The sequence below is a fragment of the Pleurodeles waltl genome, chromosome 9 (assembly GCF_031143425.1).
Source record: "Pleurodeles waltl isolate 20211129_DDA chromosome 9, aPleWal1.hap1.20221129, whole genome shotgun sequence".
In the NCBI taxonomy this organism is placed as follows: domain Eukaryota; kingdom Metazoa; phylum Chordata; class Amphibia; order Caudata; family Salamandridae; genus Pleurodeles; species Pleurodeles waltl.
Window position 1 is genome coordinate 57,935,818 of NC_090448.1, and position 243,793 is coordinate 58,179,610.

The 243,793-nt window shown below is 45.0% G+C and overlaps 1 protein-coding gene across 1 annotated transcript; it reads left to right on the forward strand.

The window, feature by feature from the left end:
- The first annotated feature begins 11,203 nt into the window (after window positions 1-11,203).
- On the forward strand, window positions 11,204-223,610 carry CHST13 (carbohydrate sulfotransferase 13). Its single transcript, XM_069206273.1, has 3 exons — window positions 11,204-11,462; window positions 139,006-139,088; window positions 217,596-223,610. The coding sequence occupies exons 1-3, from the start codon at window positions 11,351-11,353 to the stop codon at window positions 218,439-218,441; spliced, it is 1,041 nt and encodes a 346-aa protein (XP_069062374.1). The 5' UTR covers window positions 11,204-11,350; the 3' UTR covers window positions 218,442-223,610.
- The last annotated feature ends 20,183 nt before the right edge of the window (window positions 223,611-243,793 follow it).

Genomic DNA, 243,793 nt, shown 5'->3' on the forward strand with positions numbered 1-243,793 from the left:
TATGTCTGTACGAATACTTTACACATAGCCTCTGAGATAAGTCAGACAGCCCATGCCAATCTACCAAGGGATTGAGCAGGGGTTATCTGACTCCCTTACCCTGACTAATGTGAGGGTCCCTATTGGTCGGGGTGCAAACCACTGCCAACTAGAGACCGCATTTCTAACATCTTTTTACCTCCGTTCCCTCTACCCCATCTTTATCACTACCTTACCACCATCTTGCTACCTCTTTATCTGTCTCGCTTGTTCCCCATTATTACCTCTCTGTCTCTCTATCTCACTCATCTCTCACTCGGCACTCCCTACTATTTGAACTCCTCACCCATGCTCACAAAGCACTGCATAACACCGGACCAGAATATCTCAACAGACGACTCTCCTTCTACACCCCGACCCTGCATCTCCGCTCCGCCGACCTCACCCTCGCAACCGCTCCACGCGTCCGCAGAACTACAACCGGCAGTAGATCATTCTTGCACCTCGCCGCCAAAACGTGGAACACTCTTCCCACCCACCTGCACCAGACCAAAGACCTCCCTACCTTCAGGAAACTTCTCAAGACCTGGCTCTTCGGGCAGTAGCAGCACCTCCCTCCCTCCCCAGCGCCTTGAGACCCTTACAGGAGAGTAGTGCGCTTTACAAATCCCTGATAGATTGATTGAACTCACTCTTTCTATATTACCTCTCTGCCTCGTCTTATGCAGCTCTCTATCTCTCTTTACATCTCCCCTGCCTCTACTTCTCTCCAACTCATGCTCATTCTTTCTCTCTATCAACTCTGCCTTTCTTTCTCTAAATCAGTGCCTCTCCAATTCTCTTTCTCTACCTTCCACCTTCTCTTTCTACCACTTTATATCTTTCTGTCAGGACCTTTGCCTTTCTTTCTTTAGATCATCCCTCTCCCACCCTCGCCTACTTCTGTACCTCCCTTTTCCTTCTTCATCACTTCTCTAGCTAAACTTTTATCTTTACCCCTCTGTCATTCTTTTTTTCTCACACTCCTAGAGTTTCTCTTACTCAGTTTAGTTGGATGTTACTATCTAGCCATTAAAGCGAACACATGGAAAGGGGAGAGAGAGCTCAAAGCAGGGAATAAGATTTAAGGAAAATTACCAGATTTCACAGAGGAATGGTGATTTGGACTGGAATGGGGCTCGGAGAGAACACCATTGGCTGGGCTAATTCACACGCTTCTTACATCACTTTTTCATTTCCACTTGTGTAGGGAGTTTTTGAGAAAATCCAGCAATGAAGGCTACATTTCTAGTGCTAGGTGCAGATGTACTGTTTTTCATATTATGCACTAGTCTAGTGAATGATCACCAAATAATCCTTACCTATCTTTTGCACAATTGAAAAAACAAGCAGTTACTCACTTAATTCACTGTAAAATATGTTTGATGCAAAAAACAGAAAAAAATCTGTTTCCAAGTGCCCAAAAATAGTGTTCTCAATGCTTGCGCCTGCTGTCTTTTGATCGGCTTTGGCTGGTGGACAATGGCAACTTCAGCTTTTTTACCCACCCATGTCAGAGCCTTTAACATACAATACAATATTGCTTGGCATCACAAGAGTTTGAATTCACTGAAAGTGGCTAATAAATTCAAAGTAGATCCCCACAGAACCCCCCTCCCCGAAATATATGTTGTTGGAGGCCCCAAAAATCCTTCAAAAGTCAGTGGTCCTTCTGTTCTTTAGTGGATAATGTGTGAGGGTTTAGCTCTATAGGGCAGACTGTCAGCTGTGCTGCCTGTCTATAGGTTTAGTGGTTTAGGTACCGCTCTGAGCCACTGTTTGGGTCTCTCTGTTCCACTGCAAGGTTAATTTAGATACTTCTGCCTACACCTCCTGTTCCTGTCCCCTTGTCTCACCACTCTCCTCCGTGATCTAGAGTTTGTTAACTTTCCCCATACCTGGGTACACCACATACTCTCTGTATCAAGAATGCCTCTGCTCTCACGTGAAGATTGTTCTCATTCTCCCTATTTAAGACACTTGGGGGCTCATTTACAAGAAAGTGGCATATCAGCTCTGATGTGACACTTTTCTTGTGTTGCCCTGCGCCCCCTAACAATGCCATGGGAGAGCTGTATTTACAAGACAGTGCAAAAGTGTCCACAACAACATCAGAAATTCTGACACTGTTGAAGCGCGAACCCTTAACATTGCTGGAATAGCATCAAAATGTTGACGCAAGTTCAGCAATGCTAAGGGGGCCCATAGAAAACAGCACAGCCTCACTTTTAACCCCTGGCCTGAGCAGGCGGTAAAACAATGACGCTATGCTGGCACAGCATGGCGCAGTGAAATCTTAAGGATTTCACTGTGCCATTTCTGCTGGGCTTTTAACGCGAGAACGCCTACCTTGCATACAATATACTTAGCGCCGGTATAATGTGGTGCAAGGCTTTAAAAATTGATGAAATGGTGACATTGTGCCAATTTGTAACTATGGCGTAGGGTCGGGGACTGTTTTGCGCCACCTTAGCATAAAAAAAATGATGCTGAGTCGACGCAAGGGGCTTGTAAATGAGCCCCTTGGTCCACTTTATTGTAGACCACACCAAAATGTTACTCTACGCCATTCATCGCATGCCTTTGGTCCTTTGCCAACTGCTTTAGGGGGTGACAGGGCACTGGTTAAGTCACGACACCCATTTCGGCATGAATTCTATCATGACAAAGGTCTTATCGAAAGCGGTATCACTTTCCTCGGCTAGCATGCACCAGTCCACATTCTTGGCCCATTCCAATACTATAGATAACTCAACACTCTCCCATAATCAAACCACATTCTCTTGGCCACAATAAGGGCAGGGTTACAGAACAGGAGGGTAAATTGTGGTGCTGTCTGATTTCCACAAATCCTCTGACACCTCACGCTTGGCCAAATCCTAGTCTGGGCCAATGACATTATTTAACATTTGCTTTACCCCTGACCAGAAACTTTGCAACTTCAGGCATTCACACACTGCATGTAGACACCCTCGTAGACATTTGTCTGTTTCAGTTTGATCCAACTTAAACAGCCCTGTGCAGGTGCAATTGGCCTGATGTAATATTTTGAGCTGAAATAGGAGAAAACCTGATCTCACTGCCTCCTCTCTCGGGTATTCATAGCCCCCCACCCCCGTCTGAGTCCCCGAAGAGTCACAAGTCCTGCTTCCGTTTGGATTTTAGTCTATCTAGGGACGGCAGACAGTTGGCAATCTGGGTTCTAGGTATTTGCAATATCCTGTGTTGCTGGAGAGGAGGCTGCAAGCACTCGATACTCCAGTGGTGACTCATCTGGAATGGCCTGCAGTAGGGGCTTGTATTTGGATAATGCATGCTGGACCTGTTGGCCCATGTACTGTTGAGAGTCAGCAAGTTCCCCAAGCATCGCTGACCTTGTAAATATTCAGAAGGTCCCATCTGTGGAAACCCTCGAGGCATCTCAGAGTCCCAAAGTGGTGTCTTTTGAGTAAGTTTGTCTCCCCATCTCATCACCTGATTGACCCTCCTCCAAAACCAATGATCGTCATGGGCAGGGTATGGGCGACTAACACACGCCCCGGCTGTGCAACTCTCATCTGTGGCCACATGCGAACATTGACCTTCTGTCTGCCACAGGGATGGCTGTGTCTGCCCCGCAAACTCCAATTCGTTCACCACCAATACATATCTTGCCCAATAGTACAATTTCAAGTCTGGCAAGGTTATCCCCCATAGTAGGGACCCCTCTTGAGGGCAGACAATGCAGTCCTTGATGGCCAAGCATCCCATAGTAACAGTCTTATTACTCAGTTGACTGACTGAAAAAAGTTGTCTGGAACTACATATGATGTGTTCTACAACTTGTGTAAAAACTTGGGCAATATAATCATTTTGTATAGCAGGGCCCTACCCATCATAAGAATCTTGCTACTCTGTTGTTGTTGGTGTTGTTTTATGGCCTTTTCCACTCCTTTGACCTCCAACTTTTGGTCCAGCACTTTCCAATACTCCAATGTCAGCCTGGGGTTGGGGATATCACCTACAGACTCCTGAATGTCCACCCCTTAATTCCCCTCCTGGGTTGGTACAGTTGCTCAGATGTGTTGCAAAGGCCTGTGTGATATCGCACGCCAACTCCTTCAAGTCCCAGTAGAGTTTCAAACCCATCTATGTCCTCCCTCTGTGTGTGTCAGCCAGACCAATGGCCTCCTGGCTTTATTCCCTAGCTGTACAGCTTTTGTTATTGAGCCCAGTGAAGCTTATTGGGTTTAGCATCAAGTGTCTGTCAAGTTCTCTAGTTATCAAAATCTGATGAGCCAGATGTGCATCACGATTGTCTTCGTACTTCCCCTCCTACTAGACCTCCCTAGCAGTCTCTATTCTTTCCCTGCATTTTCTCACTATTCTACAAATTAAGTGGTCTGTTTACAAAATAGTCACGCAGCAGCAACAAATGCTACGCTACGTGAGAAGTAGAGAGCAGGAGAGCACCATATCTACAGACACAGGGTACTCTCCTCCTCTCGCCCTAGCACTGGCACACTATCAGACAGCCGTTCGCCGTGCACACACCGTTTCACCATAGTGCAAGGGTCTCTGCATGAGTCTAGCATAGGTTCCCCTTCCAGTACAAAATATTATGATTAGACTAACTTTAAAATGTTTCACACTTTGTATGCGTTCTGTATATTGCAGCACACGTCCAAAGTCATACTAGAAAGCAGAAATAAAAACATTTCTCTTCGATACAGCCCATTTGAAATTAGCGTTATTTTTATAAGCAAAACGTTGTCTAAGTTTTTTTAGTAGATAGGGTTTTGCATCAAAAACCATGGGTGGTTGCATGTGAATGCCCATGCACCAGACCTGGTGCGGCCCCTTGCTGCTAAGTACTGCAAAACATCTCTAGGTGCTGCTTTGTGTTACTTTCAAGTGAATTTCCATCGCAAAACAAGTTTTGTGCTGGAAAGTAAATTGGGAAAAAAAAGATTTTGAGTTGTGTTATTTTTTACACAAACACAGTGCAAAAAATCTTAGTATAATCGTCTCGGTAGGACGCATTTACACGTTTCCCAGATAGCTACAGCCAATGATAGTGACCCTACATTTTCTGTCAGATATGTCTTTTTTCACCCCTGACAGTCAGAGCTTAGTGCCCCAGTCCCAGATGTCCCAGGGATTCAAACTCCAGCCTCCTCTCTGCAACGTAGTCTCAGTGCCCAGGCGCGTACGCAGGGGGAGTGATCAGAGATTCCACTTAATAGAAAATGTGTATTGAAGCATCTCTCCCCTTCTGTGATAGGAACCAGGAAATAAGTCTTGCCATTGCCCACAAATTCTTGAACACAAAGGAATACTGTTTAGCGTTGGGGCATTCATCCCTCCAGATATCCCTTAATCTCAAGACTGTGACAAAATCCCTCAATCAATCAACCATAACAACCATTTGATATATTGTAATCAATGTCACTGTATTTCTGTTCAATGTATCAAAAGAATGCCAATGTTTTCAATATTTCTGTAACAAGATGTTTGCATCCCGATAATTTATTGTCGATATTCTGTCCTAGATCCATGATGGTTGTGCACTGGCTGGCTAGTTTTTCCTCCTGTGTCTAGTGGAAGGGGCCCATCCCCTCTGAGCTGTGTCCATGATACCCCACTCCCAAACTGTGCATGCGCTCTCCCAACACCACAGGCCTACCTTGTTTAAGTGAGTTTCTCTATTGCACCAGGGTCACCGCTGCAGGAGCAAGGTACTGCCCCTGCAGTGAGGTCTGATAGGGGGACATTGCTCTTAGGTTCTCCCCGGTTTTCATCAATTTTACTGGTTGGAGTTGCTCTCAAAAACACCATTTCACATATATTTCCTGGAAATTCCCAATGTTCCTTCCTCACTGCTCCTTAAAAGGCACCATTACTCAATATTAATGCTGCAAGTAAATGCTGAAAAAGCATGTTGCATTCTTTAAAATCTCGCCATTTTGTTCTGTTTTTAGAGGAATTGTGAGGGGGAATTGCAACCCTTTTGTGCATCCACACTGGTTGGGGTCTTACTTTTTGGCTTAAGAGCTCTTGGCATGGGTGTTATTTAAGGGCTCTGGGAACCATACTTATTCTATGTAACTCCAACTCCTTGTAAATCCTATAACCCTCAGGAGCAGAGAGGGGACTGGGATCAACCCTTTCCAGGTCATTTAGTGAGTGCTTTGACTTCCACTGCCCTGGCATTTTATTGAATTGGTTTCCGTCCTTCATGGGCATTTTGAGGTGAGCAACAGGCTTTTTTCTTACAGTAAAAAGGGGGGAAATTTTAGGAAAAATTGAAACACCAAGATGCAGGCCTCTTACGTTTCCCAGGTCTGTGCTAGAGTAGCTCATCCAGGCCAGGTTTTTACTTGCACTCCAGGACTATTTGTCACCCTTATACCATAACAGGCTCCACCAGACAGCAAATCGCAGAATGCAAAGAAACACCTAGACTGAGTGAGTTACCCATGAATAGAACTAGGAAATGTAAGCATGTGTGGTCTGGTTGTAAACCCTGTACAACACCTCTGCTAGACATGCCCAAATATATAGAAAACCACACAAATAGAAAGAAAACGAACAGTGACATTGTCTGCTTTCATTAGGATTTTTATTATATCTCTTTATCACACTTGCCAAGTTTTGAGAACTCGTTATAGGTGTGCTTGTAGGGACCGTAAGATTTATTTTTAATTTGTTGTGTATAAAATATGAGGAAACGAGCTTTCAATTAATTTAGGCTAACTTTATTCTGTCATCCATTAGCTGTGGTGCCGCAGTCTAACCCCGGACTCTATCCGCTGTTTATTCTGTGTCATAAGAACGACTTGTATACTTTCACGGACTAATAAATGATTTTCCTTGGCTACCTGAGCAAAGTGCAGCTTCTCAAGGACAAGGCAACTGTCCCAGGCAGAATAACATACTAAGGCATATATATTTTTGAGCCCCTAGTGCCACCGGAGCATGACTTTACGTGACGCTATGCCCTGCACTGTATTTACAAGGTGGCGTTAAGCCACTTTTTGTGGCTTAACGCCACCATGTAAATACAGCCCCTTCACATGTAGCACTTTGCATGGGAGGGGTGTGCAATGGGTGTTGCTGTGGGTGTGCCATAGCAACACCCGTTGTATTTTGACACTGTCCCAGAGTTACGAGTTTTCGTAAACCTAAGGCAGCGCCAAAATCTAACGCCAACCCAAGGGTGGAGTTAAGGTGGCACAACGAGGAGGAATACTTTTGCATTCTGCAGCACGCATACAAATAGCAAAATGCCAGAAACTATTGTTTATGTGCAGGAATGAGTCTCTTTTTGCACATAAACAATCATTCAAAAAGACAGTTTGGCACTTCTGTGTGTGCTGCATCCTGCAGCACACAGAGAAATGCCAAATCGCAATTAGTGATTGTTTATGTGCAGGAAGGGACACCTTCCCACACATAAACAATCAAACCCCTCACGCAGACATCTCTGCACGATGGTGCAAGGATGCCTTCATTGGTGCTAGGCAGCTTATTTTAGTGCCAGTGCAGGCGGAAATGCAGGTGTGTGCCGTATTCTAATAAATACGGTGCATCCCTGCATTTCTAAAGTGACACGCCGCTACCAATTTTGGCACAGCACTGTGATGCGCCATTTTCTGTTAAATACAGACATACAGTAAGTAACATTTCATGTTCTGAGAGCAGATGCTGGAAACAGTAGAACTCCATGTCTTATAACAGTGAGAAAATCCTGAAATGTGTTCCTTTACCAGCTGGTACTCTTGCTTAACTCCTATTGGTTGTGAGAGTGTTGAACGTACTAATATGTTAAATGTATGAAACGTTTGTCTAAAGTCCTATGAAAGAGTGAGATGTCCAAATGCAGAAAGCACACATTTCCCCTTTCTTAGAAGTTGAATGTGTGCTGGATTTCTATCAGAACTTTACTGTTTCCCTCTTTGTATTCGTTATGATGGGCAGGCTTACAGCACTAATTGATTTATGACTAACCTTATGCATTTCTGTAAATGATATTCCTTGAGTAAAACCCTTTAACTTTAGTTCTTGGCTGTCGTCCTTAAATCCGAAAAGCTTTTCTTCTAATACTAAATGTGTAAGATGTAATTTACAAGAGAAACAGATCGAGTGGGGAACACCAAAGTCCAAAAGGGACTACACCACTCCCGGTCCAAGTCATTGGTGCGCAGAAGTGGGTAAATGAGATATAGGTTTGCGCTCTGACAGGACTGTGGCGCAAATTTAACAGAGCAGCCAACTAGCTCTACTGCATCTTGAAAAGGCCCCTTCGCCAGTCCTGGGTTTTAGGCAACTGCACTCTGTATCCATTCGAGGGTTAAAACAGGGCTGGGTGCTGGTCCCACTTCTATTCAACCTATACACGGCTGACCTGGGCCCGGCTTTATCTGGTGCAAACTTAGCCATCCCAAGGATTGGAGGCAAGAAAATTCACCTCATGCAATACTCAGACGACCTCGTCCTTGTAGACCACATGAAAGTCGGCCTCCAAAAGGTCCTCAAACCTCTAAATATATATAATTCAAAGAACGGTCTTACAGTTAATGCAAGCAAAACAAAAATAGTGATTTTCAGACGCTATCCGAAAAACAAGCATTTTCAATTCAACGGGTCTCGCATTTGTTCGAGTTAGAGCTATTAGCGTTGTAAAGCAAAAACAAAAAGCAGCGCGATCGCGCTATGTAAAATGCAGCGCGATCGTGCTGCGTGGAAAATAAACAGATAAAGTAGTCCGGACTCCAGGCTGAAAACATCGAGCCTCGTATGTTTTTGGTACTTTACCGGTGCTGTGTAGGCGGGCTAAACACCGGAAAAGGTATGACATATGAATGCCTTTCACAAATGAAAGCAAGCGGATTTTAAAAGGCAAGCCCACGAACCAATGTAAGTGGCTGACGTGGCATGGGCGTGGTTTCAAGCCCAAAGAGAGATTACAGAATGGACGGAGCACTTTGTGCTCGCCCATAAAAAGGGCTAAGAGATGGGAGCATGGCTGAGCAAAATAGAAAGGCAGATATCACACTTGCAAAAGTTGAAGACCAAAGGGAGGATTGTTATATATGCTCTTTGAAAACTAAACACCCTCCACAGTCCAACGACCACGGCTATAGGGGGGGAGTTTTGGGCAAAGCTGCCTCCCTCTGTCAACTACACTCAGCAAGCGTTCCCCAGCAATCTTGAAAAGCTCCAATGCATGGGTTACAAAAAACTGTTCCATCTACCCTCCTACGCAAGGAACACACTGACTAGGCCTGGATTTGGCCTTGTCAATCAAAAACTTGAAATCATGGCCGCTTTGGCAAAACATCAGTGGCAGGCTACAGCCGCACCAGGCAACACCATGAAAGCAGTCATAACAACAGACTTCACAAAAGATAGTAACCCCTGGTCCATAAATCTCACAGATGCCAGGGAAAGTCTACAACTTGCTGAGGAGAGCTGGGATAAAACACCATTAATTACACAGCCATTAAATCAGCAATAAATAGCTATCATACCTCTGCTCAGGGCCTTAAGTGATTCCCTAACAACCTCTCAAATGAACCAGACAGGCAACCATCTTCTTCATCAGGCCGTGGGAAAAAGCTCTCTACATCAAATAACATGGGCAAGACTGGTGCCACTCCAAATTAGAGAACTGACCCCAGCCTGGAAAACAACTGAAAACATCACACGGTGCAGACTGTGCGAATACAGAGGTGAATCATTGGCTCGCATATTACTTTGTTGCCCGGTTCTTCATCACGTCCGGCGCACCTTACAGAGGCCAATATTCTCACACCTGGGCACTCAGTCAGCCAAAGAGCCTTCACACCTTATACACCCTGGAAAGTGAGGTGGATCTGGCCAAGTTTGAAAAACTTATGCGACAGACTCACACACTGCTAAAGGACACGTTGCCGGAAGAAATAGATCAACTACCGGCCACTGCCCAGACCCTTAATAAGGAGCAGCCGATCACCCAACAAACCTAGTCTTAACCCATAACACCGGTTACTCCAGAACTAACTGAAGTTAGCGGCTAACTTGAATCCGGAATTAATAATAAAAAAATAATGTTTTTATATGTCGGCACGAATTAATTGATTTTAACAATCCCTGTGCACCTTACCCCATAATACCGGATCCTCCGGTCCCCATTAGCTGGGGGTACAAATTGAACTCATTTGCGAACTTGCAACTGGAAACTATGCTCTGAACCATGTCTTTCTTGAATGGAAAAATGTACTGCCCCCTATTTCATATCATGTATTAAATTATTGTAATGTCTGTTGGCACTTTAGGACGTTTTATACCGACCTGCACAAATTTGTAATGATTTTAAGTAATCATACAAGAAATTATTCATTCATTCATTCATTCATTCACTCTGTATGCTGTGATTTGTTTGCCCACGCTTTTAATCGCATTAGAGAAACTACAAGCCCCAGAATCCCCCGGTCTGGCGACTAAAATGCAGGACCATCTAAAGGTAACCCACGTGGCATGAAACCATTTCCGACTATGCTGGTTCCCCAATGTCCGCTAGGCGTGCAGCACTGGAGGAGCACCAATTCTAATTACAGGAATGTCGAAAAAAATCGACATTTTTAAATAGATATAAAAGTAGCATCTACAATTTGATTGGCGTTTGTTGATCACATTTGGTAGAAAGTGGGCTAATTTTATGCGCCCGACGAGGAGCATTGCCGTCGGTGTTACTGCAGCAGAAACGAGGTTTACATTTTGAGAACTGTCATCCTTTGTTACTAGAAGAAGAGGCAGATCTCCAAAGTAGGGAGAGTTTTTAAGTATGTTATTTCCTCTCTTGATTTTTGCATTTCTTCCTTTGTCCGTCCTGTCCTTGTGAGTCGTATTTGCAGTTGAACAATGTCCAGTTCCCCCAGAGCTGGCCAGAGTCCAGCAGCTGGCAGGACTCAGCAGCACAAAGGGCAGGAGCTGCCTCTAGCAGCTGGGTCACCCCACATCCACGCGAGGGGTGCTTGAATGAGCTCCGCCCCATTCTTTCCCGGAGCACTGCGAGGACCAGACCCAGCCATGCCCTTTCCCCTCTCGGAGCCTGCGGTGCCTCTATGACGGAGGTCGGACGCCCATTATGTTGGTATCTTCCAACACGCCCCCTCCCGCCGACGGGCAGACTTGGTACAGCCCTTTGTGGGCTGCTGTTACCCGGGAGCTCGCGCTCAGTGCAGCTTCAGCTCGTGCAGCCGCTGCTGCTGGAAGTTACCAAGGAGCAGAGAGGGGAGCCCAGCCTGGCAGGGACCCAGGGGGGATGCGCACCCTCTGCCTGCCCGCCGCCGGGACCCGGGCTCCCTAGATGGGCACGATCCGCAAGGAGAGGATGAGGAGGAGCAAGGTGATGGTGCTGGCCACATGCATCGGCTCCTTCATCCTGGTGATCTTCTACTTCCAGAGCCATCTCAACCCAGGTGAGTTGCTGCCACGCATCTGTTCGCCCCGGGGCATCCCGGGCAAAGGTACCGCAGGGCACTGGCTCCTGGCATGGGGCAAGGGAGAGCCGTGCCTCCGGTATCTCTCCACACCTTGGTACGTACTCTGCCACCTCTACTTGGCATGAGTAAAGGGCACCGGCACTGTGTGCACGTAGGCACTGGCGAGGAACAGCCGAACCTATCTCCATGCCTGGCACGTGCCAGGGGCAGCAGCAGTGGTGGGCACCCCTGCCACACGCAAAGGAGCGCAGCAATTCTGAGCCTGTCTTGCATGTGTAAGAGACAGCACAGACACGGGGGTTCCCAGCTGGCACGAGTAAGGGCGGTGCTTTAAATGGGCAGGTACGTTCCGGTACTAAGTACCTGCACTTCTTTAATTTGAAAGGTAGAGTACCTGCACTTCTCGGCACTGCTGAAATACATTTATACATTTAATGGGGGAGTGATGGCACTTCTCATGGACAAATAGGTTCCCTGGATAGTGAGTACAAGCACTTCTACATTTCCAGTCAAATAACTTAGCAAGGGTCACCGACATCTATGGACATCCCTAGAACAGGCGTAAGGCAGCGGTTTTCTAGGTACTCCTTGTATGTCTAAGTATTTGTGGCATAACGAACTGGCAGGAGCACGTGGGTAGGCAATGCATGGCACTCGTATGTACAGCAGCACCCCTGGCATTGGCGACGAGAGGCAGCACCTCTGGGTACCCTGGCAGGGGTTAAGGTGTGTCTAAGCAGCAACTCTGTGGACACCCCCGGGCACGGACAAGGAGAGCAGCACATTGTGGTGTATTGTAGCTTTTGTATAGCGCCTATTACCCCTATGCTGGGTGCTCTAGCACTTACCCACACGGATAGCAAGTTCCATCGTGTACGGTGTGTGGGTGCTGTGGTGGTGTTTTTGTTTTAAGCCTATGTGGGAAGTGTTTTCATGTCGCGCACCCGGACGACCGTGGCATTGGTACACTGTCGCACTTCTTGGCACATGACTGGCATTAGGAGGGACAGCATCACCTCTGTGTGCACCCCTGGGATGAGCAAGGGCAGAGCACATCTGAACTGCCCTGGCATCGGTATGGTGGTGCTTCTTTGAACATGACTGGTAAGGTGAGGGGCATTTCTATGGGCACCCCTGGGTGGGTAATGACTATAGCGCCTCTGCATCCCTGGTACTGTTGAGAGGCACAGACATCTCTGAACATCTTTGGCATGAGTAAGGGGCAGTAACTCCTGAATGGGCAAAGGGCATCGGGCTTTCTGCCCCTACCCCCCTGAGTGTGTAAGGCGCAGCTGCACCCCTGGCACCGGAGGGGTGTGTAAGCAGGGAATGCAACCCTGACACGATTAAGGGGCGCCCTGCTGGGCACTGCTAGTAATTGCGCCTTTTTTCGGGCTCCATTGACAAGCCACCTACGCCGCTCGATTCTGACAATGTAAATATTGAGATGCACTGAAAATAATGAGTTCCCTGCATAGAAAATGTGTGCAACATTGAGTTAAAGAAATATTATGATTAATGCCTTACTGCGAGTGGCAAGTACCACACACACACACACACACGCCCCCCCGCCCCAACTCCACTGGTCTTTCCTGCCGCCCCCCTTTTCAAGTGTACTGTAACCAAAGAAGTACTGGACACTTTTCTTTGGTTGTAACAATTAGATGATTTCCTGCAGTGAAACATTAAGGAATTTGGAACGGTAGAGACATTGTAACTGTGGTTCACCGCAGATCCAAACTGCTCTGAAGGGGTATGAATTCAAGGGTTGCTTTCACCCCCCTTCTGGTGGGGAGGGGAGGGTGCTAAACTGTCCGTAAAAATATCTCCATTGGCCCACCCCCAGGAGATTCCAGCACAGGGACAAGTGATAAATGCCTTCACATTTCTGCCTTGTGTAGCAGTATAATCACACATGCTTTGCCTTTTTGTTTCTGTGTTTCTAAGTCCAGAGGTCAATGTCTTGGAGTCAGCCCAGTTTTTGATCACTAAACTGTACCCTCCTGAGCAGTCTCTCTCTTTACTTCTGTGTGAATTAGTTTAAAAAGTTAAGTTATGAAAAAAATGCGTTTTAGGTGCTTTGGTGCAGATGTCCTGAGCCTTGAAAGTCAACCGATGTGCCCTTGTAAAGGAGGCACAAAGCCGTAAAAGCGTTTAGCGCAGAACCAACGTTTTAATCTTCATTTTTCCTCTGCCTCACACGGTGTGATCTTGGGCAGATCGCTTCACGTCACTCTTTCTTTACTTTTCTAATTCTGAATTGACAACGCAGCTGTCACCTAGACACAGTGTTACAAATTCTTGTAGGTCATGCCATTTGCTGTTCATTTCTTTCCGCATCCTATGGATTGCGTGCATCGCAGTGCACGAAAGATGACAAACTATTTTATATCTCAAAATTACACTGAAGCATGGTACATAAACATCTTAATTTCATCCAGAATTAAGATGCATCCAGAAATCAATTGTCTTTTATTTTGTATTTTCGATGCAGCAGGACTGAAAATGCAAGCTAGTCCTTGCATTTTCCAATGCTTGTTAGTTTTTGTTGTGCATGAAGGAGCCAGTTTAGGTCATAATACTCTGCAAGATCTTGTAAGAGCTATTCACTGTGGTGATCTAGTGGAAAGAAAAACAGTTCCCATTACCCAGTCCTACATCACCAACAAGAATCCCAGAAGGTTCCCTTGTTTGACTTGTGGGCGTGGACTTACGCCTATGGTGCCATCATTTTCTAGACGAGTCCTTTAAGATTTACCTGTTAAAATATCAATCTGACCTTTCGTGTTTCCATGTGGAAATATTTCCTTAGACTTGCATCTCCAAGTGGGTTTCAAACTCTACACTTCAGTGGGGTCTGTTCGTAAAGGCTGTTTGCAGTATATACAGTAGTACTCCTGCAGCACTTTTTAAAATGTATTCTTACATGTCTGTGAATTGCCCCCCAAAAATCTTAAATTGGAGAATTCACGTAATGCTGATATGCATGAACTACAAACAATAAGCAATGGAAAAGCCAATAGGTATTGCCTTTGCTATGTGCTTTGTTAATGCTTTTAGCTTTGTTGCAAAGTAGCACGGCTGTTGTGCAACATGGATGAAAATTTGAAAAAAATAGCTATGAAGTGGCCAGCACTGGCCATGTCATAGTGCTTATGGGATGGAGGGCAGGAAACATGCCAGAGGGAAGTAAAAGCTGCAACAAGCAGCTTGTTGATGCATTTCGCCAGTAATAAAAAGAAAAGTGCTGAGACACAGGCAGCACTGGCTGCGTCATTGGGCTTTAAAAAAAAAAAAAAACTTTCAGCCATACTGTACAGCAGCTGCACTGAGACCTATTGGCTTTGCCAATGTTTTTTTTTTTTCTGCCAGGATGGGTGGCTGTGAGGGGCAAGCAACAACACAGGAGGGAATGGGATGGGGCAAGCAAGAATGCAAATTGGGTAAGAGGGGTAAAGCAACAGCAAGATGGGGCAGTAGGGTGTCAGGCGGAAAGCAACAACATGGGATGGGCTGGGAGTGTGGGGGGGCAAGGAGTGCCACAGAATGGGGAGTGATGGCACAAACAACAATGCAGGATGAGATGGCTGTTTTAGGGTGCTGGGGACAATGCTGGACTGAGCGAGAGGGGGCAAGCAACAATGTGGGACGGGGTGGGGGGGTGCAAGAAACAGGACGAAGTGGATGGGAGGTGACAAGCAACAACAATGGGAGGGGTAGAAGAATGGGGGGACAAACAACAACACAGAGAGGGATAGGAGGGGACAAGAAACAACACAGAACTGGACAGGAGTTTGGGAAGGGGGCAAGGAATAACAGAAAGCAGGATAGGAGGGGCAAGCAACAACAGCGAGCTAGACAGGAGGGCACAAGAAAGAACACAGAGATGGACAAAAACATGGTAGCAGGTGAGCAACAGCACAGAGAAGAGTCGGAGGGGTAAAGCAACACAGAGAGGGTAAGCAACAAAATAGACACGGACGGGGGGGATGTAGGGGCAAGAAACAACACACAGAGAGAAGGGGGTAGAGGCACTTGAGGGAGACAACCTAAATACATGCAGCCCTGATTAAGTCTTTCACCTAAAAGTAAAAAGTATCTCCGAAAGCTCAAGCAGTGGAAGAAGACAAGTACTTGAGCCATGCTCCAGGGGAGGGACTAACACACAAACAGGAAGTGAGGTGAGCATGGTCTGACTAAAGAGCAGCAAGATATTGAGAGTGACAGTAAAGCCAACCATTGGTATGCAATGGAGGACTTAGCCCGCTATAAGCTAACAAAATTTCTCGCAAGCGACAGTGCATACACTGTCTCAGGCTAGATTTCAAAAGGACAGTGTGGTTTTACAAACAAGGAACTGGACATTTCGGGCCAATTCACTAAGGAATGTAGGCGCATAGAAACCATTCCTCCTGTAGCATACCTTCCATACTCATAAGTGCTTTGTGAAGAGCACCAATGTCTGGACCATCTGCAGGTATCTAAGGCATGTACAATGTTCTTAACCATATATCTATTACGCTCTCCTCTGCAGTGCTTTGAGGCTGCGAAATATGGCATTAAGGGCTACACACAAAATACTAAGTAAATAATGTACAGTTGCCAAGGAATGGGCCATTCCGTTGACTGGAGTTTGACACTGGAGTCACTGATAATAATCCCATGTCTTTATTCTGCTGCTTCATACCACATATTTGTATTTTCTGGAAGCTTCTATTCTACCGCCTTAGTCTGGAAGGTAGGCGGACCCTGAGGTGGTAAGAGAGAGCCTTCACCCACTGAGCCATCTTACCACGGAGAAACCTGATCACCCCAGTATAACATTCCGGATTTACAAAGAAAATGTACTGACTCCGGACTAACTTACTTCCAGGAGTAAGGTATGTTTGCCTCAGTAAGAGCGTGTCTGGAGACGCTCACGCAAGTGTGGTGCACCTCCACCCGGGAGTAAGATACAGCTTGAAGGTCCAGGTGCGGAAATTGTGGGTAGGGGTACTCATCACCCCAGTTCTCACAGGGGGGAGGAGGAAGACGCGCACGCTAGAGAAAATATATATATATATATATTTATTAATCTCAGAAAGCATTTTTACAGTTTATTTAAAAATCTAGGCATCTCTTAAACGTAAAAGGGCTTTATTTTACACGCTCCCGCAAAATATGCAAACGCAGTGCCATGAAAACAGCCATAGGCGTCTTTTGCTAGTAAATTCCTTACATGTAGCACTGTCCCCAAAAGCAGTCGTATGTTGCACGTGTATGGAAAGGAAACGTTAACGATTACTCCCAACTTTAGAAGAGACGCGGTGCACCTTAAGAGGGTTATAAGTCATGCGTGTTTTCATCAGTCAGCCTTAAGTGTTCCACGATAATGCCCGCTGCAGGGTGCGCTGGCCTCCGTTGGACGGACACTTACGGTGTCCTTGTTATGCACAGTCCAGAATGGGTCCGAGTTAGGCGTGTGTTGTACAAACACAAACCCACGTGAGCTGTACATTAACGTTCACTGTCACTCTGGATGGGCCAGGGAAGTTCTCCTCTAACATTATCACTCCTGATACGTCCGCTTGGCGAGGGACCCCGCAGACCCCCTTCTGGGGTCAGGCAGACCACGTGGCCTTTACAGTGACAAGAAATGTACGAGCTTCGGCGGCTCAATACACAACCCACCCCCCCCCCCCCCCCCCCCCCCCCTCCCCGCGTCGGCTCCCTGCTCGGACTTGTAGCAGCGCTCGAGCGGAATACCTCGCATTCCTGCTGGCACTCGCCTGGGACCTTCAGCAGTTTAATTTCCTCTCAGCAGCAGCTCACTGGCACTAGACGTGTCTTCCTTTGTGGGTTTAGGATTTATAACTGCTTGTCAATACGCTTGTTGTGAACATGCCCCAAGCCTAGCGTCTCACCAGCAGCATGAGTGTGGACAATAGCAGCGTCCGTAGCAGACACTAGAACCAGGGGGCAGAGTCCCATCTAATGGGGTAGCCTTAATACTGGTTCCCACAGGACGCAACTAGTCGGACTTTGGAACCAGGCGCGAGCAAAATAGCAAAAAAAAAAGTTGCAAAAATGAAAAATGTATGGTAAATTTGGGAAACAGTTGGTGGTCTCTCTCGTGGAACATGGACGTGAGGTATGAGGGCTCACCGTCAACCTCCCACCCTGCACTGACATCACATCACCCCAAACTTCCAAGCGATCCACTGACTCCCAATCCGCTGATGATCACTCTCCAAACACCTCACTCACACATACAAATCCTTACACAACATTGGACCGCAAACCTCAAATACCACACAAACTTTCCCTAACACACCAGACACCTCTACTCAACCAGACTTCTATCCTTGGTGACCCCTTGCATACAGAGAACCAGATCCGGAAGTCTCCCCTTCTCCTGCACCCCCCCTAAAGTCTGGAATGACCTGCCCGGCACATGAGAACTGCCCCCTCAGTTCTTGAATTCCACCAGAAGCTGAAGACCTGGACCTTCACCCTGGCTCGGCTCTGGCTGGGCTCTTACAGCTCTTGTTTCAACGCCAGGACACCCTCCCGGGTGAATTGTGCGCTGTACACATACACATAACATAACAGGGCATACCTCACTGTAGGAAGTTGGCTCTGTATGTGCTATTTCAAAGTAAGGAATAGCATGCACAGAGTCCAAGGGTTCCCCTTAGAGGTAAAATAGTGGTAAAAATAGATAATACTAATGCTCTATTTTGTGGTAGTGTGGTCGAGCAGTAGGCTTATCCAAGGAGTAGTGTTAAGCATTTGTTGTACATACACATAGACAATAAATGAGGTACACACACTCAGAGACAAATCCAGCCAATAGGTTTTTATATAGAAAAATATCTTTTCTTAGTTTATTTTTAAGAACCACAGGTTCAAATTCTACATGTAATATCTCATTCGAAAGGTATTGCAGGTAAGTACTTTAGGAACTTCAAATCATCAAAATTGCATGTATACTTTTCAAGTTATTCACAAATAGCTGTTTTAAAAGTGGACACAGTGCAATTTTCACAGTTCCTAGGGGAGGTAAGTATTTGTTAGGTTAACCAGGTAAGTAAGACACTTACAGGGCTTAGTTCTTGGTCCAAGGTAGCCCACCGTTGGGGGTTCAGAGCAACCCCAAAGTCACCACACCAGCAGCTCAGGGCTGGTCAGGTGCAGAGTCCAAAGTGGTGCCCAAAACGCATAGGCTAGAATGGAGAGAAGGGGGTGCCCCGGTTCCGGTCTGCTTGCAGGTAAGTACCCGCGTCTTCGGAGGGCAGACCAGGGGGGTTTTGTAGGGCACCGGGGGGGGACACAAGCCCACACAGAAATTTCACCCTCAGCAGCGCGGGGGCGGCCGGGTGCAGTGTAGAAACAAGCGTCGGGTTTGTAATGGAAGTCAATGGGAGATCTCGGGATCTCTTCAGCGCTGCAGGCAGGCAAGGGGGGGGTTCCTCGGGGAAACCTCCACTTGGTCAAGGGAGAGGGACTCCTGGGGGTCACTCCTCCAGTGAAAGTCCGGTCCTTCAGGTCCTGGGGGCTGCGGGTGCAGGGTCTCTCCCAGGTGTCGGGACTTGGGACTCAAAGAGTCGCGGTCAGGGGAAGCCTCGGGATTCCCTCTGCAGGCGGCGCTGTGGGGGCTCAGGGGGGACAGGTTTTTGTACTCACAGTCTTAGAGTAGTCCTGGGGTCCCTCCTGAGGTGTTGGATCGCCACCAGCCGAGTCGGGGTCGCCGGGTGCAGTGTTGCAAGTCTCACGCCTTTTGCGGGGAGCTTGCAGGGTTCTTTAAAGCTGCTGGAAACAAAGTTGCAGCTTTTCTTGGAGCAGGTCCGCTGTCCTCGGGAGTTTCTTGTCTTTTCGAAGCAGGGGCAGTCCTCAGAGGATGTCGAGGTCGCTGGTCCCTTTGGAAGGCGTCGCTGGAGCAGGATCTTTGGAAGGCAGGAGACAGGCCGGTGAGTTTCTGGAGCCAAGGCAGTTGTCGTCTTCTGGTCTTCCTCTGCAGGGGTTTTCAGCTAGGCAGTCCTTCTTCTTGTAGTTGCAGGAATCTAATTTTCTAGGGTTCAGGGTAGCCCTTAAATACTAAATTTAAGGGCGTGTTTAGGTCGGGGGGGATAGTAGCCAATGGCTACTAGCCCTGAGGGTGGGTACACCCTCTTTGTGCCTCCTCCCAAGGGGAGGGGGTCACAATCCTAACCCTATTGGGGGAATCCTCCATCTGCAAGATGGAGGATTTCTAAAAGTTAGAGTCACTTCAGCTCAGGACACCTTAGGGGCTGTCCTGACTGGCCAGTGACTCCTCCTTGTTGCTTTCTTTGTTCCCTCCAGCCTTGCCGCCAAAAGTGGGGGCCGTGGCCGGAGGGGGCGGGCAACTCCACTAAGCTGGAGTGCCCTGCTGGGCTGTGACAAAGGGGTGAGCCTTTGAGGCTCACCGCCAGGTGTTACAGCTCCTGCCTGGGGGAGGTGTTAGCATCTCCACCCAGTGCAGGCTTTGTTACTGGCCTCAGAGTGACAAAGGCACTCTCCCCATGGGGCCAGCAACATGTCTCTAGTGTGGCAGGCTGCTGGAACTAGTCAGCCTACACAGATAGTCGGTTAAGTTTCAGGGGGCACCTCTAAGGTGCCCTCTGTGGTTTATTTTACAATAAAATGTACACTGGCATCAGTGTGCATTTATTGTGCTGAGAAGTTTGATACCAAACTTCCCAGTTTTCAGTGTAGCCATTATGGTGCTGTGGAGTTCGTGTTTGACAGACTCCCAGACCATATACTCTTATGGCTACCCTGCACTTACAATGTCTAAGGTTTTGTTTAGACACTGTAGGGGTACCATGCTCATGCACTGGTACCCTCACCTATGGTATAGTGCACCCTGCCTTAGGGCTGTAAGGCCTGCTAGAGGGGTGTCTTACCTATACTGCATAGGCAGTGAGAGGCTGGCATGGCACCCTGAGGGGAGTGCCATGTCGACTTACTCGTTTTGTCCTCACTAGCACACACAAGCTAGCAAGCAGTGTGTCTGTGCTGAGTGAGAGGTCTCCAGGGTGGCATAAGACATGCTGCAGCCCTTAGAGACCTTCCTTGGCATCAGGGCCCTTGGTACTAGAAGTACCAGTTACAAGGGACTTATCTGGATGCCAGGGTCTGCCAATTGTGGATACAAAAGTACAGGTTAGGGAAAGAACACTGGTGCTGGGGCCTGGTTAGCAGGCCTCAGCACACTTTCAATTGTAAACATAGCATCAGCAAAGGCAAAAAGTCAGGGGGCAACCATGCCAAGGAGGCATTTCCTTACACTCACCATCAATACTGACAAGGGAACTGGTTCAAGGAAAAAATATCTCATACAAGACACTTTCTGCTCCTATCAGATGTGTTCTGCAGAAATCAGTCTCCAGTTGGAAAAAATGTGAACAATTGTGCACCTTTGAATGGTCAAAAATTGTGCAAATCGCAAAAGTCCCAAATTTAGGGAATTTATGTATCGTATTAAAACGTTTTGTACAGGCCTACACGGAGACACATAAAACACATAGGAAAAAGGGAAGCCCAGACACTAGTTTTGATGCACATAACATACTCAAGACCAAATAGAAGATAAATTATAGTCAAGAGCAAGTCCCATATTCCAATTGGTTGGTTTTCTTAACAATTCAGGTCACATGACATGTACAGCAATTGACGGACAGCAAACAAAATTGTCCCTACACACTTCTTGCCTGCTGTAAACGCTACGCCTTCAATATATAATTTATCAGGGCACCGTAAATACAAAATGCTATAATATGTAAAGTGCTCTTACGTCAAGAATGACAGTCTGCGTTATACAAAACCGCAGGTAAATAAATCCAACTATCTCTAATAACACATATGGACCCTTGTTACAGGTGGTTGTTTCCTGGATGCAGTGTATGTGTGCTGTACAGCACAGGTGGTTGTTTCCTGGATCCAATGTATGTGTGCTGTATTTGTACAGCACATGCTGTTGTTTCTTGCATGCAATGTATGTGTGCTGTATTTGTATAGCACAGGTTGTTGTTTCCTGGATGCAATGTGTGTGGCTGTATTTGTACAGCACAGGTGATTGTTTCCTGGATCCAATGTATGTGTGCTGTATTTGTACAGCACATGCTGTTGTTTCTTGCATGCAATATATGTGTGCTGTATTTGTATAGCACAGGTGGTTGTTTCCTGGATGCAATGTATGTGTGCTGTATTTGTACAGCACAGGTGATTGTTTCCTGGATGCAATGTAAGTGTGCTGTATTTGTACAGCACACGTGGTTGTTTCCTCGATGCAGTGTATGTGTGCTGTATTTGTACAGCACAGGTGGTTGTTTCCTGGATGCAGTGTTTGTGTGCTGTATTTGCATAGCACATGAGGTTGTTTCTTGTACGCAATGTATGTGTGCTGTATTTGTACAGCACGGGTGGTTGTTTCCTGGATGCAATGTATGTGTGCTGTATTTGCATAGCACATGTGGTTGTTTCTTGTACGCAATGTATGTGTGCTGTATTTGTACAGCACGGGTGGTTGTTTCCTGGATGCAATGTATGTGTGCTGTATTTGTATAACACAAGTGGTCATTTCTTGCACGCAATGTATGTGTGCTGTATTTGTATAGCAGAAGTGGTTGTTTCCTGGATGTAGTGTATGTGTGCTGTATTTGTACAGCACTGCTGGTTGTTTCCTGGATACAATGTGTGTGTGCTGTATTTGTACAGCACAGGTGGTTGTTTCCCTGATGCAGTGTATGTGTGCTGTATTTGTACAGCACAAGTGGTTGTTTCCTGGATGCAGTGTATGTGTGCTGTATTTGTACAGCACTGGTGGTTGTTTCCTGGATGCAATGTGTGTGTGCTGTATTTGTACAGCACAGGTGGTTGTTTCCCTGATGCAGTGTATGTGTAAGGGTCCAGCAGGCTCTGTGATGTAACCCGAGTAGATAAGAGAGCGTTCTCCCTTCCTCGCGTACAAGGCAAAGGTCAAATGATTCACATTAAATGCACTAATTGTTCACCACAGGGCTACTTCTAGGCGCTGGTTCTTGCGTTCACCACTAAAAAAAGTTACCGTGCTCCGAAAGTCCTCACAACTTTGTGCTGACAAATTAAACCATTGAAATGAATGAAAAGCGGTGAAAAACATATATAACTCCTTTTCGAATGGCTTTGGCTCTGAGTGCGGTGTGTTATGTAATGAGGACATGAGACTTTTTTTTTAATATAATAACCTGTTTACTTTTCATTTGACTCACACTAAGGATGTGGTTTAGCAGACTTGTGTGTGGAGGGAGTTGGCGCGTTAGAAAGGCTGCGCTTGCACAACGAAAAGGTAAACAATATTTTTTTTAAAGTGACTTAGCACCCTCAAAATCCGTTACTGTCACCCCCAAATGTACAGGTGCCACCCATTGAGAGCAGTCACTTGCAGGACCCTAAGTTCGCTCCTGGTTTACAGACCCTGCCTTGGCAGAGAAAGCCCACGATTCACAACACTGATCACCATGGCCAGGATCAGCCCCTCTTGACGCCTTTGCTCACTAATACTGACGTTTTCTGTAGCACATCCTACAAAGTAACTTTAATGCTCTGCGTTTTATTTGGATCACAAAAACGAAAAGCTGGGTCACCCTCACTAGGGCTCAAACCCCTGGCCTACCGGATGTAGCCCAATCTCTGAAGTAGGCTCTCTGCCCAAAGAGTTATCTTTCACACCGTGGGCCTGATCCACAAAGGAAATCTTAGACCTGAACTTAGATTTCAAGTCTAAAGTTAGACTTAAGGTCTAAACTTCGACTACGTTTACCTTTGTGAATCAGGCCTTGTGTTTCTTCCATGGCCCCTCTCCTATAGCTAGCTTCATATGTAGGTTTTTATTTCTCTCTTCATTCTGACGTAGTTCGGCCTGCGTTATAATAGGTTTTTGTGCACTTATGCCCTGACTACCTAGTTTTGAGCCCGTCTTTTCTTCCAGCCCATCTTTTTCCCCCCATTGCTTCTAAACTGCTGAAGAGACTTCTCTTCCCTTGAACAGAAATGACCCCAACCAGAGATCTCAGTTTTTCCCAAATCATGTGTGGAGCTGTTACTCATTGCCGCCTTCTTAGATGATGGCAAATGGCTTTCTGGATCACCAGTTGTCACTGGTATTAATGGTTCTTGCCAACAAGCCCCTCTCATCTGGAAACTGTGACACTTTCTCTAGGTGCCTTCCTCCTCGCCAGGCTCGCCCCATAAAGACAAATGACCGGATAGCATAAGAGAGTCAAGAGTAACCCTCTAGAGCTCTGGCTTGGCTGCTTGGAGCGTTGGCTTGTGGAGAGGATGGCATAGAGACTGCTGCTTGAGTTGTAGTTCAGATATTGAGTTTTAGGACATTTTTCTAAGGCCTATCACTTTTTAACAGATGACCAGTATTCCTGGGCATGTTATTGCTCATGTTTTTTGTTGATGTGTAGGATAAAGCATCTCCTTGGTGGGCTAGTGCTTAGAGGTGAATGTTGCTGAAGATAGAGGAATGCCTTAGCTGACCTCGTCGGTGGCCTAGAGTGGTTTCAGACACGAAGGCTAGCGGTCACAGTTCTTATGAACAGAAAGATCCAACTCTGAACAAAGGTTTCCACTAAGGAGTGATCATAATGTGATTCACCCAGAATTGAATTAATTGAGTTGTTCCCATTGGGTTTAACTGTGCTTTTTGGATGTGGGAAATGAAAAATGTTAGGATTCTTGTAAGTTCAATATTGTACAATGCTTCCATTGCTTTAATTATACACTGTTGGCTTTTCCTGCCTTGTAGGTGGACCAAACCTCTGACTCAGCCCTTCTTTTGAATTTTGTTTTTCCCACTATCTCTAAAGGCAGACTGGTTCCTCCTCTATCACATTTTTCTTGCACTGATACCTCGCACAGAAATTCCTACCTGGAATACGATGACTACAGTAAGCTCGGCATTGTGCTTTTCAAAGTTTATCTCTTTCCTGGCTCCCAAAAGAGAGCTGTGGTGGAGTCCAAAGAAGCAGATGGCTCCAGCTCAAAAACAACATTTGATAAGAGTCCATCCTTATTTACTAACATGAACCCAGAAGGAAACGGGGGCTAAAGAAAGACAATTGGTTGGGATCTGCCGTCTCACTTGTACATGTCCTACAATTTACTAGGAGATAATGACCTTTCCAATCATCTCCATTTCAGGAGAGTTGGAAAAATATGCACAGTGAGTGGCAAGAGACATGTTTCATAGAGGTCCATGTCAATAGCCATGTTATGTCAAATTCACGGTAGTGGCCATTAACTGCTTGCTCAACAGGTTTGGCTGGACTGGGAACTGGGACATGGAAACATGAGGTATATTTTCAAGAGTTCATCTATTTTAGGGGTACTTGCAAACATTTTCCCAGGGGCCAAAAAGTTTGGTCTGTGACTTGCCTGGGGGCCGCATTGATGCCAGGGAGGTGGCGGTGGGGTGACTAGGGGGATTGGTGGCAAGGTAGGTGTAGGGGAAGCAAAGGATATACATCTAGTGGCTGAAATAAACAATGGGAAACCAGAAAACCTGTGAATGAATCCCGGCTTACCCACTTTTCCAAATTGTGTGATCCTAGGCAATTGTTTAGTGTCACTTTCCCTCCTTTTTCTGCATTATCACATTTAAGATGACCTCGAAATACATGATTCATGGTGTGCGCTGCAAAAAACCTGCTTCTATGTTTGATTTAAATAACTATAATATTTATGGGTGGCCTGGGTTCCTATCAAGTGACTTGCCTCTTTAATTTACTATTGGTGTTCTCAGGGTAAGGGAAATAATTAATGTTTCCATATTTATGTTTGAAAACTATCACTTTAAAAGGAATACATCTCAATGCACTGATAAAATAAATTGTACTAAGGCGAAAACGTTCTGCATGTTAACTAAATACACTTAATTAATATTGAAGAGACTGTCTTAGTTTTACACTTATGCTGCAAGATGTCTTTAAACATGAAGGCGTTTCTAAAGTCAAGTGTAGGAGTCCCTAGTAACTTCCTTTAACACCAATTAAGTTTGAAATAAATGATTGTGTGTGTATTTAATATTTGTTAGTGTGGAGTGAGCAAACAGCTGCCCAGTGCTCCTGTTGCCACAGGGGCCGCATGTAAAGGTCAGAGGGGCCGTACTTTGAGTATCCTTGATATATTTGGACACATTTGGAAGCAAGGATTCGAACTTATGTCTCTTGGTTCCACATTTGTTGATTTAGCAACTGTCATTGTGTGACTCTATTTTCTGGTGAGTTGAAATTGTTGTGGATAGTGTTATATTCTAGTAGGAATCATGTTGCATTTGTGCTTTAACAGTCAACCATGCCTAGCACAGTGTGACTGCTGACCCTTAAAACCAGCATTGCCTAGCTGAAAAAATTGTTCAAATACCTTGAATTGTAGTCCGCGTTATTTAAGAAATTCTATCTGAAGGGGCGGTAGACAGAGATAATTATTGACAGGAAACCGGGCCAATGGGTGGTGAGCTTAGTGGGGTGCTCTCTCTGCTTTGGACAACACCTACCTGACTGCACTGCCCTTCTTTTTCACATTTTCTCATATTTCCTCAATTTTCCTCCCAACTCAGTTGCAAGATATTGCTCTTGCAAATTTGTTTGTTTTCCAACTTCTTCCTCCATCAGTTTCCTGACCCCATCTACCAGCCCCGTCTTCATTTGCACTTTACGCATTGAATAGGAACAGGAACAGTACCTCATTGTGAATTTCACAACATTATATGGAGTTTATGAAAGGGACTTCTGGAATTTAAAGTTAAATTAAAATCAGGATGATTTTTTTCCAGATGAAGTATGCACAATGTTTCTTTACTTAAGTATTATAAAAATTATTTAACGATGACTGAGAATGCTTTGTCGTTTTCCCAAAGTATTAAAACTGTATGCCTGATACATAGGTATAAATGTCGGTAAAACTAAATGAAATTGTTATCTACAGCAAGGTACAATGGACCGCAGGGACAGCAATGCCATTCAAAGATGGCCACCCTATTGTGACATTTGAAGTCCAGTGTTCACACGTTTCTTTCTACTCTCAATTTGGCACACCGTTGAAGATGTTCTTCTAAAGTTTGATGTTGGCATTTTTGAGACCTCACAACAACCCCACTTCACTTGTCAGAGCAGAAATACAGCATTAAATCAGTAAGGAATATCTCCCAGGCATGAGCAAATGGTTCATCTTCTGGCATACTGGACCTCAGTTAGTGCACCTGGCACAAGGGAAATGTCTCTAACGATGTGGCAAAGATTAGTCAGAGATTTCATATAGCAAACTTTCAAAATTATTATGCTTAATTGTATTCATTATGGTAAAGATTTGGCAATGTGGCCCCAGATTGCCCATTTGAATTATTTAATGAATATTAATAAAAAGCAGTACTTTTGATTGTAATGGATGTAAAAGTTGTGCTTCCAGTGTGTCATGTATACTGGTGTCCCTTGTGGGGAATGGGAAAGAGGGCCTTTTCCAGGTTGTCAGTCTTCCATGGATCACATCACATCGTTCAGAGTCTGGTTCTTCAATGCCAAGATTGAAATTATTGACATAGATACATTTGTCACATGACAGTTTATTTCTGACCACCAACCAAGAGTTCACCTACGCTTAGACACAGGGACAGGGCAGGAGTGAGGAGAGTGTTTTGTCTGGGCCTAAACTCTCCGATAGGCTACTTACCAGTCATCAACCAATCCGCATTAGGCATTCTGGTATTGCACTGTGAGCTGGTTTACGATTGGTGGCAAGCCTTACACTGTAGCCCAGGGTTATGCAAAGTCGGTCCTGGAGAGCCGGGTCCATGCCAGGTTTTTAGCATATCCACATTTAGAAAAAAGATGTTTCAGAAATCTACATTTTTCTAAATGGGGATATGTTAAAAATCTGGCATGGACCCTGCTCTCCAGGACCAACTTTGCAGAACCCTGCTGTAGCCAGTGAGAATATTGCATTGTGCAATTAAATCATAATACGTCATGACTGCTCAAGGCACGTGCTGCTGTATCGCAAGGCCGCCTTATTAATCAGAGATTACCCTCGGGTTCCTGTAAAGCCAAAGACTTGAGCAGTCTTTCTCTTTTGCTGCTTTGTTTTTTTTGTTGTTTCTCTTTTTGTATTTTTAAATGAGGTGCAAAGTGGCGACGAAGCGGATCTGACACTTCAGTAACTTTGTTTTGTGTCTGCTTCGTCCGGTTGGCGCTGCCAAGCTTTTGCCCGGAATGACGTTTGGGATTAGTTGGTGCGTGGCTGCCAAGCACAGCCAGGAGTGGCAACAACTGAAAGTTATCCACTGTTCCTCTCAGGCCTAAACTGTTAATATTTGTGTTGAGCTTTGCAAACAAATATCCGTTTTTTGTCAGCAAAAGAATTTGCTATGTCTATTACTGGAGAAATTGTTGTAGGCTTTGCAGCCTTAGTTTTACAAAACCTGTCGTTTTCCTTTCTGATGTCATCTCTGTACAGACAGTTCACACCTAGAGAGTACATCTGTGAAATTACTCCCACAACGTTATAAAGTGTATACTTTCTGTGGGATATCAAAAGTCCCAAAGAAACTTGTGAATGTATGAATTTATGGACCACAGTTTATCCTAATTCTAGTGCTGTCGCTTAACTGCTGAGGTAGGGGAATGTGGTTTGCACATTTTTCATACTGAGTTTTTTCCATTTGACCGATACCGCCAGATTATTTGGGAGTGATTGACAGACGCTCACACAGAGTGCAAGAAACACCAGAGGTGCATCTCAGTTACATCTGTGCCACACTTTCTCCTAGCCACGGATGGCAATGTGTCACTCTGTATTGGGTGCACTGCACAACACTGACATATCAACCAATGGGCAACAATATCTGCTGTACTCTGAAACCAATGACACGTGCCACACGCCAACACGTGAATGAGTTTTCATAGTATTGTAACACGATTCCCTGGGGAAAGGCACCAGTCAACCAGCTCATGGTGCTTCAAGGCCACAGCAAAGTCAAATCGGCGCTCTCGTAAACCAGTTGGCATAATGCACATAGTGTAGAATTGCTGAGAATAGGCTGGCCAGTTTGTATTGAAATTAACGTAAGGAGGTGGGTGTGTCCTCTGTCTGACAGCGCACAGCACAATGTGTCTAGTGCAGGCCATACCTATTTAATTTAAGTCCTAACTTAAGTCTTGGTAACACCACTCAAACTGGCAGTGGCTGAGTGGCATGGTGTCCACAGGTGGAAAGGCTGCACTGATGGTGGATATGTTCCTTGGCAATAGTGTATCAATCTTGTTTCCATCATGCAGGGACCCTGGGACCTACAGAGATGGAGATCCAGGTGCCAAGGTTTTCTTCTCGTCATCATTGTTGATGCAACACATTATTAATCTAAGTTTCAGTCTTAAATTGTAGACCAAAGTGCTCGATGATCTCAGCCAGTGGGGGCAGCATTGGCTTTGAACTGTAAGGAGCCCTATGGTACTCACAGGCCAAGCTGTACTTGGTAACGTGGAAGGTGCTGGTGGGATCGCCCAGGATTAAATGGTTGCATTCAGTCTAGGCGGAGCCAGGTTCCACCCTTGACCTGGGAGCAGCATCCGGGAAACCTGTAGTGATTATGTGGTTTGGTGGTAATAAAAGGCTTTTGGATGAATAAAGCAGACACATCATACACAGGTAAGCCACCCTCCTCCACCCCACCCAACAAACAGAATCAAGACCCATTTTGACTTGCCCGGACCAGTTTGCACTGTTTTCAATGGCTCAAGTTTCCTTTATGAAGTGTGCACGGTTGTTACATTGCATCTGAAGAAATGTGAATGTCTTGAGAATGCCTTTCAGACTTGTTGGCGAACAGGACCTTTTAAAGCGGTTTTTAGTCTACTACACATATGTTTTGACAGAAAACAATATTTTTCCTCTCTTATTAAGGACAGGTCTCGTCTTAAGCATAGGGCTCGGTCCGCTACATAAGAAATCTACTCAGTCAGTACATATTTAGAAATCTCTGCACATCTGCCCCGCACATGGACTTTCTAGCCCAATCATGTTCTTTTTGCAGACATCAGAAAAGTGTACCAGTCTGTCCGTCTAAACGTGACTCGCACGGTGCCCTATTTCAGTAGTCTTGTGTCTGTGGGTTTGTTAAAGACCTATGTCCATATCATTCCAGAAACCTTTCTTAAACATTATTACAGCGTTGCATCCCCTTAGGGGGTAAAGGAGATGTACGGGTGCCTCCAACATCCTGCTCCTCTTAGGAGACGGCCTCTGAGTGGACGCCACACCTCTGTGGGGCGGAGCCTTGGCGACTCGCAAGACGACTCTTCTACGCACCAGTCCCTAAAGTACCGTTAGCCTTCTATGATGGAGAACCCAGTTACCCACTAGCGAGTCTAGACTTTTGGATTGCATCGCGTGGCAGTGCACTCCATGATGGAACTAACTTTTTTGTCCCCTCTGAGTTACTGTACAGAGCTATTACTAGTTCAGTCTACCCTTTCTTTTCAAAGTACAGTAATAAAGTGTTTGTGTTTATGGGGTCTACATGTCTGCTCCATTTACAGGTGACACCCCATTTCCACCCGCCTGCCCCACAGAGGTCCTGATCGTGGGCGAGGAGCCCTCGCTTCACACACCCGATACCATGATAGGGAACCCACTGCCTTGGAAGTACTGGGGGCCAGCTCTGTCCCTTCCCACTACCCGAGTCACAGGGCTGCTCACTCCAGAGAGGAGAGGGGTTGGCACACCCTGTCACTTGTCTTTTTTCCAAAAAAACTGCCAAGAACAGAAAAGTAGGAATTTGGGAGGGAGTGGAGGGGGGGACATCAGTCTGTGGGGTAATGTGCTGAAGGTGGGTTAGCAGTGGGACATCTGTGAATGATTATTCAGTGATTAAGAGTTTGCTGAAGAATTTTATAGCTAGATAGTGGAGGGTGTGAGATGGATAGAAAACACTATTGAGTAGTTAGTAGGTAATTTTTTCAATGTTCAGTTAATAAAGACCATAACAAGACATTATTAAAAGGAGGCTAGCATAATACAACACCATTGAGTTATACACTTAAAGAGAAAGACATGTGAGAAGAAGGCCCTGCAGAGAATGCATTACAAACTAAGAGGCCTGGGTGGTACTTTAGATTGAAATTAATCAGTCAAGAAAAGAAAAGTGGAAGAATGTGTTCTTAGCACAGACCGTTTGGGTCCATTTAGCAGCTGGTTGTAGGTAAGGACCACCAGGCCCATTTAGTCTTCACACTTCCCTCCGGCTCTTTCATCATAAACCCTACAATTACAACCTTCAGCCCTTTTTTTACTTACTGTAGATCTGCTCTCTTGTGTCTGTAACAGGGTCTGTCCCCACCACCTTCACTGGGGAGCAGTGGTTCCCACCCTTTTAACTTCTGTGGACCCCCACTATATTAATACTGGAACCCGAGTACCCCCAATGAATCATGATGCGAATGCGGGGACCCCCAACAAAGTCATTACTCAAAGCCGGAGACCTAATCTGTTAAAATTATTAATTTTTCTAAGCAGTCGCGGACCCCACTGAGGAGGCTTCACGGACCCCCAGGGGTCCCTGGATCACAGGTTCAGAGCCACTGTTGTAGAGGATTGTTAATTGTTCATCAACATTCGTCAGTCCATACCATACAGAGGGCATTTCTTTTACTGAATAAGTGGTCACATGCCATTGCAGTGTTTTGACATACGTTCATACGGGGGGAAACACACCTTGCAAACTCCCTGCGAAGGGCAGGGGGACCCTGCACCCCTCTATAGAACTCCAAAGCCCTCCACTCCTGTTTACTCTGTGGTGACTACTTGCTACTGTCACCTTTTAAAGTATACCTCTCTGCCCACATGTGTTCTCCTATATCCTTTTAGTATCAAACCCCAGGGAATCTACTGCTGATGATGATGGAGGTGGGGTAACAAGGCTGGTTGCACATATGCTATGAGAGATTTGCATTGATTTATGTAGTGAACGGCCCCGAGATGCAGAAACCTTGGTTGTTTGTCATTCAGGAGTGTGGATGAAACTGAAACCCAGTGCTGTGAGCTCTGCTGTAGGATTGTAAAGATGTTTGTGGCACGAGGGAACTGCTTACTTTTTTGGTGTTGCCTGTTAGGTAGTACATGCAATGTCTTTTGTGAATATATTGTGGGCTTAAAAAGAACATTCAGGGGCTTGAAACCCACCCATTGCTTACCATTGGTTGGCTTACCCAGCACTCTCATTTGCCTGCTTCTTATTCATGCCTCAGCGTGTCAATATTGTGTTTGTCCCACATGTGGAGCATTGCCTCTTTAGGTCACTTTTGATTTGATGGCTTCTTTGCTTCCACTGCTTGGTTTTCAAGCACTACTTTTTTCTTTTCGGTAAAGCACTCCAGTTGAGTGCATGTGTTTTCCAGCTGTCTCCATCTTGTACACCTTGCATTCCATGTTGCTCTCTGTTGTCCATGTGCTTCCCCTGCACCCTCTTTCTTGCGCTCACACTTGTGTACTTCCCCCCCTTGCTCTTTCACCCTTGTGCTTCTCTCCCACCTGCTCAACGATGCAATTTTCCCTGTTGCTTCTCCTCTCCACTTCTGCTGTCTGTGTTGCTTCCCACACCAGTGTCCGCCTCTCTCACCCTTGTTTTCTCCTCCCACCTGGTAATCCCCCATTAGCTAGTCGCCCACGTGCTTCTCCCCACCCACTCCACGTTTCTCTCCCCATTGCCATGATTACCGTGTTGCTTCCCTACCCCCAAATTTTTTTTTTTAATGTTGTTGTTGTTTTTTTTCAGTTACCAGTACAACTTGGATCGGTAATTAAATAGAAAAAAAACACCTGTATCATTTTGTAGGCACGTACTTACAAAATGACAAGGGCAGTCCTATCAGAGGCTTTTTTTATGCTTTAGCCATGATGCACAGCATCTCCGGCGCTGCCGAGCATCACTAAAAACCAATGACAAAGACAATAGTTCCCAAAGTCAAGACCTGTTGGCTCAGCCAACGCTTGTCGTAAAGTGCGCTACTTCTGTGAAGGCCGGATTCTCACTCATTTTTAAGCCCTTGAACAGATCCTCTCCTGTTATCACGTTGACATCAGGCAGGTAAGACTTCTTTCCTGCCTGTCCACAGGACCCAGTTCTATTTGTGGTTTAGTGCTCAAAGGCTGATTAAAGAGAATTCCCCCTTTCATGCTGCATACCCATCACTAGCCGGCTACGAAGGCGCATGCGAAAGGAGGACTGCAATATACGAGAAAGCATCAAGTTACTGAAACATGTCCACATCCAATCGGTTTCATCTTTGGGATCTATTGGCTTTGCCAACGACTTTTGGTGGTGTTGCACAGTTTCGGGGCGCTGTTCGGCATAGTTGAATTTTTTTTTTTTTTTTTAAAGCACTATGGCAGTTGCGTCATTCCATTGATGAGCATGTGTGTCAGAAAGCATGCACACAAGAGTATATGAGGGAGATGTCTGGAAAACACATACACTCTCATGGAGGCACACAGAGAAACCGCCAGCTTTGGTGTCCTATAATACAGAAAGATAGGTTTATAATAGTGGTGAATGAAAAATAGAGTATCCCAGGGGGCAGTACCGGTTGACTTCTAAGTCAACTCTCGACCAGACTGTATCATCAAATATGAGCTTAGCGCAGTAATTCTTCAGTACACTGGACAATTGGAAGAGGATATGCACTTCCCAATAAGCAAAGCTCTTGTTACAAAGAAATCAAAATGGCGCAGTTTCTTGCCAGTTACTTGCAAGAACTCAGGCTTCTGCACATGAGCGTGTTTTGCATCAAACTGACATGTCCCTTTCTTGAAATCCATTACAACTTCTACAAAAAGAGAAGCTTTGGAGAGAGTCCTCTCCCACGTAACACCAACGAGACAAAGACTGCCTCTGCTTCATAATTCAAACATCTAAAGTATCTGGATATTGCTCAGTTTTTAGGTCGAACACGCAAGTGCTCTGACGTGTTGTAAACTCATTCGTGGGCTAGCCTTTCAAAAATCCTTTGTGATCATTGGTAAATGCTTTACATTTGTCCCTCCGTGGGACAGTTTTGTTACCGACTTGGCCATTGACCCTCTTACATGGATAATTGCACATTTGCCTATACGTTTAACTGCGGGCGAACTTCTTTTTCCTTTTGTGTTTCTCCTTTGCACTCACACTCATGGCGGTCGTGGCTCTTTGAACTGGCTTGCTTATGTCAACTGTTTTACTTTTCACTCTCAATTTATGTGGAAAGAAAAGTCCAGTTAGGAATTTACAACGCTATTAGCTCTAACTCAAGCAAACGCGAGACCCATTGCTTTGAAAATGCTTGTTTAAGAGGGTCTTTTCCCACGTAACATGAAAACCTCAATGTCCTCCAAAGCCCCAAAATATTAGGTCCCATTATGTTGACGGTTGCGTGAATGTCGTTGTTGAAAGCTTGAGCTCTAGTAATGGGTACTTGGGAGCTGGAAACGCAGGGAAATATTTATTCCACTGCCTATCTTTTTTATAGTGAGGGGTAAACACGTTTATGTTAATCTATAATTGTAATACATCCTAGAAAAGAACCATGCAGTGCAATAAGTCATCCTGAATAGGATGACAATTTACCATGAGTGTAATTTCTTAAAGAATTGACTTAGGATATGTATTACCTAAAATCATCCATTACATGAAAATGACCAAGCTATGGTCATAGAGAGGGGGCTTTTTTTATAAACTTTCAATATAGTTTAACTAGTCATGAAATGTCATTAAAAAAAACAAAAAGTATTGGAAGTTGTGAGGTGAGCTATCTTATAAATGTCAAACATCCAATTATCATTCTCACCATCCATGTATGACCTGCTAACCAGGAGATCTCCGCATTCCCCTGTGGTGACTTACCTGCTTACAGGCTTGGCAGTAATTCAACTACCAACAACGCCTTCTAATTCCGGAAAGCTGCTTGGCCAGGTGTCACAGAGTGTTCGAAACACTGTGGGTTTGGCACAAACCCAGGGGTGAGGTCTGAGCATTTCTAGCAGTGCCATTCAGATGTAGAACCCTAAGGGGATACGGAGGAGAGCCATTCATGGTGGCACGTTAAACCCCATTTGCTGGTGGGTGACAAGCGTCAAATCTAAGGTTGCGTATTCCGAGCTCAGGTGCGGCCCAAACATTCATTCAACAAAAGAGCACATTCAAAAGAATGTTATCCTTTTGAAATCAAGAAAGATGCTCTCATCCAACCTAAAAGCAGTGCTCTAGAAGTGACGGGTCACTGTCCACTTCCAGTAATTGTGTCTCATGGGCCCTCACCTCCTTACGACTGATGCTGCGCCTTCAGACCCTCACCGGTGAGTAGTGCACTTTACAAATTCCTGATTGATTGATTGATGCTGCCAGATTACCAACACTGTGCCACATGTTGTCATTTCCATCAAACGTAGAGCAATCGTCTACCTTAGCTGTATGAGATGTCGTAAAGGAGGGAAAAACCCAGTGGCGAGAATGGTGCATTGGGAATGGTAGGCTGCCCAGTTAGATTGAGGGTGACACACGAGCAACTTGAAGATAGTCTCTGTGTAGCAATTATGATGACAATTTACAATAAATAAATGTGAACCCCTTCGCTGTGAGCTTGCGCACTCCAATAGAACAGGTTGGCATCATGTAAGCATACAGCATAGTGAATAAAACACTCCTTTAAGTCTTGAAGGGGCTGATTGGCTCTTGCCTGAGACACTGCATGCGCTGACGCTTGCCAGATGTTTTGTTTATATACAGCAGGCTTGGAGCCCCCACAATGAATACCATTCATGGGCTAAGTTCATTGTCAGTCTTACTTGCTTGCTCCTGTTTGGTCAGCGCATGCTGACTTCAGTTTGGCTTCACTTTCATTTTGTCTGTTTCTCTCGACCCTGGGAGCATGGACCAAGTACAGCTTTCTGTTTTTCACAGTGTCTCCTTTTTCAGGTTCCACTTTCTGTCTCGGCTTATTTTTTTCTTCTTCTTCTTGCAGCATTTGGTAAGTGTGTATGTGTTTCTAAGTTGTCTTACTCGTGGTTTGCTCTGCGGTGTTCTTTCACTGCACATTTTTGGATTCATGTTTTTTTACATTTTACGTTTCATCTTCACCCCTTATACTCTTTGGCGCAGCATAACAACATCAGCAGACCACAGGTTGTTAGTGTCGCTTTTAACAATGATTTCAATATACTGTAATGGCTTTGCACTGTCTCTAATAAATAATCACTCATTAATTTGTAAAAAGAGATTTTTAGGTGTATACTTCAGGGTGTCTAGGACATCTTGGGTATTATTAAAATGTTTTATGCAAAAAACTGGGTGTGTTTTAAATTAGTTTATGATTGCTTGATTTTGGGTTGAATAGAACATTCTAAAGTGAATATAACTTCAAATTTGTAAAGCTCTCTTCTGCTTGTTTGGCCTCTCCGGTAGCTTAATGTGTACATTGCAATAAAAATTAGCATACCATTCCATACCATAAAATGACAGGCCATACTATACACTGAGAGGCCATAGCATACTGTATTATACAATGACAGGCTGTACTATACTATACTATACCATACCATACTATGCAACATGACAGGCCCTGCCATATCATATCATGCCATACAATGACAGGCAGTGTCATGCCATACCAATAAAATGGCAGGACATACCATACTATAACATTCAATGACAGGCCATACAATGACAGGCCATACCATACTATAACATTCAAGGACAGGCCATAACATATCATGCCGTACCATAAAATACCATACTATGGTATACGTCTGGCCATGTCATACCATACCGTAGCATACCATACCATACAACAGGCAATACCATACAAAATGATACATTTTCTGGACATACCATACTATAACATTCAATGACCGGCCATAACATAGCATGCCGTACCATAAAATACCATACTATAGTATACGTCTGGCCATGTCATACCATACTGTAGCATACCATACGACCGGCCATACCATACTATACATTTTCAGGACATACCATACTATCCCATACCCTAAAATGACAGGCCATACCATACAATTACACGTCGTACCATACCATACCAACATTATCATACAATAATTATATGTTATATACAACTTACAATTATGTACAATACATTCTATATAATATATTATAATTTTTTTTTTACAAAGTTGCCTAACGTGGCTAAAAAAAAAACCTTGACATAGTCAATAGCTCCCAAGCGAGACTAATTGGCATTCCTAATTCTTCTTTTTTTCATTTTACATGATTGGGTTTCTGCCTCTGGACGGAATGCAGCATATCTGCCTTTTTTCAGCTTCTGATAGTTAAGGGCACGTGATCCACTCATGGAATGGTGTGTCCCATGGTTTATTTGTGTGTTTCACCAATTTTCACCAGGGAGACGGCTGATTGTCTGTGTTGCAGGTCAGTTCACCGGGCCCTTGTACGTGAGGCAAACTATATCTCACACTATACAGTGGACTGAAAGAAACTCCAACCAGAAATAGTTATGTGTGTGGCAAATCCAAGGAGAAAAAAACACTGGCAAAGCCATTAGGCCATGGGTACTCACAAACTTTTTCTCGGGGGCCAAAATTGCAGTATGGTTTGCGGCCGAGGGCCGCACTGAAGTGACAGCGGGGGGCGGGGCTTAGAGGGGGCGGGGCTTAGAGGGGGAACAACCACCCCACCCCCTTTTTCAAAACAATGCCACTACCCCAGTAACACACACAGCGCGCACACATACAGCGCCATCTGCTCTCACCCCTACCCCAGTAACACACACACACAGCGCACACACACAGCGCCATCTGCTCTCACCCCACCCCAGTAACACACACAGCGCGCACACACACAGCGCCATCTGCTCTCACGCCTACCCCAGTAACACACACAGCGCCATCTGCACACAGCGCCATCTGCTCTCACCCCTACCCCAGTAACACACACACACAGCGCACACACACAGCGCCATCTGCTCTCACGCCTACCCCAGTAACACACACACACAGCGCACACACACAGCGCCATCTGCTCTCACCCCTACCCCAGTAACACACACAGCGCGCACACACACAGCGCCATCTGCTCTCACCCCTACCCCAGTAACACACACAGCGCGCACACACACAGCGCCATCTGCTCTCACCCCACCCCAGTAACACACACAGCGCGCACACACACAGCGCCATCTGCTCTCACCCCACCCCAGTAAAACACACACACAGCGCACACACACAGCGCAATCTGCTCACACGCCTACCCCAGTAACACACACTACATTAAAAACAAATAAATAAATAACCAAAGAGCCTTACCTGACTCAAAGCACTGTAAAGATGCCACAAATCTGGAACAGCAGGCAGGCAGGCGGGCAGCAGACGTGGAGCCGGTGACAGCAGGCAGACGACCAAAGCCCCGTAAAAGTTAGCTGCAAGCGCTGACTTTTATGGGGCTTTGGCTTCCACAGATCGTCAGGGCAACGCAATAAACAATGGCCGCCGTATGTAAACATAGAGGAGGGCCGCGGGAGCATGCTCCCGCGGCCCTCCTCTATGTTTACATACGGCGGCCATTGTTTATTGCGTTTGGTGTGCGTCTCGCGGTCGCGGGCCGCCAAGTTAGGTCCGTGGGGCCGCTGGCGGCCCGCGGGCCGTACTTTGAGTACCGGTGCATTAGGCCTTGCCTATATGAAATCTATTGGCTTTGTCATTTTTGTTTTATGTTTAGCCAATTTGTACAGCAGGGTAGCTGCTGTGCAGAATGGCTGAAAGTAAAAAAAGCAAAAACAAAAAACAAAAAAACACTATGTTGTGGCCATTACTGACGGTGTCTTAGATTTATTTTTTAACTTTTAGCTATTGCTATACAACTTGGCTAAAACAAAATTGAAAAACTCAATAGATCTTGCATATTTGAGACCTATTGGCTTTGCCGGTACTTGTTTCTCACTGTGTCCAAGCAATATAAAGACAAAGGAATAAAAACAATTAATAACTAAAAACAACTAGACCAGGTAACCTTAGTTCTTTTAAAGTGAGGACCTCAAGTTCCACCATTTCATTGCCCTCAAAGGCGATAGAAAATTCACATAATACAAAGTCTGCCCGCTTAATTTCTTTAAGTAATTCACAACTGCTGCAAAGCTGAAGAGTTGGCAGCATTTGTAAGTACGGATTTGCTGACAAAATAGAATGGAAGTTAAAACAGTAGTTCAAAATTACTAATGCTGTCTTAGATGGCGTCACAAACAAGGGAGCATGTTTTATCAGTCCCTGGGGAATAGCGTTACTGCTATCCCTTTCACAGTGATACAAATGGACTCTGAGTTGTGGGGGGGGACAGCAGATACAAGATGAAACAAAAATATAACCTTGTCTTTAGTTATATATCAAAGTATCTAGATATTCTATGAAAGTACTTAAAAAACAAGTCACTGGCATATACTGATATGAAACAAACATGGATTGAACATGAGCAGTCACCCTCTACCTTGAAGAAGAAGATTGTGTGGATGGCAGTGCCAATTTCCAGAAACCCAGGTCTACAGTGGCGGAGTCCTTTCAATGCAATTGGTAGTCCGTACACAGCCCTTTCAATTGACTTCCAGCCAGCAATGTATGCACAGAGCAGCCCTGCTGACCTCCAAAAACATTTTTTTCTTAGTAAAGACATGTGGGGTTGATAAAACATAGATGCTCAAGCATTCTTCTAATCAAGGACAATTGGGCAATGTGAGGTGGAGGGGGAGTATGCAACAACGCAGAAGGAGGGAGAGGACAAGCAGCAATGGAACAAAAAAATAAAATAAAGAAAAGGATGAATTTAACCTGGTTTAAGGTAATCCGGCACTAATGCACACCAATGCCCTCATCCCAATTTTGTGCTATAGAAAAAAAACGCTGAATGAACGGGAGGGGGGAGACAGATGTAGCAGGAGCGGGATGGGAGGACATGTGCTGCAAACATATGCACTCTTATGGAATGCTTGTACAAAATAAAAAGTAACCCCTCAATGAAAGTGCCCGTAAGGGGAAGGACACGCACTAGGAACAGAAGCAGTACTTGGGCCATGCTTCATGGGAGAGACAAACGCACAAGGAGGAAGTGAAGCTGGCACACGCTGACCAAAAGAAAAGCAAATTAATGTGAGTGATGATGAAACCAACTATTGGTAAGCAATGGACTGGCTCTTACCCCTCTGAAGTCTAACAAATTGTCTCTGAGTCGCATGCAGTGTCTCAGGCAGGACCTAAAGAAAAAAATACATCATAAGGCAAACGATGATAAATGCAAAAGATGAGCACAAAATGGAAACGGTGCACCAATACAGCAGTGGAAGAACATATAAGAAAAGCCAACAATCTAGAGGACCCCAACCAAGACATTATACTACCACACTTTCGTTATTGATGTATTTTACATGCAATCCAAATTATGTCACTTGTAGTTATCCTAGCCATCCCTGTCTGCTCTGTGTTTGGTTTGTTTTGTCTTGATAGTTCCTGTCCTAGGAAACGATCAGACATTTGTTTTCAAATCCACACCTGGCAATCCTGACAGTGGTGTGAACAAGCTGAGTTATCAATGTCAGATACTGGTGATCCTCCAAAGGTTGTTTGCAGTGCGTTCCCCCTTATGCATTCAAAGGACCCTAAGGTCGAAGCTGCCTCCCAGCTAAATGTGCCCATACAACCAAGTACTTCATGTCATACAGAAGTTGACCCTCTGAGGCCTTTCTAGGGTCATCTGGAATGGCTTGGAGGCCACTAGGGAAAACGAATCACCCTCATGGCCCTAGCCCAATGAGATTATCTGGACACAATTTATTTGTTTGGAATTTACCCTTGGTGCCGGTGGAAAGTTAGCACTACATAAAACAGTAGACCAAACAGTATTTACTGATTAATTAAACAATCCTTAATCTAGTTTTGACAAAGTCTACATCTGCAGGGGTGTGGGATTCATATAGCCTGATGCTCAGGACATATTGTTCAAGGTCAAGGACAACAAGTTTCCATATTTATTTTGTCCATGGAACCAATGGGCCCAAACCCCTGCAGCACAAACCCTTTTGCTGCCAGTTTAAAGGGAAGGGAACTGTCTGTAGTTGAGGTAATATTAATGTCCATGTGTTAATGCTGTTTGAACTTTTATTTATGAGTCATTAACAATATGAGACTATGTATAATGCTCACAGAATGCTCTCTGATTAGATGCAAATGTTTGCAGAAGCTTGTAATCAAGATTGATGATTATTTGCTTTCGAAATAAAATGTTCCGAAAAAAAATGCAACTGGAAAAGTTTAAAAAAGGTACTGCGAAGTTTGAGGTACCAATTTTTTTGAAGCATCATTTAAGTAAAACATGTTGATGCATGCTAGTATTTCCAAAAAATATTCATAATGAAAACCAGTGTAACTACTTTCAACAAGATTATGGGAAACATGAAAATAAACAATCATTGGCAATGCCAGCCAATCCAACATTAGTGTTCAGTCTTATGGTTTTGCCAATGTGTGTCTTGTTTTCACATGGCTTTTGTAAAAATGTTGTTGTGGGAGCTGCTAGGCAGTAATACACATGCACACTGGGCTCTGTCCAACTCAGCAATGTGTTGCTGGGTTGGAGAGACCAGGCAGAGGCTCCCACTCTGCCTCGGGGCACCAAGTCAGGACACTCCATCCAATCATAGCGCTGCGTTCATGCTGCCAGCAACATAAAACAAGCGTTAGGATTAGCCGCAGGGCAGGTTGGAAGCCTGTGCCTGCAGTGAGGATAGCGGAGCAGCGCGGATAGGAAGGTATGTTTTTTTGGGGGGGTGAAAGAGTGGAATATTATCATATTATCTATCACTCACAGTAAAGCCAGACGATAGATGAATAGAGAGAGAAATAGGATTTTAATAAAAACAAAAGGTCTTGGTCAATGCGAGACTTAATAACGGGCCTAATTCTTAAACTCACAAAAGTGCACACATGGTATGCCTTTGCATTAGTGCCGAACAGTGGCCTTTGCCTGCAATGAGGATAGCGGCGTGGAAGGTAAGGTTTTTATTTTTAATTATTTTTTTTATTTTTATTATTATTATTATTTTTATATTTTTTGTCATTTTCTCCCGCCACACACCATGCCACTCTGCCCCTGAACTCCCCCCCCCACCCAAAAAGCCGCGACTGGTGCAGAATTATAGGTTTCATGAATTCACAAGAATATGCAGCAGAATATCGGGAAATCGCACTCTTCGAAAATATTTGTGAACTGTATTTTAGAATGAACAAATGTGCATGTGTAGATTTGCTCATGCAAGAATCTATTGATCCTTTACAAGTTCATTCTCCCTCCAACCACTTTTTTTTCCCAGCCCTGGAAGAACTTCTACGTCTACACTTATCAGGAGTAAGGGCCAGATATAGCAAAAATCTGGATTGCGACTTGCAAATTGCGAGTCAGACCGACTCGCAATTTGCGAGTCGCAATCCAGAATGTAGGATGGTGTCCCTGACACCACCTGCGACTCGCAAGGGGGTCGCGAAGGCCCACCTCATTAATATTCATGAGGTGGGTCACAATTTGCGACCCCCTTGCGAGTGGCGGCACTCACAGGGATGGTGGCCTGCTGGAGACAGCAGACCACCATGTCTGTGACTGCTTTTAAATCAAGCAGTTTTGAAAACGAGATGCATTACAAAACTAAAAAATGAAACGTTTCCGTTTCATTTTTTCAGAGCAGGCATGGACCACTGCCTGCTCTGAAAAAATGTTTTTCATGCCATTCACAAAGGGGAAGAGGTCCCCTGGGGACCCCTTCCCTTTTGGGTGGTAACTGCGATTGCTTTGCGACTGCGTTTGCGGTCACAAAACAATACAGCATCGCGCTGCGACTCGCAATTAGGAAGGGGAACACCCCTTCCTAATTGCGACTCACAGTCCCGTTCTGCGAGTCGGTAACCAGGTTACCAACTCGCAAAACGGGGATGGGGCATCGCGATGTGCTTTTTGCATGTCACAAACAGCGTAATTCGCTGTTTGCAACGTGCAAAAAGGTTTGTACATCTGGCCCTAAATTCCTACCCTCTCTCAATATGGGAAACGATTAGAGAAAAGCTGGTGAAAATCCTTAAAACATGCAAGTTAGTAAGTTTGCACAGACTCGAAGGTATTCTAACCCTGGTACTATAGCATATTGCTTCCTCCAGTCCCAATATATAGATCTGAGGAAAGGTGCCAAATAAGGAAACTGCTAGTATCACCCCTTACTATAGTATAAGCCCTGGCATAATCAGAGGCTATTATCAGAGGTCTTATATAGTGAGACTGCTGCCATAATTTGTCACCACACTACATGGCACCAAAGGGACAAGTAGAATTATTTTTACAGGACAAGTAGATTTATGAAGCAACCTGTCCCATGGACAAGTAGATATTTTATTAAATTCCACACCCCTGCATCTGATAACATGAAGTTGAACGATAACATGTTTTCTATGAACCTACATCTTGTCAGTGGTCGAACTGGAGTAAAACAAAAAAGTTGATGAGTAATGTATTGTTCCAAATTAAACTTAAGATGAAATCAAAAGATTTGAAAACCAATAGCTTGTTTCCTTAGTTTGTCAAAGTTTGATCACACATTGTCAAGCTACAGGACTTATTGACCTTGGAATCATGACAAACCGAGTGTGCATACAAGGAGCGTCTCGTGCCGTCTTGTCAGTGCTGAAAGAAAAGAATCTTTCGAGAAAAGATTTTGCAAGTCTGGTCATGTTTAAGAGAAGAGGCCAAACTGCTCGCTCTAACATCTGAATTGGATAAACTAATGTCTGGGAAAATAGGAATTGTTACATTTGCAATAAATTAAGGAGTCTTTGATGTGTATCTTAGATGCATTAGTGAAGAACAGAAAGGGTCGCGCTGCCAATAAAATGGATCCTTTCACATTGTGAGATTTGCAGAGGAAATTCCGGGGTGAAATGGTGAAGGGGTGAAAAGGCGAGGGCCTCCTTTTACGACTTTGCAGCCACTTAAAGTTTTGAATTTCTTTTTACCATGAACACTCTACTAACCAGAGACCAGTGTCACGGCTCGTCTGCCATTGGCCCATTTCGTGGCCTGAATGCAGTACTGTCCTGTGTATAACAGCAAGCATTTTCGACACAATTAAAACAGAGCATTGGGACCAAGGATTACGTTACCTAACCACGGGACGTCTGTGATATGTTGTTCCTTCGTTTGAGCGCATAATTGCATAAGACCTTCCGGGGAATTGCTGAGGAAACGATTTAACTACAGCTGATATATATTAAAATAGGATTACATTGAATGACAAGTCCAGTAATCAAAGTATAAGCCGATCCCACCATTGTAAAATGGCGCCTTAAAGTGCCATGTTATGGCTCGTGTCTAGTTTAAGAGGATCTAAGTTCTTGATGGGCTGAACGCATGTCAGACAACGTGATGGACAGCTTCTCAAGTGAGAGATGGCTGAAGGGCGCCCTGCAGGTATGTACGATGTAGCATGGCATCAGCGTTGGTGTTAGGAAAGTCCTCCTGTTCGGATTTGTGAGGCTAACCTGAAAGCTGATGATTGCATTGGTCATTTCCACTGTGCTCCCTGGTAAACGGAACCTTCTCATTGGACGCTGAATCGCAAACATAGATGCTTAGAATCTGGCAATGCGTATTGGCCACCACACACTACCATACCCATTTATGTTCACAAATCCACTTACAGGAGCATTATTTACAAATGTATACGAATTTTATATTAAACAAACACGAATTGAAACTCATAAATCCATTTGTTAACCTGCTACAAAACACCCTGACAGTGTAATATATGGTTTGAGTAAATCAGCTGTTAAAGGTGAGCAGTCAGCATTGCAAGGTGCGGACGCTATGGAAAACTGGTGAAAAATGGTTCCACAGTCCATTCTCTGGATATAAAAGTTTTTTTCCTCCTGTCAGGTGCAGGAGTAATCCCTCGCTATCCAGATTTGGTGGTGGTGTGGGCTAGATGTTTCGCCATACTTAGCTGTTCTCCCTACTTTGCTGCAGTTATTTACCCAGCGGGTTAAGGAGACCATTCTTGCCTCTGTTTGAAAGCCCATTACCAGATCAAGCGTGGTCTTTCACTCGGTTAACTACTCCAGACATGGAGGCAGAGCGGACGTCTTAAACTGAGCATCTGGTCCACACCTTTTATCATAGAGGTTGCTCCAAATCTTGGCAGATACTCCACCAGAGGCATTCCCACCACCTGAAGAACTCCAAATCGAGAGGTGTGAACAAGCAAGCCAACATTTTTGGTAGATTCTTTATTATCGCTCTGATTTCACTCCGCTTCTGAGTCCGTTTGCTGACTCTTCTGGCCTTTTTAGTTGTTTTTGATTCAATCTTGACTCCTTCCTCTGGTACTTGATAACGTCTGAAAGCTGTTTTGTTTAAGCACCTCCAGGTCTCCTTTTGCTGCTTCGAAGGGCCTTTCTTTCTCTTTTTTTGTTGATACTGCCTGTTTTGGGTCACTTCCTATGACTGACTCGCGCTGCCTTGCAACAGTTCATTTGCCTTGTTCATTCTTTTTCTTGGAACACTTTTACTGGCTTTTTTGTCCAGTTTTATTAGCTCAATTTCTAAAGGTCCTTAGTGGTTAGTTCTTGGATCAATGCCACTCATCTCTTCCGTCTGGTTTCCAAGGTCGTGGTCTGTCTTTTTCGTGCTATTGTCTTTGGTCACTGCCCTCGTCTTGTTCATGCTATTGTCTTGGGTCACTTCCTCCATCTTGTTTGTGCTATTGTCTTTGGTCACTCCCCACGTCTTGGTCGTGCTATTGTCTTTGGTCACTTCCTCTGTCTTGTTCGTGCTGTTTTGGGCCTTGTCGCTGCTGCTTTGTTAGATCATTTTCTACATCGTTTTCATGACTGTCTGACAGTTGCAGATTTCTTTGGTCGCCTCTTCTTTCGTGCTCGTTATCTCATATGTCTCCTCCTCTGTCTTGTTTGTTCTGCTATGCTAAATCTCGTCTTCTCAATGTTGCATTACAAAGTCACCTTTTCTGACAAGTTCACACCATTGTGGTTGGGAAGGACGCTTACTTTCTGGTGCATGTTGCTTTATTAGGTCACTTGTTCTTATAAATTTGTTCGGTCACCTACTCTGAGATGTTTATGCTACTTTACTAGGTCTTCAATCAGGTCTTGGGCATGCTGGTCTTGGGCTATTTCTAGTGGCAGCATCAGGGCATTTCTCCCTTTGAATCATGGACCTTCTCCATGATGGAGAGGACTTGGTGATTGATGCTGAAGCTAAAAGCAAGTTATCAGCATTTGTGTTACACTTTACTTCCCACCCAAGGTGCTCACACTGTGTCACTAATTAATAGTTTGTGTATTCTAATTTACACAGTAATTGTTTGGCACAGATAAATTCAGGGGGCACCATACCTTGATAGGAAATAAGCCCCTCTTTACCTTCCGCTGGCTCTGATCATTTCCACTTATATGTTCCTACTGCTTTGTTTGTTCACTTTCTCTTTCCATTGATCTTCGAACTTTACTCTTGTTCAATATACTGTGTTGTCACTTCCCCTGTCTTGCTCACGGTGTTCTTTTATGCCTCATTTTCTGTCTTGGTCATGCTGCTTTGTTAACGACCTTTGGCTTCTATGTGTTGCCTCATTAGGTCACATGCCATGCCTTGTTCACACATATGTTAGATCAGTTTTTTGCCTTTCTTTCTTTACACTGCTTTTGGGGCGTTTTATGTGTCTTGTTCAATTCCCTTTTCTGGTTTGATTTGTCTGTTCTCCCACTTTTATTACTGCATTTTTGTTGTACCTGGTATTCTAAATAGTCATTTATACAGTGCCTACATAATTTGTTTACTACCTCACAGCACTGAATGGATCATCTTTCCCTATTCAATCAATCATCCATATTTATATATCACGCTAATCACCCACAGGGTAAAGAGGCGCTGGGGTCAGACTGCTCGGGTCTCAGCCAAAGATCCAGGGCTTGAGTCCCTTTCTAAATTCTTGAAGTGATGGGGATGTCCTCAGGTTGATGGGGAGGATGTTCCAGGATTTCACAGCCAGGTCGTAGAAGGAACGTCCACCACTGTTTCTGTGGCGAATGTGGGGGGTGGGCGAGGGAGAGAAAGTCAGACTGGAGGTGTCTGGAGGGTTGGTGGAAGTTCAGGTGGTGGTTGAGGTATGCTGGTCCTTGGTTGTGCAGGGCTTTGTGGGCATGCATCAGTATCTTGAATTGGCATCTCTTGTGTATGGGGAGCCAGTGGAGATCCTCAGGTGGGGGAGGAGGGTTATGTGGGTCTGGCTGGGAAGGTCAAAGATAAGTCTGGCTGCTGAGTTCTGGATGGTCTGAAGTTTTTTCAGGAGGTGCGATCAGATTCCGGCATAGAGGGTGTTGCCATAGCCCATTAAATATCTGTATCTCTTATTTCTTAGTTATTTCTACTTATTTGTGGGGGGTTTCCACCTCAATTCCTTCTGAATTGCTGGATGTCTAACACTTTATTTCCTGAGTGTTAGGTTGCTTCAACCCACCCTCTTTTTCTGCTCATTGGTTTGGAGTTCTCTGTCCCATTTGTTTCTTGTTTGATTGTAAAGATTCCCTCTCATTTTGCTTTCTTTTTTTAAAGTATATATTTGGAAACTATATAGAAAGAATTCTAAAAATATATATTTTTTGTCCCAGTCTTTTAAAATTCGGTGCAGGGAAAAGTGCCAGAGAGGCCTCTTTGTGTATCATAAAAAGTGATAAGAATGGGTGTTACTGGGGTGAGCTTCAGCCTCTGTTTTTGCAAGCACATGTTTTTCTGCTTTAAAGAACTGGCTGACATGCAGTGTACATATTTTCCAAATTGTAAGATGGTATGGGCTGCCTAGTCGAAAGCCATATGCCCCGTTATTTGACTAAAACACTGCACCAGAATGATATCCTTTCAGAACTGGTCCTCCATTTTTAGGCCTGCCACTAGCCAAGATCTTTAGATTTTTTCAAAAAATATATGTATCTAAAGACCTTACCTATACGATTGTTTAACCAGACTTCTTCAGGCTATTGGTGTGTTGTCATTCACATTTTTCTTCGCCCCACTACACCATTCAGAAGGGGGCGGCACTGGGTCAGCCTAAGTCAGCCATTGGCTGACCTGGCTCTGACTGACAACGTACTGCCCATTCACTCGAAGAACATCCACATGCAAAGGAGTTCCCTTGTGTGTCAGGGACTAACATGTCACTGAGTGCATTTTACTTCGGGCTGGAACTCTGCAGAATGAGACTTTCTAAAATTAACTAATTATGTGGAATATTATTGTGCTAAATTGTTTAAACTGCACACAGTTAATGTTTTTAAGTCTGGCGTTAGCCAAGCCCTTTCAATTTTATAATTATAATATACTGACATATATAGGTTTTCATGCAGTCCTCTTCCCTCATTGGTCATTTATCTTTTTAGGGTTGTGTGCGCAAATGCTCTAGCCTGCTGTAATATCTCTGTGGGCTTTTGACCACGCCCACTGCATGCTCATCAGTTTTGTTGGTTCATGAGCTTGCCTTTTAAAATCACTTGATTTTATTTGTGAAAGGCATGCATATGTCATGCCTTTTCCAGTGTTTAGCCCTCCTCGAAAACACTGGCCAACTACTGAAAACAAATGAGGCTACATGTTTTCAGCATGGTTTTTGGACCACTTTTTATTTTCTATGCAGCGCAATCTAGCTGCTCACTTGCTGATACGTTTGACTGCGAGCGAACTTCTGTTACATTTTGTGTGCTCCCTCACACTTGTGGTATGGCGCTTTAAATCGGGTTGCTTATGTAAAACTGTATTACTTTTCATTTTCGTTTTATGTGGCAATAAAAGTCTGTTTAGGACTTTACAACGCTAATAGCTCTAAGTCGAGCAAATGTGAGACTCATTGCATTGCAAATGCTTGTTTTTTTACCCACTACAGCATGGCACAGTGGACAGGTTACTTCAGCCATTAGCTAACTTCATTGTGAATGATGGCATTCTGACCTTTAGCAATGAGCTCATCCACAAACAAGGTAGTTTCCTTGAGTGCCAGGAAACACTAGGGCAATGTATGTATTTTTTAGATTAAATAATATTTTTGCTTTTAGGCAATTCATGTTTTATTTATATTCATGAGAGTCCAATAGCTCCCCAAACAACAAAGTGTTACCAAAAACATGATGAAACAAGAAGTAGTGGTAAAGCAGAAAGACGGGCAGCCAACACCAGACCTTTTGGCTTTGGCAGTACTTGTTTAGGAGGCACTTGTAATTTGTGAACTCTGCCCAGTTTAACGCTTGATCGGGATACTTGTGGCCACCTCGTCTTTAAATCTGGTGCATCCTGATGAAGTGAGCGGTCCCTCTGCTCACCAGAATGCTTTTATCTAGCCCTAAGTGAAAAAACTCCTCAAAGATGGTCCCCTGTTCCCCATCATGCAGAAAAAGTGAAAGTCGGCATGACCCCCTTCCTCATGTATCTAAGCTTAAAATAAAAAAAACATCAACCATCATACAGGCCAGAGCGAGAGCTCACGACTGCGAAAGGAAGGCCCGGACTCGCCAGAGGGCACAGTGGGCTCTGATTCAGGGCCTCAGCCTTTCAGTGGCCCCCTTGTAGCTAGTGACCTTGAATAATTGTTAAACAGATTGTTTCCGATACTGTTTTTCTTTAATTTAATGTTAATGTGGGTGATGTGTGAGTCTATTTATTACACACATTTTTCAGCGAAATGTTGTGTTTGTTTCATGCAACCGCCATAAAAAAATATTTTAGATCAAAACAGGACTTCACATATGAGAAATGGGATGCAGCTCACAGAGGTTGTTTGCAATAATGAATATTACAGGTAAGTAGCCACGTCATTCCACGTAATTGCCCAATTTTAAAAGTGCCCCTCTGCAGATTTCCAGCACGAAGTACTTTCTGAGGTACAAAGCACTGTAGGGGCGCTGCCCATCGAGGTATGCGACTGCAGGAAGCAATCAGTCTGGCGAACCGTGTAAGGCCTGCCTCGAGCTTTCATTTTTCACCTGAGAGCTGTACTTTGTTGCTTCCGCACGTGAGCTGCGCAATCAGTGTCCTCTGATAAGATGTTTCTCCGGCATGTGCTGTGTAAACTCCTCCAGGCGCGCGCGAGGCTCCGCGAGGCACCGCCGACCGACTGCCTTCCCTGACCACATCTGCTGGGCCACCTCTGACCCTGGCAGACTGCCCCCCCCCCCCCCCCCACACACACACACACACACACACAAGACTTCTGAAATCTGAGGGGGCTGCACTTCTCGCAGTGAGATTTATTCCCTAGCGTTCAAAGAGACGGAACTAACGGGGGTTATGGCTTTAAGCAGCCACCCAGAATGGGGGCGGCCCTTTTCCCTGAAGCTTTATAAAAGAAACATTACCCACTCAAATTTAGGCACCACGCGATTCCTTCCCCGTACCCCACCTTTTCAGGGGATTTCACCCAGAAACAAGATACAATGTTGCTTCACTTGCTCGAATGTAGCTGTTCGAATTGTTTATGTTCTTAAAGAGCTATAAAACAGTGTTTTCTCGTCATTAATTGTTTTAAAGCACGCATATACGGCCAGCGTTTTTAGTTTTTTTAAGTTGTGAATTTTGAGTTTCTCGCCCTCCGCTGCACCTCAAAGCAGCACATGCTCTGTAGACAAAGTTACAGCTTTCTCAAAAGTCGTCCAGCAGCGTTTCCTAGTCTAACTTTTCCAAAATATTCCAGGATAGCAGTTAAACATTCCACAAATATTGTAAATGCGCCTGGAAAGTTGTAATGTAGCATCCCAGCGCCATCCTGGCAGCTGCTGACCTGAAGGTGCCGCTGATGGCCAAAAAATCTAGAAATATTGTCAATGTTGAATAGAATTATCATCCTTAAGATTCTTTACAAAAAAGATTCATCTGGTCTTAAAAGCAAAACGCCGAACAGGTACTTGGAATTCCAGGACAGAATGCAAAGCTGAACAAGCACAGACTGCACCAAAACAGTCTAAGAACTTCGGCGGAAGAGCCAATCAGATGCCAGAACGAAGGACCAATCGGTAGCTGAAGGAAAGGCGGCAACAATTGAAATGTATTTGCTTACAAAATGGAGCCTGAGGTTTTGTGACATAATTAATCCCTCTCTGCGGGTTACTAAAATACAATAGCTGTATATCCCACCTGGGATCCCGCAAGCTTTCTTGGGGGTGGTAGGACCCAGACGCGGCTCATCCACTATGGCAGAGGAGCATCACCTCCCTCCCCCCGCCCCAGCAGCTGCAAAACGTTTACAGTAAAACAATAATAAACTGTGTTTATTATTGTCTTATTGTAAAAGGGGCGGGGCAGCCGGCTATGATGAGCATCGGGGGGGACTGCATAGCACTCCCCTCAGTGCCCACGTATGATTGGCCAGCCATCTTGGGCCAGCCAAACCCACATGCACACTCTGCTCTCTACAACCCGGCACTGTGTTGCCGGCTTGGAGGCAGCCAGCAGAGACGCCCACCCTGCCTCAGAGCACCCTGACTTGGCGCTCCAGACAATCCGAACGCTGCTTCCAGCAGCATGACAGCAGCGTTGGGACTGGCTGCAGGGTAGGCTGGGAGCTTGTGCCTGCTGCTGCAGTGGAGGCGTGGCGCGGTGGTGGTGATGGCGGGGAATCAGGTAAGTGTTTTTTTTTTTTTTTTTTTTTTTTTTTTTTTATATAAATCATTTTTCTCCCCCACCACCACGCGCGGCACCACCCTTTCATCACACCGTGAGCTGCTCCTGGTAGGACCCTGGAGAACACTTGTTGGGTGGTGTTACATCAAACAACTATGTGAGGGGGAGACTGCGGTCTCCCAGTAGTGATAATCGTTTAGTGAGATGGTCCTCCATGTTTCGAGATTGTTACTGGGACATTAGAGCGATGAAGTGCCTTTGGCAAATACTTCCACCAGGAACAGACTAATGCCAGCTTTTCAGGACACCAAATGCTAATACTTGACTGATAACATATAATTAGGTACAATATATGAACATGTTATGTGGAACTCTTGATAATGTAGCATTTATCCAGCCCTTTTGGTCCCAGGGTGAGCACTCCTGCTGTTGCGGGACGAGGAATTTGCATTGTCATTCCTCAAGAGGACCTAACGTACATAACCATGTATGGAATATATCCTGAGTGCCATCGTTCTTTGTTACATGTCCTTCTTCGCACTTCTGAGCGAATATGGTGATACTGCACAGTAACGCAGCGCATCATTGGCTCATCAACTGTGTAATCGCTACACAAAGCACTTGCTTTGGGTTAGTAAAGAAGCATTTGCAACTTTTTTTAAAATTATTATTTCAGTACTGTGGGTGTACATTCCAGTGGAGTTCTCTATAAATTAAAGGTGTACTGACCATCATTTTGTAAACTTTTTCCTTTGGGCGGCAGAACCCGTGCCACATGATGGGCATCTGACTTACACAGCATCACCCTGATTATCAAAGCCTTGGCTCTTAGCATAGTTTTAAAAGCAAGAGGCAGCACTACAGTTGCAAAGAGTTTTTACAAGGTGACCTTGTAGTCGTAAGTTAGTTTTCTCCCATGTGTAGTATTCCACTGGAGTAAATCCCACGAAAGGGTCTGGAGTGGGTGTTTCACGGCATGTAATATGTAAATCCACCAATAGTGATGGACATCTGGTGGGATAAAATGGTGTTCTAAAAATCAATTGTAAGTCTCGTTACAAAAAAGTCTGTTTTGGGCAAAAATGTAAAGAATTTGTTTCTCAAAAATAGCCACGAAAAATCAGCTTTTTCGATAATAACGGGATTGAGCGTGCCCCCTTTAGAAATTTGTTTTAATAGATAACACTTTCTGTGCAGGAGCACCACCTTCCTTTGTCTACAGAACTTCCTGCCCTCCCCAGGCACAGGGGAGATGTTTCAAAGGACAGGGCAGGCGAAATGTCCAGTTGTAACTGGTGCAGTGGTTTTGTTCCTGGTATCCCTGGCCTCCTCTGTTTCCTGGACGTTCTGCACTCTTCATTCAAAGGAGAGAAAGACCAGAGCAGTAAGAAGGCGTGACATGTGCCTCTATCCTGTTGGGTCATCAAAGAAGTGAATAGTGAGCCACAGAACAGTTTCTAATCCCAAGATGCAAAACAAAGCAGGAGAAAACTATCTCTGTCACACAGAGAAGACTTTCAGTGACACAAGGAGCAAAGTCTTCTCTTCTGAATTTGGGTCCTCTATAGCCAAGGAACCAATTTTAAATGGTGAACCATTGGTGATGACTTGTAGATGACCAGAGCCAAAATTCCCAGACTTTCGCCCTCTCATATGATCTAGTAGTAGTGTGGCCCAGTTCCTGCTTTATGGAAGTGCTTTCAGGTAAAAGATATCCTGTGACAGCTTTCCCATCAGAAAGCCAAATGGCTGATGTCTCCTTTCCTAGTGTGGGGATCTACACATTTCTAAACCCCTCCCTCGGCTGCTCAGCTTAGAGGGCAGGTTCACCTCCAGGTACCCACCTGCTCCAGCATTCACGTGCCCTTTTGCTCCCAAACCCTGGTCCTGGCCTTGCAACTCAAAAGAGAATGTGCTGTGAGAGCTTTTCAGAAGTTGATGTGATCCGGAAGATCTGGGGAGAACTGGAAGAACTGAGGCTCCATTCCACTCCCTTTCTGGGACTTTGTCTGGGCACCAACAGGCTGTCCCACCCCACATGTGGAAATGTGTTGTGAATTACAGAAGACCAGCTAGGCATGTGGACCTCCTATTGTTCAGTATTACAACTGAGGCTTAGTAGGCAAGCACCTTTAATATTTCAAAAACAGTTTATGCACTGTACATACTATAAACATTGCTAGTCTAATGGGCTATTCTTATATGATTACACATACCCTGCAAATGTAACATGAAGAGGACTTTCCTTTCAAATGTTACTGAGTAATGATTTTAATCCTGGATATATTGGAAACATATTCTGAAGCATGCTGCCACAAATATGCACTTTTCAAAGCATGTTACATTCTGAGTGCCATTGGAAAAAGATGCTACTGTGCTTCAGTGCCTCATTCTTGCACTTTGTACATATGTGCAAGCCCCTTCCCCACACATATATATTTTTAAAGTATCCATTTTAAATAGAGCTTCCCTTTTTTTGAAGGCTGGTCTGCCTGCCTCAGGTGCTGCACAGGTGGAAAACACCGGATGTCCAGAGCTAAAATGAGGAACACAGTAAAGAGATAGACTTCCTCACAAATAGTAGAGTTAGTGTGTTTTTTATTTAAAATTAAAACTTCTGTGTTTTGAGGTGTGCAAGTCTCACACTGTGATATTTGTCTACCATAATCCATGTTGCCTTATCGTCTGCTCCTTCTAAGGGCGCACCAGGGCTTTGGGCCCTACAATCAGCCCAGCTAGGGAGAGGGTGTGGTCTCTTACTTTAGATGAGCATGCAGACTTCAAAACAGAAAAAGAATCAGCTTATCACGTTTATTCAATTACAGTGCATCTAGTGAATTTATTTTGCTTTTGCTCATTGTCTTATTTGACAAGAGATTTAAAATGTGATAGTGTCTCAGTATTGCATCCCCCTATGTACTCTTAGCCCTCCTATTGAGGCTTCTTAACCTTTTATATTTAGGCTACTCCTATATTTTAATTTTAGGATGAACTTATTTCTTGAAATCTGTAAGTATAGGTGGGGGTTAAAATTGTTTAAAGGCTATTTCTTTTGTTTGCATTTGTTCATGTTAAGACATACCTTTCACAAGGTTAAAAGACCTTCTGAACGATTTCTTGTGCTCCAAGGGATGTCGACATGTTTCGGCACATACCTTGAGCTTTTCATACACTCCCCGACAAGCAGTTTTAGAATTACTTTATCCACACCGTTCGTCTGTTGTCAAATTCACTTTGCATGACCTGATTTGAGACAACATAATCGGAACAGTGACTCACTTAAGTTTAAGTAAATTGACCTTTTCATTTCAACACCCCGGTTGCATTTTGAAGAGACATAGGGTGAAGGCATCCAGGGTTTTCGATTGAATCCAGTCAGAAAATAATTGCAGTTAAAATTCACAGTTTGAACAGTTCTATGACATCTGAGACAAGCAACTAAAGTTGTCATTTGACCATTCTAAATCCACCGGTTTGAGAAACTGCCAGTATCTGAAAACAGAAGCAGGGGTTTATTGTTTTTTTTTTCCCATTGAAATTATGTGTAATTGCCGTGGCCCGGTCAGTTTTTAGTGCCAAAGGGTTCTTCAGGGAGCCCTTATTTTCACAACAACACTCTAATCTGCATCTCTGGTCTTAAACCTCCAGGAGAGCAACAAAGCAGCATTGTACGAAATTTCATTGATCCCATGAACTACAAGTTAGACTCCCCGAGGCTCCTGTGCAAAGTTTACAACCAAATGGACAGATTTATGAGAAGCCTGTTTTTTTACCCAATGTCCTGATGGGGAACGACTGTTTTCTGATTCATAAAAGGGCCCCGCGGAACTGATTCCACATTTTTGCATTTCTCCATAAGCTACTGTTTTCCACCAGCCACCAATACAGAGGATTGGAATTAACCCCTGTTATACAAGTGAGAAGTGCAAATGATGATGATGGGGCCAGAGGGCTTTGTATATGTTTGTAAACAATGAAATGCAAAATTTTGCAAATTTTATCGGATTGTTTAAAGTTTTTAACTTTACGCAAAATTATTTTGCATCCTTTTTTAGGTCGAGTGCGCAAGCGATCTGGCCTGTTGTAATCTATATGTGGGCTACTAACGACGCCCACCGCACACCCATCACTATCACTCATTAATGGGCTTGCCTTTCAAAAATCCTTTATCGTTGATAAATGCTTTACGTTTGTCCCTCCTTGGGCAGTTTTGTTACCGCCTGGCCGATGGACCCTGTTACATTGATAATTGCACGTTTGTCGATACGTTTGACTGTGAGTGAACTTCTTTTTCCATTTGTGTCTCTTCTTCGGGCTCAGCTCACGGTGGCCATGGCACTTTGAATCGGCTCGCTTATGTCAACTGTTTTGCTTTTCATTTTCAATTTACGTGGCAAGAAAAGTCCAGTTAGTAATTTACAACCCTAAACGCGAGTCCCATTGCATTGAAAATGCTTGTTTTTTCACAATATGTTATTAAAGGTTGTGTGCAAGCTGTTGAATTATTAATGGACATGAGCTTCTTCGATATTGCTTGTGCTATTGGGAGGTTTATGATTACAGTAAAAATATTTGTATATGTGTATAGGATAATACTTTTTATGAAATTTGTATTTACGAAACCTAATCTTAGTGTTGTGTCTTATCCTAATTTATATATGTTTTGTTTTACATGTACTTTATAATTGGTTTGATGGACATAATGTCTAAATTAACATTTCTTTGACTGACTGACTGACGGAGGCATTCCATGGTTTTTAAAAAAGCAAGCCACTGACTCCCTTTACATGTGCTAAAAATATAATAGTATTATAATGGAGCACATAACTTTGGGGGTCCATGGGGAAAAAAATCTTGTGGTTTATATAACACACATCCCAAAATGAATAGTCTCTTTATTCCTAAACAATGGTACTTAAATTGATGAAACTGCTTTTAACAACCTCAGAAGAATGCAAGACCATTTGGGTCTTGCCAGGATTTTAAGGTGAGATGTCCTTGGGCAGTTGTTTTACCAATTTAACTATCTTATCAACATTACAAGTATTTAACAGTGCTGAATATCTTGGTTACCTTTCGATTTAGCATGAGAACTAGGAAGGGAAATATCAACTTCACATTCTCAGGTAATTGGCTGTCTTGTTTGTTGAGCTGGGGGTGGATGAGTTTGGCATTTAAGAGTCAATGCAGGAAGGCTTTGTTAATTTCTTAGCTTTGGTAAATCTAGGAAGGCATGCCCTTTGTTTGGCAGGTGGAGATTATATGTGTGGTGTGTCTTAAGGCAGGAGCTTTTGGATCTGATGGTAACTGACTGTTGTATCTCAGTCTTGTAATTTGAGTATTAGTAGTACAGGCCTCTGTTTTCTGCTAGTGTGTGACATGTTGTGGTGTGCAGTGATTGTGGACGAGGATAGGAAAATGATCAAATGTGTTCTACATTTGGGTTGCAATCCATTTATGCCTTTCAGTACAACTTACAACATTCTGCAATATAATTTAAATAAAAATCACCCTGTAAAATTCTCTCTTATGCAACAGTTCATTCCTGACCATTCCACCGTAACCCCTCATACTTATATCAAAATCATGTTAGTCATAACTGAAAGGATAGCGTTTAGTTATCCCGTTTAAAAGTGATTAGCTGTTCCTCCTCAATTGCAGTCTAGTCTGTCTGTATTGTAAATTATACACAGTTTAATACTTTCAAAAAAGCGTTAATGCACTGTTGGACCCCGTGTGCAACTTTATAGGCTGGGTCACAAACGCACTTGAAAGCTTCATTACAAGCGCATATGTTAAACTCTTCACAGGGGTGCTCAGCCACCTTACCCTCAATGCATGTAGCACTTCCCAAATGTATTAGAGTCTAAGGACCTGATTTAGAGTTGGTGGATGGGCAACTCCATCACAGAGGTGACGGATGTCCTGCTCGCCTTACAGAAGTGCGTGATATCCTATGACATTTGTAGTAAAGTGGACAATCCTGTCCTCCTTACAGAAGTACGTAATATCCTATGACACTTGTAATAAAGTGGACAAATGCATTATATACTATGTCACTTGTAATAAGTCCGATAAATACATTATATTCTATGACAGTTGCGATGCGGCGGACAGGATATCTGTCACATTTGTAACCCATCTGCCAAACTCTAAACCAGGACCTGATTGTCAAAGTTGCACCAACAGTGTGCACACACACACACGTGCGCGCACACACACCCACACACACTCTCTCTCTCTCGCACACACACACACACACATATATATATATATATATATATATATATATATATATATATATATATATATATATATATGTATCACCCCCCCCTCAGTGGAAATCTCATAAAACTTACATTTTAGCCAGCTAGTTAGTATGTCCAGTTGGTGTGCCCATACTGCCAGTAAAGAGGTGGGCACAAAAGACTGAGCACTGAAGTTAACAGAGCACTGTCCTTGTTTTGAGGTTGGTCCAACTTTCACATTTGCCAGGGCACGCGTGTCTTCTTCAAACCTTGCCTAAGTTATTTTATTTCCATAATAAAGCACAAAGGACACAATTCGAGTTTACTCGGTTCCTCTCCAATGACAGAGCATAATGATCTAGGTAACTCTATAGGACCGTGTTTTCCACTCTGCAGACCTCTCAGAATCCTTCCAGATAAGCTATGGAAGGAATAGTCCTTGTATGAGTGTGGTGGCTGGCAACCTTATGGTATATCTGGGTTGTATGAAATGTGTACAAGGCGGGCGATTTGTCCAGTGTAATCTGTTGGTGGTTTGTGTGTTTATTGCCACCTGAGCCAAAGCAATTGCTGTTTGCTGGAAATTGATTTGGTTCATTCCCATGTGCTTACAGTCATCTACATAGCTAAAATCTAATCAGAAGTCCAAAGAGTGGGGTGTGTCTGTGTACTAAAATACCACAATTATAATAGTCCAGTAATTTAGATGGTGATGCAACCTTTTAAAGGGGGGATATTGCCACCAAAAATATGTGTATGCCAAGTGAGTGGAATAACAACTGTCAAACTTTTTAAACTTGGAGACCTGGGCAAAATGGATGCAACTTTCTAAAGACCCTTTATCCGTCGTCCCAGAAAACTCGTGTAACTGGATAGTTACTGGTTGTGTAGGTTATGTAGGATGGAGTGCGCCACCACTCACTCACTCCCAATCACCATGTGTGCTTGTTCCACACACAGCCTCTGATTAAACAAACACCACAGATTGTATTTTGGAAGCAGCACACTGTTCCGGTCTCACCGCGGCTCACTTTGAAGATCTGCTGGGCACAGACTGGGGCAGTGCACCCTACTACAATCAATGCACTGCCCCTAGCGCATCAGCACACATGCGCCTGGCCGGCGGGCATCGCATTAGTGAATGGTGAAGCAGCGGTTTGAAGCAGTTGCTCCATCTTTCACAGTGCAGGAGGCATCCAGTCTGCACTTTTAAGGGGCCCATAGAGCCTCCTGCAGGCCGGTGCAGTAAGTGACCCGGGCAGTGGGTGTGGGGGTATTAAAGGGGCCCTCCTTTAAGCCCTCTAGAGCGCTATCGGGGGTTTGTGGGGCGAACTGACTGTACACACTTCTTTATGGTGGTACTCAGTGCTACTCTACACAGTCTCTTTGTTTCTTCACCCACTTCCATAAAAGGACACGGGCATGGAATCAAAGTATCTCCCTCCGTGTCATAGTGCCAAGCCCATTTGCAAATGAAGGAATGCCCTCTTAAGGTATCGCCAACTCTATATGTGCACTGGCACAATCTGTATTCTAGAAAATGCCACACCAGGGGTTGCGGGCCCTTCTGTAACGCTAAAGTGCCTTGAGGTTGCAGAAGGAGGCCGCACACACCTGATGTACCAAGGGGCACTTCAAGTAATGTGGCTGTAGGAGCGCAGGAGGTTTATAGAAAGACTCTTCCGTGGAAAACAGCAGACACCATTAGTGACCTCCTGCTTTGTTGACCTAGCTCACCATTGCCCGCAGGGAAAAAAAAACAAGCAGAGCATTGTGACGTCAGAGAAGTTCTAAACAAACAGATCATTGTGATGGCAGATGGAGATCAGTCTGTCATATTGGTCTCATTTTGATGTCACACGGGTACGGATATCCTTTTTGATGAGTCGGGAAATAATCTGCAGTCACGCCTACTTAAGCAAGCAAAAACGTGTGTGTGTGACATACAGATAGATAACTCCCACAATGCTGCCTTGACAATAAAGTTAATTAACTTTTAAAGTATAACCATGGCAGGAGTTCTGAGCTGTGATGGAGGCGTGCATGAGATGTAGTTAGATGCTTTCTAGGAAGCATCAGGCATCAGCAATTTTGAGAAAGGAGGTGTTAGATATCACAAAATCCGATTACGCTTTAATTCTCTTGGCTGGAATTTGCCTGCGTTGAATCAGGCCATAATGTAATACCGAGGAAGGCTATTTAAAAGTTTGACCCTGTTCTGGAGACAGCCTACCTCAGTAGAACGCTGAAGCAAGACTTGCAAATGACTTCCATATGTGTCTTGGAGACTGAGCTTTTATGTGAAATGGCTCAGAGGCCCCCTGGGCCCTGCATAGTTTCCATACACTGGATTTTTCTTTCTTTTTTACAAACACAAGGGGTCTGTGTGCACAATTGTTTACACAGTGTGGGAGAATGATATCACCTATTCAGAAATTAACCATTTTTGTGTCTGCTGTAAGTTGTGAAAGCAAGCACGGAAGCCGTATGGTTTGGATGCGAGGAAGGGGGTGTCCACCCATCCCAGAATGTGGAAATTCCCTTTTCTCATGTGCATCCTTTTTAAGTTTTGTAGACTTATGGAACATTTGAGTGGACAACTATGCTCCGTATTGACCACTTGACATATAAGTGTCTAAGGGGAGAGTCCATAAGTAGATTAAAGGGCAATAACAAATTAAGCAATACTGGTAGTTATGGACCACAAGAATAGCATTTCTATTGGATTAGAGGATTCACACCATTTCATTAGAGGTGGTAATAGGTATTAGGTGAACTATAGATTTTATGCACCCATAGAGGCTTTAATAAAATCTAGTGCCTTGGTGGGAGGGAGCTAAAGTGTGCAGACCTGATTTTAGCCACATGGTTTGACGACTAGTGGCTTCTGAAATTTGTAGAGGGTCAAAATGTATTTGAGTATGTAATGTTCTGTTATGTTTGTGTAGTTGTACAACGCACTACTGATGACAAGGATTTCCTGGTACTGAGCAGGTGTGTGTTTCTAGCCCTGCCTATGGTAGATTGGTGAATTGAAAAGCTAGCGTCTTCAGGCTCTTGCGGGATTCAAGAAAAGAGGAGGTTCTGATGTGGAGTGGGAGGCTCTTCCACGCTTTCGGAATGAAATAAGAGAACACTCATCCCCCTGATCTAGTTCTGTGTAGGCATGAGATGTGAGGGAGTAGGAGTCCTGCGGAGGTGTCGGGGTGATTGGTGGAAGGAGATGTGAATTTTAAAGTAGGTGGGGCCTGTGTTGTGTAGTGCCTTGAATGTGTGTGTTAGGAGTTTGAATTGAGATCCCGGCGCCGTTGTAGTTTGAGTATGGAGAGCCAGTGCAGTTCCCTGAGTTGTGGTGTTATGTGCGTTCTGTGTGGGAGGTTGAGGATGATTCTGGTTTCCTATTTCTGGATGGTTTGTTGTCTTCTATTGAGTTGCTTGGTGATTCTGGCATGGAGGGTGTTCCCATAGTCCAACTTGCTGGTGAGTAGCGGTTTTTCTAGTGTTGCTTAGGAACCATTTGAAGATGCTCCTCAGCATTTTGAGGGTGTGGAAGAAGGATGCAGTATCAGCCTTGGTTTGTGCGGTCATGTCCAGTTTGCTCACAATGACTATTCCAAGTTTCCTGGTGTGGGTTCTAGTTGTGGGTCTGAGTTCAACTGTACATTAGTTGGAGTCCCAGGGTGAGGTATTCTTGCCAAAGACCACTGCGTCTGTCTTGTCCGTGTTGAGCTTGAGGCAGTTGGCTGTCACCTAGATAGAAACTTTGGTCACACAGGAGGTGAACTTGTTTCTTGTGTTGGCTATCTTGTCCGAGAGGAAGGATACGAGTTGTGTGTTGCCGGTGAAGGAGAGGCTATTGATGTGTGCATGGATGATGTTAACCAGAGAACTAATGTATGCGTTGAAGAGAGTGGGGCTCCACAATGAACCTTGAGCCACTCCACAGAGGAGTTTGCAGGCTTCTGAGGCTTAATGTGCCAGGCTGAAAGCTTGTGTTCTATCCATAATCCATCGAACATCTAGCAGCTCCTTGGGTGCCAATAATGTGCAGGCCCCTGATGAGGATGGGGTGTGGAACCCTGTCAAACACTGCAGAGAGACCAGAAGAATGAGGGCTGCTGTGCCTCCTCTGTCAAGGATCGTGCGGATATCATCTGTGGCAGCAATGAGTGCTAGTTCTGTCTGTGGTTGGGCCTGCATGGTGTCAAGGAGCTGGTTGTTGCTGAGGTGGTCAATGAGGCCTCAGTTGATTATTTCTATAAGATATTTGCTGGGAATGGTAGAAGGGAGATGGGTCTATAGTTAGAAAGCATGGCTGGGTCAGCCTTTGCTTTTTTTTACCAGGGGCATGACTATGGCATGTTTGCTGGTGTCCAGATATGTGGTCGAGTCAATGGAGGTGTTGTGGATGGAGGAGTCCTGAAGGTGTGGTGGAGGCAAGGGTCAGATGGAGCTTCTGAGTGGATGGTCTTCGGGGTAGCAGAGATTTTGACAGTGGTGACGGCAGGAAACAAGGCGAGGGTTCATTCATCAGCCATGATCGGAAGTTACATTATGATGGCGACAGGGTCCAGTTGAGTGTTGAAGTTGCTATGTATGAATTGTTTTCGCAGAAAAAAAAAACAATAAAAAATTTGAAAAAAAAGTTGAGTAATCAGTTCTAGCAAGTGGGTTTTTTCTTATTCTCATTTAACCTAAAGCTCAGTAAAAAAATAATTTAACTCTCGATTTTCTTTGGCTCCTGACTCTGCATCTCTGCTTCACATCAGCCTGTGGTTGGTCCACTGGGCATTAGACTTGCATCATTATCTATCCTAAAGATATTGCTCGTATTGTGAGATATTCTCTCAGGTGCATACTTTGGCCACTGATTTAAAGGGATGCCTGCATACCACTGTCTATACCCTAACACCCTCAACTTATTTCCACAGGCATGGGCAGCAAATTTAAGTTGAAGGTTTGGAGTTCACTATTTGCTGGCATCAACTTCCATATCCACTACCTTGCATTCTAGGCCTCATCCACTAATTCGCTTGGCAGATTCTGTACTCTGGGGCCTGCAGTTCTCTTCCTATTTCCACTTCACCAAAATCCATTCTTTAGTTTTTCCAGAATATGGTGCTGAGCCATATTCCTGCCGAAGGGCAATTTTAAGACGTACGCAAAGTAGGCAACTGCCCAGGGACCTCACCTTCCAAGAGACCCCAATGGGAGAGCGACTGAGACAGTCACAAGTCCAGCCACAATAGATGTGCATTAAACAGGTTCTCGTGTATTGTGAACGCGGGGCATGCTCACCTTCCAGAGCCTTAGCGTGCCTGCCCATCCTCGAACCTTGTACCCTCAGGGAGAGTTGGTGATAACTGATTGCAAACAAATCTTTCCGTCTGATGGCTCTCTGAGGGAAGACAACTAAACAATCGTGATACAATTCATCAGTTTTTGCTCTACAAGTTCTTGGGTTTAAATGAAAAAAGTTGTTCTGAACATGGGGGCAATAACGTCTGTGCTGGACAGGACCCCATAGAAATCCTTAAGAATGCACTGTCCTGAGCCCCTAGTGGTACAGCTGTGCAATGGCAGGCTGTGGGTGCCAGTAAGGCAGGGTCGAGGCCCAGTGGTGAGACACAAGGTAGAATCCAGTGGCCTGCCTGGCCAGAGGTGTGTTCATGCGGGAACAGTGGTGGCTGCCACTGAATGAGGGTGGCAGGGGGAGGAGTGGAGGGCGGAATTAAAAAACAAAAAAAGAAACAATCTCTACCTGCTCGGTCGTCTCCTCCATCCTTGTCTTGAACAGCCTCATCCTCTTCCGGGAAGCACAAAGGCTCCCACACTCCCCTCAGCTAATCACTTCCCTGCTGTCACCAGCATGACAGCAGCGTTGTGATTGGTGTGAGCGGCCTGGTTCGGCGCTCACACAGGGAGTGGGACCCTGTGCACTTTCTCCTCCCGGCTGTGCAATATAGGCCGGATGTAGAAACAACACGGCCGGCCAAACAGACATGCACTTATGGGGCCCATACCACTCCTCCTCCTCTACCCAGCTCTAACCTGGCTACAGATAAAAATAAAATGATAATAACATTCGGTTATTATCATTTTATTTTTCCTTCTCCTTAAAGCAGTGGGGTGACGCTCCTCTGCCTTAGCGGAGGATCCGCCACTGTGCAGGAATTCACAAGATTTTCCTTTAGATTCGCATCTGGAAAACAGTGCTGTTTGCTGGGGATATTTGCATTTAAATAAATATGCATTTTGCTCGAAGTTGGAGTGTTCAGTTTTAGCTGTGCCCTCTTTCCTGCCATGGGGACCTGAAAAACTTTCTTGGATGAAAGGTCTCTAAGAAGCTGCAGACAGAGCACAGCAGGGCATTTGGAAGCTTTCCAAGTCAGGTCCATGGTAGGCTGGTGTACCAGGGTCTTAACTTAAGGGGGTGCTCTGCAGTTTGTCAAGGCAGAGTGCGGTCTGGCAGCAGGGAGAGCTGGCAAGCTGGCAACACAGGGATCAGTCACAAAGGAATGCATGGTCAGAAACGTTGGCAAGATATGCCATTTCCATACTTAGTAAGAAAAGCGAGCATGGACTGGGTGTTCTCCTATTTTAAACTTAAAGCTTTGAGACATTTAAAACTCTGCTTACTCGATGAAAAACCCACCTTCAGCGTAATCTCTATTCTAACAAGCATTTGGAATCCAATGGGTCTTGCGTTTGCTCGAGTTAGAGCTATTAACGTTGTAAATTCCTAACTGGACTTTTCTTGCCACATAAATTGAAAATGAAAAGTAAAACAGTTGACATAAGCAAGCCAATTCAAAGCTCCACGGTCACCAGGAGCGTGAGCATGAAGGAGAGACACAAAAGGAAAAAAGTTTGCTCGCAGTCAAACGTATCCGCAAACGTGCAATTATCCGAGTAACAGGACCGATATCCAAGGCGGTAACCAAACCACCTCAAGGAGGGACAAACATAAAGCATTTATCAATGATGATAAAGGATTTTTGAAAGGCAAGCACAGGAACGAGTTATAGTGATGTGCGCGGTTGGCATGGTTAAAAGCCCACAGATAGATTACAACAGGCCAGAGCACTTGCGTGCTCGTCTTAAACAGGAGGGAGCCCTCACTCAGATATTTCCCCTGGGACTATTTTTGTGTGACTTACATTCTTGTGTCACTTTCATTATATAGCCACGATGCAAAGTTCGGTGTTTGTTAGTAAACATAACACCACTTTCTTCAATGGGCACCGATAGTTTGTTCTATCAATGAACTGACTTGGTTGTATGTGACAGTTCACTTAATTTTCTGGCTATGAAGCATTGATTCATTGACGGTTTACATTATTTTGTTCGTTCTAGTTCATATGATACCATTACAACAGGATTAACCTGATTTGTTGAGTCACTCAATGCATAGTGAAAACAATCCTTTTTCAGTATTCACTTTCGCTTGTAACGGTTAAATTGGGACATTCGACACATGTTTCGCTCAGGGCTGTCAGCATCACAATAGCTTTTACAAGGCTTTGATCACATGCATTTTCATGCACAGATAAAATGCCCTAATGCTCAGTATCAGAGCGTTGCTTGTCTTTATCCCTCTCGGCCGCTCATTCACATTGAAAATAGCTTGTGTCTAATGTCCCGTTGTGTATTTGTACGTGGTCAGGTACATTCCAGGCAGGCTGTAAGACACTGATCATGCAGGCTCTCATTCTGAAGTTCTTGCAGGGGCTGGAAGACAAGCATCTCATCAAGGAACCGACCTGGCATATTGGTAAAACGCAGATTTTGCTATCGGGCACGATCAACGTAGCAATGTGTCAGGGTGGCAAGACAGTATCCTGGCAAAGCTGGACTATGGCAGCCAGGGTTGTAGAATCATAACAGACTGGAGGGACAAGGGCCTGGTGCATGTATTAGTCCGGTTCCCAGCGGACTAGTAGCGAAGGTGCAAGGTAAGATGGAGGATAACAGCCTGAAGCATTCTTGAATTCAAGGATATGGCTAAGATGATGAGCAATCCTGAGTACTACAGATGAGGATGGAGTTATGATGTTAGGAGTCGGAAGCAAGTAGTAATGAACAGGGCTGCAGGGAAGCTCTGCACAGAGGGAGATTGCTAGGCTGCAGGCTCTCCAACTTGTGGGTCAGCAGTATGTTGAAGTTACTTCTGCTCGTTGATATCTGGGCTTAGGCATAGGCCAGTGCTTAATTTGTGTTTGTTGTTTCCGGTGCTTAATACCGGCACTTATTTCTGAGGGCCGGTGCTTAGTTTTCTGTCATAAGCATTTACTGCGAGCAGAAGACACATAAATGGGAAAGACGGAGAAAAAGAAAAACGAAAAAGCGTCAGAAAGGGGAAAAGCAGGAAGCTGCAAGAGTGAGCTGAAGGGGCAGGGAGTGGCTGTAAACGGACTAATGAGGCCCGAGATGACTTTCGGATTACGCTTCTTCAGTGTTATGGGCTTACACTTTTAATTGCAGCAGCCGAGTGTTTAAGGGGAGAGCTTTGAGCACCGGCACGTTTTTATTTACAAATTAAGCACTGGGCATGGGTAATTCACTATATTGGTCCTGCAAGGCCTTTTGAGTTACTCTGGTGCTGCTCCTCAAGTGTCCCCATCACCACAAATCCACTTGACAATCAAGACAGGAGCATAAGCAATGGATGGACATGGAGCGAGAACTGGCTCTTTAGCCTGCCTGGTCCTCACCACTTCTTCCCTCACCCATGGGTGCTGTAGAGGATGATGACGTCACACTGCAGCCTGTTTTTGGACAGTCAGTTTTGGAGACTCCTACATAGAGTAAAATGTGGTGAACTGCACCATGAGTGATATTTACTCTTGAGTGGCCATTAGCTGAACCTCCATCCATTGTGGCATTGAATTATTATGAACTGGGCATCGCAGGTGGTGCACAGGATCTGGTTGATGGGTTTGCCTCCTACCTGATCGGTGAAGTGGCGCTCACTCCACTAAACCCCTGGATGCACATCTGGCTCTTCCCTCATTGTTCTCAGCCAGGTGGCAGCTGCAGCCTGTGAAGCATCTGCCAAGAGCAGGTTTGTATTGTTTCCTGCAGTGAAAAGAATCCCTCCAGCCTTTAGTGCTCAGACTATGAAATCCATACGTGCTTTTTGGATGGTGAGGATGTGGGGGGCGTATTTTTCCATCACCCCCATGCCACGTTGGACTTACTTAAGATCTGGCAGGAGGTACAAAAGATGCTTTTCATCTCACGATATGCCATCAAATCTTGCAGCCACGTAGGCAATGCTAGGCAGGGAATGGGCTCTCTTCTCTTAATCCTTCTCATATAGACTGGCAGGGACTGAGGTTCATCCTGGAGGATCTCATTCTACAGTGTGTAATACTGTGCGTAGCACACCTATGGTACGTGTAAGTGCAGGAAGCGTTTTCGATTCACAGAGTCCTTGAACGTTTAGCACACTTTCATATGCCATCTTCTGTAAATTGGGAACTGGATTGTGAGTTTGTGGCTCTGAAGCTGTGTGACCACTGGCCATGTTTTCCTTTGCCTTGTTGTGTCTGCCTTCCTTTACTTTCCTGTCTAGCTCACTCCCACTTGGCTCTTTGGATACCAGTTCTGAAATAAACTTGGTGTTCCTAAGGTAACTCCTGCACTGCTTAGCAGAAACACACAAAATGTGTATATGTAGTGTACTTACACACCAGCCTTCTTCATCCATTATAGCATACACCGTGGGGCAATGAGTCATCCCACTTCAGCCATTGGCTCACCTCACTGTGAGTGACAGGCTCTGCTTTTTTAGAAGGAGCACCTAAACACACAAAAGTAGTTATTGTCTGAGCCAGAGACTACTAAGGCGACAGCTGGTGGCTCAGTGGACTAATGCATCCGTTACAGAAATCTGTGTTTGACTTAAAAGCTGCAAGTTCAAATCCTAGCAGGTCCACTCAGCCTTCCATCCTTGCTACTGAGTTGGTTAACAACAAACACCTTTTATTCAGCTCCATGATGCCCTCACGGGTAAACATGCACTTTAAGAATACATGAGGTACATGTTTCTGGGGTCAAAAATTATTTTTGCTTCACCATTTTTTTTATATTGGTAAAAACCTGGCTGCTCACCCAGCAATAAACTTTTGCAAATACCTTGATGAAACGAAATAAGCATTGAAAAACGCAAAAGGTGGCAGCCCAAACTAGACCTATTGGTTTTGTCAATGCTTGTTTCTTGTATGATAGGTCTGTTGAGGTAGTCCGTTGAAATGCAGAATGCACCTGCCTATGGCAGCGTAAACTCACTTAGTTATGGTAGGGAAGGCAAACACGGCTGTGAGAGGCTCGTGAAGAAAGTGGCCTAGTTGTGGTGCTTTTCATACTGGGGAAATGTGGCTGCTGCCTGGCAAACATGGAAAGAGGTATAAGCAGCCCAGCTATGAAACACAGGACAGTCATTCATGTATTGCCCTAACAAATGAAAACCCTGTGTTTTGCTTTACCTCTGCAATGAAGCGATTCAAAAGCAGGAGGGCACTGCAAAAATGGAAATGGGGTAGTAGTTCGTCAGCTATCAGTGAAATCAGGGGCGGCTCCTCCGCTAAGGCAGAGGAGTGTGACCCCAGTGGATTGTGGGGAAAGGAAAAAAAATTATAATAATGCGATGTTATCATTTTATTTTTCCTGGAATTAAGGGGCGGGGCTGGACCGGCGGGAGGGCGCCAGAGGAGGGCTTTTGCAGCACAAAGTGCGCATGTCTGTTTGGACCAGCCAAACAAACGTGCACTTTGCATGTATTGCACAGCCGAGTGGAGAACATGTCCAGGCTCCCACTCCCAGTCTGAACGGCAAAGCAGGCCACTCAGACCAATCGCGACGCTGCTGTCCTGCTGGTGACAGCTGTGTCGTGATTGGCTGGGAGCCTGTGTGCAGCCAGGAAGAGGGCGAGGACGGAGGGGAGACGAACGTGTCTTCCCCAAAGCTAAACTTTTTAAAAATATTTTTTTTTTTTCCGCCCCGTTCCATCCCGCCCCGCCACCCCGTTGAGTGGCAGCTGCCACTGAGTGAAATGCTATTTTGATGTTGAACTATGAATGAAAAGTCATAAAGCAAAACATCATACTTGCCAATAATCCGATGCAGCCGGAAGGCTACTGATTTCTGAAGTAAAAATTGGCTTTATTTTGGCCTTCTCCTGCCTGAAATTGCCTCTGCTTGAATAGAAGTCAACGGGGGAAAATACATCCTCCTCGATATTTTTTTTAATCTCCTACTTTCCTCTTCTAAAATGTTGACGTGTATGCACACATATGCTCGCCATTTTAAAACTTTGGAGTATCGTACCATATTTCCATATTGCTAAAAAAAATAAAGTATTTCAAAGTGCATAGCTTTTCCATAAAACCAGAATAGGTGGGAGCATATGATCAATGCATAAAGAAAATATGTTACTTCTTTGTGCACAACACAGGACAAGAATCACAACCTAATACAGTATGGTTGCGGCATGCAGCCCCTAATGAAATCAGTGATAAATGTTTGGTTGATATAAGGTCATTATGTGTCATTTGTTCAGATAAACCACTTTGTACACTTTGAGATACTTCAATGGAGTTATGTGCAGACATGTATTTATTTTTTAGCAGCACAGGGCCACACTTAGGGCCTGACTTAGATGTCAGCAGAGTGGAATACTCCATCACAAACGTGATGGCTATCCCATCACAAACGTGATGGCTATCCCGTCCGCCATATTACGATCCCATTATAACCTATGGGGATCGTAATGCAGCAGAAGGGATATCGGGCACATTTGGGACAGAGTATCCCCTCAGCCAACCTCTAAATCAGGCCGTACGTTTGATACGAAAGGGCTAACTGTGTTGAAACGAAAACAGCTTGCTGTATTTATTGGAAACAAATCCATGCATTTTTAGATCTTCCCCTAATAAGACAGAGCAAGGAGTTTGGTTCCGAAAGAACTATTGTTAGCTGACAGTCGGCTTAGAGCCCGCCCATTGCTTGCCATTGGTTGGCTGAATCATCACTTTCATTGCCTTGCTTTTCATTCATTGTCTTTTGTGGGCTTGCCTTCCTCTTCTGTATTTGTCCCTCCCCTGGGGCATAAACTCTTTACTTGTGTCCTTCCACTTCTTATTTTCAGGAACTATATTTTTCTTTTTGGTTAAGCAGTCCATGAGAGTGCATGTGGTTTTCCAGCTGTGTCTCTTCTCTTCTTCCTACCCCTCCGTCATCACCCTGTTTTGCTCTCTCTCGTCCGTGTGCTTTTCCCCCGCCTCTCTCATGTTGCATTCGCTGGCATGTGATTCTCACCTGACCGCTCTCTCGCTCGTGTGCCTCTCCCTTTGGTGCTGTTTTTCCCCTCACTTGAACAATCCCCATCCCTATCCCCTCACACCCTCCTGCTCCCTGTTGCCTCCCCTACTACACTTAGCTCCCCGTCACAGCCCCACCCACAATATTTTTTTTTTTTGTGGAAGACCAGGCATCCAATTGCTGCTCACCTGTCTTCCTTACTAGCGCTTTGAGGCTGCTTCTTTTTCTTTTCTTTTTTTTCTTTAATTATGGATCCATCTCAGATTGGTAAATAAAAATAAAGGGGCATGCATCATTCTGTAGGGGCGAAAGCTTAAGAGAGCAGGCCCTCTCCTATAAAATGATGCAGCCGAGCCATCATGTCTTTTGTCTGCTACTTTCAAGTACAGGCACTCCTCACTAATGTTGGTACTAAAAGGTCCTTGTACTTTGTTGGGTAAAATTTTCTTGGTACATTTTAGTTAAGAAAATAATTTATCCTTTTTGATATAGAAAGGCTTCTATACATTTTTGTACAGGAAGGCCTCGCTACCTTTTTGGTAATGCAGGTCTTGCTATATTATTTTTTTTTGACTAACAAACTTTTTTTCATACTTTGTTTGACAAGTGTGATGGTAAGTCTCTGATGGTTTATCGCCTCCTTATGAACAACACAGAAGAGGGAATGATTGGGCCTGTGTGGAATCTTCCAGTGCAGTGGTTCTTAACCTGTGGTCTGTGAAGCCCTGGAGGTCCTCGACTCCTATGTGTGCGGTCAACAGATCAGTGAACAATATATAAATCGAAAAGCAAAATTGTAAAATTTTTCAATGCTTTGTAAATATGAATGCATTTGAAATTGGAAACTAAGAGGTACATTGGTATTATTTTCTTGATTTGTTGGAGCGGTCTAAGTACAACAAGCCAAATCTAGTAGGGACAATTGGTGACCTCAATTGAAGCGCCGATATGCACCTATGAAAAGAGAATATGTATTCGAGCAAAAAAAAACAAAGCTGTTAGGTAAAGTTTAGTATATGAGTTCAGCTTAAGGAAATAAAAGTAGCTTTTAAAAAGCTTCAAACTTCCCATTCAAATTTAAAGTTTTGCTTTTTTATGAACTAAATAAAACCTTACACAATTTGTTTACTGGTTTGATGTATACTAGATCCTGTCTTTTCGTGGCTTAAGTCGTTGAAATTATTTATGCTGCTACTTCTATGTTCCAATAGTCATGGGGCGGGAGGAGTCTATGGTCAGAAGTCAAAAGGTTACGAACTGCGGTTCCAGTGCCCTCATCCTCGGCTTTCCGCCTTTGTTTACCTGGTTGTGGGCGGAGTTCACGTCCCTGTCTCCTGGAGGAAGTGATGAATCGGTCGGTATCCACGGGCCTTCCCATGGCTCTCATCCTCGCCTTTCCCGTCTCTGTTTACCTGGTTGTGGGAGGAGCTTATGCCTCTCTCTTCAGGAGCGAATGATGGATGAATCGGTTTGCAGGACTATTCCCTGGCTTCACATCCGATGTTTACCTCATAGCGGGAATTAATTCATTGGATGCGAACAGGCAGCGCTTGCCAAACCCCCTCACCCCTCTCTCCCCCACTTCAGCTCAGCTCAGCGTTAGCTGCTCTCTTTGAATGATAAAGGCTCATTATCTCAGAGGTGCAGTCTGGAAGGTTCGGGTGAGCCAGGAGCCCCCCCTGTTTCTTATGCGGTCGGGTCGGTTACATATTAGACCCAGATGTGCAGCTGCCTGGCATCTGCTTTAAAGTCCCTCCGTCGTATGTGGACTCGCTGCCAAGACGCGGACAGCAGGTCTCTCCTGCTGAACTGACCAATCATCTCATTATAGATTTTAGTGCACCTACCACTCAGTGGCGTACCGAAACTGGATGGGGCCCCCCCTGCACAGAACATGGACCCTCCCTCAACCCGCACAGAACAAGGATCCCCCCCCCCCCAATCCCCTGCACAGAACATGGAGGTGGGCCACTCTTCGGACTCACTCAGCCAGGTGCTGTGCTGCGGGGGGCCCTGGATATTTGGGCTCCCCCTGGACCGCAGGGGCTGCGGGGGCCTTTGTTACGCCACTGCTACCTCTGTTGGTTGCTGTGTAGGGCTTGTGCGAAAGATGATCCGAACGCCTGCACCTTCCTAAGAAGTGAGCTCCTGCTAAAGAGGCCCTTTGCCTGTCTGTGTTATTCCCAGTGGTGCTGGAACAATTTTCAGAGTGTGGGTGAAACCGTCAATGTTAAGTCATTGGAGTGAAAGGGATTGTAAAAAATGCAAGTGTCATACAAACAAGTGTAGCAGATGTACTCAGCAGGAGAGTGGTAAGGGTGTTTTATGCAGCCGGTGGTGCATTTTGGGGTTTACTAGAGCAAATATCTAACTAAAGCATGGTCTGGTAGTGCAATGCGATTTACAGACAACACACTTTCCATTTAAGTGGGGAAGTGTGGCACAATGGTTAGAGCGGCAGACCCTGATGCAGAGATCTGGCCCAGGACCAGGGTTCAATACTGCCTGGGCAGGTCCTGGGCTCAATTCCCTGGAACCAGATAATTCTCGCCTCGGTGCCTAATCTAATGAATGGGTCCCACTCTGTAACTCTGGGCAATGGCTTGCTTAATCTCCACAACGGACCCAACAGCGCGTGGATGCCTTGCTTCACTCTGGGGGTGCCCAGGAATGGGCACCACACAGGGAAAAGCCAGGAGGGGCTCCATAGCGGTATGTGTACAGCGCCTTGAGAGCCTAACAGGTGAGTAGTGCACTATACAAGTGCAAAGTTAACAGGTTTAAATGGCCACTAAATTTGCACAGATATAGTTTTACTGATAAAACAGCACAGTGCACAAATGATACAGGTGGAAATTGAGTTTCAGCGAATATTTATCATTTGAGCATCAGCAAGTAGATTTGTTTTCATCCTACTAAAGTCTTTGTTTCCATCACACTTCAGAATTAAAGTGTTTCTTTTGTGTTGTCCTAACTGCAGATATATTCTGAAATATTTGTACAGTTAATTCACTGGAATTTCAATTTTGTTATGTGTTAGAAAAGAAATGACTCCCTACAATCATTCCTTTCTCACTTCCCATTCCCCAGCAAGATAGTTACATTGTTCACTATACAAAATCCTGTCTCTTTGCAATCAGAGAAAGTAAACGCCAGTCTCTGTGTTAAAAGAACAAGCAGCAATTTGTCAGAAAGCATAGCCTGACATTTCACCTCTGTCTTTGAAGCACCCAAATGTGACAAGATAATGTTCATTCACCTTCTGGACTCCAGCATGGTTATTTTGGGGGTGCAACCCTACATCTATGGTTATTTCTTTGTGTTTTTTAATATTTATAAGAGCATTTTTTTTACTGAATATTTTTTCTTTATCATTGTATTATTCACCTAAAAAATAATTAGGGTTGCATTAATTGATTATATGAGTGGTTGTGTTTGTTTTATTCACAGTATGTGGGAACATAATTTTGCTATTATAATAAACACATACATTTGGCAAGTTAATGCAAATGAGTACACTTTTAAGCCGTTGATGCCGTACCATAGCAACATATAACCTTTTTTTCTCCGGAAAACAATTATTTTACCCTTTCTAAAGTCTTGTCTTATATGAAACACAAATGGTCATAAAATATCCAAGAGCAACAATTCCAAAAAATAATAAATAATCTGAATATAATTATAATCAAGTTAAAACATGATGGTACCTTTATATAGGTACACAGGATTCTGCCACTTTGTAGAGGAACACCTGGTAAGGATAACAATGGACCACAAAGTATTGCAGAATTCTGCATTATTTTAGATTGGATCCTTTGTAGGTGAAAGGGAAGACGAGAGAAAGTTGACCATAACGGAAAAATGAAAGGTGCTGGTATGGGACATGATAATAGGGGATTAAATGTGGAGAGGAAGAGAGGAACAAAGGTGCAAAGTTAAGTAAACAAACAAAAAAAATCACAAATTTAAAATATTGGATGATGGGGGGGGTTGCAAATGATAGTATGATTTGCAAGTTCGGACAGCACATTCAGTTACTTTCTTAAGGTTAGCCATGATCTGCATCTGTTTTGTAGTGTTAATGAATTTGTAGAGTGTACATTTGTAGAGTGTACTATCACACAAGGGGCCTCTCAGCACTTGAAAATGGACAATTATACATTGGAAGAGTCTGACATCCACTTAGATCAAGATCTGTCATCTTCCCCCAATGGTGCAGAGCAGGTGTCATAGAAAAGAAGGTCACCTGGGCTCAGAAACCAGAAGCAAGACTTTTTATAACATTATAAGAGTGAGGACCATTTGTACACACATTTGCGACCAATTTAGAAACCCTCAGTATCATGTGTGTCATGCCTAAGCAAGTAGCTATTATGGCTCTTGGTGGCCGGCACCACACCTAAACCAAAAAAGGTGGTAAATAATCTGGGCTTCTTAATTGATGACTCTCTTTCTTTGCAAGAACAATTAGCCAGGGTGTGCAGGATCCGTGTTGGTCTCTTACGCACCCTCCAGAAACGATTTGGTTGGATCTCAGTGACATGGAGAAGACACATTGTTGAAGCCTTGATTAGGAGTAGTTTGGACTGTGGGATTACGTTGTGTGAGGGCATGGCAGACTACTTGTCCAAGCGGCTCCAGATTATTCAGAATGCAGCGGCAAGACTGATCTGCAACAAGGACCTCAACCTGGGCTTGTCTCAATTATCTTCACTGGCTCCCGGTTCGAAAAAGAGCAATTTTTATGCCACGGCACAGACCACTTTATGATAACGGCCCAGTGACTCTACAGACTATATGGATTTTCATCAGCCTGTACGGAACCTTCTATCAGCCAACAAGACTTTAATATCTTGTAGAACAATGGTTCCCAACCTTTTGATTTCTGGGGACCCCCATTTTAACATTAATGGAACTCAGGGACCCCCGGTGAATTATCATTAGAATCCGGGGACCCCCGCCTGAGTCATTACTGGAAGCTGGGGACCTAATTTGTCAATATTTGTTAATATTTTTTAATTTTCTAAGCTCTCGCGGACCCCCTGAGAAGGCTTCGCGGACCCCCAGGGGGGGTCCCGGACCACAGGAAGGGAACCACTGTTGTAGAAGAATCAAGGAATCCAGAATGGGTGGCCACACCTTTAATTTTTGGGTAGCAACACACTGGAATAATCTTCCCCAGAACTTCTGTGCAGTGCCCGATTTATTAGCATTTTGGAAAAAGTTGAAGACCTGGCTGTATCCACTTTAGGGCCTTGACTGGAACTAGCAAGATAAGGTCTAGAGCTGGGATATCCCTTTGGGGGTGAGGGTGTACTCTATAAATATTCAAAATAATAATGATAATAATTTCTAATTGTAGGGAGGGGCCATGACTCCCAAGAGACAAACCCTCAAGTGTGCCACGACATTCTTCCCCCTCCCTCAACCATGGTAATAAATCGCAAAGTTACTGAGCCCTAACTAGAGAACAAACTCCTAACCCAAGCAGTGACATAAAGTCACAATATCTCAGCTTTTGAGTGTAGTCTCAGGTATTTTCTGTAAAGTGAGCTAAAATGTAATCTGTAAACAAATAAGCATATTTTTCTCAGGTCATTTACTCTGCACTGTGGCACTAAATGTGTAAAGTGTGAATGTGTGTTAATTAGTACCTTGTTTACATACATTTATTTTCATATTCATGTATGTATTAATTTATAGTTTTCTTTATTCTTCTGGTCCCTGTGCAGGGAAACCAATGCAGGTCTGTTAGTGCCTCTTAAACAGCACCATATGCTCAGGCCTCGTTGTTTCACTGTTTGTCGTGCAGCCTGTGGGCGGAGGCGTCCTTATGTTGGCCTCCGGCCACAAATTGGGGCGAGCCATGTGGCATTGGCCTGCCTACATTCTAGATTAATGTACATTTTCTGAGCCTAATGGTCTGATTACTTTAACTCTCCCTTTACATGTTTCAATGCAATGTATAATTTGTTTTTGATGTGGCCATGGGGTATGTTCAGTAGAACATGTACTTTACTCCAGGGGTCTTTTTCCGTACCGTGGCGCTTTCTTGGAAAACACAGCCTTGCGTAACCACCACTGAAACAGGCCTCCTTCGTCTCCCCACCAGCTGCGCCCTTCTCGTTTGTCTGGAAAAGGACCAATGCCACGAAAAGGCACCACTGGGCAACCATCCATGGCACTGAGTTACCTACAGGTATTTTGGCTCCTTGAGAAGAAGAGGGATGAATTCCCTATTCTGACACCAGAGTTATGGATGATGTCCCCAGCAGGGGGTATCATAGGGCGATGCCAAGAAATAGAAGATCCAGGGAGCAGCTAATCAAGGGGCTCTAGATTGCACGTGGAAGCGTTTGCCCCTTTGCTGGGAGAATGGGTGGGAAAATGTCACTTGCAGTTAGTACTGGTACAAGATTTGTTTAACTCCAGGCAAAGGCGGAGGATGTAGAACTGTGTTCCTTCATCCCACCCTTGAGCAGTTTCCTTCCATGCTCTATGGCGGTGATTGGTCTTGACTGGTGCACGTGGATAACATGAGATTTGCCCATGGGCTACTTCAAGGTGACACGAATTTTCTGCTGCAGAGCACGTAGGCTCTTCTGTGCTGAGACGCATCCTAATGTCAAAATTAAGTGTTTGGCACCATTATTATTAATTTCTTTGCCTGAGACTGCCCACCAGCACCCTCCAATACAATGTATCCCAGTAGATGGGTAGACAAGCGTTGTATACCAGTTTGGTGCAATATGGCATTACAAAATATTTCAGGGGTACTTTGGTTACCATCCTGGTAGTGAGCAGAAGCAGATATATGGGGCCAATCCACAAAGGCATTTAGGAGCACACAACGTGCTACTATAGATGTACTACTACACAAACTCATAAGTGGCTCTGTGACTTGGCCAATGCTTTTTGAGCTAACCCTAAAGTAATGTGTCGGTTCTGGAGGCTTCCTTTTTAATGATCACTCTTTTGGCTCAGAAGTAAACCATTTTTCAAGCTCTTCTATAGTACAAAGTATGGGGCGAATTCATAAAGGCAGTGATGAATGAATGAATGAAGCTGTACTACACAGGGGCAGCTCGTTCGCAATGGCGCAGGAGCGCCGCCCCCTGGCTAAGCCAGGAGATGAAAGCTAAAACGATATTGAATTTATCTTTCATCTGCTAGCTCAGCCAGCAGGATGTTCAGGAGGGGGCGGGGCTGGGCTGTGGGAGGTGGGAGGGAGGAGGATGGGAGAGTGCACTAAGTGCGCATGTGTGTGTATGGCCGGCCGTTTCAGGCTGGCCAAACACACATGCACACTTAGGTTTCTCCAACACGGCTGTATACACAGCGAGGCTGGAGCAACAGCACAGATCCAGGCTTGTGTCTGAGCGGCACTCCGAGCCGCTCAGACCAATCCTGACGCTGCTTACATGCTATGCTTAGCATGTAAGCAGCACCAGGATTGCTGGGGAGCCTGTACTGTGTCCCAGCAAATTCTGGGACACCACAAGAAGATCAGAGGAGCAACGCAGCAGGAGGCAGCAGCAGAAGCGACAGGAAAAAGATACAGGTTTTTTTTTAATTATATCTTTTTTTTTTATTTACCCCCCACACCTTGCCCCCCTGGCGTCCCTCCCCCTCCCTCTCCCCTTAAGATTTGCGGCGGCCGCTGCTGGTGCTACAGGAGTGCCTCACTTACTCCTACAGGCCTTCGTCTCCCTCTGGTGCCAGAACTGTGCTATAGTCCACCGCAGCAGGCTCAGGGTTCATAACCAGATGTTTAAGGCGATGCAAAAAGTGATCATGAGAGCTCCACTCTGGTCCTTTTCCTCGAGAAAGGCAGACACAACAGTAGCCTTAAAAGTCCCAAGTCTGGAAATTACTAGGAGGGGAAGGGTCCGGGAAACTGCTTTCCCTTCCCAGCACATTTTTACACATGTGGTGAGCAGTCTTAACAGAATTGGCACATTACTTCATGTCTCTGCCATGTTTGATTCCCCAGAACACATGAACGATTCCTCAGTGGGTTCCAAAAGAGTTGAATGGCTTGGGACGGGGCCTGTGCTGTGCAGCACATGAGGCCAATGTTTATTTTATAGACCTCGGGTGCCTGATGCTTTGCTGAGTAGTTAAGGGCCCTGGGCTGTAAATTAATATACGAGTTAAGGCCGTGTTTCTTAGAAGGGTTTTCCTTTGGATGATGTCATTATAGGTCTCAGAACACATGCCTGCATCATCACACAAAGGAACATTCTGGAACGTCTATTGATGGGGATTGTCAGAGGTAGTTCATGACTGGGTAAAGAGATTTTATGTCTAGACAGGAGGCTAGTATTATGCATAACCTTTTATTTACCACTTCTGAGCAGCCTCCTTGTCTTTAATAAAATCATGATTCTCCATACCAGTGGTTCCCAACCTTTTGACTTCTGTAGACCCCCACTTTATCATTATTGGAACCCTGGGGCCCCTCTGAATAATTATTGGACTCTTGGGACCCCCCCACCATTACTGGAAGCCGGGGACCTGGGACTAAACATTGTCAATTAAAACGCAAAACAATACCCAAAATACAGAAACAAGCATTCCATCAAACACATACACAAATGATAACACCTTTCATTTAATTTGCAAACAGATAAAATACAGTTTTTTAAAAATGTAGTAGGAAGGTTGGAGCTTTTTTAAATTCCATTGAAAACACATATCGTCCATACTATGTTCTGTTTGATGCACCCTCCCTGCTCCCACAAATCAATCTCAGCATACTAATTTAATTTTTAGCCTTCAGATTCCTTGACATTTACAGTATGTTTTCACATCTTCAATTGTACATTTTGCCACTATATTTATATACACTTTATTAATCTGTTAATATTAGTTAATTTTTTAAGCAGTCATGGACCCCCTTGAGTGGCTTCAAGGACCCCCAGGGGTCCCCATACCACAGGTTGGGAACCACTGCTCTATACGGTTAATCTCTGAGAATCGACATTCGTTCTTCAGACTGGAAAGCCCCAACAGCCTGTGCCTGAAGAAGGCGCCTCTGGTCCCGAGGAAGGTCATACCACTTTATGCCTTTACGGTTTTACATAGGATGGATATTAAAACATTAAAATGCATTATCAGCTGCTTTAAACATAAGTGGCTATTGACAAGAGCAATAGGAAAGGCACAATACATCCAAAATGATAACAAAAGGTGGAGTTATAAGCTTCCAAGATGTAAGATCCAAATAAAATTTGATGACAGCAAAAGGTCTGGGTCAAGAGTGGAAAAATAACAATCAAGGCAACACATAAGGTCAGTGCATGTACAACCGAGACAGATGTTACATTACTCATTAATTATAGAGTGCCACATTAAATGTATTGCGTGCTGTCACCTGATCAGGGCATTCTGGCACCAAGAGGGAAACGAACCCTGGAGATGCTTAGGCTTATAGAGAAGATGTGAAGCTGTGAGGTTGTAATGCCTTGTGGGAAGCACAGATATGTGCTTCATGTTACCTGCACTAGCCGCTAAAAATGGAAAAGGAGCGACCACTAGAGCGGATGTGGTGGACTTTAGGGATTGGGAGATGTCGTTGAGAAGCAGATCTAAGTAGGCGGGAATTGATATTACTGAAGAAATCAACATTGAAGAAAATGAAGATGATGGAAACCTCAGTGAACCAAGCAGAGAACTTTGAACTGAATTCTGCTGAGAACTGGAAGACGTGGAAAGAGACATAGGAATAAGAGGCGAGAGCAACAGGTAGGCTGAGAGATGACTCGAACTGTTGCTCTTTGAACCCTTGACAAGCTTGAAATTAAAGAAGTACCAAGGCCCAAGTAGAGGGAATTGAAGTAATCAAACCTGGACCAAATAGCCTGCTCCAGGTCTGCTAAGCTGATAAAAGAAGGGATCACTTGTGTTTTTTAATAGCAGACGTGTGCGCAAAACAGGATGGGAAGACATTGCCAATCTCAGAAGGTGAAGATACTGCATGATCAAAATGGAAACCTAGCTTTTTCATTGAGGGGAAAGAAGTGGGAGCAGGAGGCAATCGAGGAGGGCACAGGTCGAGGGACTAGATTGTGAGACATTGCCAATGGCAAGAATCTCCATTTTGTCGTCATATACCAAAGCATCGAAGCAACATAGCCACAGACCTGGCAAAGGATAGAAGAGATCCCAAGGATGGGTTTTGACCAGTATCTAATAAGAGACAGAGTTTTCAGCTCTCTGCAAAAGGCCTGGAAAGGGGATAGTGATGGGAGCTCAGGAGGTAGGTTGTTCGAAGGTGGTTAATATAGGCAAAGTCCTGTCGCCAAACGATATGTGTCGAGAAACATACACCAGGTGTGAGCAATGTAGAGGTTCGTGCAATCTTATGTAGCTGGGGATGTACTTGGCCTCTGGCACTAATACATCCTGGTGATTTCTGCTCCAGGGTATTTCTGTCCCAAACCTTATTGGTGCAGGTGGGCGGCTTGCGGAGTAATTGTTATCCTCACTGAGGGGTTCCACACGCGATGGTTGGTCTTGCAACTTTTCAACCTAACTCATGTGAATGGCTGATTTTAGTGGGTGGTCTCTGTGTGACGTTTCACAGTGGGGGTGCTGCTGCTGGCGGGGTGGCACGGGGCGCTCCGCCATAACTGAGGAGCAGCCACCAATGTTCCTTTCTTGATGGAGCTTCCAGTTCCTTCTAATCTTCTAGCCACAGGGCTTCCTGCCCCCCCGCACCCCTACGACATGTCTTTAAACAAAGAGTATAGATGCTCTGGGTTAACGCAGGTGGTGCTTCGAGGTTTGTTGGAAGGGTTGCGACTGATCTGGGAGTGCCAGATTGTATTTGAAGGGTCTGATTCCTGCAACCCCTGCAATCCATCGAACGCAGGTTTGCTCCCACCCTTCAGCGCCCCCCATTCAGTCGAAAGCCTATGGATATTAGGGAAATGTAGGTATTTTGGGGCCCTTCTGCAGGGAGATCCTATCATTATGCGAGATGCCACTGCCTCCCTTGGTGAATAGAACTCATAAATGCAAATATTGACCCACAATGTGGATTGTCCACATTTGCAACTTTAATATAGGGTTAAGTTTGTGGGTGTTTCTACGTTTGTTCACCTGTAATAGTTAGTACACGTTTGCGAACTCGTAGGCTCTTTGGTATTCAGCAACAAATTTCAGGTAGCTTCATAGAAAAGCAAAAAATCTGCTCCTTTCAAGGGCAGAAGTCAGTTTCCAGTGTAACATGAAAAGGGAACACCTATACTTTTATTGGGCTGCAGGGGGGAATTATTTTCTATTGGGAGAGATAATATGGTTAAAAAAGTTTAATGTGCATAGGCAAAACTGCTGACTTTTTTTTTTCAAAATCTCAAAGCTGTCTTCAGAAGCGGTAATGCGTCGGGGATTGGGTGTGGGCCAAACCAAGCGATGTCGGCCGAAGGTGGTGATGCTTTCAGGTGCTCTGCAAAATAATTTTGGACTGAAGACAACATCAGTCTAATGATCTGTGTTATACCCTATGTAATCACCTATCTGTATAAATCTCTCTCTCTTCTTTTAACCAGTTCACCATTGAATGCGAGTGTTCACGCATTCCTGCAGACTGCTCTACTGCAGTGGTTCCCAACCTGTGGTCCGGGGACCCCTGGGGGGTCCGCAAAGCCTCCTCAGGGGGTCCGCAATTGCTTAGAAAATGAAATAATATTAACATATTAGGTCCCCAACTTTCAGTAATGACTCAGTTGGGGGGGTCCCCAGATTCCCATAATGGTTCAGCGGGGGTGTCCGGGCTCCAGTTATAATAAAGTGGGGGTCCACAGAAGCCAAAAGGTTGGGAACCACTGCTCTACTGTACCTAGGGGCTGGGTCATAAAATGTAAAACCATATACATTAATGCACATTGAAGAATAACTTCGGGCCTTGGTACTGCATCCCTTAGAGAAGACGAGGCTGAAAGGAAGCAGCTGGTGGGCACCTGGGGGTATATTGTGCCACCCACTGCTGGTGCCTTACGCGGACAACACTAATGTGTGAGCCCCATGTTCAGATGCACACCACAGAATGATGGAGCCATCCTGCAGAATGTGATGTGGGCCACACACGATCTCCCAGATATTCATTGGCCTTAAACAGTGTGGGGGTCTCTACGCCGCAGGCCCCGCAGGGGTCTGCGTTATGCCCCTACCTCTGAACCACCACCACCACCACCCCACTTCCTTCTCACAAAGGTTTCCCCGACGCCCGTGGGATTGGTATAAAGTATTTGTTCATTAGTGGAACTGCTGTTTGCCTTGAGTGGACTCCAGCTTCAGAAACACAGCTTCTTGGCGCTGTTAAATGTCAAGCGCACGTTGGACAATGCAGGGCGCTTAGCTGCACAGTTAGGTTTGTTTGTGCCTGGCATCAGCCGTCTTTCAGCCCCGTTGTCGTCCTGCCCTACGTGGCATGTACCCGTTCCCACTCTGCTTGTGAATTGTTCCTCTGTTCGTCACTTCTGTGCCCGATCAGGACGCTGGGGCGGGTGCCCACCTGGTTACGTGGCAACATTTTAAAACCACCCAAGTAGAACACATTTAAATCAGGCGACGGAATCGTTTGACCCTGGCTTTGGATCGGAAAGTGACACTTTAATGGGAGCCCGATTAAAAAAAGTTTAAAAAGCTCAACCTCTTTTGGCAAAGAAATAACGAATCTCCAGTGAATCCTTCCAAAGAGCGGGTACTGTCTGGTACTGGGCTGGTACTGAGTACCTAGACTTTTTTTTTTAAGTTTGAAAGGGAGGGTACCTGCACTTCTCAGCAGTCTGCAATGCATGTAACGGGAGGGTGTCTGCATTTCTTAGCAGTCTGCAATTCATTTATTGGGAGGGCACCTGCACTTCTCAGCAGCCTGCAATTCATTTAATGGGAGGGTACCTGCACTTCTTAGCGTTCTGCAATTCATGTAATGGGAGGGTATCTGCACTCCTCAGCAGCCTGCAATTCATTTAATGGGAGGGTACCTGCACTTCTTAGCGTTCTGCAATTCATGTAATGGGAGGGTATCTGCACTCCTCAGCAGCCTGCAATTCATGTAATGGGAGGGTATCTGCACTCCTCAGCAGTCTGCAATTCATTTAATGGGAGGTTACCTGCACTTCTTAGCAGTCTGCAATTCATTTATGGGAGGGTACCTGCACTTCTCAGCAGCCTGTAATTCGTGTTATGGGAGGGTATCTGCACTTCTCAGCTGCCTGCAGTTCATTTAATTGGAGAGTACCCTCACTTCTCAGGAGCAAACAGGTATTCTATATAGTGAGTACCCGCACTTCTATATTTCTATTTAAATACACCATTTACCAGTTTTTGGTCAGCAGGGTGGTGAGCGACACAGCCAACTCAGTCACATTTATCAGCTCCCCTCCCCACACACACACACACACACTTCTTTCATCCTACTTAAAGCACTGGATGTTGCAGCCTGCACTGTACTATGTATATCTGTGAGTTACTGGGGATGAGAATTCTTCCATAAAATTCAATTAATTAATCATTTTCGCTCTTGTAGCGGCTCTTAGTCCTTTTTTACGCTGGAAAAGTTAAACTACAAGCCCCAGAAAGCAAGATCTTGTTGGCGAAAAAAAACAAGAGTTTGCTGAAGACGTCCCACGTCACTTGAAGCCACTTGAAAGCCACAGCCGCGACCACATGGCATCACATCCATGTGGGTTAGATGCACACTCATTCAGGCAGCCTGTAAATCTCCCAAAATGTCACATTTTTTGCAAAATATTTTGCGTCACTTTTTGTTCTGATTATCATACTTATTGTCGCTAGCAAAGACACCTCTCCCCTTCTTGTTACCAGAATCGCAAGGAGCAACATCTGAGAAAGAAGTCGGTGGGAACTGATGTGCAGCGCTTGTGTTCGCCCACCACGCCTGCTGGCTCCTCTTCTGCAGTCTGTTGAAACTGTGTTCCCTTCAGTGCTTAATTTGTAAATAAAAACGTGCCGGTGCCCAAAGCCCTCCTCTTAAACATGTGGCTGCTGCATTTAACTGTGGGAACACGGAGGCAGCGTAATCCTGAAGCCATCTCGGGTCTCTTCAATCCATATAAAGCCACTCCCTGCCCCTTCAGCTCACTCTAGCAGTTTTCTACTTTCTCCCTTTGTGACGCTTTTTCGTTTTTTCCTTTCCTCCGTCTTTTCCATACGTGTCTTTTGCTCACAGATAATGCTTAAGGCAGAAAAATAAGTGCCAGCCCTCAAAAATAAGTGCCGGTGCTCAGCACCGAAACAACAAGCACAAATTAAGCACTGGTTCTCTTTATTGATATAAAGGCCAAGCCATGCTGCTCTGGCACCCGGTCTCCCTGGTTGTGGCCAAGTTTGAGATGGCTCCTTCGAGGATCCGTAGCTGCATAGCTGGGACTTTAGAGCTGCTGTTCCTCCCTTCCTTCTCTCTTACAAAGCTACATAACCAGGGCTGGAGAGCTTCTCTGAACTGGAACAAACTTACAGCCCTCCACCGAATCAGGGAGACTCCACATTTTAACTCCCACACCACCACACATCTCACCAAGTTTGAAAGAAAAGAACCCACACTAAGGGTAGCAAGAGATGCTTCCACAAAATCCTGCAACCAGTACCTCTTGGAAAGCTATGGAAGGGCTCCTGTCTTGCCAGGTTCCCTCCATTTCTTAAGCTGGCATGAGTGAAAGAGGCATGTGAAGATAGCTGTGGAGCAAGGGGAGCCTGTAACTGGCTGAACCTGGCATGAGAGGTCCGAGTAGAGCCTGGTCCTCAAACTCAACGGGCTGAATTACACAAAGTTCCCTGGTGGGGGCAACAAGACTGTTTGCCTGCTTTCTGTGCCCCGGGCACTTTGGTGTTACAGAGGGGCGGCTGACGCTTGCACAGTCCTTTGTGTAATACATATTGTGCCTGTTCATATGTAACACTGGTGTGATTCTAAGAGATGTCCCGGTATTTGTTGGGGGGACAATGGCCCCATGCAGACGAGGAAATACGTTTCCTCTGCATCCGTGCCATATTACAGACACCTGCACAGAGGCAAAAAAGCTGCCTGGAGGCCACAGGTGGGGTATTTTGTAATTGGCTCAATGCCATGGTTTGTTCTGTGGTGCACCTACAACACAACGCACCTGGTGCAGATGTGGTCAGTGCATGCTATTACAGAAACTGAGCTGCAGCCCTGAGCAGTGGTGAACTCATGCCTGCCCTAGGGCATTGCATTGAAGCTTTAAAAAAATACCTGACTTCCTGTTTTATCTTTATGTACAGAACTGGGCCTGGGCAGAGTTGAGCTACGCGGAGCTCTGGGAAGTGCTCAAAAACCTCCGCCATGCTATGTGGAGTTCTGCAAGCGGCAGAGTGCGTTAGGTTGCGCTGTTCGCGCTGATTTTTAGCACCAGATGTTTGTCCCATGCTGAAAAATCTGCGGGAACGGCTCCCTGCGCAAGAGGGCACTGCTTCTTTGCTGCCGCTCAAGTTGGTTTCCTACTTGAGCAGCAGCTACCTCAGTGCGAAGAGAATGTTTCTCAGTGCGAGCAGTGTGCAACCGATCGCATTGAGAAATCTGACCTGGATGTGGTCTTGAGTAAGATTTTCCTTGCTTGCGCTCGCCAACTCACCGTTGACGAGCGCAAGTGAGGAAAAAACTCTGGTCCACTATGCTGAGTTTTTCAGAACTCCGAGCTCTAATCGGAGCGCAGAGTGGGAAAAACTCTGCAAACTCTGCGAGCGGAGTTCACCGCCCACCCCTATACAGAACCACAAGTAAGAGTTCAAAGGGCTACGGTAGCAGTGGTTTGATTGTTACATAAGGCCAAGCAGGAGGTCACAGGTTAAAGGAATAAAGACAGAAACAGACAAAACACTCTCATAATTTTTAAGGGACACTCATTGTGCTTTAAATGTACTTGGTTGAAGCTGAGTAGTACACATTCCTGAGAATCCAGAATGCAACAGCACTGGGGTAGTTCTGTTTTAACCACATTTCGAGAAGAGCCAAGGTCAGGTTAAATAAGAGAAACATTGTACCAAGTGTTTGAGCGACCATCGGTCCATGAGCAGCTGACCATACCTTTATCAGACAAGACTGCGGTAACCTAGTCTCAAGGTCACTCAGCAAGCGCTGCAAGTTAACCATTAAACAAGGAAGAGAGTCGAACGAGTAAACTGTTCACTGCTGAACTCTATGTGCACTCTGCTGGTCAGTTCGGAAATCTATGTGCTCTCTGAAGGTGACTGCTGAAATCTATGTGCACTCTGCTGGTCGGTGCTGAAATCTATGTGCTCCCTGAAGGTGACTGCTGAAATCTATGTGCACTCTGCTGGTCGGTGCTGAAATCTATGTGCACTCTGCTGGTCGGTGCTGAAATCTATGTGCACTCTGCTGGTCACTGCTGAAATCTATGTGCACTCTGCTGGTCGGTGCTGAAATCTATGTGCACTCTGCTGGTCACTGCTGAAATCTATGTGCACTCTGCTGGTCAGGGCCTGGTCAGTGCTGAAATCTATGTGCACTCAGCTTCTCAGTGCTGAAATCTATGTGTACTCTGCTGCTCAGTGCTGAAATCTAATCTGATGACTGCGGAAATCTATGTTCACTCTGCAGGTGACTGCTGAAATCTATGTGCATTCTGCTGGTCGGTGCTGAAATCTATGTGCTGTCTGAAGGTGACTGCTGAAATCTATGTGCATCTGCTGGTCGGTGCTGAAATCTATGTGCACTCTGCTGGTCGGTGCTGTAATCTATGTGCACTCTGCTGGTCACTGCTGAAATCTATGTGCACTCTGCTGGTCGGTGCTAAAATCTACGTGCACTCTGCAGGTGACTGCTGAAATCTATGTGCACTCTTCTCCTCACTGCTGAAATCCATGTGCACTCTGCAGGTGACTGCTGAAATCTATGTGCACTCTGTTGGTCGGTGCTGAAATCTATGTGCACTCTGCTAGTCACTGCTGAAACCTATGTGCACTCTGCTGGTCGGTGCTAAAATCTACGTGCACTCTGCAGGTGACTGCTGAAATCTATGTGCACTCTTCTCCTCACTGCTGAAATCCATGTGCACTCTGCTGGTCGGTACTGAAATCTTTGTGCACTCTGCTGGTCAATGCTGAAATATATACACACTCTCCTGGTCACTGCTGAAATATATACACACTCTCCTGGTCACTGCTGAAATCTATGTGCACTCTACAGGTGACTACTGAAATCTATGTGCACTCTTCCGAAATCTATGTGCACTCTGCTGGTCGGTGCTGAAATCTGTGTGCACTCTGCTGGTCGGTGCTGACATCTATGTGCACTCTGCTGGTCATTGTTGACATCTATGAGCACTCTGCTTGTGACTGCTGAAATCTAAGCGCACTCTGTTGGTCGGTGCTTAAATCTATTCGCACTCTGCTGGTCACTTCTGAAATCTTTGTGCACTCTGTTGGTCGGTACTGAAATCTATGCGCACTCTGCTGGTCAGTGCTGAAATCTATGTGCACTCTGTTGGTCGGTGATGAAATCTATGCGCACTCTGCTGGTCACTGCTGAAATCTATGCGCACTCTGTTGTGTTGGCCGGTGCTGAAATCTATGCGCACTCTGCTGGTCAGTGCTGAAATCTATGCGCACTCTGTTGGTCGGTGCTGAAATCTATGCGCACTCTGCTGGTCAGTGCTGAAATCTATGCGCACTCTGTTGGCCAGTGGTGGCGGTGGGAGTGCTGTAAGGGCTTCCTCATGCTTTCATTCTGTCAAGTTGCTAAATGAAGTACAGCACAGCTGTCAAAATGACACTGACTTTCTTTAAAATTCAGCTTCACTGGTGCCACTGTGAAGATTTTAAATTGTCCATTTCAATTTTATTATTTATTTATAAATAAAGCAAAGCATGTAGTATGCTCAAGTCACGACCTCATAACATCTTTATTAATGCCTCGTCTGGACAAACCCTGTGGTGACCATTGGCAAGCAAAGGAGGTACAACATATTATTCTGCTATAGAAAAATGACCTTTACAAAAACGGTTGTTTTGTAATGCCTCTAGTGTAATATAGCTAACAGCTGAAGCGATTTTTGTTTTAATTTCCTAGATAGCTGCCTAAAAGTTGACATTACACCGTTGCCGTCTTACTCAGTTGTGGTGCTGTGCTCAGTGCTAAATTTGTAAATAAAAACTTCCTGGTGCCCAAAGCCCTCCTCTTAAACACGCGGCTGCTGCAATTAAATGTGGGAACACCGAATACTGAGGCGGCGTAATCCTGAAGCCACCTCGGGCCTCTTCAATCCATTTAAAGCCACTCCCTGCCACTTCAGCTCACTCTTGCAGCTTTCTGATTTCTCCCTTCGTGACGCTTTTTCATTTTTCCCCTTCTTCCGTCTTTCCCATATGTGTCTTTTTCTTGCATCAAATGCTTGAGACAGAAGAATAAGCCCCGGCCCTCAAAAATAAGTGCTGGTGTTCAGCACCGGAAACAACAAGCACAAATTAAGCACTGGCTGTGTATCTCGTAGGGCTTGAGCACCTTTTGGCGACTGAACCATGAAATTAATCTGAAAATCAACCACGACAATAACGTATTTTGCTACCGGGCGTTGTGCTGAGCAGTCCATGCAGCACGTGCTGTGACGTGCTAGAAGGTCACGTGCTTGAATCCCACGTACGGTAATCGGAAACACGTCACACAGCTGTGAGCGTCATAGCCAGCGGCAGGCGGGAAAACGACCACAGAGAACGTTCTGTGCAGTTGTGAAACTGTGTGAAGGAAATTAAGTAAGGAGTTTTGCAATCTCTGACCCCAATGCCGCATTTCTTTCATAAAATGAAGTTTTATAATTGCTCCGCCGTATTCTGACGGATACCGTGAATAACAAATCCTTTGCTGAGAAGAGACTTGCAAGATATATTGCAGACTGATCATAAAAGAGGTATCCACCATTGATTTTATGAACAACAACCAGTAGGGAACCTTCCACCAGCACAGCGTGGAGTACCCAATGTGCTATGGAGTACTCACCACAGCATATGTGTGCCCTGGCGTAGCCACTGCAGCATCCTTGTGCTATCACCACAGCATCTGTGTGCCGAAGAGTAGCCACCACAGCATCTGATATGTGCTGTGGAGTAGCCACCACAGTATCTGTGTGCTGTTGAGTACACAGCATTAGTGTGCCATGGAGTACTCACCACAGCACTTGTGTCCTGTGGAGTACCCACTGCAGCATCTGTGTGCCATCACCACAGCATCTGTGTGCCGTAGAGTACCCCTGCAGCACCTGTGTGCTATGAATTAACCACCGCTACATCTGTGTGCTGTGGAGTAGCCACCGCAGCATCTGTGTGCCAAGGAGTAGCCGCCACAACATGTGTGCGCCGTGGAGTAGCCACTGCATCTGTGTGCAGTGGAGTAGTTACCACAGCATCTGTGTACCATAGGAGTAGCCACCACAGCATCTGTATTTCATGGAGTACCCACTGCAGCATCTGTGTGCCATCACCACAGCATCTGTGTGCCGTAGAGTACCACTGCAGCATCTGTGTGCTATGAATTAACCACTGCTACATCTGTGTGCTGTGGAGTAGCCACCACAGCATCTGTGTGCAGTGGAGTAGCCATTGCAGCATCTGTGTGCCGAGGAGTAGCCACTGCTGTGCCATGAATTAACCACTGCTACATCTGTGTGCTGTGGAATACTAACCACAGCATCTGTGTGCTGTGGAGTAGCCACCGCAGCATCTGTGTGCTGTGGAGTAGCCACCGCAGCATCTGTGTGCTGTGGAGTAGCCACCGCAGCATCTGTGTGCTGTGGAGTAGCCACCGCAGCATCTGTGTGCTGTGGAGTAGCCACTGCAGCATCTGTGTGCCGAGGAGTAGCCACCGCAGCATCTGTGTGCCGAGGAGTAGCCACCGCAGCATCTGTGTGCCTAGGAGTAGTTACTACAGCATCTGTGTGCGTAGAGTAGCCACAGCAGCATCTGTGTGCCATGAAGTAACCACTGCCATGCCTGTGTGCCGTGGAGTACTCACCACAACACCTGTGTGCCATGGAGTAGCCACCACAGCACCTGTGTGCCAAGGAGTAGCCGCCGCAACATGTGTGCACCGTGGAGTAGCCACTGCATCTGTGTACCATGGAGTAGCTACCACAGCATCTGTATTTCGTGGAGTAGCCACCGCAGCATCTGTGTACTGTGGAGTGGCCACTGCAGCATCTGTGTACCGTAGAGCAGTTACCGCAGCATCTGTGTGCCATGAAGTAACCACCGCTGTGTCTGTGTTCAGTGAGTACTCACCGCAGCATCTGTGTGCCATGAAGTAACCACTGCTGTGTCTGTGTTCAGTGAGTACTCACCGCAACATCTGTGTGCCATGGAGTTGTCAATGCAGCACCTTTGTGCTGAGGAGTAACCGCCGTAACATCTGCATGCCATGGAATAGCCACTGCAGCATCTGTGTGCTGTGCAGTAGTCATTGCAGCATCTGTGTACTGTGGAGTAGCCCCCGCAGTATCTGTGTGCCTTGGAGTAGCCGCCGCACTATCTTTGTGCTATGGAGTGGCCACCGCAGCATCTGTGTGATGTGAAGTAGCCACCACAGCATCTGTGTGCTGTGGAGTAGCCACTGCAGCATCTGTGTGCTGTGGAGTAGCCACTGCAGCATCTGTGTGCCGAGGAGTAGCCACCGCAGCATCTGTGTGCCGAGGAGTAGCCACCGCAGCATCTGTGTGCCTAGGAGTAGTTACTACAGCATCTGTGTGCGTAGAGTAGCCACAGCAGCATCTGTGTGCCATGAAGTAACCACTGCCATGCCTGTGTGCCGTGGAGTACTCACCACAACACCTGTGTGCCATGGAGTAGCCACCACAGCACCTGTGTGCCAAGGAGTAGCCGCCGCAACATGTGTGCACCGTGGAGTAGCCACTGCATCTGTGTACCATGGAGTAGCTACCACAGCATCTGTATTTCGTGGAGTAGCCACCGCAGCATCTGTGTACTGTGGAGTGGCCACTGCAGCATCTGTGTACCGTAGAGCAGTTACCGCAGCATCTGTGTGCCATGAAGTAACCACCGCTGTGTCTGTGTTCAGTGAGTACTCACCGCAGCATCTGTGTGCCATGAAGTAACCACTGCTGTGTCTGTGTTCAGTGAGTACTCACCGCAACATCTGTGTGCCATGGAGTTGTCAATGCAGCACCTTTGTGCTGAGGAGTAACCGCCGTAACATCTGCATGCCATGGAATAGCCACTGCAGCATCTGTGTGCTGTGCAGTAGTCATTGCAGCATCTGTGTACTGTGGAGTAGCCCCCGCAGTATCTGTGTGCCTTGGAGTAGCCGCCGCACTATCTTTGTGCTATGGAGTGGCCACCGCAGCATCTGTGTGATGTGAAGTAGCCACCACAGCATCTGTGTGCCATTGAAGAATGGATTCTATGGACACAAATTATATCTAAACAATTCCTCTTGGTGCATTTTTAAGTGAGACATGGAGTAGTTACTACAGCATCTGTGTGCCGTGGACTAGTCAATGTAGCATCTGTGTGCTGTAGAGTACCACCCGCAGCCTCTGTGTGCCGTGGAGTAGCCCCCACAGCCTCTGTGTGCCGTGGAGTAGCCCCCGCAGCATCTGTGTGCCGTGGAGTAGCCCCCGCAGCATCTGTGTGCCGTCATTACAGCATCTGTGTGCCGTGGAGTAGCCCCCGCAGCATCTGTGTGCCGTCACTACAGCATCTGTGTGCCGTGGAGTAGCCCCCGCAGCATCTGTGTGCTGTCACCACAGCTTGTGTGCCATTGAGTATCCCCGCAGCATCTGTGTGCCGTCAGCCCCCGCAGCATCTGTGTGTTTTCACCACAGCTTGTGTGCCATTGAGTATCCCTGCAGCATCTGTATGCCGTCACTACAGCATCTGTGTGCTGTGGAGTAGCCCTTTCAGCATCTGTGTGCTGTCACCACAACATCTGTGTGCCGTGACGTAGTCACCACAGCATCTGTGTGCCATGCAGTAGTCACCACAGTATCTGCATGGCGTGGAATAACCATCGCAGCATCTGTGTGCCGTGAAGTAGTCTCCCCAGCTTCTGAGTGCCATGCAATAGTCACTACAGTATCTGTGTGGCATGGAGTATCCACGCAGCATCTGTGTGTACTTCCAGAGATCGTACACTGTTCATCTCAAACTGACAACCTCACTGACAATGCTGAGATAATGCACAGCACAACATGAAAGCCATCGAATAAATGAATGAATATCTTGAAATTGAGAGGACAATCTTTTCTTGTCGGACAAATTAATACTCAGAGAGCTGTTATTGTATTCATAATACAACATGTATTCACATTTACTTCCAAAACAACAAGCAATGTTTGTCTACAATTAAATATTTTCAAGGAGGATAATAAAACCCTTGTGCACTCCCTCTCCCTCCCAAAGGCTCAAGAGATTGGCCAATCGAGGCAAACCACAGGCATATTTTAATTCTTGCTCTGAGGGAGCTGTTTCCTCCAGTGACCTCTCTTTTGATGGTTTGTTTCTCGCTTTTGATCACAGTAAGTCCCGTTCATGCAGGTGGGGACAGTGTCTCTTCTCCAGTGACATTATTGGGTGGGCATGCGAGATCGTGCGAGGGAGAACAAGCTCCTGGCTATCCTTCAGCTCTTGAAGAAAATAGTTACTGTCCTGAACCCAAAACAATAAAAAAAAAACATAAATAAAGTAAGTGGGAGGCAGCACAGAAAGGTTTTGTTTTTTAGATATGATATCCCCTTGAAAGAATTGACCAAAGGTGCTGGAGTTGGGTGCCACGGGGCTCAATTAAATGCTTTTCTGAACTTTACTCCATGAAGTGCAACATCTTTAATCCAATCAGCCATGGTATAGAACCAACATGTTAAGTTTTAACAATTGGCGTACAAAAAATACTTTGGCCGGAACATCACTGAACATAATATTCTGAAAGTACGTATAGAATTAGGATACTGAAGACCACATATGTGTACCTTTTTATATATAAGTATATCGTCAAGCGAGATGGATGTGGAATGAAAAATAGTAAATATGTACTTTGCATATAGAGATGGAATGGGTAAAAGTGTTTTGGGACACCCCCCTTTTCTCGGCCTCCACGTGATGAATCACCCAGAAACTTTCCAGACAGCAGCTGAACTAACCTGTGAACTAGTTTTGAAAAGTTTGTGAGTATTTGTCTAAGGGTGCCAAAGTTATTAGCAAAACAAAAACTCTTCATCTATGCCAAACGTTGGTCCCAACTATAACTACCAGTAGAATATATATAATTTTACAGCCTTAGCTCAGCTTTCTCCAGCTCAAAATGTTTGTTGTAAGGCAGAGATTTTTATTCAATTGTTTCTCTGGAATGCTACATTTGATACATTTTGGTTTTTTTCATGCCTAACTACAGGATTTTGCTTCTGCCCTCCTCTTCAAGTCCCTACTGGCACATTCTGAGAAGGGATCATCACCCTAAGCCCACTTTATTCTTACTAATTGTGAACGATGTCTTGTGCTTAGTCATGCCCTCATTAGGCTCCTGAGACAAACAACCAGATGTTGACCTATGTACTACTCGAATACATATTAGCCCGAGATACCATAGCATTTCCAGATAGGATTACGTCTGAGCCTAGTACGAACTGCTTTTATGCAAACTCAGACAGCATACTGACTTCAAAGCAGAATGATGGGTTACAGGCGTGACTGATTTGTTTGATCAAATGACTGTCACCCATTGTGTGCAAATGATACTAAAACGAGGCTTCATGAATGGCAGTAGATGCACAGTTTGCTTAGACAGTAGGAGACATTTTATTACATTAAAAGCGGTCATCTTATGAAATTTGACATTGAAGCACTCAAAACAGGCTTTTATCGTTTGTCACTGGTGCAAGGTCTGTCCAACCTCAAAAGATATTTGTTAATACAAGAGTAATGTCCAATTTCTTCTGTCCTGATAAAGGCTGAAACAGAAGTCGGTTCAGCCGAAACACTGCATCAACAATAATATTTCAAGATTATCAGAGCACAAATTAAAAACCATTTGAGTTGAATTTTTCGAAGGCTACCGATAAGGTCGCAGACCTTGCAAAGAAATAAACCCAGCAGAATATTATCATTCACTCTGTGTAATTATACGTTGGAGAGTTGGAAAAAAAAGAATTATGTGATTTACGGCATTTCTAGATTAATAAAAGTGTGGGTGCGTGTGTGTATCTATATATATGTGTGTGTGTGTATGTGTGTATATATATATATATATATATATATAAAGCCACTTAAAAAAAAGGTTACAGGGACGTTATAGTTAGGCTCACATTTTAAATGTACCAAACCATAAAAACTTAGCAGTTATAATTAGAGTTATTTCAAGTAACTATAACACGTGCCCTAAGGTGACTATAACTTGCGCCCCTGCAATGCACAGTTTTCTCATCAATAATTTTACTGCAAATATTCCAATAATTTCAATGATGTTATCAAAGATGTCATGACGTGTTACAACATGTGGGGTAATTAGCAGTGCATGGCGAGGGTGTGAGTTATAGTTACCTTAGGGCACGAGTCTGCACCCCCCTTTGTATTGTATGGATTGCCCTGAGAAGGTGGCATACCCTGGGGTGGGGGTACACACAGCCTCCCCAGATATATAATGCTTCATTGGCCTAGGGAGGTGGTGATCCCTTGGTGCAAGGGCCTTGTGCGGTCCCCCCTGCATGCACTTTGAGTATTTGCCCTGGGGAGGTGGCGGTCCCCGGGGAACGGTTAGGTGGTGCGCACGGTCCCTGCATATTTATATCACAGAACCTCACTTGTTTTTTTTTTTATTTTTTTTATCATGGTGAAATTTACAAATATTCAGGAATTTTGCCGGAATTTTTGTTTTAAATGCTTTTTGCCCCTGGGAGGTGGGGGGTCCCTGAGGGACCCGATTGACCAAGACTAGAGGGGTAGGATAACGGTACCCTGCTCCCTTTTTTTTTTTTTTTTTTTTTTTTTTTTTAAAAGGCTTGGCTCAAGCCGAGTCTCAAAATGGCTGCTAACACGTCCTAGTTGAAGTGTTGCCAGCCAATCAGATCTCTGCACAAAATCAGGAGGATTTGCAAACCCCTCGCGCCTCTGGATATACAAATGCGGTATTTTTTTAATATTTAAAAAACTACTGAACGGATTTACACCAAACAACAAAAAGGCTTCTTTTTGGGCCAAAAGTCACCTTTCAGCCAAATTTGGTGTAATTGCATCCAGTGGTTCGAGCTGTAGTCATGTAAAAAACCTTATGGTAATTAAAAGTGGAAACACCCTCTTTTTGACTGCCCTTTTTTCCAAGCCCCCAGTTGCCGGATCATCCCGAAAATTTCCATGCATAATAAGACCCAGAGTGACACTTCATAAAGATTCGTTAAATGGTGCCAAAGATATAGGCAAGTCAAAAAACACTTTTTCTATGGAAACTAGGATATATATATATATTTCCACAAAATCTTCAAAGGAAACACACACAGTGGCCTTGATCACCTGCTAAAGGCCTCTGTGTGGCCAATGTGCGTCCTCGTTTTTGCTACTAAAGAAGGTTGCAATTAATGACCCTGTGTGAGCCTTTCCTTTGAAGATTTTGTGGAATTGGATGTTACCCGGGCGGCTCACTCCGGTGTCCTGAATACTATTCCATCCACAGCACAGGCTTCCTGTTCGGAGCATTGTGTAGCATGGAGATATATATATTGCCAGTAGGTAGTTATAGTAAGGACCTAGTTTCCATAGAAAGAGGTTTTTTTTTTTGCCTGATGAATCTTCACGAAATTTTCCAAACTTGTACTTCAGTTGGTTCAGCTGTTGTCTTGAAAGTTTCAGGGTGATCTGTCAAGCGGGGTCCGAGAAAAAGGGGGGGTCCCAAAACATATTTTCCCTATGCATTTTCACATAGGGATTTTGAACATGACTACAGCCTGAACCGCTGGAAGGAATCAAACCAAATTAGGCAGAAAGCTAGCTCTTGATCCGGACAGCACAAGTTTTGTGATTTGGTATAAATCCATTCAGTCGTTTTCTACTTATTAAATGAAAACCAAATTTGTACTCAATGGATCTGCACAATTACACAGGATTAAATCCCATGCAAGGAGTGGGTTGACAGTATTACAATGCATGGTTTGCCTTGTAAGTTTGTGAACACCCAAAAATTCATCTGTTTCTGAGCATTCATCTCCTCACTGACCTTTTCCACCCTGGAAATGGTGGGAGATTTACACTAGTTGAGTTTGGGAATAAATTCCTTTCAGTGTTTAAATTGACTCTATTGAAAGGTATTACCACCTGGAGAGTTTGGATTGCAAAAAGCTCTGAGACAGGCTTGAAGAAAATGCATGCCTCGACTTTGACACTAATACAGGCTTAGGAGGTGACTGCGATGCCATGAGCTAAGTCCAGAGGGGGAGATGTTCATGAATAACATTAGAAAATCACCCTTTTAAGGTCGAACCCCCAACAGACAGAAGTTGTCTGGTTGCAAAGACATATTGGGGGCATTCTGAAAGCTTCCCTAGGAAAGCATTCCAGCTATTGCTTGCCATTGGCTTTGCGTTTTGTAACTCACTATTGCTTGTTTTTTATTTGCTGCCTTTATTTATTTTAGGCTGTCCAGCATGTCTTTGTCCTTCCTGTGGAACATAGCCTGTTTACCACCTCTCTGACTGGCTCCTTGTATTTTTCCACAAGGGCTCACTTTCTGGGAACTTTGAGGCAGTCCATGAGAGTTCATGTCTTTTAAGTTGTCTCCCTCATATGCTGGTTCACAGCAGCAAACATGCTGCATTTCTTTGAACATGTTTCCTGCCTTCATTTTTTCTGCTTGTCTGATTCTACTTATTTCAGTCACTGATACCATAGGCAGTGGAAGTAGGGGAGTGGGGTTCTGAAGCAAAATACCATGCTGGAGTTCAGAAGTAAATGAGCAATAAACACGCCTTTAAATTGTGTTTTTATCTTGTCACATTTGCTGCCAATTCATAAACAAAGGTCAGTGTTAGGCTCTGTCTTCCCAGGGAGCTTTCTGTTTTTTTTTTCTTTCTCTTACTGCAAAGTGAAAGGATTTATGTGACAATCTTGCTGGCATGGAGGCTGAAAGGAAAGGCTTTTTTTGTAGCACACATGAAATTTAAATGGCAGTAAATGAACTGTACACATTTCAGAATTTTCACAATCAGGAAAGCACAAATGAATCACTTTTGTTGTACTTTTGAAGTGTGGTGGAAACCGTTACTTTAATATGATAAAAACATATCAGTGCGATTTACACACATGAACTTTTGTGTGCTGTATGGTTTTATCAGTAAACTTGTATGTCTGTGTAAATGTAGGGGTAATTTCAAATGAAAATTGTGTTGTCTGTAATAGCAGTGCACTATCACATCATGCATACTCCACTCAACACCACACCACTCTATGTCAGTCACTCTAAGTCACTCCATTTTGCAACACTCTACTTCACTGTATGCCACTCTGCGCCCCACCACTCTACTGCACTCTACTACACTCGGTCACACCATTATATGTCAGTTCACTTTAAGCCACTCTACTTCACTCTACACCACTCCACTCCATGACACTTTACTCCACTCTACACCACTCCATGGCATTCTACTCCAATCCACTCTGTCCCACTCCATCCTACTCCACAACACTATACTCCATGCCACTCTGCCACTCCACTGTACACCACTCCATTTTATGGCCTCCACTCTCACACGCCACTCTACTCCACTACACTGTACACCACTCTATGCCACTCCCCTCTACGACACTCCTCCAGTCTACACCACTCTACATCCCGCTGTGCCACTGTGTGCCCCTCCACTCTGACACTCCACACCATGCCACTGAATGGCATTCTACCCCACATTACTCCACTCTACAACACTCCACTCTAGTATCTGCCTCCCCACTCTGACACTTTATTCCTATCTACGCCACTCCACTTTATAACACTCTACTCCATTCCTCTCTATACCACTCTATGCTACTACACTCTGCACCATTCCACTCAACTCTGCTACTTCACTCTACAGCACTCTATGCCACTCGACTGTGTCACTCCATTCTACGACACTGTACTCCACTCAGCACCACTCCACTCTGCGCCATTCTATGCCATTCAACACTACTCCAGTCTTTGGCACCCCGCTCTGCACTACTCCAGTGTGCGACACTTTGACACTCCACAACATTCCACTCTAGGCTTCTCTACTTTACGTCACTCCACTCATCACCACTCCACTCTACTGCCTCCTACTCAACTCTATGCTACTCCACTCTAGGCCATTCTATGCAACTCCCCTCCAAACCACTCCACTGTACCACACTACTCTACTGCACTCTTCGCTACTTTACGGTACACCACACCAATCCACTCTCTGACACTCTACTTCATTCTATGCACTCCGCTCTACAGCATTTTGTGCTGCTTTAGTTCACTCTACACCACCCCACTCTACACATTTTAACTCTACTACACTACACTCTGACACCACTCCGTAGTGCTCTACTCCACTCTAAGCTACTCTACTACTTTACTCCATTGTACACTACTCCACTCTACCCCACTCCACGACACTCCACTCTAAGCCACTCCACGTCACTTTACTCCACTCAACAATATTCCTCTCCAGTCTACGCTACTGTACTCCACAACACTCCACTCCACTGCACGACACTGCATGCAAGTCTTCTATACCCCACTAACGTTTAGTCATGCTGGTGTACAACAGGGCTAAAATAGAGGTAAAATGCATTCATCAAGAAGAAGCTATCATATTTGTATTATTACTGAAGTTGCAAAAGTGAAGCTGTAGACCTGTAGGGCTTGTGTGGTTGAAGCGTGGGCAGCTTTGATTTATGGTCACGTTCTTTAAGACGTGTTTGCACACATCCTACCCTTGTGCATGTGCATTTTATTGTTTCCCTCATGGATCGCAGCAGTCTTGTGGCTATTTTTCTGTTTTTTTTCTCCAGATTATTGTATCTGAACAGGGGTTGTGGGCATGATTCAGCTGTTGTCGGTGGCGTTTTGTGACAGAAAGAATGAGGTCACAAGACTGTGAGGTAAAGACTGCCCATCTGGACAGGAGTGTTGTCTCCAGACTGGCCTCCAAGGCCTTCAGGCAGAGTGTGGAGATGCTGCATTGCTGGGTCCTTGACACTACTGCCACCAGCCCTGGGGGGTGGAGGGGCTCGAAATATGTCTGCTAGGAAATTAATAACCTGATGTTAGCTGAAGCAGATATTATGTGCCAGATTTACTAAGAAGTCACACAACACAGCAACTAAAGTTGCTGAAGTGCATTGTATTAAATGGAGAGGGCAGGACAGCACCATATCTACTAAGATGTGACTCTGTTCCCTATCCATAAGCGGGTTCTTTTTGGTAGCCATGCCCCAACGTAGACACCCTTGTGCAAGGATATCTAAGTTCTCTAAAGCATAAGTTTTTTTGCTGGAAAGGGTCCCTTCCAATAAAAAAAAAACTGTGCTTAAAGCGTTTCCTACTTTGTATTTGTGCTGCACAATGCAGCACACATTCAATGTTTGAAAATGAGGAGAAATTAACACATTTATCCTCATTTTATCTGCCTCCAGGAGGTGTAGGATTTTAGAACAAATCCCCATCTATGATTTTTTGTAGATTTGCATCAAAACCCCTGGGTGGTTGCATGTGAATTTCCATTCACCACCAATCGAACGCTCCTTTGAAGCAAAGTAACATAAGGCGGCGCATTGCGCAACTTTGTTTCATTTTAGGCTACTACCACACACAACTCCAGATTTGCATGGATAGTAAATTCCACCATAACACTTTCCATCTGGATTGTGTTACACAAACCTGATGCAAAACGTCACCAGATATGGATCTTTTGTGTTCTTCTTCTCCTTGGGTTGTCACAGTACTTCACTTTAAACAAGCGAGTTAAGGAATGAGAAAACCTAAAACATCAAGTGTGGGGCCTCTTCTTGGGGCTTCCTGCAGTAGCTACCTCAATGTTTCCAGTCCTGATTGTTTACTACCAAACATTGTTTTAGGTGTGTTAGTTGAATTAGTTCAATGGAAGTTAGCCAAGACTACAACAAGCAGAATCATTGATTGTGCCACGAGAGTCAAGGACTGGCAACAGTGTCTACGATGACATGGAGTGAGGAGGTCAACCTAGCGGTTAGTAGGGCCGTGTACCTGGTGGGTACTGCTGTTTCTTCACTTCTGTACCAGGGCCACCAATACTAATGCAATTGAACCCCAACAGGATAGCCAAGTTTCTTCTGTGATTCCCACTTGGTAGCAAGGGTGAGCAGTCAAAGCCTCCTTTAGGATGTGGTAGGGGTTAGAATCTCAGAAACAATAGAACACAGCAATTATCAATCGCCACATCAATGTCCAGGGAGTCGTATGACATTCAGTAAACATAGGTCTTTTAAGTATTAGAAAGTTAAAAGAAATCTTGAAACGCTTGCATAAGTATAACCATATTTACATAGTGCTATGTCTTTAGGTGCTTTTATCTATGTCCTATTAGAGGGCTGCTTACTTGTTGTCTCATACAAACTTCAGGATTCATAAATACTTACCATATTGTTTCCATTTCTCAGCAATGTTCTATTCAGTAGCTTAGTCAAGTCCCATTGGACAAGTGAACCGACACTGTCCACCATTTATCCATATTGGTTGCTGCACAATCTCTAAAGCAGTAGATTGAAGTGATTGGTGTTGCATCAATTCTACCAGCCCTCTAGGGACATCAGAAAAACATATAACTGACAGAATATCAATCCAAGTGGCCCAAAATCTGATGAACTCCTGCTCCATCCACTGTGCCATTCTCACATGACATAGGTCTGGTCTGATTCGGCCTGTGCCCCGCTGGATTTCAGGAATGAACTGCTTGATTTGTGACTGACTGTTCCCCCAAATCTGACATCTTTCCTGGCAGCTGATTATTCCCCTGGGCTTGCACGTTGCAATTACCTATCTCACTACCCTGGTAGAGACCAAGACTCACACTAGGGTGAAAGAAAGGAAATTTGGGGTTCTCTCAGCCTGGGAAGATAGAAAATGAGAAAGGTTCTGCGCCTGATTGTCTTTAATGCTGGGAAAGTAATAAACTAGACAAGTTTAGAACAGCCTCAGCCCCTTAGATGGGATTCCTAGAGTTCCCATGAGAGTCTCAAAATCAGAATGGGCTTGCTTTTGGACAACAACCTCTCACATTGATTGAATGTGTCCCCACTATCCACATCCTACATATAGGGATTGGCAGCCACTCTTCCCATTCACCCATCCTAGGACCTTAGCAGCCAAAGAATCACCACCTGGTGAGGGAGGGCCAATCCCTCCTTTGGCCATTCTGCATGCTCCTTTTGTGTTGCTAAAGTTGCCCTAAGTGGGAAGGGCATGCCCAGACGTGGTTCCCTTGCTCACTGTGCCACTGGATTCAAGCTAGCCTGGCTGATGAGGGGTGATACCCTGGAACCGGTCCCAGGATGCTTTTTTCCGGTCCGGGGAGGACCTGGCTTAGCAGTTCGGGCTGGACTGTTCCCATGAGGAACAGGGTCAAGACTGATTTGCATATGGCTGGGTCCAACCTGGGGTGGCATGGTGAGCAAAAGAACAATGGATTAAACCCAGATCTGTGACTGGGGGTGAGTGTTTGCATTGTTCAGCACTCCGTCCATCTTCCTTTTGTGATGCGTTCTGCATGCTATCACAGGTCAGGTCACAGATGTCCTGACATTCTTACATCTTCCTGGACAAATAGTCTTCTTGGACATTCAGCAGCCAATGGAGACCCCCTGGGCTTTAGAGGTACACACTGTTAGACAATGTTTTTACACCTTTGACTCCTGGTGGGTGTGTGGTGGGGATAAGTTCCTGACTATTAGACACCACAACACTACCAGCACAAAGCCAAAAATGAATAAATTAATTTACTCATTACAGCCATTAGAGGACAAGACTTCACATAGTATGCACCATGCTCTCATGGAGCACATCCTAAATGGTTCTAAGCACAGTGAGTGAGGGGATAGTGGCTGCCTGTTCATACATGGAGCAGGAATTCCATGTTTAATAGACCCAAATCCCTCTCTCTGGTCACCAAGGCTAGACATCAGAGGACCATAAGGAGCCCTGGCAAAATATTCAAACCAGCCCTCGCTAAAATGTTCAAATCAGCTCCTGTTTTCCTCCTGTCACTTTCCTGTCTTTTACTGTCCAATCACGGTCTCCGACTGCCCCTCTTTGCCTCTGTCTGTTTTGCCTGCAGTGTCGGCTGCCATAAACAACAGGAAGCTGGAGACAGACGCAGCGGTCATTGACATTCAAGCACCAGGCCCCAATGGTTCCAGCTCTGGCCTGCCACACCCCCAGAAGTGACCAATAGAATAAATGGCAAACCAGCTCTGCCTGTCACCTGACATTATGGGGGCTGTTATTAACCTTTCCGTGGTCCCGGTTCAGGGAATCAAGACAGGCTGTATGCTGGCGCAGCCCAAGAGCTCAAGAGAAAGTCAATTGGGTGGCAACATTCTGGAGCATGGGTTTTCTGCTTTTAATTAAAGGGCAGCTCCACCCTCACACCAGCCACAGAAAGGGGAAGAAATACTTCAGCCATCATCCTTCAAGTATGTCACCCTGCAATTACTTTGGAGATTAAAAGGTTTATATAAAAACATCTGTAAATCTGTTTTCCCCTAAAACTATGCTTTTTAAACGGCATAGTCAATCACATACTCACCCTGGTATTGCCACACTCACTGGGGCAGGTGTCCCTTAAAATGGAAAAGACCAAACCAGGGGTTGTGTGCAAATTACAATAGGTAGACCCCAGCCATGCCCCACACTCTTAAGATGGCTAAGCTCTCACATTGCTACTCAGTTTGTGTTCCATATCTTGAGTGTGTTATACAAACCTTTATCAACGTTTAGGAAAAGAAATGCCTTTTCAGGTCGAGCCTAGGCAGCACGCATGCACTGTCTCTTATCATGCTGTCTATTCTGTGGGCCACACCCATCACTTTCATTCGTTCCTTGGCCTGTCTTTCAAAAGTCCTTTGGTGCGTTAGTAAATGCTTTATCTTTGTACCGCTGCTTTGTTATCGCCCTGGATTCTGACCCTGTTATATGGATTGTTGCATGATCGGCCATATACCTTAGTGTCCGTGCACTACTTTTTTCTTTTGCCTTTCTGTTTCACGCTCATGGCATGTTGTTTCTTCCTCTGGCATCTCGCTGTTTCTTTGCGTCTCTCCTCCCAACAAAGGCTGCAGGGTGCATGGGGACTCTTTTTTAAATTTATTTATATAGCATAAACTCGACCGGAAGTTTGGAGCACTTACATGAGCACTGGTTAAATTTGCAGCCCCATTCCTAAACTCTTCCCAAGTTTAGCAGAAAAATATACAAACTGGCATCTTTTAAATAGAAAAAAACACAAGAGAAACCCTTAATGCAGTTCTACACACCCAGCGGGAGAGCTGATACTACAATATTCATTGCACGTGAGAAACGTGTCCCATAATGCTTTGCGGGGCATTAATTTTACAACACAGTTTTACCCATAACTCAGCCTTTGGTGGTCCTAGGATAGTGATACCACAAACAAAATGTTCAGCATGATATGCTCTGTCTGTCCAGACCAGTTTCTGTGTCCCCACACTAGGCTGGGGTGGACCCCAGAATCATAACCTCTCTCACCATTCAATGTATATTTAAGCTCTCTCAAGGCTCTTGCCTTACAGCTGGGAGTAGTTTGTGTTCTAAGCATCTTGTTTGTAATAATATTGAAGCAGGACTGGTAGGCCTGAAAATGTGTAATATTTTATGCCCTCTAGGGGCTGAATATATGGTTAAACTGCAATGCTCTCTCCTCTCCCCTTTCATGTGGTTATCCCCTTTAGGGGCTGACTATATGGTTACATCACCATGTTTCGTCCAAATGCTAGTTTTATTGTGGTGCTCTCTAGGGGAGTTTCTGACCATTAAAGTCTAATGCTAAGTGTATAAATGAATGCACAAACACAGTTTATTTCAGGAAAAGGTTTTATGTGCTGCATGGATAAATACTTATAAGGTCCCAAAGGTGAGACCTATTGGTTATGTCAATGTTTGTTAAAAGGTGCTGCTTACATTAAAGCAAATATCTGGGAAAACCAATATTAGAACGCATTGTTTCAAGTTTAACAATTTAATTATTAATTTTGAACATTTTGTAAAAGCTCGAATCAAGCCCCGAAGGGCCTAGAGGTTCTTCATAGTTTATGGACAAAACAGATAGAAGAAAAATGAAAGCCAGCACAAAATGTAGATGTGTAGACATTTTTCCACATACTTTCATATCCGAAATTAAAGAGATTTGGAAAATAAATGCAAAAAAAAATGTAGCAACCTAAGCAAACATGTTTTTGCAATAATGAATGGCCATAAACTTATTTCAACCATAATCTCTTTCAGGACTCACTCTGAAGTCTGTTTTTCAAACCTCTTTTTTCCACCTATGCAAATCTTTATGGCGATGACTCCCACACAGCATTCTCGAGTTAGGCATAACCTGTAGTTTAGCACTCTACAGCCAAAAGAAAATGATAGAAATACATCTTTTTATAAGCATTTATTTTTAAATGGTCGTGTTTGAATGATTTTGCCAAGTTCAGTATTCTATCCCAGACATTGTAATTTTCTGCTTTGATCAGAATATTTAAAGTGAAGAATGGGGCAACCTAAATGTAGGTCTGTCGTGTGGTTGTAGCCGACAGCAGTCTGCCGCTGGGCGGGACATGGCATACCTTAATTGTAGCACTGCTTTTAGCTTTCAAAGCACTCCCAAGATCCATTTAGAGAAAATGAGGCTATTTAGCCCAACCACCAATTTTCTGGTTAAATCCAAATGGCTGCCACTGCTCTCTCAATGCTGGAAATGAAAATGGATCATTGCACTGTTCAGTCAAAGATCTACTGACAACATCTTCCAGAGTGGCCCTGGAGGACTGGTTTGTTCACTCGCTGTACCTGCACCCCAGTATAATACTGGAAAAAAGGAGTTAATTTTCAGGATCACATTGTTATGGCCGTGTAGTGAGTTACTGCCCCTGGGGATAAAATATTGCCTTAGACGACTGAAAAAAAAAGGACCTTGGGCACAGAAGTGACAAATCATACCACATATCATTTGATCACCGCGCCCTGGCCTGCGGGGCATGTGTGGTGTTGTGCCTGCCAATGGAAGCAGGGTGTAGTAAATTTATTAATGCGGATCATGGTTCTCCAGCTTGTAATGGGAGATCCTACTTCCAGTATATGAATCTTAACACTCCCCGAACCACCGATTCCCAGCAGTGAGGAAGAAGTGATGTTCCAGTGGAGACATCTTTTGGAGCAACTGATTGGCAACATTTCTCCCCATCATTCTTTTTACTCGATGCTAGAGAGCGAGGAGTGATCAGAGTAGGCATCTATGGGACTGCCAGCTGCTGCCTTCTCCTGACTGCCTCCCCTGCATGTGGTGCTGGGAGCCAGAGGGTTTCTGTAGGTCCAGCACACCCTGTTATTAGGTCCATTAGCCCTCCCAGTGGCTGCAGATCATCTGCCTCATGAAGAATCTGCCCACCCAGTTGGTGCTGAATGTGTGGACGCGAGGTTTCAGTAGGATGTGCTTGGGTCTGGGTCACTCTCAGTGCTTAATTTGTGCTTGTTGTTTCCGGTGCCGAGCACCGGCACTTATTTTTGAGGGCTGGCGCTTAATTTTTTGCCTCAAGCATTTATTGTGAGCCAAAAACACATATGGGAAAGACGGAGGAAGAAAAAAATGAAAAAGCGTCACAAAGGGAGAAAGGAGAAAGCAGAAAGCGTGAACTGAAGGGGCAGGGAGTGGCTGTAAATGGATTGAAGAGGCCCTAGATGGCTTCAGGATTACGCTGCATCAGTATTCCATCCTCTCACATTTAATTGCAGCAGCTGCGTCTTTATGAGGAGGGCTTTGGGCACCAGCACGTTTTTGTTAACAAATTAATCACTGGTCACTCTATGCTCGAGTGATGCTTTCAAACCTCATACTGGTGCTCACTTACTTTCCCAGGCCTCCTCTTCTTAGGCTTAGTCCGTCCTACTACCTGCTTGATTAAGAATCTATCTACCAGCTGTTTGAGTAACAGTCTGTCTGCCAGCTGGTTGAGTACGAGTGAGGATCTCTGGTTGCTAACCCTCTAGGACTTGAGATCTGACTCCACATATCACCCCATCGTAGGCCGTATTGCACAGAGGCGACATTTTACTGATCCTTTCCCTCAAAGACCGCATTTGTACAGTCACCTCTTACCCTGGTGCATCGATACTGCTGTTCCAAGCACAATGCTGTCTATAATGCATGCTAATCTGCTCCATTAATGCCTCTACCCTTGCATTGCTGCCACTACTTCTTGCTTTCTGGTGCACTGCAGCAGATACTGTGTTTCAATATTGACTTATGAAAGATACTCTTTCAGACAATGCCATTCTGTGACGTCAGAGAGCTCACCACGTGCTGCTGTTTGGCTGAATAAATGCTGATATCCTTAGGCTCTTATGTAACTTTACCAGGTAACTCTGCAGTGCTCGCCCTTGTGTTTCACATTTTGGTATAGCTACTGGAAATTCTCAGTTGTATTGTATTGTAATTGTAATTATTATGCACTGGCGAGGCAGTGAAGCGCTTTACGGCAGGTAGCACGCTACCCCGGAACCCAAAGTTAGTTAATCAGTAATTGTTGTCTTTCTGAACTATCATCTTCTTATGGTGGTAACATCTGTTCACTTTGGAATACAGCTGTGTAAAAAGAGACACATTAGAGTGCAATCCACCCGATAAAGCACATTTTATCACATGTAATGATTCTGGGTGCAACACATATGAGGGAAGGTGGCGTAGGTATTGCTGAGGGTATGAAATTTGAACTGTGACAATGAGGAACATGACAACAATGGTATGTTTGGCAAAAATGATGCAATTTCCTTTGAAGAAGTTTAATGTGAACAAAGACTAATGACAAAAACTGGGTACTCGCATGACACATGAATTTTCAAAAAGAAGTCTAACATGGGTTCCCAACCTTGGGTCTTTCTGCAAGGGTCCAATTTATGAAGAGCATATTCCTCGGCATAGTTCTTGTCAACTGAAAACAATTTTTCACACACTTATCCTCCATTCTTGCAAAAGTAATTGCTGGCCCTGTTCTATCTACTGTTCTTAAGCTACAGCTCTGCTACCAAGATTTGTGAATAAAATATTCTAAGTCACATTTTCTCTAAACACCTCTATAAATTGTTGAGTGTCTCTTGATACTTGGATTTCCAACTCTCTTTTGCCTCAATTTCTAATGAACATACCATGCATTCCAATAGATCAATTCCCTGCAGAAACATGGATCAGTTCTCTGCAGTACAATAGAGCAGTTCCCTTCAGTGCAAACCTCAATCCCTGCAGTCCTACAAGCTAATTCCCCGTAATCAAGTACCCACCCCTCAGCTCTGTAGTTCTTTGTGAAACAGCTTTCACTGCAGAATCAACACACCAGCACAAGCACCCCTTTTCAGTTTCAAAGACTTTAGGAGAATCCTTAAAATCTTGTCCGTATGTAGATGTAGGGTGCCTTCCGACATGACGGTCTTAAACATCTTTGAGAAATCCACATTTGTCCAAGAACCAGGGGCCAGATTTATTAATAATAATCATGCAGCACAGTGCAGCAAGACAACTTGCCGCATGACTTGGAGAGAGCAGGGATGCGCAATATCTACTAAGATAAGACGCATTCCTGCTCTCTTCCTCTGCTGGCGCACTGACTGCTGCTTAGCACCAACGCAGGCACCCTTACACTGTTGTGCAAGGGTGCCTGCATCACAGGCAGGATTGTTTTTATTCCAGAAGAAACACCTTCCTGCACGAAAACAATCCTCAGAGACATTTTGCTCTTACACGTAGGAAATAACAAAGACAAATAAAGATATCTCTCCTCGTTACACCTCCCTTGGGAAGGCGTAGCATTTTGACGCATTCCCAGGTTTACGAGCTCATGTGGCGCAAGGGCAACACACTCCTTTCGTAAATCTGGCACCAGGGCATTATGCCTTATTTGGGCATGGCCCATGTGACATAGTTTACCTACTTTGAAAGTGTGAAGTCCCATGAAGTGGCAAAAGATGCTATTATTGTGACAATGTTAAACAGCGTGACAACCATCTAGTGCCTTGCCCAGCAGATAGCGTACTGTACAAACAGTAGTGGTCCAGTAGCAGACCAATTTATCGAGTACTTTTGACACCTTAACAGTGACAGCTGCCGCTAAGATATCAAATGTATTTCAGAAATTGACCTTTCAGGCCACTGTTGCTTGAAAGGTATGATGCACCCATGTTCTGAGAAATACAGGGTAACCCGTAATAATTTATAGTACAAAGCATATTCCCAATTTCTTTTTTTCTTTTTTTTTTTTATGTTTTGGCATGTACTGGCGCATCACTGGGACTAGGGTCAATATGTGTCACTGGTGTTTCAAGAAGCGAGTGGGTGTAGATATGGAGTTCCAAATCATTCTCATGTGCTTTCCCCATCACTTCCTACCGTTCTGAAAAAGTATTGTCCTCTGCATTTCCCTATGTGCAGCTTAGTTCATTTTCATGTAAGCATGGTGTAGTGATTTCTCATTGCAACCCAAGCTCCCCTTCATGGAATGGGAGCTTCCACTGTATGACCAGTGGCAAGTCCAAACAACCATTGGCACAGCCAAGAGGTCTTACCTTGAGGCTCTATTAGCTTTGCGAGGGTTTTTAGCAATGCTGTCCTGCATTCCCGATGCTATGCAGCATAGTTAACGTAGCATTTGCAATACAAACGGTCTCCCATTTGTGAAAGTTAGTGCTCTTGAAGTTGAAAATGGCATTTATTTTTACTTTTGTTTTCTTGTTTGCAGTGGAGTGATGATATTTGCATAGCGCTATTGCCATTTGTATGACCTTGTGGCGCTGGAGAACCGGAAAATGGGAAGTAGGTTATTAGGGAGGGGAGACAAGAGTGATCTGCTGGCTGAGAAAAAAAATAAGTAACAACATCCTGGAAAAAGCGAACACTCATAGAGAATACAAGATTAAGTAAAGCATGTGAAATGTAAGCAGAAACAACATGGTTATGTTAATGCTTTTACACTTAGAATATACTGGCTGAAAAAAACGTTCAACATTTACTGTTCTAATGTGCACGATGCAGGGAAACAGCACAGTACCATGGGCTGTCATTAGGTGTCCCTAGGGACTTCTTTTGTACACATAACGTACTGTACCCTGCAATCATGAATTCAACACATCCCGATGACTTTTGGATGCTGTGCTGAAAAATGAAGGACACTGCCTGTTTTGAGAAAAGTTTATGCTGTGTATTCAAGGCGCAGACTTATTCATGACTAGCAGTGCTTCGAAGTGCCAAAATGTAAAGAACTAACAAAAAATGCCTGTAAAAACAAGCAGCGATGAGGCTGTTTGGTGTATGATCTCGGTCTTTGAATGCTTAGCAAATGTGACCAAGATAACAGCCTGATTTACAGCTCTGTTTACAGAAACAGTGTTGCAGTGAAGCTAACCTGAGAGTAAGAATGCTCTGCAGATGAAAAGGCAAGCTTCACAGAACACGAGCAGGAAACCAAGGGGGAAAAAAAATTCCCCCAAAGAACAGATAAACATGACAAAGTGAAATTATGCAGTAGTTAGTCCCTGCTCCCAAAGAGAACAAGCATTTGCAATGCAATGGGTCTCGTGTTTGCTCGAGTTAAAGCTATTAGTGTTGTAAATTCCTAACTGGACTTTTCTTGCCACATAAATTGAAAATGAAAAGTAGAACAGTTGGCATAGGCAAGCTGATTCAAAACGCCACGGCTGCCATGAGCGCGAAGGAGAGACACACAAAGAAAAAGAAGTTTGCTCACAGTCCAACATATCGGCAAATGTGCAATTATCCATGTAACAGGGTCGGTGGCCAAGGCGGTAACAAAACTCCCCCAAGGAGGGACAAACGTAAAGCACTTACCAATGATAACAAAGGATTTTTGAAAGGCAAGCTCATGAATGAGTAATAGTGATAGTAGTGCAGTAGGTGTGGTTAAAAGTCCACAGATAGATTACAACAGGCCAGAGCGCTTGCACGTTCAACCTAAAAAAGGAGGGACAAAGAGGCATGACTGAGCACTAGCAAGCAAGGATTTTTGACACTGAAACAAACAAATGAAATGGCTTTAAGCCCTCAGAAGTATACTAAAGAATACTAAAGCATACAAGCGGTTGTATGCTTACCCTCGACCTAAAAAGGCATTAGGATGTGACCTCAGCAGCCATGTCATTTTGTAGGCTGCGCAGCATGCACGCACAAGCCTACCAAATGACGCAAGTGCATGTTATTCTTTTAAGTTGATTTTTAAAATTATGGATCCCTTTCTAAAGAAAAACGAATTCACTTGGGTTTCCTTTGCCTGTCCATTTTGCCTGCTGAAAACTCCCAGCAGGGCCTGTAGCCAGAATACTTTGTGTTTTTTTTAATCCTCTGCAGGGTACTCAAGTAATGCTATCAAATGCAGTGAAATTAGTAAAATAAGTAAAATATTCGGAGGTGGAGTAACCCATGGACTAAGTCAGTCTTTCCTTTCACCTTTCTGCTTTGTTTCCAGAAAGCATGTTCCAACAAATATCTTATCTAATCGATAGATTAGTTGCAGTCACATTCAAGTGTTTACAATAGATTAGTTGCAGTCACATTTAAGTGTTTGCCCCATCTCAAAGAGAATGAATGTGAGGGGGTGATGATCCATGAAGGTGTTAAATCCTTGTACTCTGCTGCCATTTTGAAGTGAGTTGTTGTTCTGGAGGTGGGCTCAGTGACCTGGAGGAGGACAGGGCTGACCCTGGTGAACAAAAGAAAGTCATCATCCTGGGTGTTAGCAGTAGTGACTACAGGCAGACAGTGGCACCAGTGGTGTGGAAAGGACAAATGGCTGCAGCCAGCTGTGCAGCTCACAACAGAGTCACTATCCTGGATGTCAACAGTGGTGACCGGGGGGCAGACCTGTCTCTGATGGTGTGGAAAGGACAAATGGCTGCAGGCTCTGTCAGGAGCGACAACTTAATGGTGGGGGAGGGTCGCCACACTGCTCAGAGTCAGTCACCAAAAAATAAAATGATAATAAAACAAAATAATCATTTTATTTTCCACTGACTGAGCCATGGAATAAACGGCAGGGCTGGGCCGCGCCATGGCAGGGAAGAGGAGTGACAGGCACTGTAAGTGCGCATGTCAGTTTGGCCAGCCACCTTAGGCCGGCTACCAACATGTGAACTTACATTTCTCCAACTAAGCTGTGTTTCACAGCCAGGTGGAGAAATGGCACAGGCTCCCTCTGCCTGAGCGAGCCTCAGTCCAGTCTCTACACACACACTGCGATGAGCAGCAGTCACCCTGGGGTGAGGTCTCAGCGAAGATGACGGTGCCTCCTCACACACTACTGCACACATCTGTCTCCCTGGGGAGAGGTCTCCACGGAGAGGACAGTATGCAGCGGGGGATGGGGGGCTTGAATGCTTGCAATGGGTTGGATGCCTGTGGACGGGTTGGATTCATGCCCTGTACCCAATCCCACGCCGTGCATTTCTGTTGTGGTACCATTAGGGCTGAAGTAACTTTAAAAGTGCATTTTGTAAATTGCAATGATGTTATTCTTTTTGTATTGTGTTTCATATTAGCATGTCTCTTCGAAACTCCTCCTTACATTTCCATGAATCCCACCTGTTTCTCAGTGCTTATTCACCATTTTCCCACCACACTTCTGGTCCCTCCCACATTTACTACAAAGCACTATGCTTCTGTGTTCAAGCAGAAAATATAGGAGAGGCAGAGGTCTCTGGACTGAGGTTTGTGATTTGCTCTTTGTAGTAAGTACATACTACTACAAAACACAGTTTGTGAATTGTCTCTAAGTGTCTTCTCTCACGAAGTATTTTATTGTGCCAAAAACTGTGACCTTATGCAAAAGAGAAGAGAAGGGAAGAGAAACACAGTGTGATTGTGGAGCACCTAGACACATTAAAGAAATGCGAAAAGTATCACACCCCTACCTCCACCCACACCACCACACATGATGCCCAAGGGTGATCTAGTTGTGCATTGCTGGCTGGCGGCTTCCTGTCTACAGGTCCTTGAAAACCTGCACGTGTACTAAGTCAAGGAAACAGAGGCTTATGCTCTATCATGTAAAACATACTCCTGTCAGGCCCTGTGGCATTGTTGGTACAAACCACATCCAGCTTAAGTGAGGGGAGAAGCCACTTGTGCCAGTGAGACCACCGTACCCCAGACTTGTCATCACTTTTAATTCACTTTAGCCTACCCTGGCATACATGGCAGGAAATGGTTCTTGTGTTATTTCAAGAAGGGAAGTGTCTGTGGACAGTATTGTTACTTGTTGAACCTCAGTAGGAACACAAAGTATAGGGTTACTGAGCTTTCTAAAGCCCAGGAAAGAACAGTGCTCCTTTCAGCTACTCCAAGTAAACTCTGCATTAGAACAGCACCAAGGAGATCCTGGCCCCCTTGAAAGACTTAACACCACAGTGGGGTAGAACAGTGCCAGAGGGGGCGCCAGGGACTCTTTAAAGATTTGAAGCAACACGGTGGAACAACGGTATGCGAAGGGTACTGGGACTTTTTTTGGGCTGTTTTGCAACATTCTTTTAATGACTGAGGCCTAAGTGCTTAACATCTACTGATGGAAAGGACCCTCTAGACACCTTTCCCAATGGAAGTGCTTGGATACCAGGTGCTAACAGGACAATAATATTAACCAGCTGTATAAGGTGGCCAGCAGGCAGTGTAGCACATCCATGAGGACCCCACTGTCTGTAATAAGGGAGGAGGCATAACTACTATTAACACACTGGAATGTTGGGAGCTCCATTGAACACAATTGACAGTCACTCAGGGCTAACAATGGCTGTTATTAGCCTTCTGCTCTAACATTTCAGTGTTTGTCCTTCTGTTTCTCTCTTTTAATTAAAAATATTCTACCCTCAGTGGGTGGAATGTTTTAATAGCATTATAGCCCTTCTGCCTTGGCTATGCCAGTTCTTATAGAAGTTCTCCCAAGTTATAGGCCCTTGCCTGTGGTTCAAGGCCTTTAACAAATATAATACTCTATTACAGACTTATAGCCCACTGTCGAGGGCTACACCCATTGATAAAGTTTCTGAACCCAAGTTATAGGCCACGCTGCAGACTGAGTAGTAATCAGTACAAGTAGTAATGAGACCTTTGAGGTCCATGTGTAAATAATATATTCCCATTGAGAGGCGAGACAATGCATGTCTGATCAGTAGTAAGTATCGATGATCTGTAAGTTGGTAATAGGTACTACAGAGAGGTAATAAGGTCTATATACTATAAAAAAAGGTACCTCTGATAGTCTCTTAGAGGTGATTTTCAGGTGTGATCACGAGGCACCACTGAGGTGTAACAAGCTTCATGGGCAATATTACTTAGCACCATTGAGTTGGTATAGGACCAACTTCCTAGTAAATGGATTCACTGAGATATGGTTAATAAATACCACTGAGAGGTGAGAAGGTTTATGTGTGGTCAGTAGGCACCAGGGGACGAAATAATAACGTTTGTGTGAAATCAAGAGGTAGCATTGATTATGACTTGAGCTAGAAGCCAACGAAGGAGCAGCAGATGCTGATGTGCAATGCAGAGAAGTAGTTAAGAGATCTCAAGCAGTGCTCAACTTTACATTTACCATCCTCCAAACCAACTGTTTGTGGAAGAAATAACAACAATCCTTCTTGAGTACCCTAAAATATTAATACCTCCCCCAATGCAACTCAGTTGAACGTTGAACCAACATTTCAGTGTCAATGGATCATTATTACACCTTGGACAGGTGAGGACTATGCTAGATACTAAGTAGAGGAGGCTTGTAGTTGCCCTGGTTCAAGTGCAGTTCGGGCTGGATTAATCTTATTGGAGAAGGGTCAAGACTAATTTGCAAATGACTGGATACAGACTGAGGGGGTACGGCGTGCAAAATAATGATTGATTGGGCTGCGGCCTGAGTAATTACCAGTGCCTGAGATTAATTTGTGTATATCATCCATCCCTTTTTTGTGTACTTTCTGGTTCAAGGGTAAGAAGACGTGTGTTCCTCTTACTACACACATCCCATGTATAGCTGTTTTAAACATAGACCTACACAAAAGTTCCAGTATTTTATATACTCAGGGCATTTCTGGTGCAATTAATTTAAAGAAAATAAATGCTCACATGCTTCCAGAAGTAAATCAGTATCTGGAATGGAACCTTCACTGCCATCTTAGGTAAGTAAATTAAAATTATTTTCAGTTTATGTTGTGTGAGTGCATTTGTGTGAAAGAGAATATGAGTGATAGAGGATGAGTATGTGTGAGCCTGTATGTTTTTATGTGTGTGTGTGTGTGCAAATGAGTGAGTTGGGGTGAGAGTGAGTGCAAGTTTTGTGACGTCAGGGTTAATGTCGTGTGGCATCACTTCCTGTGACATCATCAAGGTCAAAGGGTGTATGATGGCACATCCGCTACCCCTGGCATTTTGGTGAATTGACGCCCATGGAAGTACATACCTCGGAATGTAATGTTGTACAATCTAAATCTGTCAGTTTAGTACATCTATTGCAAAAGAAATAAGTGCAGGGGCCCAAAATGTTTTCTCATGATCCTAGTTCCAGCCAGCTGAATGTCTTGGTTGCCGAATGCCAAGGCTGTATAGTCTTGATTCTACCTCATGCTTCTTTCTTCTGACACCCTGCTCTTCCTGCCTTTTTATCTCACTCTTGTAGGTTTTTATCTCCTCTTTTTCTCCTTTTCTAACTTTCTGTTTCTTTAGTAAAAGACTGATGATGAAGAATAATATCCATTGTACAAAGATGAGCACAAGCGCCATACCCTACAACCACCAGCACAAATTAAGCACCACTTATGTCAGCTGGATTTAGGAAGGGATTTTAGAGTAGAGATAATTGCCATGAATAGGACAATTGACCTTTTGTTCGACCTTAGAAATCGTGGCACCCTGGTAGACCACGTTAACATGCTCTAGGACACAAATGAGGTCAGCAGGAAGCAGAGAGGGCTTGCTAAGTGAGGGCTCAGCTGATCAGACCTCCAGGGTTCACAGGCTCCTAATGTCCAACATTACAGCCCACTTGACATCACCACTCATCTGGAGGATGTCAGCACGGGGTGTGTTTTTTTTAATGTATTTCCAAGCACTGGGATTACTGGACGTGATGAATGTATTCAATTTGTAACATCTTGCATATAAGCAGACACATGCTTACTGGCAGCTGGAAATAAAACAACACAGCACAGTCTAGCACAGCTTGCAATCTTGAGTACTCAGTAATGCGGCTTTGTCCAAGAACAGGGTGAGGTTAGGCACCACACTCGCTGGTAATCAGACCCTTGTGTACCACATGGTTCCCTGTGGTCACTGCCCACACTTCCTTCCTTTTTTTCATCTGAAAGGTATGTTTAGTCCTCAGAGAAGACAGAAGCTGAGCAAACAGAAGTCATATTTAGTCGATGTAGGTCAACCAGGCGGTAATATCCGGCTGGCTAGATGTTCCTGCTGATTACGCCAGTCTGCGGCTTGAAGCAGCAGAGCTATCTGCAGCTACATTCCAAAGATGTCCTTAGCTGGGATCTTTATCTAAAACTCATCATCCTGTGACTGGTACCCATGCTGTAACTGGAAGAGAAATTAGCATTTTTAGGTTCTTCTTGCTCCTATAAAATTCCATCCTATGCCTTATGGAAACATGAGCATCAAAGCGGTGCTTTATTACAACATTCCTGGGTATGCTTCATATTACACGTAATAGTCGTGCAGAGATGAGTAAAGTCTACTTTATCACAAAGATGAATTTTTGATAAAAGTGCCAGGATTCAAACATGTCGCCCTAGGGTTACACCCAGCCTTGCATGCCAGGAACATTTATCAGCCATTTATCAACTGAGCTCTCCTATCAGACTAGGGACCTACAATATATACATGACACCTAGGGCCAGATGTAGGAAGCCTTTTGCATGTCGCAAACTGCGAAAAACGCAGTTTGCGGCATGCAAAAGGCCGAACGCGATGCTCATCCTCAAATTGCGAGTCGGTACCGACTCGCAATTTGAGGATGTGACTCGCAAATAGGAAGGGGTGTTCCCTTCCTATTTGCAACCGCATCGCCATGCTGAGTTGCTTTGTGACCGCGAATGCGGTCGCAAACCAACTCGCAGCTACCACCAGTGTCACACTGGTGGTAACTCATTCGCAAAAGGGAAGGGGTCCCTATGGGACCCCTTCCCCTTTGTGAATGCCGAAAAAAAATAATTTTCAGAGCAGGCAGTGGTCCTATGGACCACTGCCTACTCTGGAAAAAAACGAAACTAAATGGTTTCGGTTTAGTTTTCATTTTGCAGCTCGTTTTCCTTTAAGGAAAACGGGCTGCAAAATGAAAAAAAAAAACAGCTTTATTGAAAAAGCAGTCACAGACATGGAGGTCTGCTGACTTCAGCAGGCCACCATCCCTGTGAGTGCAGGGACTCGCTATGGGATCGCAAACTGCGACCCACCTCATTAATATTAATGAGGTGGGTCTTTGCGACCCCATAGCGAGTCGCAGAAGGTGTCTGAGGCACCTTTCTGCATATGGTTTTGCAAGTTGCAAATTGCGAGTCGGTCAGACTCGCAATTTGCAAGTCGCAAAATTTTAGTTTCCTACATCTGGCCCCTAGTCTTTTACATGCATTCAGTATGTCAGTTCTCTCTAGTGAGACACTCCCTTGTTTTTCCTTCCCTGATTATTTATAAGGGTCCAACAACTGTCGTTGACTTCCAAGCACCCAACACCAGGGACTTACTCTCATCCAACAAAGCGCAATCTTGCAATGCAAGTCCAAACTTCAATTTATTTCGGAAAGACTCCACATCGTCAGATCGATTGCAGGATTGGCAGACAGATCCACGGAGCAGAAGTGCACAGAGGCCTCAAGCGCAGGATCACCCGTGAAGGCAGCACCACCCATAGTGCCCAATGAAATAAACATTTCGTTTATTTCGTTCCACTAAAAAATGAAGTCTGTCCTATGACACTCAGGTTGTGCTGAATGCTCCCTGGATTTTTTGTGGTCCTTAATGTAGACATGGTAGAGGTTGCTGCATTTGAGTCGAAAAGTTACCCAGTTGTAAATGACGCCCGTTACCAAGAGGGTATCCCATAAGTTTGCGGATGGTGTCGCAGCTATTTTCTGCCTAGCATGCATCCGAAACGAGACACTCCAAGGCCGGCTTCGTCTCGGAGCCACCGAGGCCAGTATGCTCCTGTGAGGCCCAGGTGACCCCCAGCTTGCCTCTGTTTTTCTGTCTTCTGCAACCAGCCTTTCAATTTCTCTCTCTACCGGCTATTAGGGAGCCAATATGGATGCTTCCTGTCACCGACACCACAAGTGAACCGCGTGAAGAAGAATTTCTACAACCATTGTGCTCTCATTGTAATTTTTCCTTCAACCTCTCCTGCCTCAAAGGATGGCCCTTGTGCTATCATCGGTCGCAGTTAGGATTAAATACTGCAACAGAATCTACCTAGATCCTTCTGCCATGATGAAGGACGAGCTCAAAAGACCACAAAACTGGACCATCTCATCCTTGGTCTGAAGTCCAGTAGAATTCAGTATCTTAAGTATTGTGAATTTCGTCGTTCACGCTTGAGGATGCTACTTCTTCAACCGGTGTCCTTAGCTACACGTCTGGTATGTGAGCTCTGCACCTTGATACATCCAGATACCTGGCTAACAAATTCATTGACTTTGGAGACTCTAAAGACCTTCGCAGTAAAAGAGAATGCATAAGTCAATCCTTCCCTGGGAGCGCCCCACGAATATCGGGCATGGTCCCACCCAAACTTACTGGCCCCATCCCTTGCAATTAACAGAAAACATCTGAAACCGAACATCTGTAAAACATAACACACTGGCAGTGGTGTAACAAAAGCCCCCACTGCCCTACAGTGCAGGGGGGCCTGAGCTCTAGGGGACCTCCTCCGGCACTCTGCACAGGCGGAAGCCCCTGGCCTGAGAGCTCCTGACTGGGTCCGGAGCATAGGGGACCCCCTCCATTGACTTTGCAGAGGACCCGCTCAAGTTTCATTACACCCTGCACTTGAGGGAGCCATCTCAGGGTTGTCCAGTGCATATCTGATACACATCCTGATTACATATCACTTCTCCCCCACTGCTCCTATTAGCCCCAGCTGGTGATGGGCTGCACCAAAGAAACTTGGGGCCATATGTACGAACACATTTTCCCATAGACACAGAATGGGCAAAACTGCTTGCTACATCCGGCCCTTGGATTGCAGGAATCTTCTCTGGACGTATTCTTCGGAGAATGGATGTTGTGACTTTCCCTAACTCTCAATCCAGACCCTTTCACAGGTGCTGTTTTTGAACACTCACACCACATAGTGCAAGGTGTCACAAAGATGAAACTCTGCACAGCAGCCTCAAACGATTACATGTTTAATAGGGTGTATTTGAAGGTTTAGAATTTGTCATGCTTGTCCGGAGAGCACACAGAGTGTCCACAGGGAGCCAGAACTGCACATAATATTCATATGTAAATGCAGTGTCAATTTGGTGGCCAGAGAATTGAGGAGTAAATTCCAAGTTGGCTGCTTTTGACAATAAATGCCACTGACTGCAAGAAAGAGCATTATTATTGTTCTTGGCCACAGCCCCTTCTCATTAGAAAACACACAAGAGATGTACTTTAAGGCCAGCGAGCTACAGTGGCCCGCGGGGAGCGCAGCAGGAATAAAAAGCCAGAGTGGACTGTGGGAATCTCTTCGCCTCAATATGACCGATTCAAAAATGAGCCATCAGACATTATCTATTTCTTTACACGCTCATCACGTCAAGAAATATTCTGAAATAAACACAGTGCCTCAAAGCCATATCACTGTATATGCACAGGACCAGAATACCTGAACAGCCACATACACTTACAACAACCCACCAGAAAACTATGCTCTGCCTCAGCCTCAGTCGTTCCCCGCATCTGCAGAATCAAAACCGGTGGTCGCTTATTCTCTTTCATCGCACCCAAGACATGGAACGACCTCCCTCTACACATTAGAGCCTTCTCACTTCTTGAGTTCTGCAAGAACCTGAATACTTGACTCTTCGTATAAGCACCATGGGGACCACAAAACTTCACACATGTCCAACTCCTGGATACCCTTTCGGGTGACCAGTGCGCTATACAAATCAATATAACATAACATGGATTAACATTAGCCATTTATAGTGGGCACAAGGATTTAAAAAAATAGAAGCTATTATCACCCTACCATCTTCCACAATTTTACACACATTATCAACCTCACGACATAGGCCATTTATATTATGCACACAATATGCACACTCAAAACAATAGGGGCTATTTTGCCCGCTGTCTCTATATTACTTATTTGATGGTTGTAAACAACTTGTGGTCTTGCGAATATTTGCAAGGGAAAGATGACATGCGTAAGTCCATGTTTTAGATATTTAATATTAAGATGCAATATCCCTCCACGTATCAAAGATAAAAAGTACTTGCCCAAGTTTAATCCACTAGAGGGAAAATTGCTAGTAGGAAATGTGGGAAAACACAAGATCTCTATATAAATCCCTAGTGTTGCATATTCCAGACACCTATCCAAAACTGAGAGAGGTATGGGAGAAAGATCTAGGGGTCCTGGAAAGCGAGAAGTGGTAGAAAGCCAGGATGGCTGCATAAGAAGTTGCGGTGGCCGAACAGTTCCACATAATCCATCTACAATATCTCCACTGACTATACATCACCCATTATAGACTCTGGGTGTGTGGGAGAACACTGCGCCCCACTTGTGTATGATCTGGAGGGTGAAAGGCAGAGCTCATCCACATGATATGGGAGTGCTCTGGAATTAAGCAGTTTTGGAACACAATTCACTTTGACTTAGGAAAAGTGACAGATTGGAAAATTGATTATGGTCCCTAATTTGCACAAATACACATAACGAGTGAAAGTGATGCCAATAGAAATAGAATGCGGCTGATTCATCTTGGCTTAGTTTTGGCGAAAAGAGCTATTAACAGGTATTGGTCCACTGGGGTTGGAAGTATGGGCGAAGGGAATGGACCGCTGCATGGCCCTTGAAATCCCTGCATAAAAAGCACAAGGATGCCTGCATAAGGATGTTAAAATATGGGGGGATTGGATGGAACAGCTTGCTTAATCTCCACAATGGCCCTGACAGTGCTTGGATGCCTGGCTTCACCCTGGGGGTTGTCCAGGAGTGGGCGCTTCACAGGAAAAAGGCAGGAGTGGTTCCACAGCGGTATGCGTACAGCACCTTGAGACCCTAACGGGTGAGTAGTGCACTATACAAGTGCACAGTTTAACAGCGGGGTACCGTTGACCCGACTCTGACTGTGGATTACTCTGAAGTAAACATAAAGCTACACTATGATTAACTGTTGTGAAAGTGTAATCGTTCATCGCTGGTCACTCTGATTGCTTTCAAGGAGAGTACTGAATGGTATTATGTGCATTTTATCTGAACTTTTATGTTCTACCCATCCAAAAACTCAAAAGTCTTTGTAAGCCTCAGGAATATGCAATTCTGAGCTGGTCCTCCTGGCTTCGTACCTTATTACTAGCAGATCAATCTCCACTGTTGGCACACAACCCATTAAGTAATTTACCAGAGACCATCTGAGACAGGGGTGGCTCCTCCGCTAGGGCAGAGGAGCGTCACCCCCCATCCCCCCACCAACAGCAGCAGCTGCCAAACTTATGCAATACAACTATAATCAACTACGTTTATTATCATTGTATTGTAGAAGGGGCGGAGCCACGGGGCTGACCAGCACAGTGGGGGAGTGCGCAGCATTCCCCCTCAGTTCGCATGTATGTTTGGCCGTGCATCACGGGCCAGCCAAACATACATGAGCAGTAAGCTCTGTCCAAACCGGCACAGCAGTGCTGTGTTGGAAAGAGCGGGCAGACTCTCCCAGTCTGCCTAGGAGCGCCCTGGCTGGGCACTCTGACCAATCAGAACGCTGCTGTGATGCTGACAGCAGCGCTCAGATTGGCCGCAGGGCAGGCTGGAAGCCTGTGTCTGTAGCGAAGGAAAGAGGAGCTGCGCGGCGGTGGATTCAGGTACGTTTTTTTTTGTTTCGTTTTGTTTTATTATTAATTCCTCCCCATGGCGCCCGCCCCAGCCACGCGCAGCGAGCTGCTCCTGATCTGAGATGCTGTTTTTCTCTCTCTATCGTGCGCGCTCTACTTGAGCAGATAGAGTTCAGTAAAATCAATATTTCTGGCAACTCCTTGTTGTATAGTTGTGGCAGTCTGCTCCATTCATGCTACCTTTTCTACAGCAGGTGTGAGCGACACATTTCACCCAAAGGCAACATCTGTGGAATTCACGCGTATCTCTCTATTTCCACCCAAGCGGATTGCGGTGCTCTCAACTTCTTAAAGTTTGCAACAGCTCTGCCGGGTGCTGTCAATTGCAGGCATTCCAATTGGCTGTAACACCCATTAGACTGGGCTACCACCTGAAATTGAATTGTAGTCTGAAAGTTTGCAGGAGAGCAGATATTCCCACCCTGGTGGAACAGAGTGATCCACACCCAGGCTAGGATGATCTTGAAGAGGACGGAGGCAGATTGCATTAATAAGTAGAACAGAGTTTGACTCTGCCGCTGAACAGGCATAGGAGCCCTCTTGCACTCATTTTTTCTGTACAGTACTGCAAGTCAGCCTTCAGCACTGGTCATATTTGGAACCAGCTAATGCGGGATTTTTAAGACCTCACTATTAAAATTAATGGTAGCCAATAAGATGTTGGCTACATTTGACTCACTTTGGTACATTTCCATTGGCATTGGAGGAAGAGGGCAGGGGGTGGAACATTGCAACACTGTTGTCGTCCCTTCACCTATTGAGCATACACCCTAGATGTATAATAATCTGGTATTGGTAGCTTTGCTTTCCTTCCATCTTCATCTGTGTTGTTCACTTGGGATTCTGCCAGCCTTGGTCTATGAACGATTTGTTCTCTAATGTCACTCTTTTATAGAAGCTCATTAGTAAATAGGCCGGCTCATTACATGCCATTGGGTTGTGGTAAATGGTACATGTCCTTTTGACTTTTTTTGATAGCCACTGGCTGAAGTTTGGGAGTGGATTTTGTAACAGACCGAGTTGGATTTCAGAGAACAGTGGCTCGAGTTGGGAGGAGAGGGGCGGGAGCCGGATGGATTTAGATGCTTGTTTGGAGTAAAGTTGTTGCATTTATCAAACGCACATTGCAGGAAATGCTACAGCTGGGGCCAATTAGGCCAGAACATGTGGAGCTCATGGACATACAGAATGTAAGACTTGACTTGGAAGATGCAATTTAATAGTCTAAAATAGCTTTAAAATGTAGGGCATTGAGCCCATTTTTATTTCCTTCCTCTTGCTCAGTGAAGGGCGTCCTTCCATTGAAAGACCTATTAGGAAAGCTTTGTGTCAGCCCACCTGCCACCTGTAGCTGAACCTTAAGCGGTCGCACACTGTTGGCCTCAGTGACTTTTTTTGGGATTGTCTTTAGTGGATCTTTCAACAAATATGATTCAGCCAATCAGGTAAGCTGAACCTTTCAAACAGCCTACCAAGCTGAAGCCTTTCTGTCAGGTCACCAATGAGGTGAGCTGAAGCCTTTCCACCAATCTGCCAATGAAGTGAGCTGAAGCCTTTCCATCAGCCCGCAAGTGAAATGAGGTGACTTTTTTTTTTTTCTTTACCAGCCCAACCATGAATTCGAGGAAGATAACCTAGTAGGTAAGTGCTGGTCAAAAAGGCAATAGACAATCCAAGCAATTCATGGCTAAGTAGAATAGAAACAACCAAACTTTAAAATATAAATGATTAAACCTTGCCTACAATTCGTCACCAAGCGTCCTGGTAGCTTTGCCCTCAAATGTTATCAGATACATTTTGTCAAATACACTTGAACTTGTTTTCTTTCTCTCTTTCTGAACAACCTTAGTCAACAGCATACGTACCTTGGAGCAGATCTGATGTTGAGGCCTGCAAGGGTCTTCCGGTGCCTTGCAACACAGTGGTAGGCCATGACAATACCCTGTATCTGTATAGAGAAGGACCTACCTGGACTGGGAGGAATAGACAACAAAATAAGCGTGTAGGGCTTCCAAAATGAAATAGGGCCTTTGAACATTGATTTGAAGAAATTCAAATGTCAAGGCCTTGGAAGGCCTGGTACGTGTCCTGGACAGACAAGTCCATAAAAATGATAGAGTACAACTTAGTTGTGAACTTTTCCTTACAGACGTGAAAGAGGATGTAGTTCTCTTCCTGTTGTGGGGAAAGAGGAAGTCCATTTAGCAACTAAACTCGGAGGCTCCACCCCATCTCTTCAGAAGAAAAGCACGAGTTGAGTTTATTTTCTAAAGCACCGGTGACGTGGTTAAAGACATTGTGTGCAACATTTAGCACACTGGAAATTATATCATCTGTGAACCATAGCTATTTATGTGACAACACGATCTCCCTTCATAGTTTATTTGTTTTAGTTCATGACCACCTTTCATGAGGCAATTCCCTGCATCTAATACCCTTCATTAGGAAACATACGGTTTTGCCATCCAGTGTGTGTGATGTAGAATTAGGGTCTTATTTAGATATTGGCAGATGAGTTACTCCATCACAACGGTGACGATTATCCTGTCCATCAACATCTAAATCCCATTATATCGAATGGGATTTAGATATTGGCAGACAGGTCATCCTTCACCATTAACAGAGCAACTCGCCCGCCAATATCTATATCAGGCCCTTAATTGTTACTAGTGCATCTTGACTCTGATCAGACGTCAACTTTTTCAACAACCCTGGTGTAAGGAAATGCCTCCTTGGCATGATTGCCCCCTGACTTTTTGCCTTTGCTGATGCTATGTTTACAATTGAAAGTGTGCTGAGGCCTGCTAACCAGGCCCCAGCACCAGTGTTCTTTCCCTAACCTGTACTTTTGTATCCACAATTGGCAGACCCTGGCATCCAGATAAGTCCCTTGTAACTGGTACTTCTAGTACCAAGGGCCCTGATGCCAAGGAAGGTCTCTAAGGGCTGCAGCATGTCTTATGCCACCCTGGAGACCTCTCACTCAGCACAGACACACTGCTTGCCAGCTTGTGTGTGCTAGTGAGGACAAAACGAGTAAGTCGACATGGCACTCCCCTCAGGGTGCCATGCCAGCCTCTCACTGCCTATGCAGTATAGGTAAGACACCCCTCTAGCAGGCCTTACAGCCCTAAGGCAGGGTGCACTATACCATAGGTGAGGGTACCAGTGCATGAGCATGGTACCCCTACAGTGTCTAAACAAAACCTTAGACATTGTAAGTGCAGGGTAGCCATAAGAGTATATGGTCTGGGAGTCTGTCAAACACGAACTCCACAGCACCATAATGGCTACACTGAAAACTGGGAAGTTTGGTATCAAACTTCTCAGCACAATAAATGCACACTGATGCCAGTGTACATTTTATTGTAAAATACACCACAGAGGGCACCTTAGAGGTGCCCCCTGAAACTTAACCGACTGTCTGTGTAGGCTGACTAGTTCCAGCAGCCTGCCACACTAGAGACATGTTGCTGGCCCCATGGGGAGAGTGCCTTTGTCACTCTGAGGCCAGTAACAAAGCCTGCACTGGGTGGAGATGCTAACACCTCCCCCAGGCAGGAGCTGTGACACCTGGCGGTGAGCCTCAAAGGCTCACCCCTTTGTCACAGCCCAGCAGGGCACTCCAGCTTAGTGGAGTTGCCCGCCCCCTCCGGCCACGGCCCCCACTTTTGGCGGCAAGGCTGGAGGGAACAAAGAAAGCAACAAGGAGGAGTCACTGGCCAGTCAGGACAACCCCTAAGGTGTCCTGAGCTGAGGTGACTCTGACTTTTAGAAATCCTCCATCTTGCAGATGGAGGGTTCCCCCAATAGGGTTAGGATTGTGACCCCCTCCCCTTGGGAGGAGGCACAAAGAGGGTGTACCCACCCTCAGGGCTAGTAGCCATTGGCTACTAACCCCCCAGACCTAAACACGCCCTTAAATTTAGTATTTAAGGGCTACCCTGAACCCTAGAAAATTAGATTCCTGCAACTACAAGAAGAAGGACTGCCTAGCTGAAAACCCCTGCAGCGGAAGACCAGAAGACGACAACTGCCTTGGCTCCAGAAACTCACCGGCCTGTCTCCTGCCTTCCAAAGATCCTGCTCCAGCTACGCCTTCCAAAGGGACCAGCGACCTCGACATCCTCTGAGGACTGCCCCTGCTTCGAAAAGACAAGAAACTCCCGAGGACAGCGGACCTGCTCCAAGAAGGGCTGCAACTTTGTTTCCAGCAGCCTTGAAAGAACCCTGCAAGCTCCCCGCAAGAAGCGTGAGACTTGCAACACTGCACCCGGCGACCCCGACTCGGCTGGTGGAGATCCAACACCTCAGGAGGGACCCCAGGACTACTCTGATACTGTGAGTACCAAAACCTGTCCCCCCTGAGCCCCCACAGCGCCGCCTGCAGAGGGAATCCCGAGGCTTCCCCTGACCACGACTCTTTGAATCCAAAGTCCCGACGCCTGGGAGAGACCCTGCACCCGCAGCCCCCAGGACCTGAAGGACCGGACTTTCACTGGAGAAGTGACCCCCAGGAGTCCCTCTCCCGTGCCCAAGTGGAGGTTTCCCCGAGGAACCCCCCCCCTTGCCTGCCTGCAGCGCTGAAGAGATCCCGAGATCTCTCATAGACTAACATTGCGAACCCGACGCTTGTTTCTACACTGCACCCGGCCGCCCCCGCGCCGCTGAGGGTGAAATTTCTGTGTGGGCTTGTGTCCCCCCCGGTGCCCTACAAAACCCCCCTGGTCTGCCCTCCGAAGACGCGGGTACTTACCTGCAAGCAGACCGGAACCGGGGCACCCCCTTCTCTCCATTCTAGCCTATGTGTTTTGGGCACCACTTTGAACTCTGCACCTGACCGGCCCTGAGCTGCTGGTGTGGTGACTTTGGGGTTGCTCTGAACCACCAACGGTGGGCTACCTTGGACCAAGAACTGAACCCTGTAAGTGTCTTACTTACCTGGTAAAACTAACAAAAACTTACCTCCCCCAGGAACTGTGAAAATTGCACTAAGTGTCCACTTTTAAAACAGCTATTTGTCAATAACTCGAAAAGTATACATGCAATTTTTATGATTTGAAGTTCCTAAAGTACTTACCTGCAATACCTTTCGAATGAGATATTACATGTAGAATTTGAACCTGTGGTTCTTAAAATAAACTAAGAAAAGATATTTTTCTATACAAAAACCTATTGGCTGGATTTGTCTCTGAGTGTGTATACCTCATTTATTGTCTATGTGTATGTGCAACAAATGCTTAACACTACTCCTTGGATAAGCCTACTGCTCGACCACACTACCACAAAATAGAGCATTAGTATTATCTCTTTTTACCACTATTTTACCTCTAAGGGGAACCCTTGGACTCTGTGCATGCTATTCCTTACTTTGAAATAGCACATACAGAGCCAACTTCCTACATTGGTGGATCAGCGGTGGGGTACAAGACTTTGCATTTGCTGGACTACTCAGCCAATACCTGATCACACGACAAATTCCAAAATTGTCATTAGAAATTGATTTTTGCAATTTGAAAAGTTTTCTAAATTCTTAAAAGACCTGCTAGGGCCTTGTGTTAGATCCTGCTTAGCATTTCTTTTAGAGTTTAAAAGTTTGTAAAAGTTTGAATTAGATTCTAGAACCAGTTGTAGATTCTTAAAAAGTATTCCAACTTTTAGAAGCAAAATGTCTAGCACAGATGTGACTGTGGTGGAACTCGACACCACACCTTACCTCCATCTTAAGATGAGGGAGCTAAGGTCACTCTGTAAAATAAAGAAAATAACAATGGGCCCCAAACCTACCAAAATACAGCTCCAGGAGCTTTTGGCAGAGTTTGAAAAGGCCAACCCCTCTGAGGGTGGCAACTCAGAGGAAGAGGATAGTGACTTGGAGGAACATTCCCCCCTACCAGTCCTATCTAGGGAGAACAGGGTCCCTCAAACCCTGACTCCAAAAATAATAGTCCGAGATGCTGGTTCCCTCACAGGAGAGACCAACACCTCTGAAATCACTGAGGATAACCCCAGTGAAGAGGACATCCAGTTAGCCAGGATGGCCAAAAGATTGGCTTTGGAAAGACAGATCCTAGCCATAGAGAGGGAAAGACAAGAGATGGGCCTAGGACCCATCAATGGTGGCAGCAACATAAATAGGGTCAGAGATTCTCCTGACATGTTGAAAATCCCCAAAGGGATTGTAACTAAATATGAAGATGGTGATGACATCACCAAATGGTTCACAGCTTTTGAGAGGGCTTGTGTAACCAGAAAAGTGAACAGATCTCACTGGGGTGCTCTCCTTTGGGAAATGTTCACAGGAAAGTGTAGGGATAGACTCCTCACACTCTCTGGACAAGATGCAGAATCTTATGACCTCATGAAGGGTACCCTGATTGAGGGCTTTGGATTCTCCACTGAGGAGTATAGGATTAGATTCAGGGGGGCTCAAAAATCCTCGAGCCAGACCTGGGTTGACTTTGTAGACTACTCAGTGAAAACACTAGATGGTTGGATTCAAGGGAGTGGTGTAAGTAATTATGATGGGCTGTACAATTTATTTGTGAAAGAACACCTATTAAGTAATTGTTTCAATGATAAACTGCATCAGCATCTGGTAGACCTAGGACCAATTTCTCCCCAAGAATTGGGAAAGAAGGCGGACCATTGGGTCAAGACAAGGGTGTCCAAGACTTCAACAGGGGGTGACCAAAAGAAAGGGGTCACAAAGACTCCCCAGGGGAAGGGTGATGAGACAACCAAAACTAAAAATAGTAAAGAGTCTTCTACAGGCCCCCAAAAACCTGCACAGGAGGGTGGGCCCAGAGCCTCTTCACAAAACAATGGGTACAAGGGTAAAAACTTTGATCCCAAAAAGGCCTGGTGTCATAGCTGTAAACAGCATGGACACCAAACTGGAGACAAGGCCTGTCCCAAGAAAGGTTCCACTCCAAACTCCCATCCAGGTAACACTGGTATGGCTAGTCTCCAAGTGGGATCAACAGTGTGCCCAGAGCAAATCAGGGTCCACACTGAAGCTACTCTAGTTTCTGAGGGTGGGGTGGATTTAGCCACACTAGCTGTCTGGCCGCCTAACATGCAAAAATACAGACAGCAACTCTTAATTAATGGGACTAGAATAGAGGGCCTGAGGGATACAGGTGCCAGTGTCACCATGGTGACAGAGAAACTGGTTTCCCCTGGCCAATACCTGACTGGAAAAACTTACACAGTCACCAACGCTGACAATCAGAGAAAAGTACATCCCATGGCAATGGTTACTTTAGAATGGGGAGGGGTCAATGGCCTGAAACAGGTGGTGGTCTCCTCAAATATCCCAGTGGACTGTCTGCTTGGAAATGACCTGGAGTCCTCAGCATGGGCTGAGGTAGAACTAAAAACCCATGCAGCAATGCTGGGTATCCCTGAACTGGTGTGTGTGAAAACAAGAGCACAGTGCAAGGCACAGGGTGAACAAGTAGAGCTGGAGTCTGGAAGAATGGCCCAGCCTACCAAGAGAACAGGAAAGTCAGTTGGGAAACCAACTGCAACACAGCAAAAGAAAGGGAACCTCTCTTCTCAGGAAGAAGTTCTGCCCTCTGAGGGAACTGAGCCTTTGGGGCTTGAACCTTATCAGGTTGAGCTCTTAGGCCCAGGGGGACCCTCAAGGGAGGAGCTGTGTAAGGGACAAGAAACCTGTCCCTCTCTTGAAGGCCTTAGGCAGCAAGCTGCTGAAGAGTCCAAAGGCAAGAAAAATGGAACCCATAGGGTCTATTGGGAAGATGGACTCCTGTACACTGAGGCCAGAGACCCCAAACCTGGTGCCACTAGGAGAGTGGTAGTGCCTCAGCTGTTCAGAGAGTTCATCCTAACATTGGCCCATGACATTCCCCTTGCTGGACATTTGGGACAAACCAAGACGTGGGAGAGGTTAGTCAACCACTTCTACTGGCCCAATATGTCCAACATGGTTAAGGAGTTTTGCCTCTCCTGCCCCACCTGTCAAGCCAGTGGTAAGACAGGTGGGCACCCAAAGGCCCCCCTCATTCCACTTCCAGTGGTGGGGGTCCCCTTTGAAAGAGTGGGTGTGGACATAGTTGGTCCACTGGAACCTCCCACAGCCTCAGGAAATATGTATATCCTGGTAGTAGTGGATCATGCTACCAGGTATCCTGAAGCTATTCCCCTTAGGTCGACTACTGCCCCTGCAGTAGCCAAGGCCCTCATTGGTATCTTTACCAGAGTGGGTTTCCCTAAGGAGGTGGTGTCTGACAGAGGTACCAACTTCATGTCAGCATACCTGAAACATATGTGGAATGAGTGTGGAGTGACTTATAAATTCACTACACCTTACCATCCACAAACTAATGGCTTAGTTGAGAGATTCAACAAGACATTAAAGGGCATGATCATGGGGCTCCCAGAAAAACTCAAAAGGAGATGGGATGTCCTCTTGCCATGTCTGCTTTTCGCTTACAGAGAGGTGCCACAGAAGGGAGTAGGATTCTCACCCTTTGAACTTCTGTTTGGTCATCCTGTAAGAGGACCACTTGCTCTTGTTAAAGAAGGCTGGGAGAGGCCTCTCCATGAGCCTAAACAAGACATAGTGGACTATGTACTTGGCCTTCGCTCTAGAATGGCAGAGTACATGGAAAAGGCAACCAAAAACCTTGAGGCCAGCCAACAGCTCCAGAAGTTTTGGTATGACCAAAAGGCTGCACTGGTTGAGTTCGAGCCAGGGCAGAAAGTCTGGGTTCTGTAGCCTGTGGCTCCCAGGGCACTCCAGGACAAATGGAGTGGCCCTTACCCAGTACTAGAAAGGAAGAGTCAGGTCACCTACCTGGTGGACCTGGGCACAAGCAGGAGCCCCAAGAGGGTGATCCATGTGAACCGCCTTAAGCTCTTCCATGACAGGGCTGATGTGAATCTGTTGATGGTAACAGATGAGGATCAGGAGGCAGAGAGTGAACCTCTCCCTGATCTTCTGTCATCAGACCCAAAAGATGGCACAGTAGATGGAGTGATCTACTCAGACACCCTCTCTGGCCAACAGCAAGCTGATTGTAGGAGAGTCCTACAACAGTTTCCTGAACTCTTCTCCCTAACCCCTGGTCAGACACACCTGTGTACCCATGATGTGGACACAGGAGACAGCATGCCTGTCAAAAACAAAATCTTTAGACAGTCTGACCATGTTAAGGAAAGCATCAAGGTGGAAGTCCACAAGATGCTGGAATTGGGAGTGATTGAGCGCTCTGACAGCCCCTGGGCTAGCCCAGTGGTCTTAGTCCCCAAACCTCACACCAAAGATGGAAAGAAAGAGATGAGGTTTTGTGTGGACTACAGAGAGCTCAATTCTGTCACCAAGACAGATGCTCATCCAATTCCAAGAGCTGATGAGCTCATAGACAAATTAGGTGCTGCCAAATTCTTAAGTACCTTTGACTTGACAGCAGGGTACTGGCAAATAAAAATGGCACCTGGAGCAAAAGAGAAAACAGCATTCTCCACACCTGATGGGCATTATCAGTTTACTGTTATGCCCTTTGGTTTAAAGAATGCCCCTGCCACTTTCCAAAGGTTGGTGAATCAAGTCCTTGCTGGCTTGGAGTCCTTTAGCACAGCTTATCTTGATGATATTGCTTTCTTTAGCTCCACCTGGCAGGATCACCTGGTCCACCTGAAGAAGGTTTTGAAGGCTCTGCAATCTGCAGGCCTCTCTATCAAGGCATCCAAATGCCAGATAGGGCAGGGAACTGTGGTTTACTTGGGCCACCTTGTAGGTGGAGGCCAAGTTCAGCCACTCCAACCCAAGATCCAGACTATTCTGGACTGGGTAGCTCCAAAAACCCAGACTCAAGTCAGGGCATTCCTTGGCTTGACTGGGTATTACAGGAGGTTTGTGAAGGGATATGGATCCATTGTGACAGCCCTCACTGAACTCACCTCCAAGAAAATGCCCAAGAAAGTAAACTGGACTGTGGAATGCCAACAGGCCTTTGACACCCTGAAACAGGCAATGTGCTCAGCACCAGTTCTAAAAGCTCCAGATTATTCTAAGCAGTTCATTGTGCAGACTGATGCCTCTGAACATGGGATAGGGGCAGTTTTGTCCCAAACAAATGATGATGGCCTTGACCAGCCTGTTGCTTTCATTAGCAGGAGGTTACTCCCCAGGGAGCAGCGTTGGAGTGCCATTGAGAGGGAGGCCTTTGCTGTGGTTTGGTCCCTGAAGAAGCTGAGACCATACCTCTTTGGGACTCACTTCCTAGTTCAAACTGACCACAGACCTCTCAAATGGCTGATGCAAATGAAAGGTGAAAATCCTAAACTGTTGAGGTGGTCCATCTCCCTACAGGGAATGGACTTTATAGTGGAACACAGACCTGGGACTGCCCATGCCAATGCAGATGGCCTTTCCAGGTTCTTCCACTTAGAAAATGAAGACTCTCTTGGGAAAGGTTAGTCTCATCCTCTTTCGTTTGGGGGGGGGTTGTGTAAGGAAATGCCTCCTTGGCATGGTTGCCCCCTGACTTTTTGCCTTTGCTGATGCTATGTTTACAATTGAAAGTGTGCTGAGGCCTGCTAACCAGGCCCCAGCACCAGTGTTCTTTCCCTAACCTGTACTTTTGTATCCACAATTGGCAGACCCTGGCATCCAGATAAGTCCCTTGTAACTGGTACTTCTAGTACCAAGGGCCCTGATGCCAAGGAAGGTCTCTAAGGGCTGCAGCATGTCTTATGCCACCCTGGAGACCTCTCACTCAGCACAGACACACTGCTTGCCAGCTTGTGTGTGCTAGTGAGGACAAAACGAGTAAGTCGACATGGCACTCCCCTCAGGGTGCCATGCCAGCCTCTCACTGCCTATGCAGTATAGGTAAGACACCCCTCTAGCAGGCCTTACAGCCCTAAGGCAGGGTGCACTATACCATAGGTGAGGGTACCAGTGCATGAGCATGGTACCCCTACAGTGTCTAAACAAAACCTTAGACATTGTAAGTGCAGGGTAGCCATAAGAGTATATGGTCTGGGAGTCTGTCAAACACGAACTCCACAGCACCATAATGGCTACACTGAAAACTGGGAAGTTTGGTATCAAACTTCTCAGCACAATAAATGCACACTGATGCCAGTGTACATTTTATTGTAAAATACACCACAGAGGGCACCTTAGAGGTGCCCCCTGAAACTTAACCGACTGTCTGTGTAGGCTGACTAGTTCCAGCAGCCTGCCACACTAGAGACATGTTGCTGGCCCCATGGGGAGAGTGCCTTTGTCACTCTGAGGCCAGTAACAAAGCCTGCACTGGGTGGAGATGCTAACACCTCCCCCAGGCAGGAGCTGTGACACCTGGCGGTGAGCCTCAAAGGCTCACCCCTTTGTCACAGCCCAGCAGGGCACTCCAGCTTAGTGGAGTTGCCCGCCCCCTCCGGCCACGGCCCCCACCTTTGGCGGCAAGGCTGGAGGGAACAAAGAAAGCAACAAGGAGGAGTCACTGGCCAGTCAGGACAGCCCCTAAGGTGTCCTGAGCTGAGGTGACTCTGACTTTTAGAAATCCTCCATCTTGCAGATGGAGGGTTCCCCCAATAGGGTTAGGATTGTGACCCCCTCCCCTTGGGAGGAGGCACAAAGAGGGTGTACCCACCCTCAGGGCTAGTAGCCATTGGCTACTAACCCCCCAGACCTAAACACGCCCTTAAATTTAGTATTTAAGGGCTACCCTGAACCCTAGAAAATTAGATTCCTGCAACTACAAGAAGAAGGACTGCCTAGCTGAAAACCCCTGCAGCGGAAGACCAGAAGACGACAACTGCCTTGGCTCCAGAAACTCACCGTCCTGTCTCCTGCCTTCCAAAGATCCTGCTCCAGCGACGCCTTCCAAAGGGACCAGCGACCTCGACATCCTCTGAGGACTGCCCCTGCTTCGAAAAGACAAGAAACTCCCGAGGACAGCGGACCTGCTCCAAGAAGGGCTGCAACTTTGTTTCCAGCAGCCTTGAAAGAACCCTGCAAGCTCCCCGCAAGAAGCGTGAGACTTGCAACACTGCACCCGGCGACCCCGACTCGGCTGGTGGAGATCCAACACCTCAGGAGGGACCCCAGGACTACTCTGATACTGTGAGTACCAAAACCTGTCCCACCTGAGCCCCCACAGCGCCGCCTGCAGAGGGAATCCCGAGGCTTCCCCTGACGACGACTCTTTGAATCCAAAGTCCCGACGCCTGGGAGAGACCCTGCACCCGCAGCCCCCAGGACCTGAAGGACCGGACTTTCACTGGAGAAGTGACCCCCAGGAGTCCCTCTCCCGTGCCCAAGTGGAGGTTTCCCCGAGGAACCCCCCCCTTGCCTGCCTGCAGCGCTGAAGAGATCCCGAGATCTCTCATAGACTAACATTGCGAACCCGACGCTTGTTTCTACACTGCACCCGGCCGCCCCCGCGCCGCTGAGGGTGAAATTTCTGTGTGGGCTTGTGTCCCCCCCGGTGCCCTACAAAACCCCCCTGGTCTGCCCTCCGAAGACGCGGGTACTTACCTGCAAGCAGACCGGAACCGGGGCACCCCCTTCTCTCCATTCTAGCCTATGTGTTTTGGGCACCACTTTGAACTCTGCACCTGACCGGCCCTGAGCTGCTGGTGTGGTGACTTTGGGGTTGCTCTGAACCACCAACGGTGGGCTACCTTGGACCAAGAACTGAAGCCTGTAAGTGTCTTACTTACCTGGTAAAACTAACAAAAACTTACCTCCCCCAGGAACTGTGAAAATTGCACTAAGTGTCCACTTTTAAAACAGCTATTTGTCAATAACTCGAAAAGTATACATGCAATTTTTATGATTTGAAGTTCCTAAAGTACTTACCTGCAATACCTTTCGAATGAGATATTACATGTAGAATTTGAACCTGTGGTTCTTAAAATAAACTAAGAAAAGATATGTTTCTATACAAAAACCTATTGGCTGGATTTGTCTCTGAGTGTGTATACCTCATTTATTGTCTATGTGTATGTACAACAAATGCTTAACACTACTCCTTGGATAAGCCTACTGCTCGACCACACTACCACAAAATAGAGCATTAGTATTATCTCTTTTTACCACTATTTTACCTCTAAGGGGAACCCTTGGACTCTGTGCATGCTATTCCTTTCTTTGAAATAGCACATACAGAGCCAACTTCCTACACCTGGGAATTGGAGACCTTTTTTTTCCTTCTTTTTTAGTCTTTACCTTAGCTGGGTTTTATCAAAAGACCTACAGTCTGTAATACCAATACCTACAGTGGGCTTTGGGTAAGGCCATTACTTATTATTAGCAGTCGCAGCTCGTGCAAAGCAGAAGGGGCGGGGCAGTGCGGTGCGCTACATGGGGGTGGGGAATAAAATTAAAAATAATTTAAAAACCACTTGCCCTCCATCCGCAGGCACTGTGTTGCTGGGCTGGAGAGAGCCCACTGCACATGTGTGTTTGGCTGGCCCAAGATGGCCGGCCACTCCCCCTCATTGATCGTCACCCCTGTGGCCCCACCCCTTTTCCCCAAAAACGATGGGGCGGCGCTCCTCTGCCCTTATAGAGGAGCCGCCCCTGATTATTAGTTGACTTTATTGCCACTCTCATTACTAGCTTCCTAACTGATGGTCGTACTTTCTCTTGATGTGTTTATATCTACGTTGGAGCATATCTTCTTTACCATTCTTTTTGATTTGTATCCTTTTATTGTTTACATTTTGTTATGCATTCAGCTCTCGATAGACTACATGTGCATTCTTGCTCTCACTCCTCGCCTCTGTGTGCTGAGTCTCTCTTCATATCACCACTTCTTGCAGTCTCTGTGTTGCTTCCCCCAACCCCCAGCCCTATCCTGCTTGACTTTTTCTTTTTTTACCTACTGCCACGGGGTCCGCCATTGCTCCTAGATAACTGTCTGTCCTTTGCCACCTGACTATGGTGTACACTTGTTCACTCACAACATGCCGCTCCTCCGTTGCGTGCCCACTTTCCCAATCCTTTCCCATCCCCTTTGATCTAACTCTAAATGAGCTTTAGCGCATCTCTTGGTTTTCTTTTTTTTTTTTTACGACTCCAAGATAGGGCTCGACCACTAGACTCTTGGCCTAAGTTTAGACTTTTGGTCTAAAAGTCTAACCTTAGACCAAAAGTCTATCTTTACCACGAGTAAAGTAAGACTTTAGGTCTAAACTTGGACTTTTGGTCTAAGTTCACCTTTATGTATTGGGCCCCTTCATGGTAAATGCAGTACTCTTTTACTTACGTCCCTCTCTAGCCACAAGCATCCATCCCTCATGCCCACTGAGTAGCCAGCAAATGTTTTTAGGAGCAGTATGTACCACCTGGGATCCGAATGCATGAAGTGGTGCAAAATGGTGAAAAAATCAATCCTCTCCCGTTTCTCTCCGTGTTAATTAGAAAAACCAAAAAGCAAATCTGTGATTGGATCAGTATCTTACAAGACCAAGTTCCAGTTCCCTGTTGGCGCTGTTTACAACTGTATCACAGTCCTACTCTGACAGTCCCTGCATTTACTGTTCTTAGTTAATGTTTATAAGCTGCTTGTGTCTGCCAACTAGAAGCTCGGTGGAGATAACTTGATATAAGTTCACGGACATCGAACTTTGGGAATTTACACCCAGAATAGAAAAGCAGATATGCAGAAGTGCAATTCTGAAAAAAGAGAAACATGGCTTTGTTCCTGTTTAGGTTCTGTTTGGCAAGTTTAGCTCGGCGGAGGGTTAAAACCGGACAAAGCAGAGCATTCTGAATTGTCTTGATGCACAGATAAAGTTGGGTTAGAGAGCCTTTCATGCACAGCCATAAACAAAGTTACTACTATCAGACCTAAAGCATTTTAAAAAGCAAGGAATGGTTGGTATCATAATGAAATATTAAAACCAGTATGTTGTGGTTAACACAGGGGTGAGGGTTAAGAGAAATCACTTCAAACAAACATTTGCAATGCAATGGGTCTCACGTTTGCTTGAGCTGGAGCTATTAGTGTTGTAAATTCCTAACTGGATTTTTCTTGCCACATAAACTGAAAATTAAAAGTAAAACAGTTGACATAAGTGAGCCGATTCAAAACGACATGGCCTCCATGAGCATGAGTGCGAATGAGAAACTCAAAAGGAAAAAGAAGTTTGCTCGCAGTCAAACGTATCCGCAAACGTGCAGTTATCCGTGTAACAGGGTGATGTGCAAGGTGGTAACAAAACCGCCTCAAGGAGGGACAAACGTAAAGCATTTACCAATGATAACAAAGGATTTTTTAAAGGAAAGCCCATGAACGAGTCCTAGTGGTTAAAAGCCCACAGACAGATTACAACAGGCCAGAGTTTGCTCACTCGACCTAAAAAGATAAACGATATCGTCAATGTAACGCTATAACTAATTATATCCTTGTTTTGGACAAAGCAGTGGTGCAAATGAGAGGAACAGAAAACCAGGAAGTTTAAAAAGAGAAGCACATCCATTTGGGTCTATAACTTGAATGGAAAGCAATCTGGATTTATAAGAATATAATTATTTCCTGCTTCAAATTGACTAATTGGCCTTGTGTTTTTCAGCAGTTATTGGAAATGTCCCTTGCTCATTCTTTCGGATTCCTAATCTGCCTTCCTTTAAGTCTCAATCATGATTTTCTGGTTAACATCTTTGCTACTCCCATAAATCCAGGCTGCAGGTGTTTGTGGTATTACATCCCCTACTTCTGTCTCACCTTTGCCTCCTTAGAACTTGAAGCTTCACATGACCTTTCCATACCACTTAGTTCATAGAAGCTTATTTTTAGGAGACTCCCATGCATTTGTTCTTTTCCACTTGGGCACATGTGGGTAGAAAAGCCATTCACAGTCTTCAATGGGATGCGGTTGTTTTCATCCCGAACAGATGACATTGCATCTTTTAGTTTCACAAAGGTGTTTACTACTGTACAGTTGCCCTGGAATAGAGTGGCCTTGGGATTAAGTATGTTTTTGTTAGAGGGGCCTTCATCTCTGCTTAATACCTGGTTGTTTCCTTTGGACCCTCTTAGGGGCAAGACTTCTACCCTAGGTGGCATGCCCTCTAAAGGAAGAGGTAAGGTCTGCCAAGAAGGTCCATCGTCGATAGAGCCTTCCGGGCTCTCTTGTGATGTAATGTACTCTCCCTCTGCTATCATACATGATGTACATGATTGAGATCGAACCATGGCGTGATGACTCGAGCATGGAAATGGAGATCAATGGAGGGAAGAATAATCCTGAATATTTTCAATTAAAAAAGTACATTTAGTTGTTATCTTGACAATCTGTGTTTCTATAGATCGGTTGCTTTCAACGTAGCTGCCTACGCTTTGTGCTGCTTTCACTAGTATAGGCAGATTGCCCGTGACAGTACCATAAACTTTCATTCATGCAAGCCCATATGTGTGAGTTGTGTAATGTTTGAAGAACCTCAGTCTTGGAGGGATTTAGTTTTAGGAAAAATATTGATACCACTTGAGAACAAGAGTGAAGCAATCTGTAAGAGGATAGTTTCAAAGCCCCCCAATCTGGAAATCTGGCCAAGTTTGAGTAGATGCATCTACGTTCATTGATAAAGGGCCCCAGATTGCCTGTAAATGTAATCTCCTGAACTTTGAAATCCATCAGTAGAGACACAAGCCCATTGCTCTGGCTGTTCTCGAATCATTCTCCTGAACTAGCTACTCAATTTCCCTGCATAGGAATATTAACAAATGGCAGAGACATTAAGGAAACGCCTTACTCCCACAACGCACTGGGCATTGCTAGCTAAAACCAGTCATCTCTATGTGCAGGGTCTTGCCTTTGCCCAGAACATGTGATTAAGACCCTCCAAGAAGCGCTAACTCAGCATGGCCTTGATCCGTGACCAATCATTTCTGCATTTAGGGCATAAAACTCAGCCCTGTTCTCAATTCCGCCCCCTCCAGAGCTCTCAATGCTCATCCTATGTCTGCGCCCAGAACATTCTGGAGGCAGGGCTTAGCTTTCAACTTTGCATTTGTATAGCGCGCTACTCACCTGTTAGGGTCTCAATGCACTGTACGCATACCGCTGTGGAACCCCTCCTGGCTTTTCCCTGTGAGGCGCCCACTCCTGGACAGCCACAGGGTGAAGCCAGGCTTCCAAGCTCTATCAGGGCCGTCGTGGAGATTAAGCAAGCTAGTGCCCAGAGTGGGACCCATTAATTAGATTAGGCACCGAGGCGAGAATTATCTGGTCCAAGGGAATGGGAATTGAACCCTGGTCCCGGGCCAGATCTCTGCATCAGGGTCTGTCGCTATAACCATTGTGCCACACTTCTCCTCTCACTTCTCCTAGGAAGCTTTTGTCCTAGAGTTGAGGCAACTATCTACCAGAGCAGCTTAACTGATATTAATGAGATCGTTAGTACAATATTCTATATTTGTGGCATCATGTTTTATGTCATTAGCAATGCAAAGGTGATGTTATGGTTCTGTGACTCACCATTACTGGTGAAGAATGTCAAGAATTATTAGGGTTTGGTTCATAACACTAGCTTCCCTTAAAGTGAAGGCTCTTATGATGATTATTTTTCTTTTTTTTAAATAATTATATTATAATTATTGTGTGCCAAATTTATCTGCAAAGAATTTAGAAAATGCACAACATTACCGCTGTCAAATGAAGAGTGCTATTGAGGCTATGGCTCAGCTCGTTGGGCAGGCTGCAATGTGATGCACAAATTTGTCCTTATGTCTTGAACGTCAAATTATTAAATTAAGTCACTTTACTTTGAATCCCACTGCACTTTGTTTTATCATAAATGAAGTTCTAGGACGAAATATTTCAGAAGTGGTATAAAAACAGGGCAGGTTATAACGCCATCTTTTCTTCTCTCCCATCAGCCGCTGAAGACAGATTTCTGGGTAACAGCTGGCATGGAAAATCCAGGCGAAGCCCCTTGCAGGCCCTCTACGACAGCGACCAGGTGGGTGCACCGGAAGAGAAACCTGGCTGAGTCATTCTGAACTTCTTAAGGGGCGACGGGAAATCTTCTGTTTCTAATGTGGTCACGTGAGCAGCTGGTCTGTGGGAGCATCTGAAAATAAATACATGCAGGTCTCAAGATGACTGCTGGTTTCCACCTCACCACGTGTTCTTGTTTCAGATGTGAGCCTGCAGCTGTGATCTGGGGGATTTACCGGCCCAGAAAAGGTCAACTATCGGCCAGGTTCAGTGTTCAGTGCAGAATTTGTGAAGGAGTGAGTTGTCTGGCCCAAAGTTTTGCTCTGATGCCGATGCTATGGAAGGTCGGGTGCTGAATGCTAAGGCTTCCTAATCTGGATTTCAACTCCATGAATTACAACATTTTAGAAGGGGAACGTGGGAGATTTAAAGAAAAAAAAGATTCAGGGGAAAATGTATTCCTCCCATTGACTTCTATTGAAGCAGAGATAATTTCATGCAAGAGACAGTCAAGAAATTGGGAGTCTCCTGCCTGAATCGGGTCTGTTGGCTTGTATGCATCTCATGCCTCTTTAATCCACCACCAGACACTCCCTGCGTCTTTGTCTCACTCTTACAGGTTGAGAACCATCTCTTTGCTTTCTCGTTTTGTCACTGTTTTTCCATCTTTCTCTTCATCCTTCTTTCCACCTCACGTCTTTTTCTCTTTCTGTATTATTTTGGATTAAAGTATGAAAAGAAAAAAAGCTGGTCCCCAAAAATGAGTGTCGGTGGGCCCCACCTGCAACCACAGACTCAAATTAAGGCTAGGTTCAATCAGCAGGAACCGATAACCAAGTAGAAATTAGACTGCTCAAAATGGTTCGTACTCCCAGACGCCTCTGTCCTCTTTTGGACTCTGTCGCCACATTTCAGTGGTGCAGCATGACGCTTTTGGGCATGTACGTGCACCATAGATGCAATGTGACATTATGGGGGTTATTACAATTTTGGAGGAGGTGTTAATCCGTCCCAAATGTGACAGATATACCACCAGCTGTATTGCGAGTTCCATAGGATATAATGGACTCGTAATACGGCTGGTGGTATATCCGTCACTTTACTGTCACTTTTGGGACGGATTAACACCTCCTCCAAAGTTGTAATAACCCCCTATGTGTTTGCACTTACACATCACAAGTGCACTTGTGGGTTCTTTGCCTGGCATCAACATGTGCATGCACCCTGGGAGGAACTCAGACACCTAGAGTACTGTTGTACTTCCACTGGGAATCTGCACACATGCCAAGCATGAAAGCTACTCACCTATTCTTACACCTTTGAAGTTGTAGAAACAAACATTAGGAATCCATATCAAAGCCTCAGAACATAAATAGCTAGTTAGTATTAAACTGAAGTTTTAAATTTTCAAAACAAATACTTCATTAGCTGCCAAAGAAGTCAAAAGTCACAAGAAGTCAGTTCCTTCTCTTTCATCCTTGGTCCCGGCATTCATTATTGGTGGTTGTGGTCCAAGCACAACAAGGCTTGCTGGCTTCACTATCTAACTGTTCTCCTTTCACACTTCATTGAGTACCGAAGAATATGCAGGAACCTAGAGCGCACTTGACTTTTGAATATTGAAAAAGCAGGCCAGCATTGCAGCCCCATTCTGTGCAGCGTTGTGGCCTACCAGTGTGCACACCCCCATTGTGGATCCACAAATGTTATATTGTGAGGGCAGAAATTTGCATGTTTGTTCTTGTATCGAAATGCTGAAATATGAGACTAGAACTGAGCTTTTTGTAAAGTTGATTCTTCTCCACATCAATGTTTTTTAAACCTGAAGGCGGAGTGAGGGATTCCCGATATCCTTCAACAGTAAAAGGTGGATGAAGATGGTTGGATGCTCAAGAAGCTGAGTAGCACCAGAGTGAGGAGATCTTGCTCTTTGATTCAACAAAGTACGCTGAGGCGAAAACTATCTGAGAAGGAGTCCTAGGGCCTCATTTAGAGTTAGGAAGGAATTTAAAATACTCCAATTTCTGGGCTCAACTCTAAATAGAGAGTAGAATCCACCAGCTGAATTTCCCCCACCACCGGAATATTACATGAGGGAAACACATCGGATAGATTGTATTCCGTGTTAGGTTGCTTCCAGAAGTGGCAGGATTTTCTGTTCCCACCAGACTATAAATGAAACACTTAGACCTTGCCAGCAGGGAGAATCACTGTCACTAATAAGAAGAAAAAAAAAGACCTTCTCCAGAGCCTTGTTGTCTGAGATCATGCATAAGAAACCAGACACAGAAACACCTCCTCAGATCTAAATCACATTTGGGAGCCGCAGGACACAGAAGCCCAATTCGAAGTCCAGAAAGGAGTTAAAGCAGAACTAAAGATTTGTGACAACTTAATGCTGTTAAAGAACCTGTAAACGAGGGTACCCAACCCAAGAGCACCCCCTTTAAGAGGTAGTCCCTAGCCTAACCTTGATGGCTGAATGAAAAATGCAAATAACCTGACAGTGTTTGCCTGCCTCAAATGGATGGTTAACCAAGTTGACCTTCTCTAGAACATGAGTTAAAACTGAATTGAAATTATTAATTTATTATAAATTATTAGTTAATCTATATGCCGTGAATAAAATAAATGCTTCTCGGTCCATGCAGGGGGAAAATCTGGATTCCAGCACATTGATTGCTGCAAGCGTAACCATATATTTGAAAGAATCTCTTGAACTTGTGCAGATGTGTGGCAACCTATCAGTAACAAAAAATATTGTGTGGCATAAACATCATGGCTTAAATATTGTTTATAAAATATTGATCGATCAAGTGCAGATTTCCTATAATTAATTCCGATCAGGAGCATGGCTATCAGTGGTGCAGCAGGTGCATGGCACTGGGGCCCAGTGTTCTGAAAGGCTTCCTGCACCCTAATTATTTGGTACCACCAGATTGGGGGCTGGAGGACCCATTTCCAGTGCTTGATTTGGGCTAAGCCATTCGCTCCAACGGGGCAATGTTTTTGTAAACAATATTTAGGACACAATGTTTTTGCCAGACGATATTAGGCTACAATATTTTGGTTATAAACAAGTGCTTAAAAGTAAAACACAGGTGAAATACGTTGGACCAAATGTAAATAATCTACGGACAGAAATAAAAGGGTGCAAGTGACTCCCAACAAAAATGGTTCAGTGCTTGTCACTGCCAAGATTTAAATGCAGCAAGTACTACAATAATATATAATTATTTAAAACAATTGTCATGGCACTGCAGCAGGGGGTCTGCTGTGGTGTTGGGCAGAATCAGCCACAATGTTGTAAGGGGGATCCTACGCTCTACAAAATTTAGTGTTTGTGTTGATAATGTTACTGATGCTTTGAGAAACACACAAGAGAAAGGGAGGACCATGCATCATCACAAATTCTACAGAAAGTAGTTTGTCAGAGAATTTTCTACTTTATTTAAGTTCTTTCTGTCAGGATAGCATAATCTTAAGGGTGCACTCTTACAAAGAGGCAGCACACAGGCAGTTATCACAGGATGCTCTTTACTACCATTGCTCTTAGGACAGCTTAAGACAAAATAAGTATCACCCAACAGGGGTAGTGGCTTCCTCCCTACTCAGTCCTCAGCATCACCCTTGGACCCCCTCTAGGGCGCTCTCAGCAGCACGGATTATTTTCTGAGTAGGTAGTCGCACGTGCATTGGCCCATTGATATGACTTATCCAAGACTGCACAGAATGCAGGATACCATACAACGGCCACACTACACATACCAGTGCACGACACAGAAAGCTACACCCCTGGAGTGTACAGGGCAGTGCACACAGTGTGACTGAAAAAAAACTACAGCCTCGGGTAACATAATACAATCTCTTTCACTCTCTTTCTTTCACTCACTCTTTCTCTCACATGAGACATAAACTCATGTTTCGGGTGAGCACCTTGTTTCATATAACTTTTGAGCAACTAGTACTTCTTAGCTCCATATCAGCTGGACCATGTATCTCTTATTTTGAGCATCTTGCAACCCACAACAGTACCTAGTGATCATCATGCACCCCTTATTCATGGCTGTCGGGCAATCCACACACCTGTTCCACTTGGGACTTTGTATCCTTTACTCATGAGACTCTGTCAACCTACAAAGTGCTATCCATTGGGAAGTAAATATCTCTTGCTCTCGAACATCTACCCCCAATTCAGCAGTATCCAGTGGTCCTCTTACTTAACTGCTCCTAAATCTAGGAAAAGTACCAGCGAGAAATATGCGTATCTCCCACACATATGGCTCATATATAAATACAAGTCAGAAGAAACATATTGCTCCCTTCACAAAAAAGCAAGTATTGGTATGGTGGTCCTCTTGTAATGCAGTCTGAAAACAACATAAGAAACTTCATTACAAGATGAACGCTGAGCATCTGCAATTATGCACACCAGCACTCTTAGGCCCTCATTTCGACCTCGGCGGTCTTTTGCTGTGCTGAAGACCTCCAGTACAGGCGGTTTTCCGTGCAGCGTATTATGACTGCTGGCAGCCCTCTGTCCTTTTTCGGACGGAGAGCCGCCATCTGCCATACTGGCGGTCGGCGGGGAAGTGGAGGCTGCTCCACCTCCACAACCCTGTCATCAAAACACCGCCCACCGAATCACGTCCCATGATTCGGTGTGCCGGTGTTCTGGTGACGGGGAGCTGGCAGTGGAGCAGCCCCCATGGATCCCGTCCCCTCCCAGAGGATCAACAGACAAGGTAAGTTGATCATCCGTTAGGGGAGGGGGGTGGGAGGGTGTTGTGTGTTGTGTTGCGTGCATGGGGGTGTGCGTGTGAGTATGTAGAGGGGGTGTGAGTGCGTGTATGCATGCAGGGGGTGTTGTGTGTATGGGAAATGTGTGCGGGTCGGTCTGTGTGCATGTCTGTATGTGTGCGGTATGTGTTGTTGTAGTGTATGTGTGCATGTAGGAGTGTGTGTATGTGCATGTTGGGGGTGGGGTTGGGAGGGAGTGTGTGTATGTGCATGTTGGAGGTGGGGCTGGGGAGGGGGGTCCTGCCACCTTTGGGGGATGGCAGGGGGTGGGGGGAGGACTCGGGTGGGAGAGACCCCTATCAGTGCCAGGGAAGGAATTCCCTGGCACTGATAGTGCCGACCGCCATGGATTTCGTGGTGGTTCCAAACCACCCGAAATCCATGGCGGTATGTAGGGTCCTGATACCGCTGGTGGTCTGGTGATGGCCACCGGGCTGGAGACTGAAGTCTCCAGCCCAGCGGTCATCACCGCCCTGGCAGTCGGAGTGGAGAAGTGGCGGATGACTATGGCGGTAACAGTCATGGTCATAATTCCATTTTTTTTTCCGCTGGCCTGTTGGCGGTTTTAATGCCACTTCTCCCCCGTCTGTCAGGGTTGTAATGAGGGCCTTAACGTTTAATTAAGCTTATTTTGTTTTTTGAAACTCCATTACCAGATGGCCACAATAAATATGTACTTGTACGACATCCCTCTTATTATTAAGTTTCGTACTTTTTTTTTGTAAATTCATTATGGGACTGCAGCAGTATATGCACATGCATGCATGGTGGCCATTTTGGAATGGTTTTGTACTGCTTACTATGGTGAGGCACTTCAACAAGAATTGCCAAAGCTAAAATATGAGCATGCCAGGGTGGCTGCACTGGTAGGGTAGGGTAGGGATAGTTGGGGAAAAGACAAAGTAAATGAGTGGCAGAATAGTGGAGAGGTTACCAGAGTGGACTGCTTAATGCCAGGTTGTAACCTTCCACGAAATGGCATAGGTTTAAGGGCATCCTACCCCGCCAATGGTAACATCTAAAAAAACTTCAAGCAGGCCAGTCTTCTATACTGTATGTGTGCATATCCTTGCATGTGTGTTAGTAACATGAGGTCTACTATAGAGACCCACAGCTGTCTATATGTGAGACCTAACACTACTTTAAATTTCAAGTATGAAGAAGCACTGAATGTATTTATACTTCTTAGCATGCAAACCTGACATTAAAAGACAAAACATATCTTCCAGGACCTTTCCAACTCAGGTGACGCCCTATACCTACTCCCACAGCATTCAGCACAAAAAGTGTAAATGTTGAGTAGTCACCTTTGCCATTTGATATTTGAAAAACCTACCACTCATGCGCCTCTCAGCGCTAAGAGGATGCTGAAGATGCAAACCTTTGTCCTACCCCCAAACTATAACCCTGAACTTATTTCTTACCATAACTCTTGTATTACCCTTTTTGTACTTCCTGAATGTGTAAAGGTTTTGACGCGAAATTGGTGCCCGTCTCAGAAAATGAGTGGTAGGGCCCACCACAAATAAACTTCAGCATAAATTAAGTACCATAGGTTTTCTACTGTCTAAACCGGAGGATTTTGCAGACCTCGGGCAAGACACATTTTGGGGGCCCAGTGCAGAATAAACTTGAATTATATCACCCATTCTCTGCTACTTCAGGTCAGTATGATGCCAAACAATACTAAATTATATGTGAAACTTTGACAGGGTCACAAAACCAGTTGAAATATGTATTGCCCAGGAGTCCAAAAATCCTTAAGGTGACACTGGGTAGAGAGACTGAAGTAGAGGTAAAAAGGGAGCTTTAGAGAAATGGGATAGAAAACAATCTGATAGAAAGAAAGATCATTTTCCCGGGGAGGAGGGGGGGTGGGGGGCTTGGAAGGTGGGTGCGCTGGGCAATTTCTCACCGTGCCCATTCCTTAAAACGTGTCTGGCCAGGTTCCCCATGTGAACAAGTAAAGATCAGGGAGCAGACAAACCAGAGCACACCCATTGTTTAAAACTGGAAACGAGCGGATATTTTGATTTTTTTTTCTGTTCTCATTATTTTTCGAGGGCCCTTTAAACGCTTCCTCAGAGAGGCCATGGCACAGCGTTGACGTCAATGGTCAGAAGCTGGTTGGGTGCCTGTTCCCAAGGCAAGTGACGTAGGCACTGAGCGCGTCAGCTACAGAGCACGTGCACGTTGCATGTGCGGCCTAGCGTAAAATCAGCTAGTAGTGAAAGGTGCCACATTAGGCTGTCAGAAAACAAGAAACGTTCATTTGGACTTGAGAAGGTTTTTTTTGCTTTGGGAGGGCTCTGTTAATAACGAGCCAAAACAGCCCACAGGCAGGCACGAGGGATTGGAAAGGTTGCATCCGCTACAGACTCCCACCCAGTGGCGGTGATGGGTTGTATGAGGTAGAGCCGGCCCATGGTGGTATTTGCAAGAATGGTCCATGCATGCAGTGGATGCATGGAAGGGAGCAGAGAACACCCCTTAATGGTCCCAGTTATCCCCTCGAATACGTGAGCATGCATGTCTCCAGCCTGCAATAAATGCATGTGAGGGGTGCAGCCTGCTCTGAAAGAGCTGTGCGTGCATGCTGCCAATGACAGGGTGGACACATGAAAGGACAGTGCCAGCCCCTTTGGGTATGCACATGTAGGTTCCTTGCAAGCACTACACATGTGTGAGGTCAGCAATAACACCAGAAGTGATGGGCATGCATGGTTCCAGGCAGCAGGGGTCACAAACATAGAGGCAGAGCCAGCCCGTCGGAGGTATGCACATGCCAGGTCCCAGCCTGCGGTGGACATATGTGAGGGAGCAGGGCCATGTTTTGAAGGGATGTGCACGCATGCTACCAACCAGTAGGGAACACATGGGCGGGTCTGAGCCAACCCATCGGAGGTATGTGCATGCACCTTCACAGCCTGCTTGGGGCACACACGAGAGAGAGAGGACCAGCCCTTCAGAGGGATGCAGATGCAATGTACCAGCCTCATGTGGATATATTATATGTAGAGCTGCTCACTTGGAGGTATGGGGATGCATGATTCCAGCCGGCTGCAAAACATGTAGACTAGCTCCTAGTCTGCAGGTGACACAGGTGAATGAGCACGGCTGACCCTGGATGTGTGTGTATGTACTATATCAGCTGCAGGGGATAAGAGGGCTCCTGTAGCATCTCAAAAGGATGTCGATGCACTCTACCAGGTGCATGTGGTGAGGAGACAGGACCATGCTCTGAGAGGTTTGTATTAGCATTGTATTTAAAACAGGTGTATTTGAGAAGCGGGTTCAAGCCGTTAGAGATATGCTTAGGCACTGCATCAGGTTTTATGAGAGGGACATGACGTGGCAGGGCTAGCCTCTCAGAGGGATGTGCATGCACCACACCAGGTTTCTTGAGACAGACATGAGGTGGCAGGGCTAGCCTCTCAGACGGATGTGCATGCACCACACCAGGTTAATGAGACAGACATGACGTGACAAGGCTAGCCACTCAGAGGAATGTGCATGCACCGTACCAGGTTTCATGAGACGGACATGACGTGGCAGGGCTAGCCTCTTACAGGTATGTGCATGAATTGCACCAGGTTTCATGAGACGGACATGACGTGGCAAGGCTAGCCTCTCAGAGGAATGTGCATGCACCGTACCAGGTTTCATGAGACGGACATGAGGTGACAGGGCTAGCCTCTTACAGGGATGTGCATGCAGTGCACCATGTTTCATGAGACGGACATGACGTGACAAGGCTAGCCTCTCAGAGGAATGTGCATGCACCGTACCAGGTTTCATGAGACGGACATGAGGTGACAGGGCTAGCCTCTTACAGGGATGTGCATGCAGTGCACCAGGTTTCATGAGACGGACATGACATGACAAGGCTAGTCTCTCAGAGGAATGTGCATGCACCGTACCAGGTTTCTTGAGGCAGACATGAGGTGACAGGGCTGGCCTCTCAGAGGAATGTGCATGCATTGCACCAGGTTTCATGAGACGGACATGAGGTGACAGGGCTAGCCTCTTACAGGGATGTGCATGCAGTGCACCAGGTTTCATTAGACAGACATGAAGTGGCAGGGCTAGCCTCTCGGAGGGATGTGCATGCACTGTATCAGCCTGCAGGGGACGAGAGTGCAGTTGACAGCATCATCTGAATAAAGCATGCTCATTGATGCAAATCATAAATGTATACATTAATGCTTTTAAGTTTCAGTTAAGGTCATGTGCAGTCTCGGATCGGCACAACGGGAAATCAACCATGGGCCTGTAGGCAAAGCCAGTTGGTGGGCTGTTTTTGTGGTGGACTAAGCAGCCGACTCAGCCAGGGTTGTCCCCCTCACTGCAAGTGCACAATGTGAAAGGTTGTTGTTACAGCCTTTGCATACTTATACTGAGCCTGACCCACATCAGGCTGGTTAGTTGTCAGAGACAGAGTGTCAATGGACTGCTCCATCTGTCATAGCATGAGGTGTCCCTCCCCCAGACCCCGCCTCCCTCCTGGTGTGACAGAGGCCTAAAGGAGCTGCTGATGGGTATCTGGTAGCACTCGCTTTGCAGAGGACTGGGGGGGATGTATGGGCAACTGGAGAGTTAGTGTGGTGGGGGCTGGCGAGGACCTGGGAGGAAGCTCCTTAGGGTATTTGTGCCCCCCTCTTCTCCATGGAACAAATAAAGTAGCCTGTGTTGCTCTCCTTTGCCTGCCAGATTATCAGTTATTGCAGTTAACTGGGAGAGTATGTGCCCGTAACTGACTATGATGTGGTGAAAACAGATTTGAGTTCCGCATCAGCCCATCTTTAGTTGATTCTGGGCAAATCACTTAATCTCCCTACCTAAAATAAAATGATTTTGATCTTGTGAAATGTAACTGTTGCTAGCGTAAATTGCTGGAATGCCTTTGGGACAAGTTCACACTATATAATACTTCAAAAAAATAATAATGATTCTGGAATGTGGGACACTTTTTTGGGAGTGCCCGGGCCCAATTGTGGTTCTAATCCGACCCTGGTTATATGATTACTTTTAAAAAAAAGTACAAGCAGATGTCTTCTTGAGGACATGCAAAACAGCGTTCAAGAGCCTACAGATGGGAACAGCTCGCCATCAGCGACAGGCACTTCCTGTGGGCCGTGCCAGCGTGAGCAAGAAAACATGGCTGTCTGGTTATGGATTGACCAATGCATTTTTTACATACCCCACAAAATGAAACTATTACAAAGGGTTCTAGTTGTTTAAATTCTGTAAACAAATACAAAGGTTTTCTTAAGAATGTGCGTGATCATAAAAGAACAAGAAGCGGAAACAGCAGTTGCTTAATGCAAGATAAGTTGCATCCTGTCTTAGATGCGGCCAAGAAAGTTTCATGTCTTAGCGTAATGAAAAATGCCGATTCAGCTCATCATAATGTATTGCTTGTATGCAGCTGTTTCTGCATATTTATACTGATAATCAGCATTTTTACAGGATAAAGTGCCAAGATAGTTAGTGTTGCCACTTGATAATAGGTATAAACCATTACATAATCAATTGATGTAACGCTTGTTTTATCCCCCTTAAAAGACTGAGGCCCTAATTATGAGTTTGGCAGGCAGAAAAGGCTGCCCGCCAAACTCCCACAGTCGGGTTACCGCTTATGCAGCAGCCCTCCCACAAACCCTATTATGAGTTTCCCGCTGAGTCAGTGTGCAGAAACAGTTTGCGCCCGCTGGCCCAGTGGGAAACGCACAACAACATTGACACCGGCTCATATTAGAGCCGACGGCAATGCTGTTGTGCGTCGGGTGCACCAGCACCCATCGCGCAAATCACTGTCTGCAAAGCACAGTGATTTGCACGATGGGGCCGGTCAGGGGGTCCCCCTGTGACCCCTGGCAGCCCATCTCTGCCGGCCTTTACATGGCGTTTAAACCACCATGTAAATGCTGGCGGAGAGAGGGGGGTCATAATCCCCATGGCAGCACTGCTTGCGCCCTGGCGGATTGGGACTGCTGGTACCGCCAGACTGTCAGGCAGCCGAAAAGTGGTGGTGAGGGCGGTTCGACCGTGGCAGCAACGCCACAGTCATAATGTAGCGGTTGGACTGCCGCTTTGTTGGCGGTCCGACCTCGAGGCTGGCAGTCTGAAGACCGCCAGCCTTGTAATGAGGGCCTGAATGTTTCAGTAAGACCTGCAAGGACTGAGCCTGTACTCTGCTGGTTAAATGCAGCTGTTTGCGGCATGTGCATAATGCACTGAACACTCTACCATGATAGTGGCATGAGCCTTCTGTTTACCAAAGGATCTCTGCAAAAAAATACTAAAACCCCCTGCCCTATTTTATTAGGATTTAAACCTTACATGCAGCGCTTTGTAGCAAGTGCATTAACTTGTTCAAGTATTTCATGATAAATCCGCAGAGAGACCAGGTGTTTACAAACGGATCTGCAGTCAGGTCATTAACCAACTGAGTTAAGCTGTCTGCATGTTCTAGTGATATGGAGATCAGGCGTCCCGGTTTTTCACCAGATGACCCGATAGATTTCAGGGAAATTTAGCTCATGTCATGGTTTTTAGAGAGGGTCGACGAAAAACGGTGGGAGGTGTCCTTTTATGTTTTCCAATGCAGGGATAGTTTATTTGAGCAATTTAATTAGCAGGCATGATGCTGGCTTTAAAAACTGCATTTTATTTATGTTCTTAGTGCCTCTTCTGTAATTCTATGCTAATGAGCGCTATCATTCTGTGCGCTTGGTTGAAGTAAAATTGTAGTCCGTCTATTTTTTTAGAAATGTCCTGGTTTTTGGTTTTAAAATTCTGGTCACCCTATCTAGTGAGTGTTGTTGAGTATACATAGATAACTGTAGCAGGGAAACCACTGCCTTACAGATGAGACTTACTTGCAAAGTGTCTGGAACTCTATCAGCCGCTGACCCACTGCCCTTCTGGGCCTGACAGCTCCTCACGGTTCTTAGGTAACTTTTTCAAACTTCTGAAATCACTTCCTTATGGCTTCTGAACCACTACACAGTGCCAGAGGCGCAGCTCTCAGTGGTGCAGCAGGTGCAGCAGCACCAGGGCCCAGAGGCCTGAGGGGCCTATTGAACCCTGCTTACTGCTTTGTTTTACTAGGCACACAGCAGCAGGGGGACCCACTTTCCTTGCTTGTACTTGAACCACGGCACTTTTGCTACGCTACTTCCTAGTCTTTAATTCTCTCTGGAGCTCATGTTTTTTGGGACTGAGACCGAGAATTTGACTTAGAACTAGAGAGAGTCACAGATGGGAGAAATGAGGAAGAGAATGTACCAACGGCAGAGAAAGCAGGGGTGACCTCTGTCGTTTCAATCTTATCACCAGTGTGACAAATGGACAACAAGTGTATGATGGCGGAAGAGACGGGGACAATGTGGAATTAAGAGTAGGCGACCTTGGCATTCACAACCTTGGCATTCAGCAGCAACTGTGACGGGCTCTTAGGAAAAACTCTGCGCCAATACTCTTTTTTTTTAAATAAATTAAACTAAGCATTTAACAGAAACTAAAAAACGGACGAATCGCTGCAGCTCAGGAGCCCTGCGGGGTGACTTCTGGGCGCTGTACAAAGTAAATACCGAGGCCCGAGCCGCGTTGCTGCGTATTTATATTTGGTCGGCTCCATTCTGGGTTCTGCGGTGAGGGGTCACATCACTCCCTCCCCGCCGTGCTGATGGATCCCTCCCAGCAGCGGTGCTTTTCATGGGCCGGCTCCTGTAATTAGCGGGGCGGCGGCAGGTGGAGGGGATTATCGGGTGGGGCCCGCTGCTGGCGGGCCGCACAATGCCTGCCCCGGGGCTCCCACTCGCGCTCTGCTCCGCCAGCTGCGAGTTTGACCCCAAAACACTTTCAATGAAACGCTGACGCTCCTCTATACCGTGAAATGGGTCATAGTGCAGGGGCGAAGCTTTAGAGGGGTGTTTGGGGTGTTGCATAAATAGTTGGGTAGAGGTGCTTTCAGTCCGGTGAGGTGTCTGTCGGATTTCACCAGGAATTTCTACATGCACACAGACAAAAAAAAACACTCTCTCTCTCTCTCTCTCTCTCTCTCGCTTTTATTTGTTTATTTTTCTTGCTGCTTAGTCCCCTCACATGCCCCTCTCATGCACTGTGCTTATTCTATAAACTATTTTAAAATTATGTGCCAGCGTCAAATCTAAATCTCAAACCCCCACCTCCAGTCTTAACAACCAAGTTACACACCAGAGTACGTGTGGTAACTTGTCCCACCCAATCATTCCAGCTCCCCTCTCCAGGCCATAAAATATCCACCGTTTTTACCATGTTTCTCTGCCAACAAACACAGTGTTTTAGTTCATAGATTCATTGTGATGTGTAGAGTGCTTCAGGCAGAGAAAACTTGCTCCAAGGTCCTCTCAGTTCACAGATAAGTGAGCGAGGGAGAGGCAGATACCTGGCTGAACCGCTCAGTGTGCCTGTGTAGAATATGACCAGGGCCACTGCAATTATGCGGCAGTGGAGGAAAAAATTATATGGCAGGTTTGATTAAACTATGCGGCAAGAAAAGCCAAATTATGAAGCGTAATGTGTCAAATTTCGGGACAGTATTACTTATTTGTTTCTGATTTTTACACTTGTTAAAATGAACTGGGCTTATATTGCTCCTAACTAGCACTGGTTTAACACCAAAATATAGTAATGAGCAAGAGAAAAGTGATCAGTCAAATTTTGTAAAGGAAGTTCCGATGTGCAGCAACGCAAGTTGCTGTGTTTTTACTAACTTTTGAACTTTTTGAGCTAGAAACAATTTTTTTTTTGTTAAAAACTGCAGATTATGAAGCAGATGATAATTTATGAGCAAATCCATAACTGTGCAAAAATTGCCACACAATTGCATAATTCCATTGGCCCTGAATATGACCCCCAAAACCAGAGCAGCCTATGTAATGCCCTGATTACTTACCGGTAATCTTCAATTGTATCACCTCAAGGTCCAACTGAGCACATTCAAATAAAAAAAACAACCTTCAGATCCATTGTCCAGGAGACAGTAATGATGAATGAGGGGATAAGGCAATGCTTAATTTGTGCTTTTCGTTTCCGGTGCTGAGCACCAACACTTATTTTTGAGGGCCGGGGCTTATTCTTCTGCCTCAAGCATTTGCTGTGAGCAAAAGACACATATGGGAAAGACGGCGGAAGGGAAAAACAAAAAAGTGTCACGAAAGTAGAAAGATGCAAGAGTGAGCTGAAGGGGCAGGGAATGGCTGTAAATGGATTGAAGAGGCCCGAGATGGCTTCAGGATTGCGCCACCTCAGTATTCCGTGTTCCAAAATTTAATTGCAGCAGCCGCATGTTTAAGAGGAGGTCTTTAGGCACCGGCACATTTTCATTCACAAATTAAGCACTGGGATAAGGGGAAGTCCAGGTTGCAGCACAAAACAAACCTCAGCTAAGGGGACATCCTGAACCTCTGCGAGAAAGTGACCATATCCCTGCTAGACCACAGGATGAGGAGTCTCCTCCAAGGAATAAACCAGAGACTTAACCAGAGACTTAATCCAGAGACTGATTGGTGGGAAAGAAGCCGTGTGACCCAACCCGACAATTACGAGTAAATGTATTTATTTAGTTATGAGTTTTATAGCGTGCACAATTACCCTCCACGAAGCAATAAAGGTCGCCAAGAACAGTAATTATTTGGAGAAAATGAAATTTTTAAATATTTCCTAAATGCCAGGTGATTATGGCTGATAAAACAAAATGAAAGAGGCAAAGAATTCCATATTCTAGTAATTGAATAAGAAAACGATCAACCATCCGCCCTAAGTTTGCAAATTTTAGGCAGGGCTAGGCCTAGGAATAAGAAGTGTGACAAAGTGGTTTTGTGGTCCGGATTTCACCAGGGTGTCTCCCACAATGCATCATCCTCTTCAATCACACCATTTTCAGCTTCCCCAAGGGTCTCATTTGAGGGTTAAACGTGGTCTTCCATGGGAACTCAGGTGGCCTTTAAGTACATTCACCGCTCTTGTTTAAAACAACATCAAAAATGTATGCTCCATCTAAGTTTAAGAGTAATGCATGACTTTTGTGCACCATTTTTCACACACAGTATAGTCCTGCATATGTTCATGTGCACTATTTTGTACGTTTGTTTACATGTTGCCGGAAACTACATTATTGCAGTTTTGCAACACTTTTACATATTTATTGCGATTTGAACCCCTGTTCTAAAAGTCACCAACAACAGGTACATTAACCTACTGTTGAGCCTTAAAAGCTATATCTAGTCGCTAACTGTACTGGTTGGTAAGCTATCTTTGTGGGGTAATGCGCCTGTTTCAGAGATCTTGTCTATCAGTCTAGTCTCCACTTCCTGGTATAATAGCTCTGTCGGTTCATGAGACTGATGCAGAGGCTGGGCGCTGCATGCAGCTTGAAGGTAACAGGTTTGAATCCCTGCAAGAGAGATCCATGATTTGATATGAGAATTGAGGGAAGATCCAGATGTGACCTGTCAGTCAGACTTTCTAATCTTGGATAGCTCAGTGAGTGCAGCACCCTCTAAGAAGGCCTTCATTTGATGTGCATTGTTGTTCTGTGTGCACTTAGCTCAGAATTTGTAAATGCTTTGGCTTTTCAGAGTGACTGAGGAAGTGTAACACTTTCATGGCACCGTTGCCTCCTCGCTGACTTTGATTGAGGTAGAATGTATCATGGGACGGTCCTGACAACCTTCAGCTATGCTCCCAACCTCTAAACTCCCACACCCAGGCCCAGACAGAATACTTCACAACCCAACATGCTGCCATTCTTCTAATACACACTATGTACAGTGTCTTTCAAGTCATGTTGATCAGAGATTGGCTTGTCTCCTGTCTCTTTTCCAATCCCATGTTCAAAATGTACAGTGCAAACTTATCTGAATTGCATAATTTGCATTTCAGTGCTAGGTGGGCTGGTCTGATAGCTGCGCACAGCACTTCTGACAGAAGGGCCAAGTCAATAAACAAATTCAAATATAAATTCAATAACAGAGCGATGGCCGTCCCATGGTTTCTGGGTGAAACCCTCACTGGGTAAGAAATGCACAGGGCAGGAAGCCTCCACCACATCAGCAACCTAGATCGAAGGGCCAGTCAAGAGAATGATAATAGGACAAACCGACAGTGAGGTAGGGATGGATGGATGAGTGGGGTGGATGGCTGGATAGGAGGGTGTAAGAATGATTGGATGGGTGGGTTGGAAGGATGAGTGGATGGATGGATGAGAGGGTAGATGGGTGGATGGGTGGATGAATGATGTAAATGGACTGGTAAATGGAAAAATACGTGAGGAATGCAATAAAGAGAGTAAAGGCCCACAAAAGATAAAAGAAAGCGAAAAATATGAGATGAAGGACGGCGGAGAAGAAGTAGTAAGGAACAGAGAGAGGAAATGTGCCAGGGCGTCTGTATGGCTGTAGAGAGGAGGGTACGTAACCTAGAGAGGTGGGAAGATGCTCCGCGCCGACATGAAGTGGGTCGGTCTGTGTCCCAGAGCTCAGCGCGCAGCCCTCTGGAGATGTGAAATGAATACATCGTCCATTGTTCCTCTCTGCAGCCTTCGGCCCCTCTCGCATTTCCCTCGCCCTGTCCTGTTACCGGCGTCTAACTGTAGCCACTAATTGTTGGGGCGAGGCACATATCTGGAAACTCTACCCGAGCCCGAGGCAGGTTGTGTCTGTGATGCTGCGAGGTCGGGGACAGGCGGAAGGTGTCTCACGTTACCGGAAGCAGGCCGGCCATGGGGCAACCGATTGAAGTCCGGAGAGGGGGGGTCTCATGTTAATAGCTGTCGTGAAAAGGTCTCATCACAGCACAGCTGCTAAATTCATCGTCCACTGCAAACCCAGCGTGTGAAAGAGGCCCAAGGCGTATTTTAGCAGATTGTATTTTTATTTTTGCAGTTTTATATAGCGCGGACATGGTTCAAGAGCATTAGGGCACTTTACAGGAGCACCAGATTATATTACAAAAGGTTATGTTTTATTTTTGAAATTCTTTTAATGCATGCATAGATGAAGTGCTTTGCCCACAGTCATAGAATGGTGAGCAGTCACCGGGACTCGAGTCTGGTTTCTCAATTCCAAGGTGGGCAGCTCTGGCCATTGGATCAGATACTTTGAATATAAGTAGGGTCATGAGCCAAACTTCTTATGTATTTTTATTTGTAAATAAAAACGCGTCAGTGCCCAAAGCCCTGCTCTTAAACACGCGGCTGCTGCAATTAAATGTGCGAGCACGGAATACTGAGGCAGCGGAATCCTGAAGCCATCTCGGGCCTTTTTAATCCATTTACAGTCCCTCCCTGCCCCTTCAGCTCCCTCTTGCAGCTTTCTGCTTTCTCCTATTGTGAAGCTTTTTCGTTTTTCTTTCTCTCCGTATATGTGTCTTTTGCTCGCAGTAAATGCTTGCGGTAGAAAAATAAGTGCCGGTGCTCCTCACCGGAAACAACAAGCACAAATTAAGCACAGTTTTTTCCCCTTATGCATTTTATGTATTTTTTCCCCAGCTTGATCACATCCTGCCCTGTGGGCAAACCTTCAACTTTTGTAAGGCTCCCTTTTAAACGACTTAACCGAACTGCAAGGTTGACTGACCACTGGAGCGCCCATCTTTCTGTTTTTCTCAGATTTTTGCATGTTCAGCTGCCAACTGGGATCTTCAGATAGACGGAAAGTTATCGCCGCCAGTGCTGACCGCTGCAATCACCCTCCCCCCCCCCAAAAAAAAGTGGCACCTTCACCGTGTACCTGATTTTAAACCAAAGTCATATGGGCTTTCCGTCCAGCTAGCCAGTCGTATTACCTTAAGTCCTGTTAAAACAACTGAGAAATCACCAAATGCGGCCTTTTCCCCTGTGAAATGTACACCTAAACGACGAAACACAGGAAGAAATCCCTGCAAAAAAGTATTATAGAGCAATGCCAGTTCTTTAAACTGCTCCTGAATGCAGCGCTTTAAGTGGGATGGAGTATGTGAATGTGTGGGGTGTAATGGGGGTGGTTTGTGAAAGGAGTGTGGCCAAAGAACATGGACGTCATTTAGCAGTCGCCAGGGGTCGCAGCTGCGACCCCTGGCTTGCCCATTGCGATCTCTTGCACTGTCTCTGCGACCTTTGGCCTCAAAGTAGCAAAATCAGCGCCAGGACACACAGGCAGCATTGGGCATGCTTGAGGGTGAGAGTGTGTTTACGCGTGAGACAGTGTGTGTAAGTGTGAATGTGCAAACATATGTGTGAGTGAAAGTAAAGGTCAAATGGCGTGTGATGCTATTTCCGCTGCCCCTGGCATTTTGGTGAATTGACGTTCTTAGCAAAGAAGTGTAACTAGGATTACTTTCCAGTGACGTGGCCTCTGTAATAAAGAGCACGGCTTAGAATATGTAAACTAAAATCCTGTGCTCGTGTGTGCCACCTGACCAGCATTTGGGTGCTTCTCTGTCAGGGCTGCTGGAATTATTCAGCAGGGGAGGACCAAATTATTCAGCAGGTTTGAGTACATTATGCTGCAGGAAAAAGGCAGATTGTGTGGCATAATGTGACACATATTTTGTGATAGTATTATTTGATTATTTTGACATTTTTACTCATGGTAACACTGGGCAATATTTCATATTAGCATCTGTATAATATCCAAATGCAGCAATAATCAACTGAAAGGTGACCAGTCGACCTTAGCAAAGGGCCTTCCACTGTGCGGGATCACGTTGCCATGTTTTTAGAAACGTTTGAGTTGGAAACAATAGTTTTTTTTGTAAAAAAAATAAAATAAAAAAATCTGCTATTTATGCAGCAGATGACACGGCAAGTCCATAATTATACATATAACGCTGCAGCTGCAAAATTGCATAATTCTAGTGGCCCTTAGCTCCATTAATTTTGTGTACTGACAGTTGGACATATCACACAGCAATGGCAATTCACCCAACATAAGACAGAACTATTGGCTTTTCCAGTTCTTCTCAGCAGTATCTGATGAATGACTAACAACAAATATATTGTTGAGAATAATTCTAATTGAAAATGTTTCAATTTCTGAAAATATGAGACTGAATTACCCTGTACTAAGGTCTGTGGAAAGGTAGTGGTCTTCGGATCGTCTCACTCACTCCTGTGCGCTCCTTCATATCACTTTCATGAGCAGTCTCTCACTCTTAGACACACTTTTGTCAAATTTTTTTGGAATACTCCATCTGCATATCTCACAGTTTCCCACAATTCCTATTGGCAAATATGCAACCATCCCTCTAGATATCTGGCACACCCCTAGTTAAGTCTGTGGTTGACTTTTGGAAGGTAAAATGGTTTATTTACCCGCAGGGACTGTAGACTGGCATTCAGTGTACCCCTAGGTACTTTTGTGAATATACACTAATCAAGTGGTGCACATAGGGAAGGTTCAAGGGTTTATTCACCTGCAGGGACTCTAGATGGATATTCGGTGTACTCCTGGGTATCTTTGTGAATGTACACTGATCGGGTCATGCACCTAGGAAAGGTACAAGGGCTTACTTATCTGCAGGGACTGTAGATGGATATTCGGTGTACCCCTAGGTATCTTTGTGAATGTACACTGATCGGGTCATGCACCTAGGAAAGGTACAAGGGCTTACTTACCTGCAGGGACTGTAGATGGATATTCGGTGTACTCCTGGGTATCTTTGTGAATGTACACTGATCGGGTCATGCACCTAGGAAAGGTACAAGGGCTTACTTACCTGCAGGGACTGTAGATGGATATTCGGTGTACCCCTAGGTATCTTTGTGAATGTACACTGATCGGGTCATGCACCTAGGGAAGGTACAAGGGCTTACTTACCTGCAGGGACTGTAGATGGATATTCGGTGTACTCCTGGGTATCTTTGTGAATGTACACTGATCCGGTCATGCACCTAGGGAAGGTACAAGGATTTATTCACCTGAAGGTGCTGTAAACGGTTATTGTGTGTACCTCTAGGTATCTTTGTGAATGTACACTAATCAAGTGGTGCACATAGGGAAGGTTCAAGGGTTTATTCACCTGCAGGGACTGTAGATGGATATTCGGTGTACTCCTGGGTATCTTTGTGAATGTACACTGATCGGGTCATGCACCTTGGGAAGGTACAAGGGCTTACTTAGGCTTACTTTCCTGCAGGGAGTGTAGATGGATATTGGGTGCACCTCTAGGTACCTTTGTGAACGTACACTGATCGGGCCATGGACCTAGTAAAGGTACAAGGGCGTATTTACCTGCAGGGACTGTAGACGAATATTCGGCGAACCCCTAGCCGGGCTGAAATCTTGGGTGTTCGTGCATAATTTCATGGGTTCCTAAGATAGGAGTCCTTCCTAGGCACCACCCTGGTAGTGCTTCTGTGGCCCACAAGATTTCCCTCCGGTGCTCGCAGGGCCTTATGCAGGGCTTGGCCTGAGATCTATTGTGCTTTGCACTAATGCACTAAACGTGTCTGATCAGGGCACAAGTCCTCAAAACCCGTGGAATACTACATGCTTGAAATGCACAGACACACCACATGGAGTCATGCCACAGGAAGTAACGTCCCGGGAAGTGATGTCACAACTCTATTGTTGTTGTTTCTCGGCGGTTTTACAGCCCTCGTGCGGCAGTCAGTATGGCTTTGCAGAGCTCTGGTAGCGCGGGCTTATCGCACCCTTCACTGTCAATGTGCACATTGCACAGTCAAGAGTAAGATACGAAAAACCCAGGGCGCTCCATCCTTCTGCATCGGCTGCATCCCTGGAAATTACTCGAGGAGGGGCTTCTGTGCGCTATGGCCGCGCTTGGAATGAGGCTTCAAATATTATAACCTATTTTAACATGGAAACAAATGTTCTCTTCTTTCCCGACTGTGGTGCGGGCACTCCGTGAGTACAGAGGATGCGGGCCCAGACCACTAGTGCAAGTGACTTCAGTCAGTAACGGGCAGTTTACATAGAACACGACTGCCACAGACTTGCTGACTGTAACAAAAAGTTGTTACCTGTCTGATTAGCACTCGTTTTGTAGACCTCCAATGGCTGAAACGCTCAGTTACCTTTCAGGATTTGATCACTCGAACATGGCTTTGCGTGATAGCTCAGGTGAGTACTTTCACTGGATCACTGACTGCAGTAGAGGCCTTCAGTTCGCTCAGGATGAGGTCTATAAACCCCAGTAGGTTGCATCAGCTGATGCTCTCTACCAAGAAACAGTCGTCTAGGAGATGGAAGATAAATAGAGAGAGTGCTAATCGATGAATATATTGATAGCAATATTGGGATTAAAGCCTCCTAATAATGCTGGTTATTGCCCTCATCATCCTCTTGCTCTCTGCTGTGCAGCCAGAGCCAAAATAAAACCCACTAACTAGCATTATTGACCAGATTGACTGTCAATAATACCTACATAGGGTTACCTAGTTGCATTTGACTTTGTGAGACCGGAAGTGACACCGACAAGGTCTGCTGGCTCTGGAGTGGCAATCGAGCCAGATTAGACATTAGGCCAAAAAATGCAAAAAGTGATAGTTTGCAAATGAGATTAGTGGTAGTGACATCCAGAGCAGCAACCTTGGCGTATGCATTAGTGCCCGTGACTGCACCCTTCAGGACCAATAAAGCCTGGAGATGCCCTATACCTAAAGCCCTCTTACTGAATGTGGGGGCACACAAGAGTGGACGCTCACTGTAGAGCTTGACACTAGTGCACCTGCAGGGGGCACTAATGCACCTTCACGAAGGCCACTCAAGGAGTTGTACCACTGCAGTGTTCCGTAACATTTGCCATGTGCAGTGCATGCAGGGGTAAAGACAGAGAAATGATGAGCCCTTTAATGATGCCCTGCTGCTAGTCCCAATAATTAGAGTAAAAAGTGCACCGTGCACTGATGTAGGGGTTCAGAGGCAGCAGAATCAATTTCCTTACTTTTGACACAATCTTGTTATTATTCAACATTTTAATCTTCAATCAATCAATCAAAAAAATGTATATAGCGTGCTACTCACCCGTGAGGGTCTCAAGGCGCTGGTTGGGGGGGGGGGGTAGGTGGGAGGTGGGTTACTGTTCGAATCTTCGGTTCCTGATCTATTCCTCTCCATTGCAGTTATGGGCAAATCTTACAAAATCTGTCCCGTTGGTCTCAAGAAATTTTGACCTAAATCAAAATGCAAGGTTTCCGTTTCAAATACAAATGTTGTTTCACAAGCATACGTGGAGTCCCCCACACTCACCCATTCACTGCAACGAGGCCCTGGGCACATTACAGGACAGAAGGGAGGGAGTAAGTGATGACAGAAAAGGCTTTCTTGATACCTATTGGAAATTCAGAGGGACAGACACATTTCTACGAGGTGAAGAGTATTCTGGCCCCTTGTCAGTGCGCGTCCAGGTCTCAGGAGAGGGTGGGATGCTGTATTTACAACCCTTGGCTGAGCTGAAGTGACTTGTGCTCTGACCCAGATGGAGAGTGTACAAGGTGCTGAATCCCCCATCATCTCTCTCAGCTGCACACACTCATCGGTGGGCGGGGGGCGGGTTTGCACCCCCACATTCCACCCCGTAAGTGGGAGCTGAGCCAACCCTGACTGCTGACACGTCCTTAATGTCTTTTCCTGGCAGAGACTGCATTATTGATGTTTGGGGGACAGGACAGTGTTAACATAACACCACAGTGGGTCCCTGTCCGCCTGGGGTCTTAATCTGTGGAATTTCAACCTCAGTGTTGTCTTTGCTGGCACATGTACGCAGATGGCCTGGGGCTTACATTTCACAGTGTAAGTGATAGGCCCTGGAAATACAAAAGGGCTTAGTTATCTGTTTTCAGAGTAAAAAAGAGCCAGTCTGTACCCTACCTGCGGCAGTGCATCCAGTGAAACTAAGCAACAATTTCTTTGCAACCATCTCTAGCTCAGCATCCAGGCTACATGTTCTTTCCAGGCATCTTTTGCTCTGGGTCCAGGCTGCAAGTCTTGCTTGAGTCCAGGGCCACAGGTAAGAGATATCAGTAGTAATACTGACCTCGAGACCAGAGGAAGTTACTGAACCATAGGTAAGAGATATCAGTAGTAATACTGACCTCGAGACCAGAGGAAGTTACTGAACCACATGTAAGATATATCAGTAGTAATACTGACCTCCAGTCCAGAGGAAGTAACTGGACCACAGGTAAGAGATATCAGTAGTAATACTGACCTCCAGTCGAGAGGAAGTTACTGAACCACAGGTAAGATATATCAGTAGTTATACTGACCTACAGTCGAGAGGAAGTTACTGAACCACAGGTAAGAGATATCAGTAGTAATACTGACCTCCACTCCAGAGGAAGTTACTGAACCACAGGTAAGAGATATCAGTAGTAATACTGACCTCCAGTCGAGAGGAAGTTACTGAACCACAGGTAAGATATATCAGTAGCTATACTGACCTACAGTCGAGAGGAAGTAACTGAACCACAGGTAAGAGATATCAGTAGTAATACTGACCTCCAGTCCAGATGAAGTAACTGAACCACAAGTGAGAGATATCAGTAGTAATACTGACCTCCAGTCCAGAAGAAGTAACTGAACCACAGGTAAGAGATATCAGTAGTAATACTGACCTCCAGTCCAGAGGAAGTAACTGAACCACAGGTAAGAGATATCAGTAGTAATACTGACCTCCAGTCCAGAGGAAGTAACATTCATAAAATGCAGGTCACCTACTCCTCTGACACATTAATGATCAGGGCCCCTGTGTCTATGTAAAAATACCACATTGAAGGAAAGAAGAGGCATATGAGGTTCGGATGTGTCATCCCTGGTCTTCAGGAATAGAGATCACCAGCTTGAAATACAACCAGGCCAGAACCAGAGCCCTTCCACCTCCCCAGAACCTGAACCCACTCCTCGCAGACAATGACATGTAATGGATAAGTAGGGCTGTCACTCAACCCTTCTACCACCAGCCCTTCCCTGTTACCGGATCGGCCTGGTCGGCATTAGCACCTCCACATCACAGTGACCTGCACGGGGTTTGTGCAGGAGTCAGAAAACACCAACCCACTCATAATCGGAGCCGAAGGCCAATAGTTATGGGATTTTGCTGTGCAGGACAGGACAGTAAGTCACTTTGTGCACTGCCCTGCGTCAAAAGGAAAGGGCAGGACTTCACTGTATCTGTGGCATACGGTGCATTCCTGTCCTTTTTGCCTTTGCTAGTGCCATTTCGGCAGCCTAGCACCAATGCATGCACCCTTGCACCAGGGTGCTAGGGTGCCTGCATTGTATGCAGGATTATTTTTGTGCAGGAAGGGACACCTTCCTGTACAAAAACAATCCTGGGACATATAGAAAGAGGGGAAAAAAAACAAGAAGAAATTAAGATATTTCTCCTCGTTGCACCTTCCCTGGGGAGGCATAAGGTTCTTGCACATCCCCAGGTTTCCAATTTCCTATAAATCTGGTGATGAGTCAAAATCCATGGGTCTTGCGTGGGAACACCCACTGTAATACCTATGGAACGCCTGCATAGCACAGAGTAAAGGAACGCCGAGATTTGCGCTGCCTTGCCTTACTCCATATCTGAGGCCATTCAAAGCCATGCAAAGTGTCTTTACATGGCCTCATAGATAAGATGCTGTGATTTGTGCCGGAGTTGGATCACTAAAGGTGACGCACCAGCAGTGCAAGGGACTCGTAAATATGCCACTCAGTATGTACACACTCTGTAACCTCTACAGTAGAGCCCCCCTCGGCTCCAGAGGACCACGCTAACGCCTTCTTGCCCCATAGTCACTTTATTCAGAAGCAGTCTCCATGACTATTTGTGTTGTTGAAATGTATGTCTACTAAAACACTCTACGGTGTGGGTATAGTCCAACCGACACAAAGGCCTGTTTCTGCGGTTAAAGTTACCATTATTATATGTTGTTATAAATGATTGATGTAACTTATGACTGTTTATGGTGCTTGGCAACCTCCACTTCGAACTGACTGCATGAAATAACTGCAAGTAGGTGGGGTAATCATGTATACCCCTACGTGTGCTCAGTCCATGCTTTGTCTACAGTGGACACACCTAGGTTCGGGTAAATTTCAATATTGCACTGTTTTTCGAATTAGTTTCCCTTACTCAGTCAGTGAAAACCATTTTCTCTTCCATAGACATGTATGTATTTAGGGTTCTTGCATTTTGTGAACCTATCTGAAAATTAGGGGAGTGCTGTACAGGGTACTGTGGGGCACAAACCTTTATGAGGGTACAAGCAGAAGGGTTGCTTTTCAGCCTGTGCCTAGCGCTGGTAAGGCTTCTTGCAGAAAAGGTGTTCCTTATAGCGAGGGCACTGTTGTTTCTTCCTAGAGAGGACAAAAGATTGTGCTAGTTGGGTGTTCATAGATTGCCATTCGGATCCTTGGTGTGTCTTCGGAGATGGCTTTCCTTCTGCTTCTTGGCATCTAACCTAGCAATGCCAAGGCAAGGTGTTGGACGCTGGTCCCATCAGGTCTTGATTTTGTCTGCCAGATAGGGTGGCACTTTGGATGTAATTGATATGCTGTAATTGATTATAGAAATTAATAGGGAGAAAATATTTACATTATGCTCATGATTAACATTCAAGCAAAAAGAGTCATAAAAGACGTATCACACAATACAAATGTGTCAGGCGATCCCTTAAAATAAAGTTTGTTCATCTACAGGTATAAGAAGGGTTTGTTTTTTCCCTTGAGGCGAACCAAATATTCAAAGTAAGCATTAAAAAATTGACATTTTGACGCACTATTCTGGACTCTCCTTGCAAATGTACCTATATCATTCAAGGTTAGCAATGCACATCCATGTAGAATAAACAATGAAGAGTGTTGCAAATACCTCCAAAGTTACAACTGAGTGGGTGCATGCCTCATTTATATTGCATTTCCTTGACCCCCTCGTTTTATGTTCTTCAGGGGAAAATCCACCATTTAAATGCAGGTTTAGAACTACTTGTGCATGCATTATACACGTGGGCGATACACTAGCATGGGTGCTATATGTTGGTGACTGTCATGTACTTATTTTCATATGTAATCGCGACTTTTTCCTGGTGTAAATGATGCAAAAAATATTTCTGATTTGGTTCCAGAGTTCTTAAGTGAGGCGGCGCTTGAGACGGTACAGGTCTGGCTTTTCACTGGCCAAAACGGTGCAGTTTTCCTCGTTAAATACAGAAGCAGAACGATTAATATGTGTTACAGTGCTGTGGTAAATTCAATAAAAACATATGCTCCTGTTGTTAAACAAAACAGGCTTTGGCAAACCCACCAGCTCCTAAAAAAAAAAAAAAAAACCGCTTACCAAGAACGCATGATTTTATCAATTTAAAAAAAACACAGCTGCACAATTTAAAACCCCTTTCTGCTTAAGTAAAACAATAAAAGCTGTGGTTAGCCAGCCACAGAAAGGGGAGTTTAGGAAGTCCAGATTCGGAGTACCAGAACCCTCTGATTTGTGGCAGGTGATGTCATTCTTCGGAATGATGCTATTTACAGTGGGCTGACCTGATCTGGTTTTTCCATTGTATAAAATTAGCTTTCCCCCCTGCTTGAGTTACCTAAAGGGGGGCTGTTTTGAATGTCTCCATCAGCTGCCAATTGTTTTTGACAAGAATGCTTGGTATATTGTTAAAGAGATTCCCCTTTTTAACATCTTTTCAAAGTCTTCTTCCTAAAATGTTACAACCTGCAGGGCATTTCTTGGGAAGTTAGGTGGCACCCTATTACTCACTAGTCATCATATAAGGCAATGATGTAGTATGTCACATGCTCTGTGACCTCCTCCCAGCACAGCACTGACTCATAAAATGTAGTCGGAAATTTACACATTTAGGATTAAGCCGACATGTCCGGCTATTAATGAAATCACAAAGGATTTTGGGACTTCTCACTCAAATCTAAGACATCCGCAGCTTCCGCGCCTTACTTCTAACATTCGTTGACCCATATTTATGAAAGTTTTTCTTTATACATGGCCAGGCAAGGGGGTTTAAAGGAAACACAAAGCCTAAGTGGGATTTATCAAGCCACACAAGGCCACCTCCGAGACTGACCCTGTTACGTGGATTATTGCATGTTTGTCCATATGCCTTAGTGTGGCACACTACTTTTTAGGTTGAGCGTAAGCGTACAACCTCTTTTATACTTTTAAGTATACTTCTTCTCTGGGTTTCCAGCTATTTCATTTGTTAGTTTCAGTGTCATTTATTAATCCTTGTTTGCTAGTGGTCAGTCATGCTTCTTTGTCCTGCCTTCTTCTGTGTGGGAGTGGTGACCAACTATATAATCACGCTTTGTTATGTTTATCTGGTCTGTAGTTTTTTTTTTTTTTAACTTTGTTTCCTGCTCCTGTCCAGGGAAGCTTCCCTTTTCATTTGCAGAGCATTCTTCCTCTGAGCTTAGCTGTAAACAAGGCTATAAATCAGGCTGTTATCTTGGTCACATTTGGTCTTTGTGGGCTCCATGCACCCTCTCTCAGCTGCCTGGCTCCCGCCCTTCCTTGGCTTGGATTTTGTTTACCAAGTGTGCCAGCCTGTGTGCTAAGAGCAAGGGTCAAGGATCACTTGTAATTACTTATAGCCTAAGCACCCAACTCAACCAGGCCTCCGCAATCCTTAGAGACAGTGCCCACTTCTACCCCATACTGGGATCCCACTGCAGCTCCATCAGTGCACCTCAGTTCACACACTCCAAGCCCTCAGTCGTGCATGTGCCAGGAATTCCACACATGCTATCTGTCAGAGCACCTCAGTTCTTGTCAGACAGTACACTCTGCTGCTCCAGTACTGGGACCTCACGTGCAACTCCATCAGTGCTGCGCAGTTCACACACTCCAAGCCCTCAGCCGTGTCAGTACCAGGCACCCCACACACTCTGTCTGCCAGAGCACCTCAGTTGTAGCAGTCAGTACACTCTGCTTCTCTAGTACTGGGACCTTGAGCACAGCTCTATCAGTGTACCGTAGTTCTCACACTCCAAGCCCTAAGCCGTGCCAGGAACTCCAGACACGCTGTCTGCCAAAGCACCTCTGTTCCTCACAGTCGGTACACTCTGCTGCTCCACTAATGGGTCCTCGGGCGCAGCCCCATCAGTGCACTGCAGTTCACACACTCCAAACCCTCTGCTGTGCCAGTGCCGGGAACCCCACACACGCTGTCTGCCAGAGCACCTCTGTTCCTCACAGTCGGTACCCTCTGCTGCCCCAGTACTGGGACCTCGGGTGCAGCTCCATCAGTGTACCGCAGTTCACACACTCCAAGTCCCTCAGCCATGCCAGTGCCAGAACCCCACACACGCTGTCTGCCAGAGCACCTCAGTTCTTACAGTCATTACACACTGCTGTTCCAGTACTGAGACCTCAGGCGCAGCTCCATCAGTGCACCTCAGTTCACACACCCCAAGCCCCTCAGCCATGCCAGAATCCTACACACACTGTGTGCCAGAGCACCTCAGTTCTTACAGTCAGTACACACTGCTGTTCCAGTACTGAGACCTCAGGCGCAGCTCCATCAGTGCATCTCAGTTCACACACTCTGAGCCCGTCAGCCAGTGCCAGAACCCCACACACGCTGTCTGCCAGAGCACCTCAGTTCTTACAGTCAGTACACACTGCTGTTCCAGTACTGGGACCTCAGGCGCAGCTCCATCAGTGCACCGCAGTTCACACACTCCAAGCCCCTCAGCCATGCCTGTGCCACAACCCCACACATGCTGTCTGCCAGAGCACCTCAGTTCCTACAGTCAGTACACACTGTTACTTCTGTACTGGGACCTTGGACGCAGCTCCATCAGTGCACCTCAGTTCTACCAGAGCAAGGTCACTTCCTTTCCAAAACTGTGACCTCGCTCGCATACAGTTCCATCACAGCAGCTCAATTCTAATACTTAGTCCCACTGCCAAGCCAATACTGACCCAAAAGAGCAAAACACAGTTCAGCCAGTGCACCTCAAGTCTAACATCCAACACCACTGTTGATGGAAACCACCAGAGCTCCCCCAGAATCCACCAATTCTAACATTCAGTGAACATTTCTTCTTTGTACTAAGGCTCACACACGGCCTTCAGGACTCCGCGCTTCTGTGGTTCAGAGGCAATGCCACTCCCATACTGGGCCCCACCCGCAGCCTCATCATGTCACCTCCAGGTTAACACTCGCAACACTAGCACATCAATACTAGGTTCCACACAGAGCTCCATTAACATACCTAATTTCTGATCTTGTGCCCCCTTTACTATTCCAGTACTGCAGCCCACATACCACTCTGTCAGTGCACCTCAGCCCTAACCTGCAGCACCCCATTATTCCAATTCCAGTAATTACACGGCGCTCCGTTTATCATTACTCACCCACTGCCTTTCTGTTATTCCAGCACTGGGCCGGGACATAGCTCTGTCTATACCCCCGATCCTGATCTGAAGCACCCCAATATTGCTGTATTGGGGTTCATATACAACCCTGCTAATGCGCCTCCTGCTGTTCTGCAGCGCCCCCTACTGTTCCACATTCTGACTTCTGTTTGAGGGTGTGGGGGAGCCAATTAAATCTATTCTTAGCTGTCATCTTTATTTGGGAGGATCTGTTTCACCTATCTCACACTGTTCTTTCCTTTACTCGGTTTACGCTCAATGTTTTCTTTCTCCTCCACTTTTCTCTTTCCAGCTCTTAAAATCCACATTAACAGTTTTGCTCTTTCTTTCAACTGTTTAATTCTACTCCTCTCCCTTTTTTTTATTTCCCTCTTCCTCTTGCTACCTCCTCTTTCAAACCCGCAAAAGCGTGGTTATTTCTTTCCTTGTGTCATTCCTCTTTTTTTTCTTCATCAAGCGTTCATTCTTTCACAATTTTTTTCTCTTCTCTTCATTCTTTCTTTGCCTGTTTTATTTGCTCTTTCTGTGTCCTTTCACTTTTTTTTTTAGATCTTTCTTCCTTCCTTTGGTGTTTTTCTTATCCTTATCTGTCAATTCACGTTTTACTATAAATCCCTCTTTTTCTCGTCTGTATTTGGAACCCACAAGTTACTTGTCGGGACCCGAAGTGCCAGAGTGGTTTTCCCATTCTATGTCCGTGGGAAATGTTTCAGTACATACATGCCCTGTTTTTTTCACTGCTTGTTTCTCTCACCATCTCTCTTTTTTCCCTAATATTATTTTTTCTCTTTCTTTCCACACTATTCATTATTTTTTCCTCTTACCTTTCGTCTGATAGTTTCCTTCCCTTTTTTCTTTTGTCTCACATGTGTGCTCTATTTCTTCTCTTAGTTGTGGTTTCATTTTCTCGTTATTTGTTTCCCTGCTTTTGTTTGTTTCTTTGTGAGCACTTCTCTTTCTTCCTTTTTGTCTGTTGTATTCCTTTTGCTTCTTTTTTTCTTCCCCATCCGCTTTCTCTCCTGAGGCCTAGTTATCAATGGAGCAACAGGTGCAGTGGCACCGGGGCCCAGAGACCTATGGACCTCACTCAACTCTAATTACTGCTGTATTTTCCTACCGAAATTCCAGTCAATCATTTTCCTTTCTTATTCCAGGGCCCATGACACCGTTACTACGCCACTTGTCCTCTCCATCTTTACTCCCGACTCCCTCTTTCCTTTCACCCTCAAATCTGTGCCAGATTATATTTTTGTTATGCTATTTTGAGCATACACACTAATGCCAAAAGTTTATTTCTGACAAATGTTTATATAATAATTGTATATGTTTTAAGATGAAGGAAGAAGGTAAATGGAAGTGCTTTAGTTAAATGCTGTGTCACTGGAATTATATGGCAGAAAAAGATGAAATTATGAGGTGGGGTTGACCAATTTACGTGGCAAGAAAAGTCCAGTCATAAATTTGCAGTGCCAACAGCTCTAACTCAAGAAAATTCGAGACCTATTGCATTGCAAATGCTTGTTTTTAAATAGGATCATGCGCTTCGTTACATTGTAGTGCAGGTGGCACATCTCGCGGGTTGTGACCTCACCACTGAGTGCTTCCCGAGCTACATTTGGGCTTGTGTGAGCCACAACGGCAGGCAGGTAGCAGCAAAGGTAGCAGGTTTCTACAGAGTAAAGTCTGCTTTTTTAATTTTGTTTACTTTTGCTAGGCCAGAGACATCGGTTGCAGGATGGTAGACCGAATAAGAGTTGGTCCCCAAAAATAAGGGCTGGTGGGACTGGTTCAATATTTCCATTCCTCAAAAACATTTCAAGCCAATTTTGTTTTTTCATGGCAACTTTACAGACTGTACCCCTCCCGCCACAGCAATACTGTCATTCCACTTCCTGACTTTTTAACATAACGGGTCCTATTCACAAAGGAACTTTGGGGTATATAAAGCAGTACTCCTTTAGTACTCTTTTATAAATTCTTAGCTATTAAAAATAGGAGTAACATGAGAAAGTTCAAGGAATATTCATATAGACTTAGGGCCAGATTTATCAAGGTTTTGCCTCACCCTTGCGCCACGCAAGGGGGCGCAAGTGTAACACAAAACCTAAGTGAGGTTTAGCAAGCGGTGCAAAGCCATCCTTCTGTGACCCTGCACGGCTAAATAAATCTAGACTAACGCAAGGCAGCGCAAATCGCTACCTTGCGTTACTCTGAGGCAGAGAGGCGTTCCATGGATGGAGCGTGGGTGTTCCCATCTATCTACTCGCGGACTTTGGCGCATTCCCAGATTTATCAATAGTGGTAGACCTACGAATGGATCAAAATGGTACGCTTCCCCAGGTGAGGCAAAACAAGGAGAAATACTTATAGATTCTGAGCATTCCTGCCCTTTCTCTTTCATGCAGCAAGGTGGCTTGCTGTGTGTGCTGCGTGTAAGAATGACAAGTGCCCCTTAGTACAAATGGAAAAGATTGTATCCTCCTTGCACTTTTGCTAACAGGGAAGTGTGTGTTTTGGACAAGTCACAAAGTTATAAAAGAGTATTCCTGCAGTGCTGCATCTGGTACTCATAAATTTCTGATTCCCCAAATAGTTTTCCTCTTGTGTGGCGCAGTTAATTCTAACTGAATGTACACACTTCCTTTACAAATTTTACTAGTGTGAACACTGATATGGCGCGTCTTGCAGTGCAGGGTTATAGGTGGATCTTGCATTCATGAACAAATCAAATTGTGGCACAGGAAAATACCTTTATTTAAGCCCTCTCTAGGGAGGCCATAATATCTGCACCCATAGGGCGTCCTGCCTCTTCCTGCATCTCCCTATCGTGCAATGTCTTTTGCAAAGCCATTATGTCTAATACAAAACAGCATCATTAACCCCAGTGGATTTATAATGCTACCTAGATGACCCTTAATTCTGTTGATGATTTATATTCACAGACAGAGCTCTTGAGATGGCTTCCACTACAGGGCCACCAATTTTAGTCTCTTTCCAAACTGAACAAAGTTTACTATCAAATCAATGCAAATTCTCGTGGTTGTACATCGGCTATTCAGATCAATCCCGGATCAGCCCCACACTGTAATAATTTTGATTTTGTGATATACCTTTCTCTCTCCATGTTCACTATTTCCTAATATGACGGAGTGTCGGAAGTTAGTATACACAGCCAATGAGTTAAACTAGCTTGTTAAGAGCTATCACCAAAACAGTTTAGTATCCTTGCCAAGTTACCAGATTAATAAAATAGACGAGCCTCAGATTTATGTCAGAAAAATGTCCTGGATATTCCGAAATTTTCTACGCCAGGGTACGTCAACCAGCTTCATTATACAATATTTGTTACTCAGTTTTAGAGTAATTCACCCGAAAATCTTGAGGGACTATTTGGCTTGAAGTTTCTAGCAGTCATTAAAATGAAGATGAGCTTTTCCATGATAACTGCTTTTAATGGGGGCAGTATCTATCAAGTCAGGATTGGCCGGTGCAGGTTTTCATGATGCACTCACTTTACCTTGAATATAGGGTACAAGAGAAGCTGCGGGGATAAGCAGTGATTGCCTACTCTTATTTGAATTGTGGGTATGGAGCTGTTACCCCAGATTGTACCTCTAATGTGCCAAATTACTCAACAAATAATCAAAATCAAGTTCCATGCGAAAACATAGTCTGCAAAAACAATTTACGTAACAATATAGACTGCAAAAGTCAACCATTCTCCCCCTACTAACAGCCTGACCAATATTTAATTCCTAAACAAACAAAACTGGCTTCTCTACTGTTTTAGAACTGGATGCATTTGTGGTTTTATCTTGAGCCCTGGTATATGCTTGGACAATTGCTTGCAGTTCATAATTTACAAGTGCAGTCACGGATGGCTTTTGCGGTAGTGGCGCCTGGTGTGACAATTATTTTTGGCACCTCCTTCCCCCCCCCCCCCATCATAACCTTGTCCTCGGATTCCCTCACTACCACCGGGCTCTCTATAGCCCCTCTGACATACATTTCATTTGTTTTAAAGCACTGGTAAAGGCCGGTTTTACTGATAGGAATATATATCTACCCAAAAGAATTGCTCTTAGCAAAATTAGGAATAGATAATGATAGAGTGGGGGGAAACATAATATTCTAACCTATTTTATGCACTTTGCATGCAGCTCTTTGATGACAGTTCATAAAGGTCACTGTTCTTATTATAGTTGTATCTTATGAACTGCAGTAGCAGTGTCACTGTGACAAAAGCAGAAATGCACTCAGCTATCCCCATAAAATACATATCCGTGATCTGCCCACAGTGTTGTTTGCAGCAGACTCTGTGCTACTTTAAGGCGAGTCAAAACTGCCACTAGACAAAACTCCGATCTCTTCAGCACAGTGATTCCCAACCTTTTGACTTCTGTGGACCCCCACTTTATCATTACTGGAGCCCAGGGACCCCCCTCTGAATCTTTATTGGAATCCGGGGACCCCCCCCCCAACTGAATCTTTATTGGAATCCGGGGACCCCCAACTGAGTCATTACTGAAAGCTGGGGACCTAATCTGTTAATATTATTTAATTTTCTAAGCAGTTACAGACCCCCTGAGGAGGCCTTGCGAACCCCCAGGGGTCCCCGGACCACCGGTTGGGAACCACTGCTCTAGCAGGAGTATTAATCACAAGCACCATCTTGACATTTCTATTGCTGCCTGAAAGCTGGACGCACAAGGAACTCTGCAGCAGGTGCTTTTGAATCGTAAATTATTACTAAACACAGCCCCTCCGCCCCCGAGGACAGCACCCCCCTCCTTGGTCAGTGCCCAGTGCGGCCGCACCAGACGCACTGCCCTAAAGCCATCCCTGAGTGCAGTACGCCAAAGTTGTTCCGCTTCCTGCACTGCCAGGGTCTGATTGCCGAATGCAAGGCAGGCTAGCCCTTCTTTTAACACACACCTGTGTCCTCCTGCAGGTTCTTTCTAACCCCTGCCTTCTCCAGGTGTCACAGGTTTCCCATCTGTATCTTCCGACCTTCGCCCCATCGTTTCTGCCCATCTTTCAATAAGGAGCAGAGCTTGAATATCTAGTCGCCAATAATGTGCGGCAGTGCCCACCGCCTGCATCCACCCAGCACACTATTACATCAGAATCGGATTAGGGGCAAAGTTGACATTTTTGTATGCAGATATTTATGATAGGTGTGGTAGTCCATATTTTGGAATCTGTGTTTTCACAAAAGGCGTTTTTGGTGTCTGTTTCCACCTGGCACCTGCGCGTTGGAGTGCACTTATGTGTCCTTTGGGGTTTTGTGTTTCCGGAGACCTCCAAATCTGTCTAGGCTTGAGGGGGCATATCTCGAGGTAGTCAGCAGATGTAATGTGCTCGATGGAAGGAGAAGTGTGTCTCATGCACGAAACGTAGACTGGGAACCTGTTAAGATTAAGCGACCTCTGGTTTCCCTATCTATCCATACTGTAGGGGATTCTGTCTAAGGGTGAAGTCAACTTATCTTGATCATCGCAAGACAGGGGATTCCACTGAACTTTTAGTTTTCATACCCATTGGCAGTATCTTTTGGAAAAATATAAGCTGCACAAAACTGATGTAAACCTTTTTAGCTTTTAATCCATATTTATAAAGGTGAACACTCACACAACAATTACATATTTTAAGACATATGTAAACGTCCGTAACATCATTTATTTCATGATCATCCTTATCTCCCCAAAACATTGACATGTGTGTCAGAGCTTTTAAGTGTTTTTAGTTTTGCATGCAGGACAGGCCTAGTTGCATACACCGCAGGCTGAATCAACATTGCCTTTTCGCATGGCTATGCTGTGTGTGCAATGTACAATTGAAAGGCCCAGAAGCAAAGAGCGGACCAACTCCTTTTTGGGTCGAGCATAGCAGCGCACAAGCGCTGCTCTTCTCGGCATGTTGCAATCTATTCTGAGGGCTTTAACCACGCCCTTCTCACGGCTGTCACTTTAATTCATTCCTGGGCCTGCCTTTCAAAAGTCCCTTGATGTCGTTGGTAAATGCTTTACGTTTGCCCCGCATTGAGGCTGTTTAGTTACCGCCTTGGAGACTGACCCTGTTAAATGGATTATTGCACGATCAGGAAGGTACCTTGGTGTGGCGCACTATTTTTAGTTTTTGTCTTCCCGCTTCACTCATGGTGGTATGTTGTTCTTCTTCTTCCTTGGTTTTGGTCATCTTGCTGTTTCTTTGAGATGTCTGCGGGGGCTTTTGTTTTTAGCAGTTTTATGTAGCATGAACTCGACATTAAGGTATTGGAGCGCTTTATTTATTTCATTTGCAAATTTATATAGTGCAAACTCAATACAAAGGTATTACAGCGCTTTACGGTAGCACCAGTTACATTACACAAGAACACATTCATTTTTGGTAGCAAGGGGAGATTAAGTGATTTGCCAAGAATCACAGGATGTTGAGCTGATGCTCAGACTTGAATCGTGTTCCCCCAGAGTTGGCAGTTCTGGCCCTTACACCACATCCTCTCCCGTAGGGTTATTTGGAGCATATTTACAAGAAAGTGGGGCATCATAAATGATGCACCATTTTTCTTGCGCCCCCCTATCGGCACCTAACAACACCATGGTTGCACCGTATTTACAATATGGTGCACTATGGAGGTGGTTAGCATGATTTGTGATGCTATTGTGGTGCTTTGCTACACTAGGGTCAGAAATGCTTATGCTAGTGCGGCAAAGCACAGGGAGGCCCATTGAATATGATGGATGTGTTAAAAATGACGGAAAAAATAGCGCAGTGAAATGTTGTAAATTTCACTGTGCCATTTGTTTGGGCCTCCCATGACGGAACGCTCCCTTGCATACATTATGCCTAGTGCAGGCATAACGTGGCACAACGGTTTGCAAAGTGGCACAATGCAAGCATTGCGCCACTTTGTTAATATGGCACAGCAGAAAAGCCACCTTAGTGTTGACTTAGCATCCAAAAAATTAGGCTATGGCGTGACTAAGGTGCCTCAAGGGGCTTGTAAATATGCCCCTTTGGCTGATGCCTGTTGGTGCAGTCTGGGAATAACTATATATATTTTTTTATATATAGCGCTTGGTAATACAGGTTTTGCCATTTCATAGCGCTGCAAAGCAGGTGCCATTCTTAAGAAAATTGCTATAATTCATTTGCATCGACCTTGCAGAGATAAATAAGTGAAAAAGCGATGTCAGGATTATAATCGGTGACATTCTCGTAGTGTTAAGATCTCTGCAGTGGGTACATTACCCAACCCACTTGAGTATAGCTTAACACTAGGCGATAGCACGTGCTCTTGATAACCTCCGGGGGGTCACCAACAAAGCACATAGCTTAGTTCTAGGCAAAAAGATGGCAAAAGATGTTGTCTCCAAAATGGTGGAAAAGGAGTCGTGACTCCAGACTCAAGCACTTCACGGCCTCAAGGATGATAGTAAAAGTCATCTAGCCTTTGGACGTAAATTGAGCCTCGTCAAATAGATTTCAATTAGCGCAAACTCGATACAAAGGTATTACAGCGCTTTACATGAGCACCTGTTACGTTACACAAGAACAAGTTCATTTTTGGTAGCTAGGGAAGATTCAGTGATTTGCCCAGAATCACAGGATGCTGTTCCCCAGCTCCGAGGCCAGCAGCTCCAGGCCTTACGCCACATGTTCACTCCTGCCTGGTGCGTGTTGGGGCAGTCTGGAAATAACTCATTTTTAAAATTTAGTGCTTGGTATTACAGGTTCTGCCATTTCATAGAACTGCAAAACAGGTGTCATCCTTAACAAAATCACTAATTAATTTGCAGTTAAGCTGCCTCTTCTGCTGTTCTCTTTGTATACAGTCAATGTTTTTAAATGTTATGCTGCTATTCCCAATGTAGAGGAATACTTCCTTTAAAAGTTTAACACACAGAAATATATGGCTGCCCCCTTTTCTTTGCTCCTAACTCTTTTGACCCCCTCATTCTCTGGGTTATATGCCACAAATGTGCCTCTTTGTGGCTTGTTTGGTGCTATAAAAGTTTAGATAGCACGACTTCAAGCTGACTTATGTACAAGTTTAAAATATACAAACTGGAGCATTTAAAATTGAAAAAACACAGAAATCCTGAAAGTGTCTCTCCCGGCACAGTGGGAGAGCCAATACAACAATAATCAATGCACTCAGGAAACTCACCCCATAATGCTTTGCAGGGCATTTCTTTTTTTAAATTGTTTGCCCATAACTCAGCCTGTGGTGGTCATGTGACAATGGAACCACCACCAAACTGTTCAGCACAGTGCACTCTTTCTGTCTAGGTCATCTCTGGGTCCCCACACTAGGTTGGGGTGACCCCAAAATAGTAACCTCTCCCACCATTCAATTTCTTTTTAAGCTCTTTTATGGGTGGAACTTTTGTTTTACAGCTGTGTGTAGTTTGTATTTTAAGGGCCTTGTTTGTAATATAATTCTAGTAGGTCTGCTAGATCTCAAAATGTGTAATACAATAAGCCCTGCAGGGGCTAAATATATGGTTACACTACATTACGTTCTACCAAAATAATAATATAAAAATATAATAAATAATGCCAATATTTTCTTTTTTTTCTGCAGCTAGAGGAAGAAGTTAAATGGAAGTGCTTTAGTTATATGCAGGGCCACTGAAATTATGTGGCAGAGAGGACAAAATTATGCAGCAGGGTTGACCAATTTATGTGGCAAGAAAAGCCCAGTTATACAATTACAACACCAATAGCTCTAACTCAAGCAAATGCGAGACCGATTGCATCACAAATGCTTGTTTCCTCTTTCTATGTGTGTTGCATTTTGCAGCTCACATAGAAAGAGGAAAACGCATCTCAGGATTTTTTGTGCAGGAAGGTGCCCCTTTCCGCACAGAAACAATCCTGCCTACAATGCAGGCACCCTTGCAGCATGACACAAGGGTGGCTAGGCAGCCAAAACCTAGGAAAAGACAGCAATGTGCCCTATAATGGTAAATACAGCACACTCCTACACTTTCCCTTTCACACAACGCAGAGCTGCAAGGTGGTTTGCTGCGTTACTCTGCATGAAAGAATGATAAATCTGCCCCTTTGCGATTTTTTGCCACTCTCGGGCATACCACACATTACCAAATGTATTAAGCATACCTTTTAGGAACCTAAATGTTTTTTTTTTTTTTTTTTTTTACTTTTTCCTCCGTGGAGAATACGTTTTTTCACATGGAGACTCCCTTTCCTCTGCACCACCAGCAATCTGTCCCTGTGCGCCGATTTGCTGACATGCAAAATTACACTTTGTGTAATTGTACAAGTTTGTGTGCGTGTGCAAATCGTTTTCGGAGTGTAAATTCATGTTTTGTGAATAGCAACCCTTCAGTTAGGCTCTTACTTAAAGGTGTATGCTAACTTAGGTTCAATTTCTTTGCCCAATCACCTTTGAAAAATGGGCTCTAAGAGTCTTCAATATGTTTTATTTAATATGTGTTTTTCCTAGTTTTTTTTAAGTAAAATCTGTTGTTAAATGTTTAATAGCGACAACATGCCTGTAGCTTTAATTGTGAAGGGTTCTGTTCCTGATGGAGATTGACTTTATCTATCTATTAGTTTGTTAAGGTTAATTTCTTAAACATGTATTGTAATATGCAAATGATGCCTGTAATCCCCACAAGGTGTAATCTCTTGTGGCACTGGTAACAGCAAGTGTTGTCATTACCTAAAAAATGGTTCTCATTTTATGATCTTTGGGATGATGGGAGAAGTCGCCCCGCTGACCTTCAAACCTGCGACTTGCCTGTTAAACATAGATCTTTCCAGCTGACATTCAACTTTGTGAGCTACTAGGAACAAAGTAGTAAATTGTCAGCTCTCCTCTTTACTGAGCACCAATGCTGTGCTTCCCATGAAACAATCTAAATCAAGTTAACCATTTTTACTGGAGCCAAAGAATTGCCAAAGGTACAGACCATCTGATCCTCAAGTATATCTCCATTAAGCATGGGAACCTTTGGCAGGAAGGAGCAGATTTGTCCAGATCTTTCGACCATATACTATTGTGACAATCTCCCCAAAGAGAGCGTGCTTCTAAAGATGCTCGTCGGGTAACAATAAAAAGTTGGGAATTTGCTAGAAGGTGATGGGCTCAGCTGCTTGCGTTTGAGGATCTAGACAAAATTGATAGCGATAAAGATCTGTTCTTAACAGCAAGAAACTGCTCTGCTGTGAATTAAAGCTTTACCTAGCAGACCTGTGTTTGTGACATAGCGGCTGTGTTTAGACCCTGCCAGATATCCTGGGGGATTAGAAGCTTAGGATGGGGCACAAAGGTAGCATCTTTGGGGTAACTGAAGGTGGGCTCAAACTGGTGGAGACTCAATAGTAAGTATATGAGCAGCATCATGGGCTGCAAGGGAAAAGCAACACTCTTTGGTTAGAAAATAATAGGAGGAAGATAAGCATCATATTCACTGGTCCAGTATTAACTCAGGTTGAGGGACCTTTAGGATCCAAATCATGGTATATAACTGTGACAAGGTTGTCCTGAAGAAGAGGTAACCTCACATACTTCCCACTGAGCTCCAATTCCAGTGTGACATTGTTTATATCAGTGACTTCTAAAGGACCCAGTACCAGGGAATACTGATAACCTCAGACTTAGTAGAGACTGTCATCAGACTGTTTCTTTGACCGCTTGGCCAGAGTGGATCAAGAACAGCTTTTGGCCTATGCTGAGCCTAGTGTTCTTGCTGGTCCTTCCCTTTGTGCTTTTTGGGGGCTGAGGAAGAGTATGGACTTGAGGGGTTGTACTTGGGCTGCACCGAAGTAAGCCTCAAGGCCTATGGGCTTTGGCCACTTCAGATGACCGGTACTTGGGGGATGGGAGGGCCCGGATGAGGTCGTAGTTGACAAGCAGCTATGACTCCGCCTCAAAACAGTCTTTTTGGGAAGTGAACCCTAGTGATGGTAGTAGCTATGGACAGTCCCCTTTCAAGGTGGCCGGGTAGTTTTGTTTTCCTTTCCACCAAGTATGGCTCCTTAATACTGGAGACTTCCTGGTAGATTTTTATAAATGCACGATATGGTGAGCCCTTGATGTCCAGGAGACCACGCTTATTCCCACATCCCATGGATCCACGGAATGTCTCTGACATTCCAAGGTGAAGTGCAGGGTTTCCCAGGGTATTGTCTCAAATGTGTCTACATCCATTGGAGGGGCTTCCTTACAGAGCAGCCAATCATCTTGAAGCTAAGGAGGCGGAAGTTGACTCAACGCCAAAGTCAGAGTCGCAGGCGCCGACTGTTTGAGGGCCAACCATAGAAATTTGACCCAATGAGATCTTGTAATCTTTGGGTTGGACCAGCACGCCACAGATGCGAGTGCAAGAAATACAAAGGAGTGGAAATCGGTGTGACACCAATGAGTATAGAACAAACGGATTGTGGCAGAGGTTACAGCACGGCTAAAAATAAAGCACTGACGAGTGGGGACTGAAGTGGACATCTTGAACGATGACAGAATCCAAGGGCACATTTGGAACGCTCTTCATAACTTACTTGTCATTCTTGGTCGATTATGGTGAAGGGCTGCATTTCAGTGTTTGTTGCCCTATGGTCTCGAGGGACACTTTATGTATATGCCAAATGGCCCCATTTTCTGTGCCACAACTTTAGGATGCCCTGGACTTGCAGCCACCCGTTGTTTGCACCTTGAAAAATATTTGTCCATTTTCGGTTCCTAAGAAGAACGTCAGAGAGCTTGGTAAAGTTCAAAGGAAGCAAAAAGTTTGACAACTTGATTGCAAAGGACTGTGTCAACAATTGACCATGGATGAAACAGAACAAAAGAATTGACATGCAACATTTTGAAAGTCATAAGCTCGACAAGAAGTGGTCCACACATGTGAGCACAGTCGTTTTGGGAAGAGAACTCCAGCACTAGCTCACGCCTAAATTATAGATTAAAGCGCTGTGTATGGCATGGGACAGTATATAGGAGGAAAAAAGGCCGGTTCTCAGGGCAAGATGTCCAGAAAGAAGTGGAATGGGGAAATGTGGCAGGAATGCAAAAGGGACTCCAGGAGGGAATAGAAGAACGGTAAGATGCTGGAAGATGATGGGATGGGTTTCGCCAAAAAGAGGATAGGAAGACGGGGATTCTAGGCCTAGACTCAACAGGCGTTGTCATAGTTCAGTGCACTAGTGACTTCATGTGGATACTGTTGGGACATCTGAGAAGCAAATGATGCTGCCCTTTCCCCGGACAGCTCTTCTGTATGGGCGGACGTTATATTATATGACTATTTTTAACCTACGACTTGAAGGTGGACTTTTGCTTACACAATGCCTCGTGGGTGCAGCACATGTTCCTGAAGCTTGTGGCGCTGGGGCCCCAACCATTCAGGGGCCCCTTCAAGGGCCTCCATTTGGTCCAAGGTTAGTGAATATCTGTAAGATATGGAGATTCGGGGATCACTTCCTACATTCTACAGGCGCCCCATCATTTTGCATTAAGCCACCGGCCTGGACCCGACCTTGGACTAGCTCGACCTCTATTAGTGAAGGGCTGTCATGACAGGTGTTTGCTTGCTAGTGAATTTCGTTCCACTGGTTACCTCATTGACATCAGCCTTGAGAACCTATCTGCTGTTCTTTAGTGAATCAGTTCTCTGCTTAAAAACCTTGAAGGTCCGCAGTTATCCAGAAGAAAGTGAATTGGCAAATCTTTTATGCAGTGGCTCTAATGGAGCACCTCTTCCTTTGAGGAAGAAGAAGATTAAACTTAAGCCAGTTCACCAACATATAAAATTGTTTTTTTCCACTTGTTAGTGCGTGTGTTAGTTACAGGATGTGCAACAGTTCTTGCATTAACATGCTAGCTGACGTTTTAGAAACGAAAGAGTCCGCAACCTGTATCTTTTCCTATTACAGGTAATGGCCTCACATCCCAGCATTGAAAGTGATGTCGAGGGAATAGTCCGGGCTAGTTAAAGGGGTTACAGATGCTATTGAAACCCTTGTCAGCTGCGCACGTTGACAGTTCTCCGCTTTCTAAATCTTCAGTGTGCGAACAGAAGTGTCTCTTAACATTACTTCCTGTGTGAGCCCAAAGTGTCTAAGTGCCCGTTCGGAGCCCGGTCTGTAGAGAGATGGCTCTGAGCCCCACATCCTTGTACAACTCCTAACCTCAGTTCTTCCTTCCACATGGAGTATGTGGACCTGAAAAATTGTTTTCTCGCTACTTTTGCATATTTCTTTCAAAAACAATGAAATATTTATAATGAATGCAAAGTTGTATGTGATTGGACTTTTGCAATGTTTCTAATAATCCTCATTTTCACCATTTCTTATGGGCGTGAACTCTGGCGTGCTTTTCTCTGGCAGTATTACAATACACTTACAAGTAAGATCGCACATCTGGTTGGTTTAGCAACTAAGCTTGGAAGAAAATATTCTGCATTTACAGGTCTTTGTGAGTAAGTACACTTTGCAAAGGTAAGGGAAATAGTTGAACATCCAATGTCAACAGGAAACAGTTTTAGTCGTTCAGAGTGCAGAATAGTAACACGCTATAACAACTGGAAAAACACACTGGGACATAGACGAAAGGAAAGCTGGAAACGCTCCAAAGTTTGTGATGGGCAAAAGTTGGGATATTCACAACACGTTGCTTGTTCTTGTTTTGCTTGCTCAGTCCTCTCTGCATCTCATCAGCTGCAGTCATGTGGCAGCTGATCAGTCTGTATACTTGGAAACTCCAACCAGTACTTTCTGTGGTCTGTATTTTATATTCTGGACATTTAATGCTAGTTCTATGAACAGTATTATCTAAGATGCTTTTGGGCAGACAGGTGAGCTGGTGTGTTTCTGACTTTAGCTATAACTATGTCAAGCCAACACAGAATATGGTCTATCAATTCTGAGTTAAAGATCATCTCCTCAGATGTTTATCAGAGAAATAAAGTCATGTTATTCAATGACTTTAGTGGGAGTAAACCTTGGCACTACCAGTGTGCCTGGCTTGCATTGTAACATATACATAGAATATACACAAGCATGGGCATTATTCCATGCAGGTGAAATTGTGAAATAGAAAATGACTGTAGGAACTACTGTCCATCCGTGATATGCTGTGCCCCTGTGACGATGACAGCGCTCACAACTGTAGCCAGATGTTATGAATGTGCACCAGAGCTGTTTAAAGGGACAAGAGGTCTGAAATGTATCACTAATCCCAGAAACCTTGCTTGGGAAGCTCAAAGCTGTAACTCATGGCCAGCTGTGAATACAATTTGGGTGAGATTCAGTCAGAAACCACGTGCAGAGGAGTACGATAATGATGACATCTCTACACCAGACTGCATCAGTTACAGGTCAGACAGTGCTGCATAGATGTGCAGGAGAGGTGTCCATTTTGCTGCCTACGTACTATGAATATTTGCATTAGAACTTTACAGTCTGCATAAAAAGACCTGTTGCACGTGCGTTGCCTGTGTGATTATTTGCAAAGAACTCTGCAGCCACAGCCTAGTGTCTCTTCTACCCATGGACCTCCCTCCTCTGTGCTGACTGAGTGACCCTGGACTGACAGTGCATTCTTCAGATTCTGCTGCTATTCCGCAGAAGTGTCCCTTGCTGTAAGATGCCTTTAGTATGTCTAAGAACAATGGGCGCTTGCACGGCTGCCAGTGCTTTTATGAGTCTGGCTGTATGAGGGAAGCTTTGACAGCTGCTGCTCATCATTTGTACATATAAGGAACTATACATTGCTGCTGCACACAGGCAGGAACTATCCAGGCAAAATACTATTTTGCTTCCTGGAGCGCTCCCCACAAACCATAACAGGCAGTAACTTCACATTCTGCGTTTCCTCGGGTTATAGATGTGTGGCCGCTGAGGAGACATCTTGTACTTTGTATGTGGGGAAAGCGTGCACGTCAGTTGTTACCTATGCTCTACCTGGTGTGTCTGTTAGGTAAGCATCGAATGCTACTGCATATAATGTACACTGCTGATTGCTGCGAAAATTCCAGGTGTTTGTCAACATTATTTCATTTTACAAAAGCCATATTGGATTGGGTTCGTCCTATGGTGTAGCAACGGTGCCACGAGCCTTAGTGCAAGAAAGGAAATCGGGCCCACGTCCCGTGGTTTGTTAGTGAAAAAACACTGCCACTGATTATGGCGCAGTCACAACCTCACACTCACGGGACCCGGTGCCACTTCACCTGCTGCACTAGTGATTGTTACGTTTCTGGCTTTGTCTTGCATCCTAGCTCATAGTACCCCCCCGCCTTCACACTCAGCTTCAGTTCAGACAATCCTAAGGGGCGCGTCTACCATCTGGCGAGAAGAGGTCCTGCACCCGGCGCCATTAAATTATTTATGTCACTGTCACAGGTCGTGCGCCTGCTTCTCCTTCAAACTGCATCTTGAGCAGGATTTTGTTTAATTCGTTCGTTTTTGTTCCACTCTACAGAGCGGTTCCTGGATGGGACAGGACCCAGAGTGCGACGTCTGTTCGGGACAGGGTAGTACCAGGCAGCAGGCTGGAATGGCATCCTCGAGAAGCCAGCATGGCTGCATGGCACTGTGATGGTGACCCGTGAAATGTTCCTTTGCAGAGGGTGGGTGCAGTCCATGCCAGTGGCGTAACTAATCATGAGGGGGCTCTCTTGTAAAGAACATGGAGCCCCTCCCTCCGTACTCACTCAGGAGCTCTTAAGCCCGGGTGCTGTGCTGAGGGCCCCCATCCTGCATCGCAAGGGCTGCGAGGTCCTTTGTTAAGCCAGTGACCCATGCCAAGTACACAGAACAACAAAATTTCTCTTCAAAGTAGCACTTCGACCTGACATAGGGCCTGTTTTAGAGTTTGGTGGAGGGGTTAATTGGTCACAAGGGTGACAGATATCCTGTCTGCTGAAATATAAATCTCAGGGGACTTAGGGCCTCTTTTAGATATTGGCAGATGGGTTACTCCATGCCAACGATGAAAGGATACCCCATCTGATTAAATATTAATCCCATAGGAAATAATGTGATTTAGATTTCAGGGATTGGACTATAAGTCATCGTTGTGACGGAATAACCTATCTGGCAAACGCTAAATCAGGCCTACAGCTCCTTAACACAGCCAGAGGTCGCTCTCCTCTCCACAAGCAAGTTTATTAGGACAGGCAGTTGACACATGAGAGCCCAGTGCCCGGAATGACTCTCCTCTGATGCCATCACCTGAAGGGGCCGAGCGCACACCTCATAATGACCACCTTTGTGCGATCGTGGCACATCCTGCAGCTCCTGGCCGTCCGAGGCGCCAGGCCGGGCTCCTGTGTTTGCAGAGGGTGCAGTGCCAGCTCCCAGCGCCCAGGGCGGGGCGCAGGACAGTAGATGTATTCTGCAATGGATGCCCGAGTGATTAAAGATGAGGCAGGCGGCTTGCTTCGTGGGCTGTGGATGGCACACAGATGGCTGCAATAATACCAGTGTGGCCACGATGTACACAGGACGTTCCCTGTCTTCTGTGTTCCATTTGCCAGCTTCCGAGCATGATGCACCCCATCTTATATCTTTAAAAAATCCTTCTTTTGCATAAAAGGCACTGGTTACTACAGCGCACAAATTACACGCGTAATGCTGTGCGTCAGGCGACGGTCTTGTTTTGAAGTTCCAGCCGAGGAGTTTTGTTGTTATGTTGTGCCATGTTGTCATTGTATTTCAGTATTGTAGTGTGCTTCATGCAACAGAGGAGGCGCTAAAGTGCATTTTTTGATAGGTAGTGCGATACTGCATATGTTGTGCTCTGTTTGAAGGGTGTGGGTTTGTTTTGTGGCCTGTGCAGGGTGGTGCATTGGTAATGAGTGTGGTGACTATAGAGTTCCACTCCTATTGGGCCATATGTTGCTGTACCTGGGTGTGTTGTGTGGCAAAGGGAACTGAGAGAGTTTTAAGAGCTTGTCAGCTATTTTTGTGAGTGGCTGGAAGTCTATGGACTACAAGTGTGGTCTATTTGTGATGCGTTTTGTACAGTGCTTAATTTGTGCTTGTTGTTTCTCGTGCTGAGCACCGCCACTTATTTTTGAGGGTCGGGGCTCATTCTTCTTTCTCAAGCCATTTGCTGCGAGCAAAAGACACATATGGGGAAGACGGAGGAAGAGAAAAACGAAAAAGCGTCACAAAGGGAGAAAGTAGAAAGCTGCAAGAGTGAGGTGAAGGGGCATGGAGTGGCTTTAAATGGATTGAAGAGGCCCGAGATGGCTTCAGGATTACACTGCCTCAGTATTCTGTGTTCCCACATTTAAATCCAGCAGCCGCTGTTTAAGAGGAGGGCTTTGGGCACCAACATCTTTTTATTTACAAATTAAGCACTGGTTTTGTACATGAAGGTTCATCGTTTCTTTGGTCTAAAACCTGTAAAGGGTGAAAGGCTGGTGTTAAAGCTTGAAGGGCTGGGACAGAGCCATTAATCGTGACATGACTCCATGCACTGCTGGGCCGGTGAGGCCTCTCACAGCTTGTCCATGTCTACTTATGGGCCAGTCCAGTCCACACTGGACCCCCGGTTCACTCTGGCGTTTATCTTCCATTAAACTCCATGGTTTGCCCACCTCCAGCTGGATCAAACAGCCTATCCAGTCCTAAGATCGGCCCCATGCTTGTTCCCAGTAATTGACTGAATGGCCAGTCTCTCCTTCCCCTGGCAACCTTTTCCGCGAACTTCAAAGCGCTTCCTCTGGTGCTAAGCTGTCCTGTCTCCATCTCTGGGTGAGGTTTCTTTATCACCTCTCTTCTGCGCTTTGGAATATAATAGCCCCTAACTCTGCCACGACTGGCTCTGCCTATGGGTGTCCCCGTGCTTGTTTCCCACACCATCCCCCATTAAATGAGTTTCTGTCTGCCCTCCTTTAAAATTAGACCTATTCCAAAATTAGACTGAGCATTCCAAAGCAAGAACGTCATCCCAAAATTAGACCGTGCATTAGAAAATGAGAACTCCCTTGAAAACTGACAACTTACATTCCAAACTTAGAAACCGCGGTTCAGATGTGAAACCTCACATGCCAATGCAAGCTCTGATTTTGCAATGCGAGTTTACTGAGAAGCATTCGCATGAGTACAGCGCACTCCAACTTCTTTGGAGTTTGTGGAGATCAATGTTATAAAATCACAATATTAGACCAGAGTACGCGTACTCCCGCGGTTAAGTTGTCAGCTAGAGACACCACGATTTTTGATCAATCTTTCAAACTTGGCCACATTGAGTGATCATGGCAAACCCTTTGACTTATTGACTTATAATGATATATTGAGAAATCTCATTCCTCCTCTTTGCTCAGTTCCCGGTTCGTTCAGTATTAGGAGCACTTAAAAATGGGATAACCCTGTATTAACTGCATCATGTAGTAAACTGGAAAGGCATTGAGTTCCTGCTAAGTCCTTTGAGGGATGCCTTTTAAAAATGACATTAGGCCATAGGGTGCCTAGTTTAAAGTTAGGAGATGCCAAGCTTCATTTTAGACTTTTAATGCCCATGTTTCTGCTGTGTGCATTTTAATATTCATTCAGTGCAACGCATTTCAATAGAAATTTTGGGCCCGATTCACAAAAGTACATTTACACATGCAAATTTACTCTTACACGTTGGTGTGACTTTACTACATTTGGCTATAAACCATTTACGAGTGTGAAGTTACTCAAACATGTCAACTAACAGAATTAGTCCATTTGAACATTTGTGCTAAAAGATAAATGTTGAGTCTGACAGTTGAGCTAGCTCAGCTAAAGTGGAAGGGAGCAAGTCTCCTGTGCTGGGATCCTGAGGGAGGACACACAGCTAAACAAGAAACAAGCCTTCTTGTCAGGATGCCTCCTGCCTCCAGCCTGAAAGGAAGTGTAGCTCTGTGCAATTGGGCAGTCTGCAAAAGTAAAGGCTCCTTGATAATCAATATTGTCTTTGAAGCTTCCTGAGAACCAAGATATATTCTTTTTGTGAGGTATTGTAAGCGTGTTCCAAACTGAGCTGTGGAGTTCACTTTTAATGTATATTTATAAAACTGTTTGTTCTAGGTACAATCTGCATATTTCTAAAATCTGTACTTTGGAAATACTTTTGTGTCTTTAACCCAAATTTACTTCTGCATTTTGTGGTAGCTTATCTTATACTGTTTGTAATGCAAATTTAAAATAATGACTTATACATTCACAGTGCTTTCTGTGACAGCCAGGGACATCCTAGCACTACAAATACATAAGTCCCCATTCCCTGCTGTACCAAACAGGATTCAATTCTATGTCCTACACATACATCTGCAGTGATCACATTGACCAGCAGGGGTCTGTAACATAAAATAGTGCATTTCCCACTGATTAGTTTAACTTGCATTTATTTTTAACTTAAGGTGTGTGTTACATTCTTTGCATGTATCCGATGGTCAAAGGTCAACAAAATAGTTACATAATACTTTGTTCTTTTTAGCCACGCCTTTGACTCCACCTCCACCCTCTTGACTCAGTTCCCATCGTACTTAGGATCACTGCATCTCTACATTTGTTAAACACTTTAACTGCATTGTCGAATAGCTATGTAAAGTCTTAGAAACACGGTGATATTAACATATGGTGACCTGCAGTCCTTCAACTTTATGACGGCCCTTTTATAGATATTGTGCCTAATTAAGCTGTTATCTGTATATCTTTAACATAGTGTACTGTTAATCTGACAAAACTATACAAAAACACAGTCCTCTGGTGCTAAAGGGGATTGAAAAAAAGATATCAAACTAGTCAGTGTCTTAATTGCACTGTGTGACCCGAGACCTTGGGTTCGAATCCCAGCTTACTGTCATGACTACTTTGTGGGATTTAAGTCTAATCAAGTTATGTCATGAGTCTAATATACTTGATACGGCCATTGAAGAGCACTTTCAAGTTATTCAATTCAAGGTGGATCACATACAAAATCCTCACTTGTGTACGCTTCAATAGCCTGTAATTTTCCATCGTTCATAAAAATAATATTGGCCATGATGTAATGGACACCAGACACTTGGTTTACTTTGTTCACTCATGGCTTTGTCAGGAGGGAGTGTTCATGGATGTTTTAAACTTCATGTTTAGAAACTTTCACTTCAAATAAATGTCAATGGAATGTTGTAATCTAATACACTAAACTGAACATTTTCCATATGTTACAGAAACACTTTCTACATTTCAAAGTGTTTATCATGTTCTTAGATTTCGTTTGTTGTGTAATTTGCATCCCAAATATTTTGAGGGTTTTGCATGTTCATTGGCACTTAGGGATAAGCCAGACCACTGGTTCAGACTTTGTTCAACTACCGAGCCATTTTAAGATAGGGACCTAGTGGTCAATTGCCCAGAGTGCAAGATTACAAGGAACCCAGCCCCTGTCCGCCCTCCAGAAACACTCCCAATGCATCATTGCATCAGTAGGCTGTGCCAGCATGGGTGTGTGCTGCATAGTTAACCACTTGACAGTGCCTCTTTGATTCTTTCCTTTTTGCTGAGACTACTCTCCAGGTACACAATACTTTCCAAAACTCATGGAGGGGCCCATCCTGTCTGATTTTAGAACCTGTCCTGTGTTGATCTTCTCTTCCATAATTGTCCAGTTCTTAGCAATGACCCTTTCATTCAGTTGAAGTGGATCTCCCATCTTATCTCAATTTCATCCTGCTCTCAGCTCACAGTACTGAGATAAATATAGAGTCCTAGACACATCCTCAAATGCAGCAGGTGGACCTTCTAGGTGCTGTGAAGCCACAGACAAGTTGTGGGTACCTCACATACTGACATTAGGTGTGAGACAGTCACCCACACCATCTGCTCTGCCTCATTAATTGTTTTTAGGTTTGACGGTTATTGGAAGGTAAGGTGAGCCAGATGTTTTTGTTCAACTTGTCTATACAAGCAGAAGGTGAAAACATAACTTACCTTAATGTTGCCCTTTGTCATTGGTTTTAAAAAGTTTAGAAACATAATCAAAATCTTGCTGTTGTTTTTTCTCCAAGAAAGATTTAGTAGATGTGGGTATTCATGATGCCCTTCACACCGTGCTCCAGGGCATCAATCTACCTTTGACCTTTTGTCCTAAATTTTTATCTTGAATTTTGACCCTCTATCCTGAATTTTTTACAACTCTGCCCTGGATTTAACGCCATACCGTGTGGTCACCTTAACTGCACCTACAAATGGAGCACCTATGTACTTACACTGTCACCAACGCGAATTGTACACTCACCAGTTCAAATCAGTCTTCATAACTACCTAACCACTGACCATAGTGCAACAACCGCCCCAACCCAACACGCCCTTCCAAGCTTCTACCTGAGCCTCAGGCTCAGGAGGTCTTCAAGGCTTGATGCCTCATCGCCTCCTTGTTTGCCTCCCCCATCTGCCACGTAATACAAACTTTTCATCCTGAAAGTACAGCTAACTGTATTTCTTATTGTTGCAGGATACCATAAATATGCTACATAGTATTACCTAAAATTCAACTATTGTAAACAAAGCGAATTAAAGGCCCTAAAGAACCCTTCTTCTCCTTTATCTACAACCACGACCCATATTTTTTTATTAGGGAGAGGACATCAAATCCTGATTCTCTCTCACACCCCTGTCTCGTGTCTGGATTTGTAAAGCAGTTTGTGTTCGTTTTCAAGAGTCTGTCTTTTTAAAGTACTTTATGGAACCAAAGAACACGTTCATATGATATAGGACCCATGGATGTCATTTTGGGGTTGACGGCAGGGGTGGCTCCTCCCTTAGGGCGGAGGAGCATCGCCCCTCGCCAACAGCAGCAGCTGAAAAACGTTTAAAAGAAAACGATAATAAACAAAGTTTATTAACTTTGTTTATTATCGTTTTCTTTAAAGGGGCGGGGCTACAGAGGTGATGACCAGTGAGGGGGAATGCTCAGAGCTCATGTGTATTTGGCCAGCCGTCTCGGGCCGGCCAAACACACATGCGCATTAGGCTCTCTCCAGCCCAGCAACACAGTCGCCAGGCTAGAGCGAGCCTGCACAGGCTCCCAGTCTGCCTGGTAGCACCCTGGCTGGGCGCTCCCAGTCAAGCCTAACGCTGCTCTGAGCAGCATCAGGATTGGCCGCAGGGCAGGCTGGGAGCCTGTGCCTGCAGAGATGGAGGAGCAGAGCAGCGTGCGGTGTTAAGGTAAGTGTTTTAAAAAATATATATATTTGTAATTTTATTTTAATTTCCTCTCCCTCCCCCGCACGCCGCCCCTTCTGCTTGGCGCTAGCCGCTCCTGGTCGCCAAGGGTCGCAGCTGTAACCACAGGCTTGCCAATTACAACCCCTCGCACTGTGTTTGCGACCCCTGGCCTCAGAGGTGGCAAAGTCAGTGTCAGGACATATAGGTAGTTTGTCCTTACGGACATCAGTTGGGACTACGTTTTCTCTGTATTCTGTCATTTTTTTATAGTCCCTGGCAGCTGAGGTAATTAAAACATGTTTTTAAATGTATGTTGTGTGCGTGTTTGTGGGTCACAGTATGTTTATGTGAGAGAGAGAGTGTGTGTGAGTATGTGTAAGTGAAGGTCAAAAGGCTTGTGATGTCACTTCCACTACCCCGGGGACTTTGGTGTAATGACTGGATGATAGGACCCCCACCCCTTTCTTTCCTGTGAGTCATCTGGTCGTCAACAGTGGAATAAATTGGAATAACGTGTTCCAGGAGACACGCTTTCCAACGTGCATGACGTCTCAATGGAAAGCTCTTACCAAACCTCACTTCTGAATGACCCGGAAGAGATCAGAGACTGGCCTCTGCGCAAGCAGATGCTCCATGCTTAGTCAAGCATCGGGTGGATGAATTGAGTCTGGACTGTGACACATAATTTCCTCGGTCTGTCTGGGAAGCAGCTTTTCTTGACCAGATTTAAAGACCCCCTACCAAGTCTATAGGCCCAGAAGCTGCTGCAAAGTCTTAGAGTAAGGAATGCCAGGAATGTGAGAGAGGTGCAGGAGGAGTCATCCCTTCCCAGACAGGTAGCGTGGTTGTGACGGGTTGGTGACGTCAGCCCTATTAATCACTTAGAAGGCATCGGTGCATGCCGACCAGGCCTGGATGAAAGCCCCGTGTGTGTAAAGCGACACCATTGGAAACTCAGTGGAACGCACAGCCGTTCCGGGGCGCCGAGGGTCACCCCCTGCACCTGACATGCAGACAGCAGGGCGACCCATTCAGAATACTTCTGAGGAGGTTTTATGACGACTAAAAACAACACCAAAGTCAACAGACCCAAGGACGCGACACATGTCGCCTTTCTCTGGGACTGGAAGGTTACGCAGGGGTCAAACGCCGATTCTCTGTGCAGAAACACACGCCGCCAATTCACTAGCATCGAAATGTATGCTATTGCAAAGGGTTCTTATTTATGTCCCTAGGAAGGTTCTGGAGAGCTCAGGTGTGCACCACGTCTCGGAGTGCACTGTTGAACCGGTGTTTGTAGTTTTGCTGATATGAGCCATGTTGGGTGAGATGTGAGAGGTTTTGATGATGTGAGCACAGTGTGTAAATGTCACTATGCAAAAGCTTGGAGTATTACCGAGAGTGTGAGAATAGCTTCAATCGTGGATACAGGTAACTTCCAGCTTTCGTGTGGACGGTATCATATATAGAAACGGACTTTGATGTGCATCAGTGGTTCCTCTAGGGCAGTGGTCTTCAAACTTTTTAATGCCTCGCCCCCCCCCCAGTTGAAAAATAAAAATCATTGGGCCCCCCCTCAGAATTTTTCACAATTATTTTAGAAAGATGGAAATGTTTAAATAGGTCTAAGCCTATTTAAACATTGCAGTTAAGTACTGTTATCTTTTTAAAACTGCAATAACATGCTTCTGCTTAAAACAAAGGCATGTCATCTGTATAATATTTCTTTTGGCCAGAGTTAGGCGCCCCCCCCCCGGGATCACTTGAGGCCCCCCAAGGGGGGCCCTCCCCCCAGTTTGAAGACCTCTGCTCTAGGGTATATGAACTCACCCAAGAGAGTGAAAAGGGCCAACCCCTTAGAGGGACTTGTGAACCGCCAGGGAAATACTGTATAGAGCAAACAAGAGGTCCAGCCCAACTGCAGGGCATTTATTAAATGGGGTCAGACCAAGAGGGACAGATGATCTTGCTGAAGGCGATGGTAAGCCACCAAGGAACCAATGAGAGGGCTAATGTTGCTGCAGTCATTGTTAAACCCCTAGAGATTATTACATGGAGTCCACCCAGGAACAGAATAGGACAAACTCTATTTAGACACTCTTTATATCAAAGCATATATTACATGGGGTCAGTCTAATTGGACCAGATGATCTAGCTGATGGCATTGTAATGCCACCAAAGTGCCAATAAGAGGACCAACTCTACTGAGGGCCCTGTTAAGCCAACAGTGAAAATTATATAGACTCAACCCCAAAGGGAGACAGATTAACCTCGCTAGAGGCACTGTTGAGCCTCCAGGGATCATTATATGGAGTCAACCCATGGTACGAACTACTATGCCACCCAGAGGTGAATACTATAGATTACGTTGAACAAGTTACGTTCAGATTTTGCAAAAGTAAGGGGCTGGTATGTGCAACTCTATCTTCCAGGAGAATAATGCTATAAATGCTATCAAACTATGTGATACTCAGTTTATTTTGGCTAATAGGAAATTTACTAGCCTCCTTTTCAGAGGCCAGCGTTATAGATAGTCATTTCTTTTATGCTGGACAGGTGGTGGAATGTAAAAGCTTAGACTGAAAAAACATAACCCCAAAATAATATATTACCAAAAAATCTACCACACAAATATCTCTTTCAGCGTTAAATACTTGCTCCCTAATATACACGTTCACCTTCCCTGGCTCAGTGCCTTAGGGTTTCATATATCCAGTCATCTTTAGATAGCTGTTAATCTACTGGTTTGCATTCTAGATGTTAGTCATGCATAGTTTTGATCGATATAAATAAGAGGACATGCAGCGCTTTGCTTTGTACGTGCAAGATCTACAATTGTTTTCTTTTCACAGATTTGTCTTCTATTAACACATTTTTGCATGGTATAGATCTGGTATGTATTGGTTTACAGTGGTGCAGAGTGGGTAATGGGAGTTTTTATGCTGTGCATTTCTTTTTATGCTGCTTTGTACTTTGGTGGTCATATGATGATTTTCTTGCCTTGCAAATGTTTTATGATCATTTGTTTGCTTGGGTGATGTCCCAGAAGCAGGTACTTGGTATTCACAGTTTGCTTCTAATAGGTGAAGATTAGATTGTTTTGCTGAAGTAAAGTTTGAGGATAAGGACCCTTTATTGCTTATTAATGACTACATTTTATTTCAGAAGGGAAACCAGCCTCTTAAGTACTAAAGATGTGAAAACATTCACACCTGCGCTGTTGTAAGGATGTGTGCAGAAAGAAGCCCTTTGACAGACAATTAATTCTTAGCAGACTGAAAGGACAGAAGTGATACACGCAGGCTACTTCCAGTGCGTACAGAGGGGGGATGTACCAGATCATCACCAACCCTCTGGACTGATCCTTTACTAGAGACGAGAGTGAAGGCACTGGAGAAATGGAGATTTAACCTCATTAGACAACACCAAGAGCCTCTCAGATCCTCCAGCTTCAACCAGAAAGATGGTTTTGGTGGAAGGGAAACTAATGGAAAGTCCTTTGAATGAACTACTGATTGAATAACTTTACGCAACATTATAGAAAGGCGATGGGCTTGGCCTTCTTGGACTATGACATGCCTTTGACATGGTCACATGAAAGATGAACAAGAAGTCAAAGCCACCATCAAGGTGATGCCACGGTTATGGACTGGGTTATGAACTAGCTAATGTCGCATTGGAGGGAACGTGACCTTCATGCCCCCCCACCTCTGGTCAGATGTAGCTCTCTTCTGTTCTTCACATCATTTCCACTCTCTATGCCTTTGCTGGCATTTTCCCCATCCAGCTAAGTTTTCCCCACAGCCACCAACTTCAATCCGACACCCAGTGGTCTCCCCTATTTATTTGGGTCAAGGAAGTCATCATTTGTGCACATTAGTTTGAGAAGCTCCCAACAATATTTTGAGGAATTGCTCTCGACTGGTATCTGAAAAGCTTCAGCAAAGCCAACAGCAGCTCAAGGGCGCAGTGTTTTTCCACTTCATTAATGGTCTGTCCACAGAGCCTTGCCTGGTGTTATATTGTTTCTGTGTCCTTGTTCACATCAATGCCCTAGCCCACACACAGTGTCATAAGCTGTGACATGCTATAAGAGTTTGTATTTTACGCACCTTGAAAGACATAGCTGAGAAAATATAACTTTTTCTTTAGCTTACAATTCCTGGAATTAACCTTGAGGACAGGGGATAATCTGGGTACAGTCTTGCATGAATGCAATGATTTATTTCAACATCACATTTGTCCACCATCCTGTAAAGATCAGCTTTAAAAGTGCCAGCTTCCCTCTCCTTAGCCTCCCCCCACCTGCCCAGTGCCAGGACAGAGTTGCACAGTTGCTTTGAGCAAACATCTGTTGTCTGACCAAGAGCCAGTGAGTCTTCAAGTTCCATCTGTACCCATTTAAACTGTATTTCTCTTTGGATCTCTGAAGGAAAGCATTTCCCTGATCCATCTGAAGAAAAAGAGGCATGATAAGTCTTTTAACACTAGTTGATGACAAAAATACAGAAAGTTGACATTCCCTTTGTGGTTTTAGAGTTCTATGGCCCAACCTGAAATGAAATATCATTCTAAACTGATTCAAGTTTTCAATGAAGACCGCCGACTGAGATACTCTGCACAGCAGACACACTTCACCTTTCCACAGTTCTCGGCATCTGCTTGCCATATGGTTCATTTTAAACATGCCTTGATGTACACCTCAGGATTAGAGATTCTCAGATGTCACATGCTCCTCTCCTGCAAGATCTCTTCACCCTCTCACTTCTCCGATAGCAGTTCTAACCCGTCTCTCTGAGCACAGTGGAACGAGGATGCAACTTGAACATGCCGTCTTCACAGAACGTAAACTTCTCTCTGCCAAGCATTAGATGCTACCTCAGTTGCTGGATACGGAAAGTCGATTTCTACGTCGTCTTGCCAAGCTTAGGGGCTGTTAGTTTCAGTAGGAACCTTCAGGCCACTGGATATTTTAACTAACGTTAAGGACAAATCTAGGGTAAAATGCCCTAAATCCTCTAGATCTACCCAATTATCCTTAACTAAGTCTCTTTCAATTATTCATTATATTGTTGGGTTCCTAATCCATCCATACTAACTGGATGTCTATGGGTCACCCTATGGAGCCTGGTTCATGCGCTATAAAAGCTGTTGGAATAAGTAAAAGGTAGAGCTGGATGTAGCACACAAAGTGCCCACTGAGCAGTCCCACCCCAACCCCCGCCACCCACAGGCACACATTCAGAATGTAAGATTGGATTGGAAACCGAGAACCTGATTTACATCTCAGCGGAGAGTATATTCCGTCACAAACGTGATGCATTGCCCATCTGCCATTTTACGATCCCCATAGAGTATAATGGGATCGTAATACGGTGGACGGACTATCGACACAGTGGGACTCAATGAGCAGGTTCATGGCACGATACAGAAAGAGGCCGGGAGATTGGGAATGGTCTGTCTTATATGCTACCTACATTAATCATATTTGTGGCAGGGTTTTTTTGTTAGGGAAACTCATATTCAGTATCTCTGTTCCTTTAAAAAGGACTAGTCAGGGCATCCTCTGTTCAGGAATATGAACCCTCACCGACCGGGGTGGCATGCTTCATCAGGTTCAGCTTGACATGAGGTGGGTGGTGCAATGCCTAGCTCGCCCCTCGCCCCAGGAAGGAGGACGCTCTTTTATTGGAGGCCATTTAACTGCCTGTGATTAGTGATTGTGCATCAGTGGTGTTGGTGGGTATATTAATGTGATACGTGAGAATATTGTGACTATTACAATTGACTAAGAATAAATTCCCTCATGCAACAGCTGTTCTCCACTGGGATTCATGCCAAGGTTAAAAACACTAAGGAGACCTATCAAACATTAGTCGTTTGGTGGTTCATCTATTCTGGTCTACATCTTTCACGCCAAAAAACTGCCTCCCTGGGTCAAATGGAATTTCTTCTGGACCCTATTTATATTTACTCTGCCCTACGGGGATAACCCTGAATGTTGATGTCCCTCTCTAAGTGTGCTAGTCTTTGATGTAGCCCATGAAATTGCCCATAGATCTGAAGACTTGTGTGCTATGAGCCAGGAAGACCCTATTACAAGTAACTTAGGGCCCCCATAGGAATCCAGAGAGGCCCCTAGCGTCCCATCTCATCTGTGTACTGGTATTCCTGGTATGCGGTCTGGAAAACCTAACTGCGCTGCCCGGTCCCAAATGAGGACCTGTTAAATGGATAGGAGCACTAAATACAACTTTCTCCAGCAAAATAACCCTGACACAAATTTTGGTCAGTGAGTTATATTGGAATGTCACATCTACTGATTTCAAGGTCAAGGCACTAAATCTGACTAACAGTGTGTTATGTTTTGTGAGCCCATTAGTCTTTCCTGTCACCATCTAAACAGGCTAAAATATTCCAATGTTGTCATTTTTTCACTTCTTTTTATGACTCACTGAAACCTGTATCACTTTTGTTATACTCTGTCAATGCAGCTTCCTGGTAAATCTGTAATACTGTAGACAGTATTGTATTGTATTGTATTGTAATCGTATTTATATAGCGCTTACTACCCCTGATGAGGCGTCGAAACGCTTTTCGATGAGTAGCACGCTACTCCGGAACCCAACAAGAATTAGTGATGGATTAGTATCGTTTAATAATGAGTACAGTTTTAGTATTATTATGAGTTAATTTGAGCCGCGGATATGAGAGTTTGTTAGTTAGATTGACTGAAGTAATGGAGGGGTGGAGGAGGAAAGAAATCCAGAAGTGTTAATTGGGAGTATATCCTTCATTTACTCAACCCAAAGGCTTGGGATGAATAAAGGGGGGCGGAGGGAGAAGAGTATGTGGAAGGGTTAGGGAGAGCATAGTAGCAGGGTGAGATGAATGCAGGAGAGTTTAGTAGGGTTGTGTGGGAGGTCACAGAGGTAGAGTGAGGTTTGGTGAGTTAGATGTGGAGGTGGAGGGAAGAGCTTAGGCAGAGATATTTAGGAGATGAAAGTGGTAGAAGGGATTTGGGATGAGTCAGAGTGAGAATGGAGGATAGTTTGATAGAGACATGACATAGGAGTGATGAGTAGATATGTGTGATAAGATGAGAGCAGGAATTCATAGATATCTAGTATAACAACCCAAAAACCAGGAGCCATGCAATGATCCACGAACATGCCAAGCACAGAAACAACATATACACATACATACACATATAAATATATATATATATACACACACACACACACACAATGAATACACACACATATGCACATACAATACATAATTAGAATCATGGGTAAAAAATACTTAGTCAGACAGGTTTAAAGAGCGTGTGTGTATTTTATTGTTATGACAGTAGCAATACATATTTTCCAAAGAAACTATAAATAAATAGAAATATACATATAATCTGAAAAAAATATTTATCCACATAGGCATATGCAGTTCATAGTTGTTTGAAAAAGGTGGTTATGAAGGAAAGAGCCAACTCTTGAGTAGTTTTCTGAAGACAAGAAAGTTATCTGTGGCTCTTATAGTTGGGGGTAATGAATTTCATATTTTGGCTGCTTGGACGGAGAAGGATGTACCACCTATAGTCTTTTTCTTGTATGGTGGTGTTCTAAGGCGGGGTGCCATTCTTGAGCGGAGGGTTCTTTGTTGTATGCATTTGGTAATTTTCTTTCTGATAAAAAGCGGTCCTGTTCCATGTATAGCTTTGTGGGTGATACAAAGCAGCTTGAAAGTGCATCTTCTGGCAACGGGTAACCAGTGTAGTGCTCTCAAGGCAGGGGAGATGTGGGCTTGCGGAGTTGGAGTCTGTGCCTTTCGGCAGTTTGGTTACCGTCCCTCTTTTCAGCATCCTTCACCGCCTCGCGATCCTCGCCCCCTGAACTTCTAAGTCCAACTGCTCTTCCCACTCTGCTTCAGAATTCTCCTCATCATTGCTTAAGCCAAAGTAATTGAGAGATTCCTGTCTGAGTTCTTGCTATAGTGTAGTGCCCTAGTTTGTTGAGGTCTTTGCTTGAGTGCTTTTGGTACAAACTCCATGCAGGCCTCACCGTATAACTCCATACTTAGTATATTTCAGCTATTGCATGTCTGTGAGCCTGATTAAACACACATATGTATTAAAGTTTTGATTCCTTCCTGTAAACCTATTACTCAAATTCCTCCCCGTCTGGGTTCATACTCATTAGGCGTTGACTTGGTACTGCCAAAGCAGGTATCCCCTTGCATAAAAACAACATGGACACAGGTCAGTTTTGATCCCCGGGTACAACCGTAAAGCACTGTCTGACCCACAATGTGTCCCGTGATGATACCAGCGCTCACGGCAGGTCCAAGCCTAAAAAGGAGTCCAGTAAAGAGAAAAAGCATAACGACTCCGGTGAGAAAGAAGAAGGTGGAATAGTGGGAACTGATCAAATCATTTTCTTCTCATCCTCATTCTGTGTCCTTATCAAGAAGACATAGACAAGTAGTGCACTCTTGCTGTGTCCAAGCAGGGACAAAACAGATCTGACACTAGTAGTGCATGCAACACCACCACAGTGAATTACCTGAGAACATGCAACACAAAAGACGTAACCTAGGCCCATGGCTGATGGATGGGTAGCCACATCCTTGCACCTGGTGCTTGTAACAGAGGAAACAAAAGGAGCTGACCAATAGCCGGATCAATGACAGAATATTGATGACATAAATATTGTGTGGACAGACTATTGTGTCAAAAATATCAAAGATCAAAATATTGACAGTAAGTGCAAATAGATAAGTATAGATTTATTATTTTTAACTCCACATCTACTGACCTTGAAGATCTATATTGTCAAGTTACATATATGTGGAGTTAATTATAGTAAAACTTTACATACCAATAGAAACTTAACTTCACAATATTCTTGTTATCGATATTCTTGACATGATCTTATGTCCAAACAGTATGTGGACTCAATATTTTGTCCAAATACCAAATAGGCTGCCTGAAATGGTCTATTGGAAGAGTAGGTGATTCTGGTTCAGAAGGAATCATGAGGGTAAATTTGCGAAAGTGCCAGGGGTAGAGAAGGTCCCATCACACGCCATTTAACATTTACTTTCACTCACACACACTTACACACACCCACTCATTCTCACATAAGCACACTCTCACCCGCAAGAACACACACAACATACACTTATAATAATTTTTTACTTAACTCAGCTGCCAAGGTGTGTCATATTCAAGAAAACTGTAATTCATTCTGTATTACACTGATTGTCAATAAAACATATTATTCACTATTAGAATAATAAAGAATTAACAAAAAACAAGGAGAGTGGGGATGCCCTTGTGTGTTTGGGGCTGATTTTGCCATCTCTGAGGCCAGGTGTTGCAAAGGCAGTTCCAGGGGTCGCAAGAGGTAAGCCAGAGGTCGCAGCTGTGACCCCTAAATGGCGACCATGGGAGGATGTCACGGAGAGATCCAAATTCTACACATTAGTTTGGAGAAGTGGCATGACTGGGAGAGGGGTTGTGTTTATTCTTCATGTTTCCCTTAAAGTTCTTCGGAATATCCTAAATAGCCACTCAATAGATACATATGTTAAAAAAAACACTCTAGGTGAAAGCTGCCAGGCAGGTGTGAGGGGGTAAGGGATCTTTTCGTTCTGTCACGTGTATATTGTGCAGAGAGGCCTCTTCTTTTTTAAATCCGGTATAATTCAAGGTTCAAAGTGAACTGTAAGCCAGCTAGATCAAAGCCATAGTATTCATGTATTCTTGGCGAGTTCAAAGCCCATGTGCCTTGGACATTAATTCCCAGCACGAGGAAAGACCGCCTGGAATTCAGCCCATCTTTACAACTGGATGGAGTAAATCAAACCTGCAATGATGGAGGCTTCTGTGTCCACCTCGGCAGAGCGTACAACAGTGCGGGGAGATGGTACAAACATCTGGATTTCTGGCTACCCAGAGTCAGGAGTATGACGTGGTTACTATGATGCGTGGCTGGAAATCCTTGTGGCACAATGCGCCGCGCCTGCGTCCTAGGAGCGTAGGGTTGCACAGCGAAGGCAGCCCTTCAATCATTCACCCGGACCTCACTCCGCGCTGCATGGCTAGTAAGGAAGGCCTCATTCTGCACTGGCCTCAGTGGTGTAACATAGGCTCATGCTGCTGGAGGGGGGTTTGTTGCGAGCTCCAGGGAGCCCCCTGAGCACAGTACTGTGGCCTGAGAGCTCCGGACTGAGTCCAGAGGAAGGGTATGCGCTCAAGTTTCGTTTTGCTACTGACTGTCAGTCTCCTATCCACATAATGAATGGCAGTGGAGTAATGCAAAATGATGGGGCCCCTTAAAGAATGTGGGGCTCGAGTCTTCCATGTCTCACAGATATTCATGGGCCTTGGGCTAAATGGGGGTCCCCTGAAGGGTTGTGGGCCCCTTGGAGTGCTGGGGGTTTCCCTGCCTCGCAGGGGCTACATGGGGATTTGTTTCACCCCCCCATGAGTGTTTTTTTTTTTTTAAACACAAAGATATAAGAAGTTCTCGCTTGTTGACGTGTTTCGTGGAGTTTCCCCCGTTCCCTTCATCTATACGGGTGCATTGTCTCTACCTGCACCTGCCAGTACAGTGTGAGCTCGCGAGCATGCTGTCTGCAAATACATCTATCTTAAATATATTTTTATTGGGAGGGAAAGGTACACGAAATCAGACAGTGCTAAATTAGGGGCGTTTCACAAGTCCAGGTTATCACGCAAATATCTAATCGCACCTTCGCATATTTTTGTTGTCACAATACGACTCTTGACATTCACGGGGAAAGTACTTTCTACTGAGGGGTCTACTGCCTTCCGAATAAACCTCTGCCGCCTTAAAGTCTCTATAATTCGAAATAATGTGCGTTTACTCGTATGTATATATATATATATATATATATATATACATTCATACAGTGCTTTAAAAGGGCCGGTACTGTCCGGTACTGAGTACCAGCACTTTTTTATTTTGAGAGGGAGAGTACCTGCACTTCTCAAGAAAAACATAATACTTTTCATTGGAGGGTACCAGCACTTCTCAGGCATAAGCAGGGAGTCTGCTACAGAGCACCTGCACTTCTATTTTTCCATTTCAAGCACTTTCCTTATACGTTCACCCCGGAGGCTTAATCTACCTGCTTATGAGACGAATAGGGAGGGTTGGTTTGGTGTTATGATGTACTTAATTTCCTTCCAATCTTCAGATATCCTGCTTGCACAGCAGCCTGATGCCCATTGGTGCGTTCTAAATAAATCACAAACACAGAAAGTGATAAAACATAAATATGACTCCTATGTGCAGGGGCGGCTCGTGGTGCTAAATGGGGGTAGACGGCATGGAGGTGGGGGGATCAGGAGGGGATGGCGGGGGGAATTAATAAGAAAAAAAAACTTACCTCTATGGTCTCGGTCGTCACCATCACACAGACAGCAGGCACAGACTCTCAGCCTGCCCTGTGGCCAATCCTGATGCTGCTCAGAGCAGCGTTAGGATTGGCTTGGGGGTGCCCAGCCAGGGCGCTTCCAGACAGGCTGGGAGCCCTTGCCTGCTCTCTCCAGCCCGGAAACACAGTGCCAGGCTGGAGAGAGCCTACTGCACATGTGTGTTTGGCCGGCCCGAGATGGCTGGCCAAACATACATGCGCAGTGAAGGGGAGTACTGTGCACTCCCCCTCAGTGCTCATCACAGTCTGTGGCCCGCCCCTTTTACCAAAAAATGCTAATAAACATAGTTTATTATCGTTTTTTGGTAAAAGGTTTGCAGCTGCTGCTGGAGGGGCGGTGGGGGCGGGGAACAACCCTTCTCCGCCATAGCACAGGAGCCACGCCTGCCTATGTGACATTTAGAATGACTCAAAATTGTATTAACTGTCTGTAACTCTTGCTATTCCTTCTTTTCTCCGACTTCCTCGTCTTCCTCCTTTGACTTTTCAACTCCAGGTAGTGCTACGTTTCTGCCAGTCCTTCCAGGTGGTGTGCCCCAATACATGTTTCGGCCCATTACTTATTTTTAATCATCAGACTTTGGCCCAGAGCAAGAGAGAGAAAAGTAGAAAAGTGAGCGTTAGACCTGACCTCCTTGGCGTAGTTTCCCCCTTTGCCCTCTCACCTCCTGTTTTTTCTGACTCCTTTTTGCTGGTCTTAAGGAATCTGTGCACTTAAAAGTGCAGGTGCTTTGTCCTCTAAAACATGGCTACATTGGCTTCTCCACAAGTGGTATATTTAATTTACTTGTAAGTCCCTAGTAAAGTGCACTAATGCTACTAGTGTGCCTGCAGCACTGATTGGGCCAACCCCCTACAGTAGGCTTTTGAACATATCACAGGTCTGTCATTGCAGAGACAGTGTGTGCAGTTTTAAACTGCCATTTCGACTTGGCAAGTGTACCCACTTATCAGGCCCAACGCTTCCTTTTTAGGTTGAGCACGCAAGCCCTCTGACCCTTTGTAATCTATCTGTGCGCTTTTAACTACACCAACTGTATGCCCATCACTAACATTCGTTCATGGGCTTGCTTTTCAAAAGTCCTTTGTTGTCATTGGTAAATGCTTTACGTTTGTCCCTCCTTGGGGCAGTTTTGTTACCGCCTTGGCCATCAACCCTGTTACATGGATAATTGCACTTTTTCCTTTTGTGTCTCCTTCGCGCTTGTGCTCATGGCGGCCGTGGTGCTTTGAATTGGCTTGCTTATGTTAACTGTTTGTCTTTTCATTTTCAATTTATGTGGCAAGAAAAGTCTAGTGAGGAATTGACAACGCTAATAGCTCTAACTTGAGCAAATGCAAGACCCATTGCATTGCAAATGCTTGGTATTACATGTAAGTCACCCCAAGGGCAGGGTGCAGTGTATTTGAAAAGTTGAACATGCACTTTTAAACTTAACATGTCCAGACAGTGAAAAACTCTTAAATTCATTTTTAGGTTGAGCGCGCAAGCGTTCTGACCTGTTGAAAGTATTGTGGGCTTTTAACCACACCCATGTCACGCCCATCACTTTCACTCATTCGTGGGCTTGCCTTTCAAAAATCACTTGGTGTCATTGGTAAATGCTTTACACTTGTCCCGCCTTTAGGCTGTTTTTGTCATGCTTTGCAGTGAGGCCCCTGTTACATGGATTATTACACGATATACTTCAGCATGGGTGAACAATTTTTTTGTCTCTCCCCTTCGTGCTGCATGGCGGCCATGGCGCTCACAGGCACAACAGCATGAACTCGATCAGCGCTATTGGAGTGCTGGTCACATTGTTCACACTTACCTAATCAGAGTAATTTCTTGTTCTAGTGGGAGACACATTTGCAAGTAATTGGTTCTCATGGAGAATCGCTCAGTTGCGATGTAGAAAATAATAATGTGTTTTTCTCACCCCCTCCCTTTCATCTCAAAGTTTTGAAACGGTCGCGCAGGCATTTGCATAAAGAACTGAACACTTATGTTATTCTCATGTTCACTTCTAACTTTTATGCCCTGCGATGTATCCGGGGTTGACGCATTTCAATAGGGGGATGTGTATACCTTACAGTGCTGGGAGCATTGGAAAGTCCTTGTATGCTGTTTCCTGACTGATACACTCGCACTCTCAGTGCTGCTTCACCTCCCCTTCTCTCTCTTTTATTATTATTTTTTAATTTAATTTTTTGGGGACATTTGGACAGCTGCAATTTACCAACAGGCTGTTCCTTTCTAAAAACAAAACAAAATAACTGAATGACGCTTGGCGCATTTTTTTGTTTTATTTTTTTTCTTTTTTATTTACAACGATAAGATGGGTATCCGCCATCTTTGAATGATAAAATAAAAATCAAACTGCCCCTTGCATCATTACAAATGCACATACATGTGGTTCTTCTGAGACTGCTGTACCACCATAACCGACACATGTGCATGCGTGTGGCTAAATGGAATCAGAAAAATATATTTGCAAAGCAAGTGGTCGACAATGCAAGCCTTATTGCTTTGCCAGTGCTTGGTGAGCAGAAAAGTTCTAAATGTCACTCCCAGCGTTTTGTCCCCTGTGCTGTATTTGATATTGCATGGCGTTTCTGATCAGCATTAGTTCTTGCTGTGTTAAACGAATAAGTAAAATTTACTGAACTGCAAGGCCTAGGTTTATGATTGCAAAAATAAAACTGCAAATCCTATGGTCGCGTGGTGCAGTGTTTTTTAAAGTCAATTCTGGTGGAGGCTGTAAACATAATAAAAGGGCCGGATAACAGCTTTAAACTAAGTTAGGATGACAGAGAGTCGATATAGTACTAAGTAGTCTAAATGTAGTGTATTACAACTTAAAACCAGTGTGTTGGGGCTCTGGTCTTTGCCCCAGACACCAAAGGCTACTCTGTAAATGCAACGCTGTTAGCCTTCGATGTGTCTTCATTTGTTGAGATGTGAGTAATACAGTTTAAAATTGGCCATTGACATTTTGGGAAGTTTTTACAATTGTTCACTCAAATAAGCATTCTGTATTTCCCCACACATCTGCACCATCCCATGACCGTTCATACAACAGTGTGACCTTTAAATGTGCATAGTAATCCATACAAAGTACCCTTAGGAACCGTGCAATCTGCCTTGTGTGACATACGCTGTTAATGATACACTAGGAGTCTCACTCTAAATCAGGGGTCTTCAAGCTGGGGGCGGACCTCCGTAGGTGGTCGTCAAGTGATCCCAGGGGGGGCACCAGGCTCTGGCAAAAACAAGCATTATGCAGATAACAGTGCCTTGTCCTAAGCCAAATAGAGGGTATTGTGTTTTTAAAAAGGTAGCATAATTTAACTGCTATGTTAATAAATCTAGACATAATTAAACATTGCCAACATAATTGAATAATTGTGAAAAATTCTAAGGGGGGACGATGATTTTTGTTTTTCTTCCACTGGGGTGGCGCGGCATTAAAAAGTTTGAAGACCACTGCTGTAAATCATTGAGCCTGGTCACTGTGCAACAGACGCAGGTGTAATCCGGTCACTGTGCAACAGATGCGGGTGTAATCCGGTCATTGTGCAACGGACGCAGGTGTAATCTGGTCACTGTGCAACAGACGCGGGTGTAAAGTGCTGTCCCTTCCAGGACCCTTTCATCCGTCTGGCCACATGTTCTGCTGAATGGATCTCAACACATTGTTTGTGAATTGAGTTCTAGGTCTCCTGTTTTGCCCATGGGTTGTACCTCCTCTTTCAGGGTACAAACGTCTTGCTTCAATTTGCACATTTTTACTATAATTTCCGTTTTAAGTACACACCCGTTAGTTTTTCACAAGTAATACGTTTCCCCGTGAAAAAGTGTTCTTGATGGTTGTGTGTGACAAATATTCACTAAGCTTTTACAAACGCTTCAATAAATTGCTCAGACCTTTTGCAAAAATAGAAAGTTTCGAAAATGGATCTTGTTCTCCAAAGCTCGATTTATCTTACTCATTGGATCATTTAGAGACCCAGAAATAATCTATAACAGTAACAAAGCCACCAGCGCAAAATACAGTACCATTTAATGCAAGATCTGCCAGGCCCCCAAACGGCTCTGAAAGACAAAGCGTTTCCTCTGAGGCAAGCATCCAGAGAGGATATTTGGGGTTAACTTTCCAATTGGTAAAGCAGCCTCTATAAATAGTTTATACGTTTACAATCTCTCCTGTAAATAAAGCACAGAGTGAACCAATATTTGCCTTAGTTCTGGAAGGTGTCCCTTATTAAGTTTTTATTAGGGTTGAGCGCGCAAGCGGTGTGGCCTGTTGTAATCTCTCTCTGGGCCACTCTTGCTATTCATTCTTTGTTGTGTTCGTCTTAAATGCTTCATTTTTATTGGTGCATTTTGTGAAATGTCCCTCCTTTGTGTGCTGAGTTCCCTCCCAGGCAATTTCACTTAATGAACATTTTTGTTGGCCATCACATTATGTCACTCTTTCTCCTGTTACAGCGTGTGATGCCCTCTCCTCCGGTATCGGTTTGCCTTTCATCCTAGCCGTGATCTTTTCTACGTATTCACACAGGGAGCCTTTTCAATTTATGTGGCAAGAAAAATCCAGTTAGGAATTTACAACGCTAATAGCTCTAACTCGAGCAAACGCGAGACCCATTGGTTGCAAATGCTTGTTGTGCCTGAGCCTGTCCTTCTGCTGAGAGAGGTTCTCTTGTGCACAGTGAGTGGTTGAGAAGGAGAATAAAAGGTTAACATAGGTTGTCTGAAATACTTAGCTCTCTTTTTATGGCCAGGAGGCTCCAATTAGCAGTCGGCTCCCCGCGCCCATCTCTCTGGCAGCCCCCTCCCAGCTATAGAGTCAGTCAGTGGACTTCTAGGAAAAGCTTTGGGCTCTACATTAATTCTTTCATAAAGTAAGCACGGAACCCAGGCTCACACTGGCCCTCTCTCCTTGCCAGATAAACCTACATACAATTGTGTCTATTTGGTTTGTTGCCTTTGGTTACGATTGGAAGGGGATGTAACTTTCAATTACATGCTTCTTATTTCAAGAATGCCTACCTGTGTCCTGTTCTTGTTATCCAATTTTGTATCAACAAACATTTTCAGAATTTGTTCAGCAAAACTAAGAACAACGCTTGAGAATAAACATATGCAGTTCTGTGGGATCATTTATGATGAAACTTTAGGAGCATTGACCCATTCCCAACCTGGCAGTAGGCCACATAATATGGTGTACAATGTTATATGCTTGATGGGCGGGCAAGAAGACATGTTGCATCAGTGTAGGAGGATTCAGGGGAATCATCTGGCCTCGTGCAGGTCCAAATGCCTAATCAGCCAATACAGTGGCCACAGGCCTGATTTAGATTTGAATGGTAACCAAAAGTTCTCCAATTTCTGGAGACTTTTCTAAATACTGAGTAAAGTCCAGCAGTGTAATTTCTCTGTCAGAAATAGTAGGTTGGAGGAAATTCAGCCAATAAATTACCCTGCATATTTACAGGTTCCCACAGAAATTGCAGGATTTTCAGTTGCCTCCAAAGTATATATCAGGCTAATTAAGTTCTTTTAAAGCACTGAGTATCAATCAAAAATAGGTGATGAATGACTGTCAGATGTGTGCTATTCGACTGGAATTCAAAGGAGGTTGTGCAACAGCTGCTTTAGAAACATTTCTACTTACTTGGGTATCATCGGTGGTATAATGGAGCACATGAGGCTGTTCTTTCATCTTTGACTCAACCTACATCAGGTCAGCGTTCTAATGTTTTGCTGCATAATTTCTGTCACAAGGGAGGAGAGTTTGAGCTGCTTTGTGGCAGTGTTAAGGATGCTCACTGGATAGTTCAAGTATTAGATAATAAAGAAGCAATGTCAATTTGTGTAGGGGTGTGAAACATGATGGGAAATGGATGTGCACAGATGGGAGGAATCATACAGCGGTATCACTGGAGCATGCACAGAGTTACAAATGTTGGCGCATGTGGGGAGTGGGGAATGATGACAATGTAATGTCAGTGTATGTAGTGGGGAATATAATAAAGACGTAATGTAAAAGCATGCTGCAGCGGGAAGAAGAATAAAGGTATTGTTGGCAGCGGCACCTGCCCCAAATCTCAAGGGGAGGGGTGGGGAGGGGAGATGGATTGGGACAGAAGAGGAAAAAATAAATAAAAATTAACTTAACTCGGACGGCCGTCTCCCGCTGCCTTGCTCCTGGGCACTCGATGTGGTGTCCAAGCATTCACTGGGACACCAGCACAGGCTCCCCAGCAATCCTGGTGCTGCTTTCATGATAAACCTAGCATTAAAGTAGCGCTAGGATTGGTCTGAGCGGTTCGGACTGCCGCCCAGACACAGCACTGGGAAAATATAGTAACGATGCAATGTTGGTGCATGCAGCAATGGAAGGAATACAGATGCTATAATGTGGGTGGTTGCAGTGGTTCGAGGAATAATACATGGTCACACCAACACCCTTCCCATATATGCCTTAAAAATGTGGTGTGTTACTTTTTCATGGGAAAGAGATGCTATATTTGCAGACATGGAGAATGAAAGTAGACTCTATAGTGGCAAAAGTGAACACTGCAAAAAGCAGTTAGACATTTTCTGCAAAATTATATAAAAAACCGTGTAATGGACGCCAGATTTAAAAAAAACGCCATAGCTGAATGTGTAGAAACATGCAAAGTGATTCTAGCTTCTGGTAAAATACCTAAAGTGTGCAAAAATGCTATAAAAACTCCTTTCTGCAGACCACTGTTCATTTAGAAAAACACATTACAATAAGGGAAATCTGTTTTCATTTTCGTTGTTCAAACTGCAGCGTTGATTATGCCCCTACTTCTGCCTTTCCCTTGGCTGCTGGCTCTGCCAGCAAGCATTGAGACATCAGAACTCAACTGTAATAACTTATTACACTTGAGCGGCTACGTAATTTCCATATCACAGGTGACTAGAGACGTCGCAAATCACCTGTAATGGGGAATTAGAGATGAGCTTTTATCCTGCGATTGCAAGCTTCGGGATATAATACAAAGGAAACGGTGCGTGCAGGGGAGTGAGGCGTAAAGAAAGGGAAATGTTGGTACATGCAGGTGTGGCAAGTATAATAATCAGGACATGTCGGTGTGAGAAGGATCTTAAAGCGATGTAGTGACTCGTAAAGCAGTACGGAGGCAGTCACTGTTCTGGAATGGCAGTAGTTAATGTAGGGTTGCGGCACCGATTTCCCCCCGCCACCCCCCACCCCCGTCACAAGCACCAGCTGCAAACCTTTTACAATAAAACCACAATAATGTTTATTATGGTTTTATTGTAAAATGGGCGGGGCCTTGGAGGATGACTGGGATGGAGTGCATGTATGTATAGCTGGCCATCTCAAGCCGGCCAAACACACATGCGCACAGGTCTCTCTCCAACCCAGCCCTGTGTTGCAGGGTTGGAAAGAGCAGGCAGAGACTTTCACTTTGCCTCAAAGCGCCCAGCCAGGGCGCTCAAGCAAATCCGAATGCTGCTTTCAGCAGCGTTCGGGTCGGCCGCAGGGCAGGCTGGGAGCCTGTGCCTGCTGAGGGGACGGAGGAGTGGCACGGTGTGGAGCAGCAGGTACATTTTTATTTATTTTTTTAAACTATTTTTTATTTAATTATTATCCCCCCCAACACTACCCCACCCCTTTTAATCCCCACAAGCCGCGAATGTAGGGTTAGGCGAGTGAAGAAAAGTTTGTTAATACAGATGTGGGATGGATAATCATCAGACTACGTCAAGTCATTCTAGCTGGGTGAGATCATGGTAGGACAAAGTGTGTGGGGGGATTATGGGGTTTAGCAGGATAAAACAGAGGTCAGATAAGGCAGAGTCAGGTCAGATAAGGGTGGGAGGGGATAACCTTGGCAGAGAGGAAGCTTTTTGCTGTTTTGGGAGACATTGAAGGGGGTGAGTCAGGTATGCAGGGATGAGAGGGTTTGAGAGTGAATTTTGAAGGATTAAAGGGCTTTGTTAAGGCTTTCTGAAGATCAAAGAATAGAAAACGTCAGGCTTTGCATCTGTTTAGTGGATAATACAGGCCGGACCTATCTGTCCCGGCCCCTGTGACGTCATACCTGGATATGGAGGTATTGTTTTTCTTTTCCAGGAGTTTCCCTGTAAATCCAAATGTATGACCGGTAAAAAAAATTAAGTTCTGTCAGTTTACTCATCACTACTTGATGACACAGGAAGATTATCTCCCAAAACCAGCTCACACGATAAACAATAACAATGTAAGAGGCATGTTAGTATATCCACACATCAATGATGGAATTTGAAATGCCTTTTTCACTCTTTTTGAGACATTAACTACTTCAGTTAATCATCAATTTACAAACGTAAGTGACGCTATTTGGTAGTGAGTTTTTATATTGTTCTACAGATCTTGTCACATTGAATTTAGACAATATTTTTAAATATTTCTGTATTGCGTTTTAATGTTGATAATTCAACAGTTCAAAAGCCTCACAAAAATCCAAAATTACTGTGAAAAGCGCATTACACGAGGCGGATCACAGTCAATTTGACAGAAAAAGAAAACTTACAAGGATAGTGAGTATCTCAAGATCTAGAGCACAGATTTGAGCAAATAGCCCTCTGATTTAATAAGAATAGTTTTAGGTCTGGTGTTAGCAAATAGTTTTTAATAAAAATATACATACTATAAATTCTTACTTACAGGGGTTTCAGTCAGCTTTCTTAATCTATTGGTCTGCTGTAGCATCATTCAAAACTTGCTGAATTTCCACAGGAAATTACTCTTTATGTTTTCTTAATAACTTTGCCACTGTTTGACACATCTGCTAGAAACGTTCTAAAAAAGTCGTCCATTCACTTTGGCTCTTTCATGTTAAACCTTCTAGTGATCTGCCAAGCAGGGGCCAAGAAAAGGGGGTGGTGGGCGACCCAAAAGTGTGATTTTGTTTTCTGAATGTTATTTCGTATCTTATTTCAACACCTAACCGCAACATCAGTTAAACCTTCGTGTTTTTTTCCAGTAAATTTCCAGGGTGTTTTTTAACCTATGTTAACACCTTCTTAGCATACTCCACTCTAAAATCACATTAGCCTTTGGTCATATATTGGCATTTGACAATGCTTATTTCACTTAGAGCACAGACCGACAGCTCCTTAAATACTGCTACTGTGTAGCTAGTGTTTTATACACTAAAATTAATTCCCAAATAAAGTGAGCATTGGCAAAGACAAAAGGCAGACAGCGGACACCAGACCTATTGGCTTTGCTATTTCTTGTTTAACACACAGGCAAGTGAAGCTACTTTGACATTTGAAATTGTGTGCAGCTGTGTTCTTTTTTTGTTGCTGCTTACATTGGAAATCATTTCGGCTACATACTGGTTTGTCTGATATATTCAGCATTTCTCCAGACTCTGCTTCATTCCCCCAGAACAGGCAAATTGTTCCATTGCTCATCCGCAATCTGCAGTCAGAGGGACCCATCAGTTTTCACCTGTGATTCATACTGTTGTCATCCAGGAAATGAAATCCATTCCTTAAGAGAGTCCAGTGTAATGAGACAAGGGGGCCTGCAGGATGTTATCAACAGCTTTATATTCACAGGACCGAAGTGGCAGCTCTAGTTAGGTCAGCCATCTATCACCCATGATTACTAGGAGAGATATCACACTTCGGGCCAGATGTAGCAAGCAGTTTTGCCCATTCTGTGTCTGTGGGGAAATGTGTTCGTACATATGGCCCTTATTTTCCTTTAGTAATCACAAGACCTTCATTACAGAGTCCGTATTGCCTTTAACCACTCTGCATTCTGCTGGATTTATGTAGCTATTGATGCAATCTTAGGAGGCTGCTAGAGTAGTCTGAGAGGGAGAAGTGACTGACAAATTTTAACCGTATCACCGCCAGCTAAAAACACCCTTAGGTGAATATCACTCAAAAGGTACATATCAAGCTTTTGGCGATGCTCAAGCCATGGGAGGTACCAGACCTAAGCTTTGCTGGACAAGGCTTGAGAATCCTATTTGTTAATATGTAAATATTACAAAGATACACAAAGTTGGAACTGCTTGAGAGGCTCACAGCATATGTCGTTTTAGTCATGTCCACATTACAAACATAAAGGAAACTAGAACAATCTCAATGGACTTATGGTCACTTTGCAGTGTTGTGGTTTGTCTTGGAAAGTTTGTGAACATTGTTTGAGACTCGTAGGAATCCGACAGGATGTGCCACGTGAACCCTATGCACACCATATCTGATCTTCCTCAGTTCTGGTCCTGTTTGACTCCACTTTTGAGTCAAAGGCCAGTCTGAAGAACTTTGTTTTGGAGAGTCTTATGAAATACTGTTGGTTAGATTCTGCCCTAAGCTTCGCGACCACTATATTCCAGACCCTGGGACCCTGACCTCTAAGGGAACTACCCTTCTCTTTTTTCCTGCTGACCAATCAGATTTGATGTGTTTGACTGAATGTAGATATCTAGGCAAGGTGTAAGAGGGACACTTTCTGTACATTTCTTGCGGTTCCCTCCAATATCCAGTTTTACTTTTGTATTAGTACAGATTGCCTTGAATTTAATGCTCTCTACCCTGGATGACACATGTCACAAGTGGTGTTATATCGGAGGGCATAAGCATTGCATCGTGGGAGTTAACCTAGTAAACTATAACTGGTGATTTTCAGGTTTTTTTTCTGTTTTACAATAGGTTGCATATTATTATAAAGCCTAACTATAACGCCACTTTAACCTTTGTTTTTTTTCAGTAAATTTCTAGAGTTTTTCTAATGTAAGCTAAAATCTTAGTACCTTTACCAACTGTAACATAACATTAACCTTTGTTTTTTTCAGTGACTTCTGAGTTTGTTTACTGTAAAGTAGGATGGTATTGCTAGATCTAACTATAACATAATTTGAAAATATTTTCAGTGAATTTCTGAGGTGTTTTTTTTTTACACTGTAATATTAGATAGTATTGCTAGATCTAACTATGTCTCTTTAGCCTTTGTTTCTTCAGTGAATTTATGGGATTTTTTAAATGTAAAGTAAGATCCTATTACCTTACCTAACTACAGTATCATTTTAAAATGTTTTTCAGTCACACTCTGAGCTTTGTTGATTATATTCTGCCAACTCTTTCACTGTGCATACCTTTTGACTGTGCACGGTAGAGGGTTGGACACAGGGCCTGTCCTAAGGGGAGATCCTCACCCTATCCCCTGCATAACCTGTGGTTGTGCAGAACATGGGGTTGTGTGTCCAAACCCCACAGTTTCCCTTCTCTCTTGCAGCAATCCAACGGGGATTTTTAATCTTTCTAGTGAAACTGAGAGTCTGACTTCACACTGGGCAGTGGTCAACTTTTAGCTTTTGAGCAAGAGATGAGAATAGTAATCATATATACAGGTAGCTTGTTACTGAATCTTCACAGGGATGTATCAAGGTGGTATTTCAGAATTTCCATAATACTCACGACTTACATGCATATAGATCAGTTTTAAATGGGGCTTTAATTTGCATATTCATTGGTTATACTGAGAACCTCAGTTCCTATAGGAAGGACTGTCAATGAGTGGCTAGGAGATATAGGGCCTCATTCTGACTATGGCGGACGGCGGAGGCCGTCCGCCATAGTTCCGCCGACAAATGACCGCACCGCGGTCAAAAGACCGCGGCGGCCATTCTAACATTTCCTCTGGGCCGGCAGGCGCTCTCCAAAAGAGCGCCCGCCGGCCCAGAGGAAATGCCCCTGCAACGAGGACGCCGGCTCAGAATTGAGCCGGCGTAGTTGCAGGGGTGCGACGGGTGCAGTTGCACCCGTCGCGTATTTCAGTGTCTGCTTAGCAGACACTGAAATACTTTTCGGGGCCCTCTTACGGGGGCCCCTGCAGTGCCCATGCCATAGGCATGGGCACTGCAGGGGCCCCCAGGGGCCCCACGGCACCCCCTACCGCCATCCTGTTCATGGCGGGTTTCCCGCCATGAACAGGATGGCGGTAGGGGGTGTCAGAATCCCCATGGCGGTGGAGCGCGCTCCGCCGCCATGGAGGATTCCCCCGAGCAGCGGAAAGTCGGCGGGAGACCGCCAACTTTCCGCTTCTGACCGCGGCTGAACCGCCGCGGTCAGAATGCTCGTGGGAGCACCGCCAGCCTGTTGGCGGTGCTCCCGTGGTCGGTGGCCGCCAGGGTCAGAATGACCCCCATAGTCGGTTTCACTCAAAATGGCAATATCAGTAAAAAAACATCTGCTGGTAGCCGTCTCATGTAACAGGTTGGTGTTAAGTTGAGAGTGTCCGATGTAGGTTACTGACGTCTGAATCCAGGCCAGATTTTAGGATAACCACCATCTGTGCAAAAAAATTCTACTGAAATTCATTGTATTTAGATTTTTATCTTGAGTGATTATTCTAAAAATATCTAATGGACTAGTCCCACTGGACAATACTGGTTTTAGCAACTATATTTTTCATTGTCTTTGCTTCTCTTTGACAACGCACTCAGCCAATAGTTGTTCATTGTGATGGTGATGTCTTCTCCATCTCCTAGGTCTCCTTTACAAATGTATTACAATATCATAAATGATACCTTTAACACACTGCCTTAGTTTATATTTCCTCTTGTTCTTGCACTTGATTCCTTTTAACCCTCTTTATTTCTTTGGTATCAGCTCATTTTCACCCTCTGTTAAATGGACGTTGGTGTTGGGCGATGTTTGTGATCATGCAAGGATGGACTACTTGGTCTTAATAGCGCTCATCTACATGAATATGCTGGACTCATTGTAGTATTATACTTGCTTCAACTCACAGGTTTCACCCAGTCTATTGAAACTGCACTGATGTGGTTCTTTTATGCATTTTAATCCCCCAACATGTATTCCATGTTCCCCCTTTACCTCCACTACCCTAGATGAATTTTGCTCATGTGAAACCCCAGAAGGAGACATCTACTCATGATGAATCCATCATTGGCTCTCCCATGCTAGTCAATGTTGAGTCACATGTGTGTGTCTGTTAGAATTTCAGTGGGATTGTGGTCATGATCATTGATTTAGCAAAACAGCAGGTGTAGTAGAAGTGACGTTTTTCACTGTTTGATGCCCACCGGATTAGACCCCTTTTTTCATTGTTGGCCAACCAAAAGGTTCATTTATACAGCTTAGAGACTAGTGCAGTGGCAAAGGAGGGAACATTACAAAGTACATCGGGCACTTGCCTTCTTCTCTCGCACCTACTTTTTGACGCCTAGGATGTGTGCTATGACTGGATACCAAAGCCCCTTTCCTAGACTACCCTAACTAATGTCCATGTACTTGCTCTGTATTTTGAAAGGAGGACTATGAAGTTAATCACAACATCTCTTTGAACTCAGTGTGCTGCAGCCTCTGATTTAACACTAGGGGAACAGAGATACTGGTTTTGTTAACACAAAGCATTACCAGCAGGTGTTCATTTGTATAAGTCTCAAAACCTATGGAGAAATATTAACAGGCCTTGATCAGTCTTAAACCATTGCATAGGAAATGTTTGTGCCCACACCAGGTACTGGTATACGATGCTGCCATGTACTCAAGCAAATTTACCTAAAATGGTACACATCCTAGTTATCAGTAGGGAATATTGTGGGACCTTAATACTGTAGAGAGAATATTGAGGGGGAAACATATGTATAGATTCTCTATTCCTAACTCCACCACAGGTATGTACCTTGATGATCTATCTCTCTTTTCTCTCTCTCTCTCTCTCTCTCTCTCTCTCTCTCTCTCTCTCTCTCTCTCTCTCTATATATATATATATATATATATATATAAAACCTAGTAGCGGTCGCTAATAGGTAGGACCTAGTTTCTATTGAAAAAGCGTTTTTTGTTTTGCTAAGAACTTTGGGACCGTTTGATGAATCTTCACGAAATTTCCCAAACAACTTTCATGCTCATCTCAGCTGCTGTCTGGAAAGTTTCGGGGTGATCCGTAAAGCAGGAGCTGACAAAGGTGGGGGTAGGGTCCCAAAACGGATTTCCCCATTCATTTTTCCATAGGGATTTTGAACAGCCGTAGCGCCAAAAACACTGGATGAAATTACACCAAATTTGGAAGAAACTTAGTTCTTGGTCTAGAAAGGGGAGTTTGGTTATCTAGTGTAAACCTGTTCAGTAGTTTTCGCGAAATTAAAGAAAATCCAAATTTGTATATATAGGGACAAGAAGGATCTGCAACCCCTCCCAGTCTCAGGCTGAGATCTGATTGGCTGCCAACACTTGAACAAGAAGGAGTTGGCAGCCCTGTTGGGACTCGACTTCAGCTGACTCTCAGAAAAAAAGTGTTAAAAAAAATAAAAGGGGCCAGGGTAGACCCCCCCCCCCCCCCCCAGCACAAAAAAACATTTTTTTTGTTTTAATGTTTTGTAGTGCTTCATCATTTTGAAGCCCCAGGTGGGCCAAGTCCAGGAGGCATTGCTTACTTAAGTGCAGAGAGGGCCACTCACCCTACAGCCCTGGGGACCGCCACTTCCCCGGGGCTTTTGTTATTTGTTACTTGGGGGTCACTCCCCCGTAGCCCTGGGGAACGCCACCTCCCTGGGGCATTAATCAAAGTTAATACCCCCCCCCAACAGCCCCCTGGAACATACCTCCCGGGGCATTTCTTTAATTGTGTGCAGGGGAGTGCGAAGTCCCCCCCGCAGCCCCGGAGACCATCACCTCACCAGGGCATTGATCACATTATGTGTGAGGGGGGCGTGCGACCCCCCCACCCCCGCAGCCCAGGAGACCACCACCACCTCCCTGCGACATTGATCACATTCTGTGCGGGGGGTGCAGTGCAACCCCAGGGACCACCACTACCCTAGGGATATGTAAAAAATTAGAAAGTGGGTCCGTTTCGGACCCCCTGCAGGCTCGGAGACCACTACCTCTGTGGGGCAAAATACATGGTCTCCCTTCATCGGAGCAGAGGTTTCCTCCGTGTGCCTGCCTGCAGAGAGGCAAGCAAGTGCAAAGAGGAAACTGCTCTCAGAGAGAGGAAGCTGTGCCGAAGGCCGTGCACATCGTGGAATTGGGTGGGGTTAGGGGTTGGTTGCAGGCCCTGCGGCCAACCCCAACTCCACACGGCGATGGTTGTATTAACATATAGTAATGAACATTACGTTACATGAAAAAAGCATAGAAATTAACTGAAATGAACAAAGGTTACAGGGACGTTATGGTTAGGCTCACATTTTAAATATATCAAACCATAGAAATTCAACAGTGCTAAAGTTATCTCAAGTAACTATAACTCGTTCTCTAGGGTAACTATAACTCGCGCCCTCGCCATGTACTGCTAGTTATCCCACAAATTACAGCACTCATGACATCTCTGTTAACATAATTGAAAATGTCACTGTAACATCTGCAGTAAAATTATTGATCAGATAACTGTGCGTTATGGGGGCGCGAGTTATAGTTACTTGAGACAACTCTAACTATAACTGGTGAATTTCTATGGTTTGATACGTTTAAAATGTGAGCCTAACTATAACGTCCCTGTAACCTTTGTTTATATATATATATATATATGAAAGGTACGAAGATGTGGAGTTAAGAATCTCAAATCTACACTTCCTCTAATATTCCTACGCTTGATATTCTGTGGGACAATCACATAAAATATCACAAGTGAGAGTTTCTATTAAATGTATTTTTCTGGCAATAATGATTTATTCTCTGACTGTGTGTTTCTTCTTTTTTCTTTAGTTCGAGCAATCGACCATTCAGGCAACTCACCAAAAGCGGCGAGACCTTCTGGACGGTGTCTGCAAGAAATATACACGTAAACGCCGTGTCCTGACGCCAGACGACTTGAAGCACCTTGTTGTGGATGACAGCCATGGGTTGCTTTATTGTTACGTACCCAAGGTGGCCTGCACGAACTGGAAGCGTGTCATGATGGTCCTTACCAATCCAGGGAAATACAGGGACCCTCTAAAAATCCCTGCCAATGAGGCTCACATCCCCTCAAACCTAAGGACACTTTCTGAATTCAGCACTCCAGAGATCAACTATCGCTTAAGGAACTACCTCAAGTTTGTCTTTGTGCGTGAGCCATTTGAGCGCCTTGTCTCAGCCTACAGGAATAAATTTACCAGGAGCTACAACACTGCCTTCCACAAGCGATACGGAACCAAAATCATCCAGCGCCACAGAAGATACCCAACCGATGAAGCCTTGGAGAACGGGGACGATGTCCGGTTTGAGGAGTTTCTCTATTACTTGGTGGACCCCCGAACACAGCACGAAGAGCCATTCAATGAGCACTGGGAGCGGGTCCACTCCCTATGCCACCCTTGCATCATTCACTATGATGTAATTGGCAAATATGAGACGTTGACGCAAGACGCCAACTATGTTCTTCATCTTACAGGAACCCAGGACGTTGTGAAATTTCCTTCTTCTTCAATAACAACCAGGACTACAGATGACATGACAGCAGAGTACTTCCAAAATGTCAGTCTCTTTTACCAAAGGAGAGTTTTTAATTTATACAAGATGGATTACTTATTGTTCAATTACTCTCAGCCTTCCTACTTACACATACGATGAGATGGGTTTTGAGTAGGGGAGGACAGTCTTCATTTGAACTCTGTTTCCATGCAACCCGCTGGCTGGTTATAGTCTCTCTTCCATTTCCCAAAACAATGAACGATGGTACCACTGTGTGATGTCATCGTTCAGGGAGTGGCTTAGCACTGCAAAGTCAACAGTGAGTGGGGGTGCAGCAGAGTAAAGACAGGGTTTAGGAAAACGCTGAACGTGCTAAGTTTAGAATAGTTGCTAAGCGCCATCATGATGTTGCTTAATGAAACAGAGATTCCTCTGCAAGACGTGTGGAGGGGACACTATTTAAGCCCCAACAGGGAACGTGGTTCTTCCATTGCGAGACTGTGTGTCGCATTCCATAACGCATGCAACCAAAGCAGCATCTCACTATACAGACATACTGAGTGGTACAGAAGGTGACTTGGAAGTTTATCTGTGTGTATGATTTTTTTTTTCTTTATTTGCACTTATATCTCTGTTTTTGAAGCCTACTTCCTTTCTGGGTGTATAAGGTATGCTACAAAAGGGTCAAGATGCTAAACTCAAGGCCATTAGTTGAAACAGTGCTTAATTTGAAAATAAAAAGGTGCTGGTGCCCAAAGCCCTCCTCTTAAACACGCGGCTGCTGCAATTAAATGTGTGAACACAGAATACTGAGGCAGCGTAATCCTGAAGCCATCTCGGGCCTCTTCAATCCATATAAAGCCACTCCCTGCCCCTTCAGCTCACTCTTGCAGCTTTCTAATTTCTCCCTTTGTTACGCTTTTTCTTTTTTCCCTTCTTCCGTCTTTCACATATGTGTCTTTTGCTGGCAGCAAACGCTTGGGGCAAAAGAATAAACCCCGGCCCTCAAAAAAAAGTGCCAATGCTCAGCACCGGAAACAACAAGCACAAATTAAGCACTGGGTTGAAATATCATCAACCTCGAATGTCTTGGCCCTGTCTATTACCGTTTCTCCACTCCCACATCATCTTTCATTTTCAGACAAGTAAGGTACTAAAGTGACATCACTTTTGCTTTCCCAGAAAAGGTTTTTGATAGATATATATATAGCTTGGATATGAACATCTATAGCTATTTGTCTGATGATCCAGCTAGGCGGCAGAAGCAGAAAAATATCAGACCACGTTTGTGGCTAATCACCACACATGCACAAGTTTTTTTTGTTGGGAGTTATAGCAGTCTGATAATACGAGACAAACAATTACGCTTCCCCAAATGTGTGTGTCTCAGAATGAGCAGAGGTACGTCTGGGGGGTTATTTAGGGCTCACATCTGGCACCATCATCAAGGCACGTTTTTAAAGAACCCACCCACTAACTCAGGCCAAATGCAACTTCAGCAAACGGAGGTAGGTCCTTGTCATTCCACGAAGCTCATAGCCCCAGTTAAATAGACTTGACCTGCAGAGACAGATTGGAAACCAGCATCAGACCTGGCAAAAATTTTCAAATCAGCCCCACATTATAGGAGACCATGAGCTTAATGAGAACATTAAGGCACAGTTGCCAATCCTGCTATGTAAGCAGCCCCCTCACCTGCAGCCTATCGATAGACGTGGCAGAGTGGCCAGAGCTCTCCTGCAGTTCCGCAGTTCCCAGGAACCTCCATTTGTTACTGGTTCACACGAACAGACCTATTTCAGGCAGGAAACAATCATTCTAAAACAGCTGAGCAATTCCCATCATGTCATCCGGTTGACTTTGGGCGAACCAGGATGCACGTGGAGAAGTTACATGTGATAGCAGAGCATGAGCTCGTAGGAGTATTTTTACTCTGTAGGAAATACAGCACTTCTGGCTGGCAGTGATATGAGGGATCTTACCAATACTCCCTCAGGGGTCCTTGAAAATAACAGTCAAAACCATTGTAATCTTGTGCAAGGCCTTTACCACTATTTTGTATGGTTTAACTGTATTCCATTGCCCAAAGTGGTACATACAAATGCATCCAATAGACACAGAATGGGGGGATTCTAGATCCATGGAGTCCAAAAGTTAATCCCGGATGTAGCTAATTGTAGATCCCGGAAGTAGATAATTGTAGTGGCGTCTCATAAGGTGTGCAGCAGGGTGAGATAGACGCCTTATTTAGACGTTGCAGTACACCATCTGTATACAAATGGAGACCGCAAATGTTATGAATGATCCAAGTCCCAAGTGCTGCAACACACAGGTAAGATAATATCAGTTGGCTCAAGAACCAGCTCTAGGTGGACCCATCTTTCCATCAGAGACTTTTGGTAGGTGGCTTGAACTTAGTGGTTAAGCAACTCCTTGTTCAACAGATGGGCGACAGAAAGCGACTGATTCTTAGGGGTGACGTGACAACACAGCTGTCTGCTGCACCCTTTGTTACCATCTCTTTAACATATACAGATTGAGTTCTTTAGCTCACCCAAGAGCAGCCATATGCCTTTGACTGTTTGCTGTATTATTCCGCCTCCTATGGAGCCCTTATGTTGCAATGCATCAAGGCCTATTTTATATCACAAAAGTATACTGAATTATCACACGGATTCTTTAACTCATCGATGCATTGTATATATAAAACAATCATTTTATTTTGGGGATTTTCACTCTAGGCTGTTTTAATCGTGGCTCAAAATGCAAGCCAAACCTATTGACTTTGCCAATGCGTGTTCCAGATGGACGCTGATAAAGCTTCCCTGAAGGAGGCATTGACTTTAGTTGTGGAGAGCAGGTATATTCAGCTCTACTACACCCTAGACACAAAAACTCTTCCAACACAGGCAAAACTGCAAAGTCACACTGACAGCTGGGCACAGAATGGAATAGCCTCCTACCTGGCTATTGAAAATAGATTTAGGGCCTTCTCGAGGGTACGAGCCACTATGCAAGTGCCTATAGATGTATGGAGCACTGACTGCCTTTCAGGAATGTCAGATATTACAAATGAAAAGTGCCCTCTTTTTCCTTGGATGATTTCATTTTCTGAGAGAGAGAGCCTGCCATGGGCTTGTAGGTGTTGTCTACGGCTGGTGATGTGGCCAGGGGCTGGGGGCTGAGCAGAAAGGCAACTTTATCTCTTAATAATCTCCACCGTCCCGCAAATTAAAAATGCGAGTAGGGTTTAAAAGCATGTTGCAGAGGGATGTTCAGTCCAGATTCGGACTTTTTCAAACCAAAGATCATAGTGCGACCCAGTGGGTCAAGTAACGGTAATTCGATTTTGTAGGAGCTGGAGAAGGCTGACCATGTAAAAGTCATTTAATAGCATCTTCTGCAGTCAAATTAGTGGTGACCATCTTGAGAGAACCACTGGACAGGTGCATTATGCAAAGACTTATGGCATCTCTCATATCTTGCTATGCAAAGGTATTAGCTGAACTGCAATATTAACTCATCTGTTCTGCAGTAATCTTTGATATGGCTTCCTATATTTCAGCAGACCCACGCAGAAGATTGCTGTAGAAGACTTACCATAAATACTTTTCACCCAGTGGGATGTAGCAAATGTTTCGGTGCATTACAAAACGGCCCAGTGTGAATATCATTGAAATGTAGCAACAACTGGCAAATGGACCATGGATGGAAGAGATGAGGTTTGGTCCGACGCACTCTTGAGAAGTGCTGTTTCAAACTTTAGTGCAGCATAAAGATACTGTGAGGAAGCTTCCGCTGCCCCTGTGTATCCTGTGCAAAGACCTTCCATTTCTAGTTTTATGTTTGTGTCGCCTCTGACAGGTAGAAGGACACACACAGGTGCCTTGGAGCAGCCAGGGCTGCATTTAGAGCTACAGAGATAACATTCATTAAGGGGTCTCCCACCCGTCACTATATGTTTGTTAAATGTCTCCCTAAAAACAAGCAGCAAAAGAGAAATATTGTATATTTGCTGGTACTTAATGGCTTGTTTTGACCAGCAGATAACTCCTTACAAATAATTTGGGATCTCAGCCTGGATTAGTAGGAAATGTGTTGTCATGGAAAAATATTCAAAGCAGTCCTCTTGTTCTCTCGTTGTGATGCATCTTATGCCTTTTGTAATAGTTGATACTGGGCTTTCATGAGTGAGTTGGCATAAGGTCATGTCCTTAATTGGCAAAAACTGTTTCGGTACATCAACTATCTAATGTTGTACAACATGCCCGTGGGAGTGCCTTATCGTTTTTGTAAATGGTGGATATTTTTATTTAGAAACTCAAATAACCCAGGGTAATATTTATTTATTTATTGCTGCCTTTATAAATTCTGTACCTTTCTCTATCTTACACTGTCAGCTTATGAACTGTAGATAAGTCAGTATTTTTAGTTTGCCAGAAACATTCTTCAAGGACCATGGCTTTCCTTCTGCTATCACAGCCTGTACCAAGATTGTTAGGACACCTTCTGTCTTGCCACTTGGGACATCGTCATCTATCTGTGGAAGGACCACACTGCACTGACAAAGCATTGTATGGACATTCCAGAAGCTGTCCCTCATGGTCTGTTGAAAGGACAATGCCTTGCTTCCATCCATCTGTGCTGTTACTATGTAACCTTCTAGCCACCATCAGTATTTATACAACAAGATAAGGACAAAAAGCAGAGAATGGAAGCCCTCAGTCTTGGACAACTGGAAATGCTTCATTGTGCCTGTTGAGACCATTGACAGCTGCCCTGCAGCCCTGCTCATACCTCACCCTTGCAGCCACCAAAACATTTCACAAGAAGACTGATAACGAGGCTGATATTTAACCGGGGAACAGAAGATTTGACCCAACATGCACCACGTGCACATCAACCAAAAGGGTTCTTCCTCCCAATGACCTGTTCCAGACTGGAAACCATGCAGATGTAATTGTTGCCTACATGTCTGTCCTCTAATGTAGACATGTTGTTGTGGTAGCTTCAGCAGTGTTCCAGGCAGCTTGGCTGAAAGCACAACTGCCTCTGGTGCTTCTCTACTCTCATTGGCTTTCGATGGACACCTTGCTATTCGGTGCCTGGGATAGGTTAAGAGAACCAACGTCATTTTGATTTCTTGCTGAACCAATGAAACTAGCTGGACTATCACAAATTGGACGTTTTCATTGATTATTATTTTTGGTCCTTCACACTGATCCATCTCAATATGTACTCACAAACAATATGATTACCATACACTTGTCTGATTCTTTTATTGTGGACAATTGGCTCATTGGTGCAATACAGCAAGTTTTTATAGAACACTTGTGTCTTCTGTCTGGTTTATTGCTCCACCAGGTATGTCTTTCTCATCGTACTTCCTTTGTGAATTAAGCTATGTGTAGTACCTACCCTGGTAGTTTTATTTAACACTAGCCTCCCAGTGTTAGATCCATGACAGATTCTCATAATATCCAAATAGAACCTATTTTAATACAAAGACACTAAATGGAAATCTTTCATACGGTTACAGTTCCGATATGAACCCGGCCTTCCTGTACCTATGTTTGGCATCTGTGATTTTAATTTGTAGCCGAAATGATTGAGTTACTTTCACTCCTGGTTTTAATTCACACGTTTCATTTTGTTGGGGCCACCCTAAATGAGTAAACATCTTCTTATGGTAGTTGGTAACCACATCAATAATAGAACCCCATTACAAGCCAACACCCTACCCAAAAGCACACGTAAGCCAACAACTAAGACACAAGCCTGGAGTCTGTGCTGTTTCTCTAGCCCAGCTGTGTATACAACCAGGTTGGAGAAACCTAAGTGCGCATGTGTGTTTGGCAGCCTGAAACAGCTGGCCAAACAAACTTGTGCACTTAGTTTACTCTCCCACCTCCCCCCTTCCACCTCCCCAGCCCCGCCCCTCCCTGCACCTGCTGGCTGAGCCAGCCGATGAAAAACAAAAAATAAGACAATAGCAAGCTAGCGTTTTATTTTTCATGTGCTGATTCAGCTAGGGGGCCGACGCCCCTCCGCCATTGCAGAGGAGCCGCCCCTGGACGGGACTAACAAAGCCGACAACTGGATGGAGCAGCTCATTTTTTCGACATTTTAATGTTCAAATGTTTTAAGCAGTTTGTAGCAGTGCAGGTGTCAGTGTCTGTGAGCATTAATACAAGGGCAGGTAGTTCCAGAGGACCACATAGCCAGAAATATGTCTTTCAACCATCCTGGCCCAATGAAAGGCCGGTACCGGCAAAACTGCCAATGCAAAGAGACGGCAGAGGGAAAGGGTCATTATTAAGGTTGGTGAAGCAGTAAATTATCACTTAGAAAGGATTGACAACTTCTGTAGAAAAGTATGTGGTATGTACATAGCACCTTGAGCTGAGCTCTTTTGTGAAATGGCAGCTAATTAAGGGCAGCCACAATGGAAAGATGTTCAGATACTGAGTTCCTTTTTATGCGCAGAAGGAGGCAAACTATGTACCCTTTTTTTATCAACGGAAGCATCCCCATATTTCTATCTAGGAAGCTTGCTATAAGCTATTGCAATAGCCCTGTTAGGACGAATGTGGTGCTGATGCGGGTCAACAGCAGACCTTCCACTTCCAACCAATCATGGACTTGAGCTCAGCAGAAGGTCACAACAGCCCTCCCCATCCATCTTCTCTAGAACACCTTCTGCTGGAGTCCCCTACAATCCTTCCTCGGATTGACTCACCGCACTGCCAATCTTGACAAAAAATGCACTGTGAGCATCATAGCTCAAATCTATTATATATTATTGTAATTCCATTTATACAGTGACTTCTTCCCCAGCATCAAAGGACAACATCTACCACTGCCACACTAGCAGCACCAAAAGGACAAGTAAATGGCAATACAAAGCAACACAAAAAAAATCATATGATGCCTTCTAGTGCCTAGAGGCCACCTAAGTTGACAAAGGAGAAATGTGAAAATATCCATAAACGAGTTTTTAGCAACCTACAGTTCGTCAAAAATTGCACCCGTACCAGATAATTTCAGATGTGCATAATACAGATATTTGCCGCAGAAGCATGCAAAAATGCATATCTGATCGGCAAAAATGCGCTTCCTCTTTACTAAATGTTAAAGGCTTTTAAAGAGAGACACGTTTGCTAGAAATCTGGAGCATGTTTTTCCAGGGTGCCAGCAGCATCAGTGCTGGCACTTTCATGTGCCACTTCTGGGCTCCATTTCTTCAAAACCACCAATCCTTTACAATAAGCCAAGTTGGAATGGAACACCTTACGAGTTATTGTTTGCTCATCCAAAAAAATGCTTGGATCTTTGGTCCATATTTATACTTTTTTAGCGCCGCACTTGCGCCATTTTTTGGCGCAAAAGTGACGCAAACTTACAAAATACAATGGGGCATATTTATACTCTGTTTGCGCCGAATGTGCATCAAAATTTGTGACGCACATTCGGCGCAAACACTGCCCCATATTTATACTTTGACGTCCGACGCAGCGGGCGTCAAAGTTCCACCATGTGCGCCATTTTTTAGAAGGGTGAACCAGCCTTGCGTTAATTATATGCAAGGTAGGCGTTCCCTTCTAAAAAATTACTTTAAGGCCTGTGCCCCATATTTATACTGTGACGTCATTTTGACGCACAGGAGGGGGCGGGCCTTAAAAAACGGCGCCCAGTCTGATGGGCGCCGTTTTTTAACGCCTGGGTCGGGCAGGCGTTAAGGGACCTGTGGGCTCGGAAGGAGCCCAGAGGTGCCCTCCCATGCCCCCAGGGACACCCCCTGCACCCTTGCCCACCCCAGGAGGACGCCCAAGGATGGAGGGACCCATCCCAGGGAACTTAAGGTAAGTTCAGGTAAGTATTTTTTTTGTTTTTTATTTGTGGCATAGGGGGGCCTGATTTGTGCCCACCTACATGCCACTATGCCCAATGACCATGCCCAGGGGACATAAGTCCCCTGGGCATGGCCATTGGGCAAGTGGGCATGACTCCTGTCTGTGCTAAGACAGGAGTCATTTCAATGGGGGTTGGGAGTAAAAAAAAATGGCGCAAATCGGGTTGAGGCCAATATTTTGCCTCAGACCTGACTTGCCCCATTTTTTGACGCCCAAGCTCCATTTTCCCCTACGCCGGCGCTGCCTGGTGTGGGTCATTTTTTTTGACGCACACCAGTCCGCAGTGCCGGCTAATGTCATTCCATAAATAATGCGCCCGCATGGCGCTTTGGAATGGCGTTAGCCGGCGTTAAATTTTTTGACACACAACTGCTTTGGCGCAGTTGTGCGTCAAAAAGTATAAATATGGCCCAATGGTATTTTGCAAGTTTGCGCCGCTTTTGCGTCAAAAAATTACGCAAATGCGGCACTAAAAAACGATAAATATGGGCCTTTGTGTCTTGTAGGGAACAGTATATGGTTTCTACCCCTTCATGACAGTTCATGGTGTGCCCAAAAATATAATCTACCCTTCTGCACCACTAGACAGTGAGTCTGCCCAAGAATACATTTTTTTTCTTCCTGCTATGAAAAATGGTTAGCGCTGGCAGAAGCTCCTGAAGCAGGAACATTAGTCAATTTGTTTCAGACAAACAAATGTCCTCGTGGATCTCAAGATGATTCACACTGTTCCTCTTACCCCAGCCTCTTGAGATGAAACCAGATACTGGTTTTGATTGCTTTCTAGAGTGGAGTGGCAGTCTCTGGCTGAAGCTCATGCAAGTGTCACATTCTCCTATGGTGCCAAATATCTGTCGTTGGGTAACTGTAACAAGAAGTTATTTTTATGTCTTCTCAGAAACAAACAAAATATCTCACTGTACTCAATGATGGAATTTTGTATTTACTTTGCAAAATGGAAGGGCAAAAAAGTTGCCAGTAAATGAGCCAGGCAGTTAATCTTTTAAAAGCTGTAATGAAAGCAAGTCCATTGGATCTGAAAATCTTATTGCTCCAGATATTCTGTGTGATGGAGGGAGACTTATTGCAAGACCCTGCGCCACAGCTAAATGTATTTATTTTGTTGGGGCATTTATAAAGTACAAAGGAACTCTCAGCGAACCCTGTGCTTACAGAGACACGCACCCATTTGCGTTGTGAACTAATGGCGGTACTAAGTAAATACACAGTGGAATTAGAAATAACACATGACACGGTGGAGTTGGGAAGAACAGAAAGGATACAGTCTATGATGGTAGAAATATTGGGCATTGTGGGAGTCTGAACTTTCCTGAACTGGATTTTCTGAAATGGCCTAACAGAAGGAGCAAGCCTCAGGTGGAAGAGGGGACTTGAGAGGCATGGTCCATATGCAGACATAATCCATTGACATGTGTACTTTGACGTGTGCTTTTAATGAGTGAATTTCCAGCCTGACCAACAGGTGGCACTCATCGATTGATGTCCACTGAATACACTGTGTTTAGAGGCAAGATAGTTAGATTTGATAAAGAAGAGATATTTAGGCTACGTCAGGTGGGTTCAGGCAGGAGGAGGGAGCCAATCCAAGTGTTTCAAAGGAAGTGACGTGTACTTGAATTTTGGTGATTAGTCAATTCACTGTGTGAATAAAGAATTTTATTGATGTCAACATGGAATCTGGGAGACCACTGCGTACAATATAACCTCGGCTGATACGAGGGTCTGGACCATGGACCTAAAGTACAGAGGAGGGAGGAAGGGTTGCCATCGTGCAGTAATCTTGGCTGGGACCATGCTGTTTGCCTCCTTTTCTGTATATTGCCCTTGAAGGACAGACTGGGGGCAATAATGACGTCTTGCGAATCGGCACAAAATGAAAGATGGGGTGGGAGGAGGCACCTACATCCATATTATTGACCTATTCTTGCACAAGAAGCATGCTGAGTTGAGTTTCACATACACTGAGGACATACAGTTTTGAACACCATCTAGACAGAATCTACATTAAAAATGTTATTATCAGAAAACATCTTACAACATAGTTGTCTGTTGTCAGTATACAGGTAGATGCCCAGCTGTGGGTCCTGTGCTCACTCTGCCACTGGAACCAAGCTACACTCGAGTGAAGAGTGACTATCGGGGCAAAAGTGGTCTCGAGTTGCTTGTGTTCCAGTTGAGGGAGGGACTGGGACTGATCCAGGACTGATTTACATAGGGAGGCTCTGCACTCCGGCAGAGATCTCACCATGTTAAAGGACAGAGAAAAATATAACAGTTTATTTAACTCAAAAATAAATATTACAAATGTTTTCATGTTACATATTATTGTAAATTAATTATATTTATTTACTTTAAATGTAGATTACAATTAAAAAATACTGCTACAGCAATACAAAATTAATTTTTCCTTAAACTTAATAAATGAAAATACATTAAACTAAATTACATTTCTGTTTCTGAGGTGTAAATTTAAAAATAAATTCCCCCCTAAATAAACAAGCATTTGCAATGCAATAGGTCTCTTGTTTGCTTGAGTTAGAGCTATCGGAACTGCATATTCATAACTGGACTTTTCTTACCACATAAATTGGTCAACCCTGCCTCATAATTTCGTTTTTTCCTGCATTTAATTCTTCCTCTATCTGCAGCAAAAAATGAAAATGTTGCCATTTAGCAACCTAATCTAAAGCTGCCATGCTAATTCCAATGGAATACCACTTTCACTGCCCCACCATCAGAGTTGCTGGCTGGTTAACACAATTCCCTGAAAAACAGACACAAGACAGTCTCAGAGGAGAAAGAAACTAGAAGGGTCACCCAAACATATCAAGAGTGTCCAAACAGTCATAGTGTAATAAGGATGTTAAGCTGGCCTGAATCATGGTCATAATTGTAATAAGGAGAGATTATTAAAACATACACAATTATCATATAAACCTTTATCAGAAATAAACTTTTGGCATTAGACTGTAATGCTCAAAACAGCCCTTAGAAGGCACCATAACAAAATATCACTTGTAAGAAACTTGGTCATGTAACCATATTGGTAGCCTCTAGAGGGCATAACCCCATGAAAAATAAGTAGGTAATGCAGTGTAACCATACGCTTAGCCCCTGGAGTGCAGTTTTTACGGCTAGCAGGCCTAGTGTAATGATATTATAAACAAAGCCTTTATCAAAACTTCTCCGAACTGTAAATCAAAAGTTCTAGCCATGAGAAAGCTTAAAAGACACTGAATGGTGGGAGGGGTTATTATTTTGGGGTCTCCACTAACTTAGGGTGGAGACCCAGAGATGATGTAGAAAGAAAGAGCGTTTTGAAGGTCTTCTCATTGTCCTAGGACCACCACAGGCTGAGTTATGAACAAAAAAGTTTTGTAAAAGTAATACCCTGCAAATCATTATGGGGGAGTTTCATGCCATGAATATTATAGTCTGCTGCCTGCAATGCTCAGAACAGCCCGTAGAGAACACCACAATAAAAATAGCATTTGGAAGAAACATGGTTATCTAACCGTACAGTCAGCACTTAGAGAGCATAACCACATGAAAAAAGAATGGGAGAGAATAATGCAGTATAACCATATATGTAGCCCCTGGAGGGCGTAGTGCATTACACATTTTCAAGGCTAGCAAGCTTATTGCAAGGATATCACAAACAAGGCCCATAAAGCATAACTTCTCCTAGTAGATTTATTATTTTGAAGTCCCCACTAACATAGTGTGGGGACCCAGAGATGATGTAGACTAGTGGTTCCCAGCCTGTGGTTCGGGGAACCCTAGGGTCCGCGAAGCCTCCTCAGGGGGTCAGTGACTTCTTAGAAAATTAAATAATATTAACAGATTACATCTCCAGCTTTTAGTAATGACTCAGTGGGGGGTGGTCCCTGGATTCCAATAATGAATCAGAGGGAGGGGGGGTACCCAGTTCCAGTAATGATAAAGTAGGGGTCCACAGAAGTCAAAAGGTTGGGAACCACTGATGTAGACAGAAAGAGCATATTGTGGTCAATCTTTTGAAGGTGGTCCCATTGTCCTAGGACCACCACAGGTTGAGTTATGAGCTAAAATGTTTTGTAAAAGTAATACCCTGCAAAGCATTATGGGGCAAGTTTCCATGTCATAAATATATGGTGCACTGATTATCCTGTTAGGGTACTGCAGGTAAGTAGGGTACATTTTTTTTAAAGTTATAAGGCATTTAAATTTAGTGATCTCTGTGAATGCAGTACTTTCGCTGAAATTCATGAAATTTCCAGAAACTACGACTATATGGTGATGAAAAGTCATTATGTGATTTGATAATGACTGCCTTTACAAAAGTTTAAGGCAGCCATGATGTCGTAGGGCCATTTTGCCAGTGTTGTGACTTAGGGCTTTAGATTTAGGCAACTATTAGGTTATAGTTAAAAGAGAAAAAGTGGGGGAAAATAGCTATAAGTTTATGGATATTTTAAAAACAAATCTTACACAATACCGTTGTAATACCTAGGAAGTACTGGACTACTTAAAAAAACTTTTTAGAAATCAATATCTTAAAGTAAACACTATGATACACTATATTTTACAAATATAATGTAGTACAGTGTGTTTACAATTATTAGCATATTTAATTCTGTAATTCCGCAAGTTAAAAAACTTTAAAAAAAAGAATTTTCCTAAAAAATACAGTACTTACTAGGTACTAGCGCAGTACTCAGTGTGTTTATTTAAAAATATGAAAAAAATACATACATTTCCCTACCTTTTACCACTTTGATGAAATATAGTAGGGAACTACAATAAAACCTATTACTTACCTATATCTAAAGCCATACAAGAGAACACAGCCAAAGTGTAGTAAAGAAAATATGTCTGCCTTTTTATTTTCCAAAAACAGCTGTTTCCCAGTTATACACTGGCTTGTCATCGTCATGTCCCACGGTATACCGCAAAGTTAATGCATATTGTAGCCCAAAATATAACTAAGGCCCAGCTATATCATTGTATTGCAGTACCTTTGCACCACCCATGGTTTTGCGTGGGCAACACAATATTTAAGTCAGTTAAACAAAACAACAGAGCACTCCAAAGAATAGTCCAAGCAATAAAGTAGCCAAGTTCATGCAGACATTTTTCTTCTTCTTCCAATGATTATTCTTTATTTCTGGTAAGTGCAACAATGCACAGAACAGCCAACACGTGTTTTCGTCCATAGGACTTTTTCAAGGCCAAGGCAAAAATGTATTAATAATTAAGGAACGGTATTAGAATGTTCTGATGAACAAGTTAGTCCGTAATCGTGGTTGGAAGACTGTGTTCGAGGGACTGTAGCCTGTAATGGCTGGTAATTCAGAGAGTGGGATCCCAGATATCCTTCAAGGAGTATGAATGCAGAGCAAGTCCATAATAAGCCTTCTTAGTGCTGGTCCATACCGTGAAACTGACGTGATACTTAAGTCAGATATACAAAGCAACATAGTGCCACCATGTGGGGCCCTGCGTTAATTGTTAAATCTGGAGAAATGCAAGGGAGCCCAGTTCTCTGTTTTGCATAACTCTGCACACCATAAGCTACATAGTTGCTAAATTTCACATGTATCTGTATGCCACTGCACTATACACCACTCCACTCAATGAGATTCCACTGTACGCCACTCCACCATATGTATTCCCCTCTACACCACTCCATGCCTTTCCACTGTACGAGACACCTTTCTATGCTATTAAACTGTACACATCTCCACTGTAAACCACTCCACTCTAGGCTTTTACACTGTACGCACCTCCACTGTATGCCACTCCTGTCTATGCCACTCCACTGTACGCCACTACACTGGATGCTCCTCCACTATATGCTATTTCACTGTACGCCAGTCCACTCTACGCTATCCACTGTATGCCACTCCTTTCCACTGTACGAGACACCTTTCTATGCTATTAAACTGTACACATCTCCACTGTAAACCACTCCACTCTAGGCTTTTACACTGTACGCACCTCCACTGTATGCCACTCCTGTCTATGCCACTCCACTGTACGCCACTACACTGGATGCTCCTCCACTATATGCTATTTCACTGTACGCCAGTCCACTCTACGCTATCCACTGTATGCCACTCCTTTCCACTGTACGAGACACCTTTCTATGCTATTAAACTGTACACATCTCCACTGTAAACCACTCCACTCTAGGCTTTTACACTGTACGCACCTCCACTGTATGCCACTCCTGTCTATGCCACTCCACTGTACGCCACTACACTGGATGCTCCTCCACTATATGCTATTTCACTGTACGCCAGTCCACTCTACGCTATCCACTGTATGCCACTCCTTTCCACTGTACGAGACACCTTTCTATGCTATTAAACTGTACACATCTCCACTGTAAACCACTCCACTCTAGGCTTTTACACTGTACGCACCTCCACTGTATGCCACTCCTGTCTATGCCACTCCACTGTACGCCACTACACTGGATGCTCCTCCACTATATGCTATTTCACTGTACGCCAGTCCACTCTACGCTATCCACTGTATGCCACTCCACTCTACAACAGTCCAATCCACGCTATTCCACTGTATGCCACTCCACTATACACTACTGCACTCTATGCCACTCCAGTGTATACCACTCCACCGTAAAACACTTCGGGCCAGATGTAGCAAGGCTTTTGCGCCTCGCAAACGATGAAAAACGCCGTTTGCGAGGCGCAAAAGCCCTCACGCGATGCAGAAATGCATTTTGCGAGTCAGAACCGACTCGCAAAATGCGTTTCCGACTCGCAAATAGGAAGGGGTGTTCCCTTCCTATTTGCGACTCGCAACGCGCGCGGTCGCAAATCAACTCGCAGTTACCATCCACTTGAAGTGGATGGAAACTCATTCGCAAACGGGAAGGGGTCCCCATGGGACCGCTTCCCCTTTGTGAATGATCACAAAAATATTTTTTCAGAGCAGGCAGTGGTCCTATGGACCACTGCCTGCTCTGAAAAAAACCGAAACAAAAGGTTTCGGTATTTTTTTCTAAGTGCAGCTCGTTTTCCTTTAAGGAAAACGGGCTGCAGATAGAAAAAAAAAAACTGCTTTATTGAAAAGCAGTCACGGACATGGTTGTCTGATGTCTCCAGCAGGCCACCATCCCCGTGAGTGCCCAGACTCGCTATGGGGTCGCAAACTGCGACCCACCTCATTAGTATTAATGAGGTGGGTCTTTGCGACCCCATTGCGAGTCGCAGAAGGTGTCTGAGACACCTTTCTGCATAGCAAATTGCGAGTTGCAATTTGCCACCTACCTACATCTGGCCCTTAATTCTAAGTCAGCCGTTTAACAGCACTGCACTCTGAGACTCCACTGTATGCCACTCCAGACTCAGTACTTGGCTGTACACCACCCCACTGTCTGCTGTTCCACTCTATGCCTCTTCACTGTACTCCATTCTACGCCACTCCACTTTACAGTATTAAACTGTACACAAGTTCAATCTTCATCAACCTATTGTATGGTATTCCACACCACCCCATTCCACTCAACTCCACTCTATTGATGCCACTCCACTGTATACTATTACACTCTACCCTACTCCACTGTATGTCACTGCAGTCTACACCACCCCGCTATGCGCTACTCCACCACTTGCTATTACACTCTACGCCACTCCACTGTATAACACTCCACTCTGCACCAGTCCGCTCTAGGCTATCCACTCTATGCCACTTCAGTGAACGCCACTCCACTGTATGCCACTCCACTATACACCACTCCACTGTATGCTAGTCCACTGCATGCCACTTCAGTATATGCTACCTCACTGTACACCACTCTAGTTTATGACACTCTACCCTACAGAAGTCCACTCTACGCTATTCTATTAGACACCACTCCACCGTATGCCACTCCTTTGTATGCTATTACACTCTACCCGAGTCCACTGTACACCACTAAAGTCTACACAACTCCATTGTATGGCAATCCACTGTACGCTATTCCACTATACACTATTCCATTCTACACCACTCCACTATAAGCTATTCCACTGTATGCCAATCCAAACAATAAAACTCCACTGCATGCTATTTCACTGTATGCCACTACACGGTATGCTATACGACTCTATGCCACTCCTCTGTATGCCACACCATTATACAGTTCTAGACTTTACGGTACTCCAATGTATGCCACTACATTCTGCACTAGTCCATTAGACGCCACGGCACTGTATGCTGTTTCACTCTACACCACTCCACTCTACGCCACTCCAGTCTATGCCACTCCACTGTACACCAACCCACTGTAGGCCATTACTCTCTACCCCACTGAAATGTACGTCACTCCAATCTACACCATTCCACTGTATGCCACACCACTGCACAGTACTACACTAAATGATGTTACACTCTGCCACTCCACTGTACAAAACTCCACTCTTTGAAACTTCACTGAATGCCACTCCAGTCTACGCTACTCTATTGTATGCCACTCCACTGTACACTACTACCATATATGCAATTCCACTCTACGCCACTCCACACCTCTCCCATGTATGCTATTCCACTGTATGCCAATCCAGTCTAGGACACTCTACTGCAGGGCATTTCACTTTATGCTACAGTATCTATTGTACACCACTCCAGTGTATGCTACTCCACTCTATGCCACTCCATTCTATATTATTCCATTGGGCACCACTCCACTGTACACCACTCTACTGTATGCTATTACACTCTACCCCACTCCACTCCACTGTACGCCACTCCATTCCACTCTAAGCCATTGGACGTCACTCGACTGTGCCATTCCACTCTATCCCACTCCAGTTTATACCACTCCACTGTACACTATTTCACTCTACGCTATTACACTCTATGCTACTCAGTTGTGCTCTACTCTACGCGATTCCACTTATGCCACTCCAATTACACTACGACTCTGTAGGCATCTTCAATGTTTTAAAAAATATATAATTATTTGGTTTTCATGCAAGCAATAGATGGTGCCTAACATCGCACCAACTACAACTACACTTGAGCGGAAGTAAATTTGCACAACTATATCCATATTACAATTCCCTGTCAAGTTATGCACCAACATCCATCACGTGTGGAGGAACCCACTGTAGGGCGTGGTCTTTTACCTTGGTCAAGGGGATCCTTCCCATAGTCTTCCCCCGTATCTATGCCATAATGAGATATCCAGTGACCCCCATATCTTATGGAACTTACTCAGGCACCCCTTGGGCTTTATAGGTGACCTTTTTGATGGCCATTGTAAAGAAATGGCTCCCTGTTGCAGTTACCCCCCACTTTTTGCCTGATACTGATGCTGACTTGACTGAGAAGTGTGCTGGGACCCTGCTAATCAGGCCCCAGCACCAGTGTTCTTTCACCTAAAATGTACCATTGATTCCACAATTGGCACACCCTGGCACCCAGATAAGTCCCTTGTAACTGGTACCTCTGGTACCAAGGGCCCTGATGCCAGGGAAGGTCTCTAAGGGCTGCAGCATGTATTATGCCACCCTAGAGACCCCTCACCCAGCACAGACACACTGCTTACCAGCTTGTGTGTGCTAGTGAGAACAAAATGAGTAAGTCGACATGGCACTCCCCTCAGGGTGCCATGCCAGCCTCTCACTGCCTATGCAGTATAGGTAAGACACCCCTCTAGCAGGCCGTACAGCCCTAAGGCAGGGTGCACTATACCATAGGTGAGGGTACCAGTGCATGAGCACTGTGCCCCTACAGTGTCTAAGCAAAACCTTAGACATTGTAAGTGCAGGGTAGCCATAAGAGTATATGGTCTGGGAGTCTGTCAAACACGAACTCCACAGCACCATAATGGCTACACTGAAAACTGGGAAGTTTGGTATCAAACTTCTCAGCACAATAAATGCACACTGATGCCAGTGTACATTTTATTGTAAAATACACCACAGAGGGCACCTTAGAGGTGCCCCCTGAAACTTAACCGACTATCTGTGTAGGCTGACTGGTTCCAGCAGCCTGCCACACTAGAGACATGTTGCTGGCCCCATGGGGAGAGTGCCTTTGTCACTCTGAGGCCAGTAACAAAGCCTGCACTGGGTGGAGATGCTAACACCTCCCCCAGGCAGGAGCTGTAACACCTGGCGGTGAGCCTCAAAGGCTCACCCCTTTGTCACAGCACAGCAGGGCACTCCAGCTTAGTGGAGTTGCCCGCCCCCTCCGGCCACGGCCCCCACTTTGGGCGGCAAGGCTGGAGGAAACAAAGAAAGCAACAAGGAGGAGTCACTGGCCAGTCAGGACACCCCCTAAGGTGTCCTGAGCTGAAGTGACTCTAACTTTTAGAAATCCTCCATCTTGCAGATGGAGGATTCCCCCAATAGGATTAGGGATGTGCCCCCCTCCCCTTGGGAGGAGGCACAAAGAGGGTGTACCCACCCTCAGGGCTAGTAGCCATTGGCTACTAACCCCCCAGACCTAAACACGCCCTTAAATTTAGTATTTAAGGGCTCTCCCTGAACCTAGAAGTTAGATTCCTGCAACAACAAGAAGGACTGCCTAGCTGAAAACCCCTGCAGAGGAAGACCAGAAGACAACAACTGCCTTGGCTCCAGAAACTCACCGGCCTGTCTCCTGCCTTCCAAAGAACTCTGCTCCAGCGACACCTTCCAAAGGGACCAGCGACCTCTGAATCCTCTGAGGACTGCCCTGTTTCGACGACGACAAGAAACTCCCGAGGACAGCGGACCTGCTCCAAAAAGACTGCAACTTTATCCAAAGAAGCAGCTTTAAAGAACCCTGCAATCTCCCCGCAAGAAGCGTGAGACTTGCAACACTGCACCCGGCGACCCCGACTCGGCTGGTGGAGAACCAACACCTCAGGGAGGACCCCCGGACTACTCTACGACTGTGAGTACCAAAACCTGTCCCCCCTGAGCCCCCACAGCGCCGCCTGCTGAGGGAATCCCGAGGCTTCCCCTGACCGCGACTCTCTGAAACCTAAGTCCCGACGCCTGGAAAAGACCCTGCACCCGCAGCCCCCAGGACCTGAAGGACCGGACTTTCACTGCAGAAGTGACCCCCAGGAGTCCCTCTCCCTTGCCCAAGTGGAGGTTTCCCCGAGGAAGCCCCCCCTTGCCTGCCTGCAGCGCTGAAGAGATCCCTTGATCTCTCATTGACTTCCATTGCGAACCCGACGCTTGTTCTAACACTGCACCCGGCCGCCCCCGCGCCGCTGAGGGTGAAATTTCTGTGTGGGCTTGTGTCCCCCCCAGTGCCCTACAAAACCCCCCTGGTCTGCCCTCCGAAGACGCGGGTACTTACCTGCTGGCAGACTGGAACCGGGGCACCCCCTTCTCTCCATTGAAGCCTATGCGTTTTGGGCACCACTTTGAACTCTGCACCTGACCGGCCCTGAGCTGCTGGTGTGGTAACTTTGGGGTTGCTCTGAACCCCCAACGGTGGGCTACCTTGGACCAAGAACTGAACCCTGTAAGTGTCTTACTTACCTGGTAAAACTAACAAAAACTTACCTCCCCCAGGAACTGTGAAAATTGCACTGTGTCCACTTTTAAAATAGCTATTTGTGAATAACTTGAAAAGTATACATGCAATTGAAATGATTCAAAGTTCCTAATGTACTTACCTGCAATACCTTTCAAACAAGATATTACATGTTAAATTTGAACCTGTGGTTCTTAAAATAAACTAAGAAAAGATATTTTTCTATAACAAAACCTATTGGCTGGATTTGTCTCTGAGTGTGTGTACCTCATTTATTGTCTATGTGTATGTACAACAGATGCTTAACACTACTCCTTGGATAAGCCTACTGCTCGACCACACTACCACAAAATAGAGCATTAGTATTATCTATTTTTACCACTATTTTACCTCTAAGGGGAACCCTTGGACTCTGTGCATGCTATTCCTTACTTTGAAATAGCACATACAGAGCCAACTTCCTACATTGGTGGATCAGCGGTGGGGTACAAGACTTTGCATTTGCTGGACTACTCAGCCAATACCTGATCACACGACAAATTCCAAAATTGTCATTAGAAATTGATTTTTGCAATTTGAAAAGTTTTCTAAATTCTTTAAAGTCCTGCTAGGGCCTTGTGTTAGTCCCTGTTAGCATTTCTTTTAGAGTTTAAAAGTTTGTTAAAAGTTTGAATTAGAACCTAGAACTAGTTTTAGATTCTTAAAAAGTATTCCAACTTTTAGAAGCATAATGTCTAGTGCAGAGATGAATGTGGTGGAACTCGACACCACACCTTACCTCCATCTTAAGATGAGGGAGCTAAGGTCACTCTGTAAAATAAAGAAAATAGTAATGGGCCCCAGACCTTCCAAACTACAGCTCCAGGAGCTGTTGGCAGAGTTTGAAAAGGCCAACCCCTCTGAGGATGGCAACACAGAGGATGAAGATAGTGACTTGGAGGAAAATTCCCCCCTACCAGTCCTATTTAGGGAGAACAGGGCCTCTCAAGCCCTGACTCCACAAATAATAGTCAGAGATGCTGGTCCCCTCACAGGAGGGGCCAACAACTCTGAAATCACTGAGGATAACTCCAGTGAAGAGGACATCCAGCTAGCCAGGATGGCCAAAAGATTGGCTTTGGAAAGACAGATCCTAGCCATAGAAAGGGAAAGGCAAGAGATGGGCCTAGGACCCATCAATGGTGGCAGCAACATAAATAGGGTCAGAGATTCTCCTGACATGTTGAAAATCCCTAAAGGGATTGTAACTAAATATGAAGATGGTGATGACATCACCAAATGGTTCACAGCTTTTGAGAGGGCTTGTGTAACCAGAAAAGTGAACAGATCTCACTGGGGTGCTCTCCTTTGGGAAATGTTCACAGGAAAGTGTAGGGATAGACTCCTCACACTCTCTGGAAAAGATGCAGAATCTTATGACCTCATGAAGGGTACCCTGATTGAGGGCTTTGGATTCTCCACTGAGGAGTATAGGATTAGATTCAGGGGGGCTCAAAAATCCTCGAGCCAGACCTGGGTTGATTATGTTGACTACTCAGTGAAAACACTGGATGGTTGGGTAACTGGAAATGAAGTGTATGACTATGTTGGGCTTTATAATTTGTTTATGAAAGAACACATTTTAAGTAACTGCTTCAATGAAAAGTTGCATCAGTATCTGGTAGACCTAGGTCCAATTTCTCCCCAAGAATTGGGAAAGAAGGCAGACCACTGGGTCAAGACTAGGGTAAACAAAACTTCCACTGGGGGTGACCAAAAGAAAGGGGTTACAAAGCCTCCCCAGGAGAAAGTGGGTGACACTAGAAACAAAGAAAAAGAGTCCCCTGTAGGCCCCCAAAAACCAGACCAGGTGGGTGGGCCCAGAGACACAACCCAAAACAAAGGTGGGTACCAGGGTAAGAGCTGGGATGCCACTAAGGCATGGTGCCATAACTGTAAACAGACAGGGCACCACACCAAGGACACTTCTTGTCCCAAAAACAAACCCCCTAGCGAAATTCCAGGGGTGACCAGTGTAGCCATTGGGGATGACTCCTCAGATGAGGAGGTCTTCATAGCCTTCAACTGGAAAAAGGGCCCAACAGGTGAGTTGGAGATTCCAGAGGGAAGTAGACACTTCCACCACCTACTGGTGAATGGAATCCCAGCCACTGCCCTGAGAGACACTTGTGCCAGTCACACTATTGTGCATGACAAGCTGGTGTTCTCAAACCAGTACATCCCAGGTGAGACTGCCAGAGTAAGAGTTAGCCCAGACAGGGTCACTTGTAGGCCAGTGGCTTTTGTGCCCATAGAAGTGGGTGGGACTTTTAGCTGGAGAAGGGTGGTAGTCAGTACAGACCTCCCCCTTGATTGTCTCCTTGGAAATGACTACCCAGAGGTTAGTCAGAGCCCAAGAGAGGAACTGGTCCAGTGCCAGTCCTCTCCCAAGGATTCTGGAGTGCCTACCTCTGCAGTAAATGCAAGTAGGCCCCAGAAGAAAAAGAAAAGGAAACAGAGTAGGAAAGGTGGACAACCTTTAGCCAAGGTTCCAGCAAGCCAAGGAGATTCTGCTCCAGTAGGGGAGAACTCCAAAAGTGGCTCTGATAAAGTCCAACCTGACCCACAAGAAGTCCTGGCTAGTCAGGCAACTGTTAAGCCTGAGTGGGTGGCTCCTCAGCTAACAGAAGAAAGAGTGGAAGAAGGGTGTTTACTACAAGATGTGGTAACCCCCCACTCTAATACAGCAGACAGGCACCCTGAACCCAAAGAAGCCTGTAACTTAGCCCCTTCCCTTGTAGGTGAAGAGCTAAAGGTGTGGTTCTGGGCACTGACAGCTGTCAGTGGCCTCTGCTGGGTGTTAGCCTTTATGGCTGCACTATCCTTGGCATGGTGGTCTGACCCCATGCCAAATAGCAAGTTAGGCCCCCTGACCCTGTTGGTCATGGTGGGGTTACTCCAGCTCTGGGTAACCTCTTTGGGTAAGCTAGGGGTGACCCTGGCTAAGAAAAGATTAGCAGAGGTGGATACCTCTAACCCCAAAATAGAGAGAATGGGTGAAGACATAAAAAGCACAGACAAGAGGCAGTTCAGACTAGGTCCTATCACTGTGGAAGTGGGTCAGTTCCCCAGAGGGAATGACCTGAACAGGAGGATGTAAGGCAGAGTAGGCCCTGCAACAAACCAGCCTATTTCCTCTACTCTTCCTTGCCTGACAGACTAGGAAGACTCTCCCAGCTTTGGCTGAGTCTCCTGGCCTGTGGGCTGGGGGGGGGCTTGTGTAAAGAAATGGCTCCCTGTTGCAGTTACCCCCCACTTTTTGCCTGATACTGATGCTGACTTGACTGAGAAGTGTGCTGGGACCCTGCTAATCAGGCCCCAGCACCAGTGTTCTTTCACCTAAAATGTACCATTGATTCCACAATTGGCACACCCTGGCACCCAGATAAGTCCCTTGTAACTGGTACCTCTGGTACCAAGGGCCCTGATGCCAGGGAAGGTCTCTAAGGGCTGCAGCATGTATTATGCCACCCTAGAGACCCCTCACCCAGCACAGACACACTGCTTACCAGCTTGTGTGTGCTAGTGAGAACAAAATGAGTAAGTCGACATGGCACTCCCCTCAGGGTGCCATGCCAGCCTCTCACTGCCTATGCAGTATAGGTAAGACACCCCTCTAGCAGGCCGTACAGCCCTAAGGCAGGGTGCACTATACCATAGGTGAGGGTACCAGTGCATGAGCACTGTGCCCCTACAGTGTCTAAGCAAAACCTTAGACATTGTAAGTGCAGGGTAGCCATAAGAGTATATGGTCTGGGAGTCTGTCAAACACGAACTCCACAGCACCATAATGGCTACACTGAAAACTGGGAAGTTTGGTATCAAACTTCTCAGCACAATAAATGCACACTGATGCCAGTGTACATTTTATTGTAAAATACACCACAGAGGACTCCTTAGAGGTGCCCCCTGAAACTTAACCGACTATCTGTGTAGGCTGACTGGTTCCAGCAGCCTGCCACACTAGAGACATGTTGCTGGCCCCATGGGGAGAGTGCCTTTGTCACTCTGAGGCCAGTAACAAAGCCTGCACTGGGTGGAGATGCTAACACCTCCCCCAGGCAGGAGCTGTAACACCTGGCGGTGAGCCTCAAAGGCTCACCCCTTTGTCACAGCACAGCAGGGCACTCCAGCTTAGTGGAGTTGCCCGCCCCCTCCGGCCACGGCCCCCACTTTGGGCGGCAAGGCTGGAGGAAACAAAGAAAGCAACAAGGAGGAGTCACTGGCCAGTCAGGACAGCCCCTAAGGTGTCCTGAGCTGAAGTGACTCTAACTTTTAGAAATCCTCCATCTTGCAGATGGAGGATTCCCCCAATAGGATTAGGGATGTGCCCCCCTCCCCTTGGGAGGAGGCACAAAGAGGGTGTACCCACCCTCAGGGCTAGTAGCCATTGGCTACTAACCCCCCAGACCTAAACACGCCCTTAAATTTAGTATTTAAGGGCTCTCCCTGAACCTAGAAGTTAGATTCCTGCAACAACAAGAAGAAGGACTGCCTAGCTGAAAACCCCTGCAGAGGAAGACCAGAAGACAACAACTGCCTTGGCTCCAGAAACTCACCGGCCTGTCTCCTGCCTTCCAAAGAACTCTGCTCCAGCGACGCCTTCCAAAGGGACCAGTGACCTCTGAATCCTCTGAGGACTGCCCTGCTTCGACGATGACAAGAAACTCCCGAGGACAGCGGACCTGCTCCAAAAAGACTGCAACTTTATCCAAAGAAGCAGCTTTTAAGAACCCTGCAATCTCCCCGCAAGAAGCGTGAGACTTGCAACACTGCACCCGGCGACCCCGACTCGGCTGGTGGAGAACCAACACCTCAGGGAGGACCCCCGGACTACTCTACGACTGTGAGTACCAAAACCTGTCCCCCCTGAGCCCCCACAGCGCCGCCTGCTGAGGGAATCCCGAGGCTTCCCCTGACCGCGACTCTCTGAAACCTAAGTCCCGACGCCTGGAAAAGACCCTGCACCCGCAGCCCCCAGGACCTGAAGGACCGGACTTTCACTGCAGAAGTGACCCCCAGGAGTCCCTCTCCCTTGCCCAAGTGGAGGTTTCCCCGAGGAAGCCCCCCCTTGCCTGCCTGCAGCGCTGAAGAGATCCCTTGATCTCTCATTGACTTCCATTGCGAACCCGACGCTTGTTCTAACACTGCACCAGGCCGCCCCTGCGCCGCTGAGGGTGAAATTTCTGTGTGGGCTTGTGTCCCCCCCGGTGCCCTACAAAACCCCCCTGGTCCGCCCTCCGAAGACGCGGGTACTTACCTGCTTGCAGACTGGAACCGGGGCACCCCCTTCTCTCCATTGAAGCCTATGCGTTTTGGGCACCACTTTGAACTCTGCACCTGACCGGCCCTGAGCTGCTGGTGTGGTAACTTTGGGGTTGCTCTGAACCCCCAACGGTGGGCTACCTTGGACCAAGAACTGAACCCTGTAAGTGTCTTACTTACCTGGTAAAACTAACAAAAACTTACCTCCCCCAGGAACTGTGAAAATTGCACTGTGTCCACTTTTAAAATAGCTATTTGTGAATAACTTGAAAAGTATACATGCAATTGAAATGATTCAACGTTCCTAATGTACTTACCTGCAATACCTTTCAAACAAGATATTACATGTTAAATTTGAACCTGTGGTTCTTAAAATAAACTAAGAAAAGATATTTTTCTATAACAAAACCTATTGGCTGGATTTGTCTCTGAGTGTGTGTACCTCATTTATTGTCTATGTGTATGTACAACAGATGCTTAACACTCCTCCTTGGATAAGCCTACTGCTCGACCACACTACCACAAAATAGAGCATTAGTATTATCTATTTTTACCACTATTTTACCTCTAAGGGGAACCCTTGGACTCTGTGCATGCTATTCCTTACTTTGAAATAGCACATACAGAGCCAACTTCCTACAGCCATGTATCAATCAATCCCTGTTTTTCATTCTCATAAGGTTGGTGGCACAGGAGCTCCCCGGTGTTTGGCCACATCCCTTTTCACCTCTGTGAGACACAGATTACTAATTAGGAGCTTGGCCCGTGGGATGTTTACTTCTGTGGGTATGCCTAACTGGACATATT

Excerpts from the sequence above, each read along its gene's own strand:
- CHST13 (XM_069206273.1), top strand. The coding sequence starts at position 11,351 with ATGGGCACGATCCGCAAGGAGAGGATGAGGAGGAGCAAGGTGATGGTG. Across the intron at positions 11,463-139,005 it reads CCAGAGCCATCTCAACCCAG|CCGCTGAAGACAGATTTCTG; the intron begins GTGAGTTGCTGC and ends CTCTCCCATCAG. Across the intron at positions 139,089-217,595 it reads CCCTCTACGACAGCGACCAG|TTCGAGCAATCGACCATTCA; the intron begins GTGGGTGCACCG and ends TTTTTTCTTTAG.